Genomic DNA, 243,793 nt, shown 5'->3' on the forward strand with positions numbered 1-243,793 from the left:
ATCTTGATTTACCAAAACGTTCGTGATGGCTGTTTCATTGCTCTCCGCACTAGAGGCGTAAGAAGTAGTGATATGTATTCGAACAGAACATATATTTAGAGACTTCGTTGCATATTAATATACAATTTGCGTGTAAAGGGACATAACATCTTCATTATAGGGAGGTAACATGTTCATTATCTACAGATTTAAATTATTGGTTTCGTTTGGCTAATCAGATTAGGTCCTTAAGTTCTCTCTTACACCGCCCTAAGAACTGTACATCCGAAACTTTTACAAATAAATAATTCCGTATGATTACGTTATAGTTGCATTAACATTATGGTAATAGTAGTGATGATGGTTACAGTAACAATACTGACAGTAACAAAATACACCACAACAACAACGACAGCAATGACATCCTTAACATCGGTAATTTTAAAACGGCTTCCATAAGTCTTGAATACGAGTTGGTTTGACGATGAAAGAGGACGTCATGAAATAGAAGAAAGGCTTAGAATGCATTGGGGAGGTAGAGAACTGAAGAAGAAATGTACACTACTGCCCATTAAAATTGCTGCACCACGAAGATGACGTGCTACAGACGAGAAATGTAACCTACAGGAAGAACATGCTGTGATATGCAAATGATTAGCTTTTCAGAGCATTCACACAAGGTTGGCGCCGGTGGCGACGCCTACAACGTGCTGACACGAGGAAAGTTTCCAACCGATTTCTCATACACAAACAGCAGTTGAACGGCGTTGCCTGGCGAAACGTTGTTGTGATGCCTCGTGTAAGGAGGAGAAATACGTACCATCACGTTTCCGACTTTGATAAAGGTCGGATTGCAGCCTATCGCGATTGTGGTTTATCGTATCGCGACATTGCTGCTCGCGTTGGTCGAGATCCAATGACTGTTAGCAGAATATGGAATCGGTGGGTTCAGGAGGGTAATGCGGAACGCCGTGCTGGATCCCAACGGCCTCGTATCACTAGCAGTCGAGATGACAGGCATCTTATCCGCATGGCTGTAACTGATTGTGCAGCCAGGTCTCGATCCCTGAGTCAACAGATGGGGACGTCTGCAAGACAACAACCATCTGCACGAACAGTTCGACGACGTTTGCAGCAGCATGGACTATCAGCTCGGAGGCCATGGCTGCAGTTACCCTTGACGCTGCATCACAGACAGGAGCGCCTGCGATGGTGTGCTCGACGACGAACCTGGGTGCACGATTGGTAAAACGTCATTTTTTCGGATGAATCCAGGTTCTGTTTACAGCATCAGGATGGTCGCATTCGTGTTTGGCGACATCGCGGTGAACGCACATTGGAGGCGCGTATTCGTCATCGCCATACTGGCGTATCACCTGGCGTGATGGTATGGGGTGCCATTGGTTACACGTCTCGGTCACCTCTTGTTCGCACTGACGGCACTTTGAACAGTGGAAGCTACATTTCATATGTGTTACGACCCGTGGCTCTACCCTTCATTCGATCCCTGCGATAACCTTCATTTCAGCAGGATAATGCACTACCGCCTGTTGCAGGTCCTGTACGAGCCTTTCTGGATAAAGAAAATGTTCGACTGCTGACCTGGCCAGCACATTCTCCAGATCTCTCACCAATTGAAAACGTCTGGTCAATGGTGGCCGAGCAACTGCCTCGTCATAATATGCCAGTCACTACTCTTGATGAACTGTGGTATCGTGTTGAAGCTGCATGGGCAGCTGTACCTGTACACGCCATCCAAGCTCTGTTTGACTCAATGCCCGGGCGTAACAAGGCCGTTATTACGGCCAGATGTGGTTGTTCTAGGTACTGATTTCTCAGGATCTATGCACCCAAATTGCGTGAAAATGTAACCACATGTCAGTTATAGTATAATATATTTGTCCAATGAATACCCGTTTATCATCTGCATTTCTTCTTGGTGTAGCAATTTTAATGTCCAGTAGTGTAGCATTTTCTGGCTCACTGTTCAGAAGATAATATTGAAGTTGTGGGCAAAATAAATTTCTACATTACTATAATATGCACATTCTATTACTGGCCACAGCTGACCTAGATAACTTCGAGGGGTGTTCAATAAGTAACGCAATACCTTTTTTTCTTTCTGATATCAAGTTTTTTATTCAAGATTGCAATACATCATATTATTCCCCACTCTTTTGGCTACAAAACCCCATTTTTCAACATAATCTCCATTCAACGCGATGGGCTTACGCCACCTTGCTGGGAGGACCTGTATGCCGGGATAGTAGCACTCCACTTGTCGACGTCGGAGCCAACATCTTGCTGCATCGGTAACCTTCCTGTCATTCACATACTGCTTCACGCAGAGTGCGCCCTTCATTGGGCCAAACAGGTGGAATTCGGAGGGTGCGAGGTCCCGGCTGCAGTGTAGATAAGGCGAGCTCCTCTCGGATGGGCCGACTTTTGTGAGGCCTAACGTTGTCATTTGCATTTTTGTGGCGACGAACACGCTGAAGTTAGGCGGCTAGGAACGGGACACACCTTTGAGTACCCCAACTGGTGGACAAGTGTGTCAGGACTACCAACAGAAATCTCCAGTTGAGAAGCGAGGTGTTTGTTTGTGAACCGTCGGCCACAACGAATGAGAGTGTCCGCACGTTTCAACACGGCAGGAGTCAGAGCTGAGACTACTTACAGCGCCGCCACCTGTTGGAACTTCATGAAACCATAGGGGCTGAACCAGGAACATACCACGATGTCCTACAGTAAATTCCGCATTTTTCAACCGAAATGGGCCGAGAAAAAATAGTGTAGCATTACTTATTGAATGTCCCTCGTACCAGTAGGAGAATGTGATTTTCTTAAAAAGACGTCCGACACATTTGTGTTGTATTTGTCTTTTATTGCTACCTTTAGTTTCTTTGAGTGTAACGTGAAAAGCTTTGAAGAATAACGATACCTAAGTATCTGGTCTTGTAAATCTTTTTCCTTGAATTCCAAGTAGAATATTCATTGTGTGTATGTTGTGCACTGAGAGAGGATTTAGATTTCTTACATGTCATAGTTGTGTGTTCATTGTATCCAAGCTAGAACCAAAGGCGAGGGATGTGTCTGGAACCTGGAGATAAGAAGAATTTTACGTGCAACAGTAATAGCGTAAATGTTTAATTCAAACCCATATTCTGTGTCCTGTGACATAAAACAGCAAATCAACATCGATGAACCGAGCGGGGTAAACCTATAGGTCGCCAGTGCAGAAGTGATACTTACAGTTGGATGTACATGGTGAACATTAATTAAACCGACAAACTGCAGGGACGGATTCCTGACTGGAAATGGAGGAAAAACGGTCCTCTGCAGATGTGTCCGGGAATGCGTCGTTGCCACGGTAGAGAGGGCTGTGACGAATGGAAGTTCCTCTGACCACGTGCCACGTACTATTTGTGTTGCACGCTGTGTGATTGACGCAGCGTACGGTAAGCAACAGAATGGTCCGGTATTCCTGTCGAGAACAAGTCGAGATGGTGTTCGTTTACCGCCAAGCAGATTAAACTGTCGAGAGGAGCACGGCTATACCAAAACAAGTATACTCACAGACACCAACCACATCACACAACAAACAAACCCTTTTTGGACCTCTGCGTGATGTTGGGCCCTTCCAGACAGACGAAGGCGTTCATAAACTGGACTGTGCATACATCAAATTTGGAGGACCGTGTTCTACAGGATATTGAGACGAATCCTAGTACAAAATCCAGGCAAGTGGCCCACCAATATAGTGAAAGCCAAATCACGATTATGTGTGCCCTGTATAACAACCACTGTTATCCATATCATCTGCAAGGATTATCAGAAATGGATTTCCTTATGCGGGATGGATTTTGCACCAGACCATCACAATTATGGGACTTCTGTCAACAGTTGTCTTTACTGACGAAGCAACCTTTACCAGAACTGGCATCATGAGTCTGCATCCCATGGAGGCCACTTTGAACATCTGTTGTGACATGTATGCGATTCAGTTCTGTACTGCGTTTCGGGACTGTTTGTTGTCACTGCACGCACGCTTCCATTTGCTGACACACGTTCATAGGCTCTTTTTTCTTCCATTTCCAATCAGGAATCCGTCCCTGCAGATTGTCGTTTTCATTAATGTTCAGCCCGTATATATCAACTCATCGTGAGATTAGAGTGTATCTGAAACTGATTCTTGGCAACTTGTCACTGATACTACATCTCTCCAGTGTAACCATTTTGTTCTAGATTATCACGTTATATTACTAGCAAAATGGGTGTAATCGATACAACAAGGCCCGCATCTCGTGGTCGTGCGGTAGCGTTCTCGCTTCCCACGCCCGGGTTCCCGAGTTCGATTCCCGGCGGGGTTAGGGATTTTCTCTGCCTCGTGATGGCTGGGTGTTGTGTGCTGTCCTTAGGTTAGTTAGGTTTAAGTAGTTCTAAGTTCTAGGGGACTGATGACCATAGATGTTAAGTCCCATAGTGCTCAGAGCCATTTGAACCATTTTTGATACAACAAGGATATAAATAACCACTAGTAGATTACATGTACTCCTGTGAGTAAATTCTATCATTATTGTTCTGAAAGTCACGTTCAGTTCGTGTTTTTTACATGTGCTATTCCCCCTTTCACGTCTTCACAAAAGGCTGTTCCCTTCCTATAACACCTCTTGTAATACCTCGTTAACTCCACTACAGGGTGCTACATATAATACAACACTCATAATGTCCTCCTTTTCTGGTTCAAACAATTAATAATTTTCACTAAGGATCTTAGGAATATTCTGGAACCATGTTCACGCAATACCCACAACAACAGGTAACAGAGGTCACATAAATTACACGGTGTCATATTATACTTTATTCGTCTCTCATGCTCCTTCAGTGAATCTATCAGGAAGAACGTTTAGTGAATAGCATACTGTAATTACACCCAGTCTTGTTCATCATGATTATTTGCAAAGTAAATGTGAGGATACATGTGGAATCGTGAATAATAACTGTAATGCAAATGGAGGACTAGATGAACTAATAGAGTTCAAAACTCAAAACGAGAACCACACCTGACCTACTGAGAGACCTGAAGTAATCGTCTACCCATTTTATTTTTTAAAAGTATTGATGTAGATAGGAAATTATTAAAATTTCATTTTACTAGGTTCAAGAAGCAGAGGCTGCAGTTAATTTACCTACAAAATAAGACTATTAAATAAATAGCGAAAACAAGAATAATTACAAAAGTCTTCACAGATTTGCTGAGACATGTTTGAGCCCTTACGTAGACTTGTGTTACAGTAGGGGTACAGAGTTCAGTTTTAGTACTCATACACACATTTCACTGCGGTGTGTCTGGAACACTCTACGGAACTTTGTGGGGCCTAAGCCATTACACAATGTCTAGGCGTTCATAAACTGATGATATGAGTCAACTTGACGGAATAGTGACTCCGCGATGGACTTGGTACTTCGCTAGTGAGGAATATTATTTTTGTGATTAGAAACGAGTTATCTTCCCATATTTTTCCACCCGACTCCAAGCTTCGGGAAGAATAATCGAATGTATGCGTGAAAAAAGTATTTTATTCCACTTTAGAGACTTTCCATAGCTCCTTTTAGTTAAACACACAGTTTCACGATGGTAGGCTCCAGCACGGCCCTCAAGTCTCCAGCGATTATTCAAGCACCGGTCGAAGCGAGCTAAGGGGGACTCGTCCCGTCCATTAAGCTTGCCAACAGATCCCATCCGTCTGCAAACAAAGCGAACAGTACAAGAGACAAAACAGAGATTCCTACTAGCTACGCCTCTTTGACATAGCGTACGTGTCGCGGCCCACTGTGTCTTCACGAAAAATAATTAAAGTCCACATGTGTTCTGCCGTAGATTGACGTTCACAAAAGTGCACATTGTGGTCATAGGAACTGCGTTGTTTTACCAACCACTTCAGTCTAATCATATTCTACAAAATAAAGAGACGAAAAGACGGTCAGATATGATAGTTCGTCTTAGCAATCGAAAATTTGAAGCATTATATATGTACCTAAATTATCCAGGGTATGATACGTTATAAATTATTTTATAATCGTGTTTGGCTCTATATATCCCATTTCAGGATTAGGGCTCTGTATGTATATATCCATCATAAGATTATCCAGGATATACAGTGTTATAAATTATTTTATAGACGTATTTGGTGCTAATATCTCATTTGTGTGTTGATTTTAGCGTGTTACAATATCTCTAACAGAAAACGTATTAAGAATTGAATTTTAAATCATGCACTATCTGATGGAAAGTTTCCAGACACCAGTACGTAACGCGGAATTGACCACTGGCAGCGAAGAGAGGTGGACCCGCCAGAGCAAAAGCAGGCGGGGAGTATTGTGTTGTCAGCAGAAAATCATTAACCGCGGAAAGCATTGGCCGCGAGAGCACGATGACTTCGTACGAGTACTAGTCTCCTATCACCTGAGTAAAAGACCCACTAGGGAGTAGCAACGACGGCCGCTGTGACCGAGCGGTTCTAGGCGCTCAGTCCGGAACAGCACTACTGCTACGGTCGCAGGTTCGAATCCTGCCTCGGGCATGGATGTGTGTAATGTCCTTAGGTTAGTTACGTTTAAGTAGTTCTAAGTCTCGTGGACTGATGACCTCAGATGTTAAGTCCCATAGTGCTTAGAGTCATTTTTGGAGTAGCAACTTCTAAGCTGCCCAAGCTGATTGTTGGTGATGAGGTTGTGAAGTGGAAACATGAAGAAACAATCACAGCCAGACCGTCGAGCATTGCGGCAGGTGGTGGTAAAAAATCGCATGAAATCAGCGGAAGGAATCTCTCGTGAATTTCAATGTGCTACCAGCAGTCCTGTTAGCACAACGACTGTTCGTAAAGAGTTAAAAATAAAGTGGAATAATGATGGAGTAGCTCGTCATAAGCCACACGTTTATGTAGTCATAACCAGGCGATACTAAGGTAGTTTATAGGGCGACTCCACTGGACACTGGGCGGTGGACGAACGGAAACTAGGACTTGGAGTGACGAATCACGCTATACCTCGTAGAAGGATATGAAGCTATTTTACGACGTTGTGTACTGCATACAGCACACCAGTTCGGACAAGAGGACTGTTTAGATCAGCACGACAATGCAACATATTGTTGTGGGTTGGCAGGAGAGCCAACACCGTATTATTAGAGAAAGCCGAAAGGCACGCGTTTTAGCTCACGCAGGCTGGCGTGAGGTCTGGAACAGGTCAAGGAAATTAGAATTTAGAAAAACGGACGTAGCTGGTGGAATACTTAACTTTAATCCATAAATGGTGAACGTCGCTCTTGACTGTACATTATTTACAATATCAATAGTAACTGAACATGGCGCCTTGCTAGGTCGTAGCAAATGACGTAACTGAAGGCTATGCTAACTATCGTCTCGGCAAATGAGAGCGTATTTTGTCAGTGAACCATCGCTAGCAAAGTCGATTGTACAACTGGGGCGAGTGCTAGGAAGTCTCTCTCTAGACCTGCCGTGTGGCGGCGCTCGGTCTGCAATCACTGATAGTGGCGACACGCGGGTCCGACGTATACTAACGGACCGCGGCCGATTTAAAGGCTACCACGTAGCAAGTGTGGTGTCTGGCGGTGACACCACACATATCATAAATCAGATTCTGCGAGTCAATGGTTTATGGTCAATAACGACCCAGAAAATCAATAGTCTGCGAGGAGTTCCTACATAAAATGGAACCTCTTTGCACTGAGTTAGAACATCGATTTCGCTACAGACTCCAGAGTCCATCATCACTATGAGTACGAGGGTGGTTTGAAAAGTTTTCGGAACGGAATAGAATAAAAGTATTTACATCGCTGAAACTTTTTTTATATTCCAATGTAGTCTACTCCTTGTAGATGAATGCAGTTGGTCCAACGATGTTCCAGTGCCTTGATCCCATCTCGAAAATGAACTTCCTCCAGGCCTGCAAAATAGATGTCAACTCCGGCTATCAGTTCTTCGTTTGAAGTGAATCTTCGTCCACCAAGAAAAATTTTAAGTTTTGGGAAGAGATGGAAGTCTGCTAGAGCCATATCAGGTGAATAAGGTGTGCCAACAATTCATACCTTGTATTGTTGTATTGTATGTTAACGGGGACCTAGAAACGACGTCTTCCCCGCTGCATCCGCAGTGGTCCGCAACCCCACGACGACTATCGCAGCAGTCCACTTCACCCCCCCCCCCCCCCCCCCCGCCGCTCCACACCGAACCCAGGGCTATTGTGCGGTTCGGCCCCCGGTGGACCCCCCCCCCCCCCCGCCCCCCCAAGGGAACGTCTCACACCAGTCGAGTGTAACCCCTATGTTTGCGTGGTAGAGTAATGGTGGTGTACGCGTACGTGGAGAACTTGTTTTTGCAGCAATCGCCGACATATTGTAACTGAGGCGGAATAAGGGGAACCAGCTCCCATTCGCCGAGGCAGATGGAAAACCGCCTAAAAACCATACACAGACTGGCCGGTTCACCGGACCTCGACACAAATCCGCCGGGCGGATTCGTGCTGGGGACCAGGCGCTCCTTCGCGCCCAGGAAGCCGTGCGTTAGACCTCACGGCCAACCGGGCTGGCACTCATACCTTAGTTCGTGTAATTTTGCCATGGCGACGGCACAAGTTTCTGATCCAGCATCAAGAGTCGCGGCACCCATTTTGCACATATATTTTTCATTTCTAATTCTTCAGTTAAAATGTGATAAGTGTGAAATCTTATGGGACTTAACTGCTAAGGTCACCAGTTCCCAAGCTTGCACACTACTTAACCAAAATTAACCTAAGGACAAACACACTCACCCATGCCCGAGGGAGGACTCGAACCTCCGCCGGGACCAGGCGCACAGTCCATGACCGCAGCGCCTGAGACCGCTCGGCTAATCTCGCGCGGCTAAAATGTATATACCCTTTCAGACGATATCTAGCAATCGTCTGCAATTTCACGTACTTTCAATCGGCGATCCTCCATGACCATTTTGTGCACTTTTGCGCTGATTTCTGGAGTAGTGACACATCAAGGCCGACCACTGCGCGGATCATCATCTAAGCTCTTACGACCAAATTTAAATTCATTTGTCCATTTGGCAATAGTTGAATATGAAGGAGCAGAGTCCCACTGTGTATTCTGAAAATCAGCATGAATGTCCTTTCTTTACGAAGTACTTAATCACTGCTCGAATCTCGATTTTTTCCAAGAGCACTAACGTGGCAAGTGTTTACAGGCAATACCACGTGAATAAACAACTCGTTGCGCTAGCTCTGACCTCTCCTGGTGATTCCGAGAACTTTTCAAACCACCGTCGTACCATCTCTGGTTTCCGCGCCACAGGCATTCAGACACCTCATGGAAAATTTCCCCAACAAAGTTCAGGACTTCAGAAACGCGAAAGGTTGGCATATCCTTATTAATTTCCACTAATGGGTGTCCGAATACTTTGGATCAGAAAGTTATTTATGTATGAATAATGTATGCGAGTATGTGATGCATTCATGTGTCTAAATGATAGTGTTTATTTCTTCCAGTCCCAGTTCAAATGGTTCAAATGGCTCAGAGCACTATGGGACTTAACATCTGAGGTCATCAGTCCCCTAGAACTTAAAACTACTTAAACCTAACTAACCTAAGGACATCACACGTATCCATGCCCGAGTCAGGTTTCGAACCTGCGACCGTAGCAGTCGCGCGGTTCCGGGCTGAAGCGCCTAGAACCGCTCGGCCACCGCGGCCGGCCCAGTCCCAGTTTTCGAAGTTCTGTTAATCGTTTAGGGTATGTTATTCAGTAGGACAGCTGAAATTAATAACAAACGATAACACATATTTAAGTATTGCATTCAAAACATTTTGGAATGATGTTTCAAAAGGAATAAAAGGGATATAAGCTATAACACAGTAACAATTCATAAATGCAGCTGAACATTGTGTGAGACTTGAAACGATATTTCTGTTCCACACCACGGAGAAAAATGCACAACGATTACATTGACTTCTAAGTTAATACGAAATAAAGAAAAACTCGTGAGAAAATGAGTTATCCCCCTTTCAGAGTGCAATTTCCCTTGGTTTTTCTTACGGAGTTGCTACGTACTCGAGCTCTGCTTACGACCTATGGCTCGCCGCTCATTATTAAAATTCTATAGCCCCTCGTGGAACAAAACTGAACAAGTGATTCACTTTAATGATCCATTGTTTACGGAGTTACGGAGGCGGCACCGTGGCTACACGACGTCAGCGTTGTCGGTTCCGCAGCCCAGACCGCTGCTATGCATAAACATTTTGGGGCACATACTCATGAATAAGAATTACCAAGGGGATGCGCCATCCACGTGGTAGCCTTTAGCCTGTTACATCCAGGAAGCAGTAAACACCTGTCGCCAGGACTTTGTATGCGCAAATCTGGACACGATCTTCTTACACAGATGCCTTTGGGAGACATTATCAGATGCATAGCTACTCCTTCAGATGTGAATCTTCCCAGAATACATTTTTCTGCAATAGTACGTGGAAAACCCTTGTATCTTCTTACAGACTGCCTTAAAAAGCCGAGCGTGCTGTAGTACTTAAACTTGTTACCGTTCCGATAAATCGCTGTCAGTCGTTCGTTAAAAGCTATATATATTTTTAGTTTAATTTCACAACTTCGTTCATTTCAATACGTTATACGTTTTACAGTGGTAAGTGCAAATCAGTTGAGTAGAGAGACAAGAAAGAACTTGCATTATCAACATTCTGAAATAAAGTCAACGATTTTGGCTTTCTGTTTCACAACCACATTTTGGTTGCTTTAGGGAATACATAAGAAAAACACCGTGATCATACAGAGATTAGATGTGTTATGATAGTAGGTGTCAGTCGGATAGGACATTTTGGCAATACTAGTCACCAGCGAAACCGCAATATGGCTCTGAGCACTATGGGACTTAACTTCTGAGGTCATCAGTCCCCTAGAACTTAGAACTACTTAAACCTAACTAACCTACGGACATCACACACATTCATGCCCGAGGCAGGATTCGAACCTGCGACCGCAGCGGTCGCGCGGTTCCAGACTGTAGCGCCTAGAACCGCTCGGCCACTCCGGCCGGCGAAACCGCAATAGCCGATCGTAAATAACTGATGGTTATAACTAGCGACTTGAAGAATACGAGGCATTGATTAATGCCACAGTGGATTGCAGCGTAGAGCATGTATCCGACAGGAAGGTCAGGCGTTCAGAACCTACCGTAGAGTGTGGCAGCGAAAGACATAGGAGTACATACATCAAGGTTATTATTTTATAGAGAAGAGCCTCACATAGCATCGCGAAATGGCTCATCAGAGCATACAAGGCTGTGAAAATGTGGCTTTCGCAGGCGAAACCTGTTAATTTTCTTGCTGATGATGTAATTCAGGGCAGACATATTTCACGCGAAAGCAGCTTTGCGGTTGTCAATAAGGCACATTCTCGCTTACTAGGACAGGAAGAAGTGTTACAATTGCCCCGGTACGTGTTTTTTTTTTAACACCCGTATTTCTTTTCTATTTATTTCAAACTTGCTGAGAACGTACTGTGACATGTCTTTCACTTCTTTATCATATAACTTTTGAAGTATTATGCATGACACATAAAAGTAATTTGTTTCATGGAACCTTACACATTCTTCAAAAAATGTGCTTGTACTATGAACCACATAGCACAAATGAAACAAATTAAACAAAAATTTACAAGAAAAACTAAAACTAAACTAAACTCCTCCCGAACAGGCGATGAAGGCCCAACGGTACCGACCGGCCGCCGTGTCATCGTCAGCCCATAGGCGTCACTGGATGCGGATATGGAGTGGCATATGGTCAGCACACAGCTCTCCCAGCCGTATGTCAGTTTCCGAGACCGGAGCAGCTACTTCTCAATCAAGTACCCCATAGTTTGCCTCACAAAGGCTGAATGCGCCCCGCTTGCCAACAGCGCTCGTCAGACCGAGGTCTTACAAGAAAAACCCTTTTATTAAATCAAATATTGTTATAGGATTGTACAAAGTAGATATATTCTTGAAGAGCGTCCCAATCTTTTGGTGCCTTTTTAGGCCCATTTTTTGCTCGATAGAGCCTTTAAAGCTCTAATCATGTCTTCTTTTATCCCAAGTCCTATTTTCTTTTCTCCTAGGCGTTAACATTTTGCGAGGCTTCTACGACACAAAACAAAATAGAAATTCTGTGGTGATTGTAATTTGTGCCCTTTTATATTGGTGGCTTATATTACCAGCACCAAAGAAGTACCAATTCCGCCACCTTTGTAAACAAAATTTTATCATCGTCTAACGGTATGTATAAACTACAACATTAATACTGGAACATAACGCTTGATATGTGTTTAATGCAAGGAAAATATCGTAATGATTATTTACATAAGCAAACTGCAATACTATTCGCACAAACTGCTACCTCTAAAAGTTGTTGTCGGAAGTGTAAACGAGCTCTTTGGTCACTGGTAATCTATCTACTGCGACTGTGCGCACAACGGGCTTAACTACGAACTAATAGTTGTAAATGATACATTCACCACCAGAATGCGCGGCTTGATTTACCAGGTATTGAGAGGGCCCAAATTACCAGCAGAGGCCCACGTTACCACCCTTACCCCTAACTCGACATGGAATCCAATTTACCGCGCGACGTTCACTTCCTCTTGAATAAAGTTGACTAAATTTCTTAGCAATCTAATCTCTAGGAATCTAGTGAGGCACTGGTAAGACAGATGTTGGGCAATGGCAACTTACAACCCTGCTGAGCAGTAACGCCTTTCACCCAACGTAACGATTCACTCACGATCAAGAGGAAGTCGTCCACGAGAAACTGCATCCAGGTACGCAAGTTGCTATTGATTTAGAGTCCGCCAGAATAGATGTTGGAATGAGATGCAACTACTTCCATCCTCTGGAGCCGAAACAGGGCGCATAATATCAACCAAAATAGCCCATAATGGACTACTCTATGCACGTATCCATATGATGTTCGTCCCTTTTAATACATGACACGAAAGTATTCGAATACATTAGTCAGAGGAAGATTGTCAACCGAGATATAATGGAACCGCGTTTTATCCTCGGATGCAGTGTGATTCAGTGTTGAGCCTAGAAACTAACATGTTTACGGATGATGATTACGGGAATCCTTAACAATTGCATATTTCCTGAACAGTACATTGCAATATCGTAAAAACGCTACGTAATATAGACGCCATACTTCATTCTCTAGTTTTTTGCCGCTGCTATAGTAACTATCCTAATCATCTTATGGACGAGAATATATAACATAGGTCTCAATAGGTGAATGAGAAGATGCGAGGTGTTGCTACGTAATTGAACGTCGTTGCCAGCAAAACTCTCAACCGTATTTCGGATTCGCCTGGAAGATGGATTAGAGCAAGGACTGCACTGACAGCAACGATTCCACATTTCGACATATTGGAGACTCGCAAAACACCGCCTTGAAGATCAGAAATTATCTAACAATTATCACAAGCAAAACTAACTGACTGCGGTGTCGACACTCTGTGAGAGAACAGTATTTACGTTTTGAACGTGGGTGCACAGTTTATACAAATTTTTGAAATGACTCCATACCGCCTGCTGCTGTCAGATTCTTCGTTAAAAGAAATTAAAACCAAGAATTTGAAGGTTACAGGTGATTATATCAGTGGACACTAAGCCCGAAAAGATAGATACGGTTGTATTACTTCTAATCCAGAAGTAATATCAATGTAACTGTATAAAATATATTATCACAGAAATAACAGACACTGAAAAATAACCCAGATCAGAAAAACGGAAATGTGTGAAAATTGAAAAACAGGGAATAACTCGTGGGGTGCCAAGAAACAAAGGGCTGCGGGCTAATGAAAGAATAATTTAGAAATATTCAACTAAATCGTGATGAGACTAAAACATTTTTTTAATGGTTGAAACGTCTTGAGAGAGTAAAACTATGTGCCAGAAAGAGGTTGGAATCGGGACACTATGGTTTCACGCGTAACGCTGATACCAGCTCAGCCATCCGACCATGATCCACGGCCCGTTTCGAAGCGTCAACGAGCCAGTAACTCTTCAAACCTACAACTTTTACATCTGCTCTTCTGCATGCATTCATTGCGCAGCAGAGCGGGAATTTGATTTTCAAAACAGTATTCATGCAATGGCTAAGCCATCCCTCCTGTCCTTCCACACCCGTCTGCTAGTTCGGTAAGAAATGCAGAAGACCAACATTTGAAAAGAGATCTGGCTTTATGAAGCTTTGATTCGGGTCGTGAAACATTCGGACCACTTAGTTGTTGGAGCTTTGGCATCGAAACCTAAAGGTCCTATTCTCTTCCCGGCAAGGGATAATGTTTTATCCTCACACGAAGTACGTTTCTGGTGTCCGCTTCACTGCCAAGTGGAAAAGACAATGCTATAAATCCAGGCCTGTTGCCGATATTGCTAACGTCAGTTTGTGCCATGGCGCTCGACAAGGAGGCAGTCAGGCGAAGCGTGGTAGTTAAAAAGATTTTCGCCGTCAGCATTTTGCCACTAGAAGAAGAGCCTTCGTAGCTTACAATTCCTGATCGCCGTACTTTACGCCAAAGCCCGAGGAGATAATCTAAACCGCTCCTCAGTGGAATGAGGGCAGGTGATACTACCGATGGTGGTCCATCCGTCGGATGGGGACACGAAGTTCGGCGGCCAACTTTTTGCTGTTTGACAGGAATAAGCTATGTGCCAGTACCTTTCATCATCATGAACATCAGTAACTCGACACATTTGAAACGTGAACTGACCGACCGCCGTGTCATCTGTGCCAGTGGCGTCATTTGGTTGAGGTATACAGGGGCGTGGGCTCAGTACACCCCTCTCCCCGCCGTTCCAGGCTTGGGAGCAGCTCCTCCGTTGGCACCGTGAGACTGAGTGGACACCGTTCCAGCCATTCCAGCAAGGGAAAGTCCTTGTCAGCATTGGCAGCTGAAGCAGGTCCTCCGCATGGTCAGCCGCACAGACCGCTCAGCCACGGAGGCAGACCGTGAATCATTAGTGTAACGAAAATTCTGTAGTTACTCGGCGGGGCTTTACATGCTGTCTGCCGTGATCCACACAATTCCGAAGACGGCAAGAGCTGACAAGTGCGAGAATCATCGCACAGTCTGCTTAACAGCTCATGCATCGAAGCTGCTTACAAGAATAATATACAGAAGAATGGAAAAGAAAATTGATAATGCGCTAGGTGACGATCAGTTTGACTTTAGGAAAAGTAAAGGGACGAGAGAGGCAATTCTGACGTTACGGCTAATAATGGAAGCAAGGCTAAAGAAAAATCAAGACACTTTCATAGGATTTGTCGACCTGGAAAAAGCGTTCGACAATATAAAATGGTGCAAGCTGTTCGAGATTCTGAAAAAAGTAGGGGTAAGCTATAAGGAGAGACGGGTCAGATACAATATGTACAACAACCAAGAGGGAATAATAAGAGTGGACGATCAAGAACGAAGTGCTCGTATTAAGAAGGCTGTAAGACAAGGTTGTAGCCTTTCGCCCCTACTCTTCAATCTGTACATCGAGGAAGCAATGATGGAAATAAAAGAAAGGTTCAGGAGTGGAATTAAAATACAAGGTGAAAGGATATCAATGATACTATTCGCTGATGACATTGCTATCCTGAGTGAAAGTGAAGAAGAATTAAATGATCTGCTGAACGGAATGAACAGTCTAATGAGTACACAGTATGGTTTGAGAGTAAATCGGAGAAAGACGAAGATAATGAGAAGTAGTAGAAATGAGAACAGCGAGAAACTTAACATCAGGATTGATGGTCACGAAGTCAATGAAGTTAAGGAATTCTGCTACCTAGTTAGTAAAATAACCAATGATGGACGGAACAAGGAGGACATCAAAAGCAGACTCGCTATGGCAAAAAAGGCATTTCTGGCCTAGAGAAGTCTACTAATATCAAATACCGGCCTTAATTTGAGGAAGAAATTTTTGAGGATGTACGTCTGGAGTACAGCATTGTATGGTAGTGAAACATGGACTGTGGGAAAACCGGAACAGAAGAGAATCGAAGCATTTGAAATGTGGTGCTATAGACGAATGTTGAAAATTAGGTGGACTGATAAGGTAAGGAATGAGGAGGTTCTACGCAGAATCGGAGAGGAAAGGAATACGTGGAAAACACTGATAAGGAGAAGGGACAAGATGATAGGACATCTGCTAAGACATGAGGGAATGACTTCCATGGTACTAGAGGGAGCTGTAGAGGGCAAAAACTGTAGAGGAAGGCAGAGATTGGAATACGTCAAGCAAATAATTGAGGACGTAGGTTGCAAGTGCTACTCTGAGATGAAGAGGTTAGCACAGGAAAGGAATTCGTGGCGGGCCGCATCAAACCAGTCAGTAGACTGATGACCAAAAAAAAAGAGCCATATCTTTGTGATAGGAAGGGGTAGGGAGAGGTAGCATTGTAGCCATCGAAGTAGTTAAACGCAAATCGCTGTCACTAGAAGAAACCCCGGTTAGCATCTGCAGAGATTTTGCTGAATAAACTATCCTGGTGTGCGTCTGAAGCGATTCAGCGCACTCTCGAAGAACCGAAATAATTATGGTCACATAGGAGTTTGAAACTATCTCCCCGCGTAGACAGGTCCAGTACTTCACGAATGAGTTGCTTCTCGGATCCTATCACATCTTTCCCGCTGGTAACTAAGTTGGCGTGCCTGAGATATGACGTGTTCTTGCAATCCTCAAGAGCCTGTTTTTAAATAGTAGGCACGGCAGTCACTTATCTTCATGAATGACTTTACTTGTTGAGCGAGCCGTTGTGGAGAAATATGTGATTACCTTTGACACGTAACAGAGAACCACAGCGATTCTGTGGTAGGTGACCGACGCAAGTATCGTTTACAGCGTCAGAGACCCCTTCCTCGGAAGCTTCAGTAGTAAACAGAGATTTATTTATGATGTTTGTTGTAATGTAGCTCCATACTTACATGAGAAACATTGGCATTCTTCTTTAGGGAAAGAGTAAACTCTCGGGTACGTCGTAAGTTCGTCGGCTCCTCGACGCCCCTAAAAGCGATTTGAGGATTACTGAAATAACCGCAAGAGTTGCAACGCGGTAATACACATAAAAATCCATAGCGAGACCGCCGGCAAGGCATGCTAGCGAAGACGGCGTTAGAACAGCGGCGCGCTGCACTGGGCAGCGTATCGCGTGTCTGAGCGGAATGCAGCGCCGTGACAACTTTACGGGCGGAGCGCCTTCATAAATCAATGGTGAGTGCACCCTGACTTTCCTATTAACAGTAAATTAGCTGGTTGCAGGCGTGGCCCATTATTAACGCGGTGTGTGTCAGCGGGCGTCGAACGCCGACCCACTCGCTCCCGCTCCCCCCTTCCCCCCCCCCCCTACACACACACACACACACACACACACACACACACACACACACACACACACACTAGAACTCCCTCCCCCTCTTTGTTTTTACCTGCGTGGGTGGTATGCGTATTACGTCGAAGGTCACTTTGTGAACACGAGAAGTGCACTAAAATCAGTTTTTATTTTTCTCTGCATAGTAACCACTAATTAAGTGCAGGAGTTTCAGCAGCTTATCCTTATGCTCAGGGTAAGCAAACCGTATCTCAAGAACGTGTAACGAATAGCCTGTGCTTTTTTTACGAGCTGCATACCTATCTGAAAAGTCAGTAATCAGCAACGTACGTTCACGTTTCTATCTAGTCATTGGATAGGAAGTGAATATTGTGACCGAAATTTATTAATACTCAGTGGGTATACTGCAATATTGAGAATGGTTTCTTTTTTCTCGGTACAGAATGTCAACAGTGTACCTGTGTCCCGTAGATTATTATGATGAGGAATGTTTACAGTGCGTTGTTGCTTTGTGTTTTTATAGATGATAATGTTTTTTATTGATGACAGATGTGAAAGTTACAGAACTATCAGTTTAGTAAGCCATGGCTGTAAAATACTAACACGAATTCTTTACAGACGAATGGAAAAACTGGTAGAAGCCGACCTCGGGGAAGATCAGTTTGGATTCCTTAGAAACGTTGGAACACGTGAGGCAGTACTGACCCTAAGACTATCATAGAAGATAAATTAAGGGAAGGTAAACCTATTTTCTAGCATTTGTAGACATAGAGAAAGCTTTTGACAATGTTGACTGGAATACTCTCTTTCAAATTCTGAAGGTGGCAGGGATCAAATACAGGGAGCGAAAGGCTATTTACAATTTGTACAGAAACCACATGGCAGTTATAAGAGTCGAGGGGCATCAAAGGGAAGCAGTGGTTGGGAGGGGAGTGAGACAGGGTTGTAGCCTATCCCCGGTGTTATTCAATCTGTATATTGAGCATACAGTAAAGGCAACAAAAGAAAGTTTCGGAGTAGGAATTAAAATCCAAGGAGAAGAAATAAAAACTTTGAGGTTTGCCGATGAGATCGTAATTCTTTCAGAGACAGCAGAGGACCTGGAAGAGCAGTTGAACGGAATGGACAGTGTCTTGAAAGGAGGGTATAAGATGAACATCAACAAAAGCAAGACGAGGATAATGGAATGTAGTGCAATTGAATCGGGTGATGCTGAGGGAATTAGATTAGAGTTGGGTTGGGGTGGGGTTGTTTGGGGGAAGAGACCAAACAGCGAGATCATCGAACTCATCGGATTAGGGAAGGACGGGGAGGGAAGTCGGTCGTGCCCTTTCGAAGGAACCATCCCGGCATTTGCCTGGAGCGATTTAGGGAAATCACGGAAAACCTAAATCAGGGTGGCCGGACGCGGAATTGAACCGTCGTCCTCCCGAATGCAAATCAGATTAGGAAATGAGACACTTAAAGCAGTAGACGAGCTTCGCTGTTTGGGAAGAAAAATAACTGATGATGGTCGAAGTAGAGAGGATGTAAAATGTAGACTGGCAATGGCAAGGAAAGCGTTTCTGAGGAAGAGAAATTTGTTAACATCGAGTATAGATTTAAGTGTCAGGAAGTCGTTTCTGAAAGTATTTGTATGGAGCGTAGCCATGTATGGAAGTGAAACATGGACGATAAATACTTCGTCAAGAAGAGAATAGAAGCTTTCGAAATGTGGTGCTGCAGAAGAATGCTGAAGATTAGGTGGGTTGATCGCATAACTAATGAGGAAGTGCTGAACAGAATTGGGAAGAAGAGAAATTTGTGGCACAACTTGACTAGAAGAAGGGATCGGTTGGTAGGACATGTTCTGAGGCATCAAGGGATCACCAATTTAGTATTGGAGAGCAGCGTGGAGGGTAAAAATCGTAGAGGGAGACCAAGAGATGAATACACTAAGTAGGTACTGGGAGATGAAGAAGCTTGCACAGGATAGAGTAGCATGGAGAGCTGAATCAAACCAGTCTCTGAACTGAAGACCACAACAACAACAAACAGTGAGTGTGGAAGATATGAAGAGGCTGAAACCCGGGATCAGCACATCCCATGCAGTCAAAATAGCAACCGAGTTTTGCAGTTCCATCCGATGGATGGGCAACAGTGCATTATGCCTTCACAGCGTGAGACAGGGGGCATTTTGGGATATCACGCAGGTCACAAGAATTAGGTATGGCGAATAGTAACTTTAGACCAACACCTCTTCCCCACTTCCCGGCCAAATACTCGATTGAAGAAATTGCTTCCACATCTCGGATTTGAACCGGTTTCCTCCAGATGGAGTGCTCCCGAAAAACTGTGTGGTTCCAACCATGGATGCAAATACAAAACCTGTAACGTGTTGTTAATAAAGCAGTGATAAAAACTGTAAAGTGCCATGGAAATCTACACGGTAAGATAGATAATTAATTGCGAATACAGAGGATAATATACTCTTTACACGGCATGCTTCGTCTGGTGTAGGTTCGATTCCCGGCGGGGTCAGGGATTTTCTCTGCCTCGTGATGACTGGGTGTTGTGTGATGTCCTTAGGTTAGTTAGGTTTAAGTAGTTCTAAGTTCTAGAGGACTGATGACCATAGATGTTAAGTCCCATAGTGCTCAGAGCCATTTCGTCTGGTGTAGAAACTGGAAATAGTAAATATTTCTTTCCCAGAATAAAATAGTCCGGCTGATCCAAACACGAGAAAATGATATGTCATTTAACCTTACGTAGTAGATCTACTACTGCACCTGTAATGCAGCACCGCCTACATATTTATCTAACATTTTGATTGAGAACCAGCATCCATGAATCATCTTTGCCTGCTTATAACGAGGGCACAACGTTCTGCAGGACAATTAATCACCGTGCAGACATGCTAGATGCTAGTCGGTGCAAAGCTTTGGTGGCGTCAAGCGCTCATCTCCAAAGTGTCAGAAATGATTAATCATGTCCATCGAGAAAATATCTCTTAATGCATTATTTGATTATCACGATTAAAAGCCATTGCTTGAATTCGATAATTTATTTATGAGGTGCCCTTGTATATTTCTCTATACATCGGGTTTGGATGGCCGTAGTTGGAATCAAAATTGTGCTACTAGTTTATGTGTTTGGAGGCAGATAACACTGAACCACTGCAGTATGAATTTGTCATTTCATCGGTATTATATTCCTCATTTGCAGCAGAAACATTGACTAAAGACGGGACATGCACTCCTTGTTGGTCTTGGAGTCTATTGCACTTTTTAAAGCCGTTTAGTATAAAATGGCTCTTATAGAGGGTGGTCAGAAACAGTCTGTAAGGCCTGTAAGGGTGCTGCATGGCAGGTTGTGCTGGGAAATAACTGTTAAGAAAAAAATTTGATATGTTGCGCCGTTTCCGACTTAATTAGCATTGACGTTAGCCAGTCAGACCATTGCGAGCGCAAATTCAAGCGGCCCGCCAGAGTCGGTGTCGCCAGACGTGTTCTTACCTTGCTCTCCTAAAACCGAACAAGAGAGCGATACAAAAATTGAACGTGGGATGGTAGTAAGAACAGAACCAGAGCCAAAGGCTGAGCAGTCTCATGCACTACCATCTAGGCAATGAGAACAACTAACACTAATTGTTCTGGCGGACCACTTGAGTTTGTGCACGCAACGGGCAGACTGGCTAACTGAAATGTTAGTTAATTCGGAAACGGCGCAACGTATCGAATTTTTTGTTAACAATTATTTCTCAGCAACATTCTTAGAAGCTTCTCAAAACGTTTTCGACAACCCGGCACATCTAACATATCGCTAATGATAGTTTTAGAAATTCTCTACAGAAAAATGAAACTGGAATCTTCCCTTAGTCGTGCTCATCTCAAGAAAATTCTTAAACGTGTTTAGGCCGTCAAATGAGTACATTGAAGGCCAGCACATTCCGACAAGACTGAGTCACGGGCTCATATTTGTTTTCGATCTACATGAAACATTCGCACCATACTACCACCAATACCACGCAGACTAATGCTGGCAGGCAATAAGGAATAGGCACAACCCTGGTGCAGGGGTTCTGCATTTAATTCCCCCATTTGCCTATGCTATCACTGAGAATTACAGTATTTACCTTGGGCTTAAAGAGAATATTATAGTAAATTCTAATTCCTTTTTTCTTATTTCCTTACTCGTGACAGGTGGTTACATAAAAAGAAATATAGACAATAAAAAATAATGTAATATGTGCAGACGTTGATCAGGGTGGTCTAGTGGGTGGAGTGCTAGACTCCGGCCCTGAAGGTCCAGGGACCCAATCCTGGAAAGGACTGGGAATTTATCCTCCTCCAGTCCTTCCAGGATGGACCCACGTTCACTCAGCTAGCAGTCAAAATGAGTAGTTTTATGTCTTCTCGTTGTCACTGTAGAGCTGTACCATGGGAAGCAAGGAGAGGACGTTGATTGGTGGCTGGTATCCTCTTTCTATAACAGAAACTGCACACATGTATTAACTAGGTTCTTTATTCCTAAGAACAGAAAATTACTTAACTCTAGATAGTCGTTGTGGTACAAGCTCTTCCATTCTAGTCCGCATTAGCCTCCCCGCTGGTGAAGTACAAAGTCCACGATGTACACTATTGTGGTTGCTATGTGCTGCCTGATTTTGTGTTAGAGGTTGTGACTGCAATTCTGACTGGGCTGTGACTGATGGCATACTGGAACTGACTCCGTGCGACAGACTGGCCCTCTGGTTCGCGGCCGCGATCTAAATACTGGCGGCCTAGACGGCGTTGGCGGCACGTTTCCTGCGAGTCTATTTCTGCCTCTGCCGATCTTCTCGCAACCTCTTTGCCACTTGGTGTGCTGGCCCCAGCACAAGTAATGGGGTCTTTAAAGCCGTAAAAGGCAGATATGGGCGAGGGTCCCATCACCCCTTTCCCTCCTAGTGCCACTGCGAACAGAAAGGCTGTACTCTACCTGCAGTCACTCCAATAATCTGGATGCAGGTTTGCACTGAAGTTTCCCTTTTACCTTATGTACAGGTGCCTATATTTGTAAGACATGTGGGTAAGTGTCAGACCACAAATTCAAAAGTCTGGTGGTCAATCCTGAGTCACCCTAGAGTTTTCCCCATCAGGCACCTATTCTTTCACCTCTAGTACAGAATTGCTGACATGGAAAATGCCAAATTCCATCATGTGTCTGACTTCACGTCAAGCACGTCAAGCATACAGCCTCCTATAATGGGTAGGCAATTTACTCCAAATATTGGAAGAAGGCAAGAGATTTCCAACTCCAGTTGTGGGGTGTCAGTGTCATGGTTGGAGCATACCCCACGATGCACAATCCCAAACTCTGGTGACCCACAGAGTGAGAAACCACACCAAATGTTCATGCAAATTAATTTAAAGCATGGATACTGTCACACTATCGAAACATCCGATTTAAATGAATATTAATAGGGGTGCCCAACTTAACATGAAAAAATGGATATCATACCACTCACACAGACATATTAATGGGAGAATGGATCTTCTAGCTATGAGCAGAAACAAATATCCATTATAACAATTAGATTTATTATCCTTCAGCATGAGAATTAGCCATTGATATATTGAAATGAATCAATGACAACGCACAAGTGATTATAACTCTGATGTATAGCCATGGCACAGGTGGGCGAGGAGGATGAAACACAGTTACGTTGATAATTTGCGGACACTACCACTGACTGCATAAGTATTAGTTTTTCATCAGAACAGAAGCTCGTTGACCAAAGGCCAATGGTGCAAAGATTCCGAGTGCCAACCAGTAAAACTCAAGTGAAGAGGTTAAACGACCTCCTACTCTCGTAATTTCCTATATTTTCAACCAATAGGGCAGAAAATCTCTCCCACTCCATGGCATGATTCTGTAGATGGCCTATGCGATGTTCTTCACGTAGACACAGCCAAAAAGTGCGGTCCCTCTAGAAAATAACAGTATGACCCAGTCAGAAGGCTGTATTCCGAAAGTTTAAACAGAACGTTATTTTGAGGCGTCGCAATGAAAATTCACTCGCCCAGTGGGAACCACTCCTGGATCTCTTATCTTGCCAAAAGGCTTCTCGGAAGAATTCGATAATTGTTTCGCCAGTAAAAAACGTGTCCGTGTCCCACCTGGAGAGTGTGGAATGGAGAACGAGGATGGCCATAAACGCCGGTCTGTTTACCTGAGGCAGCGCCTCTGCCCTGGGCTCAACATTTGACGGCAAATTCCTCGTAAAAGGACTTTTATCTCCTGCAGCCAGCTTATAGCTTTCAACTCTTGCGAACCTCCACCGTACTACAAAGGTTCAAAAAAATGGCTCTGAGCACTATGGGACTTAACTGCTAAGGTCATCAGTCCCCTTGAACTTAGAACTACTTAAACCTAACTAACCTAAGGACATCACACACAGCCATGCCCGAGGCAGGATTCGAACCTGCGACCGTAGCGGTCGCGCGGTTCCAGACTGTAGCGCCTACAACCGCTCGGCCACCCCGGCCTGCTACTACAAAGGAAAGGAAAAAAAAATAGTGAAATGGAAACAGTGACTGCTCATACTAGCTCAGCTCATATGTTGCATGGTTACCTGTCTCTGAAGGCAAAATATTATCAAATATTTCATAACGTAGGCTTTGTGTGTAACCAGACATAAACATCAATTTGTAGCTATCACGAACAGATAATGATGGCACTGTTAAAATACCTCTAAGGGATTATCTGCGCCAATGAAACGTATTATTGCTAGAGCTATAATTAGAAAAATGGTTGGCAGGATTCGGTTTCAAGAACGCATAGAAACTTAAGCTTCAGTTTGTAGAAAATTTCTTCAGCATACTTATTCGCTATGATCACGTTACATAGGCCTGTGGAATCCAACTGATCGAAATCAAACGATTTCGTGGACAATCGCGGCACATTAAACCACTTTTCTAGTCACATTACACACTGAACAGCGTGAAGTAATTACCTGAAAGGGACACAATTGACAAAGAAATGAGATTTGAGGTAATTCAAATATCTATTGAAAGTCCTAGAGCAATGAGATTATTCCTGATAGCACCAGTGTCTACGGCTGTAAACCGATCGACTGTATAACGCAACAAAACTATGACCCTCCATTATCTTATCTTCATTCATTTACAAGCAATATATCTTGAGAGCGATATCTGCTTCACTAGAAGGACGTTTTTGCGATATACAGTCATTCTGTTTTGTGAACGCCTCCTAATTCTTCAGTCGATATATTGTTGTTCATAACAGCCGATGACGGTGTACTGTGTTGCTTCATCTTAATAGTCGCATATGGTCGTCTACGAACTGCTGTTTCGACTGATTTGACGCTTCCACTGAGATAAAAGTTACGTGGAGTCAACTAGGCTCTTTATAATGAGTGAAATAATTTTTGTCGTTAGGATCTCGGAATCCTTTGCAATTTGAGCTATGTTTGGAGGTCCATCAGCATTAAAGAGTAATAGCCAACATGTTATCGACAATATTCTCAGGGTTAATCGTAGTGAATGAAAATCTTAGTTTTTCTCAAGCTGCATATTTAATCGGTATTCGCTGGCAGCGTTTTCGAGACCATGGATTTTGTTTGCCAACATTGCATTATACAGACTGCTGATTTAATAATGGGTGTGTTCACCTGTGTCATACCCTGAATCCATTGACCATCCTACGTATTTCAGTCGAAAGTTGCTCGAAGACTTTTTGCAGTAATTCATGTGATTCACGAAATCTCAGAATGACCCTTACGTCTACAGCAATAATCCGACCTGCTCACACAATATAGGTCAAATTTAGTGCGCTGAGATATTTCACACAATGAAATGACTGTTATTAAGTCTCGATGTAAGCCCATTGGAATATACATTAACATATCCAAAAATGCCAACAACAAAAATGATTCTTGCTGCTGAAATAAACATTATACCACAGATTAACTACAAAGCAGTCCATGAATAACTTGATGCACAGTACAGCACATGATCTCTCAGATTGGGATTTGGGGAAAGTTATGGCATCAGATGCTGCAATCTTATCCTCTTAACGTCGTGACATTCAATCAAAAACCATACATATAGGTTCCTGGTTAATCTCCCTCCATGCTGTTTTCTTACGACTTCAGGAAACATTAACAGTGGATACTGGAGCATCTTGACGAGTAAGTAGCCAAACAATCTGAACCGTGGTTTTACTTTCAGAATTTACTTTATTTACTTGCGGTTCATCAAGAACATTAACACATTTAATCACACTATGTGAGCGTGGAAGTAATTGCCAGTGGGTAACTGATGAAAACAAATTTCTTTCAACAAATGGAAATTTTATGCCTAAAAACCCTTTTTTTTAAAAAAAAAACAGATTTAAAAATTATAATCAGAAAGCACCCTCTAAATAACAAGTTACAATTTATTCAGAGGCTGAAATAACAACCTTTTTTTTTGTTGACAGTATGAGCTTTCGGGCTGAGAACCTTGCCGCTTACTTTTAACACGGCCGTAGTCACGACCGCTCACAACAACCTCTGAAAGACTACACTGCTGCAAATTTCCAACACACCAGATTACTTTAAACTAAAAAATTTAACAACTCACACAAACACATGAACTATGCACCCCGTAGGAGGGATGGAAATGGTACAAAACACTCACATTAAAAAAATTACTTGCCACCGAAAGTGTAACTTGTTTTTAAAAGAAACTCTTACGGTGGAAGGGTGGCAACTTTATATACTAAAATGACCATTTAAAAAAAATGAAATGCAGTCTTACATAAAATGTACAAACATGCTCTACATTACACATATACCGCCTCTCAAGATGATAGGCAAGATAAAAACATATTTCAGGAATTCGGCCTTTACACCTTAAGCAATAAATTCGTTAACACCGAATCCGACAAACATGACAGAGGCAGCTATTGACGTATGGCAGATTGACAGGGGAATTACTGAACACCCGATCCGCAGATTTCTCTAACCCGCCCCTACTCCACAAGGGAAAAACGGACCACCAGTTCATAAATAACCGCCTTCATGCGGGTGGGCAAACGGAGAAGAATGGTGGGACGACCCCAAAACAAAGCGGCTGGTGACCTCACCAAGAAAACAAGTAGAATTTAACAAGCAAATGAAACAACATATCTCCAATCACTTAACTTCTAATTAACTGCGATTTCTGGCGAAGACCTGGCGCAGCACCCCGAACGCTCTCCCGAACCGTCCGCTGCCAGCCGCTTTAACGGCCGCAGGAAGGCGCGCATATCTCCCGTCTCATGGCGTCACAGCTCGCACCGGCCAGCCCGATGTCGTGGTTTGACTCCTGTTGCTCTCTTGTCGACCGCGAAGCCACTACCTATTTCGATACGGCGCGGCCCACTGGACTCACGTGGGGACTTCACATGCGCCGACGCTCAAGGCGGACAAGTCATCTTGTGTCTCAGTGCGCGACCGCCCAACCGATCGATCCAACCCCCAATGACCGTTGCCCGAGCAGCTCCAGCAGACTGGCGGCCTAACGCGCAGACACCGAAGCAGGAACTCAGCCCCGACCGGGCGACCACTAGCTGAGTTCTGTTACTGGCGGAGTGGCAAGACTCTCATTTTCTGGCTTTAAAGTTTGATCCAAAGACAGACATACTACCACTCCTACGACAGACAGACACTGCCGCACAAATGCGAACGAGACAGACCAGCAACTGGTGACGCGAGACTCACCCAGCCTCACCCCGACTGACCAACTGCCCAGACTCCCCCGTAGCGAGCTCATAGCGCCCCTTAAATGCACGTGAACAGGCTACCTTTCCCATTTCCCTCCAGAGGGAGACACCAAAGCTGCGATTGCCACAGCGACTCCACCGCCAGATACGGAGGGCGACTGCTTCACACTACGCGCTGCGGCGCGCTCTTCAAAACAGAAAATTTACCACGGCTCACAATCGTATTCCGAATATGTTCGTTGGGTGTTGTGTCTGTGAGGAGAGTAGACGCTAGGAAAGCAGTGCGACTAGATATCCCTCAATATAATATTTACATATTTCACGGCACATGGGGCCTTGTATTGTCCTGTTGATACATAGCGTATGTACGTGCCTAAAGGAAGGACAGTACCTAAGGATCCAATAATCCCGGATGTAGTGGTTGCTGTTCCGATTACCTTGAATGTGCAAGAGTGATTGTTAGAAAGGAGTGAATGAAAGATTAGAGGTTAACGTCCCATCGACCACGAGGCCATTAGAAATGTATTCAAGCTCAGAATGATGAGCGATGTGAAAGGAATATGGCCATATACTTTTCACCCCTTCATTCATTGTAAGTGATTTAGAAAACCGTGGGACCCTTAAATCTTTATTCACACACGTCTATGTGAACTGTCGTCTTTCCGAATGCGAGTGCAGTGTAGGAGTCAAGATAACAGGCTGAGTCACGTGGTACTGTCTAACGCAGTTCCGGCCATGGCGTGCCAAACCTCTCACGAGCCGGACGTGCAGGCGGTGTGCAGGCCAACACTCGGCCTGCGTGCAGGCCGAAGCTCGGCCTGCCTCAGCCTTCGTTGATACTTCACGGAAGTACTCGATAGAGCGAGAAATTTCATTTAGTATTGCGATGTGGCATTTTTCGGTCGCCAGCCACTCTTCAATTCGAGAGAATCCTGGTGTCAGCGCTGTTTATCCCTCGCTGTTTGAGGTACACTACTGGCCATTAATATTGCTACACCAAGAAGAAATGCAGATGATAAATGGGTATTCATTGGACAAATATATTATACTAGAACCGACATGTGATCAAATTTTCACGCAATTTGGGTGCATAGATCCTGAGAAATCAGTACCCAGAACAACCACCTCTGGCCGTAATAACGGCCTTGATATGCCTGGACATTGAGTCAAACAGAGCTTGGATGGCGTGTACAGGTACAGCTGCCCATGCAGCTTCAACACGACACCACAGCTCATCCAGAGTAGTTACTGGCGTATTGTGACGAGCCAGTTACTCAGCCACTATTGACTAGACGCTTTCAATTGGTGAGAGATCTGGAGAATGTGCTGGCCAGATCACAGTCGAACATTTTCTGTATCCAGAAAGGCCCGTACAGGACCTGCAACATGCAGTCGTGCATTATCCTGCTGAAATGTAGGGTTTCGCAGGGATCGAATGAAGGGTAGAGCCACGGGTCGTAACACATCTCAAATATAACGTCCACTATTCAAAGTGCCGTCATGCGAATAAGAGGTGACCGAGACGTGTAACCAATGGCACCACATACCATTACGCCGGGTGATACGCCTGTATGGCGATGACGAATACACGTTTCCAATGTGCGTTCACCGCGATTTCGCCAAACACGGATGCGACCATCATGATGCTGTTAACAGAACCTGGATTCATCCGAAAAAATGACGTTTTGCCATTCGCGCACCCAGGTTCGTCGTTGAGTACACCATCGCAGGCGCTCCAGTGTGTGATGCAGCGTCAAGGGTAACCGCAGCTATGGCCTCCGAGCTGATAGTCCATGCTGCTACAAACATTGTCGAACTGTTCGTGCAGATGGTTGTTGTCTTGAAAACGTCCCCATCTGTTGACTCAGGGATCGGGACCGTGCTGCATGATCCGTTACAGCCATGCGGATAAGATGCCTGTCATCTCGACTGATAGTGATACTAGGCCGTTAGGATACAACACGGCGTTCCGTATTACCCTCCTGAACCCACCGATTCCAGATTCTGCTAACAGTCACTGGATCTCGACCAACGCGAGCAGCAGTGTCGCGATACGGTAAACCGCAATCGAGATAAGCTACAATCCGACCTTTATCAAAGTCTGAAACGTGAAGGTACGCATTTTTTCTCCTTACATGAGGCATCACAACAACGTTTCAGCAGGCAACGCCGGTCAACTGCGGTTTGTGTATGAGAAATCGGTTGGAAACGTTCCTCATGTCAGCACGTTGTAGGTGTCGCCACCGGCGCCAACCTTGTGTGAATGCTCTGAAAAGCTAATCATTTTCATATCACAGCATCTTCTTCCTTTAGGTTAAATTTCTCGTCTGTAGCACGTCATCTTCGTGGTGTAGCAATTTTAATGGCCAGTAGTGTATTAAGGGCGTTCACAGGTGCAGTAGCCATTTGCACAAAAAGAGACTGTCTAGCGATTTATCGTCGTAAGCCCTTAAAACTGAATGGGAACTGGAGACGAAGCACGTACTTGAATCGCACGAGGATGTATTGTTATAGGGCTCGTTTTGGTACTCATATTAAATAAATAACAGGATTAGCCTTACGAGAGTACTTTCTGTGAGTGACATTCTTACGAGCTATTTACTTACCTTTCGTAATGGTCACTTCACCTCATTAGCATATGACTTCTGATCATCCAAGTCTCTTTTATCGTCTTTTAAACGTATCTGTTCCCTACACTGTATGATGTCTGTTTCAAGAAATCTCATTTTCGACGCCTGAAAGTGGCTCTCTCGTCATTTGTTTATGACTCATAATTCACTTCCATACAACATTTTAAACTCCATGCTGAGGTTTAAAATCACGCGCACACCCCAGATAGTAGCGTTGTTTTATGAACTGACTCTTGATATACTTTTGAGGACTGTCCGTTAAGCACAGTGTGTTCTTCCGAACGTTGATAGGATTCATATCTACGTCATCTTTAAGAGCTTTCAATGCCTAAATAAATACCTTAATCAAGTTTTCTATTGCTATGTCATTTACAGAATTTTTGATGTTTTCGGTTCGTTTCCTACAAAATCCCTTGATTTTGTTTTATCCTCAGATACCTTTAAAAAACGCTGAACAACATTTTATTTCAGAAAAAATAATCCCTCTTGTAGGGGGTGTTTGTTTTCAGACAAAAGTGTATTATCACTAGCGTGTAAATGAGTATTAATCACAGTGTACTTATCCATATGTTTCACAGCTTTGTAATTCAATAGACGTTGTAGACATCAAAAAATGTGAGCAAATTTATGTTTCATTTATATATACACGAAACGCATCTGCATTAAATGCTTCTACACAAAAGGGTCACAACCAGGCAATGTACGTGCTCAGAAAACGGCCAGTTCTATCTGCAAATAGCAGCTTATCTCCTCATAACTGGATCTGCAGCTAGCAAGAAAAGTTGAGAACTGCATAGTATTCTTTCTCTCTCGTTGGAAATTAAAGTGAAGTTCCCAGCGGGAAGTAAGATATTGAAAGGATAAAAGCATAAAACTAGCTGAACATTTCTTTCGTGAAATTCCTTTGCTACTGCAATATGTAGCTTCCTCCCCCTGTTAGAAATACATTCCTCTCCACGTCATAAAACGATGGTGGCGGTGTTTAATGGCAATAGTTTACTGCTGTGCCTTTCTGTCTTCCCTTGCGTTTCTTGCAGACGCTTATCCTCGTCCTGACCTGTGGCGCGAGATCCTGCCACCCATTACGCTCTCACATTGTAAACTAACCACAGAAGGGTAACAGAATGTCGTCTCACGGTTCAGTAGCAGTAGCAGAGAAGTTTAGCGTAAGAAAATTATGCCAAACTCATTTGTCGGTAATTCCTCGAAGATTAATTAGAAAGTTGCGATGTCACGTCAACAACGGCAGCTACTTTTGCTTATCTTAAACCAGCCGTCTTAGCATATTTCTTCGGTGATTGACGTACACAGTAGCTCCCACCAATACCCACTTCATGGAAATGAAATTTCGTAGCACTGATTTCCATAAAACAAAGTGAGATGTTCGAAGGACCTCCGAAAATGATTCTCTCCCTCTACATAAATCTTTTGACGTTACTAATAGGTGATGTGTAACTGTGCAACTCGTTGTTAGAGCGTATCCTTCTATTATATAGGTCAAACCTAAATTGGCGCTGATTTGTGTAGAGAATGTAAATACGGGAAATGAACAGAGATCAATCCAACACAGACGCGGATAATGGAACAATGTGGTGTACTCTGACGTTATTTCTCCTGTAGTGAGTGAATAAATGCGAAAATAATATTAGCCTGCGAATTATCTTCACGTCTCGTGAAAATTAATAAAGATATTATTACGATTACAGATAACTGTTGTTCGAGAGGCAGAATGAGTACGGGTGAGTGCTGTACCTGGAACGCACAATGTATTTTGGTCGGTAATTCAGTCTAGTGACTGATCTTGAATCACGTGAAGGAATGCGCACTAGACACCGCCATAAGTAGTTTCCGCCTTTTTCTACAGATTTTGTTGTCAGACATGAGGTCGTGTTTTGGGCAACATTTCTGAATAGTTCGCGTATTACAGATTTAAGTTCTGTATAATACACTATGCGATCAAAAGAATCCTGACACTCCCAAAAACATACATTTTTCATATACGGCGCATTGCGCTGCCACCTACTGCTAGGTACTCCATATCAGCGACCTCAGTAGCTATTAGAAATCGTGAGAGAGCAGAATGGGGCGCTCCGCGGAACTCAAGGACTTCGATCGTAGTCACGTGATTGGGTGTCACTTCTGTCATACGTCTGCACGCGAGACTTCCACACTCCTAAACATCCCTAGGTGTACTGTTTCCGAAGTGATGGTGAAGTGGAAACGTGAAGAGACACATACTGCACAAAAAGTACAGGCCGATCTCGTCTGTTGACTGACAGAGACCGCCGATAGTTGAAGAGGGTCGTAATGTGTAATAGGCAGACATCTATGCAGACCATCACACAGAAATTCCAAACTGCATCAGGATACACTGAAAGTACTCTATGACAGTTAGGTGGTGGGTGAGAAAACTTGGATTTTATGGTCAAGCGGCTGCTCATAAGCCACACATCACGCCGGTAAATACCAAACGACGCCTCGCTTGGTGTTAGGATCGTAAACATTGGACGATTGCAGAGCGGAAAAATGTTGTGTGGAGTGACGATTTACGGTACACAATGTGGTGATCCGATGGCAGGGCGTGGGTATGGTGAATTCCCGGTGAACGTCATCTGCCAGTGTGTACAGTGCCAACAGTAAAATTTGGAGGCGGTAGTGTTATGGTGTGGTCGTGTTTTTCATGAAGGGGTCTTGAACCCTTGTTTTTTTGCGTGTCATTATCACAGCACAGTGGTACATTGATGTTTTAAGCACTTTCTTGCTTCCCACTGTTGAAGAGCAATTCGGGGATGGCTATTGCATCTTTCAACACGACTGAGAACCTGTTCATAATGCACGGCCTGTGGCGGAGTGGTTACACGACAATAACATCCCTGTAATGGACTGGCCTGCACACAGAGTCCTGACCTGAATCCTATAGAACACCTTTGGAATGTTTTGGAACACCGACTTCGTGCCAGGCCTCACCAACCGACATCGATACCTCTCCTCAATGCAGCACTCTGTGAAGAATGGGCTGCCATTCCCCAAGAAACCTTCCAGCACCTGATTGAACGTATGCCTGCGAGAGTGGAAGCTGTCATCAAGACTAAGGGTGGGCCAACACCACGAACTTGTAATTCATTTTGTCACTTTCCCGGATACTTTTGATCACATAGTGTGTATTAACGTTATTTGGAACATATTGTTAATTCTTCAGTCACAGAATTTTATGATGAGTAAAATGCTATATATTTTTAGAACTATTTATGTAACATTTTGACAGTTAAGCTAAATTTTTTCGCTCGTGCACCATCTTTTACTTTGAAACAAAGGACCCATACACAGGAACGTTCGCTGAGGAGACACTAGTAGTATCCCCTGGCTCAACTGTTGTCGTTTACTCCTGTCATCCGTGCCCCGTGGTGCACCACAGTTGCTTCGGGGCTGGTTTTGAATAGCGCCATTTTGCCTTTCAGAAATGCTTCCACCCTTGGCCCGAGAGCCAATGATTATGTCCTTTTGCATGTCGGATAAATCGCTCCGTTTCCGCGTTACGACAACTGCACTGTTTTCCGCGACCCTCAATTGTACTTTATATACTCTCCACTGCTAGCGCTGCCACTTGCCATCTGAGTAGTTTTGTTCGATGACGTCGAACACAGGTGTGTTCATATTACTGTGACTGCACCGTGTATGTTGAACTGCTATTACAGGGCTGGGTAGGGACGACAGTCTGAAAAATGTACAAAGGTACAACACTTTCTTCTGCTGACGTTACTAGTATGGCATTGGTTCTTGTCAAAATCTGTTCCACAACTCTTCGCCCAAGATGTCTCGTTTCAAGGAGCATATGCCGGACACTGGCCGTCTTCAAGTGGTTCAAATGGCTCTGAGCACTATGGGACTTAACATCTATGGTCATCAGTCCCCTATAACTTAGAACTACATAAATCTAACTAACCTAAGGACATCACACAACACCCAGTCATCACGAGACAGAGAAAATCCCTGACCCCGCCGGGAATCGAACCCGGGAACCCGGGCGCGGGAAGCGAGAACGCTACTGCACGATCACGAGCTGCGGACCCATGGCATTCCCATTCCCGAAGCTAGACAGTCTCCCATATTACCTCATCATCGTCTGGCCAACTCCACAGACGAATAGGTGATAGACCACCCTAAAGTACTGCAAACTAACTTCCTTTACAGTAATAGAAACGTTAATCGTAGCAGAAAAATGATTAGTATTTCCACCTTAAAAAAAAATTCTTTGTTCCGTTACGTAGTTTCTGCGATTATTCTATTAACCATCTCCATACCACACACATCAATGATTGGTTGTGATAGTTCCAAAGTAAAATTTCATGCCACCGTTCTAAATGACATTCATAGAATTGACAACTAGTAATGATCAGTCACGGACAAATATGGTCATTTACAGATTCACAGAAGGTATATCTTCGCCATTCCAACAGTAAATCAAGTTCAGTTTTGTGTTATGTTTATAAATTCTGAATTATTTGGTAACATTGGAATATTCCATCTTAATAACCGTTAGTAGCAGAAATGTAGTTATGATTGAACATTAAATTATGACACAGAAAACTGTGACAGCAGAGACGTCCATTTGTCATTCAGAATGCCGCGGTTTGGTACCTCGACGAAGAGCAGAACTATGAATCCGCTTCAGAAGCAAGGCCCTCGACGTCTGCTGTGAGAGTACATAGTGTCTAAAACAGTTGCTGATGCGAGATGCTTCGCATGGGTGCGGTAGCTTCGATCAGTATAAGAGCAACCGCAGAGGCTGTTTCCGAACGATGACATGTGACAGAGGAGGGGCGGAGGCGGCCTCAGCAAAAAGCGAAACGACAACAGATGTCCCCAGGCCCGGGCCCGGGGCAGTGTTTTCACAGGCAGAGCAGACCAGAGACAGCGCGGCTGCGCGTGTCTTTTACGACGTCGCCGGAAGTCATATCCTGGCCTCTCATCACTTCTACCGACGCACTTTCCCGCAGGCACGAGAGCTCTGCTGCTAACAAAACTCGGTCACGCGTCAGACTCCCTTAACTTTTATACTGAGTATATACAGTGCCTTGCTGAGTGAGGTGGCACCAGTACCTAACGCACTAGAATCGAGTGCAGCGGGAGCGGGTTTCAGATCCTCATCCCGTCCTCTATATTTAGATTTTCCTGTAATATATACTCAGTCGATTCCCTTACCTAATCTTGTCAAAGCCGTGCTAGAGCTGCAATTCTGATGACCTCGGGACTTTCCTTCCCTCATTTTCACCATCAATGCATGTGCGTGAAAACTGGGGGAAGAGTCGATTTTCATAACAGTGCTACTGCTAAGAAGTCAGTGGTCACCAACACGGAGACGCGATGTTACTGTTACAAACTACGCTATCATTGATTGGAGTGTGCTGACCAGGCTGTTTAATGGCTAACACAATCTTGTGGTGACAGTGAATTTTGGTGGGTGTGGTGTGACGACTTGTTGGCACTTTTTTCTCACTTTTGGTTCATATTACACAGCAATTTGAACTTACACAGATATGAAAACATGTTAAGCAATCGTATGCCTTTGTCTCTGTAGGAACTGTTTGAAATCCGACCTTTACTGTGTCCTTATGATAACACTGTGTGACGTATTTGCAACAATTTGTAACGTAGCTACAACCAATATTGCCTATGTTCGTCTGTGAAAATGCTGTAATAGCAAACTGAGCTATCAGTAAACGGAATCTAACCTGCATAACACTGTGTGCGTGTTGTATGAGTATCAGTTTTACCCTCATTTAAGCCCTCAACAGATCGTTACATGAAAAACTTAAAACTAACATTTGGGTAAGCTATCTGACTGTATTTGAATATGAAAAACTACAGGAACAAATGAACCCGCAATAATGAATACCTAAGCTATCTCACTGCGTTTTTGAGTAAGAATTTACAAGTGGTACAAAATCAGACTTGTGCAACGGAATTTACTGGATGATGATGATGATGTTTGGTTTGTGGGGCGCTCAACTGCGCGGTCATCAGCGCCCGTACAAAGTTCCAATTTTTACACAGTCCCATTATTTTTCACAGTCCAATCTAGACACTGTCACGAATGATGATGATGATGATGATGATGATGATGATGATGATGATGATGATGATGATGAAATGGTGACAACACAAACAACCTGGCCAGCCGGTGTGGCCGAGCGGTTCTAGGCGTTTCAGTCTGGAACCGCGCGACCGCTACGGTCGCAGGTTCGTATCCTGCCTCGGGCATGGATGTGTGTGATGTCCTTAGGTTAATTAGGTGTAAGTAGTTCTAAGTTATAGGGGACTGATGACCTCAGATGTTAAGTCCCATAGTGCTCAGAGCAATTTGAACCATATTTGAACAAACAACCCGTCCCCTGGTAGAGAAAATTCACAATCCGGCCTGGAATCGAACCCGGGACCCCGTAATCCAGAGGCTGAAACGCTAGCCACTAGACCACGAGCTGCTGACTACTGGATTACAGTACATGACATGTTGTGGTGTGTCAGTGTCACTGTCTTGGCCCTAAGTTTTGCTCAACAAAAAAAATGGCTCTGAGCACTATGGGACTAAACATGTGAGGTCATCAGTCGCCTAGAACTTAGAAATACTTAAACCTAACTAACCTAAGGACATCACACACATCCACACCCGAGGCAGGATTCGAACCTGCGACCGTAGTGGTCGCGCTGTTCCAGACTGAAGCGTCTAGAACCGCTCGGCCACAATGGCCGGCCTAAGTTTTCCATTCACCTCTTTACATGACTGCCTTATTCCATGTTGTTTACAGCAATTCGCAGCAGCATGCAGCAGCAGCAGCTAAAGCTTATTGTTACTAAGAATGAATTTAATAAAAATGAATTTGCTTGGAACCTGTTAACTACTAAATAACTTGTGAAAAAAGATTTCATAAATTAAGTCTATTTAAAACTTCAGAAATAATAGACAATGATAATAACAATGACAATGATGTAGGTATCAATCATGGCTGAGTGTCAGATTAACAAATTGTTTCAATTTCAAAGTTACTTTGACATTCAATAACCACAGCATATTTATTAATTAGATGTGGAGAATAGTTATTATTATCTGGAGGATAAGGAGGCTTTTATACTGACAATCAAAACATGGGATTATCGCATACTCGGACTAACAATCATGAGCCTAACCCTGCAATTTCTTTGGCGTCATGCTTGCGAATTTTACTTTGAATTCCATCTTCAAGCGTAGCTAAGCATGAAATCAGGCTCTTAGTGTGGTAAGATCTGCAATCACCGACGTGAGGTCAGCGTGACACGTCTTCTGTCTCCGAGCTCTCGATCGAGACTACTACTTCCACTCTCACAGACCGACCTCGTCTCACAACAATGCTTAGAATCGCGCTCCCATGTTTCGCCCTCAGATTGTTACTATCTATATCTGAGTACTTACACAATGCAAAGAATAGCGTTAAGTTGACTATATTGTTCTCAATGTAATGGAGTGTTCTGACACAATCCTTACAACTGCTACCCCTCACACCAGCACCATTTGCTTTGTGTTTGAAAGAAACCCAGACGCATTTCCTGAACAGGGGTGCTCTAAGCCCTGGCCTCAACTCTGTCAAACATTTTTAGGATGAAGTAGAACGCATGCATTACATCACGTGAATTGCCCAAGTAACAGGTGGTTATAATTAAAGTGCAGCTACTCACGGTCATTATGGGCTGTAATTACTGTATGGTAGATATACTAATGCGTTTATGTGGAACCGATTTACTCTGGAAAAATTATTGGTTCAGATTGTGGCCACCAAGTGCACATCTGGCGCTTTACATTGTTCGGATGACCGTATGACATCCACGCTCTCATTTCACCAGCCATAATGTGAGTGAACAGTATCGCTGTCGAGAAGAGTGACAATGTGATAAGAGTGAAAATGTTTTATGTGAACGGCAGCAATTATAGTGCTGCACTCAGGGAGTACCGCCAACTGAAAGGTCTGAGGAGAAACCCGATGTCATTGAATGGTTTAAAGAAGACGATAATGAAACAGATGTTCTAGACGTTGCCACTAATGACTATTTCACCTCAAATCCATTCACACCAGTCGGCACGTAGCTCACTCTAAGTTTAAGGATGTTTATTATAGACGCCTGTACCATCCTTGTCATTTAGGGTGTTATACAGTGACTTGGGTCCCTGTGTTATAAAACGTTCCATCGTCGTGCGGAACGACGGTCATTGCGAGGGGCGTTTGAAAAGTCCGTGCAAAAATAAAAACTACTTACGTGTTTGGAATAAACCTTTTTTATTTTTCGACATAGCCTTCTTTTAGACTTATGCACATCGTCCAACGCTGTTCTGATCAGTTGATCCCTTCCGAATAATAGGAATTGTCCAAGTCTGCAAAATAGCTATTAGTTGCTTCAATCACCTCCTCATTTGAATAAAATCTTTGCCCCACCAGTCATTTCTTCGAATTGGGGAACAAATAGTAGTCTGAGGATCCAAGTCTGGAGAATTGGTGGATGTGAAACGAGTTGAAATCCTATTTCCAATAAATTTGCGACCCCAACTGCTAATGTGTGTGCTGGTGCATTGTCGTGGTGGAAAAGGACTTTTTTGCGGTCCAATCGCCGGCGTTTTTCCTGCAGCTCGGTTTTCAAACGGTTCAATAACGATGAATAATATTCACCTGCAATAGTTTTACCCTTTTGCAGATAGTCGATGAGGATTATCCCTTGTGAATCCCAAAAGACAGTCGGCATAACCTTTCCGGCCGAAGGAATGGTCTTCGTCTTTTTTGGTTTAGATACTCCCTTGGTAACCCATTGTTTAGATTGTTGTTTGGTCTCAGGAGTATAGTAATGTATCCATGTTTCATCCGCAGTGACGAAACGATGCTGAAAATACTGCAAATTCTTCCTGAACAGCTGCAAACCATCCTTGAAACACATCACACGATTCCGTTTTTGATCAAGCGTGAGCAATCGCGGAACCCATCTTGGGGATAGCTTTCTCATGTCCAAATGTTTATGCAAAATATTATGTACCCGTTCATTCGGGATGCCTACATCTCTAACAATTTCACGCATCGTAACTGTTCTGTCACCCATCACCATATCATGGATTTTATCAATGATTTCTGGAGTCATAACCTCCACAGGGCGTCCAGAATGTTCATCATCACTTGTACCCATATGACCACTCCGAAAATTTTGAAACTACTTATAAACTGTTCTAATTGAAGGTGCAGAGTCACCGTAATGTTTATCAAGCTTCTTTTTAGTTTCCTGAGACGTTCTGCCTTTCATAAAGTAATGTTTAATCACCACACGAAATTCTTTTTCGTCAATTTTTTGACAATCACTTGACTTCCTTGATTCACACGAATGCCAAACACAAATAAATAGACCAATATGACTGAAACTTGGTGTGCGTTCTTTCCAAAGATGCTACTAACTAAACATGACCTCGATACGCGCCGGTGGTGCCATCTCTCGGACTTTGCACGGACTTTTCATACGCCCCTCGTGTATCAAGTACACAAGCTACCGCAATAGAGGAATGGCAGCTCTCACCAGCATTCAGATAACGAATAAAAACCATAAATGTCTGTACAATCTTTGAAATCTCAAATGCGCGTACTATTTGTGTTACTTCAGGTAGTTGCATGACTGCTCAGCATAAATCTGTTCAGGCTGCTGCAGTGCTAGACCGCTATCGCACATATTAACTTTGCCTTGCAGATAAATATCTCATGTTAGTTACTGATTTGGAACAAGAACAGATGTGAGTGGCAGTATACTCAGTCATCTGTGAAGGCACCATGAGTGAACGCACAGTTAGAGAAAAACGCGACGTTTCTGAACAGTTGGTTTTTTTGCTTATACTTACAGCTTAGGGGAAAATAATTTTTTAGATTGTGTATCTCACATGTATTTTAAGTAGTACAAGCTTTTCAGTTAACACAACAGAATTACAGCAGCCCACTGCCATTGCTGAGTGTGGTAGGCGAAGTAACTTGTTCATTACCAGAGAATGCCGAGTCTGATTCTAAATAGTGCTCTGAATGTAAGATCACACGACTTTTTTCTTCACGCCTCAATGTGTGTAGGACTGGCTGCGCTTTTACACCTCAGATAACTACGTCACAATCGCAGCAAAGACAACGTATTTCCGATCGAACATTGTTGAAAGCCGTATGCTGTCGTTTTACCGGTGCTAAAGAGTTAAGATGAAACAAAGTGCGCTACACGACACACAGTTCAAACTCGTCTAGGAAAGACATATCACTTCCTAGTCATAATAAAAGACGCCGACATCATCTCACGAGATTCACCCTCGCTAGATCATTCGTGTCTATTTGTGGTAAAAATGTCTGCATTGCTGAATGCTTCAGTCCCGTCTGCGTGCGTTCGTACTTAGGAAGCCCAAAAATTTACTCTTGTGTAAATTCTTCTGCTGTTTTCCCCGCTATCATTTTCGCCGTAGTGCGTGAGCGACGATTTCATTTTAATTCCAGCCGTGATGACGAGATTGCAGACTGCTGCCTACAAAGTTACTCTATTGATATTGTATTTTATGTTAACCGGGGACCTAGGAAACGACGGAGAAGCTCCGTCCCGCCGCAGCCGCAGTGGTCCACAACCCCACGACGACTTCCGTAGTCCACTTCACCCCTTCGCCGCCCCACACCGAACCCAGGGTTATTGTGCGGTTCGGCCCCCGGTGGACCCTGTCAGGGAACGTCTCACACCAGACGAGTGTAACCCTTATGTTTGCGTGGCAGAGTAATGGTGGTGTACGCGTACGTGGAGAACTTGTTTGCGCAGCGATCGACGACATAGTGTAACTGAGGCGGAATAAGGAGAACCAGCCCACATTCGCTGAGGCAGATGGAAAACCGCCTAAAAACCATCCACAGACTGGCCGGTTCACCGGACCTCAACACAAATCCGCCGGGCGGATTCGTGCCGGGGACCAGGCGCTCCTTCCCGCCCGGAAAGGCGTGCGCTAGACCGCACGGCCAACCGGGCGGGCTTCTATTGATATTAGAAATTTATAACTGTAGATGACATGAATGAACTGGAGTATCCCTGTCATGCAGTTACTGACATCATCGATTGGTAACCATATTTCATGTCAAAATTTTCGATATTTTCGAGTTTCTAGCTAGGAATGGCCATTATAATGACTTCCTTGTTTTGTCAGCAGTATCGTATACGTTGAGTTCCTCAATAGGGAGCTAATCAGTCGCTTGCGACTTTATTGAAACTAGTAAAGCTCAAAATGAAGATAGTTATAAAGTTGAATACACACTAAGGTGACAAAGGTCATGGGATACCTCCTAATATTCTCGTCGGCCCTCCTGTTGCCTGGCGTAGCTCAGCAACTCGATGTGGCATGGACTCAACAAGTCATTGGAAGTCCCCTGTAGAACTATTGAGTTTCTTCTCTATAGCCGTCCATAACTGCGAAAGTGTTCCCGGCGCAGGATTTTGTGCACGAACTGACCTCTCGATTATGTCTCATAAATGTTCAATGGGATTCACGCCAAGCGATTTGAAATCATTCGCTCGAACTGACCGAATGTTCTTCAAACCAATCGCGAACAATTGTGGCCTGGTGACATGACATTTTTGTTTGGGAAAATGAAGTCTATGAATGGCTGCAAATGGTTTCCAAGTCCCCGAACGTAAACATTTCCACTCAATGATCAGTTCTGCTGGGCCAGGGGACGTAGTCCATTCCACGTAAACGCAACCCCCAACATTATGGGACCGCCACCAGCTTGCACACGGCCTTGCTGACAACTTTGGTCCATGACATCGTGTGGCCCGCGCCCCACTCGAACCTCACCATCAGCTCTTACGAACTGAAACTGTCAGTTATCCGACCAGGCTATGGTTTCCCAGTCGTCTAAGGTCGAACGGATATAGTCACAAGACCAGGAGAGATGCTGCATGTGATGTGCTATTAGCATAGGTACTCGCGTCAGCCGTCTACTGCCATAGACCATTAACGTCAAATTCGTTGCTCTGTCCTAACGGATATGTTTGTCGTACGTCCCACATTGGTTTCTGAGGTTATTTCACTCAGTGTTGCTTGTCTCTTACCACTGACAAATCTATGCAAGCGCCGCTGATCTCAGGTGTTCAGTGAAGTTCGTCAGCCACTGCATTGTCCGTGGTGAGAGAGATAATGCCTGAAATCTGGCAGTCTCGGCACACTCTTGACGGTGTGTATCCCGGAATATCGAATTCCCTAACGATTTCCGAAATGGTATGTCCCATGCGTCAAGCTCCACCACCATTCCGTGTTCAAAGTCTGTTAATTTCCATCGTGCGGCCGTAATCACGTCGGAAACCTATTCACATGATTCATCTGAGTACAAATGACTACTCCGCCAATGCACTGCCCTTTTATACTTTGTGTACACATACAACTGCCATCTTAATATGTGCATATTGTTATCCCATGGCTTTTGTTCAAAAATGGTTCAAATGGCTCTGAGCACTATGGGACTTAACATCTATGGTCATCAGTCCCCTATAACTTAGAACTACTTAAACCTAACCAACCTAAGGACATCACACACATCCATGCCCGAGGCAGGATTCGAATCTGCGACCGTAGCGGTCGCGCGGTTCCAGACTGTAGCGCCTAGAACCGCTCGGCCACTCCGGCCGGCATGGCTTTTGTCACCTCAGTGTAGTTATTCCTACAGTGTCAGTCCCACGAAAATGCTGGTAAATACGTTCCTCGTAACATAAATTTTATATTAAATGAGTGCAATGATGTGCTTAGACAAAGGCCAGGTCGCAGTATCTAAAGATCAAATCTAGAGCAGTTCATCGTAAAAGTGAGAAATAACACTGAAACATTAGCATAACAATTAACGAAAGAAAAGTAATCGAGGTGTAAAAAGAGGGAGAAAGAATCGTGGATGAGGGGCAATATACTGTGAAGTAACCTATGTTAGTGACAACAGGAAATACTTTAAGCTTAACTACAGCGTAGTGTTGGACGAGAAGAATGTTACAGACTAATTATTCCGCAATCGTATAGCTGTATTGGAGAACGTGATGGAGAAATACAAAGTGTTATGCATAAGCATTTCCAAGCTGCTACGTACATCACATATTGTATTGCAGTTACAGGAAGATCATAGATGTTTGATATGCGAGGAGAAGTATTGAGGTGTTCACTAATTAAGAACCCGAAAAAAAGCATATAGCGTGAGAAAATCACGTCGCTTATCAGCTCACATCCACTCAAACCGAACATAAAGACTGATATGATCAGACAAACTGACGTATAACGTTCATCTTAAGCAAACATTCGCGTCTATCTCGAGTCGTCTGGAGTTTTCACTATGTAACTATGCTGCACCACTGTAGAATATGTGTGGAAAAATTAATGACCCTGCTCATTTTTGTATGGACGTATCTAAATTTTTAGCCGGCCGCGGTGGTCTAGCGGTTCTAGGCGCTCAGTCCGGAACCGCGGGACTGCTACGGTCGCAGGTTCGAATCCTGCCTCGGGCATGGATGTGTGTGCTGTGCTTAGGTTGGTTAGGTTTAAGTAGTTCTAAGTTCTAGGGGAATGATGACCACAGATGTTAAGTCCCATAGTGCTCAGAGCCATTTGAACCATTTATCTAAATTTTTAATTGGCTGCAATAAAGAGAAGATGTTCTGCATGTGCCCTTTTCCCACGAACCTTTTATTTCTCAATGAAAGCTGTACATTCGCGACTCCAACTGGCATGATTTCCGGAATAGTTTAGGGATAGCGATGGGATGACCACAGTGTTCCAGATTCATGAGCAGGCAGCTCCTCTCATTTTAACAGATATCCAGTTTAGCGGAGCCGAACTTACGTGCCCATGTAGGATTTTGCTGATATCCTTACTGGTTTCTGATACAGTAACGGGGTACCAAGACGAAGTATGTGAGGAACTGATGACATTTCCGTGTGAAGTAAGAATCACCTTTTACTTCTTAGGGCTTTTGCTATTTTGTCAAAAACTGACATTGAGCCAGTGACTGTCTACAAAATATAGGTTGACTCTTACATAGAAGATTACAACAACCAGCCACTTTTTATGATGCTATTTATTTATTTAAACAGCGCCTTTACCGGTTTCGAACCGACATATTCACCTTCCGACGGCTAGTTCACGTTTTACATTAGATTTCGCCTTTTGATTCCCCATCTGATGAAATTTCCTTGGAGTGGTGGAGCCCTACAACCAAAAAAAGATGTGCGACAACGTTTTTTAACTGTAATGGTGCCTCACAACGATTTCTAGTGATGTAAACAAATTATTATTATTAAAGGGAAGATATTTCAGTTACTTACGATGAAGAATCCGCGCCATTATGTTCCACTGCAGGCTGCTTATCATCTTGCAACAGCGAAAAAGTATAATGCACTTATTTATTTAACTTATATACAATAATTTAATCTATACACAAAAAGTAAATTATACAGTTTTCGAGTTTTCGCTGCTGCAAGATGATATGCAGTCTGCAGTGGTACATAATGGCGCTGATTCTTCAGCGTAACCTAAACATCTTCTCTTTAATAATAATAATGTATTTACATCACTTAAAATCGTTGTGAGGCACAATTACAGTTAAAAAGACGTTGTCGCACATCTTGTTTTGGTTGTAGGGCTCCGCCACTGCAAGGAAATTTCGTCACATGGGGAAACAAAAGGGGAAATCTAATGTAAAGCGTGAACTAGCCTTCTCAACATGAACCTGTCGGTTCGAAACCGGTAACGACGCTGTTTAAATAAATAAATAGTGTTGTAATAAGTGGCTGGTTGCTGTAATTTTCTATGTAAGAGTCAACCTATATCTGAGGGTTTTGTTCGATGTTAAAGTTCTTTTCCTTAGCTGAACAGAAGTCATTATTCGTGCCTATATACTTACGATTGACACTCATATGTTGTCAGTATATAAGAAATACACAAATCATTCAACAGTTTCTCTTTGTGATACTTGTTAATGTAGTTTTATGCAGTTGAAAATAAATTTATCACTGTTGTAAAGTTCCTGTTATTCGCAAATGCTCGAATTTATTCCTGCATTCTAATACTGACTAAGAGGAGGTACAAACATAGCATTTAACAAAAACAAAAAGTCTTTCTGTATACTGGCCACTCCCGCGAATAAGTCTTAGCCGTTCACCAATGTGGCGATGAACGTTGCTGTCACTAGTTTGGTTGCATAAGCTTGCAACACTGCACGCTGCATCAATCTGTAAAAGTTTTCTACTACTTTTGCAATTAGTTTCTATATTGATCAGCGATTTTGATAAACGACTTGCAGTAGAGACTCACTTCAGTATTCGAGACCAGTTGTTTAATCAACATTTAGCCCGTGTGCCTAACGTATATTCAGAAGCGGAAAACACTTATAATTGGATGATATCTTCTGGGATTATCAGCCAAGCTACGTAGTCTTGTTGACGCATCCTTTCAACAACATTTCTATTCGTTATCTTCAGGCGAAGTGCCAGGTTCCTCTGGAATGCGATCTTCTATAGCCCCTGGGCCGCAGCTTCCTCTACCGAGGGGTAGGGTGGACCAGTCGCGTGCCTGCGGAAGGGTGTGTCTTGCCGTGTGGTGGTGGTGTTGGTGGTGGGAGATGTGAGCGTCGAATACTAGTGCTACTTGCACCACCGTATCGCGCAACAAAAGCCGATCTCCCAGTTGACGTGATCGTCACTTACTCGAATTTGCACTGCCTCATTAAATACCTAGTGACACCGTGGGAAAGCAATTGCCATCCATTTATCCCAGGTAATAGTGTTGTGACTGTTTGCTTTTCTATTTATAGCCAAGATATTACTTATCAGTCTTCCTTTGCGCCTCCTACTCGAGAGAATTTAGACGCTGAATTAAAATTTTCCCTGAGGAGACACCAGTTTTTTCGCTTTATTTGAATACGACCTTTAACTAGGTAAGGGTACACTGAGTGAAAACTGATTCATTGTGATATTCTGTGTCATAGTATAGCACTCTGACGATTCAATGCCTGATTTCAAAATACTGTCTGTGATTCGTATTCCTTCATGTATCGGGACAGTCACCCACAGTTAAGACTTCTACAGAAAAATTCTGTAATGATCTTATTACGCAAATACTTTCTTTGATTTAAAACGAAACTGTTTTTTTTATTAGACTAGCCGTTAAGCATTATTCATGGTTGAGTCTCGTAACTTAAACAACTTAGTAACACCATTTCACTCTAAGTCTATCAAGCCTAATTATTCGTAACTTAAAAAACGTGGCGGCTTTGCTTCTAAATGCTGTATTTCAGGAGATAAAATATCAGGAAATTTCCTTTTCGGCAAATGCATTCTTCCTTCACGAGACTTCCTTAGGTTTTGTTTCGGCTGCAAGACGAAATCAGTGTAGATGATAACGTGGTCCATAGAAACGGATTATAAGCTCAGGGTGGACAAGGGTAGGGAAGGATATAGGTCGTAGTCTACGCAAAGGAACAATCCAGGCGTTTCTTTTAATTTATTTAAGGAAACTACGGGAAACCTAAATCTAGATGGACGGACTAGTTTCCGTTCGAACCCCACTACTTTAGAATGCGCGGATGTTCTAACCACTAGGCCTGTTTAAACGGTAATATAGTCAGGTATAATCGAACAATGAAACTCTTGAAGATTCCAGCTATACAACTCTTTCATCATTTTCAAGCTAGTCACTAATAAAACTCTGAATTATGACAATAAAAGTCACCTTAAAGTTAAAGCAGATATTTAAATCCTTAAATCATTTTATGTGTACATTGATCCGGTTTTGTTACTTGTATTACGAGCAAAAAGTTGTTAATGTCGCACATTGAAAACTTCTGTGGTCTTATGATTTAGATTGGCAGTAAATTTTAAGGGTCATTGATTACCAACCTATATCTTAAAGTACATTTATTTTCGGCATCTTAGTCCACAGCTCCTAAGAAACAAACGATTGCAGTACACGCCCCGTCTGTTTTCCATAGGTTTTTAGCTTTGAACGGTGAGTTATCGAAGACGTTTAGCACCGTAATAACTCAGATTTTTACACCGCTGTTAGTAGGCTTCACTGCATTTTTATACATGCCGTTTTCGGTGCACGACAAACTTTGTTTCCCTTGACCAACTTATATAGTAGCACATTACGGAAGACTCGTAGTTATTCATGCCCTTCTCCTCCCCACCCCCACCCCCCCTCACCACTAGCACCTTCGCCTCTTCACGAGCGAAGTGGCGCAGCGGCTCACCGTTGTGACACTGTTGACACTACACCAATATTTTGGAGGATCGAGTTCGTATGCCGAGATATTTTCTGTTGATTGCCGAAATAATTTCTCCAACAACAACATTGCCCGTTTCAACCCCATGTGTAGTGTCTAATGACACAACGTCAATGGGATGGTTTACTTAGACGTACGTCATTTTACACGTTCCAAGCATTTCACCCTTCGGCTTTCCAAACATAGTACTTGAGAAATCCTTCTTGTTGCCCCTCCCCCCACACAATTTCTCTCCCTCTCTCTCTGTTTCTCTCTTTCTCTCTCTACAAGTATGTGAAGGAAAGGAAAATAATGAAACCCGCGATCAGGTCCTGAAGACCACGCGACAGTCGACCGACTGCCATATCATTCTCAGTCACTTATCATCGGCTGTGGTATGGACGTGCATGGGGTCAGCACACCGCACTCCTGGGCGATACCTCTCAGTCCGATAGCTCCTCAATTGGCATCCGAGGTTTAGTACTCCTCTGTCCAGTCCTCCCACCAAGGAAAAATCTTTGGCAGTCAGGGTCCCCCTCATGAGGCACTGTCGCGTTTACCACTCAGCTACGGAGGCGGACATACGAATTAGTACACTTAATAATGTTATCAGAATGTAGCTACTGCCGGAAATCTAGACTCATTGATTTTCGTTGCTTTAAAGCGAGCCGTGCAATTTCCAAATCATACACATAATGGAAAAATACATATGATCTTCGGAAACTGAAAGTGCATGTGTTCCCGCTATGTGAGTGATATGTAGGGGCTTTAAATTACCGAAGATCAGATGATGACAGCAAGCTCCTGTCGAAACCAGTCATCGTGAAATAAATAATATTTAGCGATCTTGGCTTCGGAAGAAGTTACTTTCGATTAAATCGACAGATCGCTCCAATTACATAAACATTTGTGATTTATATACATACACATAAGCTCTTCTTATTTTGCCTCTGTTTTACAGTGTCAAGCTTTAGAAAGGTTTTCAAGTAAGACCTCTCCGAACTAAACACACTTAAGAGAAGCTGTATTGCGCATCATCCATGAGCTTTAAACTTTTACTGAGTCCGCCAAGCAATTTCAGGACGCCACAAGATCTGCAAATGGTACACATAGCATCAAATTCGCAATCACGTAAGTTGAGGACAATCGATTTCGTCATTTACGGACCAGGTGAGGTGGCGCAGTGGTCAGTACAACGGACTCGCACTCGGGAAGACAATGCTTTAAATCCGTGTCTGGCCATCCACATTTAGATCTCCATGATAATCCTAAACCACTCCATGCAAATGCGGGGATGGTTCCTTTGAAAGGGAACGGCCGATTTCCTTCCTCATCCTGGAAACATTCCTGGTTTTTGCTCTGTCTCTAATGACATCGATGTCGGCGGGACGTTAAACCCTAATCTTCCTTCCTTTCTTTTATGAGAGGATGTTGTACCTTGGAACGCTTTTCAAACTTTATATATTTTCTTATTCCAGTTTTAAATGATAGAATTCACAATGTGAAGGTAGTCTTATAGGCTCTCTGCTGTTCCTTATCTATATAAACGATTTAGGAGACAATCTGAGCAGCTGCCTAAGGTTCTTTGTGGATGATGCTGTCGTTTTCCGTCTAGTAAAGTAATAAGAAGACCAAAACCAATTGTAAAACGATTTAGATAAGGTACCTGCGTGGTAATAAAATTGTAAATTGATCCTAAATAATGAAAAGTGTAAGGTCATTCATATGAATGTTGAAGCGAATTCTTTAAACTTCAGTTACACGATAAATCAATCAAATCTATAGGTCGTAGATTCAACTATATACCTAGAAATTACAGTTACGAACTAACTGAAATTGGAAAGAGCACATAGAAAATTTTGCGTTTTATTGGCAGAACACTTAGAAGATGCAACATATCTGCGAAAGAGGCTGCCCACACTACGCTTGTGCGTCTTCTTTTGGAGTACTGCCTCCAGCAGCGTCAATTCTATACAGACATTCTATACAGACTATCTCTATATACATAAATGATTTGGCAGAGAGGGAGGGCAGTAATCTACGGCTGTTTGCTGATGGTGCCATGGTCTACAGTAAGGTGTTGAAGTTGAGTGACTGTAGGAAGATACAAGACGACTTAGAAAAACTTTCCAGTTGGTGTGGTGAATGGGAGCAAAGCCTTAATGTGCAAAAATGAAAGTTAGTGCGGATGAGTAGGAAGAACAAATGTGTAATGTTTGAATACACTACTACTAACCGATACGAGATGGAAAGAGCATGTGAGAACAGTGGTAGGTAAGACGGATGGTCGACTTAGTTTATTGGGAGAATTTTAGGAAAGAGTGGTTCACCTGTAAAGGAGACCGCATATATTAAGCTGGTGCAATCTACTCGTGAGCACTGCTCGAGTGCTTGAGATCCGTACCAGGTCGCATTGAAGGAAAAAATCGAAGCAATTCAGAGGCAGGCTGTTAGATTCGTTACCGGTAGGTTTGAACAACACGTGTTACGGAGATGCTTCGGGAACTCAAATGGGAATTTCTGGTGGGAAGGCGACGTCCTTTTCGAGAAACACTGTTGAGAAAATTTAGAGAACTGGAATTTGAAGCTGACTGCCGAACGATTCTACTGCCCCCAACATACATTGAGGGTAAGGACCACGAAGACAAGATACGAGAAATTAGGGCTCATAAGGAGGCGTATAGGCAGTCGTTTTTCCTCACTCTATTTACGAGTGCAACGGGAAACGAAATGAATAGTAGCGGTACAGGGTACCTTTCGCCACGCGCCGTACGGTGGCTTGAGAAGTATCTACCTGTATGTGGATGTGGATGTAGACACACATTTATTATGCTCCTGTACGCGAATGATACCGCCTGTGAATATACGACTTTACTACGCGTAACAAACTAAGCCTCTTGGTCGACTGCAAATTTTATCATTGTAACGGTGATGTGAGAATTTAAACGTAAAATCCACTCCCTTCTTTGAATAGCCATCTATAGGAAAAGACCTGTATTTTACGGTAGCGAAAACAGAAAAAGAGTACCAATATAGACAGCTGCACTGTGGGACCTGTAACTTGTTCTGTTTCTCTTTAGCGTGTTACAGCAGGCGATACACTCGGGGACTGTGGTTGTCGAGTTTCCGACAATGATGCGCCTACGGCTGTGTGGCCTGCCCTTTGAGCTAAAGAAAACCTAAAGCCGGTCACCTGTTGTGTTAGTGGTCTCCTCCTTGCGAGATCCTGTGCGCATTACGTGGGCTCCGCTTTTTGTGCACTAACTGGCTGGCTACGGGCCTCCCATTTCTCTGCCAGCAGTCCCGTCACGAGCCAGTGATCCTTCACACCGACTGCTGCCGCAAAAATGTCACGATTCTCTACCGAGATATCACAATTGGTGCGTCGCGCAGAATTATAGTAAACAGCCAACATAGCTTTTTCCCTTTTTTTTTTTTTTTTTTTTCTTCGCATTCGGGAGGACGACGGTTCAATCCCGTCTCCGGCCATCCTGATTTAGGTTTTCCGTGATTTCCCTAAATCGCTTCAGGCAAATGCCGGGATGGTTCCTTTGAAAGGGCACGGCCGATTTCCTTCCCCATCCTTCCCTCACCTGAGCTTGCGCTCCGTCTCTAATGACCTCGTTGTCGACGGGACGTTAACCACTAATCTCCTCCTCCTCCTCTTTTTTTTCTGAGTTTGGAACGAGTTCTACTGACGCTGTTTCTCGCGCTCGATTACGCTTTATCTTGGACAATTATCATTTCAGTTCCCTCTACTATTGTCTACGTGAATGAAACGCTGCGCTTTTTACAGGAACCGTGATCGTGTCCACCCTTGTTGTTTGTAACTGCCAAATAAATACAAATGTTGAATGAAAAAAGTAATCGCATGTTTCTGTCGGCATTACACATGTCAGTTCACGTAAACGTAGCATTTTGTACATAGAGCCAATGAAATTACGATAGCAAACTTCGACAGACAATATTCGTAATATTTATATACCGAACTCCCTACATACGGTTTGTTTTATGATGTGCTTCCTTGATGCGTCAAAGATAATGTATTTTGTGACATTACTTTCTCCATTCGTCGTATGTATACCAAAGAGAAAAGTTTCTTTTCGAACTTCACGGTTTATCCAGTTCCAGAATCGATCATATGTCGAGTTATTGTAGTTCGTCTGCATATGCATGGGTACTTCAGCAATTTCTGTACTAGAGCAGTTTCACATAGCATTGACGTATCTCACAACTCTGCCTGACATGTCCTACGTGAACAGAAAGAAGGAAGGAAGGATGATTAGTGTTCTAGGTGCCGTCAACGATGAGCAAGCTCGATTTTGTGAACGAAATCGGTCATGTCCATTTCTTGAGGGACCATCCTGGAATTTGCTTTAAGCGACTTATGGAAGCCACGTAAAATATAAATCTGGACGGCTGAATTGTGATTTGAACAGTCATCCTCCCAAATGCGACTGAAGTGTATTACCACCTCTTTCGGTGTAAGCAGCAACTCTATTCTCATCACAATCAGGAAGAACATAACATTAACTCGGCAGATTTTGCGCATCACATCAACTCCTGCACCTGGTATCCACCCAGTCACGATAACAAAAAATGGCTCTGAGCATTATGGGACTTAACATCTGAGGTCACCAGTCCTCTAGAACTTAGAACTACTTAAACCTAACTAACCTAAGGACATCTCACACACACATCCATGCCCGAGGCAGGATTCGAACCTGCGACCGTAGCGGTCGCACGGCTCCAGACTGTAGCGCCTAGAACCGCTCGGCCACTCCGGCCGGGCAGTCATGATAACATTCTCCAGGTTTCTAGGTGAAGCGTTTTCCCCACAAGGTGTATTTCTCCAGTGGAAAGAGTCGCATTTGTTTGCTGCTCTTAAATCTTTCGGGCGATAACGTCGTGGTAAACGAAACTCTTCTGTGCCTAACGTTTCGTCCAGAACTGCGCTGGACATTTTCAGAGGAGTTGCTCCTCCACTGAGCGACGTATACAGGGTGATCCATTGATAGTGGCCGGGCCAAATATCTCACGAAATAAGCGTCAAACGAAAAAACTACAAGGAACGAAACTTGTCTATCTTGAAGAGGGAACCCAAATGGCGCTATGGTTGGCCCGCTAGATGGCGCTGCCATAGGTCAAACGGATATCAACTGCTTTTTTTTAAATAGGAACCCCCATTTTTGTTAAATATTCGTCTAGTACGTAAAGAAATATGAATGTTTTAGTTGGACCACTTTTTCGCTTTGTGATAGATGGCGCTGTAATACTTTTGTTTTGTCGTTTTTCTCGTTTTTGTACTCCTTTAAATGTATATCTCCCTAATATGATGAAGCCGTAATGCACAGTTAGACTTTTCATGCGAGTATATGGGTATGTGGTATTACTTTCTAATAGTCTGTTGGTAATCCTGGTGGATACATTGTCATCCTCATGCTAACACGAATGTAGGAAAAGTACATCTGAAATCATTGAATTAAACAAATGGTTCAAATGACTCTGAGCACTATGGGACTTAACATCTGAGGTCATCAGTCCCCTAGAACTTAGAAATACTTAAACCTAACTAACCTAAGGACATCACACACATCCATACGCGAGACAGGATTCGAACCTGCGACCGTAGTGGTCGCGTGGTTCCAGACTGAAGGGTCTACAACCGCTCGGCCACACGGCCGGCAGTTAAACAAAAATAGCAATCTTCTTATTTTTAGGCGGTGAGAGACACGACCAAATCTAAACTAAGCTTGTGACATAGGCTGGTTTTTAAACTCTTTTCAACATATGGTATGTGGCAATACTTTCTCGAACATTCATTAGCCTTCGTTTCAAAAGGGAAATCAGGCAACGATTAAGACCACTTCGTCTACTAACAAGTCGTTTAATCGCTGGCGAAGGGTAATCTTTAAGTTCTGTTTCGCTGAAAGAGGATATTATTTTCATTCTGCCTGAAACATGGCGTATAGCTGTTGCTGGAATTCTGGGCAAACTTTTGTGGCTCACAGCCACATTCTAGATTATCTCAATACGTAGTCGATAAGGCTCATAAGAATTTTGACAGATCGTTCCAAAGAAAAACTACGTAATTTTGTTTCAACAAAGCTTTCATGCTGTCGCAGAAAGGATTTTATTCGAAATAAGGAATGCATTTTGTTGTCTAAAGCGCTTTCGTATGTAACCGAATTAATTTCCTAATCTACCAAAACTAATTCAATATTAAATCTACTGACAAGCAATTGGATAAATATGGTTAGCCAGTCTCGTCTGAATGTCACATCATGTTCGGTGATTCATCGCTCCATAGAATCTTCTTCCAATGTTTCATAGTGTAATGATGGTGGTTTTCACACTTCTTTAAACGAAGTTGTAGATTAGTTCGTCTGACCGATGGCTCTCGGGTGACATCTGGAAAACAGATTCATAACGTCACCAGAGGGCTCATTTCGTCAGTGACATCTCTACCTGAGCTTTAACGGGAGTGCTATGCAGTAACTGACAAGAGCATATGACTACTCATCCGTAAAATGTGCTTCTTAAATAGTTAATTCTGGATTGCGATTATTCGGTTTAGTTCTTCCCTGAAGATTTCACTACACACTAAACACAGTGAACCTGGGAAGATGCAGCTCCTGTGAAACCTTGCTGACGAAATTCCAAAGTAATTGGACCCTCGTAATTTATTCATTTCTCTCATATGAGGCACTGTAACAGGAAATACGCATATCATGTAAATCATGGTATTTGGACTTAAAATACCCCCCCCCCCCTCACTAAGTCCGACATTCAATGAGGTTGCTGGAAAATTCTTACAGAAACGAAGATTTTTCCTGTATTGAACAACCACTGGGTAAGAGACTAGCAAGATTTTACGTAAGAGCGTGGTTCTACTGAAGAACTATTGGCGGTTCTCTTTGGAAGCGATTCAAGGGACCAATGTAGGACACGATCCTGAATAGTCGTGGCATCTAATGAATTTCACTTCTGTCATGTGTCGAAGTCCGCTCCATAGATGAATGGTCGGCGTAGACGGCTGCCATGCTGGGAACCCAGGTTCGATTACCGGTAGTGCTAAGGATTTTTCCTTGCTGGGAGGACTGGTACGGGGAGTATGCAGCCTCGCTATGCCAATTGAGGAGCTACTTGATTGAACAGTAGCGGCTCCAAGGTCTGTGAAGCCGTCAAAACTGCCAGACGTGTGGTGTGCTGACCACACACCTATTCATACAGCGGCCGCATGACACCGAATGGCAAAGGATGACGCGGTGGCCGCTCAACAACCCTTGGACCTTCAGGGCTGAACGAGGAGCCTCCAGTCAATTTCTGTAAAGATGTATTGACGCATCGTTGAATACTGCATCCTTCATAGAGACTAGGATGAAACGAATGGTTGATCCATCAGAGATATGACACGTTTTCTTCTCAAAGTATAATATTCATGCTGATTTGCTGAAGAAACTATTCGTAAATAATTAACAAACACATTTATAAATTTCGTTAGCATGTCTATCTGCTGGTTTCATTTCCTTATTGTTAGCGACCTCATAGATTTCCTTCTTCAGCATAACTTCAAGTGACCTAAATACATCCGTAACAAATTTCAAATGAACCAATTCGTTGCTAGTTTTCGTATCTTGTCCCAACAAAGGTGGTTGTTGCTTTCATCACAAATCATAGCCTTCGTCATTCGAAATGAGTGGAGATACGGTATATTCTTATTTTTGATTGTGATCGTTTATTTGCACTCAAAACCTAGCTTCTATAACTGTACAGAACGCTTAAAAGTTTCTGCTTAGGCTATCCTGACGAGGACTTCATTATCCTTATCTTGAATACATTTGTGCTTTAGGTGCTTTCCCAGGTAATGCTTCAAATCATTTTTGAAAGAAACCGTCAAAAGCACCAATTTTTTCACAATTTAGCTAATTCGTTTCGGTCAAGGATATCCTGCTATTACAGCACAACGACACTCCTTTGTTCAGCTGTCTTCATCATTATTTTATATGACAAGGAATAATTAGAATAAAAGACAATTGTGAAGTTGGATCGATTAACTCTCTGCCAGGCACTTAAATGTGATTTGCAGAGTATTATCGCAGATGTAGATGAACATCATAGTGAGAGATTATATTTCCAGTGAGATCTTCTGGATCTCCAGTTCAACGCTCTTTTCGATTCCATAGCTTGAAACGCTGTTACTGGTCATTACAGCATGAAATACATTCTGGAACTAAAACCGGATTCTATAGCTGCAGTACTATTTACTTCTTGATCACGATCGCCGGCCGGTGTGGCCTAGTGGTTCTAGGCGCTTCAGTCTGGAACCGCGCGACCGCTACGGCCGCAGGTTCGAATCCTGCCTTGGGCATGGATGTGTGTGATGTCCTTAGGTTAGTTGGGTTTAAGTGGCTTTAAGTTCTAGGGGACTGATGACCTTAGATGTTAAGTCCCATAGTACTCAGAGCCATTTGAACCATTTTTGATCACGATCGCAGTAGAAAATTACGTTTGTCCAGTTTGAATTTTTGACTGCTCACTCTTAGATAGGAAAGTAAGGCAACCAAAATTAAAATTTCGGGACACACACTTGGTGTTCCCGTCCAAACATGATTCGCACGTTATCTGAGCATAAGCTGATTTTCCGAGTGGAGTGACATATTTAAATAAAGTCTTAGAAACTGCGAGATGTAACCGTTAACATCACATGTGGCATATCAGTAATTTGTATTCTAAAATCGTTCACTATTTTTGCCATCGAGCTAAATGTGAGAAACCGTTTCAGATATCGGTATATGGTTTTAGAACTCCCGAAAACGAGGTAGTGTTTTACGTGTTCGATCGTTCTATAACTTATAAATTACTGTGATAAGACAATAGTTGTAATTCATGTCAAGTGAACACATCGTTTTTGGAAGTTTGGAAATATTCAGTAATTGTTTTTCTCTGGAACGTTCTTTTTGCCGGTGTCTTCTCGCGAACTACAGTATCATGATACGGCCTGTTGGTTGTCACATGTGAATACTACAGTCTATCAGCTTGAATACAACTTTTCAGCGAAGTTGCAAGTAAACACACAGGCTGGCGGAAAAATATATGAAGCGGATCCAAAAATAAACGGAAACCTAATCTCGCTGGGCTCGCCATTTCCGAACGGTTGCATTCCTACGTTATTGCCCGCCCCGGTAGCCGAATGTCTGTCGCGGTGCTTATTCTTCCGAACTGTTTGGGCCTGATTAATTCTCTAAGAATTTCCTGCCCAGCCTCGAGATAAAACGCATAAAAATTTAAGACTGCCATTATGTCATTTTCATGGAAAGTACTGGACGGGCGGGAGTTTCCAAATGATCAGCAAAGGCCCGAAATGACGGCTTTATGCGGGCCGTGTAACGGCGCAGCCTTGCCCGCAAGCGCCGCACACTCCTCGTTTTTGTGCAGAGCGCTCGTAACACTTTTATTATCTCCCGCGGCTTACTATGCTTGCAGCGCTTGTCCGAACGTTAATGTTGCCGCGGACCAGTTACAGTAATATCGCCACAGTGGCCAATTTTCCCTTCCGGGGAGCGTTTGAAGCAGTACCAGCCTGCTTAAAAACCCTTTTAACGCCGCCAACGCCGGAGGGGTGTTATTAAGATACAACAGTTTCACGGGACGGGTGCACGCTTCAATCCAGAAATCTCACACTGAAACATAATTCTTTTCTCATTATTGCCTACCAAGTCTCGAAGTCAGTGCGTTGGGCCGTAGAGGCCGTTGTTCACGACCTTGGCCCAACACACTCATTTTGTACAGAGTATATGTCATTGGAAGGCGTTCTCTTCAAATGTTGGATTAGTTACTGATATTTCAAATATAACTATCTTCCGAGGTAAAAATCTGTTTTTAAATAGGTTCTACCTAAATCTACACATTTCTGTAGAAGGGATATCAATCCATTAAACCCCCTTTCGAAGACATTCGAATTTCTGGATTGGACAAAACCTTCAAACCCACTCCTGATTGCCTATAGTGAGACACGATTAAGCAAATATCTGTGAGTTAGTGATTGCAACAGAACTCCAAAGTGTTAGCTTTATACTTTTATTTCTTTTTCATAATGAAAAAAAATCCTAGACCTGCAACTGTACTTATTATTTCGCTAAATCCCACAATAACGTCTGTGAAAGTCACCTAAGTAGATTTTTCCATTGTGAAACTGTACGTAACGGGCTGTGGTTAACTGCTAGAGAAAAAGTGAAAACTTCATTAAATAAATAAGCAGTGACCTGATACACACAAGCTATTAAAGTGACATCAAGTCTACACGTACTAACCAGATTACGTTCTACGTGACACTGTTATTATTAATAAACTAAATTTAGTTTTGGTTTTAGTCCTACTGGTTTATTTATCTACATGAAATTGACTGGATGATGTAAAGTGTGCATGTGTGTGTCTGTGTGTGTGTGTGTGTGTGTGTGTGTGAATAAAGGCGAAGGGTTGATTCGCCACAGGACTCTGTTCCAGCTTCTGTTGGATGACCCATGGGATTGTCACCTATGGAGAGTGAAATGAGACGTCAGGATGACAGTAGATTTGTTTAAAACTTCTTTATTCAAGCCCTCAACCGCAGTTCAAAATGGTTCAAATGGCTCTGAGCACTATGGGACTTAACATCTGTGGTCATCAGTCCCCTGGAACTTAGAACTACTTAAACTTAACTAACCTAAGGACATCACACACATACATGCCCGAGGCAGGATTCGAACCTGCGACCGTAGCGGTCACGCGGTTCCAGACTGAAGCGCCTAGAATCGCACACCCACACCGGCCGGCTCAACCGCAGTACATCAGGAGCAGCTTGGTGGAGGTGTCCAGTTGCCTCCCATGTATAACTATGGATGTCCAGCACTGTTGGCACTGTAAAGAGCAGTACTGAATGTGGTGTCACTCGAATGCCGCTGACAGGGGCATCTCCGACTGCGACAGTGCGGCAGCGCAGCTGATAATACTGCAGAGGTGACCGTGACTTCCCTCCAGCGAGCTTAAGGCATGTGCTCTAAATACTTCTGAAGTGGAAAATTAGGAAAGGCTTCTGTCCTCTTTCCTCCGGCGGCAGCTGCTCTTGTGACTCAGGGCAGCCTGTCCCAGCCCGCCGGCCGCTGGTGGCCGAGCGGTTATAGGCGCTTCAGTCTGGAACCGCGCGACCACTACGGTCGCAGGTTCGAATCCTGCCTCGGGCATGGATGTCCTTAGGTTAGTTAGGTTTAAATAGTTCTACGTTCTAGGGGACTGATGACCTGAGATGTTAACTCCCATAGTGCTCAGAGCCATTTGAACCATTTTGTCCCAGCCCATGTTAGAACAGCGGACCCTATACTGCATTCTAGGATGTTGCTCGGGTTGTCACAGGCTCGTGGTGTAGGCTGTGATACTGAGATGAGAATATTTTAGTACACAAATGGCTGAGTTATTATATATTCCAGACTACGTGGAGTTAGAGCTTAAGGCATGTGTTCTAAACACTTCTGTGGTGGCAAATGAGGCACGGCTTCTGTCCTTCCACTAGCGTATTGCAGTGTTGGCTGTTGCTATACCGCACCCAGGTGCCTCTTCTTCACAATGCCTGTCATCCTTGTTTTCCTTCGCAGTACATAACATTCTGCCTGCCTGCGGCTAGCTCTGTTGCAACTCATTTCATCTCTGTCGTACTTTTTGGTTGGATACAGCCGATACCCTCCTTTTTATCATGACGTAGTCCCTTGGGTTGCGGCGGGGTCAGGGATTTTCTCTGCCTCGTGATGACTGGGTGTTATGTGATGTCCTTAGGTTAGTTAGGTTTAAGTAGTTCTAAGTTCTAGGGGACTGATGGCCATAGATGTTAAGTTCCATAGTGCTCAGAGCCATTTGAACCATCCCTTGGGTTGACCAAACTAGATTATCCTTCACACTAGAGTTCCTGGTGACCAGCCCTTCTGACCCTGTTTTACCTCTTAAGAATAATTCTAACAACTGGTTTCCTTAACCCTGTCAATTATATACATTTGCTTATTACATTACTGGGCGTCTTGCACAATAACTTCTAACTCTGTTCCAAACTTACAAGCTAAAATGAGTCAATTATCCTCAATACTATCCCTTTTTTCATTCACCTTCCTTCTGCTGCCTTTATGCTTCGTGTATCCAATCCACTGGAATCTGATCTATGGCTGAGTCTGAACTGAGTCTTGTGCTTTGTCTTCTACATACCAAAACAAGGACTATGCTCAGCAGTCAGTGTGGCTGTTGGTGTGACAATAGTCAGTATTATCTCTTTCCGGTAGTTATTTTACCGATATAAAGTTACATACTGCACTAAGGTTTCCAGGGAAACTCGTCCCTCCTGCTGTTTCAGAAGAGTGTTTATAGACTGCATTAACTCTGGCCCTAGAGTTTCTTTTACGCTGGTTAGATTTGTGGCAGATAGCACTTCCGTGGGCTCCTCTGGTCAACACAAACGAGGCTGCGAAATATCAGGTGAGTTATCCCTGAAACCACGTTGGGCAGGTGGAAAGTAGGCCTCGCTATCTCGCAAGCTGTTCCATTTAATAACAAACCACTACCGTTTAATTCCAGCTCTTTGCTGAAGTAAGCTACAACTGCTCGAAACAACTAGCCACTACTTCTATCTTGTCAAAGGTAGAGTACAACTAAGGCGCCTCAGCATGATGAAAATACAATTCCGGCACGAACAATTCTCCCATGGTCGCACTAGAAATTTCGTTTGAAAAATATTTGCATTGCTCTAAATGGTGCAAGGTTTCTGTGATGTTTGGCGAAGGTTATGGTTCAAATGGCTCTGAGCACTATGGGACTTAACTTCTGAGGTCATCAGTCCCCTAGAACTTAGAACTACTTAAACCTAACTAACCTAAGGACATCACACACATCCATACCCGAGGCAGGATTCGAACCTGCGACCGTAGCGGCCGCGCGGTTCCACACTGTAGCGCCTAGAACCGCTGGGACACTCCGGCCGGCGGCGAAGGTTAGGCGTCCCATATGGTTTTCTCATCTAGGTGCCTGTAATCACAACGGAACCTATATTTTCATGTTTCATCCGTTGGTTTTTTTTGGCACGACGACTGTTCTTGCCCCTCCCCCCCCCCCCCCCACACCACCCCTTGCACTATTACCTTCTTCAGTCATTCTGTCTTTCGGCTGTTGATCGACAAATTTATCCAAAATTGGTTGTAAGTACCTAGGTTTTCCATTTGGCTTGCGGTAGACTGGTGATTGATTTCCCATTGGTATGCAGTGCTGTGTAATATGCGTAGCTGACAATGGACCTCTTGTAAAAAATATATCCTTAAATTCCAAAAGTAATTTTTCCATCCGTTCCCTATTGCTTGCCTCTGGGTGTTTCACTTTTCCTCGTAGTACAGTTTCAATCACGTTCGGCTACTGTCCATGACTGACACCCTTCATGTTCCTTGCTTCTTCATTCAGGATATCCATATTAGCGATTAACAATCCCTTTGTTAATCCTATGTCCTCTCTGCTAAAATTATCTATAAAAATTGGTACTTTCTTTTCAGCCTTTATTTCTTTAATGTATACAATAGACCCGTTAACTACGCAATCCTCCTGATCTAATACTTCATTCTCTTGTAACGATTCCACCACACACAAAATTCCTACTGGCAAGCTAGACTCAACACTGACCCAAAGTGATTTCCTAGTTCCCTTAGGTACACAATGGTGAAAATCAAGTCTTAGTGTAATCATTCATAGTTTAATTGGTTCGTCTTTCGTGACAGACTCTCCTTGCGATATGGTTACACTGGCAATAGCTTCGTCTGACTGAAATGTTTTTCTGTCACGTTCCACCGTATGTTGTTGAATATCGATTATGGTACAATGCTGATATAATAAATTTAATTTTAGAATCATGTCATAGATCTCACTCAAATGTGGCACGTCCACCGACCCTAATAGTGTGACATCTTTATCCCCAACTCCACGCAATCTGTACAATGGTGACACTCACTGCATACAATTCACCAGATCACTACTGGTGACTGACGCATGCAACCCTGTGTCCAATAAAACCTGCAACACTTTTCTCCTATTATTCCTCTTATCGCACAATCCACCTCTGCATACGATTTCACAGCATCCACTCTTACTAGGAATGTAGACTCGAGGTTCCCATTAGCGTTTAAAGCTTGTTCTTCCCCGGTCCTCTACTTCCAAAACTGTAAGTTTCTCTAACTTTATTCACATTACCCTGAGGCTGGCGACACTGCATCCTCACATACTCGTTGCATACACACCTGAAACATTTTATATTAGCTGCAAACACTGTCTGTTTACCCTGCATTCTGTATGATCCACTGTCAATTGTGCTACTTCTTCTAATAACATGGGTGCTGCTTCCGGCTCTGACACACCCTGCATCTCTGGTTCTGTCGAAGCTTTGTCCTTGACAACACTCATTTTGAGAACTAACATTCAGAAGACAAGAAAATAAAAATACTAATCAGGAGCCGTCTCGACTCTTGGCACTGCCTAGCGAGCCATATGTCCCTAAGGATTACATGTGTAACATTTCACTGGAACTGATTCTGTACATGGTTACACTGTGCACATCTGACAGGCGCTAACCAGTCGTGCCTTCTAATAACTGTAAAACAAGACAATACTATGATTCTCTAAACACAATAAAATCTACTTCAAAAAATTCATGACCGTCAAACCTTTACTCCATGACAAAAATACAATCAAATTTTTTTGGACTCACGATACTGTGGGTTGTAGGGTCAGGCATTGCTCTAAGAAGGTGTTGTCAATTATCCGACACCAGTGTTAGATGACCCATGGATTGTCGCCTGTGGAGAGTGAAATGAGATGTCAGGACGACTATAGATTTGTTTAATTATCTTCTTTATTCTGGCCCTGAGACGTAGTACATCAGGAATAGCTTGTTGGAGGCATCCAGTTGCCTCTCATGCATATCATTAGACATCAAGCGTTGCTGACGGTGCAAAGAGGGGGGCCGAGCATGGTGTCACTCGGATGCTGCTGATAGCGATTCCTGCAGCTGTGACTGTGACGACAGCGTGGCAGCGCAGCTGATAATACTGCGGAGGCTGCCGTGACCGCCCCCCACCGAGCAGGTGCCTCTCTGACTTTGGCGGCGGCTGCTCTCGTGACTTAGGGCAGGCTGCCCCATCCCATGGTCAAACAGCAGACCTCGTACTGCAGTCCGGTATTTCCCTTTGGGTGTCACAGGCTCGTCGTGTAGGCTGCAATGTTGAGACGAGAATATTTTAATATACGAATGACTGAGTACTTACACAGGATGTTTCTGTTAAGAGCGTGCAAAAATGCAACAGGACATAGAGAATCCTCCACTGAACATTTTGAGATAGGGAACCTGGGGTCGGAGAAGCCAGCTTAAGGAGATATGGAAGTAAACTTGTCTACCGCTTTGTCTAGAATTAGTTTTCCACCTTATTTACAACTAACATGCATACCAGTTTACACATGCTGTGCCGTTTATTTACACTGCTGGCCATTAACGTTGCTACACCAAGAAGAAATGTAGATGATAAACGGGTATTCATTGGACAAATATATTATACTAGAACTGACTTGTGATTACATTTTCACGTAATTTGGGTGCATAGATCATGAGAAATCAGTACCCAGAACAACCACCACTGGCCGCAATAACGGCCTTGATACGCCTGGGCATTGAGTCAAACAGAGCTTGGATGGCGTGTACAGGTACAGCTGCCCAGGCAGCTTCAACACGATACCACAGTTCACCAAGAGTAGTGACTGGCGTATTATGATGAGTCAGTTGCTCGGCCACCATTGGCCAGACGTTTCCAGTTGGTGAAAGATCTGGAGAATGTGCTGGCCAGGGCAGCAGTCGAACATTTTCTGTATCCAGAAAGGCCCGTACGGGACCTGCAACATGCGGTCGTGAATTATCCTGCTGAAACGTAGGGTTTCGCAGGGATCGAATGAAGGGTAGAGCCACGGGTCGTAACACATCTCAAATGTAACGTCCACTGTTCAAAGTGCCGTCAGTGCGCACAAGAGGTGACCGAGAAGTGTAACCAATGGCACCTCATACCATCACGCCAGGTGATACGCCAGTATGTCGATGACGAATACACGCTTCCAATGCGCGTTCACCGCGATGTCGCCAAACACGGATGCAACCATCATGATGCTGTAAACAGAGTCTGGATTCATCCGAAAAAATGACGTTTTGCCATTCGTGCAATCAGGTTCGTCGTTGAGTACACCATCGCAGGCACTCCTGTCTGTGATGCATCGTCAAGGGTAACAGCAGCCATGGTCTCCGAGCTGACAGTCCATGCTGCTGCAAACATCGTTCAACTGTTCGTGCAGATGTTTGTTGTCTTGCAAACGTCCCCATCTGTTGACTCAGGGATCGAGACGTGGCTGTACGATCCTTTACAGCCATGCGGATAAGATTCCTGTCATCTCGACTGCTAGTCATACGAGGCCGTTGGGATCCAGCACGGCGTTCCGTTTTACCCTCCTGAACCCACCGAGTCCATATTCTGCTAACAGTCATTGGATCTCGACCAACGCGGCAGCAGTGTCGCGATACGATAAACCGCAATCGCGATAGGCCACAATCCGACCTTTATCAAAGTCGGAAACGTGATGGTCCGCATTTCTCCTCCTTACACGAGGCATCACAACAACGTTTCACCAAACAACACCGGTCAACTGCTGTTTGTGTATGAGAAATCGGTTGGTAACTTTCCTCGTGTTAGCACGTTGTAGGTGTCGCCACCGGCGCCAACCTTGTGTGAATGCTCTGAATAGCTAATCATTTTCCATATCACAGCGTCTTCTTCCTGTCGGTTAAATTTCGCGTCTGTAGCACGTCATCTTCGTGGTGTAGTAATTTTAATGGCCCGTAGTGGACATGTACATAAGGTGGCTCTGTTGTATCGTATTTACATTGTTCCATGAGTCAATGACAGACCCATTCATTACTCAGTGCTATTCAGAGCTGTACAGTACTGTACGATAGAGAGGTACCGATACAGTTTCGCAGAACGCACTCAAACGCACCTCGTGTGTGGGAAAGTACGTTGCAGTGCTCTCGCTGCTGAAAGGCTGTACAGGAAACGATTTCCCAACTGGCATCCTCTGTCACATCAAATGTCTATTTCTCTCGATCGACGATTGCGGGAGACTGATTCATTGGAAAGAAGAAACAAGGGACCTGGCAACATGATGACTATACCATGGATATTTGTCAGGGTGCGTCAGAATCATGTTCGCCGATGTCATGCTTGCATTGAGGTTAATGGTTGTAAATTTCAGCATATTTTGTAAGATTCAGTACCAACGGATCATTGTGTTAGTGATTTGTAGTTAACTGTAAGTAATGTAAATAGAAAAGTACGCAGTAATGTGATTATATTCCTATTATCTCCTTAACTGACCTCTCCGACCTCAGTTTCGCTACCTCAAATTATTCAGTTGAGCACCCTCTACGTCCTGTTAAATTTTCACGCGCTCTTACGGAAACACGCTGTATGTTTCACACTATGTTCGGTTAGGGCGTAAGGCACATACTCTAAACACTTCTGTGGTGGCAACTGAGGAAAGGCTTCCATCCTTTCAGTAGGATATTGCAGCGTCGGCTGTTGCTATGCCGAGTCCAGCTGCCTCTGCTTCGTATCACCCGGCCATAGTTTGCTTTGCAGCGTATAACACTCCTGCCTGCCTGTGGCTTGTTCCGTTGTAACTCACTTCCGCTCTGGCGTACTTTTTGACCGAATACAATCGATACTCTACAGTTATTTGCTTTTCTGGGCATACGTCGATGATCAGGCACTGAACATACCATACGATTTAAAAAAAGTAGTGAGGTGGTGCAATGGTGAAACAATGGACTCCTATTTGGGATTGTGGTGGTTCAAATATCCGTCCAGGTATCAAAATTTAGGTTTTTGCTCTTTTCCCTTAATCGCTATTCGGCTGCTGGACTGAAGGATTGGTGCCTTTAGAAGTGTACTGTCAATTCTCTTCCCAATCCTGTCTTGTGCTCCATGTCATTCTCGATGAGTTGTAAAACCTCAAGCTTTCATCATTTCTTTTAATTATACTTGCACATTACGTAAGTGTCATTGTTAAAGATGTTTGCCAAATGGGGTAGTGTACAATATCTTCTCAGGGTATACAGAGAACAGGTGAATGTTTACCGGAGCAATTTGTTGGCACTTGCCGTTCGTGAGCCTTCATTTGTGACCTTAACTACAATGTGCTATGGTTAATTACATACATCTCCTAACTTCCTACTTCTGTGAATGATAACATACATTGGGAAGTACGTTCATGTTGTGATCAGGCTCTTTGGATAAACAATGTTTACAAACAATAAGCCGCTCTGTGACTTGAAAACAGGATTTAAAGCTTGAGTGTAATAATAATGATTTCTGTTTAACATCTTGGCTAAGAATTCCTAAAACACAACTGGTCATGGTGAGCCGGGAACAAGTTTACACTTTATATCCACAACTGAGCCAACTATCTCGGAGTCTTGAATCAGAAACAGATCTCCCCAAAGAACCGCGACAGTTTAGGATCAGTACACAGCATACGGCTTTGCAGAAATTGTAGTGTCCCAAGCATTTCTTTTTTTTTTTCTTATTATATTTGAAGGCCTTCTATCCTCATTTCCAATTACTGCACATAACTGTGACAGATAAATCCTAAAACTGTTAGTACAACATTAAACTAGTTATCAGCAAGTGACTGGTGGCAGGAAATTGATAATACACCTAAATATGTGCATAAACAGTGACACATTTTCTAGAAGAGACTATGTGAAGGCTGTGAAAATCTAGATTTTTCCCCCAAAGATGATGCCTAACATTTAATCTTTTCTATGTTATCTTCTGTTGTGTCCTGCTAGGCGTGCATAGCTCAGTGAGACAACAGTTTAATAACACAGCAGCTTACTCATTCTGAATTAATTTTCATGAATCCATTTCATTAACGTATTCCACAGAGACTCAGAATTCAACTCAAGACAATCGGGAAGATCAATAACTGTACAGCATCATCCATCTTCTCGTTGTCTGTCAGATTTGGTACCTAAAAATCTTTTTTCACTCCCAGAATTTCAACCGCTACCTATGAGTCGAACGCCGCTGCGTCTTCGTGATATAGCGATCTGGAACGTGATGCTTGATTTTCTGAGATTTTCGGAAGAGGCTGCATTGCCATCGAAGAACCTTGATTGAAATTTTAAAACAGATCGATGCTTGATAGATACATCCAGTCAGAGTTGCAGTCTCCTGAAGAGTGAGGGCAACTTTACGATAGCCTGAACGTCGGGCGTGGATGTTAAGCTTAGCGGTCCTGTGCGTCATTCGAGGAAAGTAGATGACATACCAGCTTCAAGTTTCATCCTCCTTCTTTCTCTCATTTCCGTAATTATCCATAACAGCACAGAGATGTCACTATTCATCAAAATTAGCGATATGTCACTGATACAGACTTGGCTCAGAAAAGAAGTGTGGTACTACAAAAATGGTTCAAATGGCTCTGAGCACTATGGGACTCAACATCTTAGGTCATAAGTCCCCTAGAACTTAGAACTACTTAAACCTAACTAACCTAAGGACAGCACACACACCCATGCCCGAGGCAGGATTCGAACCTGCGACCGTAGCAGTCCCGCGGTTTCGGACTGCAGCGCCAGAACCGCTGTGGTACTACACCATATTATTGATACCTTCTCTCAAGAATCCAGGAAATATTATAACAGCCACAGAAAACTTTTATTTTCAGTCATAATGACAAACAACTTCATCAGCTACACTGCCAGAACGGCCAGGAGAGTGCATTGGTGTTGTTCGTGTTTAGTGTTGTTACCTGGTCTGGATATCTAGGCTATATGAGGGGTGTGAACAGCGTCAGATGTTGAATGACCACCGTGAAGGGAACAGAGATACCGCTTACTCGTGTAATATCCAGATTTGTGGGGTAATCGAATGTGACAGTGGTCTGATGTTGGACAGCATGGGAATTTAAGGGCAGGCATACTAGTCGTCAGAGTTCCAATCGGCGTCTGACAACCACAAGGGAGCATCGCCATGCTGTGCACCAAGAACATTGTAACTCCTTCATACACTCCTGGAAATGGAAAAAAGAACACATTGACACCGGTGTGTCAGACCCACCATACTTGCTCCGGACACTGCGAGATGGCTGTACAAGCAATGATCACACGCACGGCACAGCGGACACACCAGGAACCGCGGTGTTGGCCGTCGAATGGCGCTAGCTGAGCAGCATTTGTGCACCGCCGCCGTCAGTGTCAGCCAGTTTGCCGTGGCATACGGAGCTCCATCGCAGTCTTTAACACCGGTAGCATGCCGCGACAGCGTGGACGTGAACCGTATGTGTAGTTGACGGACTTTGAGCGAGGGCGTATAGTGGGCATGCGGGAGGCCGGGTGGACGTACCGCCGAATTGCTCAACACGTGGGGCGTGAGGTCTCCACAGTACATCGATGTTGTCGCCAGTGGTCGGCGGAAGGTGCACGTGCCCGTCGACCTGGGACCGGACCGCAGCGACGCACGGATGCACGCCAAGACCGTAGGATCCTACGCAGTGCCGTAGGGGACCGCACCGCCACTTCCCAGCAAATTAGGGACACTGTTGCTCCTGGGGTATCGGCGAGGACCATTCGCAACCGTCTCCATGAAGCTGGGCTACGGTCCCGCACACCGTTAGGCCGTCTTCCGCTCACGCCCCAACATCGTGCAGCCCGCCTCCAGTGGTGTCGCGACAGGCGTGAATGGAGGGACGAATGGAGACGTGTCGTCTTCAGCGATGAGAGTCGCTTCTGCCTTGGTGCCAATGGTGGTCGTATGCGTGTTTGGCGCCGTGCAGGTGAGCGCCACAATCAGGACTGCATACGACCGAGGCACACAGGGCCAACACCCGGCATCATGGTGTGGGGAGCGATCTCCTACACTGGCCGTACACCACTGGTGATCGTCGAGGGGACACTGAATAGTGCACGGTACATCCAAACCGTCATCGAACCCATCGTTCTACCATTCCTAGACCGGCAAGGGAACTTGCTGTTCCAACAGGACAATGCACGTCCGCATGTATCCCGTGCCACCCAACGTGCTCTAGAAGGTGTAAGTCAACTACCCTGGCCAGCAAGATCTCCGGATCTGTCCCCCATTGAGCATGTTTGGGACTGGATGAAGCGTCGTCTCACGCGGTCTGCACGTCCAGCACGAACGCTGGTCCAACTGAGGCGCCAGGTGGAAATGGCATGGCAAGCCGTTCCACAGGACTACATCCAGCATCTCTACGATCGTCTCCATGGGAGAATAGCAGCCTGCATTGCTGCGAAAGGTGGATATACATTGTACTAGTGCCGACATTGTGCATGCTCTGTTGCCTGTGTCTATGTGCCTGTGGTTCTGTCAGTGTGATCATGTGATGTATCTGACCCCAGGAATGTGTCAATTAAGTTTCCCCTTCCTGGGACAATGAATTCACGGTGTTCTTATTTCAATTTCCAGGAGTGTATCTACTCCTGCCATCCTACAACAAGAAATGGAGTCCTTGCAACAGTATGTGTCACCCCACAACGTTTCCTGGTGACTAATAGCAGCCGAGCTAGGGAATTATCGTCCCATGAATAGTCTCCCGTTAACATCACAACAAAAATGGCAGCGTTCGGGATCAGTGACTTATGGCACGATGGTACTTCATGGACATACTGCGTCCTAATGTGTTACCTCTCATATGACAATAACGTAGTGTCAGTTTTCGACAGTAAAATTCTCATTCACACATGACGTCATCCTCTTGAATCTTCGGCAGCTGAACATGCAACTACGGAAGATCATTGGCGCAGTTGATGTATGACCAGCAGCTGAAAGTTGTACCGCAAAGATTGCTGTAGACAACGTCCCTAAACGGATCGAGATCCATATTAGGACTGGAAACATAAAAGTGACTTAAACATCGAAATCGGCTACAACAGGGAAAGTTATTTGTGATTTAACTGAATAAAAATAGTTTTATAATAGTTAGCAATCGCTGAAGCCCCACCATCAAATGTCTAATCTAAACATATGATAACGTTCAGGTTCCAATTGATAACTTCACATGCGTACATGCATTCATATATATACGTCTGGTGATACCACTTTATACGACTGTTCTGTGACTTTTATTTTATCTCTGTAATTTCTCGACAACTCAACAACTGCTGTGAGTACTGTTTCTAGATTTTGGAATTCCGCCGTAATAGTTCACATCTGTCCATAATGGCAGAAGTATCGTTCTGGTAATATTGTCCCGTGTGACTTCTGGTTTTAATGGATTACATGCAAGGTAAAACGGTTTTGTTTGTATTTTATTTATAGTTTTTGCTGAGTACCAAAAAAAGAGAGAGTGATATTTGATGCATAGTGTGGAAAAAGAAACAACAGAAGAAGAGACCTTTTATATATAGGTGCAGGAATGCAACTACGTACGGCTACGCTAGCAGGCAAAAAGGATATGGAAGCGAGCAGGCTGTCTCATTACCTGAGCGCAGATTGGGCTGTTTTTGTGCGACTCCATTAGCATGGCAACCATAATAAGCAGGCACAGCTATCCGTATGCTTGATGACTATCCCATCACATTTAAGGAACCTACTTTACTCTGGGTATCACGTCTTGGTGCTTTTAAAGGATTGCTGTAGTTTGTTTGTGCATGGGTTCCACAATGCTGATTTGAGATACAAACGAATTTGACAGTATCTTCACTTTTTATTCGAATCAATTGTGCTGCATCTTATTACTCTTACGTATGATTTCTAGTCTTTCTAAATTTCTTGTGTTTCGTGTTATACATAAAACTGTTTTAAGCACTGGCCATAGTGGTCTTATAAAATATAATGAACCTACATCCCCTATATTCTCACCCAACTTAAATAAAATTCTTCTCCTCATAATAATGTTTCACTGTTTGCGATGGTGACACTGTTCACACACTCACATTGTGAGTTAGTAACAAGTGTGATGATAAAATGACGTCAAATACTTCTCCTATAAAATATCTCATACGCTTATGTACATGTGTGCCACAGGTAAATACCTTAATGTACTAAGTGAAAATAACAATAATTCATAAAGAATAATCACAAAATGCTAAATAGACACATATTTCATACAGACCACCTATGAGTAGCCATTTCTCTGAGGAAGCGTGACTCGTGGCTGAGGGCCATTGCGGAGACGTATATCAGAAAGACCAATTAGACACAATAAGAAGGGTAGTGTTCATTGCAGTTGACAAAAATATTATCTCTGTCGAGATGGAATTTAAGTGTGACAGTGAAGTTATCCGGTCGCAATTAGCTGGTTTATGTGAAGTCAAGTTCGTTATTGGAAGTATTTATTGGCCCAGGGTTCTATTGTGACAGTTTTAGAGTCATTCCAAGAAAGCCTATGGTCAGCAGCAAGGAAATACCCAGATCACGCAATATTAGTTGTACGTGACTTTAAAGTACCGACTATAGGCTGGGACATCTATGGATTCATTGCACAGACAGTCTTCCGAAGTACTTTTGAACACGTTTTCCAAAATGTCTCTTGAGTAGGTAGTTAGACAGCCCAGACGCAGTGAAAAATTTTACGCTTTAGAGCTACAAACAGGCCTGACTTTATCGACAGTGTCAGTATAGAAACGGGGATTAGTGATCATGATGTCATCACAGCGACTACGGTTACTAAACGTAATACATCAGTCAAGGAAGCTAGGAGACTATTTCTGCTGGAAAGAGCAGATAAGCACTTGTTATCATCCGTCTTAGTCCAGTTCCAGTATAATGGACGTAGAGGAATTATGGACAAAGTTTAAACGGATTGTAAATCATGCTCTGCAGAAGCATGTGCAGAGTAAGTGGATTAAAGATGGAAAAGACCCACCTCGATTTAACAACGTATTCGGAAAATGATGAGGAAGTAAAGGCTGTTGCACTGCCGGTTCAGAAGGGAACACGCAAATGACGACAGATTCCTGTGTCTGTAGGAAGATCGATGCTTGAAGCATAGGACAAATACCACCGTCATCCCTTAGCAAAAGATCTTGCCGAGAACTCGAGAAAATTCTGGTCCTATGTAAAATCGATGAGCAAGACAGATGCCACACTGTGATTTCATTGGAAATGCAGTGCATCAACAAAGGAAGTAGCAAAAAGAACCTTCGGTCAACCAATACTTGAATATTGCTCGTCTCTATGGGAACCGTACCAGATGGCTTACGAAGTAGGTAAGATCCAAAGCCAGCCGGGATGGCCAAGCGGTTAAAGGTGCTACAGTCTGGAATCGCGCGACCGCTACGGTCGCAGGTTCGAATCCTGCCTCGGGCATGGATGTGTGTGATGTCCTTAGGTTAGTTAGGTTTAAGTATTTCTAAGTTCTAGGGGACTGATGACCTTAGAAGTTGAGTCCCATAGTGCTCAGAGCCATTTGAACCATTTAAGATCCAAAGAAGAGCAGCACGTTTCGTTACAGGATCATTTGGAAAGAGCCAAAATGTCATGAAGATGCTCAGCCATCTCCAAGACGGGCATTCCGCATCTCGGTGTGATTTGCTGTTAAAGTTCAGAGAGCGTACGTTCCTAGAAGAGTCAGCCAATATACTGCTTCCTCCTACGTATTTCTCGCGAGAAGACCACGAAGATTAAAATGAGAGATTCGAGCCCACACAGATGCTTACCAGGAGTTGTCTTTTCTGCTAACTATTTGTGAGGAAAACAAGAAAACGGGTAAGTGACAGTGGTACACAAAGTACCCTCCGCCACATGCCATGTAGTGGTTTGCGGAGTGTACATGTGGATGTAGACATAATGAACCAGCGACAAAACCGTCACCACGGAGGCAAGCCTGTAGGTAATAAGGCCTACGCGCCTTGTAAGTGATACGGATGGTGGCAGTTGTCTTGGAGAACGTTCCACACGATCCTCTGACTTACCTCATGCTGGCGAATCACCTGCCTGATGATGATGCTGGAGCCACTGTCAAGCACCTTTCTTCAAGTGGATGTACCTCCCTTGGAACGAATTTCCGGCCGTATGTCAAATGGCTCTGAGCACTATGGGACTTAACTGCTGTGGTCATCAATACCCTAGAACTTAGAACTATTTAAACCTAACTAACCTAAGGACATAGCACACATCCATGTCGGTGGCAGGATTCGAACCTGCGACCGTAGCGGTCGCGCGGTTCCAGACTGTAGCGCCTAGAACCGCTCGGCCACTCCGGCCGGCACCGTATGTCCATACGACCTCTTTTGCGTCTTATTCTCTCCGGGATCGTTTCCTTAAGTGTGTCCCCGTTTGTCAAATTAACCCTGTAACATAGACTCCATCGATCTAAGGAAAAGTTCGGCGCAGGCCCAAAATCCAAGAAGTGATGAAAGTAACATCGTCTGTCCTGCTGTTGCACCAGTATTCTTGCATTATGGCCAAATAGCTCGTAATGAGACTGGCAGAAGATAAAATTACCTCTGCACAATACATACTTTTCACGGTATGCTGCAAGTAGGAGCAGACAATGAAAAGTTTGTTCCTATGTTGCTGCCTTTTATGTGAGACTGAAATATAGCGATACTTTTGTGGCGCTCTGAACTGTGGAAGTTGTTGTTTTGAGAGGGAGAAGAATCAAGAAACAAGTTGTTCAGTGCTTGTGGTTTCCTAGAAACTCTATCCGTGATCAGCTCTTAATGAAGCATTAGGTATCTTAACTTCTACTCAAGCAGTGTTAACATTCTGGCGTCGCTCCAAAATGAAATACGTTTACTGTTTTTTTTTTTAACTCGAATGGCCAGTTCTTCAGGTTAGTCTATTACAGAGAAAATGTAGCGTACGTACATCGACCCAGAGGTTTTGCTGTTCTTCTCATTTGTAAGTTTCATCTACTTTTATGCGCCGCAGGCCATCAAACGGCATCTGGTGAAGTCCACATTCTTACATATATGGATTATACGATTAACTGTCTTGTCTACGGAGATATGGGACTAACTGTGCTTTTTTTATAATCATCGAACTATGTACCACTTTTTATGGCCCTGGAGATCTCTCAAAAATAGAAAAAGTAATCGTCGTTGCATAAATCGAAAGTGCGCTGCGGCGGCCAGCCTAGATTCACATAGAGTACCTCCTGTCTATCATTGCTACAATTTTCACTGGAAACATTAACACGGATGACATCGTCGAAAGCTTCGTGTAAAGAATATCTGATTGCCATTAAATGCAATACACATCGCTATGTTTTAGAAGGAATGGTTGTAGATCATCGGTAAAAAAACAATTCGAATATTCTACATCTACATACATACTCCGCAATCCACCATACGGTGCGTGGCGGAGGGTACCTCGTACCACAACTTGCATCATCTCTCCCTGTTCCACTCCCAAACAGAACGAGGGAAAAATGATTGCGTATATGCCTCTGTACGAGCCCTAATCTCTCTTATCTTATCTTTGTGGTCTTTCCGCGAAATGTAAGTTGGTGGCAGTAAAATTGTACTGCAGTCAGCGTCAAATGCTGGTTCTCCAAATTTCCTCTGTAGCGATTCACGAAAGGAACGCCTCCTTTCCTCTAGAAACTCCCACCCGAGTTCGTGAAGCATTTCCGTAACACTCGCATGATGATCAAACCTACCAGTAACAAATCTAGCAGCCCGCCTCTGAATTGCTTCTATGTCCTCCCTCAATCCGACCTGATAGGGATCCCAAACGCTCGAGCAGTACTCAAGAATAGGTCGTATTAGTGTTTTATAAGCGATCTCCTTTACAGATGAACCACATCTTCCCAAAATTCTACCAGTGAACCGAAGACGACTATCCGCCTTCCCCACAACTGCCATTACATGCTTGTCCCATTTCATATCGCTCTGCAATGTTACGCCCAAATATTTAATCGACGTGACTCTCTCAAGCGCTACACTACTAATGGAGTATTCAAACATTACGGGATTCTTTTTCCTATTCATCTGCATTAATTTACATTTATCTATATTTAGAGTTAGCTGCCATTCTTTACAACAATCACAAATACTGTCCAAGTCATCTTGTATCCTCCTACAGTCACTCAGCGACGACACCTTCCCGTACACCACAGCATCATCAGCAAACAGCCGCACATTGCTATTCAGCCTATCCAAAAGATCATTTATGTAGATAGAAAACAACAGCGGACCTACCACACTTCCCTGGGGCACTCCAGATGATACCCTCACCTCCGATGAACACTCACTATCGAGGACAACGTACTGGGTTCTATTACTTAAGAAGTCTTCGAGCCACTCACATACTTGGGAACCAATCCCATATGCTCGTACCTTAGTTAGGAGTCTGCAGTGGGGCACCGAGTCAAACGCTTTCCGGAAGTCAAGGAATATGACATCCGTTTGATACCCTGTATTAATCATACAGCAAAATATTTACCCTATAGCGTGTAATCAGTTTTCAAAAACTTAGGTTGAATGTCTTTGAAAGTATTTATGAAATGTTAGGAACCCACATGTATCTCGGTTGGATTCAGGAAAAGTCGCGTGGAGTGTCCTCGCGGTTTGAGGCGCCATGTCACAGATTGCGCGGCTCTTCCCGCCGGAGATTCTAGTCCTCCCTCGGGCATGTGTGTGTGTGTGTGTGTGTGTGTGTTGTTCTTAGCATAAGTTATTTTAAGTAGTGTGTAAGTCTAGGGACCGATGACCTCAGCAGTTTGGTCCCTTAGGAATTCACACACATTTAAACATTTGATCCAGAAAAACATTATCTCAGCAACTCAGTATTTCACTACCAGAGAAATGAATATCATCGCAGAAAGGAGATAAGAATTTAAAACATTCTAAAAAAATGTAAGGTTCAGCGATCGGAGTTAATAAAAAGTTGCGAGAGTTTGAAAACAGAAGATATCTGATGCGGTTTCCTGGAACTCTATAAAAGTGCTTGCGGACTCTAGAGTAGGGGCCAAGAAAGGAAGATACTTAGATATTTCTCTGTAAAAATGCACCCTGACGTTAAGACAACCGGGATAATACCTACGGTAATGCATACCACTACGTGAACCGCAACATATAAAGGCAGAAATTTTTAAGGAATAATGTTCCCTGTGGGTTCTTTCTTAATGGAAGCTAGAGACGCGCTGAGTGTACAACTCCTCTGATCTGTGTGGGGGAAGGTGATCGAGTGCGGGGCGATTGTATTCAGGGCATGTAATATAGTGAACGTCTGTCAGTGAAGTCTGGTATGAATCATACCAGTGTTGCCACCGCTTTTCATCCAACCCATGTATATCTAATATCTGATTTTTCACTTTTCTTGTGACTTTTCTCCGCCAGAAGCTGGTCAAAAACTACGGCGAAATATATATGAAGGCTAAACGTTATATCACATTCCATTTCAACACATGAAATAAATGTTGCTATAACTTCACGAAAGGTAGTCATAAAGTTTTAGTTGTTATCTAAAAAAAATAGTTACGTAATTAATTTATTGTTTGTATGCTGACACCTGTCTACAGTCCTACTATTCTCTGAAATGCCCGCGTCATAATACCACAGAAAACCTTAAGCGCAACCAAAGCATAATGGTGCAGTGGATCTCAAATTTATCAATGGGTCGCGCCATTTTGTTCTAGCTCCTCTAGCGGGGTTCCTAGGTACTGTGGCGCAGTGACTTCATTGTGTATCAACACTGCAGATATGTACCTGCAATCAAACAAACTTTAATAACGTAAAACTACTCGCTCCCACGAACGGCGGCGCCACACATGCACAACAGGTAGCGAGCATACAGCAACGGGCCGGAGACATACCTTCCACGTCATATTACGTAAATCGGTTGTCTCCTTAACGGGGTAAAACTGCCCACACAACGACAAAAAACCAGTGTGGTATTCAGCGCTGCCTATCCTCATGTTGACAGCCATTTCGTCGACCACAATATTAATACACCTCAGAGAGAGAGTACATGAGTCGGCTTGTCCTAAGTTTTTATCGTAACATTTCACGAGGACACGTGAACCATGTGGTAGCATAAGCATAACTGCGATGCGTTTTCCTTAGTCACCACTGCACTTTTTCACTGTGACATCACCACATATTTCCGATAACGGCCACAGGAGTCCAAGTGCAATAACATCGTGATCCAGTAGCATACCGCAAGCTCGAACTATGTTTGCTCTCTGACTTTCGCTGGACCCCTCATATTAGGACGACGATCATGGACTTTATACGCGGCCTTGCAATACTTCGCAGTGTTCATTTCTTGAGTAACAGCGCTCAGCCAAAGGTTGTGTTGTGCACTGAGCTCTCAACCTGTATCAAAATTACAACTATTCTTTTTATTTATTATTATTTCATTCTCCTCGTCTCATGTGGGCAGAGGGTGGATTGCCAGGGGTAAAATACCGCTGCCTTCAGCGTAGAGTATTTACATAAAATAAATGATATTATAAATATTATACAGGGTGACGATTTTAATGCATAATGGGGAATAAATGGGTATACAGATGAGATACAACAAAATGTTTTAGATAAAAGTTGCATGTGGGAAAGTGGGTCACGCGTTGCTACTAACGCTCATTACCTTGAACGCGATTTTCAAGATGATTCAGAGGTTAAAGGAAACGATCACTAATTTTACGTATAAAATGATATACTATTCAACGTCATGGCAAGGTTTAGTCAAAGTCTAATAAGGAAATATGTTTTTAGTTCTAGTAGTGATTAACTCGGAATAGAGGAGGGATACAGCAAAATACAGTGGTAGATACAGATTGGAACGGGCGTAAGAGGTCACTACCAGTAACCAAAATTTTGAAGATAATTATCGAAGGTAATTGAAGGTTGGCCAACGACCTTGCCGCAGTGGTAACACCGGTTCCCGTCAGATCACCGAAATTAAGCACTGCCGGACTGGGCTAGCACTTGGATAGGTGACCATCTTGTCTTGGCAAGTAAGGTGCGCTCAGCCCTTGTGAAGCAAACTGAGGAGCTACTTGATTGAGAAGTAGCGGCTTCGATCTCGTAAAGTGACATACGGCCGGAAGAGCGGTGTGCTGACCACATACCCATCCATATCTGCATCCAGTGACGCCTGTCTCTTGACATTGGGCCTTCCCAGGCCTGTTCGCACGGCGCTAGTTAGTTAACTGAAGGTTGGGTTTTGTTTCATGGAAACCCCTATTTATGATGTCGGATCTGGAAAGAGCAAACAGAGATCTGAACTTAATGTTTTTATTGGCAAAGGCATTTGCAAGACAGAAAAGAAAAACAGAAATAAAAGGTGGATCAGTGATTTACAAGTCGTTGAATGAGTCCCCTCGCCTCTCATTCCTCCTGAAACCCCCCCCCCCCCCATTTGTATCTAGTATCTATCACTATATTTTGCTGTATCCCTCCTCTATTCTAAGTTAATCTCTACTAGAACTAAATACACATTTGTTTACTTGACCTTCGTTGAGCCAGCCATAACCTTGAATAATGAACCATTTTATACATGAAATTCGACGCTTTTTTTACACCTTGATTCAAATGTTAGGGTTCAGATTTTTCAAAAAATCAGGTTGAACCTTCACATCACCTTGAAAAATACGTTCATAATCACAGCCATAAGTAGCAACCTGTGACCCTCTTTGTCACCTACAAATCTCATCTAGAACATTTTTCTGTATCTCATCTCCATCCCAAGTTATTCCCCATAAAAGATTAAAATGATACACCTGTATATACATGATAAATTTAAAAAAGGTTTTAAAATATAATGTAGGAGATGATTACAATATACAATATGGCTTTCTCCTTTTAAAGTTTAAAAAAGAAAAAAAAAGTCTGACAGGTAAGGACAAAATGACAAAAATGGACATTTAAAAACTTCAAAAAGTAGAGCAACGTTCATTAAAAGGAAAACTGCACTTTCTCTAAAAAGCTAAAGGACCTGCGCTGGGTAAAGTAGTTTTGGGGCATTAAATGTTAGGATGTTTGTGGTAATGATGTAAAATGCCTGGGCATTTATAAGTTGGGGCAAAAGTCCAAGATCAATGCCTGCGTAAATGCCTAAAATTCATAAATGCCCGGGCATTTATGCATTTTAGAGATTAATTGATCAGCTGCATTTATAAAAGAAATTAAACTGATATTTTGGATTGGAAAAGGTATTTTGCAACACTGCTTCTGTAGTGGCTGGTTAATCAAATAGAAAAAGCTGCTTGAGAGATAGGGAAGAGTTATTAGGGGAAATGAATTGGACTGTAAACGTAACTATACATGTTTAATGAGGTCAATTCTTGTGATAGTACATAATAAAAAAAGAAAACAAAACTCAAATTTTAAAATATGTCTTCAAATAACGTATAGTTTATATTAAGTAGGTGGCCTGTAAGTAGTATTTTTACTTAAACTATACTGCTGCAAAAATATTCGAGTAAAAATAGTTTATCCATAATGATTTTAATTACAGATGAGTCATGTGCTGATTCCGATTCCACGAATGCAAGAATCGCCGATTCTCTACGAATCGGCTTGTATCGAAATCGAACGAATCCAGCGTATTCGGTATCGATTCTTTGTTATTAAATCCTTTTTATGTAAGTGTTCTCATTTTCTTTTCACAGCAGTGCAGTATGCGAAAATAAACAAAGAAAGGAACAGAATAGAAAACTATAGTATATCTCAAATGTCACTACGTTTCAAAATAAAGCATTTTTTTCTACTGAAAACAGTTTATCATTTAAGAATACATTTATTATCAAGAAACACATGCCAGCTGTTTAATACACTCAGTAATAATTTTTTGTTATCAATGATCATTCGTCAGTAACGTTCAGAGATTTGACACGGACTGTAAAGTGTGTTACATTACAAAGCGATGACCTAAGGACATGTTTTTTTTTTAAATTTTTTTTTATTCCAGCTTACCACTACACAGCTATTCAACGCAATCTCTCTCTCTCTCTCTCTGTGTGTGTGTGTCTGTGTGTGTTGTGTGTGTGTGTGTGTGTGTGTGTGTGTGTGTGTGCGTGTGTGTGAATGAGTGAAAAAAAAAGCGCTTCATTCTTCTTTCCTTTCGTTCATAGTAAGAAAGGCAAAATGCCATACGTATGTTTAAATGTAAGCATCTACTTAACTTCTAATATCTGGAGCATCGTCCCATCCCTTATTTTAATTGGTAAATTATACACTTCAGGAGTAAAAACTTTAAAAAGAACTTTTTTTGTAAATGCCCAGATTTTATAAATCTCCCGTCCACTGGGCATTTGCCCGGCCCACATCACTAGTTGTGGGTGTAAATTTAGAAGTAGCTCGTGGTCTCTATGGAAGGAGAATAGGTGGTAAGGCGGATATTGGGAAAGACGGAAAAGAAGGATGCGTTTGGTGGGTGGGCAGGCCGTGATATCAAGAGAGAAAGGGATGCAATGAAGTGGAGAGATAGGAGAGAGGGGGAATCTCTGATGTGGGTGGAAATAGGTGGGGATGGCTGCAACTGGTATAGGACTTACAACTAGTCTTTTCGTTGAAATAAAAGGAACGAAACCACCATTCAAACGTGAAGTAATAATTTAAACTTTATGACTGTCATCGATACGTGTGACTAAGAAATTTTGTAAACATTTCAAACGCTGTCTTAGTGTGAAGACACAGCGAAGTGCTGGCACGGCCAACAGGCTGAGGCTTTGGCTGGTGTTGCAGGGTGGCTGGGCGCGCTGTCGACGGGCGTGGCGCTGCTGATGTCGCCGGTGACGGTGGCGCTGTGCCGGCGCAAGTCGACGCGCCTCACCGCCGTGCTGGGCGGGCTCGTCACCGCGCTCGGCTGCCTCTTCACCTCCTTCGCCTCGCAGTTCCACCAGCTCTTCCTCAGCTACGGAACTGTCATAGGTAACAGAGCCACATTATCCACCCACCTCAAAATGGAACATCACCAGCTCGAGGAAAAAGCGCACATGAGCCATATCAACCCCAGAAATAGATCCTGCGCGAAAATTTGGGCTATAATTCTCAAAGTACACAGCTAAGATCCTCTGAATGTACCGCTTTTGAGCATTCCATGCTTCGACTTGTTCTGCCCCACTTCGGACACCTAATGCCAGAGCGTGAAATACTGTACAGTGGAGTGAGTGATGATGATGTCCGCCCCCGGTAGCTGAATGGTCAGCGTGACGGATTGTCAGTCCTCTGGGCCCGGGTTCGATTCCCGGCTGGGTCGGGGAATTTTCTCCGCCCAGGGACTGAGTCTTCTGCTGTCCTCCTCATCATCATCATCCTATCATCCTCATCGACTGCAGGTCGCCGAAGACGCGTCAAATTGAAAGACCGGCACCCGGCGAACGGCCTGCCCAACGGGCCCTAGCCATACGATTAAATTAAAAAAAAGTGATGATGATAATGATGATGTTTGGTTTGTTGGGCGCTCAACTGTGTGATCGTCAGCGTCCGTACAAAGTCCGCATTTTTACACAGTCAATCTTTCTCACAGTTCAATCTAGCCACTGTTATGAATGTTGTTGATCATGATGAAATGATCAGGACAACACAAACACTCAGTCCCCGGGCAAAGAAAATCTCCAACCTAGCCGGGAATCGAACCCAGGACCCCATGATTCAGAGGCAGCAACGCTTCCCACATTTTTTAATCTCATTTTGTTCTACATTGTCCGTCGAATTTGTTCGGGGCGGACGTCCGATGACACCCGTTTAGGTCCTTCGTTGATCCGTTGACTCAGTTTTTGTTACAGAGGTTAGCGAACCCTCTGACCGAACACGCTGGGCTACCGTGCCGGCATCCACTACACCACGAGCTGCAGAATTTGAGTGAGAGGTTCGTGTTCATAATGTCGACGAACAAACGAGCGATAGTGTTTTTTTCAATATATCGAACTGTGCGGTTTCTCGCCTCTTTTCTTTGAACGCTTTTAAGTTGTTATTCACAGATACAGAGTAAATTAATTAAATGAATGAATATGGCCTTGAAGACGTAGCGTAGCGACATTTTTCAAATTGAATGTCATTAACTCCACTTCACCGTAATTCTTCAGTTGATTACGTTTATTCATTCTGATTTTCATAGCTATATATATACATATATATATACTGACGGTAAACAAAAAAAATCGTGCCGGCCGGAGTGGCCGTGACGTTCTAAGCGCTACAGTCTGGAGCCGAGCGACCGCTACGGTCGCAGGTTCGAATTCTGCCTCGGGCATGGATGTGTGTGATGTCCTTAGGTTAGTTCGGTTTAATTAGTTGCAAGTTCTAGGCGACTGATGACCTCAGCAGTTAAGTCGCATAGTGCTCAGAACCATTTGAACCATTTTTTACAAAAATCGTAACACTGAGGAGTTGTGCGACATAAACGAAAGTTCGTAAGCGTGTTTCTACTTTTGAAACGTGGTGTCTGTTCAACCTCGTGCCAATCGCATGAGAGTCGCGCTAGTAGCGCCACTATGAGATATAAATCAGGTTTGCTTCAAATACTCTCTGTAACGGTCGTGAGCGTTAGTTGACTTTTAGATTGGATGTGATGAGTTGATGCTAGTCAAGAATGCCTTTAAGGTGACAAAGACACCGTTATCAATATCTTACCGAGTTTGAACGAAATAATAGGGCAACGAGAAGTTGGATGATCCTTCTGCGATAATGCAGAAAGGCTTGGCAGGAATGTAGCCACTGTACATGAGTGTTGGCAGCAGTGGTCGCGAGAATGGACGGTCACAGGAAGACTCGGCTCCGGACGGCCACGTGTCACTGTCCAGAGGGAAGATCATCATGTTCGGCGTATGCCTCTGTCGCATTGTACTGCCGCTGCAGCAGCAATTTGAGCAGCAGTTGGCACCACAGAGACACAATGAAAGGTTGCAAATCAGTTACTTCAAGGACAGCTCCGAGCCAGACACCTGTAGCGTGCATTCCACTTACCAAAATCACAGCCATTTGCGACTTCGGTGGAGTCAAACCAGAGATCATTGGAGGGTTAGTTTGAGGTCTTTTATGGTTTCAGATGAAAGCTGGTCCTCTCTCGGTGCCAGTGATGGGTCGTATGTTGGTTAAAAGGAGGCCAGTTGAGGGCCTGCAACCAACCTGTCTGCGTATTACACACACCAGACCCACGCATAGAGTTAGGTTAGGGGGTGCAATTCTTATGACAGTAGGAGCACTCTCGTGGTTACCCAAAGCATCCTGACTGCAAGTTTATACGTCTGTCTGGCGATTCGACCTATTGTGCTGCCTTTCTTGAACAGCATTCGAGGGAGTGTTTTCCAACAGAATAGCGCTCGCCCACATACGGCCGTTGTTACCCAATATGCTGTACAGAGTGGCTGCTGTCGCCTCGGACTGTTCGAGCACTAGCTCTGTCTCCAATCGAGCACTTATGGGACACCGTCTGACAACTCCGGAGTCATCCATAACCAATATTAACCGTCCCTGTAACGACCGACCAGGCGTAACAGACATGGAACTCTATCCCACAAACTGACGTCCGGCACCTCTGCCAGACAATGCATGCACGTTTGTAGGCTTGAATTCAAAATTCTTGCGGTTACACGAGTTATTAATGTACCAGCATTCCATGTTAGCAATGGCTTATCTCACGCTTAATTAATCTGTAATCTTTGAATGTTAATGACTTAAATATGTTACCTAGACAAATGAATTCCCGAAATTCCATTACTCTTCATTAATTATATTTTGATGTTGCTTTTCTCCCGTCAGTATGTAAAGCCTCGATTAACCGAACCCCGTGTCAATCGAAACGCGGGCTATCCGAAAGACCTGCAAGAATCGTAGAACCCAACTAAATATTGTACTACCCGGAAACAATTCGAGAAGAGACTGTTCAGAACTATACCTAATGTGGAGAGATCGGCACCCAACCCTGATTGCTTCCCCAGACACCGACTCCCCATTCTAAATACAGCTACACTGTCAACAATAGCGCATTCTACTTCCGTTGCCTGTGTATTTTTTTGTGGCAACTGAGCGGAACTGTTTTGCGGATATTTTCGCTGGTACATTAGCTTCTGTAAAAGAAGTTAAAACAGGAAGGTTATTCAAAACAATTGCGGCTAATTACGGAGTATCTATTTCTGTAATTTCGCAATTGGTGAAGTCTAGATTTCTAGAGGAAGCTGTGACAAATCTTCGCAGAGAAACAGTGAAAACCTCCGACTTTGAAATAATAGGCGAAGCTCTTTATCTTTGGTTCACCAAACAACGAGAAAAACGCATGACTTTCACTAGTCCTATAATTCAAGAGAAAGCTAAAATATTACCTGAGTTGTCAGGTGACGAACGAAAAGATTCTTTCTTCAATCTCCGAGTCATTAAAACGGGTTTAAAAACAGACATGTCATTCCACAATTTAACGTAGGTGTAGAAAAGTTATCTACAGACCTCGATGCAGCTGATGTTTTAAAAACAGAGTTTCAGGATTACAGCCGAGGCTGCACTAAGGACCATATTTACAATGCCTATGAAACGGGTGTTAATTTTAAGACGTTACCTACAAGATACTTAGCTTCCTTGAAAGAAACGTCTGCCTCTGGACAAAAAATGAAAAAGGGCGGGAAACAGTTCTTTTGGAATCAAACTTTTCTGGCACACGCAGACTGCTCCCAGTAACTATCACGAAGTTGAAGAGCCTCGAACTTCGACGGGTGTTCCAGAAATACACAACCAGGTTTTTATACAGCCCAAAAACTTCTTGGATGTGTTGTGCTCCTTCACTGAGTATTTAGTGATCAATTGCACCGAAAGTTGTAAAGTTTTTAATCTAAAAAATGTATCCCTAAACAAGCAAACTTATTAACTGACAATACGCAGTATCGATTGTAGTATGTTTCTTTGCCGCGCGGGATTAGCCGAGCGGTCGCGGCACGGTAGCTCAGCTTGTTCGGTCAGAGAGCTGGTTGGCCTCTGTAATAAAAGAACTGAGCGAAAGCATCACCAACGAACTTGAACGGATGTCATTTGACGTCCGCAACGACCAAGCACAACGATCAGCAACGACTAAATGTAAAATAAAAAAAAAGGAAAAAAAAGCGGTCTAAGCGCTGCAGCCATGGACTGTGCGGCTGGTCCCGGCGGAGGTTCGAGTCCTCCCTAGGGCATGGGTGTGTGCGTTAGTCCTTAGGATAATGAAGGGTAAGTAGTGAGTAAGCTTAGGGAATGATGATCGTAGCAGTTAAGTCCCATAAGATTTCACACACATTTGAAAATTTTTTATGTTTCTTTCCTCCGAATTTTACCTGTCCAATTCAGCCACTAAATGAAGTGTAATAGCAACATTTATACGGCACAGCCGTGGTCTATGTTTGAGAACCATCCTGCACGATAGTGACAAGCAAAACAAAAAACATGACTGAACAGCTGAGCGTGGTAAATATGAAATTTACTTGTTTGCACAAGCCTGGAATAATGTGAAAGCAAAAACTATAGAAAAGTGCTGGAGAAAACTGTGTGATGTTCTTGAAGAAGACGACTAGAATAATTTTGAAAATTTGACAGATATGACAGAAAGAATTCGCGGATGCGAAGAGTTGCATACGTGCAAAGTGAATGAATGGCGTCATCGCGGACGATTCGCAAAACATCGCGAACCAAGAAAAATGTACTATCTTCGTGTGAAATAATGCGTTCTCGGACAAGATTTTAAATTACGTTCTCCTGAGGCGACCACATACTTCTTCCCTTGCCGTCAACATCCCGAGAACTGGAGGCCTCTGGTTGTTATTTCGCCGTACAGTACTTCGCGCTAGGGCAATCAGCGGCTGTAGTGAGACGGAGCGAGTGACAAACAACCGAGGTGTGAGAAGTTTAAATGCTGTAAATTCAGAAGGTCATAAATGCGTACTGTCACAGTCATGGGCCAAATTTCTACGCTGGATCGAATATTCGAGCTGACATCTTGAAAATGCGCTTTTTCTCCTTAAAATTTTAGGTTGAGTTGACGGTGTTTCCTTGTCTGATAGGTTTACGAAAGTTATTGTTATTATTACAGTCATCAGTCCGAAGACTAGGCCAGCATATATTGCGTAGGTCTTTTCGTATCTGCATAACTGCGTTACCCAAAATGAGCATATTGGACAAAAAAATTGTCGTCCCCCAGCATACATCATGCTAATATCGTGTAACACCGTCTCTAACATTGACAATGACGTTCAATTCGACTAAGAAGAGAGTCCACAAGTTTCTTAAGTATCCAGATGAACACACTCGTTGATGATTAGATCCTGTGGAGCTACCAAATTGCTCAGTTTCATCCGCTGTTCCAAACAGTCACAGAATTTTCTATCGGATTAAGATTGGGTGCTTTAGCAGACAGTCAGGTTGCGATGTGGTAACCAGCTGCTCCTCAAACCAGGAACGTATGTGTGTAGCCCTATGAACAGAGCTGTTGACATCATGGAAGAGAGAAGAACCCATCATGAAGATGTAGAACACAGGGCAACACTTGGTCAGCGTGAATATTGAAATACACATTTTGTTCCATGCTCGCGGTAGGTTGAATCAGTAGACTCACGTCATGAAAACACGCCCAAAACATCTTAGAATCAACAGTGGTCTGAATTGCACCCACCACATACTGCGTGTTAAACGCCTAATTGCAACGTCGTTGCCATCGACGCCTTACATCATTTGAACAGAGGCAAAATTTCGGCTCCTCTGACAACATTACACGCCTCCAGTCAGTTACTATCCAGCTTCTGTGTTGTTTGGACAAATGAAGCCGTGTAGCTTTGCGTGAGCAATGCCCCTTTGCCAGGTATCCAACTCCACATGCCCGATACTTGTATGCTTGAGCCAAAACAGCTTTGCGTGAGCAATGCCCCTTTGCCAGGTATCCAACTCCACATGCCCGATACTTGTATGCTTGAGCCAAAACATTACAACCCCTGCCCATCACGTGACACAGTAAGCGAAAAGCTGTGCAGAGACTAACGTGGAATCATTCTAGCAATCATTCTGATCTCAAATGGGGATATCCACCAATATAAACGATTTTGACAAAGGGCAAGAAGACCTGGGTTCGAGTCCCGGCCGTCTCACAAATTTTAATTCATTTCTTCAGCTTCCATCATTATCGTAGATAAAGGGCAAATCCCGCCTGGGCACGAGCATCTCGGAAATGTCGAAGCTGGCCAGCTGTCCGAGTGCTAATCTTGTAAAAACCTACAGAATGTGGTCGAAGGACGACGAAGCCACGAGTAGGAACAAGCTATTGGACATCCGCGCCTAATCACGGAACACTAGGTCGGAGGTTTTCCCTCTCTGTAAAGCAGGATACGTGGAGAACTGTAGCAGGCACCAGTGTTCCAGAGCACACTGTTCTGTACCCCCTGTTGAATGTGGTGCTCTGCAGCAGACGACGTCTGTGTTTTCCCATGTAGACTCAGTGACGTCGTTGATTAAAATTGCCGTGGGCACGGAATTATCAAAGTCGTGATGTGTCCACCAAAGGCAGCGCCAGAAAAACACACAAAAACTATCTTCTCCAGTGAGACTTAGTTTGGGACATAATAATTGAAAACCAGTCACTTCTTGAAACTTTCTGGCAGATTAAAACTGTGTGCCGGAGCGAAACTCGAATTCAGGATCTTTGTCATTCGTGAGCTAGTGCTCTGCCACCTGAGCTACCCAAGCACGACTCACGACCCGCACTCCCAGCTTCACTTCCATCAGTACCTCGTCTCCTACGTTCCAAACTTCACAGAAGCTCACCCCCGCAAAACTTGCAGAACCAACACTCCTGGAAGAAAGGATATTGCGAGACATTGCTTTGCCACAGCCCAGGGGGATGTTTCCAGAATGAGATTTTTCACTCTGCAGCGGAGTGTGCGCTAGTATGAAACTATTGACTGTAAGGAGGGTCGTGAGTCGTACTTGGTAGCTCAGTTGCCAGAGCACTTTCCCGCGAAAGGCAAAGATCCAGAGTTCGAGTCTGGGTCCGGCACACAGTTTTAATCTGTCATGAAGTTTCATATCAGCGCACACTACACTGCAGAGTGAAACTCTCATTCCAATCTCTTCTTGAATACTGAAACAACAACATCTGCATCTACATTTACATTTATACTCCACAAGCCACCCAACGGTGTGTGGCGGAGGGCACTTTACGTGCCACTAACATTACCTCCCTTTCCTGTTCCAGTCGCGTATGGTTCGCGGGAAGAACGACTGCCGGAAAGCCTCCGTGCGCCCTCGAATCTCTCTAATTTTACATTCGTGATCTCCTCGGGAGGCATAAGTAGGGGGACGCAATATATTCGATACCTCATCCAGAAACGCACCATCTCGAAACCTGGACAAGAAGCTACACCGCGATGCAGAGCGCCTCTCTTGCAGAGTCTGCCACATACTCCCATTTACGGAGCTTGTTAGCACTTGATGTTAGGTTGGCGCCATTAAAATGCATTGTGTTGTGGTAATCGCTGCTACTTGCTGGATCGCTGCTGTGTCTCGATGCTGATGCTGGCTCTAAATCTGGTTGTCTAGGGTTAAAAACATGAGGTCCCGTGTTTTTTATGTGCTTTTGATGATAAAGAACGAGCGAAACCAACAAATATGTAAACTTCAAATATTTATTACTCTGGTGGCCATCTTAATTCCACTGAACACCAAAGACCATGACTCAACACAAAGTAGTACTTCCGTTACATGTTCTTTGCATTGTTTATCCACCTCAAACAATAACACACAAACACACTTTACCAAAGTGACATTCCGACTGCCCCCCGACCCTTCTTGCTGCTCGTATTTATAACATTGTCAAAGAACTACTAAAAAGAGATGTAGTTTATAAGTGACATGTACATCTGTTATCATAATTTGTGCAGAAAAGTTATTAATTTGCATCGAGTGACATAATTTAACATGTTATTAAAATGACAAACAGATTTGTTGACTTGACAGAATAATTCTTTGTTACAAAAAGGCCGTTTTTTAGAAGTTTGTCAATTGACTTCTCTAATTTGCATAAATAAGTAAATAACATGAATTATTAAGAATTACATTGGTTTTCGTCTAAAATAGGATTGATTACGTGAATACTGAGTGAAAACGCTCCTAGTGAACAAATAGGTTTCACTGGGTGATTTTTATTTAAGGAGATCTAAAATACCAAAGTTGTCCACTATTTTTCGTACTTCATATTAATTATTTAAGATGAACTTAGTGTTTTTACATGATGACATTTGCTGTATCAGTGATCAAGTGATATAAACTTTTGTGAGGGTCAGTTACTCAGTATAATTTAATGGGTTGACTGTTTATGCAGACATGTTATGCAATCATTGTTAACATACACAATAACTTTTCTATAATCATAAATACTCGTTAAACTGGTTGAATTTGGAGGGTATCGCATACTTCGGTACAGTAAAGCCTTTAATATGTCCCGTTACAATGCGAAGGTCGATGTGGATGTCGTCGTTGCCATACTAATCGGTCTAGAGTGAGATCCTGATTGTGGGTATGCTCTCGCAATGCGCCTTGTCCAGGTAACTCTCGGAGTGAACTTGCCGACCATAGCCTGGGCGCCAGCCTAAATACTCCCCGGTGCCGGAATACTGCATGTACTACTTTCAGTCACGTGGCCCACAGAAGAGAAAGGGTCCAAGGGGCCAGTGACCTCCGATGGCGCTTGGGTTGCCGTTAGGTGGCTAGTTGAGGCACCGCCATCACTTGTCTGCTATTTGTAATGTCCATGTCCGTGTAACGCATCTGTGTTATTGGTTGCTGGCTGAGTAGGCGCAATGCCTTGACACAGCAGAGTGGAATATGGATCATTGGAAGCGTGTGGCCTGGTCGGATGAACAGTGCTATTGGGGACGTTCAACTGGGCTTCTGTGAGATTTATGACAGTAGTAGAAGGCATCATAACAGCTGTGGACATTGTGAACGTTATTGTAGACTATCTTCATTTGCTCATGCTTGATGTCTTTCTCGATGGCGATGACATCTTCCAGCTGGGTAACTGTCCGTAAAAATAGGAAAGAAGGTTAGAGTTTAATATCCCATCAACAATGAGGTCATTAGCGACAAAGTATACTCTCGGATTTGAGAAGGATCAGGTAGGAAATTGTCTGTGCCCTTCTCGGAATTTGTCTTAAGTGGTTTAGGAAAATCAGAGAAAGCTTAAATCTAAATGGCCGGACAAAGATTTGAACTGTCAGCCTCCCAAATGCGAGTCCAGTGCGCTTTCAACTGTGGCACCTCGTTTGTTAAATACAGTGTGTTTATAAATTAGTGTCCATAAATGTATGGATGTGTTTGTGACACCAAGTAAGAGCCAACGGAATATCAGATCAGCTGTATGGCTGGATTGAAGAGGTTTTAGCAAACAGAACACAGCAGTTGTTCTCAATGGAGAGACGTCTACAGACGTTAAAGTAACCTCTGGCGTGCTTCAGAGGTGTGTTATGGGACCATTGCTTTTCACAATATATATAAATGACCTAGTAGATGATGTCGGAAGTTCCATGCGGCTTTTCGCGGATGATGCTGTAGTATACAGAGAAGTTGCAGCATTAGAAAATTGCAGCGAAATGCAGGAAGATCTGCAGCGGATAGGCACTTGGTGCAGGGAGTGGTAACTGACCCTTAACATAGACAAATGTAATGTATTGCGAATACATAGTGAGAAGGATCCTTTATTGTATGATTATATGATACCGTAACAAACACTGGTAGCAGTTACTTCTGTAAAATATCTGAGAGTATGCGTACGGAACGATTTGAAGTGGAGCGATCATATAAAATTAATTGTTGGTAAGGCGGGTACCTGGTTGAGATTCATTAGGAGAGTCCTTAGAAAATGTAGTCCATCAACAAGGGAGGTGGCTTACAAAACACTCGTTCGACCTATACTTGAGTATTGCTCATCAGTGTGGGATCCGTACCAAGTCGGGTTGACAGAGGAGATAGACAAGCTCCAAAGAAGAGCGGCGCGTTTCGTCACAGGCTTATTTGGTAAGCGTGATAGCGTTACGGAGATGTTTGGCAAACTCAAGTGGCAGACTCTGCAAGAGAGGCGCTCTGCATCGCGGTGTAGCTTGCTGTCCAGGTTTCGAGAGGGTGCGTTTCTGGATGAGGTATCGAATATGTTGCGTCCCCCTACTTATACCTCCTGAGGAGATCACAAATGTAAAATTAGAGAGATTCGAGCGCGTACGGAGGCTTTCCGGCAGTCGTTCTTCCCGAGAACCATACGCGGCTGGAACAGGAAAGGGAGGTAATGACAGTGGCACGTTAAGTGCCCTCCGCCACACGCCGTTTGGTGGCTTGCGGAGTATAAATGTAAATGTAGATGTAGTCACAAATATTTCTAATGAACGTGGGTCCAAAAATCCTTCGTTAACGAGTTATGAAATGAATGATCATGCGACACACCTCAAATGTGCACTGCATTCTTCTTTATAGATGATCTTGGCATCTGTTTTTAGTTTGTCTGAGGATCTTTAGTTCAACATCAACGTGTGGGACAGAATCATTCATGGTCATCTTATTTGTTCATATTTATTCCCACAATGTCTTACTGGACAAATGTACATATGATTTCTCAGAAATGAGGTGCTTCATTTACTTAATACTGTACCTCTAGAGGTCATCCAACGGATGTCGTTTGTGCACAGTGGTACTACACCTCACTTAATAGTAAAAGCTCGCCAGTATCTCCATAATCTATGGATTGATCGAGAGGGATCTATTGCTTGGCTTCACCGATAACCAGATTTGAATCTAGTGCGTTTTTACCTATGGTGACATTTGAAATCCTTCGCGTATTCACACTCTGTACCTAACGTGGATGTTTTGAGGCAGCATATCGTAAACGGACTGGCCAAATTTGACCTACTCCTGGAATTTTCAACAGAGTACGGTAGAGCATGGGACGTACATTCGTTCCTTGCTTCGAAGCAGGAGGAGGTCACTATGAGCAATTTTTGAAAATATAGGTCGTTAAATTTATCAAATACGACATTAGCAACAAAATGTAAGTCCCTAACGAAGGATTTGCTTCCCGATGTTCAGACAGACTTTTGTAATGTTTTAGTGTCAGGAACACATCCACACATTTATGGACCCCTATTTATAAATACCCGGTGTAACTGTCTCGTGCTACAGTGGTTTGAAGAGCATGATAGTGAACTCGCCCTGATGTCTATGCCACCAAACTTGCCTGATCTAAATGTGATAGAACAATTCTGGACGCTGTCCGGCGCCAACTCGGAGTGCACAAACAAGCGAGCCGTAATTTTCAGGAATAGTGTGACCTGTCTTTAGATATTTGGTGCCACATGCCTCCGGAAACCATCCCAGGACATTCTGAATTCATACAACACAGTATCGTTGCTGTTTGTGTTCTAAAGGTAGATCAACACGTTAGATTGTCATAATCGTTTTGACTCATCAGTGTATAATTAGCGGTTGTGTATAATATAAACACAAGTCAAGAGACACTTCATGATAATATTCGCGAAAGTTCTATTTGTTTGCTATGTTGCGCTCGAAACTTCTCATATCCACTCATAATGCATCTACAACACCATTAATTTTAATAAAATCGAAAAATGATCAAAAGCGAAGTCTCTAAAAGATGTCACAAAGGACAAAGTATTAGGGTTTAACATGTCTACAATGATAACGTCCTTATAGACGGAGGAAATGCTCAGGTAGGGGAATGATAGGGAAGGAAATCAGTCGCGTTATTTTCAAAAGAAATATCCAGGCGTTTGTCCTATGGAGAAGTTAAAACTGGATGGTAGAACAGAGATTCCAACCCCCGAACACAAAAATGGTTCAAATGGCTCTGAGCACTATGGGACTTAACTTCTGAGGTCATCAACCCCTAGAACTTAGAACTACTTAAACCTAACTAACCTAAGGACATCACACACATCCAATCCCGAGGCAGGATTCAAACTTGCGACCGTAGCGGTCGCGCCGTTCCAGACTGTAGCACATAGAACCGCTCGGCCACTTCGGCCGGCCCCAAACACAAGCCCAGCGTCTTAACTTTTAACCTACTGTGGACATTAACCCAATTTAGTACTACGTATGATACAATTTCAGAAATGTCATCCACGCTGAATGCAGTACGTAACATTCTACAGATTTTCTTAGATCCAGCAACATGTTTCATCGAAATACAACGAAATTTTATAATCACAGAGATGATTCTCCAATATATCCCCTTCATTTAAGCAGCGACATAAAGTATGTTTTGAAATAGAAATGAGTGAACAAGCAGCTCTAAAAAAATGATTCAAATGGCTCTGAGCACTATGCGGCTTAACTTCTCAGGTCATCAGTCGCCTAGAACTTAGAACTAATTAAACCTAACTAACCTAAGGACATCACAGACATCCATGCCTGAAGCAGGATTCGAACCTGCGACCGCAGCGGTCGCTCGGCTCCAGACTGTAGCGCCTAGAACCGCACAGCCACACCGGGCGGCTAAGCAGCTCTAAAGCTCCAAACAATTTTCGTAGATACTACATCCATACTGTCACACGATAAATTATGGGAGCGCATATGCAGTGAAGTCGTCATAGTAAAGATAGTCATCCAATACCTGCAAAATGCTGTTATGAGGAAGGAATAAAACATTTCACGGAAAGTTGCAGTTATCACAATTTTTTTCTGATGTAGAACAACAAGAAATTACAATTTGAAAACAGGGAAGAACCGTGGTCATGATCGTAAGAGAACACAATAGATAGTAAAGCTGAAATATAATTATTCCAAGTACGTTTCTGCATTAAGTGTGTACCCCACACTTATCACAGAAATGAGCTTTTGGCGTTAACTTTCTATTGGTTAAAATCGATTCGAAGATACATATAAACAAAAAACTTCCAATATAAAACAAAATGAAATTTTTATCCCTAGTAAATAAGAACTCATATTACAGGCTGGGTAAAATATAACTGACCCAGAAAATATTTCATGCAACTTAACATAGGCAACCCAACTTACATCACGTGCACCCAGGTGATAAAAATAGTTCATGCACCTTAAGATAGGCAACCCAACTTACATCACCTGCACCCAGGTGATGATGTAAGTTGGGTTGCCTATATTAAGGTGCATAAAATATTTTCTGGGTCAGTTGTATTTTTGTTGTTTTGTGTCTGCGCTTCGATTGTCATCAAGGACGAGAAATAAGTGTGTATTTTGCATTAGTCTCCAACCTTTAGTCAGTGCCAGAAAAAGTTTAACATGTTTTCTGAAAGAAACGACGTTCAGTGTTACTGTCGGAATAAAAGTTCCTTCATCCCTTTAATGTCACAAGTTACGGATGAAATCAGCACTATTTCACAACAACCAGTATGTGCCTGGAATAAAGGAGCAGTGAGAGAGACAAAATCTGTGACGATTCAATGCAACAAGCAACATACCAACAACTTATTACCTATACCAACAAAGTACCACTTAGTGAACGTCGTTGTCCGAATTGCGAACAGGATGTTATGGTTCTAACATTGATAATCTCTTACAGGTGTAGATACGATCGTATATATGCTAGGAACTTCATGCAGGACAAAATTAGAGCGCGCTAAAATATCGTTTCTTTCATTCTATTTTCCTTTCGAACGTCAGAGTTCGCCGTGCGTTAAAGGCCAACGAAATTGGTGCAAATTACAGACCGGGCAGTCGTTAAATTACATAGTACGGATGCCAACATAGAACACAGATTGTCAGGTACCTCATTTTCGCCTCTTAACGAGTTCACCATTTTTCTTTCTTTATACTGATACCAGGAGAACAAAATTTACACACATTCATCCTAACTGCTTACGCAATAATCATAGTCTGCATTTTTTTGTGCTGTGTAAGTGCTACTGTCGGAGTGGTGAAATGAAATCTGACGAATCTGTTTTCCTTCTTAATGTTCTCCGTACTTTTGGGGTTACGAGTAGCGGAAACGGTAGTCGTATCAGGTGGCAGAACTATGTCTTGCATAACCCGTGTGTTTTCGAGCAACTTGGTATAGCTCAGAGAGAACTAACTCTGAAGGTTAATAAATGCAATGCAGTAACGTAGTGTTCAGTTAGTCAGCATTTTTTTCTACTTTATTGTCTCTGTTGTGTAATCCTTTAAGTAAACAGTGTGTAAGAAAGGGGAAATTTATCTTGAATGTCTGTATACGCAAGAATACCATTACGACATTTTGAACCTTGTATATACGAGGATTGGAATTTTAATAGTGGCAACTATTTATTTGCAGCTCGTAAGAAACAGATACGTGTTTCAAAGTTTTACTGACCTTCAGAGTACTCACCAGCATTGTTTATAACCCGTTGCCAGCGATGTGGGAGTCGTAGGATACTCTTAGCAGTGCCAGTTGTGTTGACTGTTCGAGGGGCGCGGTCTATTGCCCGACGAATTTGTAGCACTTCTGAAACGAATGCCGTGAAGTGTTTCCTTCAGTTTAGAAATCGAGATGAACTCACGAGGGCTTAAGTCAGGAGAGTACAGTAGGTGGTATAGCACTTAGCAGCCCCATCAGTCATACAAATCAGTAACAGCTTGCACTGTACGTGCTTGAGCATTGTCCTGCAAAATGATGGTCAGGTCCTGAAGAAAGTGGCATCACTTCGGTCCCTGTGCTGTTCATTTTTGGAACACAACCAACGACCAGCTTAGAGACAGAAGTGATGACACTTTCTTCAGGACCTGACCATCATTTTGCAGCACAATGCTCAAGCACGTACAGTGTAAGCTATTACTGATTTGTTTGACTGATGGGGCTGCTAAGTGCTATACCACCTACTGCACTCTCCTGACTTAAGCCCTGGCAAGTTCAACGCGATTTCTAAACACTTAATGACATTCGCTTCAGAACTGCTACAAATTCGTCGGGCAATAGACCGCGCCGCTCGAACTGTCAACATAACTGGTACTGCTAAGAATGTCCTACGACTTCCACATCGCTGGCAACGGGTTATACATAATGCTGGTGACTACTTTGAAGGTCAGTAAAACTTTGAAACACGTATCTGTTTTGTACGAGCTGCAAATAAATAGTTGCCCCTATTAAAGTCCCAACCCTCATATTTATGATGAATTAATTTCATGTTTACATATTCATTGATGCTTTAATGTGTGGCCCATCACCTATGTTACTAAAAGAACAAAAAACCTTTTATGTAAGATTTTGTTTAGCTTTCGAGAAATAGGGATTACAGTGTCGAATGAAAATCTGGACTGTAGAACTGATTCCACATTTAATTCAGGTCTCTCCATAATAGATTGGATGTATCAGTTTACATGACAGAGGAAGAGCACGACTACACTAACTACAACTATGATTGACTACGGCCGGTGTGGCCGAGCGGTTCTAGGCGCTTCAATCTGGAACCGCGCGACCGCTACGGTCTCAGGTTCGAATCCTGCCTCGGGCATGGATGTGTGTTATGTCCTTAGGTTAGTTAGGTTTAAGTAGTTCTATGTTCTAGGGGACTGACGACCTCAGATGTTAAGTCCCATAGTACTCAGAGCCATTTGAACCTACTCTAGGTAATGTGAAATTGACCACTAGGTGTCACAAGATTCGGATCCGCCTGTTTAAAAGAGACGAGGAGCAATTATGTTGTCAGTAGAGAAGAAGTAACAGTATAATGGGCTCGTTTAGGAGAGCTCAGTGACTTCAACGTGGACTAGGCACTGGATGTCACCTGAGTACCATATCCATTAGAGATATATCAACCCATCTAAATATGCCCAAGTCGACTGTTAGTGATGTGACTGTGAAGTGGAAACTCGAAGGAACCGTCACAGCGAAACCAAGACCAGGCCGACCTCATGTACTGATGCACAGGAATCATCGAGCAGTGCGGAAGATGGTCGTTAAAAATCGCATAAAATCAGAGAAAGGAATCACTCGTGAGTGCCAAAATTGCTACCAGTAGCCCACAAAACGAAATGACTGTGTGCAGGGAATTAAGAAGAGTGGGGTACACTGGTCGGGCAGCTCCTCAGAAGCCACACATTTCTGCAGTCAAGCGGCGCTTGAGGTCGTGAGAAGTGCGACGCCGCTGGACAGTCTGGAATCAAGTGATTTGGAGTGATGAATCGCGCTGAACCCTGTGGCACTCCAATGGAAGGGTTTGGATCTGACGAGAGACTGGAAAACGTTACTTGCTATCAAGGGTAGCGCCAACAGTGAATTACGGAGGATGTGATGTTACGGTACGGTAATGTTTTCCCGTGGTTACGGTATGTTCCCCTTATCTTATTGGACTCAAGAAAATACTAAATGCAGAAGTATGTGAAAATATGTTACAGCATTGTGTTCTGCGTACAGTAGAAGAACACTTCGGAGACTGTGATGGTTTGTACCAAAAAAAAAAAAAAATGCATCCTGTAATAAGGCAGAACCTGTGAGACAATGATTTGTGATAATTAACGTTCCTGAAATGGACTGGCCTGCCCAGATTCCCGACCCGAATCCGGTGGAACACCTTTGGGCTGAGTTTGAACGTTGACTTCGCTCCAGACCCCCAGCGTCCAACATCATTAACTTCTCTGAGCTCTTGAGGAATAGTGGGCTGCCAATACTACACAGACATTCAGACACCTCATTACAAATGTTTCCAGCAGAGTTGAAGCCGTCATATTGGCGGAGGACGGACACACCCCATATTAGTGTCTACTAATATGTGTCCGGATACTTTTGATCAGATGGTGTACAATACCTGATTAGGCGAAGCTGGGAAAGGATCTTTTGCCGTTGCTTTCGTGTAGCTAACTCTTTTATGCCATGAGAACGGATATCGATGCATGCCATTTTGGTAAATGAAGAATGTTATAGAAAGAAGTTGAAGACCACAAACAAACAATCTTTCAAAAAATCAGTTGTTCATATAGAGACACTCTGATGCACTCTAGGTAAGATTAATTTCTTACTATAATATGTGCTTCCCTTTAGATCTACATCTGGAAGTTTACAGTGTCGTTACAAATATCTGTACTGTAAAATATGGAACACATCCTTCAATTACGATGATACACAATAAATGTTCCACAGTAGATGCAACTATGTTTTGACTAGAAAACAAAGAGAATAGCTTCCAGTAGCAGGTACGATAATACTGCAGGCGATCTGCAATATCAGTTGCAACAACTTTAACCATTAGCACACTAGTGCATCAGCCCAATGAATGTTCACAGTTTTCACACAGATTGTGTTCTTTTATCATACATGAAACAAGTTACTTTGCGTGAATGTGGTTATGGAGGCAAGGCCTCAACGCGTTATTCCAAGCATTCACGATAACAAAGGTTCAAATGGTTCAAATGGCTCTGAGCACTATGGGACTTAACATCTTAGGTCAGCAGTTCCCTAGAACTTAGAACTACTTAAACCTAACTAACCTAAGGACATCACACACATCCATGCCCGAGGCAGGATTCGAACCTGCGACCGTAGCGGTCGCGCGGTTCCAGACTGAAGCGCCTAGAACCGCTCGGCCACACCGGCCGGCATTCACGATAACAGGAATAGATCATGATATGACGCATTCGAGTGATTGCTGGGATCGTTCCTTCTACAGGGCAATGGGAAATGTTTGCCCAAACTGAGATATTCTTGTATTCAATAATTAACCACAATTACGCTTCAGGACATATTTCTCGACCATGATATTGGAAGGTTAGTGAGTGCTGTAAGGTTTAATCACCAGACATTCGGCTTTCAATACTGTCCAAAAAATGTAATAAGCAACGTTTTGAAATCGAAGATAAAAATTTAAAGACAGTAAAAGAAGTGAAAAATCTCGTTCACGATATGTGAACAGTCGATATTGAATATGGTTATCTAGAGCTGCTACACATGATTTCATCGATGTCGCATGCGCTCTTTGAGGTGGTGCAAGAGATTTATAATAAGCTGATTTCATTTCTGAGGAAGAGCCTAGTGGAGTCTGCAGGTGGCTGTTGGGCTTCATTTTATCTTTATAATATGTCTCAGGTATTCTCCGAAGGAGGATGTATTTCCACATATCTAAGAATATCGCCGTGCAGTTAAGGCTGGTTGTCAGTCCTGCTGTTGAATGATTACTTGGGTTAACCTTATACTGATCCTATTGAGAAGGTGATTTCAAGTCCTTTATGCAGTCACGCAGGTTAATGAACACCTCACAGACATGAAATTAAAAAGGAACTAAAAGGTGCTGTTTTCTTGAAGCGATTTGCTGAAATGCACTGAAACAGTTCTTCATTCATGAGAGTGCTAAAAGTTTGCAGTTCGTAGGAATTCACGGAAAATCACCGAGTAAAGCAAAAGTAATATCTGTCGTTCCCCCAAGGAAATGTTATACGGCCTCTGCTGTTCCTGATCTACTTCAATGATTTAGGAGACAATCAGAGCAGCCTTCTTCGATTGTTAGTAGATAATGTTGTGATTTACCTTCTTGTAAAAACATCAGATGAGCGAAACCAATTTTAAAATGATTTCGACTCTAAACAACGAAAAGTGTGAAATCATCCACATGAGTGCTAAAAGAAATCCGCTAAATTTCTGTTTCACGATCAATCACATAAATCTAAGGGCTGTGAGTTCAACTAATTTCTTAGGGATTACAGTTACGAATAACTTAAATTAGAACGATCTCACGGATAACTTTGTGGGGGAAGCAAACCAAAGACTGCGATTAAGTGGCAAAACACTTAGAAAATGTAACAGTTCTACAAGAGCGATTGTTTACACTACGCTTGTCCGCCCTCGTCTAGAATATTACTGCCCGGTGTGAGATCTGTATCACCTTGGATTGACGGAGGACATCGAAAAAGTTCGAAGAAGGGCAACTCGTTTTGTATTATCGCGATGGTCCCGGCGGAGGTTGAAGTCCTCCCTCGGGCATGGGTGTGTGTATTTGTCCTTAGGATAATTTAGGTTAAGTAGTGTGTAAGCTTAGGGACTGATGACCTCAGCAGTTAAGTCCCATAAGATTCCACACACATTTGAACATTTATTATCGCGAAATAGGTATCATATGCGAATTTTGGTGGCAATCATTCAAAGAAAGGCTTTTTTTTGTTGCGGCGGGATGTTTTCATGAAATTTCAGACCCAAACCTTCTCCTCAGAGTGTAAAAATATTTTGATCGCGATCACCTACATAGGGAGAAATGATCACTGTGAAATAAGAGAAACCAGAGCTTGCACTGAAAGGTTTGAGTGTTCGTTTTTCCCGCGTGCTGTTACAGAATGGAGCGGTAGAGAAATAGCTTGAAGGTGGTTCGATGAACACTCTTCCAGACACTTAATTGTGAATTGCAGACCAGTCATGCAGATATAGATGTATGATCAGGATTCTCGTGAAGTCGAGTCCCGTTCACGCAAAACCGACTGTGAAATACGCGTACGCAGTGACCGTTATTAGTCGACGCTGAGCACGTAGAACAGTTTTCGCCTTGCTTGGACGCCTGAAAGGACAGCTATGACTAAGATGCCCCTGTAGACCCGGTACGAAACATGGCCACGTTCAATAGTGCCGTACCTGGTGGAGATGAGGCTTTAGGTCGTTACTAGCAAGTAAAGATCCATTCGGGTGTTGTCCATGGTGGTGACTTTGGGCCGGGCTAGATCGGGCAGGCAGACCGCCCTGTTGACCAGTTATTCGACGACAAGACGCATTGACGAAATAATTCGCAAGAATTAGAAAGTTCTCAGGACAAAATCAACGACCCCGGCAAGTCTGCGTCGTCCCGAACCTGATGAGGGAACTGCGATTACGCCCACGTTCGCAGAGTCTCCGTCGGTGGAACCTGTTCGGCCATTCATCTCTGAAATATGCTGCGTATCGTGCTCGTCGTTATCCGAGTTGAATATTAGAATTCCTGTACCTCGTACCGAGGAAAAAGTCTGGAAATGACACATCGTGTATCATTCAGCAGCTGCCTGAGTGCGATCATTGGCTGACCTGTTTCAGCGCAAGGGTTCTAAGCTATAAACCTGAGTCGAAAACACCGCTTCGTAGATCCACGTTGCTCACTTCGTCAAAAGACTACAGGGTGTTTCATAATGTTTTGATTACTTCAGATTTGAATAACGCGCACTAAAAACAAGATACAGTGACGGTGGCGTCGTCTATTTTAAGTGTGGAGTGTGAGGTTTCATCCCACATACAAGCCAGTAATCATGTTGTATTGGTCGAAGCAACATTGCGCGTTCGCGGTGGAGTGCTGTTTTCACTACGGTATGTACGTGCCTTTCGTAAGCATCTCGAGAGTCAGCCGCGATATCCCATTCCTGCTCGTGGAAAATATTGAACAGTATAAGAAACTTCCGTGAAACTACCTGTTATTCGACTCGGAAGTCAACCAGCCCTCGGAAAATATTCCGAACTCCGTGCCACACTTCTGCCTATGTTGTTATTTGAAGGCGAGAGTGTACTCTGACCAGCCGGAAAGCTCGCAACAGTTAAAATATCGAATTCACTATGGAATTTCCAGAATTCCTCCAGCAATTTTTGAAAGATGTGTTCAAAACCTTCACCAAACGCCTCAAGCACTGTGTAGCAGCGGACGGTCGCCATTTGTCCTATGTAGTAAGGTAAGGTATGTTGGTAAGGCGGGTACCAGGTTGAGATTCATTGGGAGAGTCCTTAGAAAATGTAGTCCATCAACAAAGGAGGTGGCTTACAAAACACTCGTTCGACCTATACTTGAGTATTGCTCATCAGTGTGGGATCCGTACCAGATCGGGTTGACGGAGGAGATAGAGAAGATCCAAAGAAGAGCGGCGCGTTTCGTCACAAGGTTATTTGGTAACCGTGATAGCGTTACGGAGATGTTTAACAAACTCAAGTGGTAGACTCTGCAAGAGAGGCGCTCTGCATCGCGGTGTAGCTTGCTCGTCAGGTTTCGAGAGGGTGCGTTTCTGGATGAGGTATCGAATATATTGCTTCCCCCTACTTATACCTCCCGAGGAGATCACGAATGTAAAATTAGAGAGATTAGAGCGCGCACAGAGGCTTTCAGACAGTCGTTCTTCCCGCGAACCATATGCGACTGGAACAGGAAAGGGAGATAATGACAGTGGCACGTAAAGTGCCCTCCGCCACACACCGTTGGGTGGCTTGCGGAGTATAAATGTAGATGTAGATGTAGATGTAGTATTTCGTAGGTAAAATTGAATAATCATTGTACCTTCTGTACAATGTTCAGCTTTGTATTGTGATTAGTTTGTGTGTTATCCAAATTTGAAATCATAAAAATATTGTGAAATGTCCTGTATTTGACGTTCAGAACCCATGTCAATTCCAGAAAGCTGTTCGATGCAACTCTCGAGAATTGTAGAGGAAATCGACTTCAGAGATCTCCGATCGACCTTAGTTCAGTACAGGTAGGAGGATTTTTGAAGTGCTGCGTGGCTCTGTCTGTAGCTCGTGCGAGTGGTAACTGTTGGATCGTTGGTTCGAGCCTCAGATCGGTCATTCTTTCGTTCTTTTTCGTTCATTTCGAATAACTACGCAATTAAAATATAAAACTGAATAGAATATGATATAAAATGACAATATGAAGAGCGATCATATGATGTACATAATTTTTTATTGAACTGTCTTGATAGCAAAGTTTTTTGGACAAAATTGCCGGTTTCGGCTATACAATAATCATCTTCAGAATCTACAACAGAAATAAAAGAAAAGAAAAAATCATTACTGTTTGATACAAAAAGAGAATAAAAACAGAGGACAGAAAAGATAAAATAAACACGATATAGCTCTCATTGCGCTGCAATGCAACATGTCAAAATTATATGAATCAAAACTGCCATGCATGTTTCAACAGGACGTATACAGGATACAAACCGATCCTAGACGTCGTTGATGCATGCACAACGTACAGATATTTACACAAAGTAGTGAAAAGAAACTTCAGCTTGAAGCTGGTCAGAATTTAACAAAACATTCAAAAATAAAATTTGATTACAGAGTTCACTGCCAGGAGACAAGTAGATTTTTCAGATGGTTAAATGTAAAAAAATAATTTTTGCTTACTTACATACAACTAAGAATACTTTAAAGAACTGTGCTTTTAAATGAACCTTCTTTTAACTACATTGTGTAATTATCTGTACGTTACGCCTGCATCAACGGGGTCTAGGTTCGCTTTCTATCCTATAAACATCCAGTTACAACATGCATGGTAGTTGTATCCATATCTTCCTACATTGTTATGACGTGTTATAGTACAGCAAAATGAGAGGTCTAGCGTGTTAATGGTATATTTTCTGTCCACTGTTTTCAGTCTCTTATTATATTTAGTAGTAACGGGTTTTTTCCTTCTTCCTTTACTTCTATTGCAGTTCTGATGATGCCTACCGTAATAGCCGAAACCGACATTTCTGTCCAAAAAACTCCGCGATCACGACAATTAAATAATAAATTATGTAAATATAAAAACAAACAAATTTATAATAATCAACATACATTTAATTAACATTTTTATGAAAACATAATTGACTCTTTATTTACCACAAAATCTTTTCGTGTGGATTTTCTAGTGTACAATAGAACAAGTCTTCTGCTAGTAGCATTGCTTCATAAGGAACTACTGCCAATGGCGTTGGTTTGACGAGATTATTTTGTCCGAGGATTTGCTCGCAACATACAAGGGCATTTCTCATGCGTTATCTTGAAACTTCATTGCATATGAAGTCTTCAATATCATCATTATGTGCCGCTGAAGGACCAGACAAGTTTCTGTCATCCATTTCCGACGTGAAAATCTTTCTTTTTTTCTTTCGTAGTATTAGAAGATTTTCACATATAACGCTGCAGAACACTATCTGTTGCTTCGGCAATGAACGCTGAAATGCTGCTATAGCCACAGCCATCCCATGCAAAAGATGTCGTATCCCTTCCAACCGTTGTGGAATTTGCCAATGATTTGTTTCCAAGCAGCAACCGTCATCAACTAATAGTAACTTGCGTTCTACACAATTTGCAAACACACGAAGATAACAAGTACTGTTAACTCTCTAATATCGCGTTTTCCCTCAAACCAGATCCAATTTTCATTAGCTATGATAATCAAATATATGTCATTTATCATATATTTGATTAATTTTGTATTTAAATGATGTAATTATTCGAACTGGACAGAAAAATAATGATCGATGTGAGACTCAAACCAGTCTTTCAGAGATTAGCAATCTCGAGTTCTACCGATAGAACCACGCGGCCTGTCAAAAACTGTCCTACCTGTAGGTCGCTCGGAGAACTACAAAGTTGAGTTTCTTGAGAATTTTGTAGGTTTTTAGTTCTGAAATAAATATACCATAAATATAAGAAATTTCAAAACTCCGTTTGTCGTATGAGCCTTTTGTTAGATTTTCCGGAACGTTTTACTCCTTATAAACAGTAATTCCCACTCTTTTATGCCGGCCGTGGTGGCCGAGCGGTTCTAGGCGCTACGGTCTAGAACCGCGCGACCGCTACGGTCGCAGGTTCGAATCCTGCCTCGGGCATGGATGTGTGTGATGTCCTTGGGTTAGTTAGGTTTAAGTATTTCCAAGTTCTAGGGGACTGATGACCTCAGAAGTTAAGTCCCATAGTGCTCAGAGCCATTTGAACCATTTTTGAACCCACTCTTTTATCTTTGTATCTTCCTCTTTTTTCCTTATGGTTATATTTCGTACACTAGTTTATGATCCGTCTCTAAGTTTCTCGATGCCAACTGGTTCACCGAGAGCAGCGCAGCGTTTAAGGCACTGTGCTCGTTTTCGACTCAAGGGAGTTTCAGTTCCCATTCGACAAACCAGTTATAAACTTTCCATGGTTTACCTGAATCAGTTTTGACAAACATAGGAATAGTTTCATGAAAGTTGATTCCGATTACTTCCTACTCCATGCTCATCCACCCCCCTCACCCTCCCCCCCTCACCACACCCTACAGTTTCTGTTCCTCCGCTAATACTCACGCCGTCACCTTCGTTTAGTTCCTTCAATAGCCTACCGAATTCCTCGGCATGAGTGGAGATGGATTATTTCTAGCACCTAAAAGAAAATAAAGATAAAACCTCCCCAACGACATTGTGAGCGATCTATCATGTTTACTGCTCTTAGGACATCGAAATTAGTTGGGATAAGTATGTTTAAGAGGGTTACATTTTCTCACTCCGACTATTTACACACATTGACGAGCTAAAAGATTGCCACTGACCACTGTGAGATGGAATGCCACCGGGTGGCGTTGTGGACGCGTGATATGCTAGTGAAAGTATATAAGCAGAGCTGAGACGATTTCTATTCTAGAGTAAGTGGAAAATCCACACATATAATAGAATTTTAAAAAGGGCAGATTGTTATGGCCAGGCGCCTGGGGAATATCACGGTTCTAGGCGCTACAGTCTGGAGCCGAGCGACCGCTACGGTCGCAGGTTCGAATCCTGCCTCGGGCATGAATATGTGTGATGTCCTTAGGTTAGTTAGGTTTCATTAGTTATAAGTTCTAGGCGACTGATGACCTCAGAAGTTAAGTCGCATAGTGCTCAGAGCCATTTGAACAATTTTTGAATATCACGGAAACGGCGAAGCTGTTCGGCTGTTCGCATGCCTTGACCACCAAATTCGCCAGATCTGAACCCGATGGAACACACCTGGGACATTACTGTGCACCAACTCCACCCCTACAAACCAGCGACCCATAATTTACGTGAATTGCGTAACCTATCCATTGACATCTGATTACCACATACCTCCGGAAACCTAGAAAGTATTTACGAATCTGTGCCATGCAGAATCGCTGCCGTATTGCGTTTCAGAGGTGGACATAACAGGTTATTAAGCAGGATTATAATGGTTTGGTTCATCAGTGTATGTGAGACTCTTCACGTACGAAGTCTACAGTGATTTGCACATTCTACTAGGATACGGTTAAATTTTGATTAATGGCTCTGAGCACTATGGGACTTAACTTCTGAGGTCATTAGTTCCCTAGAACTTAGAACTAGGTAAACCTAACTAACCTAAGGACATCACACAATCCACACCCGAGGCAGGATTCGAACCTGCGACCGTAGCGGTCTCGCGGTTCCAGGCTGCAACGCCTAGAACCGCACGGCCACTTCGGCCGGCTTAAATTTTGATTACTTAAATTTAATAATAGGTTTGTCATTATTATTCACAGTTGTGTGTGTGTGTGTGTGTGCGTGTGTGTGTTTGAGTGCAGCAACTTGCATTGATTTTAGATTAAACCACATTTCATGCGAATATATTTATCTTTAAAATCTGTGGTAAAATATTTATTTGCCTGTATACGTACACAGAAAGATATAAATGCAAACGTAATTTATTCATGTTACTAAGAAAATTAGATCAGTGTGGTGCATGAGTGATCATTCCATGATTAGCTGAAAGCGTTAGATGCTGTTTATTAGTTAAGTGCTATCACATAAACTGGTATTTACCTTATCCCGAAAGACGCGGTGTCTGTCTGAAGCGATGTGTTACAGGTGTGGGAGTCGGACTGACGAGAGACTGTTCCACTTTGATGGTGGCGCAGTACTTCAAACGGCGCCGCGAACTCGTCGAAATCTTCATTGTGTCTGGCAGTGGGCTGGGAATTGCTGTCATGTCAGTATTTATCAAGGGCGCCATCAGGTGAGTGCTGTAGACGTCTGTTATCTTACTTACATTATTTTTCGTTCGTCTTTTTAAGCTATCAATTATGAGTATTTCCGCACATGGTGATTTATAAAGCGACTTCAGAAGAAACGCAGGGGCTCCTTTGAGAGAACTTCGTTATCATTTGTAAACTTCAAGTAATAAAACACTGTGACAGGACATAATTTAGTTAGAATGTATTGCATAGCACTTCTTCCAACTCGAATAAATGCGTTACAAGACGTAGGGTGAAGAAACGGTTGGAGCTCCTCTGTCTTGATTCGCTACACAATCCCTAGCACGCACCTGGAACTTTCAAACAGCGCTGTCAGCCCTGCTTAAGTTTCAGTTATTACCGTGGGGAGCAACGCTGGACTGTCTTGCTTTTCTAATACCTGGATCGTTGGTTAGCCACAGTATCGCTTTGGTCATAGAAACCAGAGCTAAAAAAAAGTATACGCTGTTAATCATTGATTCCTATATGTTTGAAATCTGCTTTGGTCATAGAAACCAGAGCTAAAAAAAGTATACGCTGTTAAACATTGATTCCTATATGTCTGAAATCTGCATTTTCCTAAGAGTTTTAAAAGGTTTGTACGAAATAACTCCACTAGACCCTTCCTGTTAAGCAAACATATAGTTTGTAAAATATGTACATATCTCGATATATTCCTTAGATCATTTTGAATTTTCACACACTATTTTCTGTCAGAGTGAATGGCCATTATACCGCCAACTCCAGCTATTTCTACAGAAATGTTTGTTCCGCTCTGTGACCAAATGTAGTTGTATTCTTTGGTTGTAAGTCCTCTGGCCAAATCATGTGTCTGGCCTCAGTTATTCTGGGTACGATCGTGTAGTTGTCCTTGGATTTATTTTCCAGCACGTTCACGGGATGGCATAATTAATTAATGTTGGCTAGTCCATAGCGGTTGACTTCATACTTCTTGGAAGCGAAACCCGTTAGTATAGCGGTGTCTCAGGTTTCCAATTTTAGACGGTGCATGTTTCTCTGTCGTGATAGTTTGGCTCTACTTTACTAACCTTATATGCGGAATCCACCTTTTATTTATGTTTGAGGTGTACATCACTCTTTCCCGTCATTCTGAGAATTTCCTGATCTTATCGGTATTTTCACATTCTTGCTGAAATATTGTAACATTACTGCACAAAGAATCGTAAATACAAGATTTGACAATAAGTCAATTCCAGTACATGCAGTGTAACATTTATTTGCTTGTAGTTAGGTATTTCTCCACTTCTGTACAACCAGCTTGCCCGTTTCATCTTAAAATGCCATTTTCAAGCGCACGTCTGGGTGAGGTGAATACCTAATCTTAGTTATGTTTTATTTACTATCAAGAACATCAGTTTAATAGATTACATTTCTACTTACGTCTAGGTGGAACAGATGATCACATGACATCCAGCGCTCAACTGTGATCTTATTGTTATGAAATATTATTATTATAATCATTTAGTTTTTATAACATGAAATTTTTCGTGACAATAATTGTTTGAAAGCTATTTGACAGTTGGGTTCCTTAGATGCTATACGTTCACATTTTTTTTATCTTTAGGAGTTAGAGAAGGTGTGTTTGTTGCGTAGCATTCCAAGCTTACTACTTTCAATTGTAATGAAGACTTTAATAAAAATGGAAAAGGTATTGTTAATCAGGACACTGGAAAGAGTTGTCACCTAAATAACAATAGATTTATTCATTTTTAACATCACAAGAAACATTTTTATTTGACAACGCTTTCACTAATATGCGGTCTATGGTGAACAAAGTGATCAGCTGGGGATCATCACACGACACTAACCAGAACTAATCGCTTTACCTGACTTCATACATGTGAATCCGTGCTATGGCCCAAAAACTACGCTACTATCAAGCATCTATGCTCTACTATTCTATAAAGAAAAATATGGTTCCAAAGAACAGGGTGCTGTGAAACATATATCGGAGACCTACGCCGCAGCAGCGAATACTTTACCCTTCTGCTGGCCAGCGCGGCACACCACGATGCGTTGGGCGACTGGAGTCATGGACGGCAGCAATCTGTTATTAATGGTGCGCGCCCGAAATATGACGGTCTCGCGTTCAGCTAATTCGTAATGCAGGTACTTCCCTATGAGACTCTGAAACCCCGTTTGCTGGTCTGCCAAACCAATTTGACTCCGTGCCACGACTATGCGTGATGGAATATGTCAAATGTTTAGACGGCCGACTCAAAACAAATAAGTACATCCACACATCACTTGTTGTGTGCGTGATGCTAGAAGCAGTATCTCTGATTCAGATGGTTCAGATGGTGACTGGCACAGGCTCTAAGTGGCACACTAGCAAAGGACCCAAGTCGGGCCGTTTAGGCAAAGACCTGCAGTTCTTTACTAGCGACACGCCAGTACAAGAGTGACCTCTTCTCTTTCTCTCAGCTTTCCTCGCCAGCTCGGTAGCATAGCACATTTACATCTTAGGTTACTCCCACTTTAGCACAAGCCAATCACGAGCTGGAGTGCAGCATTTGAAACGAGGAGACGGCCCCTTTGCTGTGCATACACAGATTTCACTAAACAGAGACTCTAAAGTTAATTGGGTGAAAAGTAAAAAAGAGTCAACTTCGCAGCAACTTTCTCGTGCATTTATTAAAAAATAAAAACATTATGGGGTTGGAACCACAGCACTCCATAAAAAGATCATTATATCCCCTGTTCAGTCCATATAGAACTTTCACAAGAATGCCCATAGACTCGCCAAAAGCCTCATGCCTTCACGAATATGTTTTGAAACAGAGTCTGGACGTCTGGGCGCCACTGACCTGTCTCACGGAAATTCGCAGAAATGCACAGTTGTCTCTTCGGCTTCCTGCCAACAAGGGCCCATCCTCTGCCTTATTGCCAGTCTTCAATGCTCTGCCCTTTGCAGTGGCGACTCCTCGGCGCTAGTCAGCCTACCTGCATGCGGCCGCCGACCGACGGGCGCCATCCAACGTGTCTGCACAATGAGACCGCAGAACTCGGCAGTCAAATGGGTCAAATGGCTCTGAGCACTACGGGACTTAACATCTGAGGTCATCAGTCCCCTAGAACTTAGAACTACTTAAACCTAACTAACCTAAGGACATCACACACATCCATGCCCGAGGCAGGATTCGAACCTGCGACCGTAGCGGTCATGCGGTTCCAGACTGAAGTGCCTAGAACCGCACGGCCACACCGGCCGGCTACTTGGCAGTCCACAATTGTTTTCACCAAGATTCTGCAGAAAAAAGGCTCCCCTTGGCCATCAGCCTCCATACACTTTTACTGCAGTCTTTTAACTTGGCACCCTCGTCCTTTGATTGCAGGTAAAGCTTACTGCTATTCCCTCACTACAGCACACAAGCCAGAGCGTTAACTACTGCCCATCATTTCATCATGATGTATGAAGTCAGAACGTAACCAGGTATAGCAACCAAGTAATAAAGAAAATCTTCCCTAAGAACATTCAGTGGCATGACACCGTATCAGAAGTGAGAGTGCCATACAGTCTCTCACAACCTCCCCGTTGCTCTCAAATTAATTCTTGGGGAGTTTCTCACTTTAAAATGGTTAGTGTGACACAAAAAAGAATAAATTGTGGCACTTAAGTTGTGTCGTTAACAAAGAAATAAACATGAATCAATCTTTGTTCACCGTAAACCTCAGCACAATGTTATACCCTGTCTTTACCACATTCAACCAGGGGTCATACATACACTCTCTGCTGCATGCCTATAAAATTAAAGCGAGAAATTAAAATGTGATGGGCATACCATCGGGTCATATTCTGGTAGACACAGTCTTAAATGACAATTACTAAACGGTTACAGGTTCGTGAAGACATTTATCTACTCATTCATCCTGAAATTGGGGCCAGAGAAAGTTATTTCCCTAATCAAAATATAATCATGTTGCCTTGAGGATTCTCTGCCCCATCGAAAATTACTACCCCTGCTCAATTATACACATGGCTGCATTCATTCCTTGATAGAACATCGATCGCAAACGCTCTCACATTCACCCAGTATAAAAGATTCCTAGTTTTCATTTTGCATGTGTCATCTTTTCAATTTATTTCTCTAACATGTGCCAGTCTGTTCCTTTAGTACAAAGATGCAAGTGTCATCACAACAAAACAACATATAAGTGACACTAAATAAGTGAACCTTCACACAAAACGAAAAATAATGCATTAGTTCATTAATAGAAAATGAAACTTTGTAAGAAAACACAGAAAATATATGTGATCTCCTAAAAATGAAAACAGCAAGGCATATGTAAAACATATATAAAACAAACGTACATGTAACAAATTAATGAAAACAACAAAAACCTCCTACAGCTCCCTTCTCAAGGGTCTTTAGGGAGTCCGATTTTTAAATTTACAATTGTCACACGAATAAACACAGCGCCACAAGTCATGTAACAGGTTATATGTGGCAGCTTTGCGCATTGCCAAGATGTGTTACCCCATTTACCCAGCATATACAGTACAGGCAGCACCCTCGGTGTGGCAGGGCCTCGTCTGTCAGTGGCAATCAGTGGCGTCTCGATTACTGACTGTCTTGGATGACGTGGTAGTCGGCAACGCGTTGCCATTGTTGAAGACGTTCATGGGTTGACCCGGGCAGCATATGGACACAGGTTTGAGGTGAATCACCTCCCGCCGTTGCCGTCTGCGTCGATACGTGTCTCCAGACATGTAAGTACCTCCATTCAGCGCTCCGCAGCACGCCCTTGTGCTGCACACTCGCCCATCCATTCAGCGGTGGTTCCTCAGGACCTTGGAGTCGGAAGCGGCGGCGGAAGTACTCGCATGCCGGCAGGGCTTCAGCCCTTTGTTGACGGCTCGTGGCACGAAGAGGCTCGTCTTCACCTGCCTCCATTCACGTAGCCCGATGACCTCATGTCGACTAGCTGCCCTGCGGTCACTATGTGGGTCACTACTCCCTGCTGCGACACCCCCGGCTGACAGGGCTGGCGGACGACCTTAACTGTCGCTTCAGTCCTTGGCGCTCCATCTGCTCAGCTGTTATGGCCGCTCCGGTGTCAGCGACCTCTCCAACTGCCTGATACGTTGCCACCCACTCAGTTTCTGTAGTCTGCACAATGCTTACATGGGGACTTAGTGCCGTGTTTTTACAAATATGTTTACAGCCTAAGTACAGTGAAAATTATAACGAAATTGGAACGAATTGCTTTATATGATTACTCCAAGGATAAAAAAATTTAAAAAATTGAAAAAAAGAAAACAAAATCTTATTCTGTTCTACAAGTAATATTTTATTTTATTATAGGAATAATTTTAAATGATTAATTTTCTGTGTCTAAATCTTTATAATCTTAGGTAGTGGTGAGGTGGTGTAATGTATGATAGTCTAGTGTTAATTTCCCACAACCTTTCATGCAACTCAAAGTACTAAGCCGGTTTAGACTACACATACACTTCAGTTACTCTCCCACCATCTAAGTCTAATACTTATTCATTGAACACAAGTACTAAAAAAAGATGTATGAACTACTGAAGGTACTAGACTTTCCATTATTTTTTGATGTTATGGTGGCACTTATGCTGGTGTAAGGCGTAAATCTCGATGAGTGCCGACGTCCCCAGTCTGCTCTCTCTCCTATGTGGCAATATAATTATTCTGCAAAATTCTCTTTTTGCTGAAACTGACACAAAATTTTCTCCTGTTGGCGTACAAATTTTCCACCCCAGCTCCTGAAACAAACATAAAAAAGCAGAAGGTATTATCGACATTTAACTGCAAAGCAACATTTCTTCTGTTCTTCTCTTTCTCACAAATTGATGGTGCGCCTCGCTCACTGCATAAACATACCAAAGTGACTCGCACATTCCGTGCTAACACCACATAGTACAAACTATCGCCAAAGATCTACCACTCAGTCGCTCGCGAACTACTCGCAAAAGCCCGCACGAATATCATCGCACAATAGTGAGGAAAACCACATGCGAAAACCGCAAGCGAATAACCACTGTGAACAACAGTCGCATAAGACGCGATAGCTCATCTGTGTAACCACACTCGAGTAAAATAGCCCATTCGAGAGAAACATCGCACCAAACGCGAAATCCATAGACAAAAAAACACACCACAAATACATCGCGCCACTGGCGATGACAATAATCAGCTCACAGCGGAGACACAGTGCACTGGGCAAGGGTCACAAAGCATGGCAAAACACACAAGAAAGTCAATACGCCCCTCATGTGGACAATACACAACCATCCTGCAAAAACCTCTATGGGTCTCGCAAACTAAACTCAATGATGCCCCTCTCACACACTATACAACAGAACATAACCCTCAACCGCCGTATGCTTTTACTGCAGTCGTTTAAATCGGCACCCTCTTCCTTTGAATGCAGGTAAAGCTTACAGCTATTCCTTCAATAGAGCGTTAACTACTGCCCCCATTTCATCATGAGGTATAAAGTCAAATCATATCCAGGTATAGCAACCAAGTAATAAAGACAATCTTCCCTAAGAACATTCAGTGGCATGACATCATATCAGAAGTGAGAGTGCCCTGCAATCTCTCACATACATGGTTAATTGTTTTCCGTTTTATCTGTGATTTGATATGTTTATCCTTTATCGTGGTGACAACTTACAGTAAAATTTTGTAAGTACTGCTTGTGTTTCAGATCATTTTGGTTATTGAGTAAGTCATCTGGGTAATTTGTTGTACGTATGTATATCTCCAGCTCTTCCAAAATACTCATAATACGTACTTTAGACATTTTGTGTAAAATTTGTACATTGTTATCAATGTGTTCTGCTTTGTGGCTTTCATCTTTAAGACGTAGGTAGGATGTTGCTTGATTGCTTTCACATAATCTAGTATGTTCTCTGAATCTAATGTAGATGTTTCTTCCTGTTTGACCAACAAACGGGAAGAAACATCAGCATTAGATTTAAGAACATACGAGAGCATGTGAAATCAGACATTATTATACCTACTTCCTAAAAATGAAAACAACAAAGCAGAATACATTGAAAACACTGTACAAATTTTACACAAAATATCTAATGGACATACTTTGAATATTTTAGAAGACTTGGACATAGACACACAAACGAAACATTTCCCACATGTCTTACTCAATTAACAAAGTCACCTGAAACACGGGCCCTAATTACAAAATTTTACTGAAATTTTCGACCACGAGATAGGATAAATATACGAAATCACAGATAAAAAAATAACCATGTAATATATATGCAACAAACACGCCTTCTATGACTCGTGGAGATAACAAAAAATGTGAACATACAGCATCTAAGGATCCCAACTGTCAAATCGCTGTTAAACAATTATTATCACGAAAAATTTCGTATAATAACAAACATGTTATAATAATATTAATATTTCACTGGAGTAAGTTCACTATTGGCCCCTGGATGCCATACGATCGTCCACTCCTCCTAGATGTAAGTAGAAATGTAATTTATGGATATGGCGTTCTTGATAATAAGTAATACGTAAATAAGATTCATTATTCTCAACATCCACAGGTGAACTTGAAAGTGTAGCCGAAACAGGCAAACTTGTTGTACTGAAATATCTAAATATAAGCAAATAAATGTTACACATCAGCTATTAAAATTGACTTCTTGTAAAGTGTCATATTTCGACGTAGCTTATTCTGCAGGACCTACTGACAAAAATAAATAAATACAAGATGTTGTTGTTGTGGTCTTCAGTCCTGAGACTGGTTTGATGCAGCTCTCCATGCTACTCTATCCTGTGCAAGCTTCTTCATCTCCCAGTATCTGCTGCAACCTACATCCTTCTGAATCTGCTTAGTGTATTCATCTCTTGGTCTCCCTCTACGATTTTTACCCTCCACACTGCCCTCCAATGCTAAATTTGTGATCCCTTGATGCCTCAGAACATGTCCTACCAACCGATCCCTTCTTCTAGTCAAGTTGTGCCACAAACTTCTCTTCTCCCCAATCCTATTCAATACCTCCTCATTAGTTACGTGATCTACCCACCTTATCTTCAGCATTCTTCTGTAGCACCACATTTCGAAAGCTTCTATTCTCTTCTTGTCCAAACTAGTTATCGTCCATGTTTCACTTCCATACATGGCTACACTCCATACAAATACTTTCAGAAACGACTTCCTGACACTTAAATCTATACTCGATGTTAACAAATTCCTCTTCTTGAGAAACGCTTTCCTTGCCATTGCCAGTCTACATTTTATATCCTCTCTACTTCGACCATCATCGGTTATTTTACTCCCTAAATAGCAAAACTCCTTTACTACTTTAAGTGTCTCATTTCCTAATCTAATTCCCTCAGCATCACCCGACTTAATTTGACTACATTCCATTATCCTCGTTTTGCTTTTGTTGATGTTCATCTTATATCCTCCTTTCAAGACACTGTCCATTCCGTTCAACTGCTCTTCCAAGTCCTTTGCTGTCTCTGACAGAATTACAATGTCATCGGCGAACCTCAAAGTTTTTACTACTTCTCCATGAATTTTAATACCTACTCCGAATTTTTCTTTTGTTTCCTTTACTGCTTGCTCAATATACAGATTGAATAACATCGGGGAGAGGCTACAACCCTGTCTTACTCCTTTCCCAACCACTGCTTCCCTTTCATGCCCCTCGACTCTTATAACTGCCATCTGGTTTCTGTACAAACTGTAAATAGCCTTTCGCTCCCTGTATTTTACCCCTGCCACCTTCAGAATTTGAAAGAGAGTATTCCAGTTAACATTGTCAAAAGCTTTCTCTAAGTCTACAAATGCCAGAAACGTAGGTTTGCCTTTTCTTAATCTTTCTTCTAAGATAAGTCGTAAGGTCAGTATTGCCTCACGTGTTCCAACATTTCTACGGAATCCAAACTGATCTTCCCCGAGGTCGGCTTCTACCAGTTTTTCCATTCGTCTGTAAAGAATTCGCGTTAGTATTTTGCAGCTGTGACTTATTAAACTGATAGTTCGGTAATTTTCGCATCTGTCAACACCTGCTTTCTTTGGGATTGGAATTATTATATTCTTCTTAAAGTCTGAGGGTATTTCGCCTGTCTCATACATCGTGCTCACCAGATGGTAGAGTTTTGTCAGGACTGGCTCTCCCGAGGCCATCAGTAGTTCAAATGGAATGTTGTCTACTCCCGGGGCCTTGTTTCGACTCAGGTCTTTCAGTGCTCTGTCAAACTCTTCACGCAGTATCTTATCTCCCATTTCGTCTTCATCTACATCCTCTTCCATTTCCATAATATTGTCCTCAAGTACATCGCCCTTGTATAAACCCTCTATATACTCCTTCCACCTTTCTGCCTTCCCTTCTTTGCTTAGAACTGGGTTGCCATCTGAGCTCTTGATATTCATACAAGTGGTTCTCTTCTCTCCAAAGGTCTCTTTAATTTTCCTGTAGGCAGTATCTATCTTACCCCTAGTGAGACAAGCCTCTACATCCTTACATTTGTCCTCTAGCCATCCCTGCTTAGCCATTTTGCACTTCCTGTCGATATCATTTTTGAGACGTCTGTATTCCTTTTTGCCTGCTTCATTTACTGCATTTTTGTATTTTCTCCTTTCATCAATTAAATTCAATATTTCTTCTGTTACCCAAGGATTTCTATTAGCCCTCGTCTTTTTACCTACTTGATCCTCTGCTGCCTTCACTACTTCATCCCTCAGAGCTACCCATTCTTCTTCTACTGTATTTCTTTCCCCCATTCCTGTCAATTGTTCCCTTATGCTCTCCCTGAAACTCTGTACAACCTCTGGTTCTTTCAGTTTATCCAGGTCCCATCTCCTTAAATTCCCACATTTTTGCAGTTTCTTCAGTTTCAATCTGCAGTTCATAACCAATAGATTGTGGTCAGAATCCACATCTGCCCCAGGAAATGTCTTACAATTTAAAACCTGGTTCCTAAATCTCTGTCTTACCATTATATAATCTATCTGATACCTACTAGTATCTCCAGGATTCTTCCAGGTATACAACCTTCTTTTATGATTCTTGAACCAAGTGTTGGCTATGATTAAGTTATGCTCTGTGCAAAATTCTACAAGGCGGCTTCCTCTTTCATTCCTTCCCCCCAATCCATATTCACCTACTATGTTTCCTTCTCTCCCTTTTCCTACTGACGAATTCCAGTCACCCATGACTATTAAATTTTCGTCTCCTTTCACTACCTGAATAATTTCTTTTATCTCGTCATACATTTCATCTATTTCTTCATCATCTGCAGAGGTAGTTGGCATATAAACTTGTACTACTGTAGTAGGCATGGGCTTTGTGTCTATCTTGGCCACAATAATGCGTTCACTATGCTGTTTGTAGTAGCTTATCCGCACTCCTATTTTTTTATTCATTATTAAACCTACTCCTGCATTACCCCTATTTGATTTTGTATTTATAACCCTGTAATCACCTGACCAAAAGTCTTGTTCCTCCTGCCACCGAACTTCACTAATTCCCACTATATCTAACTTTAACCTATCCATTTCCCTTTTTAAATTTTCTAACCTACCTGCCCGATTAAGGGATCTGACATTCCACGCTCCGATCCGTAGAACGCCAGTTTTCTTTCTCCTGATAACGACGTCCTCCTGAGTAGTCCCCGCCCGGAGATCCGAATGGGGGACTATTTTACCTCCGGAATATTTTACCCAAGAGGACGCCATCATCATTTAATCATACAGTAGAGCTGCATGTCCTCGGGAAAAATTACGGCTGTAGTTTCCCCTTGCTTTCAGCCGTTCGCAGTACCAGCACAGCAAGGCCGTTTTGGTTATGTTACAAGGCCAGATCAGTCAATCATCCAGACTGTTGCCCCTGCAACTACTGAAAAGGCTGCTGCCCCTCTTCAGGAACCACATGTTTGTCTGGCCTCTCAACAGATACCCCTCCGTTGTGGTTGCACCTACGGTACGGCCATCTGTATCGCTGAGGCACGCAAGCCTCCCCACCAGCGGCAAGGTCCATGGTTCATGGGGGGGTACAAGATGTTAAACAGCTGATTAATTTCTGCACTATCTCGTGAACCACATTTCTGTCATGGTTAATGTACTTTTGAAATGCCTATTTTTATGAGACTTTCACCATTATAGATTATTTTGTATTAGATTTTAAATATCTTGCCTATGGGGCCAAATATGTTCGAGTAGGCTCTGTACAAAACTTTTGTGTAAGTTACTTAGATTATGTACATGTTATGTACATTTTACCATTCTGACTTGCTTTCTGCAATTTACCGCTGAAGATTAGTATGGGACCTGATACCTGTCCGACCTATCAAAAATTTAAAATACATTCTCTGCAGACGATGTCTCCATTTTAGTCATAAAAAATAAAGTTCTTGTGAAAAAAGATGAAACTGTTACATCAAGATTTGTTGCATGCCGATGTAGTGTATGGCTACTGAGCTGGAACAGTCACCGGTGGACAACTTCCGGCGCACGTGTCTCACCTCATTTGTGTTAGACTTGCACAGGTATGCATGGCTCTGGCGGAGTCTGTTTTGATGAATTATATTTTCTTGCTATTCGTCCAATGAATCTCAGTCTACTATTTGCTTTTCCTTGCTACTGTTGTTATGTGATCATTCCATTTAAATACGTTCTCAATTATAACTCCTACATGTTTTACGCTAGATACTGTTTCCAGCAATTTGTCACCAATGGAGTAGTTGCGCAGCAGTGGATTTCTTCTCCTATTACTACGCAATATGTTACATTTATTTGACGTTCAGTCCGTGCACAATTCACTTACCCTCGACAGCTCATTTTGCAAATCGCTGCCGTCTTTTGGAGTTGCTGTATTCTTGTTGACAACCCTGCGAACAATCGTAAAGAGCTTCCTACGCATTCTACTAGACCATTTATACAGGGTGTTACAAAAAGGTACGGCCAAACTTTCAGGAAATATTCCTCACACACAAAGAAAGAAAATATCTTATGTGGACATGTGTACGGAAACGCTTACTTTCCATGTTAGAGCTCATTTTATTACTTCTCTTCAAATCACATTAATCATGGAATGGAAACACACAGCAACAGAACGTACCAGCGTTACTTCAAACACTTTGTTACAGGAAATGTTCAAAATGTCCTCCGTTAGCGAGAATACATGCATCCACCCTCCGTCGCATGGAATCCCTGATGCGCTGATGCAGCACTGGAGAATGGCGTATTGCATCACAGCCGTCCACAATACGAGCACGAAGAGTCTCTACATTTGGTACCGCGGTTGCGTAGACAAGAGCTTGCAAATGCCCCCATAAATGAAAGTCAAGAGGGTTGAGGTCAGGAGAGTGTGGAGGCCATGGAATTGGTCCGCCTCTACCAATCCATCGGTCACCGAATCTGTTGTTGAGAAGCGTACGAACACTTCGACTGAAATGTGCAGGAGCTCCATCGTGGATGAACCACATGTTGTGTCGTACTTGTAAAGGCATATGTTCTAGCAGCACAGGTAGAGTATCCCGTATGAAATCATGATAACGTGCTCCATTGAGCGTAGGTGGAAGAACATGGGGCCCAATCAAGACATCACCAACAATGCCTGCCCAAACGTTCACAGAAAATCTGTGTTGATGACGTGATTGCACAATTGCGTGCGGATTCTCGTCAGCCCACACATGTTGATTGTGAAAATTTACAATTTGATCACGTTGGAATGAAGCCTCATCCGTAAAGAGAATATTTGCACTGAAATGAGGATTGACACATTGTTGGATGATCCATTCGCAGAAAGAAATGTACCCGTGGAGGCCAATCAGCTGCTGATAGTGCCTGCACGCGTTGTACATGGTACGGAAACAAATGGTTCTCCCGTAGCACTCTCCATACAGTGAAGTGGTCAACTTTGCCTTGTACAGCAGCAATTTCTCTGACGCTGACATAAGGTTATCGTCAACTGCACGAAGAATTGCCTTGTCCATTGCAGGTGTCTTCGTCGTTCTGGGTCTTCCTCAGTCGCGAGTCATAGGCTGGAATGTTCCGTGCTCCCTAAGTCACCGATCAATTGCTTCGAACGTCTTCCGGTCGGGACATTTTCGTTCTGGAAATCTGTCTCGATACAAACGTACCGCGCCACGGCTATTGCCCCGTGCTAATCCATACATCAAATGGGCATCTGCCAACTCCGCATTTGTAAACATTGCACTGACTGCAAAACCACGTTCGTGATGAACACTAACCTGTTGATGCTATGTACTGATGTGCTTGATACTAGTACTGTAGAGGAATGAGTCGCATGTCAACACAAGCACCGAAGTCAACATTACCTTCCTTCAATTGGGCCAATTGGCGGTGAATCGAGGAAGTACAGTACATACTGACGAAACTAGAATGAGCTCTAACATGGAAATTAATCGTTTCCGGGCACATGTCCACATAACATCTTTTCTTTATTTGTGTGTGAGGAATGTTTCCTGAGCGTTTGGCCGTACCTTTTTGTAACACCCTGTATACATTGAAAACATTAACGGTCCTATCACACTATCTTGTGGTATTCCTGAAATTACCTTTACAGCTGTCGATTTTGTTCCGTTGAGAGTGACGAGTTGTGTTCTCACTGCAACACTGCAAGGAATTCTTGAATTCTCTCGCAAATATGACCCGATACTCGGTACGATCGCATTTATTTCAATAAACGGCAGTGCGGGACGGTGTCATTGCCTTCCTGAAGTCCAGGAACGCGCCATCAGCCTGAGCGCTGATGTCTACAGCACTGTGGATGTCGTGGAGGAACAGAGCGAGCTGACTTTCACAATCCATCTTGATTTTCATTGAGGACATCTTCGTTCTCCAAAAACGTCATAATCCTTGAGCATAAAACATGTTCCACAAATGTACAATAAAGTGTTGTCAAAGATACAGGCCTATAACTATATGTATTTTTCCTGCGACACTTCTTGAAAACGGAAATTTCTGCGCTGTTTCCCAGTCGCTAGGTACCCTTCGTTGCTTCTACACCCTATGATACACTGCTGCTAGTAGGGTACAACTTCTTTCGCATAATCTTTCTAGAATCCTACAGGTACCTCATCTGGTCCTGATGCTTTTTCACTAATATCCGGTTGCAGTTGCTTTTCCGTTTCACGAGCACTTATCTCAACATCTGCCATTTCAGTGTACGTACGATGACTGACAGGAGCGACCGCATTGCAATCGTCCGCGGTGAAACAATTTCGGAAGACCGAATTCAGTATTTCGGCCTTCTCTCTGTAATCTTCCGTTTCGGTGACATTGTGTTCACTAAGTGACTGAATAGATGATTTAGATCCGGTTCCTGATTTTACGTAAGACCAAAACCTCTTATCGTTTTCAGTCGGATCTGTTGACAAAATTTTATTTTCAAAGTCGATCGCTTCTCTCATTGATCTCCTAACGCTCATTTTCGCTTCGTTTAGCTTCTGTTCGTGTGCTAGGTTTTGACTTATCTTGAATCTGAGATGAAGTTCTCTTTGTTTAACTCTGCTAGTAAACCATGGTAGGTCTTTCTCATTCGTTAATACCTCGCTCGGAAAAAACTTGTCGAATGCATACTGAACGTTCCTTTTGAATTTTTTCCGTTTGTGCTCCAAATCTTCGTATTCAACACTGAATATTTGATGTTGACTACTCAGAGGTTCAGCAGTTTGGATCATACCACTCTTGATAGGCAAACATATTTTTTCCTACATTTCTTAGCATTCGTTGTAATACCCGTAACCATAAATGTCATCACTGCTCTATGATCACTGAGATCCTCCTCTATACCAATTAATTCGAGAAGCTCAGGTCTGTTTGTTGTTAAGAGGTCTAAAAATTAGTCCTCCATCTATCTGCTTTAAGTAATTTTCGGGCAAGACATTTAGAACACTGCGACACGAATACTTGTCTCTGGCACCAGTTTTAATCGCATGATTCTACCATTCTATACCTGTCAACGTGAAGTCACCCACTATTATAACAGCATAATCAGGAAATTTATTCACGAAATTCTGCAAGTTTCCTCTGAAGCGTTCTACTACTATAGCTCCTGATGCAGCCGATCTTTAAACAGATTCTGTTTACAATTAATATGGTAACGTGAATTTTAAGTCAGTTACACATAATACTATGTTTCAAAGTAGCTATTATAGAAAATTTGCAAATGGCACACGGCATGGCAGTCACGCACGAGTGGAACCAGTCATTAGAAGATAGTCGAACGCTACAAGAAGAATGCCCTCCACTACGCGAAATTAGCGCAATATTGAACAATTGCCCTATTGTACACTTACTAATAGCGGAGTCATTGCTGCACAGTTGGCATGCATGTTATTGCGTCAGTCTCCATTGCCCAGAAATCATAATCGCCGCAATGTGTAATGGACACGTGAACGTCGTAGCTGGGGTGCCCAACCTCAAAATGAATTATTTTCACACGAATTCTATTTCTGCGTGCCTTGCAGTGATGGCCAGATACGTGTCAGACGATACCGTGGTAACAACAATATGGCAGCGTGCGTTATTATATGATATTGTGGACAAATGTCCAGTGTGACGGCTTATGGGGCTACTGAATACGGCACATGATCTGGTCTTTTACACATTGACAGTAAACAAAAGAGCTCTTGTTACATCTGGGAGGTTTTAGGGCAATAAAAGTAATTCCTCCTTCAGGTAACTTCCTATGCTGTATATCGCCAGCACAGAGGGTTGGGTTGGGTTGTTTGGGGGAAGAGACCAAACAGCGAGGTCATCGGTCTCATCGGATTAGGGAAGGATGGGGAAGGAAGACGGCCGTGCCCTCTCAAAGGAACCATCCACGAATTTGCCTGGAGCGATTTAGGGCAATAACGGAAAACCTAAATCAGGATGGCCGAACGCGGGATTTAACCGTCGTCCTCCCGAACGCGAGTCCAGTGTGCTAACCACTGCGCCACCTCGCTCGGTGCCAGCAGAGTCCGCTCACATGTGGCGATGAATTTCCACGTTATCTTCGAAGAACACCACTGGCCGGTAAATTTGCTTTTCATTTCGCCCGTAGACACTGTCTGATTCATGGCCGTTCGATAATTTGTTTCAGCACGACCTCCCATCAACCACCGTTGACACTTCGCAAACTCGTATAAGAAACTGGGAGGAGGAACCTTCCACAGGAACATATCCAGGGCCTACCTAATTCCATGCCAAGACTCCGTCGCAGCACATGAGAGTTTCAAACCACACTGTATTCTCAGTATAAGACATCAGTTATGTAATTGTGATCAGTTCTACATTGCCATGTCACGGAACACGAAGTTAAGTGCAGTCACATGTATCATTCTCGGTATTTGGTTGGGTATCTTCGTATTTTGGTTGGGGCCTGGTGGTCTAGCAGTAAACCACTCGTCTAGAAACCGAAAGGTCGGCAGGATCGAATCCTGGGCGAACCACATATTGTTCAGTCCGCCTGTAACTTAGCATTCGTCTCTGTATGATGAGGAGATTTGCCAGAAACGATACACGGTTCGGATTCCATGTTAAACTTTAGATCTCATTTCCCAATTAGATAACAGGGGTAGGTCAGGGATACGCAAGTCACCCAACTGCGGGTCATTTGAAAAACTTGCACTAGACTGTTGAGCCACGTGACATTTATCTTCGTGAATTTTTTTTCTGTTTAACGTGAAGAATAAAGTCATCCTTTTACACCACCTTTTTATATTTCACTGTATTAGTGTCATTATACGAAGGTTGAAACTTAAATAGTGGCAACTTTTTATTCGCAACCGAAACAAAAGAGTTACATGTTTGCACCTGTTACTGTCCTTCAAAGTAGTCGCCAGCGTTGTGTAGAGCCCGTTGCCAGTGATGTGGAAGGCGTAGTACGCTGTTAGCAGAGCCTTTTCCGTTGATTATGCGAATGGAGCTGCCTACTGCCTGTTGAATCTCTGGAACAGTTCTGAAGCGAATGCCACGAAAGCCAAAACTGAAATGCCAATCCAACGAATGGCGTCATTATGGGTCGCCGCGGAAGTAGAAAGGGCGTCAGAGCCCCAGTATGGTGAAAGTGTTGGTGATTCTCGTGTACGACTGTGATGGTGTTATCCTAACGCATTACGTTACTCCACGGCAGACCATCAATGCACAGTATTACTGTTCGTTTTTGGAGTATCACCTGCGACTAGCTTTGCGAAAGAAGCAGCGACACTTTCTGCGCAACCCACCCATCATTTTGCACGACAATGTTCGGCCGCATACAGCGCAAGCCGTGGCTGCTCTGTTCGGTCGATGGGACTGGGAAGTGCTGTACCATCCACTATACTCCCCGGACTTAAGTCCTTGTGACTTTGATTTGATTCCGAAGATGAAGGAACCACTTCGTGCCATTCGCTTCAGAAATGTTCCAGGGATTCGACAGGCAGTTGACCGCTCCATTCGCACCATCAACAGAACGGGCTCTGCTAACGGTATACTACGCCTTCCACATCACTGGCTACGGGTTCTACACAACACTGGTGACTACTTTGAAGGACAGTAACAGGTTGAAACATGTAACTCCTTTTAATCGGTTGTGAAGAAATAATTGCCACTATTTAAGTTCCAACCCTCGTATTACTTGAATGTCTCCCGTTACACCTTGGAGTATCTCCTGGTTCGAATCCAGGTTCGACACAAAATTTTCATTTGTCAGGAGGTATTAAAACAGCGCACAATCCGCTTCAGCGTGAAAGATTCATTCAAGATTCTAAAAATGTCAGCTTACAAGCTTCTCTGATATTATTTAATGTTATCGTATAGCATCGTTACTTGAGTATTTACTCTTAGATTGTGCTGTCGTCCATAGTCTCCTTCATTTTGAGACTGTACTTTCATAGTAAGCGAGGCGACGTAGTTCAGGCATTGGATTAGATTTTCGGAAGAGCAGGTATCAAAACCCTTTCGGCTCTCCAGATGTAGGCATTACGTGCTTTTCTAAATCACTTCTTGAATGTAGAGATGATTCCTTACAGGTTGCCAAGATTCATTTCCTTTACAAACACTGTCCAATTCGACCTCGAGCACCTTCCGTAATAACCTCGACGTCGACGGTCCCTTCAACCCTAATCATTCATTTTTCCTTTGTATTTCACTGTATTTCACACGTAGCAGTTTAGATTCAGTGTAAATAATGGAGAATTGCTTTAATGAGAATTGTAGTTCTGTCAGTTTTTCCATCCTGAAATAATTTATCATTTGTTACCAAATCGTTCATACCACCACCTTTCTTGCTCATATATTTATTTAATATTGATGAAGTAGCTATATTGGCGACAACGAATAGTCTTCTTACTCACCAGAGAAACAACGAAAGGAAAGAAAACATTAGAGACGGTCAGGAAGTATATGTAACAATCTCGCAGATGTAATCGCGCAAATTACATTCCTTTCAGTTCACTGGCCAAGTTCCAAGCACCTATATCCGAGTTTCATTAGCCCGCTACAGTTCTGTCATTACTTAACCAATATTATTTGCCGGATGCGAAGCTGGCAACAGCGTCACTAATCAGAGACGTTAGAACTGGCAACTTGACAAGAAAACGCCGAGCACTTTGGGCTTCCATTAAACTGCTCACACTGAACCTATCGCAGCATCTGCTTCAAGTAAAATAAAAGAGTAATCTTAGACACCGCGCATAATGGGAAACGTTACGTAATAGTGCTAATTTAAATAAGAGGAATTCTTTTGGTTTCAGTGTTCCACATACGCACGCTCTATTTTCTGAGAGTATTAACACATACGAAATTTCGCTGAATGACCACTGAATAATAGTATAAAACGTAGCAATAAAAAATACATAATTGATGGTACAGACTATTTTAGTAATAAAATACAGTACAATATTACAGCAGACACTAATAAATATTTGTACAAGAATGAGTAAGAACGGTTGTGGTTCAAGAAGGTCGGGGAAAAATATTTTGGAGATTCTTACTAATGGGTTGAACTATATTCTGGGTTATTTAATTTGGTTGTATAAATTAACAATGTCAGACATAGAAAATATTTGAGTGCAAGTGCATGGTTACCAGTTTCCAGGCAGAAGGAATTGGCACAGCAATGAACGAACGTGGGTCCGATGAAATACAATTATGTCTGAGAAACGAAAAACATCAAATATATTGAATAGTGTGTACTGGCTCATATTTCCGCACACAAATCCACACCACACTATGCTGAAATTTCTTTCTAACAGTTTCTTTAAATTATTACGCATGCAAGCCAGGATGGTTCTGTCAAAAACGCCACGTTCGATTTCTTCCAGCATCCCTACGTAATTCTAACTAATGTTTCGTTTCTAATGAACTCCATACATACCTGCCACACTGGGTAGGAAGAGAGAAAACCATATCTGTATAGAAATACGCTGGTGTCCCAAATTAAAGGAACAAACCTAAATTTTGCAAGGATGTGTTTACTTTTGCCACAAAACTAAAATCAGGTGATAGTAAAGTTGAAATAATATAAAGAATACAGTACTTAAACAACTGCAACATGCATAACGGTAGACAAAAATGTTCTTCGTTTTTTCGAGCTTAACGGATTTACACACACTTTCCGATATTTTTGATGTTTTTCGTTTTCCGATGCGCTCAGTATTTGATGTGACCACCTCTAGCAGCAATACAGATCTGGCAAATGACGGGGAATGCTGTGAATGATGTCATCAGTCTCATGTTGAGGCAATAACTCACGTTATTCCTGCTGCGTTCCTCGTAATTCTTGGCGAGTGGTTGGTGGATGCTGACGTGATGCAACCCATGTTGCTAGTGCATTCCAGACGTGCTCTATGGGATTCAAATCGAGAGAGTGAGCAGGCCACGCCATGTGTGCAATATCTTGCGTTTCCAGGAAAACATAAACCACTCATGCTCTTTGTGGTCGAGCATTATCGTCCAGAAACGCGAAGTCTGGGCCCAGAGCACATCGCAACAACCTCACATGAGGTCCCAAGATCTCGTCAAGATACCTAACAGGAGTTAAACCTTTCCGGTTTTACCGTACAATTTCATGAAATGGTGTCCGAGTGGTCAACATAATCCCTGCCCACGCCATTAGGGGTCATCCTCGATATCCGTTTCTTTCCACAATGGTTGGATCCCGAAATCGTGTTCCACGTTCCCTCCAGATGCGAATCCATTAGAATCACGGACCAGACCAAATCTACATCTACATCTACATCCATACTCCGCAAGACACCTGACGGTGTGTGGCGGAAGGTACTTTGAGTACCTCTATCGAGTCTCTCTTCTATTCCAGTCTCGTTGTTCGTGAAAAGAAAGATTGTCGGTATGCCTCTGTGTGGGCTCTAATATCTCTGATTTTACCCTCATGGTCTCTTCACGAGATATACGTAGGAGGGAGCAATATACTGCTTGACTCCTCGGTGAAGGTATGTTCTCGAAACTTCAACAAAAGCCCGTACCGAGCTACTGAGCGTCTCTCCTGCAGAGTCTTCCACTGGAGTTTATCTATCATCTCCGTAACGCTTTCGCGATTACTAAATGATCCTGTAACGAAGCGCGCTGTTCTCCGTTGGATCTTCTCTATCTCTTCTATCAACCCTATCTGGTACGGATCCCACACTGGTGAGCAGTATTCGAGCAGTGGGCGAACAAGTGTACTGTAACCTACTTCCTTTGTTTTCGGATTGCATTTCCTTAGGATTCCTCCATTGAATCTCAGTCTGTCATCCGCAAATAGGGAGTCATCTGCGAAAAGAACATTGGCCCACTGTTCGACCGTCCATGTGGCATGTTGACGGCTCCATTCTAGACTCCCCTTCTGTGGAAACGTGTCAGCGGTACATGTACAACAGGTCTCTGACAATAAAGGCCACTCTGCCGAAGACTTCTGTACACAGTTTGCTTTGCTACAACACGTTCAGTGGATGCTACGAGGTCAAATATCAGTTGCCGTATAGTACTAAGGCGGTACCGTCGTTCCTTTACAGCCAAACAGCTGCTCTCTCTTTTTGATGTTACACGTAGTCAGCCCCGCCCTGGTCTTCGGGATAGTTTCGATCTCTATAAACTGTCGCCACATCCGAAAAACACAGTAAGATTCACATTAAGCCAGCGGGCCACTTCAGTTTGCGAGTGTCCTACATTTTCTCATGGGCCTCCACCGTAGAGAGGCTGGCAGGCCTCTTCTCTGTGCCATACTTCACCGTCTGTGACTGTGTATACAGCGACTATGGATGTGGGACTACCCGGCAAACATTATCCCGTTTGATAGGTGCCATGATGTCGTCGTTGTCGGCTGACCAGGATGCCATCTTCCGTGCAGGACACGATCGTACGGACATCTGTTGACAGTTTGCATGATTATATCGTGAATTATACAGAAGAATGCTGAAGATTAGATGGGTAGATCACACAACTAATGAGGAGGTATTGAATAGGATTGGGGCGAAGAAGAGGAGTTTGTGGCAAAACTTGACTAGAAGAAAGGATCGGTTGGTAGGACATGTTCTGAGGCATCAAGGGATCACCAATTGAGGGCAGCGTGGAGGGTAAAAATCGTAGAGAGAGACCAAGAGATGAATACACTAAGCAGATTCAGAAGGATGTAGGCTGCAGTACGTACTGGGAGATGAAGATGCTTGCACAGGATAGAGTAGCATGGAGAGCTGCATCAAACCAGTCTCAGGACTGAAGACCACAACAACAACAACAACAACAACAACAACATCGTAAATTACACACAAGACGGGGAAAAAGTGGTTTGTTTCCTCAAGTTTGAACGCCAGTGTATATGACCATTTATGAAATGAACATTCCGCGTTGCCCAGTTAAAAACGGTTGATCAGTTGGATGTTGGTCTGAAAAATCAATAAATTTCCCAGTACGTCCTACACATTCGTCTCATAAAATAAACCTGCCCCAAGCCAGATAGTTGGTTTGAACATCGCAGTGCGTTACTGAGCGCATTGGAGATGGCATGGCCTTACCTTCCTCCGATCTAATTGTCATACCCAACCAGCTGTAGGGGAACTAACAGTTCAACGTAAATTCCAAACCGCGTGCAACTTGACATTTTCCACATTAATGAATCATTGTGAGTTGTGAGAAAAGTGATAATTACTAGAAAAAATACTATGAGCGTTTGGGGACCGAACCCATAGACACTGTGAATTATTGAGAGTCTCCTTAAGTGACTTAAGAAACGCCAGATATGCATTTTTGTGCATAAGATAGGCCTGCAATAAGAACATAGAACGAAGGAAGTATAGGTAATGTTCAATGGATAAACAGTGAGCGATGTGGCGCAGTAGTTAGCACAATGGACTCGCATTCGGGATACGAAGGTTGAAATCCTCGTTTGACCATCCGGATTTAGGTTTTCCATTATTTCCCTAGATCGCGCCAGGGAAATACTCGGATCGTTCCTTTGAAAAGGCACGGCCGATTTCCTTCCTCATCCTTGCAACAATCCTAGCTTTTGCACCGTCACTAATAACGTCGGTGTTGACAGGACGTTAAACCCTAGGCCATCTTCCTTCCTTGGATTGGAAAAAAATCCTGCCAGTGTGAGATCATGAATTTGTGTGATGTTGTACAGAGTCCATAAAAAGAATGCTTCCTTCTCAATCCATGCGGATTTCGATCCTTCACCCAATCATGCAGTCTGCCGCAGTCGTACTAGAGCACCTGAAATGCGTGCACATTGACGGTTATGGCAGGTGTGAGGCACACGCACGCTTCTAAGATCTATAGAATGTGGATGAATTTCTTTGAAACTACACTCCTGGAAATTGAAATAAGAACACCGTGAATTCATTGTCCCAGGAAGGGGAAACTTTATTGACACATTCCTGGGGTCAGATACATCACATGATCACACTGACAGAACCACAGGCACATAGACACAGGCAACAGAGCATGCACAATGTCGGCACTAGTACAGTGTATATCCACCTTTCGCAGCAATGCAGGCTGCTATTCTCCCATGGAGACGATCGTAGAGATGCTGGATGTAGTCCTGTGGAACGGCTTGCCATGCCATTTCCACCTGGCGCCTCAGTTGGACCAGCGTTCGTGCTGGACGTGCAGACCGCGTGAGACGACGCTTCATCCAGTCCCAAACATGCTCAATGGGCGACAGATCCGGAGATCTTGCTGGCCAGGGTAGTTGACTTACACCTTCTAGAGCACGTTGGGTGGCACGGGATACATGCGGACGTGCATTGTCCTGTTGGAACAGCAAGTTCCCTTGCCGGTCTAGGAATGGTAGAACGATGGGTTCGATGACGGTTTGGATGCACCGTGCACTATTCAGTGTCCCCTCGACGATCACCAGTGGTGTACGGCCAGTGTAGGAGATCGCTCCCCACACCATGATGCCGGGTGTTGGCCCTGTGTGCCTCGGTCGTATGCAGTCCTGATTGTGGCGCTCACCTGCACGGCGCCAAACACGCATACGACCATCATTGGCACCAAGGCAGAAGCGACTCTCATCGCTGAAGACGACACGTCTCCATTCGTCCCTCCATTCACGCCTGTCGCGACACCACTGGAGGCGGGCTGCACGATGTTGGGGCGTGAGCGGAAGACGGCCTAACGGTGTGCAGGAACCGTAGCCCAGCTTCATGGAGACGGTTGCGAATGGTCCTCGCCGATACCCCAGAAGCAACAGTGTCCCTAATTTGCTGGGAGTGGCGGTGCGGTCCCCTACGGAACTGCGTAGGATCCTACGGTCTTGGCGTGCATCCGTGCGTCGCTGCGGTCCGGTCCCAGGTCGACGGGCACGTGCACCTTCCGCCGACCACTGGCGACAACATCGATGTACTGTGGAGACCTCACGCCCCACGTGTTGAGCAATTCGGCGGTACGTCCACCCGGCCTCCCGCATGCCCACTATACGCCCTCGCTCAAAGTCCGTCAACTGCACATACGGTTCACGTCCACGGTGTCGCGGCATGCTACCAGTGTTAAAGACTGCGATGGAGCTCCGTATGCCACGGCAAACTGGCTGACACTGACGGCGGCGGTGCACAAATGCTGCGCAGCTAGCGCCATTGGACGGCCAACACCGCGGTTCCTGGTGTGTCCGCTGTGCCGTGCGTGTGATCATTGCTTGTACAGCTCTCTCGCAGTGTCCGGAGCAAGTATGGTGGGTCTGACACACCGGTGTCAATGTGTTCTTTTTTCCATTTCCAGGAGTGTATAAAGTGGTTCAAAATGGCTCTGAGCACTATGGGACTTAACTTCTAAGGTCATCAGTCCCCTAGAACTTAGAACTACTTAAACCTAACTAACCTAAGGACATCACACACATCCATGCCCGAGGCAGGATTGGAACCTGCGACCGTAGCGGTCGCGCGGTTTATAAAGTGGTGGCAGTGGGTTAGATTTCCTTGCCTCACAAGCACTGCAATTATTTAGCGTGTCAGTAGAGTATTGGCACCTTATTAGGAGGTTGATCATAACCTATTTGTCGGCCCATACAGCGTAGAAGACTGGTTTCCTTATTTGATTGCACAGTGTATGGAAGCAAAAATAAAAGTAAAAAAACTGCTAAACTGCTATGCCTCAAGGTGTGGCGAAGTAACCTGGGGTAAAATATTTCACATCTTTTATCAGTCCGGGAACTTGCGAAGAGATCTGTTAAACAATGTATAGTCACCTGGATTAGCTATGGCTCGATGGTTGTCAAGGGTTGACCAAGTACGTCCAAAATATTTTCCAATAAGATACAATTAAAATTATAGAAATGCTGTATTGTTTCTGAACTGACTTCAACGAGACAATTTATTCCGACGAAACAAACCCATAAATTACTACTGATGAGTCTACATCTATATGATTACTCTGCAATTCACATTTAAGTGCTTGGCAGAGGGTTCATCGAACCACAGGCCATTGTTGACATAGCGACTGATAATTACGCTCGTAGAAGACCGATTGTGTGGAAATGCATTAGTTATCTCCAAGTTCGAAGTTAACATCCATCCAGACAAAATTTTCGTGTGAGTTCAGTAAACCCGTAGTTGAGTCACTAAAATATTTTTAAGGTCAAAGAGGCTTCATTCGATCCAAATGTCAAGTTCAGAAAACCTAAGAATATGTTTAAGTCCTAGAGTGAACATCTAAAAATACGACTAATTCATAATCTATGCAATATAGCTAACATTGCTGAAAATTCCACGAAGTGTAACTCGTACCAAGCTACATATGTTCTATGACTTTAATTCGGGAAAGATCGAGTACACGAGTCACAATTCACAAACACCAGGCACAACGTGTGATATTCTGAAATTATTTTTAAATACCTTTCCTGTGCCGCTCGCAGAATTTACCAAGTACTCACCGATTGCACGTAATTAAGACAATGAGCATCATACAGATTCTGAAGCGAGCAGGAACACCAAACAGATACAAATCTTTAATTGTGCAACAGTATTATTTCCACCATGTGTTAATAATACCTTATGCTGTTGCCCAAATTTGTGTCTGTATCTTTAATTACCTGTAAATTAATAACCATAATTCGTAAGTCGTGTTCCGCGTCTTTATCTAGCGTATCACGTCAACAAGGAAACTTGTTTTCTTTAACAATGCATATACACATATTTAACACAAAAAGAAGAAATTCATAATTTTAAGTTAATTAAATTTACAGTATTTACAAAGCACAGAAGGTCAGAGACATATATCCAACTGTTGAACATACACAACTGATATCTATGTTTTCAACATGAACTCCTACGGATCGCTAGGAAAGGATCGTTTTGGGCACATACGCTTGATATGCTGAACAGACCGTCTTTCTTCACCACAATCAGAGCTGTGCCATGTTGTTAACCCCCATTTATGAAGTGAGTCAGCACATCTTCCACTATTTGTCCGTATTCTGTTGAGTGCAGACCAGATCTGGCAAATCTCTTCAGAATCTGGTGCCCTGGTCGAGATGCAGCTGTTCTGGGGTAGAGTTATTCTGCCATATTTGTGTCCATCGGCCCATTGTTGTTGCTCCATTGTCCACCAAAAATTTTACACCTTGTAGAAGTGGATGACGGGAGCGAAGTCTGTTTTTATTGAGAGCATAAATTCCCTCGTGTGCAGGAAGGTAAGGATCGGCAGCTATTTTGTAAACTCCTGCTTGAGAGCATTTCATTCCTCGCCGCAAAAATGGGAGTGATGGGCTATATGGCTGAGAACAGTAACCAGAAAATTGGAGTATTTCTGATTGTTTCTGTGATGAGCATAATGTGGTTGAACTGTGTATCGTAGATTCTGGTGCATGGGCTGTTAATCCAGATTGCAACGCAATATTCTGCCATAGGGTACGCCGGTCTAAGGTCAGATGTTCTTAGTGTTGGAGCTTATGATTCCCATGTCGTGCCACATTGTTTCTGCAAGATTTTGCTTCTTCACTTCATCTTAGCGGCAGTTTCCAGCAAGTGCTCTTTAAAGCTGAGCGTCGGGTCGAAAATGGCCTTTAGATAACGTGGAGACTTCTGTTATGGCACAGCTGTTCCCCTTCAGAGTATATCTTTATTTTCTTGTTTGTGAGCTTATTGTTAAGGTGGAAGCGGTGACCTCTGTTTTGGCACTACTTGGCTATAACCACCAGTTACGGAAGTATTTGCCAACCATTTTGCACGTCTTCAGGCTTAAGTCAAGACAGATTCAGTAACGCCCAGGCCTTTGTGGCTCGCAGCAGGAGCTCAATCGTCAACATACCCAATTTTTTTTATGTTGTCTCAGGCGTGTCTGAAACAAAAGAAGGGATTGAAAAGATCCTGTCGGAAGGCCATTATAAAGCTTCAGTAGTGGGCTCATCTTATTACCCATCAGAAATTGAAAGCTTCTATTGCTTAACATAGAATTAGCGAGGTTTCCAATTTTTAATATGGTAAGACTCGTAAAGGTCTAAATATCACCCCTTGCCTCCGCCCACTATCACCAGTCACCGTTAGATCTATATACACAGTGTAGCTGTTTTGTTTCTTTTGGAATACTACTACAATAAAAGTTGTCACCGAGAGAACCTGGTCGGTACAGCTGCAGTTTGGGTACAATCCTGTCTTTTCAGCAGACACGTTTTGGAAAATTTTGTGGCTGATTCTGTTATGCACTATTCTTTTCAATAATTTGTATACTGCGCTGAGTAAAACAGTGGGTCGGTAGCTTTGTGGTTTATTATTTGATTTACCTGGTCTTAAGATGGCTATAAATTTTGCTCTTTACAAATCATAGAGTATGTTACCAGTTTGGAGAATATCAGTAAAAAACGCTTCTAACCAATTTGTTACATACTTACGACTGTGGATTAAGAATTATGAATGGATTCCGTCAAAACCAGGTACCTTCTCTGTTTTCTAGAGTCTGACTCAGGTTTACAGACAACATTGAGAGCCTTCAATTTATTTTTTGCCACAATTGTAAGTGAACGAATCTGAGGAGTTGTTGAGGTAGTCTGAGCATTATTTGTTACTTTCTCGGGAGTAACAGCCTCCTTCGTGCAGGCTGGCGGGTTGGCACCTTCAAGTTTTCTTAGCAAGGACCAAACTTTTCACCTTGAGCTGCGGAAGTCTTAGACCTCAACCGTTTCAGTTCACTGCACACGTCAAGCTGCGTCGATGCTGTGTAGAAGTTGGTCAGATACTCCGCCGTCATTTTCGTCACAAAGCTGTCCGTACATAATTCCACACTTTTCCTTCCATCCAGGTACATATTCGTAGCGGAAGCCTCTTGGGATACATTTCTTTGCTATGGACACAGCAGCTCCAACGAACCTCTTACAGTCTGTGCTTCTTGGTGAGATCCATGCCACACCTTTGCCCACATTTTCAGAAAATGCTAACCAATCGGCTCTTTTAAAGTTCCCTCCAGGTCTGGGAAATGATCTTATAACAGGTATGCCTGTACCTGTTGCGAGGAATAACGGGCAGTGCTGATTGGGGTGGAAGTCGCCCAGGACTTTCCTCGACACTGGTAATGGTTCAAATGGCTCTGAGCACTATGGGACTTAACATCTATGGTCATCAGTCCCCTAGAACTTAGAACTACTTAAACCTAACTAACCTAAGGACATCACACACATCCATGCCCGAGGCAGGATTCGAACCTGCGACCGTAGCAGTCGCGCGGTTCCGGACTGAGCGCCTTAACCGCGAGACCAGACACTGATAATGGCAGGTCATTGTTTTCAGAGGACATAAAACATAAATCAGAGTTTTAATCTTTTCTCCAGGCAGCTGAACAGAATATACAGCGATCTTTAGTATTAAATCAAGGTGGAGGCTGTGTTCTTCAGATTAGGCAACCAGCTCGTTCCCATTTTCATCGTTACGTTTGTATTTCCATAGTCTTTGACGGCTGTTGAATTCTCCACAGGGTGGTCGTCTGTTTCTAGTACATGTGAGGGCTTCATGGTGCCCTGTGGCGTATAGATAGTCACAACAAGTATTTCATCAATTCTGAAAATATCTTTATGGATATTATTCGTGGTGCTGGTAGAGATATTGGGAGCCTTTTCTTTATCTTTCCGAATCTACCTTGCTGCATCATAGATCAGCCGTATGTAGCACCAAGTACATCAAATCCAGGTATTTTACCTCTCCAAACAAGCTGTGCTTTAGCTCCAGATGAGTTTCCAGGATCCGTTCATCTAGGATCTTCTGTAGAATTTGACATTTTAGTCTACTAATGTCTTCAGTGTTCAGATGGTACATTTCGACACTGGGACCAAATTTTCCGTACAGATGGTCTTTAAAAAGGTCATTGCTCTGCTTAGTCACATCGACTTTGTGTGTGGTGATGTGATGTACGCCAGGAGATCATTAGAACTCTCAGGCCCCAGCACTGTTACTCGATGAGGACCGTGGAGGGGACTCGTGGTAGAGTGCTCGTCTGACGTAGTGGGGGGGGGGGGAGGGGAGACTGGGTTCAAATCCTGCTGGAATCAAGTATTTAAACAACGGTGCATGTTCTCTGTGCATTTAGGTGAAGCGTAAAATACAATTTTTTTTATTTATACAATCTTGATTAACAATCTTTTACAAAATATCGATGATTACCCATGTCTTTTTGCATTGAAAACTTTATTTTTTGTTCAATAATAATTAGAAAAAGAATGCGTGCATTTTTTCATAAAGTGTTAATGAGCATATATTTGATGTATTTTACACTTAAATGACACAGATGTTCGAACTGAAAAGAAAAAGCGATAAAATAATGACCGAAACGAGACTCAGTCTAGCAGTTACCAATATCGTGTGCTTTATGTGTTCTACACTTCATGAAAATGCTCGTACAACATGCAGTTCTGTTTAAAAATTTGATTCCACCTGGAATCAAACTCAGTCTCCCCACACAGCGAGCGATCCCTCTACCACAGGGCCACACTGCCCTTCGAAAAATATTTAATAAAAATGAAAGCTCCAAAACTACCTGCAATAAGATACTGTACTTTTGATATTTACACGACAGGCCTGTTTCGGCTTATTTCCATAATCAAATGACGTCTAGTTGAAAGCGACAACCATACTGCATCTATAGTAAATTTTCCTGTCAAGTCGTGGTGAATATAATATTTTCTGTAGTTACAAAAACGTAAAAAGGACGTTTTTGACAGATATTTTGACAGTTAAATATTTTGACAGTTGTTTACTGTGATGCTATATGTTTACGATGCTGCGGGCCCAATGGAACGAAAAATATATACCTTACTTTAGCGTATTAAACTTGGCTGGAAAACTTCGAAGTCGATTTTCCAGACAATTTTTGACAGTTGCATCGAACTATTTTGACAGAGGTATATTTGATTTCTGTATTTCACGTAACATAAACATAAAAAAATTGCAAAAGCCAGCTCCCAGCTAGTTATGCTCTCTCTACCACTCTGAACGTCGTGTCACAATCTGTATCCTCATCGAGCCAGTCATCTTTTAATAAATCCTGTGATCTTTGCCACTGTGCTCCGTCATTTATCTCTCTACTCAAGGCTTAGTTTTAACGTCTACTGAATCTTTTCCATCCTCGCTGTTTGTCTCACAACTAAGATTCTGTACTTCACACAATCTGCTACATAACAGCACTTAGAACTTAAACAGTTCGTTTTTCAGCACGTATACCAAGGGCGGCCAAGATTTCGGCTCACGGATAGTGCTATGGCAGGAGTGCCACACAAGGGACACTCCCCATCGCAGCCCCCTCGGATTTAGTGATAAGATGGCCCAGTGGACAGACCCTCAAAAACTGAACATAGGTCAAACATGAAAACAGGAAGAAGATGTACTGAACTGTGAGAAAAAGCAAAATAGAACAGTGCACTGTCGGAGGACAAGAAGTGTAATGCAGAGCAGCTTGTAAGAGTAACGACGTCGTGGTTAAGTGGTCACGGTGATGGACTGCTAAGCAGGTAAGACGTCTTGAAACTTCCCTTCGGCCAATTTCTTTTAAATTTTTTATGTTAGCTGTATTCAAATTTATGCCTGTGTCGTGGTGTAACGTCCATTTGCAGCAGCGACATGTAAGGAAGTGGGGACGTATAATGACAGTTGACTCTGCACAACTACTCTATTAGCAGCCGAAAGGAAGTGGCTCTGGAATGGGAACCGCAAACGTTGGATGACAAGCTGACAAGCCAGCTGAGTCCACTACCGGAAAACACATCTGGTGGGTCATACACGGAATTATTGACAGTACGTCTGCCAAATGGTTCAAATGGCTCTGAGCACTATGCGACTCAACTTCTGAGGACATTAGTCCCCTAGAACTTAGAACTAGTTAAACCTAACTAACCTAAGGACATCACACATATCCATGCCCGAGGCAGCATTCGATCCTGCGATCGTAGCGGTCTCGCGGTTCCAGACTGCAGCGCCTAGAACCGCACGGCCACTTCGGCCGGCGTACGTCTGTCATACAGGGTGTTTCAAAAATGACCGGTATATTTGAAACGGCAATAAAAACTAAACGAGCAGCGATAGAAATACACCGTTTGTTGCAATATGCTTGGGACAACAGTACATTTTCAGGCAGACAAACTTTCGAAATTACAGTAGTTACAATTTTCAACAACAGATGGCGCTGCGGTCTGGGAAACTCTATAGTACGATATTTTCCACATATCCACCATGCGTAGCAATAATATGGCGTAGTCTCTGTATGAAATTACCCGAAACCTTTGACAACGTGTCTGGCGGAATGGCTTCACATGCAGATGAGATGTACTGCTTCAGCTGTTCAATTGTTTCTGGATTCTGGCGGTACACCTGGTCTTTCAAGTGTTACCACAGAAAGAAGTCACAGGGGTGGGGGGCCAATCCACGCCGCCTCCTGTATGTTTCGGATAGCCCAAAGCAATCACACGATCATCGAAATATTCATTCAGGAAATTAAAGACGTCGGCCGTGCGATGTGGCCGGGCACCATCTTGCATAAACCACGAGGTGTTCGCAGTGTCGTCTAAGTCAGTTTGTACCGCCACAAATTCACGAAGAATGTCCAGATAGCGTGATGCAGTAATCGTTTCGGATCTGAAAAATGGGCCAATGATTCCTTTGGAAGAAATGGCGGCCCAGACCAGTACTTTTTGAGGATGCAGGGACGATGGGACTGCAACATGGGGCTTTTCGGTTCCCCATATGCGCCAGTTCTGTTTATTGACGAAGCCGTCCAGGTAAAAATAAGCTTCGTCAGTAAACCAAATGCTGCCCACATGCATATCGCCGTCATCAATCCTGTGCACTATATCGCTAGCGAATGTCTCTCGTGCAGCAATGGTAGCGGCGCTGAGGGGTTGCCGCGTTTGAATTTTGTATGGATAGAGGTGTAAACTCTGGCGCATGAGACGATACGTGGACGTTGGCGTCATTTGGACCGCAGCTGCAACACGGCGAACGGAAACCCAGGGCCGCTGTTGGATCACCTGCTGCACTAGCTGCGCATTGCCCTCTGTGGTTGCCGTACGCGGTCGCCCTACCTTTCCAGCACGTTCATCCGTCACGTTCCCAGTCCGTTGAAATTTTTCAAACAGATCCTCTATTGCATCGCTTTTCGGTCCTTTGGTTAGATTAAACCTCCGTTGAAAACTTCGTCTATTTGCAACAACACTGTGTTCCAGGCGATGGAATTCCAACACCAGAAAAATCCTCTGTTCTAAGGAATAAACCATGTTGTCTACAGCACACTTGCACGTTGTGAACAGCACACGCTTACAGCAGAAAGACGACGTGCAGAATGGCGCACTCACAGACTGCGTTGTCTTCTATATCTTTCACATCACTTGCAGCGCCATCTGTTGTTGAAAATTGTAACTACTGTAATTTCGAAAGTTTGTCCGCCTGAAAATGTACTGTTGTCCCAAGCATATTGCAACAAACGGTGTATTTCTATCGCTGCTCGTTTAGTTTTTATTGCCGTTTCAAATATACCGGTCATTTTTGAAACACCCTGTATGATCGAAATAGCTTACCGATGCACCTTATTTGTACGCCTGGTAAATGACTGAGATTTACCTCCTTGCCAGTTTAAGGTGTTCGTATGAATGTGAATGTGATCACTCCCAAGGAAATGATGAAAACATAGTTTGCCGCGCGGGACTAGCCGAGCGGTCTGGGGCGCTGCAGTCATGGACTGTGTGGCTGGTCCCGGCGGAGGTTGGAGTCCTACCTCAGGCATGGGTGTGTGTGTTTGTCCTTAGGATAATTTAGGTTAAGTAGTGTGTAAGCTTAGGGACTGATGACCTTAGCAGTTAAGTCCCATAAGATTTCACACACATTTGAACATTTTTTTTGAAAACATAGTTTGTCACATAAGCTGCAACAAATGAGCGCAAGTGTCTCAACCACACAGTTTCTCTGTGATCTATCAAAACATATGTTTTTAACGTTTTTGAAGTTTCGTTCGGTTCTGGAAATTTTGACTCTTGAATTCCTTTGTTGTAACATAGTTAACACCCGTTTATTTGTTGTTTTCATTTCTGTGAAACGTCTATGTGGTATCTCGCCTGCTCTCACTATTCATCACATTTACTTGCGACTGTAATGTATTCGTACCATATGACTCATATTCTATAACCAATGTACAGTTAGACAACTGACAATACTACAGAAGGAATACAAATAATTCAGTGACCGAACAGAGAGTTCATAATGTTGTGAAAAAACAAATGACACGAGGGAGTTTCGAACACGGGTCGCCCGCTGGACAGTCCAACTCCATGTACACTTAACCACGACGTCGTTAATATCTCAAGTTGCTCATTCTTGTATTACTTGGCCTTGGACCTTTCACTGTTCCTATTTTGCTTTTTTTCAAAGTTCAGCACACCTTCTTACCTGGTTTCAGGCTTGATCTATGTTCAGTTTTTGACGGGCCATCCACTGGGCCTTGTTACCACTAAATACACTCCTGGAAATGGAAAAAAGAACACATTGACACCGGTGTGTCAGACCCACCATACTTGCTCCGGACACTGCGAGAGGGCTGTACAAGCAATGATCACACGCACGGCACAGCGGACACACCAGGAACCGCGGTGTTGGCCGTCCAATGGCGCTAGCTGCGCAGCATTTGTGCACCGCCGCCGTCAGTGTCAGCCAGTTTGCCGTGGCATACGGAGCTCCATCGCAGTCTTTAACACTGGTAGCATGCCGCGACAGCGTGGACGTGAACCGTATGTGCAGTTGACGGACTTTGAGCGAGGGCGTATAGTGGGCATGCGGGAGGCCGGGTGGACGTACCGCCGAATTGCTCAACACGTGGGGCATGAGGTCTCCACAGTACATCGATGTTGTCGCCAGTGGTCGGCGGAAGGTGCACGTGCCCGTCGACCTGGGACCGGACCGCAGCGACGCACGGATGCACGCCAAGACCGTAGGATCCTACGCAGTGCCGTAGGGGACCGCACCGCCACTTCCCTGCAAATTAGGGACACTGTTGCTCCTGGGGTATCGGCGAGGACCATTCGCAACCGTCTCCATGAAGCTGGGCTACGGTCCCGCACACCGTTAGGCCGTCTTCCGCTCACGCCCCAACATCGTGCAGCCCGCCTCCAGTGGTGTCGCGACAGGCGTGAATTGAGGGACGAATGGAGATGTGTCGTCTTCAGCGATGAGAGTCGCTTCTGCCTTGGTGCCAATGGTGGTCGTATGCGTGTTTGGCGCCGTGCAGGTGAGCGCTACAATCAGGACTGCATACGACCGAGGCACACAGGGCCAACACCCGGCATCATGGTGTGGGGAGCGATCTCCTACACTGGCCGTACACCACTGGTGATCGTCGAGGGGACACTGAATAGTGCACGGTACATCCAAACCGTCATCGAACCCATCGTTCTACCTTTCCTAGACCGGCAAGGGAACTTGCTGTTCCAACAGGACAATGCACGTCCGCATGTATCCCGTGCCACCCAACGTGCTCTAGAAGGTGTAAGTCAACTACCCTGGCCAGCAAGATCTCCGGATCTGTCCCCCATTGAGCATGTTTGGGACTGGATGAAGCGTCGTCTCACGCGGTCTGCACGTCCAGCACGAACGCTGGTCCAACTGAGGCGCCAGGTGGAAATGGCATGGCAAGCCGTTCCACAGGACTACATCCAGCATCTCTACGATCGTCTCCATGGGAGAATAGCAGCCTGCATTGCTGCGAAAGGTGGATATACACTGTACTAGTGCCGACATTGTGCATGCTCTGTTGCCTGTGTCTATGTGCCTGTGGTTCTGTCAGTGTGATCATGTGATGTATCTGACCCCAGGAATGTGTCAATAAAGTTTCCCCTTCCTGGGACAATGAATTCACGGTGTTCTTATTTCAATTTCCAGGAGTGTATGGGGGAGGTGAGATGGGGAGTTTCCCTTGTCAGCCCCTCTGCACATTTCCTGCACCACCACGCCGTGTTCTCTGAGAGTTTGGTGGGGGGGGGGGATGTGGGGGTGCGGGGGGTAGGTTTGTATTTCACATTTCTCAACAACATAGATAGCAAACAAGGCAAATTCTCAGTATTATTTAATTATCGTTGTGCACTGAGGACATTGAAATTACGAGGCGTGTTTTTTAAGTAAGGTCCGTTTGAACATAAGTACACAACAAAAGGTTATTTCAAAAAAGCAAATTTATTTTCAGAAAGTACATACATCACTCTATTTTTCGACATAGTTCCCACGTTTGTTGAATATCATACCTCTCAGCCAATTTTAAAATATCCTGTTCATAAAAACTTGCCGCCTGCTCCGATAACCAAGAGTTCACTGCCATTTTCACGTCGTCGTAATCATTGTAACAGTTGCCACTGAGTTATTGTTTGCGGTGGAGGAACAGATGGTAATCGCTCAGGGCAAGATCAGGACTGTAGTGTGGGTGGTCGAAAACTTCCCAGCCAAAACTGTCCAATAAATCGCAGATCTGACCTGCAGTGTGAGGTCTTGCATTGTCATGGAGAAGGACAATTCCCTTTGTCAGCATGCCGCGTCTTTTGTTTTGAATCGCTCTGTGTAGCTTTCTCAGGGTTTGGTAGTATGCTTCTGCAGTGATAGTGGTTACTCGTTGCATGAAGTCGACGACACCATGCCTATCCCCAAACACCAACGCCATGGTTTTGCGATGGGACAGAGTCTGTTTGGTCTTCACCTTTATAGGCGAGTGTGTGTGTCTCCAGTCCATGCTCTGTTGCTTCGATTCGGGCGTGATATGCGAAACCCATGTTTCGTCTCCAGTTACGATCTGACTCAAGAAGCCATCACCTTCTTCGTGATAACGAGTCAAGAACTTCATCGCACACTCAAATCTTTGGTTTTTGTGGTGCTCTGTTAGTAGTTTCGGGACCCAATGAGATCACAATTTCCTAAACTTTAGGTGCTCAGAAACAATGTTGTAAAGCAATGATCTCAACACGTCAGGAAATTCGTTTGAGAGACCTGTTATTGTGAAGCGCCTGTTCTCACGAATCCTCGCTTCAACTGAAGCCAAAAAATCGTCTGTAATCAAAAAAGAGCGACAGGAGCGGTCCTCATCATGGACGTTGTCACTGCCATCTTTGAATTCTCGTACGCACTTTGCTTTCACTCATAACAGTATCAGCATACACTTCGCAAATCTGTCGATGAATTTCTGCAGCAGACAGGTTCCTTGCTAACAAAAACCGTATCACTGAGGGAACCTCACCCGCGGCAGGCGATTTGATTGTTTTAAACATTTTGAAAGCACAAAACAGAACCGTACAGGTTAGCTACAGAGCTGAAACTGAGCGCAGTTGCTCCCAAGGCATGCCGGTACACGACGCACGTGCTCGTTGCGGTATGCGCGTGAACTATTAGTGTCTACAACAAAACGGACCTTACTTAAAAAAACACGCCTCGTATATTATGTGGTACAAACTGTCGGCATACCGACAGACGCAGAAAGTATCACAGAGTTTCGCACTCAAGTTGTCACATAATTGTGACTACGTAGTTTCATAATCGCAAAAAGTCTAACACACAAATTTGTCGATCAAATTATTGTAGGACTTTTGCAGCCTCATTGTAGATACGTGGAAACTCTATTTGAGAAAAGCAATGTAGACTCCCAGGACAGCTTTAACATAAAAGGATTTGTCATTAAAACCTTGCAGGTCAGGCAGTTACAGGATCGCTTTCACCTGAAACGACAAACGGTCTCGAAAACAGCTCGAAAGCAGATGTAAGACTGACGTAAATTGACATTGTACTCAAAATATTTAGGAAACTATCCTTGCAATTCTTTCAAGACCACAATGGATTCAAATAGATGTAAGACTGACGTAAGATTGACATTGTCCTCAAAATATTTAGGAAATTATCCTTCTAATTCTTTCAAGGCCACAATGGATTCCTTAAACGTCGCGTTTTCTTTAACCTTAGGGAGCTTACGGCACTGGTCTGCGTTTGCCATAATGCGTCCCTCCCATAATGTAATTTTCTTTTTAAATGCATCTCCATCAAATCAGAAAAAGTTGTTTCACACGTTGCTGTGTCTTATTGTGGACCGTGTGCAACCAAGTACACTTAAAATGCAACGTCTATTCCAGATGTTCTAATTTTCATTCGTGCACTCCTTTTGCCTTCATAAATTCAATATCAAAGAGTTTTATATAGAAAAATCGCTCCAGACATGCACATTGACATAACCAACGTACTTTACAATAAGATATAGTCTCCATACTCTTCGTCCAGTTCCATAGCAAGTTGTCGCAACTGACAGTGGGATAATGCGTGCGACTTCAGATTTTTACTGTTCATGTCACAAACTTGTTTAAGTGCTGCATGCCTGCAAACTTAGCACGAAGTGCTTCTTGAAGTACTGAATTGCTCTTTCGTTGTCAACTAAATCTCTAAATTGTGTCTGCATGGTAATGTAATATCGTTTCGTAGCAAATTCGCAGTATCCGTCGCTTATGCAGCTGCATAATAGACACTGAGAATTCTCATTGCTCTCTTCTATCATTCTCATTCATTTTCAAAGGCTTGTGACGATAGATCGATAGACTGCGTCTTTTTGTGCAAACATCCACTGGACTTGTGAACGTCCTTCAACCACGAACAAACAGCGAATGGGAAACAGTGCTCACACCACGATTCTGCCGAGCTGAAGAGAGTTGTGCCGACCGAAAAATTACACACAGCAATACTAAATGAAATGGCGCACTGTGCCGTGGACTTCCGAGAAGGAACGACCAAAGCCAAGACAAGCTGAGTAGCGGTGCACATGCTGCCCCCATACCAGACCCGACCCAAACTGCTAATTCAAATGCCAGGATGGTTCCTTTGAAAAGTACACGGCCAATTTCTTTCCTCATTCTTTTACAGGCAGAGCTTGTGCCCTACCACTAACGACTTAGATGACGACGGGACATTAAACCCTATCTTCCATTTCTTTTTCCTTCCTTGGATCACAAAGACGGTCGCGTACAAAGATGACGATTGAGAGACATAAAACATTGCCAGAAATGTAAATGTTATATATATTGCAAAATGGACATCAGCATAACTAGAAGTTTTGCAAGATGTGATGTTAAACATGTTCTGTATCACTTACCACTTTATTGGGCTCTATACCCAGGTATTAACGTCATCTGTATTCCATTAATGGCATTTCGGAATAAACATTTCTGAAAATTCTCTCGTTGTAATATGAACAACATCCTATGCATTCTGCTGGGAAGGATCTTTGAATATACAACTAATACAGTTATTATTTCTTACAATTTTTGTTAGTGAACAATCGGGGAGCATAAGTTACACAAAAATAAACAATTAACGAAAGACGGTTTTGCGTTCATGAATATTGTGAAAGTATGTAGCATGTTGGACATACCGTAAACATAGTATGTTGTAAATAAATGTAAACCATTAACGAGCTTTCTCGTAGATTCAATTCCACTGCATTCCAGCCTTGTGAAAACATTGTCATCCATGGTTCTGGGTAAACGACAGACATGATGTTGATGTCGTTGCCATCAAGCTACCTTTCTGAGGCGTTTGTGGAGCACACCTGCGGATACAGGGACATATCTGGATGCAGCTGATTAGATGTAATGTTTATACTGCTTATCATCAGTGATCGATGCTTCATCAGGTTACCTTCGACTGTAAACCTACGAGGTCTTCCATGTTAGTTGCCATTTAATCCGTGGAAGGGCGACACTGAATATTCTTGGGAAGCCGTCCTACATTTGTTCAGAGTCTAGTGCTCCAGTTTCATTTTACCACCGTTACTCACTCGAACACCGCCTAAAGAACATTTTGTTTGCTCACATTCCAAAGCACTTTGTATGCAGCCACACACAACTTATTTTCAGTGTGGCATAGATGGTTCTCCCGCTGTGAAATGCTACAGTCTGTTGAATTGTCACCTATCACGAAGGACTGCATGTAGGCATAATCATAACGGTCGTATTCTTAAACGCTGCTAGTGTTTTCGGTGAGTTCAAAAGTTACCAAGGTGAATGTGTCCCTAGGTTAAAGCTGTAACCTAGTTGTTCCCAAACTTTTTGGTTCCTCACGTCCTTAGTATATCGTAACTTTTCCGTGGTGCCCTAAATCAAAACAATGGTCTATGTAACGCAGCTGAATTGCACAACTGATGTGGTTAGGCCTGCAACCTTTTATGGCCCGGATGTTTAATCTTTCACTTTCACACTTCTTTTCTGTCATTATGATCAACTGGAAATTGTTTTAGTACAAAGAAAATCTGCAAAACATATTTTTGACGTTTATTTCAATTTCTTTTCAAAAAGATACTTGAAAGTCACGTCAGGTCACAATAGTACAGTCATCGAAATACATTGCTTCATGAGAAGTGGTAGTAATAAAAGATCTTTTCTGATTGATACATACAAACATCTTACATTGGAAGCACTTTGAATCAGATCTTGAGTCTATGCCATAGTTTTATATCACAGTTTTCAAGTCAATGGCCATTGACCTTCTTGTGCGAACGCACTCGCTATGGCCGAACTCGTACGGGACTTGGTAGATTAATCTGCCACGAGTAGTGAGTATGATGGGCAAACATCTATTAGGCGCACTACGAATGTAGTGGTGTCGACACGTTGGGAATGTGGGTCTCACGGGGAGCGTGCAAGGGATAAGTCCCTGCAGGCACACTATCCCCTGTTCCGTCGGTGGCTCAGATGGATAGAGCGTCTGCCATGTAAGCAGGAGATCCCGGGTTCGAGTCCCTGTCCGGGCACACATTTTCAACATGTCCCCAACGAAGTATATCAACGCCTGTTTGCAGCTAGGGTGTCCATTTAATTATCATTACATTCTAGCAAAGCTGCATGGTCATCAACGGTAACTGTTCTTTCGGGAACAGGTACTACCGTCATATATACGTAAATTTTAAACAGTACTTAATATTTTCTGCTTATAAACAAGTATTAACACGAACGGACGTAGCACACAATGGTGTAAAAGTAAGATGATTCGTTTATCACGAGTAGCACTCGGAATGAAGCACAAAATGTCCACCTTGCAACTGCACGATCCCATACAGCGCGAGCACTGCGTACGTTGAAATTCGAATTTCTCTGGCGCCACATACTTGTATAATATCTCGAAGAAATTTTTGCGATGTGTTTACAGCGTACCAACTAAGATTAAACGGAACACTGCAGTCATTTCGGGCTTCAAACAACGGAGAATATTATATACTCTCGTTATCGAAGAGCGGATTGGAATTCCTGCCAGATCGCAAAAGAGTCAAAAAATAACGATAACTGACATACGTATTTTAATACCACAAACAACTCATTGAAAATATTTGTCATTAAAATTATTAATCGGAACGATGAACTTGTAGTTCACTACACAACCTCATATCTCGGAATCAGATTGGATACAACTTCCCTCATTTCTTGTTTCGTGTTAATTTCGGAACAGTATTTTCTTTTCATTACAGTAACCACCTAGTATACAGATTCCCACAAATAGGATGATAAGCACATAATAAACGTTCATTGAGCTTTACCATTTAGCAGCGCACATTCATATTTCATTGATATCGAAAATTCGTTAATGTCCGCGCTGTCCAATTTTGTCTTCAATGTACTGCCACTAGACAACTAGATAAGTTTTTGTTCTTCTAAGGAAATACGTTCAGATGGAGTTTTGGCTCTAAGCCGCTTTCGAATCCACGAGACTCTTTCTATGTTGTCTACGCGAAGGTATTTTCCGAACCATTTGATAAACTGTGATAGGTGATCATCAAAACAAATTTTACACGACAAGACAAATCACATTCAATGGAGTAGCTAAGGATAGAGGACGGCGTTCTCATAGCTTTTGACGACATTCCTAAATTTCATACGTAACATCCTCCAACCGACAAGCCATCGTACAGACGGAAAGAATCACACGAAAGTGATCGGTATTTCCATTACGCGCATGATTGCTATTACGTGGATCAGAACTTCACAGCACATACGTTACAAATACCTGCTTAAGTGAGTTAATGGATTTTTATTTGTCTTCTTTGTACCTGTTACCGTTTCAAAATCTGTCTAATACTGGAATGTTTACGCACCCCACAATTTGGGAACCACGGTTGTAACTGGTAGGCTGTGAGCGTGCCACAATGCTTGTGTTGGTGAGCTGTTCCATGGACGTGACCTGGCCTGAAACAACACCGATTTTTTCTGATCAGACACACAATTGCTGATTTTTTTATGACCTGGCCATTACGTTACTGTACTCACTACAATTTTAGCAGCAGATGTCAACAACGGCACACATCAGAGTGGTATGGTTTGCTCTGAATCATTTCTGCCTCCCCTGACGCTATAGTTTGCTCTCAGGTGAGCTGCACGCTTCACTAAACAGCGTTTGATTATCCGACGGCCACGTTCTTAGGCGAAGTAAGAATGTTTATCTTGTTGCGTACCAGCGGTTTCAGTACCGTTCATCCACAACTGATAATACTAGTAAAAGCTGCACGTGAATATTCAAGGAGGCCTTCCACTTCCACGATTCTCATTTGCAGCCGCCAGGTCAATGCGTTGCGCCCAACCCAAAGCCACTGAAGTTACCCAGTTTCCCTACACATAGGACATGATTCGGTCAATCAATTTTTCTGTATCCGCAGAACCTATTACACTTATTTCGCAGCTTGTAACATGCCGTTCAAGTGACCTATGGATACTCATCCTCATGGGAAAATAGCAAGCACAAATTTCTGTTGGATCGACGTATTTTACTCGATCATCAGATGAGTATATCGCATTAGACGATGATAATATGAAGTAGACGTTTTCGTATAACTCAGAGTGGCTGACGTAGGATTTGGTTTAAGCTGTCAGCAAGATATAAAAAATAAAATGAATATTTCACTTTTTTTGTTTATGTCTTGTCTATTTTAACGAGTCTTGTATCAGAGTTCGTATTCAGTAATATAGTGAATAAAATCGCCGACGAGAAACATTTTCGGGGAGATGCTTACGTGTTATTTTGTGGCGCTGTGACGGTCGTGCAGGCTGGTAAATCTAGTGCGTTCCCTCAATCTCTCCGAAAGATGATGAATGTCACATACGTTGCACGTACTTGGACGTGAATGATCGAGATGGTAAAGTGGAAGTTCGAAAACGTAGCTCCAAATGGCTTTTCCAGTGTAGCTGACCCATCCTAACTTGGCAATGGAACGGGCCAACATCAGGAGTAAAAAGGCGAGACCCGTCGTTTCGGCACAAAATGAGGTTTTAGAAATAATCTTCTTTTTTCTTCACATTGAGTCCCGAGAGGAACCCAGGACATCGGCACAACGAAAACGCCCATGTTCAAATAAACGTGTTGACATCAAGCAGCAAATTAAGTAACCTCCACTTCGAAAATTAATGTGGAGTTGCGCATCTGGTATTTATTAGCTCTGGTATGAAACGCTTGTGAGAAATGAGAAGCTGTTGCTTTGTGCCTTGTCCTCCGTGATGAGCAGAGACACGTCCTCGGCGCTGTTGGGCGACTTCCAGCTGCCGGCGCTTTATTCTTGCACCCCGGCGCCTCATGTGTCAGATGGCGTATATCAAGATGGCATGCGCCTCTCACAGCTGGTTGTGCCTTCAGCGTTTAGCATCCTGCCCACAAAACTGCCAGGAAGATGGAACCGTTTCTCCAGCCCTAAAAAGAACGAGAAGCCCGTAGCCACAGCTTTTATCCACAACGAACTCTTGCCTGTTGAATGAGTGAGGTGGCCCGCAAGAATTACAAGTACCGTAGATGCGCCAGTAACCGAAACTGTGGTCCTTCGTTTACCTAACCATCTCCTTCGGAACATTTATTGATGATTCGTGAAATACACCACAGCACGCCATGCCTCCATGCGTCCGCAAATGCGTTAGTGCTGCGTCTCTAACTTCAATTACACAAAGGAGACTTCAAATGAACTGTAAATTAATGGTCCAACAACAGTGTGTAGCCCATCTCCTTATGCTCCTTCTCGTCGAGGAGAAAATGTAGATTATGCCATAATTTGTTGCAAGCACATGACAAAGAGTGTGAAGTTGCTGCTATGTCTTCGAAACAAACAAGTCAACCCTCAGTCATGAAGATATTGAAAATTGTACTCTTCTCTTCATTTAAAGCCGATAGTGGAACTGAAGTCGAGTATAGTATTTCACTTCGAATAACCAGTAGCCTCTGCAGAGAACATGACTTCTTTCATTAACTAGTGGCTCACTTGGAGAAGGATGGACGTAGGTACTGACAGTTACCTTATTGTAGAAATCATTCCAGCACCAATGACTCAGAGAAACCTCGAAAAATCTGGATCAGAGTGGATGATAGGTGCTTAAATTTCGCTTGTAACTTATCCACTAATCCATCGTGTTTTGTGTGGAACTGGTATACAATATATCCCTCAATACCTCAATAAAGAAACAATGATAGACAAATTAAAATACCAAGTTCCAGCAAAATCACGTGCGAAATATGGCAGCAACAGCGGTCTACAAGATCTCCGTAACCTCATGTGTCACTTTATGTTATTACCTTATTCAGTGCACCACCTCAGGACCTATCCGTAATCACTTCTGCTGCATTGCATGGTTTTCTTCATTTGGATTTTTACAAGACATTGATATAATGAAACATTTGTGCCTCATAAAAGCAAATGTTGCCGCTTCCTATTACAAGAAGCATACATAATCCATTACATTAATCTACAACTGCATAGGTGTAACCTTATTCATCTGTGGGAAAATGGGGAAACATGCAATATAGAGTATGCCCACCACGATTTACAATATATTTATTGCTGAATTCCGCGAGGCATTAAGTCCCTCGACGGAAAGATTAAGTCGGTCTCTCTTCCTAGTAGCTGGTCACTAATGCTTACGACAACCACTGCAGCGCGATTCACCTCTAAAAATAGCGTTGTACCATGCTTCGATACTGAAGAACTATCCACGGCGACACCGTCAGTCTGTTCATGGGTAGTCCTTTGTCGCCCTTGGTGGCCAACTTCTTTATGGAGGACTTCGAGCAAAAGGCGCTGGTATCTGCTAGCTTGAAGCCCACAGTATTTTAGAGGTATGTTGATGACTCCTTTGTAGAGTGGACCCTTGGTGAAGATAAATTAAAAGAATTTTTAAATCATCTCAGTTGCATTCATAGACAAATTCAGTTCACAATGGAAATCGAAAAAACGTGGATGCCTTCCATGTTTGGATGTTTTGGCACGACGCAAAGATGATGGCACTTTGGGACATGCAGAATATTGCAAACCGACCCATACGGATTTAAATTTACGTGCAAATAACTGCCACCGTCCTTCGCAGACGATGAGTGTTCTCAGAACACTGCTGCACACAGCACGCGGCATTGCTGACTAGAGCAATCTGGAAGACAGCTTCTACACCTGAGAAGAGTTTTTGAAGCCAACGAGTATTCTCCATAGCAGATTGGTAAGGCATAATGAATGAAACCAACAGTGGGCATAATGATTGTAGAAGAAGGTACGGAAAGTTTAAAATCCATGACTTTTCTGCCATACGTGGAAGCCTATCGTCAGAAATAAGACGGATTCCCAGCAGACACAAAGTTAAAGTGATTTTCCGCCCTCCACCAAAGACAGCAGCACTCCTGAGTTCCGTTAAAGATGATTTGGTGCTGCGGAAGCCTGGGGTTACGTCGTTAAAGGATTGACCCTTCATGTGAATTTCTGTACTTTGTCATTTTGTGATACGTTCATATTGTTAACACCATGTCTCGTCCCCCTTGAGGTTTTTTTCTTTTCAGAAAATTTTTTTCTGTGTTTTGCATAGCAGTCTAGTCCCGGTAGGCGTCCGTGCGTCAAAAATTGTTATTGCTGTTAACTTGTAGTCTGTGCAAAGTAATGTACGGAGAGTTCTCGCTCTGCTCCCTGTTGGATGTTTCGGCACAAGTTCTATTATCCTTGGATCTGCAGACTATGTGGCAGCTTCCTGTTGCCGGTCATATCTTTTGTGGCTTCGAAAAATTCAGTAGCTGTAATCCGCCAATATTTTGTATAAAATTCGTTTGCTATCCCATCAGTGCCGGGCTTCCGTTTCTTGGCATGTTTTTGATCACGGTTTTCAGTTTGTCTTCTGTCGCCACAGATTCCATCAATGAATTTATGGTTTTGTCGCTTAACTTGCGTTCGCAATTGTTGTTTGAAACTGTAGTGAGTTTCGTGTCGTCAGCATGGCGGTACCTGTAAAGCACCTTGAAATGGTTTCTTGTTGCCGGAAGGTGTGGTGATTTGCTTATAATTGCGTGTTCGCCAGCTGTTATAAAAATGGTTCAAATGGCTCTGAGCACTATGGGACTTAACATCTGTTGTCATCAGTCCCCTAGAACTTAGAACTACTTAAACCTAACTAACCTAAGGACATCACACACATCCATGCCCGAGGCAGGATTCGAACCTGCGACCGTAACGGTCACGCGGTTCCAGACTGAAGCGCCTAGAACCGCACGGCCACAACGGCCGGCCCAGCTGTTATATTTTCTGCAAATCTTTCCTCCTTTTTTTGATTTCTTGCTAAATGATAGCGACTCCACTTTTCATCGGGGTGACATTTGCGGTCTTTGGACCTAACAGTATTCCCTTTCAGTCTGTCTGTCTGCCTGTCATTCGAATACTTTCTGTTTGAGCGTCAACAGTTCCGCTATTTTATCATCCTCATCATCATCTGTTTGCTTTTGTATTTCCCGTAAGGTGCTGTAATAAAAATCGATGGTATCTTGCTTTTCCCCATGTAATTGATACGAAGCAATTTTTAAAAATCTTAAAATGGCTGGTTTGGCTCTTTTCTCTCACCACTCCCTGTTTCTACAAATCAGTTTCATTCTTTTCCAGCTGGGGAGTTCAGCACCGAAGTTTTCTTCAGTACGTTTGTCAACAAGGATGCTCGTGTTTGGATTCCAACAGCTCTTACCACATGGGATCGGTCTCGCAAATCCTTTGATTTTAATTAGGACTGCTAATTTAAGAGTGTGTTTATATGCGAACTTCGTAAGTTTGTGCTATTCTGTTTTTTCTGCCATTATGTTTCTTTCTCACTTTATAACCATTGGTTCTTGTAATTCAAAGACAAAATAAAAAAAATAGAACTGCATGGTGATCAGTCATATTTAGCTGTATGACTTCATATCCGTCTACTTCGATATCTCCGAAACATAAAACCCATCCGGTCGGGATGCTGCGTTTAGAGGTTGTGTAGGTGTAATGAAGTGTAGTGAGTGTGAAAAGTGGCAACTGACAATGAATAATGAAAAGTGTGAAGTTATTCACATGAGTACTAAAAGAAATCCGCTAAATCTCGATTACGTGATAAGTCACACAAACCTGCAGGCTGCAAATTCAACTAAATACTTAGGGATTACAATTACAAATAACCTAAATTGGAACGATCACGTAGATAGTGTTGTGGGTAGAGCAAACCAAAGACTGAGATTTATTGGCAGAGCACTTAAGAGTTGCGACAGGTCTACTAAAGAGACTGCTTACACCACGCTTTTCCACCCTATTCTGGAGTACTGCTGTGCGGTGTGGGATCCGCATCAGGTGGGACTAGCGGATGACGTCGAAAAAGTTCAAAGAAAGGTAGCTCGTTTTGTATTATCGCGAAATAGGGGAGATAGTGCCACAGACATGACACGTGAATTGGAGTGGCAATCATTAAAACAAAGACTTTTCCGTTGCGACGGTATATTCTCATGAAATTTCAATCACCAGTTTTCTCCTCCGATTGCGAAAATATTCTGTTGACACCCACCTGCATAAGGAGAAATGATCATCACGATAAAAATAAGAGAAATCAGGGCTCGATCAGAAAAATTTAAGTGCTCGTTTTTCCCGCATGCCGTTCAAGAGTGGAACGGTAAAGAGGCAGCTTGAAGGTGGTCATTGAACCCTCTGCCACGCACTTTATTGTGAATAGCAGAGTAATCACGAAGACGTAGACGTAGCCGTCTGGATGTTAGACTTTTCGACTATGTCTTTTACGTACCGAGCGAGGTGAGACCGATGACCTCGCTGTCTGGTCTCCTCCCCCAAACAATCCAATCCAATCCTATGTCTTCTGCACTGACAGCAGCTGTTTACATCTCGTAGGGGTTCACAGATTAGAGTGTTACCCTCGGTATCCATGGCTCATAGTATACAATTAAAGTCACCCCAAGTATCAGTCCATTATGGAAGTTTCTTCAATAATAGGTGAGAGTTTTCCGGAGAAAAGTTTGTCGGACCCCGTCTTGTTCTATCCGGACGGAGCATCCGTATTTCAAGAATAATATCACCGATGACTCCTTTTATCACCGGGCTGTCGGGATGAAATTCAAGTCGACTCATTTCTAGGTCTCTCTTTGTTAAGGCTACACAACCGCGTCCGTTTTCTCCCACATTATTGTAGATGTTATATGCGGCTGTAAGGGAAATATTTTGACATACTACTTCTTGCAGAAATGTGACATTGACATAATTATTTTTTAGTATTTACCTACAACTTCCCATTTGGGCGGGGTGATAATACCTGAGTTGTTGAGTGTTAGGATCGTAATAAATCTGTCGTTGTTCATATACGAAATAACTTGACAGTCAGGGTATAAATTTCCAGTTCTGATTACAGTTCGTACCAAATCCCGTTAGCACTTCTTTCTGCGACACAGGTGGTGACTACAGGGTCTCTGTCATCCTGCGTCAACTTTTCATTACTTCATGTAGCTCAGTAGAAGTAAGGATTCATTCGCTGGGTCCGGTGGGTTTCCTACCCAGAATACGTTATGCTCCCCAGCCGTTTGTTGCAGCTCTTGGAATTCAGTGAGATCCAACACAGAGACTGGTACGATTTCATCGTCCTTCTTCTCTTTTGTGTGTTTTTTAGTATTCGAGACGGAAGCTCGCATTTCATTCCTCAGCTTTTTCGTTGATTACCTTGTCTGGTTTGAACAAGATACTGTTGCTGCTTTGTACTTTCGCAATAAAGATTTTGAAGATTGTCGCAGTGTATGTGGAGATTCTTTGTCTGCATCAAATTCCCGTGGTTTGTCCAACATGGTGCCTTCTTCTGTCCAAGATTTGTTGTCGCAATTAGTTTCTACTTTTTCGTAACAACATTTGCCACTGTTTCTCAATTGTTCTTTGCTTTCGTGAACACTTGCTACCACCTCAACATTCTCTCCCACTTCCACTGTCCACTGTCCACTTCCACGGCCTGATCTTCTTCGTTCTGTGCATTGTCAGTTACACTGACTGCGTCCTCCGTCGATTATTTAACAGTTATTTCCTGCTGTGACACTCTTTATTCCGTTGCCTTGCCCTTCAGCGATAGTTTCACTGGTCTTCCACCTCCACATGCTCGCCCCCTTTCATATACACATTTTGATGTCCATCATCAAGGGTGTCACCTGTGACTCTGACAGCATCTTTTACGGTTGAGTTACTTTTATTATCAATGTTATTGCTCTCTATTCAGACCTATTGCTGGTCGGAGGTGAATGTCATAATTTCCTGCCGGCCAGTGTGGCCGAGCGGTTCTAGGCGCCTCAGTCTGGAACCGCGCGACCGCTACGGTCGCAGGTTCGAATCCTGCCTCGGGCATGGATGTGTGTGATGTCCTTAGGTTAGTTAGGTATAAGTAGTTCTAAGTTCTAGGGGACTGATGACCTTAGCAGTTAAGTCCCATAGTGCTCAGAGCCATTTGAACCATTTGAATCATAATTTCCTCATTGACATTTCTCCCATTTCCAGGTCCTGAAGTACCCACAGTGGGGCTAGACCGAACTGGCAGAGCAGTTGCATATTTCACCGTTTCTGATTGACTGTTTTCAACAATCTTGCCTCAGTTGTTCTTTTGAACTGCATATGGACCATACGCGGGGTTTGTTTTCGTGCACATCATATGCCCTATGACCGCATACAGTCACGTGAGAGGGTTTGTGTTTTTGTAATTCTACTTAACTATTCTATTGTCATTGAGCCTGCCATGCCAAAATTATTCTCACCACGTGTCTTCCCTGACACCGTATGACACCGTAAACCGTCCCGTGTAAACTAAGCATTTCTCTGATCTTTTCGAGCGGAACTTCGAACGGTAAATTACAGATTCCCAAAGATAGCAAGGCAAAACCTACGTGCTATGACACTGTGCTGAGAGACCCATCATTGTGATTCAGTTTTACACTACCATTGTTGGTCCTGACTGTTCACAAAGGTAATTCTTCATACATTTTGCACATACACTATTCACAATATTCTCAATTTGAATACCCAATACTTCCACATCAAGCAACTTTACATGCTCAATCATCTATTTCCAAACAGCGAGAGGGGTAGGCCATTCGGTGTGCCATTCAAAACCCAATATCAAGATTTCTGTCTTCCAGGAGGACGTAATAATCACACTTCCCCGCAACACAAACGATGCTCTGCAGTAAACAAGCGCTCTGCTGCCCACAGCCGCAGCGGAATTGTGCACGCCACGAAAGCCGAACAGAGAACTCGCCACACGCCCTGTCGAAAAGAATTGACCTTACATTACTCTGAGGTGACAAAAGTCATGGGATAGTAGTATCGCGTACACCAGATGTAAAACGGCAGTGCATCGGCGGAACTGTCATTCGTACTCAGGTGATCAATGTGAAAAGGTGTACGACTTGATTATGTCCGCAATACTGGACAGGCTCTGAATGCGAGGTGGTAGTTGGAGCTAGACGCATGGGACATTCCATTTCAGATATCTTTAGGGTATTCAGTATTGCGAGACCCACAGTGTGCAGAGTGTGCCGAGAATACCACGTTTCAGGCATTACCTTTCACCATGGACAACCCAGTGGCCAACGGCCTTCACTTAACGACCGAGAATAGTGGCGTTTGCGTAGAGTTGTCAGTGCTAACAGACAAGCAACTCTGCGCGAAATAACCGCAGAAATCAATGTGAGACATACGACCAACGTATCCGTTACGACGGTGCGGCGAAATTTGGCATTAATGGGCCATGGCAGCAGACGACCTACGCGAAAGCCTTTGCTAACAGCACATCGCCTGCAGTGCCTCTCCTGGGCTAGTGACCATATCGGTTGGATCCTAGACTACTGGAAAACCGTGACCTGGTCAATGAGTCACGACTTCGGTTGTAAGTTCTGATGGTAGGGTTCATTTCTGACGCAGACCCCACAAAGCCATTGAGCCAAGTTATCAACAAGAAACTGTGCAGGGTGGTGGTGACTCCATAATGGTGTGGTCTGTGTTCCCATGGAATGGACTGGGTCCTCTGGTACAACTGAGCTACTTGGAGACCATTTGCAGCCGTTCATGGATTTCATGCCCCAAACAGCGATGGATGATAAAACACCATGTTACCGGACCACAATTGTTCGCGATTGGTTTGAAGAACAGTCTGGATAATTCGAGCGAATGATTTGGCCACCCAGATCGCGCGACATAAATCCCACCGAATATTTGCGGGACATAATATAAAGGTCAGTTCGTGTACGAAACTTTGCACCGTCAACACTTCCGTAATTATGGACGGATGTAGAGGCAGCATAGCTCAATATTTCTGTAAGGGACTGCCAACAAGTTGTTGAGTCCATGCCACGTCGAGTTCGTGCACTACGCCAAGCAAAAGGAGGTTTGACACAATATTGGGAGGTATCCCATGACCTCTGCCACTTCAGTGTAGCATATTAAAGATGGTCGGATTTTCTCGAGTCTTTTTGCAACCTGCTCGAACTTCTTTTGATTACTGACATTTGAGTTCTGAACTTCATGTACCATAAATATAAATAAATACAAAATTCCGATTGTTACTTGTATCTTGATGCCGAGTAAAAATCGTGTAAGGTCATTATAGCCGTAGAACTATCAGTTTATAATTTTAATAGTTCATGTACCTAGCCGAGTCAATGAACATGGAAAACAAAGCCACACTAACGGATACATTTCGTGTACTATATAAAAGATACACAAAAGATATCATCATGATCGACGAAAATCTTGTGTATCAACTACAATGTAATACAGGCGACGTCTTTTATCGTAACTAAATACTTAAAACAGACTTCACAATGATTAGTTGACTGCGGAAGTGTTTATTATGTATTAGCCTGAAATAAACTATAAGAACGGCGTATCAGGCTAAATAAACAACAGAACAACTTGTTCCAGCGACTTTAAAATTTCAAATACCTCTACATGAAACGACTGAGTTCCCAAGTGCAAAACACTGTAAAATATGTTTTTTTCTGAGATCCAAATGGGGTAAGATTTGTGGCATAAGTAGAAAGAGCTCCCTGTACAAGAAAAAGTGTGTCATAGCCTTCTTAACTAATCACCAAGTACGGTACTTATCATTATGAAATTTCAAAATGACCATTGATTTAAAGTAAAATTTTAGGAAGTAAAATACGTTTTATAACAGATAACAACCACTAAATTGACGATATGCTTCTAACACATTAAATGATTTCTTGCTATTCTACATCAACATCAGTACTCCGCAAGCCAGCTGAAGTTGTGTGGCGGAGGTACTAACCGTACCATTAACCGATTCCCCCTTCTATTTTCTACTCGTGAATGGCGCGTGGGAGGAATGATTGTCGGTAAGCCTCTCTATTAGCTCTGATTTCTCTAATTTCCTCGTCGCGGTCGTGGTTAGCAGTTTCAAACACTTTATTCGTTCTCATATAGCTACATTTCATTTATAGGACGAAATATAGATGACGTCATAGAGCAATAATCAATTACTCGAAATGGAAATGAAAAGCACTGCAACGGATGAGGACCCATGTATGCGAAGTGGACTGGTGGTACCTATAAAACTATGTTGAGTTCCATTGCTCATAAATTACGAGCACTTCGTAGTGATAGAGACATATGAACGGAGTGGCTTGTACGTTAAGTGGCAAAATATAGGGTTTTTGGTAGAACCGCGCTCGTACTTGTCTTGCAGTGATGGTCGCATACGTTTTAGTCGTTGCCACGTTACCGAAATTTTTCAGTTTTAGTTGTTACAACGTTACCAAAGCTCTTCAGTTCAGTTTAGCGGATAAATTTCTAATTTAGTTTTCTGGGGTGCTATTGAATCCACCTACGTGCTGTAGTCACTTTGAATAACAGCCGCTACATTAGGGATTTCTGGAACCTGAGTTACTGCCCCTCTTTCATGCCATATTACGCCGTCAATCGATCTTCGAAGTCTTCAAAATGCCCAGCCACATGTGACGAGAGATTTGCAAACCTCCTTCGAGAAGCGACAAATGCTACTGTTACCCTGATCTCAGCTTTCGCCTGGCGTGTCGCCCTGCGAACGCTTCTGGCTTACGTTTGGTCGGCAACATGTTCTTCACAGTCCCGTACCACGAAACTCTTGTAACACACTACAGCGAATTCTCAGAGTCAAATATCTTGCGCAGTTCTGTAATCCCAATTATTTCAATCGTATAATTCATCTGCGGTGTTCCGAAATTCCCTGATGTTCATGTGTGCCGCCTGTAGTTCCGAGCACATTTCGCTCTTGTTTACTGCAGTCCAAACATAAAAAGATATCGTTTTCTGTGATATGAGTCCACTCCATGGATGAAAACGATTAAACAAAAAATGACAAAAAATGGACTGCTAAGCTATGTTCTGAATTCCAAGTAACATTCCGCCGTGTTCGGTGATCAGCTTATTCTGGCAAAGCAAGAACAAATCACTGCTTTTTTCGGTTGTCGCACGTTTATTAAGATGCTTCTGTGACATGTAGGCGGGCTGCCAGGGGCGCCATGCAACGTCTTCGCGCGGAAAATAAAAATCTGGGCAAGCAGATGGCTCGTCGGCTAAAATTAGTACACGAATTGACGGCTTCGGTGATATCATAGTCGTATTTCTGTAAGATTGTTATGAATGGATAAAAGTAGCCAGGCGACCTAATGGTGTGGCTTCAATCGTCTGATGCTAGCCAGCTGCAGACTGCAGATTAAGAGCCTCGGCTGTAAGATGGCCGCCGCGTGGGTGTGTCTTGTTTGTATGTTCTTGTTTACACAAGCCTGCGAGAAAACATTGCCTCATTTTATACTATGAATGACTGCTATCTGTCTCGAAAGGATAACATAACTTTGGTATCCATCTGATGGGAAGAAATAATTTTTTGTCCTAATCGCGTATGAGTAGACGCTGCTAAGCATGCAGTACAATTTATTGTATATGATCACTGCGCGAATTTTGTAGTTCTAAAATGAACTATATTTTAACACACATGGTACATGCAATACATTCCCAAAATACACAGACGGAAAAAAACAGTAACACCAAAAATTATTATTGTAGAGTAATAAAAATTCGGGAATACAATTGTCTAGGTAACATAATCAAGTCATTATCATTGCAAGATCACAGGTTAATCTAAGCATGAGATAATCCTTTGATAATGTGAAATGCTAGCACATTAATAACTGGTGTAACCACCAGAATGTAGGAAACAGGCGTGCAACAGTGCATGTTCTGGATGTCAGTTTGAGGGCGGGAGTTCCCTGCGTGTTGCTCTTGGTCGGTAGATACAGGGCGGTTAATGTTGGTTGTGGATGCCGCTGGAGTTGTTGGGTTACAACACGGGTATGTGTTCGAGCGTTATCCTGTTAGAAAACACCCCCTTTAATTCTGTTCATGAATGGCACCGCAACTGGACAATGCACCAGACTGTCGTACTGAGTTGCAGTCAGGGTGCGTGGGATAACCACGTGAGTGCTGCTGCTGTTACACGAAACCGCACAGCAGACCATAGCTCCAGGTGTAGGTCCAGTGCGTCTAGCACGCAGACAGGTCTACATCTACATCTACATCCATACTCCGCAAGCCACCTGACGGTGTGTGGCGGAGAGTACCTTGAGTACCTCTATCGGTTCTCCCTTCTATTCCAGTCTCGTATTGTTCGTGGAAAGAAGGATTGTCGGTATGCCTCTGTGTGGGCTCTAATCTCTCTGATTTTATCCTCATGGTCTCTTCGCGAGATATACGTAGGAGGGAGCAATATACTGCTTGACTCCACGGTGAAGGTATGTTCTCGAAACTTCAACAAAAGCCCGTACCGAGCTACTGAGCGTCTCTCCTGTAGAGTCTTTCACTGGAGTTTATCTATCATCTCCGTAATGCTTTCGCGATTACTAAATGATCCTGTAACGAAGCGCGCTGCTCTCCGTTGGATCTTCTCTATCTCTTCTAACAACCCTATCTGGTACTGCTGAGCAGTATTCAAGCAGTGGGCGAACAAGCGTACTGTAACCTACTTCCTTTGTTTTCGGATTGCATTTCCTTAGGACTCTTCCAATGAATCTCAGTCTGGCATCTGCTTTACCGATGATCAGCTTTATATGATCATTCCATTTTAAATCACTCCTAATGCTTACTCCCAGATAATTTATGGAATTAACTGCTTCCACTTGCTGACCTGCTATATTGTAGCTAAATGATAAGGGATCTTTCTTTCTATGTATTCGCAGCACATTACACTTGTCTACATTGAGATTCAATTGCCATTCCCTGCACCATGCGTCAATTCGCTGCAGATCCTCCTGCATTTCAGTACAATTTTCCATTGTTACAACCTCTCGATGTACCACAGCATCATCCGCAAAAAGCCTCAGTGAACTTCCAATGTCATCCACAAGGTTATTTATGTATGTTGTGAATAGCAACGGTCCTACGACACTCCCATGCGGCACACCTGAAATCACTCTTACTTCGGAAGACTTCTCTCCATTAAGAATGACATGCTGCGTTCTGTTATCTAGGAACTCTTCAATCCAATCACACAATTGGTCTGATAGTCCATATGCTCTTACTTTGTTCATTAAACGACTGTGGGGAACTGTATTGAACGCCTTGCGGAAGTCAAGAAACACGGCATCTACCTGGGAACCCGTGTCTATGGCCCTCTGAGTCTCGTGGACGAATAGCGCGAGCTGGGTTTCACAAGAGCGTCTTTTACGAAACCCATGCTGATTCCTACAGAGTAGATTTATAGTCTCCAGAAAAGTCATTATACTCGAACATAATACGTGTTCCAAAATTCTACAACTGATCGATGTTAGAGATATAGGTCTATAGTTCTGCACATCTGTTTGACGTCCCTTCTTGAAAACGGGGATGACCTGTGTCCTTTTCCAATCTTTTGGAACGCTTCGCTCTTCTTGAGACCTACGATACATCGCTGCAAGAGGGGGGGGGGGGGGGCGAGTTCCTTAGCGTACTCTGTGTAAAATCGAACTGGTATCCCATCAGGCCCAGCGGCCTTTCCTCTTTTGAGCGATTTTAATTGTTTTTCAATCCCTCTGTCATGTATTTAGACATCTACCATTTTGTCATCTGTGCGACAATCTAGAGAAGGAACTACAGTGCAGTCTTCCTGCCGGCCGAAGTGGCCGTGCGGTTAAAGGCGCTGCAGTCTAGAACCGCAAGACCGCTACGGTCGCAGGTTCGAATCCTGCCTCGGGCATGGATGTTTGTGATGTCCTTAGGTTAGTTAGGTTTAACTAGTTCTAAGTTCTAGGGGACTAATGACCTCAGAAGTTGAGTCCCATAGTGCTCAGAACCATTTTTTTTGCAGTCTTCCTCTGTAAAACAGCTTTGGAAAAAGACATTTAGTATTTCGGCCTTTAGTTTGTCATCCTCTGTTTCAGTACCATTTTGGTCACAGAGCGTCTGGACATTTTGTTTTGATCCACCTACCACTTTGACATAAGACCAAAATTTCTTAGGATTTTCTGCCAAGTCAGTACATAGAACTTTACTTTCGAATTCATTGAACGCCTCTCTCATAGCCCTCCTCATACTACATTTCGCTTCGCGTAATTTTTGTTTCTCTGCAAGGCTTTGGCTATGTTTATGTTTGCAGTGAAGTTCCCTTTGCTTCCGCAGCAGTTTTCTAACTCGGTTGTTGTACCACGGTGGCTCTTTTCCATCTCTTACGATCTTGCTTGGCACATACTCATCTAACGCATATTGTACGATGGTTTTGATCTTTGTCCTCTGATCCTCAACACTATCTGTACTTGAGACAAAACTTTTGTGTTGAGCCGTCAGGTACTCTGAAATCTGCTTTTTGTCACTTTTGCTAAACAGAAAAATCTTCCTACCTTTTTTAATATTTCTATTTACGGCGGAAATCAACGATGCAGTAACCGCTTTATGATCGCTGATTCCCTGTTCTGCGTTAACTTTTTCAAATATTTCGGGTCTGTTTGTCACCAAAAGGTCTAATATGTTATTGCCACGAGTCGGTTCTCTGTTTAACTTCTCAAGGTAGTTTTCAGATAAAGCACCTAAAAATATTTCACTGGATTCTTTGTCCCTGCCACCCGTTATGAACGTTTGAGTCTCCCAGTCTATATACGGCAAATTAAAATCTCCACTCAGATCTATAACATGGTGGGGAAATCTACTCGAAATATTTTCCAAATTATCCTTCAGGTGCTCAGCCACAACAGCTGCTGAGCCAGAGGGTCTATAGAGACATCCAATTACCATGTCTGAGCCTGCTTTAACCGTGACCTTCACCCAAATTATTTTGGTTGCTGGCTCTGAACTGGCCTCTTTCTAACCAACACACGACCATCACTGACAAAGAGGCAGAACCGGCTTTCATCAGAAAACACAACAGACCTCCAATCTGCCCCCGAATGAGCTCTCACTAGACACCACTGAAGTCACAAATGGCGGTGGTTTGGGGCAGTGGAATGCACGTTACAGGGCATCTGGCTTGGTGGTGACCTTCAAGTAATCGATTTGTATCTATGTCACTGTGGTGCCAACTGCTGCTCAGATTCCTGCTGTAGATGCAGTAAGATTCGCCAGAGCCCCACGCCGAGCACGACGATCATCCCTCTAGATCAGGGGCGGTCAGGAATCCTGCACGTGTGCGGTGCACTTGCACACGTGCAGTTAACAGGTGTTCTGCGTGCACACAGGGGCAAGCTGGCCACCCGCTTACCTCCCCTCCCCACCATACCTTCTGTCCACTCCTTTCTCTGTAATGCGTTTTGTTTTTCTAGCTTGCTTTATTGAATGATGGACTAAGGTTAGCAGAAGTGCTTGAAATAAATCATGGTTTGAAAGAGTACCTATTAACTACGATACGTTTTATTTAATTATCACAGGTGGAGTTTACAATACGTTTAATATCTGGAACAAAATTTCTGCATACAGACAAACGCAAACAGTTACGTAAATTTTCATCACTTATGTTTGCTCTTAACCGAGGCTTATTAATTCAGCAAATGGTTTTCCAGCTCTCACTATATTAAGCGCAATTTTATAGCTTGCACGTACCGCTGGGCTATTATTGTTGTCGTCCTGAAAAATTGAAAACAGTGCTCCATAAAATGTTAAATCAGTTAGATGAGAGACATGACGAGAGAAAGTCGCAGATCTCTCGTGACAACGGCAACTAGGACAGATGCATCTAATATCGTCAGGTCGCTCTTCTTAAGCTCAGTCAATTTCCCCATCCGCTCAGAATCCGACAATAAATTGTACTCGTCCTTGTGAAATTTATTATAATGGCCTTCAATTCTAAACTTCCGCTGACCAGCGAGAATACTGCCACATATTAAACATTTCGAATTTTCACGTCTTTGCACAAAGAAAAAATGATTCTCCCATTACTTTTTAAAAGATAGCAAATCTCCACGTCTCCGTTTCCTTGATTCACTCTGCATTTTCCGGTTCTTGAAATACAACATTTACTACGTAGTGGTCGCTTTGCATCAACGTCCGCGGCTTAGCCTGGTACTACACTGCCGCAACCTGCCGGCTGTCGCCACTGCCACATTCGGCGATTGCACGCGAGCAGCACACGTGCAGCGCTGTGCTCTCACGAGCGGCGTGCAACGTTTGCCCGCCCCTGCTCTAGCTAGTGCCACGTGGCCGTCCGGGGCCCTATCTGCTTGCGACCGTTCATTCTCGTGACCACTACTGCCAGCAAACTCGTACAGTGGTTACATACCTACCAAGTCTTTCCGCAGTATCACAGAACGAACATCCAGCTTCTCGCAGCCCTATTACACAACCGCGTTCAAACTCAGTGAGGTGTTGATAATGGCGTCTTTGTCGCCTTAAACGCATTCTTGACAAACATCAGGTCACCACGGCGAGTCTCAAAGGTAAGTAACGTTCACATTCGTTACAGTGTGTCGTTGAGCAAACCTTGTTTGCATCCTCATAGTGGTGCTACTAGCGCCACTCTTATGCTTTGGGGGCGAAGTTTGTAGAAATTTCGCTTATGTCGCACAACTTCCTCTTGGTGTTGTGATTTTTTTTTCCCGTCAGTGTATTTACCGACGGAGGTCGCGCAGTGGTAGGACAGTGGACTTGCCTTCTGGAGAACGTCGGTTCTAATTCCCGGCTGGATTTTTCCTAAATTGCCGAAGGCAAATGCTGGAATTGTTCCTTTGAAAAGGACACATCCGGTTACCTTCTCCCATCCATCTACAATCCGAGCTTGCTCTCCTTCTCCGATGAATTTTATGGTTTATTTAACTGTCGACGGTCCTCAGCTAATTTATCAGACTGTAGAAATAACCTTTTAAAAATGTTTTACTTGGTATTGCGCAACCATCACCTTCGCTATCAGCACGTCCCACACGCTGTCCGAACAGACGTAACTCCAAAACGTAACGACGTGTTGCATTGTTATTTCGTTCGACTTTTGTTCGAGAGGAAAAAGATTCCACTTTTCCTCTGACCACTCTGAATTGGGTTTTCCGTCAGTGAGATAAGTCACATCATTTCTGGCGAATGCTGCAAGATTCCTTCTCGATTTGTTCTCCAGTTTTCCTCCCGCCTCCAATTACGTCTAAGTGACGTTAAACTCTAACAAATGAAAGGTAATGAAAAATGGATAACAATGATTATAAATTACTGTTTCGAAAACTGAACTTTAAGCCTTAGCTTTCGATTCTTTAAAAAAGTTCTGTTTTATTTTCCCACACAACTACAATTATGTTTGCAGGTGACTAGTTTCGAATGTCTTAAACGCCTATCTTCAGACATAAAGCTAAACATTAAGACTTGTATATAATTTGCGTTGTGAGGAGTAAAATTCCCTTAGTATTATCAAATAATCAGACAACAAAATTATCATGTCCGGTTGATTCACATTGACAACACATGGTTCTCCTGCACATCAAATGCATATGACAATATTATCTCTTCACTTTATAGTATACTATATGTATTTTATATGTGGCATCTCAAATCATGAAGACGTTTTAAGTTTTTAATTTTAGATCCGAAGAGCGCCGTTTGAGATGGGTGAATACGGTCATTTGTGGAGGTAATTATGGTTGTATCGGAAAATTAAAATGAAAATATATTATTTTAGCTATCATTGTTGCGTCGGAAAACTAAAATAAAAACGTATTAATTAATTTAGCTTTCACGACAGTCTCCAGACGATATAAAGACAATATCGTACTTTTTACTATTTATAACATCTTCTAATATTCTGACAAGTCATTATTTCCAATTACGTGGCACAGAAGATCACCAGGTATTTATATTTCCTTCAGAAGAAAAATGATGGATATCATTTTAGTGTAGGAAATGTTCAAAATATATCATACTGTTACTTCTGTAAATGAAGGTAGCCTATAGATTTTGACTTCCTGTTGATCCGAGACATCACAGAAACGGCATTAGCTAGACAAGTCTAGTACAGGTCATCGGCTGTGACGTTGACTTCAGGTGGATGCCCTTATGATAACTCTAACAACCAACAACCTACATTTTGTTTCTATTACCACCCTTTGCAACTGAGCTACTCACTTTGAAGTTTGTACGACTGCAGTCTCAAACTTTATCTATCGATCATTTGTATTTGGAAGCAAGTTGTGCTCCATTTATAAGTACCAACTAGTACTTCATGTGTATTATGTCACTGAAAATTCTGATATGCTCTTAAGTCGTTCAGTTCACTCCAAGTTGTTCTGGTCGGGCTACCAATTCCGTCCTTATTCTCATACGCTTAGTCTAGTCTCTGATGAACTCGAGTTCGATCGAATGTTAAAGTCTGATCTTTTTTCTCCTTTTGTTCCCTTCATATTCGACTGCATGGTCAATGTTTTCATTTGTCTCCAAATGTCCAGCTCCTCGTAAACCTAGCACTTAGCATATTTACTTTTCAATAACCTATGCTTTAGAAAAAATAACTAAATCGCATGTTTTTACCATTATAATGGCCGCTTCTGATTGAATTAGCAATATTCTCATTTTCAACTGTTATTTACTTCTACGATTACAATTTATGTACACTAGGATGGAACTGTATGATTATGGAAATATTACTGTAGCCTGATAGGAACGCTTATATCCTCTGGGTACAGTGTGGAAGTCAACTGACATAACTCCAATACAACGGTAAGTTCGTGAATCTTAGGTCCCATCTTATCGCCTAAGGTGACCAATTACGAAGTCGCGACTATACACGGAGCTGCAAACTGGGACCACAACAAACGTGTCATAATGTTTTATATGCCTTAACACATACGTTTCATAATCTTCCTCTTATTTCCCAGCGTTGGTCCCGCAATGTAGCCGGATCCGGTGTTGAGACTCCCTGTCTCCACTTAACGCGATCTTGTGCTTCATCAGGGTAGAGACCAACTACCTTTAAGTCTGTGTGGAAGGTATCTAGTCACCGTTACCTCCGCTCCAGATTGGTAGCATTCCATCGACTTTCAGTGAAAACCAGCGTTTTGCTATTGTATCTTGGTCTCTTCGAAGTACGTGTCATTACCACCGTAGACGGTTTTCCCTCATTTTCTCGATGATGGTGCCACTCCTTACCGCCTGCGTAATTTGTCATTGGTCATGATCGCGCAGTGTCAGGTCACATGTTCAACGAAGCATTTTGGTTTCCATTATAACCTGTCGCTGATCTGCTTCTTTTATTGTGGGAAAGCATTCACCACCGTACACGGTACCTGGGCAGATTAGCAGTATAAACCGTCACAAAATATTGCACGCATTTATGTCGTTAGTCGGTCAAGCTTTGTTTCGATTATTTTTAGAAAATTAACAGTGTACACATAATCGACAAGAAGGTTGTCCAAATTGCCTTTTTCGTTTAATGAACATTAATCTGTGGAAAATTTCGCAGGTCTGTTGTGCAGCCTTGTGCTTTCCATGTTTGGCAGTGCGATCGGCTGGCGGCTGGGGCTCCAAGCTGTGACGGGAGCCGTCTTCCTCACGTTCTTCCTCGGCACGTTCTACCGGTCGGCGTCGCTGTACCACCCGCAGCGCAGGGCCATCCTCCACCTCAAGAACCAGAAGCGCAAAATCAAGGACAAGAGCAAGGTGGACGACCGGCCACCGTTCTTTGATTTCAGCACGCTGCGCAGCAAAACAGTGCGCATCCTGCTCATCTCCACCGGAATCAGCTCCTTTGGCATCAACACACCCATCTTCTATCTCGTAAGTACAAGTACAGAGTCCGCAGCTCGTGGTCGTGCGGTAACGTTCTCGCTTCCCACGCCCGGGTTCCCGGGTTCGATTCCCGGCGGGGTTGGGGATTTTCTCTGCCTCGTGATGACTGGGTGTTGTGTGCTGTCCTTAGGTTAGTTAGGTTTAAGTAGTTCTAAGTTCTAGGGGACTGATGATCATAGATGTTAAGTTCCATAGTGCTCAGAGCCATTTGAACCATTTTTGAACAAGTACAGACTTCGCAAGGCCCAGCATTAGACACTTCCTAACGACGATCATCAAGAACCACTATTCTGGGTTTGGACATACACCACGGCAAATGAACGAAAAAAGCACTTTCCTTAAAATAAAGAATAATAATGTTTGTTGTTAAATTTAAAACTTTCCCGGCCTATAGAGTGACACTGAGTTCTATTTAAAAACAATGCCGGCATGCGAGTGCGTTGCTTGATCGCATGTGCTTCTACTGCAAGTTCAAAAATAGTTCAAATGGCTCTGAGCACTACGGGACTTAACATCTGTGGTCATCAGTCCCCTAGAACTTAGAACTACTTAAACCTAACTAACCTAAGGACATGACACACATCCATGCCCGAGGCAGGATTCGAACCTGCGACCGTAGCAGCCTCGCGGTTCCGGACTGAGCGCCTAAAACCGCTAGACCACCGCGGCCGGCTACTGCAAGTCTGTGGTTCTCTGCAAGTGGGCTCTCATTAAACTTTGACAAAACACAGTATATACAGTTCCAAACAGTAAATGGAATGACACCATTAATAAATATAGACTTCGATCAGAAATCGGTAGCTAAGGTAGAATATTCAAAATTTCTAGGTGTATGCATTGATGAGGGGTTGAACTGGAAAAAACACACTGAGGATCTGCTGAAACGTTTGAGTTCAGCTACTTATGCTATTAGGGCCATTGCAAATTTTGGCGATATACATCTGAGTAAATTAGCTTACCACACCTATTTTCATTCTCTGCTTTCGTATGGCATCATATTCTGGGGTAACTCATCATTGAGTAAAAGAGTGTTCATTGCACAAAAGCGTGTAATCAGAATAATTGCTGGAGCTCATCCAAGATCATCCTGCAGACACTTATTTAAAGAGCTATAGATCTTCACAGTAGCCTCACAATATGTATATTCACTTATGAAATTTGTTATTAACAATCCGAACGAATTCAAAAGTAATAGCAGTGTACATGGCTACAACAGTGGGAGAAAGGATGATCTTCACTACTCAAGGTTAAATCTAACTTTGGCTCAGAAGGGGGTAAATTATGCTGCCACAAAAGTCTTTGGCCACCTACCTAATAGCACCAAAAGTCTGACAGACAGCCATATAGCATTTAAAAGGAAATTAAAAGAATTTCTTAATGGGAACTCCTTCTACTCATTAGATGAATTTTTGGATGTAGTAAGTGGGTAACTTCCCCAACCCCCACAAAAAAAATTTAAAATATTAAGTGTCGTGTAAAATGTTTTGTAATGCAGTATCTTGTATAGACACCTTTTATTAACCTGACACGTTCCACATCATTAAGAAGTGTCGTATTCATGATCTGTGGAACAAGTACTAATCTAATCTAATGTGCGCTGCTGAGAGTGCCCTCTACGGAGAAAATTCATCTCATCTGTGTCAGATCGAACGTCTTCACACGGTAATACGGGAGAGCGCGAAAATTTACGACGACAGGATTCCACGCACAATCCAATTGGAAACCGCCGTCCCACCTGCTAAGAGCCTCAGACAGCCGTATTTCTACTGATTCATTGATAATGGAATTCCAGAAGTTAGAAGTATGGGCCAAAGTTTTTGTTACATTGTATTTCGTCGAATGACCAGTAGGAATATAGCGTTCTATGATAGTTGATTTGTTGGGTTAAAGGAGGCTAGTACATAGCTGGCGTTCCATGTTCGCTTGTGAACCGCGCGCGTCGTTTGACCAATGCATTATGTGCCGTACTCGCATCGAATCTTATAAATACCTGCCCTATGCTACTCTAACAAGGAAACATCACGAACTTAATCTCGTTTGACTTGAGTAAAAATGCATACGTGCAGGGTATCAGCCACAGCAATCGATTCCGTGTGAAAATGTGGACCATAATTCTGATGGTACGTAGGTATGACCGTCTGAAAGTACTTTCGCTCGCACCAGTTGTTTTTCAGTCGCTAGGCCCCACTTGCAGCCGCAATTTGGATAGCGGAGTAAGTGAGAGGTTTGTCAAATATTGTTTTGACATTGGTGACATACTTTGTTCATTACATCTTTGTTTTGAACTTTTGATGTTGCGATTCACAAATGCAGTGTAGTGCAATGTAGTGTGGCATTAAAGAAGCTGCGTAATGTTATATAATTATTAACATCGCTGATGTACTTTCTTTTCTTTGGAATAATTAACTTAATTTCATTATTATTCTTCTTCAGCTACTTAGGTTCAGTAATTTAGATTTTGAGGCGTATACAAAGCTGCAGAATATCAATACGAGAATGCTGTTAAAGTATAAACGGCGATCTAAAAGTTATCGTTAGAAGGCCGCGCAGTCCATAATCGGTATGCCAACCAGGCAAAATTGTCGTGAGCATTCAAGAACTCATCACACCGACGCACCAGGTTGATGACAACCGTGTACCGATGCGTGAAATTTGCCGAAACTGCCTGTTGCACATCCTCGCCCGACAGGAATCGTCGACCCTTCAAGGCCATTCTTGAGGGATCGAAGACGTGGCAGTCGCATGGGAAGACGTCAGGAGGAGGATTCAGCATCACCTCTTATCGCAATGGTAGTTTTCGGCAGACGTGCTGCCCCATACACATTCTTTATTCTCCGATGGATGTCTACCGGCGTTTGTCCTTCGGCAGCCAAGAGAAGATAATAATAGTACGTTGGCCCTGTCTAGACGCATTTGATACTAGCATTGTCGTAGTTCACGTCTTCGCAATTACCTTACGCATGTCAGAATGACACGAATGCCACACGAATCTCGTCTCTACATGTCGGTGCTTATATACCCGTTTCGAAGTCGCGCTACGTTGCATATACACTGTAAAACGTCCTCAAACGGAAAATTTTTGATCGAGCCTTATAAGAGTAAACGTATGTGTGTGTGAGGTTGACATACTACGTGCTCATATTACTTTCTGTTTTTTTGGGTAGAATAAGAAGATTTCAAAACACGTGAGAAGAAGTGTCCACCTCCTCCCTCCTCTTCCCTCGCCTTCAACTTCCCGTGAATGGGACTCTTGTGGTGACTCCGTTGGACCGCACATCGCCCTAAGGCATTACGCAGCTACAGTGGGGTGGACCGAGTGACGAGCAACCGAAGCGCGTTAAAGTTTAAAAGCAGCACGTTCAGGCCATAACTGCATCCTGTCAGAATTATGGCCTAAACTTCACGCAGGAATGATTGCTGGGGCAAATAATTTGCATGTGTGCTTTTTCTCCTTAAAATAGGTGACGTTTCCTTCTAAGTCGTCTTTGACCAATGCCAGCGGCGCCGATATTTTTGGTGGAGGACGAAAGCTCACTTTAAACTCCCGCTTTCGAAGTACTTGCGTATTTTCGAGGAAAAGTTTCTAATAAATGGCACTTGACTATCCTCTTGAACACCTTATCCACATTTACAATGAAATGAATATCCCTAGGTGCATACAGGCGTTGATATAAGTCAACAGCGACAGTTGAAAATGTGTGCGCCGACCGGGACTCGAACCCGGGATCTCCTGCTTACATCGCAGACGCTCTATCCATCTAAGCCACCGAGGACAAAGCGGATAGTGCGACTGCAGTGACTTATCTCTGGCACGCCTCCCGTGAGACCCACATTCCCAACTTATTGTCCAGTGCCCCTGCCCATTATATTGATTACTCGCGGCTTTTTGCCTATTCCGGTAAGAGTTAGGGCACTGTTTGTGCATCCGCGCAGAAGAAGATGGTCAGATGGCCGGACATTTTCTTCCTCTTACAGTCGTTTATATGCATGTGATGCTCTCCCTATTTGCTGAGATAAATATACAGTTTGGAGCTGTTCCACTTTCGCTTGCTTCTTACGAGCATGTGAAATACACTCCTGGAAATTGAAATAAGAACACCGTGAATTCATTGTCCCAGGAAGGGGAAACTTTATTGACACATTCCTGGGGTCAGATACATCACATGATCACACTGACAGAACCACAGGCACATAGACACAGGCAACAGAGCATGCACAATGTCGGCACTAGTACAGTGTATATCCACCTTTCGCAGCAATGCAGGCTGCTATTCTCCCATGGAGACGATCGTAGAGATGCTGGATGTAGTCCTGTGGAACGGCTTGCCATGCCATTTCTACCTGGCGCGTCAGTTGGACCAGCGTTCGTGCTGGACGTGCAGACCGCGTGAGACGACGCTTCATCCAGTCCCAAACATGCTCAATGGGGGACAGATCCGGAGATCTTGCTGGCCAGGGTAGTTGACTTACACCTTCTAGAGCACGTTGGGTGGCACGGGATACATGCGGACGTGCATTGTCCTGTTGGAACAGCAAGTTCCCTTGCCGGTCTAGGAATGGTAGAACGATGGGTTCGATGACGGTTTGGATGTACCGTGCACTATTCAGTGTCCCCTCGACGATCACCAGTGGTGTACGGCCAGTGTAGGAGATCGCTCCCCACACCATGATGCCGGGTGTTGGCCCTGTGTGCCTCGGTCGTATGCAGTCCTGATTGTGGCGCTCACCTGCACGGCGCCAAACACGCATACGACCATCATTGGCACCAAGGCAGAAGCGACTCTCATCGCTGAAGACGACACGTCTCCATTCGTCCCTCCATTCACGCCTGTCGCGACACCACTGGAGGCGGGCTGCACGATGTTGGGGCGTGAGCGGAAGACGGCCTAACGGTGTGCGGGACCGTAGCCCAGCTTCATGGAGACGGTTGCGAATGGTCCTCGCCGATACCCCAGGAGCAACAGTGTCCCTAATTTGCTGGGAAGTGGCGGTGCGGTCCCCTACGGCACTGCGTAGGATCCTACGGTCTTGGCGTGCATCCGTGCGTCGCTGCGGTCCGGTCCCAGGTCGACGGGCACGTGCACCTTCCGCCGACCACTGGCGACAACATCGATGTACTGTGGAGACCTCACGCCCCACGTGTTGAGCAATTCGGCGGTACGTCCACCCGGCCTCCCGCATGCCCACTATACGCCCTCGCTCAAAGTCCGTCAACTACACATACGGTTCACGTCCACGCTGTCGCGGCATGCTACCAGTGTTAAAGACTGCGATGGAGCTCCGTATGCCACGGCAAACTGGCTGACACTGACGGCGGCGGTGCACAAATGCTGCGCAGCTAGCGCCATTCGACGGTCAACACCGCGGTTCCTGGTGTGTCCGCTGTGCCGTGCGTGTGATCATTGCTTGTACAGCCCTCTCGCAGTGTCCGGAGCAAGTATGGTGGGTCTGACACACCGGTGTCAATGTGTTCTTTTTTCCATTTCCAGGAGTGTAGTATGGGCTCATTCAATCGAAGCTTCAGAACCTCGATTGTTTGTAGCGGGTGGTGGTAACTATACTGAAGACCTATCTCCCATTCCGACGCTTAAGTTCGAAATTTGGCTCAAAGATACCTACAACCATGCGCCGTAATCGTGCAAAAGCTTGGCGGGCTGTGACATCACCCTCCGGCTCGGCGACGCTTCAAAGTGCAAGGTGTCGGAACACACACAAAAAATGGTTGAAGTGTTTGGTAAGGTGGAGTCATGATGTCAAATTGGCACCAAGTTTTGCTACAGTTCTGATCAACGCAACCGTGGACGTGTCACGTGATGGGAAGTTCGTGACGTCCCCTCTTACCAACATTTCACCCCTTCTTTTGACAAACCGCCGCTCAGAATCGACACGAAAAGGCCTCAGATGGTGACATAAAGGGCGTCAATGAAACCACCCCTTCCGTTGGGGCGTCGATTCCCACACATTTCGTGCTCGAAAACGACAGTTCTCAGTGCTATGAGCAACAAGACGACGTTCTTGACAACGTTCTACACTGCTGCTACCCTCTGGGCGTTTCAATACTACTCTAAGGACATGGCGGAGCTGCACCCCCACTGATCGTGATCTGACCCCTCAGGAGTGTAATGCGACCACAGCTTTTGTCCCGGTATACAGGGTGGAACCAATAGGGACCATTCAAAACCATTCGACGAAATCTGAACGTGATCCGAAGCAGCAAAGGGTGTTTATGCTTTTTTAGCCCCCATTTTTCGCGCCCTCCTCTGGCGTGATGGAGGCGGGGTGCAACATTAGCATGGGCGTGAATAAAACGGCAGACTCTCTAAGAACCCCCCCCCCCCCCCCCGTTCCTAAACAACTTCGGTGCTACCGCGCTGCTTTGTTGAGCACGTCAGAAATGTACCTGTCAGAAAATTCGGCAGATTCAGCCTTGCGGCTCCTGTAGCACCTGGACGCAGCAAAGGGGGTTGTGACAACCTTCCCAACGTGCGACATCATTAACCCACCTTACATCTCACAGGTCTTCTGAGCTGAGCTGTGGCCTCCTTTGTTGTTATGTGTCGACATCTTGCTGCTTGGAGCATCGCCGACCCCGAGGGTAACGTCGCAAGGCGCCATGCTTTCGCACCATTACAGAGGAAGGTCGTAGGCCCTGTTGAGCCTAATTTCAAACTCATGCACGGCAATGGGAGACAATTACGGGGTTTCGAAGAAGTGATCCTTTAATTTTGTTACGTAGTCTGGCCATACTGTAAATACAGCTCTTTAAAGTGGGCTTTCGAAACACCGAATATTCAAGTATACCATCGCTCTCATGTATGGAATTCACATGTTGCAGGAACTCTCCGAGACAGTCCAAATCATGAGGTCAAACTATAAATGTTTCATCAGCGTATCGCCAAAATACTATTAGTTGTCACAGGAAAACTTCCTGCTGTACGTATTCGACGCCGTTCTGCTACTTTACCGCGCGAAGACGTTCGATCTGACATCGGGGAGGCGGGTTTTCACCACGGAGAGCGCTTTCAGCAGCTCACATATTTGCTGCAGAAGTGCATGCGTTCAAGTAATCAACTCATGCGCAGTGACAACTCGGCACACCCCACATGCGTCGGTGGGGTTTTAAATATGGGAACTCAGTGTACTGTCGCCAGCATAGACATGAAGATGGTCAGAAGACTACGCTGAAATATCGTGGCAACAATTTACTGACACCTGGCATTTCGCCGGGAATTTTATGGTACAATAATTTTATATGTTTTTTTTCATGTGCTATAAAAATATTATGCTGGCGAGCAAGTGACAAGTTTTAATTGTAAATCGGCCCACGGGTAGCGCAGCGATATCACTACTGGTATTGTATGCTCACAGAAAAAAGCAGCAATCGGAGTTTGAGTCTCAATACGGCACAAATTTTTAACGTGTCACAAATTTCCATCGCAGCATATAGTCCGTAAATAGCAGGAAAATATTGTCTCATTAACAAGCAATGACCAGTCACAGCACACTTGATACGCCACGCCGAATAAAGTGGAGTACTGCAACTGGACGTCCCTCATCGGCGACAGATGGCCTTTTCAGATGGCAAATGGCCGTTGTCGTGTACGGCGTGAAATGTCTGAAAGCAAATGCCCTGCAACAATCTTCGGAAGTATCCAAGCCAGAAGGGAACGCTATGGTTTGGTGAATGTTTTCGTGGCATTCTCTGCGTAATCTAGTCATCTTGAGCAGTTAAACAGAGAACCGACTCGTGGCGATAACATATTAGACCTTCTGGTGACAAACAGACCCGAACTATTTGAAAAAGTTAACGCAGAACAGGGAATCAGTGATCATAAAGCGGTTACGGCATCGATGATTTCAGCCGTAAATAGGAATATTAAAAAGGGTAGGAAGATTTTTCTGTTTAGAAAAAGTGACAAAAAGCAGATTTCAGAGTACCTGTTGGCTCAACACAAAAGTTTTGTTTCAAGTACTGATAGTGTTGAGGATCAGTGGACAAAGTTCAAAACCATCGTACAATATGCGTTAGATGAGTATGTGCCAAGCAAGATCGTAAGAGATGGAAAAGAGCCACCGTGGTTCAACAACCGAGTTAGAAAACTGCTGCGGAAGCAAAGGGAACCTCACAGCAAACATAAACATAGCCAAAGCCTTGCAGACAAACAAAAATTACGCGAAGCGAAATGTAGTGTGAGGAGGGCTATGCGAGAGGCGTTCAATGAATTCGAAAGTAAAATTCTATGTACTGACTTGGCAGAAAATCCTAAGAAATTTTGGTCTTATGTCAAAGCGGTAGGTGGATCAAAACAAAATGTCCAGACACTCTGTGACCAAAATGGTACTGAAACAGAGGATGACAGACTAAAGGCCGAGATACTAAATGTCTTTTTCCAAAGTTGTTTCACAGAGGAAGATTGCACTGTAGTTCCTTCTCTAGATTGTCGCACAGATGACAAAATGGTAGATATCGAAATAGACGACAGAGGGATAGAGAAACAATTAAAATCGCTCAAAAGAGGAAAGGCCTCTGGACCTGATGGGATACCAGTTCAATTTTACACAGAGTACGCGAAGGAACTTGCCCCCCTTCTTGCAGCGGTGTACCGTAGGTCTCTAGAAGAGCGTAGCGTTCCAAAGGATTGGAAAAGGGCACAGGTCATCCCCGTTTTCAAGAAGGGACGTCGAACAGATGTGCAGAACTATAGACCTATATCTCTAACGTCGATCAGTTGTAGAATTTTGGAACACGTATTGTGTTCGAGTATAATGACTTTTCTGGAGACTAGAAATCTACTCTGTAGGAATCAGCATGGGTTTCGAAAAAGACGGTCATGTGAAACCCAGCTCGCGCTATTCGTCCACGAGACTCAGAGGGCCATAGACACGGGTTCACAGGTAGATGCCGTGTTTCTTGACTTCCGCAAGGCGTTCGATACAGTTCCCCACAGTCGTTTATTGAACAAAGTAAGAGCATATGGACTATCAGACCAATTGTGTGATTGGATTGAGGAGTTCCTAGATAACATGACGCAGCATGTTATTCTCAATGGAGAGAAGTCTTCCGAAGTAAGAGTAATTTCAGGTGTGCCGCAGGGGAGTGTCATAGGACCGTTGCTATTCACAATATACATAAATGACCTGGTGGATGACATCGGAAGTTCACTGAGGCTTTTTGCAGACGATGCTGTGGTGTATCGAGAGGTTGTAACAATGGAAAATTGTACTGAAACGCAGGAGGATCTGCAGCGAATTGACGCATGGTGCAGGGAATGGCAACTGAATCTCAATGTAGACAAGTGTAAAGTGCTGCGAATACACAGAAAGATAGATCCTTTATCATTTAGCTACAAAATAGCAGGTCAGCAACTGGAAGCAGTTAATACCATAAATTATCTGGGAGTACGCATTAGGAGTGATTTAAAATGGAATGATCATATAATGTTGATTGTCGGTAAAGCAGATGCCAGACTGAGATTCATTGGAAGAATCCTAAGGAAATGCAATCCGAAAACAAAGGAAGTAGGTTACAGTACGCTTGTTCGCCCACTGCTTGAATACTGCTCAGCAGTGTGGGATCCGTACCAGATAGGGTTGATACAAGACATAGAGAAGATCCAACGGAGAGCAGCGCGCTTCGTTACAGGATCATTTAGTAATCGCGAAAGCGTTACGGAGATGATAGATAAACTCCAGTGGAAGACTCTGCAGGAGAGACGCTCAGTAGCTCGGTACGGGCTTTTGTCAAAGTTTCGAGAACATACCTTCACCGAAGAGTCAAGCAGTATATTGCTCCCTCCTACGTATATCTCGCGAAGAGACCATGAGGATAAAATCAGAGAGATTAGAGCCCACACAGAGGCATACCGACAATCCTTCTTTCCACGAACAATACGAGACTGGAATAGAAGGGAGAACCGATAGAGGTACTGAAGGTACCCTCCGCCACACACCATCAGGTGGCTTGCGGAGTATGGATGTAGATGTAGATGTAGATGTAGGCGCAATGGATCAACGCAAGTATGTATCCATCCTTGGAGACCATTTCCACCCATACGTACAGTTTGTCTTTCTTCAGCATGATGGCATCTACCAGCAGGACAATGCAACTTGTCGCACACTTCGTAGTATATATGGTTGGTTCAAAGAGCACCGGGATGAGTTTACCGTACTCCCTTGGCCACCAAACTCGCCAGATTTAACCTTATTAACTCTGTTGCTGCACGTCTCGCAGCAGTCCACACTGCTAGAGATGGTTACGTTAGCTGGACAGTGTGGTTCATGTCCTAGTAGTATTAAGGGAATAATTTACAAGAGGAATGATAGGCTATCATAAGTAAGCATCTACAACGGAGAAATACCTTCTAAGATTCACGGATAGCTCCAGCTGTTGTGTCAGCTACTGGGTAGTCATCACCGACACAAATAAAGAAGGAGAGAAGTTGTGATGGCCGGTGCAAGAATCCAAATCATCTGTACAAAACACCTGAAGATTAAATGAACACTTTATTTCTACAAAGAAGGGAACCATTACTTAACGTGTTGTGCCTCCTATGTGCAAGTTCACTGACAATCTATTACTAATCGCAAAACGCAGGCTCATGCTCTCGAAGTCTGTGACAGAACTGGGATCGACCAGCGATGGTCCGCTGTTTAAATCGCCGTTGACACGGGGCACTAAACTCTGTCTTCCTGGAGGTGTGGCGCTTTCTCGATGCCGTTTCGTGCCGCTGCGCTGGTAGGTGTGCGGGCGATGCCTTAGGACTGCACACCAGCCATCCAGGTAAACGAACAGGTCGCGTTTAAGTACCGGTCAAAATTCCCACAAGGACAGTCACTGCATTATAGAGAAAAGATCGAATAATACAAACAGCTACTAAGGAAGTTTTGGTAAGATTTGAGAAACGTAATGAATAACACTGCATCCCTTTTACGCTACATAAATGTAATTGAAGTAGAGATAAACATGTTGCAGGGAGTCCATTACTTGTCAAATGGTTCACATGGCTCTGAGCACTATGGGACTTAACTTCGGCCGGCTGCGGTGGTCTAGCGGTTCTAGGCGCTCAGTCCAGACCCGCGCGACCGCTACGGTCGCAGGTTCGAATCCTGCCTCGGGCATGGATGTGTGTGATGTCCTTAGGTTAGTTAGGTTTAAGTAGTTCTAAGTTCTAGGGGACTTATGACCACAGATGTTGAGTCCCATAGTGCTCAGAGCCATTTGAACCATTTTTGAACTTAACTTCGGAGGTCATCAGACCCCTAGAACTTAGAACTACTTAAACCTAACTAACCTAAAGACATCGCACACATCCATGCCCGAGGCAGGATTCGAACCTGCGGCCGTAGCAGTCGCGCGGTTCCAGACTGTAGCGCCTAGAACCGCTCGGTCACTCCGGCCGGCTCATTACTTGTCCTCGGGCGACAGACACAGGTGTGAAGGGGTTACGATGCGCGTGGTACACAATACTGCGAACCTCCCTTGTGGTGATCAGACCTCGTCGATCACAACATTGACGCTGAGAATGTCTGCCCACACCGAGCGAGATGGCGCAGTGGTTAGACACTGGACTCGCATTCGGGAGGACGACGGTTCAATCCCGCGTCCGGCCATCCTGATTTAGGTTTTCCGTGATTTCCCTAAATCACTCCAGGCAAATGCCGGGATGGTTCCTCTGAAAGGGCACGGCCGACTTCCTTCCCCATCCTTCCCTGATCCGATGAGACCGATGACCTCGCTGTCTGGTCTCCTTCCCCAAACAACCCAACTCAACCCAACTCTGCCCACACATTTCCATGCAGTGCAACATCAAGCCACTGTCACATCTGAATGCTCCACAAATTTGAATACTGCACGAAACAACTACTGGCCAAATGAAGACCCACAATGAGGCCCCTTTTAAGCTCTGTCAGGTGCCGATAATGCTCTCATGCGTGCGCACCTAATCTCCGTGTCCTTCACTGTGATCACTCAACGTCTGACGCTGTTCACGCCATTATATACCCTACCAGGCCTGGTAACAGCACTAAACGCCGACAACACTGATGCACTCGAGTTGCTGTTTTACCTTTCACAGGGAATTGCAACTCTGATCATTTACATACACGTCGATGGTGTGTATGTGTACGTAATTACATTGACAGCCGGCCACGTCTTCTGGATGCTTCACATTATTGTCAGTTAGTGTACATGTTTTTAGTGTTTTGGTGCAAGGCAGTATCAGAATTGCGAGAGATTGTGAATGTAGAGGGATCTTTCAAATTGTTTCATGATTCGTCCAGCTATTTACACTACTGGCCATTAAAATTGCAGATGATAAACCGGTATTCTTTGGACAAATATATTATACTAGAACTGACACGTGATTACATTTTCACGCAATTTGGGTGAAATCAGAGAAATCAGTACCCAGAACAACCACCCCTGGCCGTAATAACTGCCTTGATACGCCTGGGCGATGAGTCAAACAGAGCTTCGATGGCGTGTACAGGTACAGCTGCCGATGCAGATTCATCACGATACCACAGTTCATCAAGAGTACTGACTGGCGTATTGTGACGAGCCAGTTGCTCGGCCACCATTGACCAGACGTTTTCAGTTGGTGAGAGATCTGGAGATTGTGCTGGCAAGGGCAGCAGTCGAACATTTTCTGTATCCAGAAAGGCCCGTGCAGGACCTGCAACATGCGGTTGTGCATTATACTGCTGAAATGTATGGTTTCGCAGGGATCGAATGAAGGGTGGAGCCACGGGTCCTAACACATCTGAAATGTAACGTCCAGTGATCAAAGTGCCGTCAATGCGAACAAGAGGTGACCGAGACGTGTAACCAATGGCACCCCATACCATCACGCCGGGTGATACACCAGTATGGCGATGACAAATACACGCTTCCAATGTTCGTTCACCGCGATGTCGCCAAACACGGATGCGACCATGATGAAGCTGTAAACAGAACCTGGATTCATCCGAAAAAATGACGTTTTGCCATTCGTGAACCCAGGTTCGTCTTTGAGTACACCATCGCAGGCGCTCCTGTTTGTGATGCAGCGTCAAGGGTAACCGCAGCCATGGTCTCCGAGCTGATAGTCCATGCTGCTGCAAACGTCGTCGAACTGTTCGTGCAGATGGTTGTTGTCTTGCAAACGTCCCCATCTGTTGACTCAGGGATCGAGACGTGGCTGCACGATCCGTTACAGCCATGTGTATACGATGCCTTTCATCTCGACTGCTAGTGATACGAGGCCGTTGGGATCCAGCAGGGCGTTCCGTATTACCCTCCTGAACCCACCGATTCCATATTCTGCTAACAGTCATTGGATCTCGACCAACGCGAGCAGCAGTGTCGCGATACGGTAAACCGCAATCGAGATAAGCTACAATCCGACCTTTATCAAAGTCGGAAACGTGATGGTACGCATTTTTCCTCCTTACATGAGGCATCACAACAACGTTTCAGCAGGCAACGCCGGTCAACTGCGGTTTGTGTATGAGAAATCGGTTGGAAACGTTCCTCATGTCAGGACGTTGTAGGTGTCGCCACCGGCGCCAACCTTGTGTGAATGCTCTGAAAAGCTAATCATTTGCATATCACAACATCTTCTTCCTGTCGGTTAAATTTCGCATCTGTAGCACGTCATCTTCGTGGTGTAGCAATTTTAATGGCCAGTAGTGTATGATCGTGTAATTTTTTTCTTTTTCGTGTGTAAGCGCATTTTAGTTGAGTGTAGACGTTTAGGCGAGTGGTGTGTGCGCAGGCGCACCAGGTGGAGGAGGAGGGCCTGGGCGAGACGGCGGTGCTGCTGCAGACGTACCTGGGGCTCGCGTGGGCGCTGGGCTGCGCCGCCTTCGGGCTGCTGGTGGTGCGAGACTCAGTCGAGTGCCGCATCGCGCGCCAGTACCTCTGCCAGGCCGCCGTCTTCATCTGCGGGCTGTCCATTCTGGCGCTGACCACGGTGCGCGGCAGCTACCACGGATACGTGCTCTTCGCCTGGATCTACGGCATCTTCTGCGGCGGCTACCACTACTCGCTCAAGATGTACACGTACGAGCGCGTCCGGGCACGCAATTTCGCTCGCACCTGGGGCTTTGTGCAGTGCTCTCAGGCCATTCCCATCGCCATAGGCGTGCCCATATCAGGTGAGTTACTATATTCAGTGCACAAGATACTTTCGAGAAATCCGGTGAGACAGCTCATTTAATGTACGCTCAGGCTCATAAATTAAGGATAATAGCAGAATGTGGTGCCACAAAACATGGCACTACACAAAACTGGCGCTAATAGCATAGGCACATAGGGAACACACACGACACAGGTCTGTTAGTCCATGATATTGGAGATAAGTTGAGAAAACCGTCCCGAAACACACGTGCTACAAAACACCCGTTTCCTCCGCACGTACCCCGACATCAGTCTTGGATATGATCACCTTGCACACGTACACAGGCAGCACAAAGCGTTGCCATACTATGGATCAGGTGGTCGAGCAGCTGCTAGGGTACAGCGTCCCATTCCTGCACCAGTGCCTGTCGCAGCTCCTGAAGTGTCGTAGGGGTTTGAAGACGTGCAGCGATACGTCGACCGAGAGTATCCCAGACGTGGTCGATGGGGTTTAGGTCTGAAGAACAGGCGGGCCACTCCATTTGCCTGATATCTTCTGTTTCAAGGTACTCCTCCACGATGGCGCCTCGGTGGGGCCGTGCGTTATCATCCATCAGGAGGAACCCACTGCACCCCTGCAAAGGCGGACATAATGGCAAGGAAAGCATTTCTGAATAAGAGAAATTTGTTAACATCGAGTATATATTTAAGTGTCAAGAAGTCGTTTCTGAAAGTATTTGTATTGAGTATAGCCATGCATGGAAGTGAAACATGGACGATGAATAGTTTGGACAAGAGGAGAATAGAAGCTTTCGAAATGTGGTGCTACAGAAGAATGCTGAAGATAAGATGGGTAGATCACGTAACTAATGAGGAAGTATTGAATAGGATTGGAGAGGAGAGAAGTTTGTGGCAGAACTTGACTAGAAGAAGGGATCGGTTGGTAGGACATGTTCTGAGGCATAAAGGGATCACCAATTTAGTATTGGAGGGCAGCTTGGAGGGTACAAATCGTAGAGGGAGACCAAGAGATGAATACACTAAGCAGATTCAGAAGGATGTAGGTTGCAGTAAGTACTGGGAGATGGAGAAGCTTGCACAGGATAGAGTAGCATGGAGAGCTGCATCAAACCAGTCTCAGGACTGAAGACCACAACAACAACAACTGGTGCAAAATGAAGTCCCGATACACCTGACCGGTTACAGTTCATCTGTCAAAGACATGCAGGGGTGTACGTGCATCAATCATAATCCCACCCCACACCCTCAAACCACGACCTCCACACAGGTCCGTTTCAAGGACATTAAGGGGTTGGTATCGTGTTCCTGGTTCACGTCAGATAAAAACCTGGCGAGAATCACTGTTCAGACTAGACCTGGACTCGTCCGTGAATATAACCTGGGACCACTGTTCCAATGACCACATACTGTGTTCTTGACTCCAGGCTTTACGGGCTCTCCTGTGACCAGGGGTCAGTGAATGCACCTTGCAGGTCTCCGGGCGAATAAACCATGTCTGTTCAGTCGTCTGTAGACTGTGTGTCTGGAGACAACTGTTCCAGTGGCTGTGGTAAGGTCCAGAGCAACGGTACCTGCTGTACTCCGTGGCTGTCTGCGGGCACTGATGGTGAGATATCGGTTTTCTTGTGGTGTTGTACACTGTGGACGTCCCGCACTGTAGCGCCTGGACACGTTTCCTGTCTGCTGGAATCGTTGCCATAATCGTGAGATCACACATTGTGGCACACAGAGGGCCCGTGCTACGAACTGCTGTGTTTGACCAGCCTCCAGTCGCCCTAATATTCTACCCCTCATAACGTAATCAATATGTGTTCTTTGAGCCATTTTCAACACACAGTCACCATTAGCACGTCTGATAACGCCTGCACACTTACTCGCTGCACCGTACTCTGACATACACCAACACACCTCTGCACATGTGGACTGTTGACAGCGCCACCGTGAAACGACCGCAGGTCAAATGACCGCATGGTCATACCCCGATGTGCTTTAAACCAGCAAACCACTCACCAGAGCGTTGTTTCACCATGTATCAGCATTATCCTTAATTTATGAGCATGAGTGTATATTACATTCCACGCACTGAGGATGTTAGCTTCATTTCGCAAACAAATCGTTGCGTCTAGACCCTATTAACGAGGGAATTGCGAAAGTACGAGCTGCATTCAAGTTCTAAGGCCTCCGATTTTTTTTCTAATGAACTACTCACCCGAAATCGATGAAACTGGCCTTACTTCTCGACGTAATCGCCCTGCAGACGTACACATTTTTCACAACGCTGGCGCCATGATTCCATGGTAGCGGCGAAGGCTACTTTAGGAGTCTGTTTTGACCACTGGAAAATCGCTGAGGCAATAGCAGCACGGCTGGTGAATGTGCGGCCACGGAGAGTGTCTTTCATTGTTGGAAAAAGCCATAAGTCACTAGGAGCCAGGTCAGGTGAGTAGGGAGCATGAGGAATCACTTCAAAGTTGTTATCACGAGGAAACTGTTGCGTAACGTTAGCTCGATGTGCGGGTGCGTTGTATTGGTGAAACAGCACACGCGCAGCCCTTCCCGGACGTTTTTGTTGCAGTGCAGGAAGGAATTTGTTCTTCAAAACATTTTCTTAGGATGCACCTGTTACCGTAGTGCCCTTTGGAACGCAATGGGTAAGGATTACGCCCTCGCTGTCCCAGAACATGGACACCATTATTTTTTCAGCACTGGCGGTTACCCGAAATTTTTTTGGTGGCGGTGAATCTGTGTGCTTCCATTGAGCTGACTGGCGCTTTGTTTCTGGATTGAAAAATGGCATCCACGTCTCATCCATTGTCACAACTGACGAAAAGAAAGTCCCATTCATGCTGTCGTTGCGCGTCAACATTGCTTGGCAACATGCCACACGGGCAGCCATGTGGTCGTCCGTCAGCATTCGTGGCACCCACCTGGATGACACTTTTCGCATTTTCAGGTCGTCATGCAGGATTGTGTGCACAGAACCCACAGAAATGGCAACTCTGGAGGCGATCTGTTCAACAGTCATTCGGCGATCCCCCAAAACAGTTCTCTCCACTTTCTCGATCATGTCGTCAGACCGGCTTCTGCGAGCCCGAGGTTGTTTCGGTTTGTTGTCACACGATGTTCTGCCTTCATTAAACTGTCGCACCCACGAACGCACTTTCGACACATCCAGAACTCCATCACCACATGTCTCCTTCAACTGTCGATGAATTTCAATTGGTTTCACACCACGCAAAATTCAGAAAACGAATGATTGCACGCTGTTTAAGTAAGGAAAACGTCGCCATTTTAAGTATTTAAAACAGTTCTCATTCTCGCCGCTGGCGGTAAAATTCCATCTGCCGTATGGTGCTGCCATCTCTGGGACGTATTGACAATGAACACGGCCTCATTTTAAAACAATGCGCATGTTTCTATCTCTTTCCAGTCCGGAGAAAAAAATCGGAGGCCTTAGAACTTGAATGCACCTCGTAAGTTTCGTCATTGTTTTTGAAAGCTTAGCTGGTACACCAGGCGACACAAACAGACGCCATATGAATCCACACCCATTGCTGGTTCAAAGACGGAAGGGGTTTCAGCAGAGGAGGAATGACACATTCGCAGAGCGCTGAAGAACGGAGAGTAACAACAGATCGGCGTGCCAGAGGTTATTCGTGTACACGTCACGATGGCAGACAGAAGCGTAGTAACAGCGTGGTCGCCAATGAAAGAGCATACTGTTATCCAGTATGAGTGGGTGCGTGGGACCAGTGTGGCTGTCATCCATGAATGTCTACAGACCGTGTACAGCGAAGAGGTCATGTCTCGCCAAATGGGAGATGGGATCGCTCGGTCTACAACCCCGATCTTGCCATATCGGACATGCACCTGATCCATGCATTGAAAGCAGCTCTGTCGGCACGTTACTTCCAAACCAATGCTGCGGCGAAGCAGACTGTATGACAATTCCTTGCATTGCAGGGCACCGAGTTTTACCAGAATGGTTTCTTAAAACTGACTGCACGCTGCGACAAATTTCTCAATGTCGGTGGCGACTGTGACGAAAAAGTTTGCAAGGTGTATAGTCGTGATGCGATGGTGTATTTCTTTTTACCCATAAAGTTTCCTTTTGAAAAACAATGACGAAACTTAGTTTCGGAACGTCCCTCATAGTCACTGAGAACATACGACCCAGCCATGAGCAAAACATTTCTTGCTATCAGCAAAAAACGCTTTAGAAAAAAGTAACTTGCGGAAAACAGTGTGAGAATAACAAATAATTACAAACCTAATATTTCTTAATGACTCTTTGATGAGCCGTGAAGTTGATATCACGTATAGTGTGATTCGATCTGGATATTAACTGGAGCTTGGTGTTCTATGACTTGACGTTAACATGTGAAGTTACGCTGTCGAAGTGAACTAGGCTGTCATTAAATTATATTCAGAAGCTGGTGCCCTACATTCAGATGATACTTGCCAAAAATCATGTTGCACCACCGTCAGCTACTATGAAGAATCTCAGTAATAGCTACCAGTTTTTGATCATCACAAATCATTATCAAGCAAAGAAGGTTTTTCAAACACATTATTTGTGTGTATGTCTGCATGACGCTAACAACACTCTACATAATGTTAAAAACGCAAATTGAAGTTCTGAACGATTATACTTGAAATGTAGGCATTGTTCATAAAATTGAACGTCATCAATTGATAAAATGGTAAAATGCACTGTCTTGACATAACAGTTAACATGCAGAGTGTGTGTGTGTGTGTGTGTGTGTGTGTGTGAGAGAGAGAGAGAGAGAGAGAGAGAGAGAGAATGAGAAAGGGGGGAGGAAAGAAGGAAGCGAGGAAGGGCATCTTCAGTTTCGTTTTGAGCCGTTTCTTATTTAACTCCCTGGCATTTCCATCATGATAGAACACAGATTTGTTGCACTTAACTGTATTCTTGTTTAGTATTTCCTCTCATCCACGTATAACATTCTGCTTGAAGTAAATTATGTCAGTTATTAGTTTCTGTGGAGAGATGTTACTGTGCTTAAATGGAAAACAATAAAAGTGTGTCTTGCTCAAAGCTGCATGCTGAAATTACATTATTGTCAAGAAAGCATGTGCGTGATCGCGAAAATAAAGCCAGGTCACATTCGTTTAGAGTTGGATTTGAAGTAAGTCGAGATCTATTCGCTTTTAAAAGTAAAGAACACAAAGAGGAAGTGCTCACAGATTAACTGGATCAACTAGAATTGTATACTAAATGAACTTCTTACTTGATTACATTGTACGACCATAGTTTTAGGTTGAGTCGCTGGGAAGGGCCACTTTCTTGCTCATCTCGTACGTAATTCGGAGCTGGTGGACGGAAACGGCACCAGTGTAGCTCAACACATTCTGACGCAAGTTAGCCCTCTGTAAGCGGTACTCTCTGTGGTCTGTGGATACATTCATTGACTTCTATTTCCCACAACCGGACCTTAATACAAGTGACAATGACCGGTACCAGAATACCAGGTTTCCGACACAGACAACATGTTAGCATAAGACAACATTTGACTTCTGTTATGCGGTTGTCGCACTGTACCAAGATTTGTAGCGTCGCCTTGAGAGTCGAGTACTGAGTGATTATTTATAACATAAAAACTGTTATTTTCAACCATTTGCACTATCAATAAAATGAAATTAGAAAAACATAAACAATATTATTCAAGTCGCCGTTCCGGTAGTATTATTATTATTAGACTAGAATGAATTTAAAGATTTCAACAGCAAAAAAGAGAAATTCCCTTCTGACGTTCTACAAGAAAACATTTAGCATAAACTGTGTCTTTGGGCTACAACCATGACGTAGTTACTGTCAACCATTCCACGGCATGGCGATAGGAATGACAAGTGGCCACCACTTAAATTAACCATGCCTAACACGTTAATAACAATGCCAACCCTGGGCCGAAGGCTAAGATGAAGATGAAGGGTAGGGGGGGGGGGGGGGGGAGAGAAAGAAGCTAACAGATGAATTACAAATAAACTCGCAACTAGTGGCGAAAGCCAACTTTCCCTAGAGACACCTTCAGTTTGTTAAAAACATTAGCTGCTGAATAATAAGTAAATCTAACTAAGCCCCTATTGAAACAGTTATGTAATTTTACCATCAAATAAACTTCGTATGAGTGATAAAGAAAACTCCGAGACCTATCTTGCTGAATAATAAGGCGATTTCCAAGTTCACTGAAAGAACCAAATTTTTCAATGTAAGTGAAATAAGCAGAATTACGTTTGTGTAGTGAACTTTTCCTCACCGTAACGCTTCATTAGGAAGCTAAATGTTTGTGACACCTTTGATAATCATTATCTGTGAGTTTTAACATCAGTGACAGCGTACACTCTCTCAAATATATTTTACACGTATTGTCTTGGACATACGTAATAGGAAAAAGGTACGGAACCAAAGCATCAGTATCAGACGTTAACCAGATCCGCCTGCATGCTTAAAATCTCATCAAGTGTATACCAGTCGGCGAAAATCAGAGCGTTCACATTTGAATCCATATTGTTACGAGCAAGTTCATACCACCTTAAATCTGTTAAGGGGCGTAGGATGTGAAACGGGCCGACTTGGAGCACGAGAGGCACCACAGGACATTTTAATTTACACTGTCTATACTTTTACAAATAAATTCATAAAACTTTGTTAGCATGACCAGGAAGGATTCAGGATTCAGACTCATAGCAGAGGAAGTTCAAAAACTTAACAAAACAAATTTTTTTTACGTGTGAAATTTTATCATTTTTTCACTTGGTATTGGCTGCATTTGTTGCTGTAGGTACACTTTTCTTCATAAGTAAGAGAGATTCTTCGATGAATTTTGCACAGCATACAAACCATACTTACAGGTGTATGAAACTCTAGAATTTCCCATATCTGTTAAAAACTGTGGTAAAAATTGAGATAATAAACTATAAAATTCGAGTTTCCTCTAAACACGAAGTTTAAAACGTAACAGCCCATTCATTTTTCCATAGATAAAATAAATTCTAGAGTTTCATACACCTGTAAGTATGGTTTGTAAGCTGTGCAAAATTCATCGAAGAACCTCCCTTACTTATGAAGAAAAGTGTACCTATAGCAACAAATGCAGCCAACAGTAAGTGAAAAAAATCATGAAATTTCACATTTAAGAAATATTATTTTTTCGTGTTTTTGAACTTCCACTGCTATGAGTGTGAATCCTGAATCCTTCCTGGTCATGCTGACAAAGTTTTATGAATTTATTTGTAAAAGTATAGACAGTGCAAATTAAAATGTCCTGTGGTGCCTCTCCTTCTCGAAGTAGGCCCGTTTGACGTCTTACCCCCCTTAAGATCATTCTTGACCTAATATCACAGCTGTAACGCATAGTTAATAGGATCTCTTCAGACAGCGGTAGCAATACCGTAAATTTGTTCAGAGTTCTCGCGATACTGGCGTCGAAACGCAACTTTCTGGCATGCAGCCAGCGTTACGGGGCATGCTGCGGAGCAACGCAATCTGTTAGCAACGAAGCGTTGTCGTGAGAAGCTAAAAAACTATGGATGATATTCAGTATCTATTTGTTTTATTTTTACGTAGGTCCTAAGTCACTGTTAGTGGCTTTTTAACTTCTGCCATACAGAAAAAAGTTGAAGGACCCATAACGGGACTTTATTCTCGTACTTTCCACTGCGCAACAGTTGGCTCACGGCAAATTCATTTTGAAATTAAGAAGTTTTTTTTATTATTCTAGATCAATAGAACCCCCCGAGAGAGCTCTTAAATAACTTTCTGGTTCATTAATGAGCTCGGGAAATCGTAACCCACTTTCAAAGCTGTATAACGAACTGTGCTTTCCTATTTGGATGAGTAACCCGAATAAAACATGTGCTGTTATGAATTGACTATCAAACTAGATGAACAGATTTGGAAAATATTTAGCTGATCTATTTCTCAGTAGGTTTTCTGATTATATGAAGTAAAAATCCAACAAAAGTACGCATTGACTTGTAATAAATATGGAGTGTTCCACTTTCTAAGCAGTGGTTCACACAGGGCATGTCCAATATCTAGTAGCGCCTCAGCCGGTCCTCCACATACGGATCCGAATTAATCTCTAACTAAGTTGATCGTTTAGAAAACAATACGTTCTGCTGCATAGACATATTATATTGTCTAGTAAACCTAAATTCTTTAGAGTTATTTGCATGCTGATCGCTTTGTGTCGCGTAACAATCACGACAATTTTTAACGACACTGCTGTGACTCGACAATAGCTCTCGGTGGCGCTAGTGGATGTTGCTCTGGTGATGATGATGCTGCACGGTAAGTGTCATCTTCTGGTTTCGTAAAATTGTATGACAGGCCAGATGACACGCTGAATGTCACAACAGGGCAATAACGCTTATGCTAGATTCATTTAAACTAAGAGAAACTCACAAAACACCACGACGATAAATTGACACACCATATTATTTGCCGCATCGCGGATTACATATTCGTTGTACTGTTGTCTCAAAATAATAATTTTCTCTGTTTCCTATACAGTTCGTGAGAGAATTATGTCGACGAGGTTCGCATATAGAGTACTGTAACGAAACGTGATCCACAATATCATATTACCAGGGGCACGTCTACCTCTCTATCTCTGCTGGCTTATTTTTAATGTGTGAGATCAAGTCCTACAAGAACTTTCAATTTCACTTTTCTACATTTATGTCGGGCTATCTTAATCATTCCGTATGTTTGTTAATTAATGTCTGTTTTGCCGATCCAGTGCAGCATTTCACCCACGAAGGAAGAAAACGAGTCGTTCTTCTCAAAGACGAAAGTGATCTGGGATTGATTAAACCAACTTCAGTTCAGATTTTTAGCTTACAGCCTCAACATTCTTTTTCAGCTCTAGCTTGGGTAATTCTTCATTAGTCAGAGATGATAATCAGGAGTGACGAGAGAACCAACTGTTATTCGAGTGTTATTAGTGTGTAAGTTACATCAGTTATCCGTTCACACATCTCCCTGCAGCTGGCCTGAGAAGCAACGAAATACTCGCTGAACAAATGCTTTTATTTCGAGGGTAACGTATTTTATCTCTTATACATAATAAAACGTTTTCTCACTCTTTTCAGATTTCAGTTTGACTCAGCTAAATAAGTGATAGCAATCAACTGGAAACTACTAGGTTCCAAAAGTTTCATTTTGAACACAGAAAAACCGCGATTGCCATTTGCAGGAAATTACTCCGAATGAACAGTTATCTTGGTAACAAGTGTACCAACTGCCTTGCATTCAGTACTGTGATTGCATTAATTTTTTCCCAATCTTTCTACAAAACTATCGATATCGCCTTGATGTTATTATGGTTCTTTTTTTTACCACTCATCATTAAAAGCTTCCAGTACGTCATCTGAGGCCTTTTTCTGATGTACATAATTATTTTACTTGAAAATCGAGACAAATAACTTCATCTCATTTCGTAGTGATCTAATGTAGTTTTGACTGCTTGGCAGGAAGATTCGAGTTTAACGGGACACTGGAGACAGGGCAGGAGTTAGGAATGGAAACTATCAATGGGGGAAGGAGTTGACTGCGTCTTGCTGGGGTAACTATCCTAGTATATACCTAAAGTGATTCAAGCGATAACAAGAACCATAATCAGGATGATCGGACCTTGCTCGTCGCGAAATTACAGTTTCTTGAACCATGACCCAACTCGTTTGGTAAAAGTGTATGAAAAACTCCGGCTCTTGTAAGTTTAGTTTGCAGATGAATAGGCATACATATGGCTGATTACCGGATGGTGGTGAAATTTCACCACGAGCAACACACTGATAATTGTAAGATATAATGCTCTAAAATCGGAATCTCCTGCTACAACTACACTAAAGCCACGATTTCATTCGGCTAACTCCTTTATTTGCGTGTATTTAATGCATTCAGAAAAAGTTGCGCGTTCTGAAATCTTCTATCACTCAATGTTATGTTAATGCTATCTCAATTCAAAACTGGTATTAATCGGCATAAGAAATTCACCTTCAGTAGAAAATGAACATTGAGGTAACTTTCTAAACATATGTACTTGGAAGTATTCTGTTCACATTTTCATCCAATGTAATGTGTTTCAAACAGTGCAGCGTTAGATAGTGATTCTTAATGATTCAGAAATAAGAGCGAAGTGGCACATGATTAAAACGCAGTACTAACACATGGCTCGAGCAGGTACGGAGTATCGTCCTACCCTTCCCCTCGTAGTTTTTTCGTAATTAATTATTTTTCGATTTCTCCTTTGATACTCCTTGTATGTAGCGTAGTGCTTACTAGTACCTGAAATACTTCATACGTACCCAGCAATAAAAGGGAATGAATGAAGGAAGATTATGGTCTACTATCCCCTCGAATTGGACAACGATGGAGAAGGAAATCAGCTGTGACCTTTCCAAAAGAACCAGACCAACATTCACCTTCACTGATTTAGGGAAACTTCTGAAAATTTATGTCCGAGTGACCGGATCGTGATTTGAAACATGCTCCTCCGCAAGTTTTGTGGGATTTATAGCGAACGTGGAAGTTTCTGTTGAACGGAAACGACTTTGGAATAGATTAACAAAGGAGGAGACTCCGAATCATGTATTTCGTTAAAGAAAGGTAACAGGTAGACTTGATGCCTAGAAAATTTTACTATATGAAATGTGATACGAATTTGATTTTATTACAGAAAGAGTTTTTCAATATTTGTCATACCATGTGCGGAAACTGGTTTCTTGCGCAGGAAATAAATGTTTTATAATCTTGGCTAATTGCAATTAATGCCACAGCATTACTTACACTTTATTATCTCTTATGTAAACTATTTTAGGCAACTTTGCGCATTCAAAAAGTATTTTGTGAATCCAGAAAAGGGCATTCATAATGGTGCGTGGCGTCATTTCGCAAACTGCGCATTGGCCGTTGTTCAAGCGTCTCGTAATTACAATTTCATCCCTGTACATATATCCCTCATCTGATTTGTAGCTCATAACATAGGTCCATTCAAAAGAAAATGCTTCATTCACTCAGTGAACGTGAAGGCACGACAGGAAATCGTTTTTTGCATCGACAACACTTTCTTAACAATTATGTATGAGGGTATGCAGTATACGGTGGGTCCATTTCAATAGGTTTCTTGTCGTAGAACACTAACATCCGAAAGATAAACCCCACATTTCTAATTTTAACTGACAGTCTTCCTTATATGTCACTCCTTGCTAGCACAAATCTAGAACCTCTGGTCGTAATGTGTTATTCATTGGTAGACACTATAGTATAGTTTTCGTTTCCTTGTTTCCTTTACTTTTATTTTGTTTGGTTTTGTCTTAGCAACTGTAAAATAACTAGCGGCTCGTTCCACAGCCAAGTAGATTTTTGCTCATTTGATCCCACGGTCTCTCATAAAATGAAATAAATAAACAAAACCCTTTGAACTTGAATTATACTCAAAGACCAATAACAATTAGTTATTGCACCCACTCTGAACGAATATCAAAAATATTTCGGTTTTTTGTTGTTTCTCGAAATCAGTAAAAGCTAATGTTAGGCTTGGTTTCCGTGATAACGCGAAGGCTGGTTCATTCTATAATGACCTCACTGTCAGTGAATTGTTAAACAGTAATCTTCCTTCCTTCAAAGATTTGAATCAACGCTAGAGATCTCTCTCACGGTTTTCGTTAATTTTAAATATTCATATTGAACCTGAACTCCATCGACAAAAATTCGGAGGTTAGCGGGGGTAATCAATGAGTATTTCGCTATACGAGACCCGAGGTCTTCGTTGGTTCGTTAGAGTAATATTGTAATTACGATTTGCCGGGGTCTTACACCAATTACCTTTCTTTCTGTAAAAAGATCTACACTGTAGTGAAAGAGGCTATAGTATTTAATTCCAAAATTGTAGAACACTAAACACACAATAATGCAACAACTCTCAGGAGAAATACGTACACGTTTATCGCTGCGGGAACAACTCAGAATAGCATCGACGTGCTGCTCTACCGCTTCTTTCAGTGGACCCATACACGAGAAGCATATCTGCTATACCATTTTTCTTAATTTAATGGCTTTCGGGACGTGACCATGCAGTCACCTCGATAGTGTGCTGTAAAGTATGACGATACGAACGTGAGGACAACACAGCACCTAGTGGCCGAGCGGAGGAAACGGCCAACTCTTCATTAGTAAACCTATACATACTGCTCTGTGTCAATGAGTGAATGGAATAAGTTTGTTTACAAACAAGACATACACTGCGCATGGCGTTGCCATTAACACTATTGAGGAGATATTTTTCAATTTTTGAGTACTGTACAGCAGTAAAGATAAATGGGGGTAAGAAATCATTCGAAATGCAACTACTCTGTAAAGAGCCACCGGGCGACATGGGTTCCTTATACCGAAACTCCGAAATTTTGTCGATGGAGGTAGGGTTCATCCTACACGTAAATGTGTATGTAGTCAGTGAGTTCATTCGTCGAAGCCTCCGGTGACGGGGTACACTACCGGTCGAAAGTTTTCGACAGCTATGGATTTGTGGTTAAAACAGAGATTCCGTTTTGAATATTCTGTCATATCCATGTTCTGATAGTAAAACAAGTATAAACATGTAAAGCCCTATTGCCTGTGTTGTATATCTGACTGGTTGTTCGCATCCACTTTCGCATCGTATCCGCGATAACACTGACGCACCCTTACCTAAGGCGATTCTATCTGAATAGGTCTCATTCCTTCTGATGTCTGTGTAACAACTGGTTCGCATTAGTTTACAATACATTGTGAGTTCATATCAGTGTGTTTGTGTAGCTGATCAGGTTCGTATCATATTAACTATTAATGAGACGGAAGCAGGACACTGGAACTGAAAAACGTGCTGCAATTGTAGCTCTGCATCAGGAAGGTTATTCTAATAGGACAATAGTAACGAAAGTTGGCGTAGCTCAATCTACAGTGGTGTGTACATTCCAGCGGATCAAGAGAACTGTGCCGATGCAAGTATTTCGCGATCTGGAAGACCCCGGGTAACATCATACAGGGAAGATGAGTTTATACAGGGTGTTTCAAAAATGACCGGTATATTTGAAACGGCAATACAAACTAAACGTGCAGCGATAGAAATACACCGTTTGTTGCAATATGCTTGGGACAACAGTACATTTTCAGGCAGACAAACTTTCGAAATTAGAGTAGTTACAATTGTCAACAACAGATGGCGCTGCGGTCTGGGAAACTCTATAGTACGATATTTTCCACATATCCACCATGCGTAGCAATAATATGGCGTAGTCTCTGAATGAAATTACCCGAAACCTTTGACAACGTGTCTGGCGGAATGGCTTCACATGCAGATGAGATGTACTGCTTCAGCTGTTCAATTGTTTCTGGATTCTGGCGGTGCACCTGGTCTTTCATATGTCCCCACAGAAAGAAGTCACAGGGGTTCATGTCTGGCGAATAGGGAGGCCAATCCACGCCGCCTCCTGTATGTTTCGGATAGCCCAAAGCAATCACACGATCATCGAAATATTCATTCAGGAAATTAAAGACGTCGGCCGTGCGATGTGGCCGGACACCATCTTGCATAAACCACGAGGTGTTCGCAGTGTCGTCTAAGGCAGTTTTTACCGCCACAAATTCACGAAGAATGTCCAGATAGCGTGATGCAGTAATCGTTTCGGATCTGAAAAATGGGCCAATGATTCCTTTGGAAGAAATGGCGGCCCAGACCAGTACTTTTTGAGGATGCAGGGACGATGGGACTGCAACATGGGGCTTTTCGGTTCCCCATATGCGCCAGTTCTGTTTATTGACGAAGCCGTCCAGGTAAAAATAAGCTTCGTCAGTAAACCAAATGCTGCCCACATGCATATCGCCGTCATCAATCCTGTGCACTATATCGTTAGCGAATGTCTCTCGTGTAGCAATGGTAGCGGCGCTGAGGGGTTGCCGCGTTTGAATTTTGTATGGATAGAGGTGTAAACTCTGGCGCATGAGACGATACGTGGACGTTGGCGTCATTTGGACCGCAGCTGCAACACGGCGAACGGGAACGCGAGGCCGCTGTTGGATCACCTGCTGCACTAGCTGCGCGTTGCCCTCTGTGGTTGCCGTACGCGGTCGCCCCACCTTTCCAGCACGTTCATCCGTCACGTTCCCAGTCCGTTGAAATTTTTCAAACAGATCCTTTATTGTATCGCTTTTCGGTCCTTTGGTTACATTAAACCTCCGTTGAAAACTTCGTCTTGTTGCAACAACACTGTGTTCTAGGCGGTGGAATTCCAACACCAGAAAAATCCTCTGTTCTAAGGAATAAACCATATTGTCCACAGCACACTTGCACGTTGTGAACAGCACACGCTTACAGCAGAAAGACGACGTACAGAATGGCGCACCCACAGACTGCGTTGTCTTCTATATCTTTCACATCACTTGCAGCGCCATCTGTTGTTGAAAATTGTAACTACTGTAATTTCGAAAGTTTGTCCGCCTGAAAATGTACTGTTGTCCCAAGCATATTGCAACAAACGGTGTATTTCTATCGCTGCTCGTTTCGTTTTTATTGCCGTTTCAAATATACCGGTCATTTTTGAAACACCCTGTATGTGTACAGAGTAAACGCCAGAGGACTCGTACTCCACCTAAAATTCCTCGAGGAAGTAAATGGAATGCGGGCAGCTCCAATCTCTGTCTCAACAGTGCAACGCTGTCTTCATGAATATTGTTTAAAAAGCTTCGTATCGGCCAAAACACCTTCATTAAGCAAACAAAACAAGGTGAAACATTGCTATGGGCACTGTAACATAACATCTGGAGCGTGCAGCAATAGCCCAAGGTGTTTGTTTGAAGTATACGGAAACAATTGTCGAATATTTGTTCGTCGATTTCGTAGAGAACGTATGAAGATTGTGTGTGACGCCAACGATGAAGCATGACGGAGGGTCGGTCTTGGTGTGGGGATGCTTTGTGAGTGATAAGTCAGTTATTTAGTGAGTATTAATGGAACATCAAAGAAGGCAGGATATCACAGCAGACTGATCATCAATTCAGTTCCATCTGCCAAGACACTTATTAGTCGTGGGTTTGTTCCGCAGGAGGATAATGCTCCCAAACGTGCTTCTAAAGTGTGCAAAGCGTATTTCAATGGAAAAGAGAAATTTGGGGAACTGAAGAATTTTGGTGACGTCATTCACCTGACTTAAATCCCACTGAACTCGTATGGGATTAACTTAATACGGATATCAGAAAATTGAGGTCATCTAATGTTGAAGTCTGTGGAATAATTTGCAGACGTGTTGCACTGTAATAACTACAAAAACACTAAAAAATGTTTTCTGCAGAATGCCAAGAGTCGTGCAGCTGTTCAGAGGGCAAAGAGTGGATACTTTGAAGAGGCTAACAGCTAAACCATATGTGTTGTACTTAACGATAGTGAGAGAAAATACTTATTTTGTTCATTTGTTTAGTTTGTGCAATATGTTCGTATATTGAAATAAAGTATATAGTTTTGACCGGTATTGCATATGGTTCACACATCAGCAGCAGACATAAGGATAACGTAGCGGTGCTTAGAAAACGTGACAATAGAAACAAAATCTGTCTTTTCTTCCTGCTATGCATACTATACAGCTGTCGAAATCATTGTGTCAACCCGGTGCAGGGGTGTGCGACGCTGATTGGCTCTCCCAGGCGCCCAATTACGCGAAAATTTTCCATTGTTCCCTGTGATAAGGTGGTGTATCACTGAGGTCGCGCCGTGATACCGAACTATAAGTTACACATAGATAACCATAATGCAAAAATGAAATATGTATCACACTGAACATAGTAATTAACTGGAAGGAGCAGTTATTCTACGCAGAGAAGCAAATGGGTGCTGACAAGTTTATAATCTCTGGTGCCCTGTAGATTTCCTAAATCACATCAGACTCTTGCCATTATACTTCCTGCGACAGTTGATTCAAATGGTTCAAATGGCTCTGAGCACTATGGGACTTAACATCTGTGGTCATCAGTCCCCTAGAACTTAGAACTACTTAAACCTAACTAACCTAAGGACATCGCACACATCCATGCCCGAGGCAGGATTCGAACCTGCGACCGTAGCAGTCGTGCGGTTCCGGGCTGAGCGCCTAGAATCGCTAGACCACCGTGGCCGGCGGCGACAGTTGAGGGCCGATTTCCTCGCCCATCACAGTCTCATCTTAAAAAAGGGGTCAATATAGAGGGTGATTCAGAAATATTTTTGCCAAGACAAGATAAAAAGTTTGTATAAACAAAGGCAAAAACAATCCTTAGCTTATAAATGATTGATCGAAAGCTCATGCTCAACACACCAGTTATACATTATCAGTTTAAAGTGTCATCATAAACTCGTAATAAATGTTCAACATGTCCTCCACACATGCATGAACTCGTCGAATCATGAACTGCCACACACTTTCAAATACTTCCTCGCGATGGCGAATGGTTTAGGAGGTTTCCATGACACTTCGATGAAGAGTCTGTACGTCTGAATTGTCTGCTGTATAAACTATTGTTTAAGGTTCCCCCAAAGTTAAAAACCCGTAGGATGAGATCTGGAGAACGTGCCGGCAATGGAACTGAACCTCCTCTATGGTAGATACCAGCCAGTGCATTTCGAACGATGAGACTAAAATATGCTGGCGCCCCATCACGCATGAACCAAACGTTTCTTCTTATTTGATGGGGCACATCTTCTGGTAAGCCCTGGAGAGTGTTCTGAAAGAAATCCTTGTAGACAGCAGCTGTGAAACGTGCTGGAAGAACGTATGGACCTATCAGGCACCTACAGTCCTAGACCACACATTAATCTTAAATTGATACTTACGTCTAGCTTGACTGATGCAATGGACAAAGCCTTCTCTGAATGAGTGCATTGACGTTGTTTGATTGCACCAGGAGAGGCGTTCAACAAAAACTTTCATTAATAATTTGAGAACGAAGGATTTTCGCACATATGGCTATGTTTGTGATGATACGAAAGGAGGCCTACACAGATCGCTTATGAGTACTAAGATTGATGAATAACAGAAGTAGTATAATCTTACATCTGAGTAGCCTAGATAAATGGAGGACATACCATGGAGAACTGTTTAAAGAAGATCGATCCGTACTTCAAGATACATGCTCCGTTGTAGGCAACGAACATGACACAAAAATCCAAGAGATAACAACAGCAGAGATAGAGAAAACAGTTAAACAATTAAAAACTCGGCAAAATACCGGGATCTGAAGCTGTTTATAAGGAGTTGTTGATGGCTGGACCAAAAGTATTACTTGAAAATCTCGCGAAGCTATTTAATCTGTCTTAGTGGAAGGGATATCCCTGTCGAGTTTAAAGAAGGGTTCATCACAAACATATTTAGAAAGGGAGCAAGGATGGCTGCGCAAAATATGGAGGCATCACAGTTCTCAGTTCTGTATCCAGATTGTATGCTAAGATTCTTCAAACTGGAACTGAAAGAGAAATTGAGGAAGTAGAAGAACAGAGTCGTTTGTGGGCAGGCAGGTCTTGTATTGATAATATCTGGAGAATTAGAGTGGTGACTGGCAAAAGAATGGAACTTAATTTGAAGACTCGCGTGGTTTTTATAGGTTTACTTGGATGTGGGAAGGAATGAATACCCAAAAAATTCGTAAATGTTATATACAAGCAGATAGAAAGCTGTATTCAGATAATATTTGTTGTGTTAAAGTTGGTTAGTTACTGTCACAGAAATTTAAAGTTAGCGAAAGACTGATACAAGGATGCTTCTTAGCGTCTACCCTGTTTAAAATGTTTCTGAATGAAGCACTGAAAAATTGGAAAAGGAAGTGCAAAAACGTGTGTATTAGAATGGCTGAAGACACCCTGTTCTCCCTAAATTTCGCCGACAATCATGTCATTTTGTTGAGAAAGAAGAGGACGTGTATTACATGTTAAGAAAGCTTAAAGAAGAACATGAGCAGTGCCGTATGAAAATAAACTTTATAGTAACTGAATACTTGGTTGTTGAAGATACAGGAAGGGATCTTGTTATGATTGATGAATCTATAGTTAAGTGTAGCAGATCATACGAGGGTGAGTCAAATGAATACTTTAAATATTTTTTAAAATATTGTTTACTGTGCAGAAGTGTTACAAAGCTCTATCACTTTTCAACATAATCTCCCCCACGCTCAATGCAAGTCCTCCAGCGCTTACAAAGTGCATAAATTTCTTTAGAAAAAAATTCTTTTGGTAGTCCGCGCAACCACTCATGCACCGCTTGGCGTACCTGTTCATCAGAACGGAACTTGTTTCCTCCCATTGCGTCTGTGAGTGGTCCAAACATATTTAAATCACTTGGGGCGAGGTCTGGTGACTATGGTGGATGAGGAAGACACTCAAAATGCAGGTCTGTGATTGTTGCAACTGTTGTACGGGCAGTGTGGGGCCTTGCATTGTCATGTTGCTGACAGAAATCCACATCGCTTTGATTTGATTGTTGGTCGCAGATGATTCTTTAGGAGATCTGTGTATGATGCACTGGTGACACTGGTCCCTCTAGGCATGTCATGCTCCAAAATGACGCCTTTTTCGTCCCAAAACATAGTAAACGTAATCTTCTCTGCTGATGGTTCTGTAAGAAACTTCTTTGGTTTTGGTGATGAGGAATGGCGCCATTCCTTGCTCGCTCTCTTCGTTTTCGGTTGGTAGAAGTGAACCCAGGTTTCGTCCCCAATAACGATTCTTTCAAGGAAGCCGTCACCTTCTCGTTCAAAGTGCCGAAGAAATTCTTCACGAGCATCAACACGTTGTTCTCTCATTTCAGGAGTCAGCTGCCGTGGCACCAATCTTGCAGACACTTTGTGAAACTGGAGCACATCATGCACAATGTGGTATGCTGACCCATGACTAATCTGTAAACATGTTGCAATGTCATTCAGTGTCACTCGGCGGGTTTCCTCCACTATGGCTTCAACTGCTGCAATGTTCTGTGGAGTCACAACTCGTTGTGCCTGACCTGGACGAGGAGCATCTTCCACTGAAGTCACACCATTTGCGCACTTCAAACTCCATTCGTAGACTTGCTGCTGTGACAAACTTGCATCATCGTACTGAACCTTCATTCGTCGATGAATTTCAGTAGGTTTCACACCTTCACTACGCACAAACCGAATAACAGAACGTTGTTCTTCCCAGGCGCAAGTCGCAAGTGGGGCGGCCATCTTTATACTGATACTAGGACGGTATGTGTGCATCTGCACTATGCTGTCACCTACAGGCCATTCTGCATGCTGTTTGTAGCACGCTTACCAACTTACAGGATAGCGGCGCGAAATTTCGGTTTGTTATTACAAATTTAAGGTTTTCATTTGACTCACCCTCGTATAAATATTTAGGGGCAGTCGTTTCGGGCAGAGGTGGAAGCAACGAGGAAATAAATACAGGACAGGAAAGGGAGAGGTGGCAATTAAGCAGCTACACTCCATTATCTGGAATAAAAGTAATTCAAGATATTTAAAAAGGGGCATATGCAAAGCTTTAGTTGAGAGCATTACTCTCTATAGTACTGAAATGTGGGAAGTCTCCAGAAGTCTCCTGGGCCAATGAGCAGGGAGTAAAGGTAACTGAACTGGAGTTTTGGAGACGAAGTTGTGAAGCAACAAGAAGGGACAAAATAAGATATGTGCTATGACTATAGATGAGAGTTACCGAGGATGTTGTAGACTAACATGGTATGAACATCTTACAAGAATGCCAGAGAAGAGACAGCCTCATAAAGTATGGCAATGGAGATCTCCACGAGATAGAAAAAGAGGAAGACCCTGGCTACACTGGAATGCTAGAGTGAGGCGTGCGATGAAGGACAGATCCATGCAAGAAGAGGACTGGCAAGAAAGAAGGAAATAGGAACTTAAATGCGAGAGACTCCGTATGGTGTACAAAACTCCCAAGAAAGTAGTTTAAATCTGCTGTTTTTCTTGTTTCGGGGTGAAGAACAAATTTTTAAAAGTATCTCTGGATAACCCCGTATAATAATCACTCGCCGACGGTGAGTTAAATTTCAAACTTCCCTGTGGCCCGTACAATGGAGTTATTGTGCTGATCAGTGACTGCATGTTCCTGCAGTTGTTCGTCAGTTCAGTAGTACGCGCCAACGTCATTGAAACAGTAGCCTGTGGTCCTTCTCGCCCCGAAATAGGTTGTACTGTTTCATTCCTTGCAGAGAGCCTGCCAGTGACCGCGTTTTGATACCCCACAGGGTACATCAACGTGGGCTGCGGCAACAAGGCGGGCTACTACTTCAGCTCGTCGTGCGTGCTGGTGGGCAGCCTGACGCTGTTCTTCATCGACGTGCACCGGCGGCGGCTGGCGCGCCACAAGCACGGCGACGGCTCGCGCCAGCTGTGCCAGGTGGAGGCGTGTCCGCAGCGGCGCCGGCCCTCCTTCTCGCACGAGCCGGACAACCGCGACCCCCAGCTGACGGACGCGCAGCTGGCCGGCGTGCTGGTGCCCTGCGCTGCCGCCCCCGGCGTCGGGCTCGTCGGGACCGCGGCGGGCGTCGTCGTGGGCGCTCCAGGGGTGGTGGCCGCGGCGGCGGGGGCGGCGCCGGGGGCGGCTGCGGGGGCGGCGGCGGCGGGCGGCGAGCTGCTGCTGGGCGGCGGGTCGCTGCTGCTGGCGGCCGCGCACGCCGCCGACAAGCCGGAGCTCACCTGCATCTCTGAGGAGGGCATCGCCGACATGGACCTGCCCGACAATCTGCTCGACGACCTCGACTACATCGGCGACTGTATCACATCCTGCAACAAAGTCGAGAACTACCTGATGCTCAGCGAGTTCGAGAACAACCTCATCGCGGAGATGCCCGTCGCGCTCGATCGCAAGGGCCGTCGCTGGTCCATCGCCAGGCAAGTTGCTACTGTTATCTGCATTTCTTGCTGTGCCCTTCTTGAAAATCGATGGTCATAAAATTCACAGCTCCGACCGTATATCTGATTGTATTTATTTACGATTTCATTAGACAGAACAATATCTGCCAGAAAATATCTGAGAGCTACGTTTGTTTTCCAACGGTTGCACTGGGCAAAACAAGAATCAAAAAAATGATTCAAATGGCTCTGAGCACTATGGGACTTAACATCTATGGTCATCAGTCCTCTAGAACTTAGAACTACTTATACCTAACTAACCTAAGGACATGACACAACACCCAGTCATCACGAGGCAGAGAAAACAAGAATCACTGTAAGATTCTATTTTGTGTATCTTTGGTGGACACTAAACGTTTTGACAAAGTGGAACAGTTTCTTTCCATTCGTGCACGTCCCTATAACGTATGTGACAAGAATTTTTCCATGGTGAAACAGGTAACAAGAAGAGTTGACCGAGTGTATATGGTGAATGAATACTGTGAAATGATTTCCAGTGCTTCAAAATATTGTAAGTTCACCATAAAGCTAATAGAAACTGAAAATATCTACAACTTCTCAAAATGGTGGCTAGCAACTACAGGAAAACGGGGTTGTCAAACGGATCACAAGGTAGATATGTTCCAAGTACACAGAAAGTCTGGTTTCAACCATGTTTCTTAATGCCTTTTGAACATAATAAGTTGCAGTCAGATGTTGTGGCTTCTGAATACATAGGAGGGATATAGAAACATACATTCGATGTTTTATTTCCGGAAATGTGTGCTGTTTATAATTTTGAAAACGCTCCCAGTAGACTAGCGACTATGAAGAGGAACCAAATGCAAGACACTGAACGTTTACTTGGTTATATTCCGCATGGATCTAGTTATTTCTATGGTGATTGGTTGAAATGGCCTGTGCTGCTGCTGCTGCTGCTGATGATGATGATGATAATGATGATGATGATGGCGCTGAGGCCGGCCGGAGTGACCGAGCGGTTCTAGGCGCTACAGTCTGGAACTGCCCGACCGCTACGGTCTCAGGATCGAATCCTGCCTCGGGCATGGATGTGTGTGATGTCCTTAGGTTAGTTAGGTTTAAGTAGTTCTAAGTTCTAGTAGGGGACTGATGACCTCCGAAGTTAAGTCCCATAGTGCTCAGAGCCATTCGAACCATTTTGATCGCGCTGATGAGGATCAATGAAACCATTTTGTATGCACTTTGATTGGAGTTATTGTACTATGAAAAGATATGAGTAAAACATGAAACAGCTTAAAAACACAGCTTGACCAAGGATATGAATTATTTCCCCAAGAAGAGGTCATTATTCCAAGATTTTGGACTTACTTCTTTTCAAAGAGATTGCAAAACTTAGCAACTGCAGTAATGGCAAAATATCCATTTCATTCTCTTCTTTAAACATTAGAAAACCCGTCTTGTTATACTCCATATACTCACCCGAAAGACATTTTCCTTCGTTCCTGAAAACCTAAGATTTTGGAATAAGATCCTTCCAAAAAGGACTGTATCATTTACGGAGATGGGTTCATTGCCAAAACTTTATCTACTAATTCCCTTCTACAACCCCTCGAAGCCTATAACAGGCATTGTCAAACAACCTGTATATTCGGAGTCAGGAATGGTGTTTAAAGTATTCACGAAGGAGTTGTGTTGCAATACTTGTCTCGTCCTCCTTGTATAATACGGCACGCAATACTGAAGTGATGGTTTTCAAAGGTATGTGTCCGTATGCTGTCCTTTTTTGTCACCATTTTCAGACTGTGTGGCTTGTGCGTAAAAATCACTTCCGTATACGGCAGGAATTAATGCAAGACGTCAGCATTGGCAGCATTCGAATCGATATCCCGGAGAAAATTGTATCCCAGTGCTATGTGGAAGAGAATGGCACGCAAGACGCTGTTGCTCACTCCTGCTCACAAAATTGCCTGATTATAGGGGTCCAAGAGATATCAACAATTGATTGCAATAGGCTGGAAATATTTTATACACTCCTGCTACTCATTTTTCTGCTTACACTGGCTGATCAGATTCTCTGAAAGATGAAAGCAAAGAAGAATTACAGGATCCGTTGAATGGAATTAACAGTCTAATGAATACAAAAAATGGTTCAAATGGCTCTGAGCACTATGGGACTTAACATCTATGGTCATCAGTCCCCTAGAACTTAGAACTATTTAAACCTAACTAACCTAAGGACATCACACAACACCCAGTCATCACGAGGCAGAGAAAATCCCTGACCCCGCCGGGAATCGAACCCGGGAACCCGGGCTCGGGAAGCGAGAACGCTACCGCAAGACCACGAGCTGCGGACTGTATACAAGTTCATGGTTTCGGGTTCTTGTAGCTTGCCACTCAGGTTTCCACTCTGCGTCCTGGTCGAATCCCGTGGATAGCATTTGGACTCCCATTCACATTCTGGTCCTCTAGATTTGAGGCGTTTCCTGGGCAGTGATAGCAAATCGTCATGAAGGGAGATCGAGTTGTTTTCAGAAATTTGCTGACAGAGGTTTTCCGTGATTTCCCAAAATCGATGAAGGCAAATGCCGGAATGGTTCCTTTGAAATTTGCACGGCCAATTTCTTTCCCCGTCCTTCCATAATCTGAGTTTCTGCTCTGTCTCTGATGTCCTCTCTGTTGACGGGACGTTAAACTCTAATCTCCTGCTCCTCCTCTTCCATAGCATATTGCCGGGCCGTATGCCATCAGCTTCGATCCGGGGCAGGAACTGAAGAGCAAATTCAGAACGTTGCTGCGGATAATGAGGTTTCAGTTGCTGCACCGTCTGGATCTTGTGCAGGTACCAGGGTAATATAGACTGCAAAACTTTCCCCACTGCTGACCATGGTATGGGCAATTGTCGTCATACTGCACGAGCAGTAGCACTACCGAGGGCGCGTGCTGTATGGCCTGTTACAGCCACAGAAACCTACTCAGTAACTTCCAAAGGGATGGGCCACCTTGCTCGTGGAAACTCCACACCAAACTCACCTGTGTTTCCGAATTCTATTATCATCTTTTTTAAACCATTTAACACATCGGGCCTTTCCTCGGACCTATCAGTCGGCAGTATTCTCTCGGTGCAAACTGTAATTGCTGCCGTTCACATCTGAGATCATCAGTCCCCTAGAACGTAGAACTACTTAAACCTGACTAACCTAAGGACATCACACACATCCATGCCGGAGGCAGGATTCGAACCGGCGGCCGTAGCAGCAGCGCGGTTCCAGACTGCAGCGCGTAGAACCGCTCGGCCACACTGGCCGGCCAAATGACAGGGCGGATGTCCACTCACGTTATCGCTTGTCATATGACAGCGTCGATGTCATACCATCATACAGACAATGTACAGCGCCAGATTTGCACCTTGTGGCCAAAACCGGAACTAATTTTTTTCCAGTGTAAATCGGTTCCGAATTATCACATTAACATATCCATCAAGTTTCGCTGCCATACGATAATTACAACCCACACTGGGCCTCCACGAGTTGCTGCACTTTAATTATAACCACCCGGTGCATGAATGATGCGTGCTGTCATATTAATAGTAAACCTAGGAAACGTTTCCGGGAGAGCTACATGCAAAGAGAGGTGAAAAACTGAGGGGACTGTGTGATGTCTCATAGATGTTGTAATTACACGTAAATGGGTCCTTTGTTTGAGGTTATATGTGTATTAAATCAAAAAGACTATATTCAGGTGATTGAAAACAATCTTTGCAGTTCCCTCGCTATATTAGCGAAAAACATTGCATTATCAGACTATCCTCGAAGACGATAATGTTCGCTTCGAACGGATTACCATCCTGACAGCGTGACATAAGAAATGTCCGGTAATAGTTACACTTCTTGACTTACCTGCAAAGTCCCTAGATTTGAGCTCCGCTGAAAATCTCTAGGATTGTCTGTAAAAATAAATCAAATTAAGTGACATGGCTGACCTTGCAATATACACTCGTGCGCTGACCCTCCATCAATCTTTCTCAGAATAGTCACGAGTCCATAGAAGGTGACGAAGGACATGTGCAGTTAGACTGAATTTGCAAACCCGACAGGGTAGACAGTGAATGAGGATCCGTCCCAACCTGTTAGCGAGAGCGACGGGAACTGCATGAAATGAGTATTTGAGTCGGTCACCTTCAAGAGGCCATTGCTCACACAGGCACGTAAAGACGACAATAGCAAAGTTCATCCGCCTGGAAGGATACGTGATTGGTTTTCTGAACACACCACCAATAGAAATCTTGATTCGCCTGCAAAATCACTTGGCTTTAACCCCACGGAAAATCTGTGCGATATATTGGAACAACGCGTAAAGCACCGATATTAGCATCCCGGAATCCTCAGCGAGTGGCTTAACCCGGATGCGACGTACCTGTATAATTTTGTGGGCTCACTTCCTAACCGAATCCAGACGGTTATCATGTACAGCAGCCGAATTACTCGCTATTAAATGGTGCTTGTAATAATTTCTCTAGAGGTGACTAATTTTTTGTCTAGTAAGTTAAAAAAATGCATTCCTACAGAACACGATGACAGAATAGCAGGCATAAAGGACAAGGGAGTACCATACCGACAGATTATACAGACAGATGTGTATAGCGCAGTGACTGAAGAACGAGTGTTGGCGGAATGGACTCAGGAAAATAGTGTGGCAAGAAGAGTAGGCACGGGTCTTCCCAGAAGGACTATACCACAAAAAGATCGTTAGAGTGCTGTATTGGCTCTAAAGAATAGATAGATCCCTACAACTTAAATCCGGACATAGTTTATAGGTAGTGTGTCACAAGGAACCAGTTTATAGGCAGTGTGTCACAGGGAACCGTCGTTTACTTGTAACACCATACTGTAGATGACAGACTTGCACGACATACAGCCACAGTCAACTTGGACACTCAGTGGCTTTCTGTGGCATTTAGCGCTGAGTCTTGTTTCTGTTTGTGGCGGTCATATCGGCACCGACGTCCGTAAACGAACTGGTGAAAAACCACAATAGGCTGCCATTCTCCAGACTCGTAGCTCTTCGACTTCTGGAATAATGGTGCGGAGAGCTATTGGATTTTACAACGGGAATGATTTGATAATTGTTGAAAGGTGGCTGAATGCTCGCCAGTATTTGTCATATCCTTCATGACCAGGGTACCAAGTGTCATATACCATATTATAACCTCACATATGTCTTGAGAATATACGGATCCTCGACTAACCCACCCGCTCCTGTGATTTGTCAGAGCACGTCTGGCTTGCGATGGAGAGATCTGTATTTTAATACCAGCCTCCAGCCAGTAATCTTCACAAACTGCCACAGCATGCTTTTCAGACAGGGCAAAGAATTCCTCAATATGACATAAGGAAACTGTTTGCTTTCATGGTACAACAATTACAAGAGTGCATTCATGCCTGTGTGGGTCACACCACATACTGATGCTGTGATGGACATCAGTGCCAAATAGAATCAAAGTTAAACCATTTAATACGTGTTATGTGATAAACATCTCCACAAGGCTTGATAAATGGCCTACTGCTGCTTCATGGTGTAATATCTTATATGTCTCAGGGTAGAAGAATATTAAGGCTTGAAGACTGGAGATAAATCTCAGTCAGATAAACTTTATGGGAGTGCAAATTTTCGCAACAGTATCAGTGAAAAATTTAAATACGTTGAAGAATGTTAGTGCCTGTGAGTTGTTATTGTGGAAAACATAAAACATTGTGAGGACCTTCTCAGAGAATTTGTAAAAAATTGTAAAAAGACAGCTACTTTCCAGTGTGTGAGTCCATGCCCTTAAGAAAAATACGAAGACTGATATTCTCAAGTCGTTTGCGGAAATCACATTTATTTGTCAATAAGAAAAATACTAAAACGAAGAATAAATATGTAGAACTGAAGCTCGAGGTAGAAAAAGTTATAATGTGGTACCTTTGCTACCTATGCTTTGTCACAACAATTCCCATCCGTTCAATAGAGCGACGGTATGGTCACATGGGAAGCTTATCTTACGAAATTTGTTGCAAATGTCTTGAAACTCTCCAAGAAGAAAACTACCAATACCAATACATACCGTAGGGGTTTCAGAAGACAACTGCTCGAAAACTGCGATACATACAGAAAGTAGTCACATATCAATATATAGAGCATCTGCCCTAGCTTTTACTTCACAGCCGGCCGAAGTGGCCGTGCGGTTAAAGGCGCTGCAGTCTGGAACCGCAAGACCGCTACGGTCGCAGGTTCGAGTCCTGCCTCGGGCATGGATGTTTGTGATGTCCTTAGGTTAGTTAGGTTTAACTAGTTCTAAGTTCTAGGGGACTAATGACCTCAGCAGTTGAGTCCCATAGTGCTCAGAGCCATTTGAACCATTTTTACTTCACATTTCAGGCGCTGAGTATGGGCACTATTTGCGACACAGCATATTTCAGTACGTAAGTGCATTTACAAGGTCCAATCACATGAATGTGACCACCGCATATGTTCGACGTCAACGTGCAATAACTACTCACAGGCGGCAGGTCGCAGCATTAGCAATGATGGATATATGATGGTCACTCCAAAAAAAATGCACACTATTTTTGTAAAAATACAGTTTTCATTCTGCATGTGTGAAAGTTTTACAGTGCGTAGATACATCCTTCCCTCTTGTTTTCAAACTTAGTTCAACCTGTTCCCGAGAGTGGCGCCGTCACAGCATGTCTTCAAGATGGCTGCTACACTTGACGTTCGTCAGAAGCAGCGTGCTGTCATAGAATTCCTGTGCTGTGAAAACGAGACAGTGGGAAACATCTACAAGAGGTTGAAAAAACTGTATGGAGATGCTGCTATCGATCGCAGTACAGTTAGTCGGTGGGCAAGCAGATTACGTTATGAAAGCGGGCAAGGCAATATTGAGGATTGTCCTCGCAGCAGCAGGCCTCGTACTGCACACACTCCAGACAATGTGCAGAGAGTTAACGAATTGGTGACTGCTGACAGACAAATCACAGTGAACGAATTGTCACGCTACGTTGGGATAGGGGAAGGAAGTGTTCGCAGAAGTGTTGGCGTTAAAAAAGGTTTGGGCCAGGTGGGTTCCCAGGATGTTGACAGTGGCTCGCAAAGAAACAAGAAAAACGGTATACAGCGAAGTTTTGGAACAGTACGAGAATGATGGAGATGAATTTCTTGGAAGAATTGTGACAGGTGATGAAACATGGCTCCACCATTTTTCACCAGAGACAAAGAGGCAATCAATGGAGTGGCATCATGCAAATTCACCCAAGAAAAAAAAATTCAAAACCACACTTTGTGCTGGAAAAGTTATGGCTACGGTGTTTTTCGATTCCGAAGGACTCTTGCTTGTGGACATCATACCAAGTGGAACCACCATAAATTCTGATGCATATGTGACGCCACTAAAGAAACTTCAATCTCGACTGAATCATGTTCGACCACATCGGAAAAAGCAGGATGTTTTGCTGTTGCACGACAATGCACGGCCACATGTCAGTCAAAAACCATGGAATCGATCACAAAACTCGGATGGACAACACTGAAACACCCGCCTTACAGTCCTGACCTGCCTCCATGTGACTATCATCTCTTTGGGAAACTGAAAGAGTCTCTTCGTGGAACAAGGTTCGAAGATAATGACTCCCTTGTGCACGCTGCCAAACAGTGGCCCCAACAGGTTGGTCCAGAATTTTACCGTGCGGGTATACAGGCGCTGGTTCCAAGATGGTTCAAATGGTTCAAATGGCTCTGAGCACTATGGGACTTAACTTCTGAGTTCATCAGTCCCCTAGAACTTAGAACTACTTAAACCTAACTAACCTAAGGACATCACACACATCCATGCCCGAGGCAGGATTCGAACCTGCGACCGTATCGGTCGCGTGGTTCCAGACTGTAGCGCCTAGAACCGCTCGGTCACTCCGGCCGGCTCCAAGATGGCATAAGGCAGTTGAGAGGGATGGAAATTATGTGGAGAAATGAAAATATTGCTCCTAAATGATGTATCTACACACTGTAAAACTTTCAAACATGTAGAATAAAAGAGGGATTAAAAAATAGTGTGCCTTTCTTTTGGAGTGACCCTCGTATAAACCGAGTCGGTGGACTCGTAAAACAGGCTGTCATTGTCATCATGCGGAAACGAAACAATTTATCTGTCGTCCAAAAGGGTGTGATCACTGGCTTACGGGCCAAGGATGGAAGCATTTCCGAAACGGCTAAGTCTGTAAACTGTTCGCGTGCCGCCGTGGTTAAAGTGTGCCGTGCATACAAAATGGCGCTATCCAAAATGGCGCCGAGGCAACTGTGGTGCACCACGGGCCGTTGATGACAGAGGTGGACGACGGCTGCAGAGATGTGTACTGGCGAATAGCCGTACAACTAACTGTTAAGCTACTGAGCGCTCAGATGAACCAAGAGGCTACCAGCTGTGTCTCCACAAAGACCGTTCAGCGAGCATTGCTGAAATTGGGCCTTCACAGCAAGCGCCTGGTTCATGCACACATGATGACTGCTGCTCATTGGCGACGCAGGCTGCAATTTCCTCACCAGTATCGCAACTGGTCGTCCACTGAGTGGCGACAGGTGGCTTTTCCAGATGAATCGCGTTTTATGCTCAATCAGACATGGTCATTGGTGTGTACTGCCTGCAACAATCGTCGGAAGGGTCCATGCCGGAGGAGGGAGCATTATGTTCTGGTGAATGTTTTGTGGCAGACCCTAGCGATCTCGTCATTCTGGAAGGCACAATGGATCAACGCAAGTACTCGTCTATCCTTGGGGATCATGTCCGCAAGTACATGCAGTTGGTTCTCCTCGATGGTATCTACCAACACGACAATAGAACGTGTCACACAGCTTGCAGCGTACGTGCATGCTTCGAAGAGCACCAAGATTAATTTACTGTACTCCCCTGGCCAGCAGACTCCTTGGATTTAAACCCAATCGGGAATCTGTCGGACCACCTCGATCTGGCTGTTTGCGCAATGGATCCTCGATCGAGAAACCTAGCGCATCTGGCCACAGCATTGGAGTCAGTACCTTCCAGAAACTCATGGACTCCGTTCCTGCAGGTCTCGCGGCGATCTGCAAAAGGTGATTATTTACGCTTTTGACATGTGATTACATTAATATGACTGGACAGTGCCCACGGTTGCTGAGTGGTGCCCGCACGGTAGCTCAGCGTGTTCGGTCAGAGAGCTGGTTGGCATCTGTAATAATAAAAAAAACTGAGTGGAAGGATCAACAAACCAACTTGAACGGATGTCGTGTGGCGTCCGCAACGACCAAACACAACGATCCACAATGAATAAAATGAAAAAAAAGTGGTTAGTGCGACAGAATGTCAATCCTAAGAGTCCGGGTTGGGTCGGAGATTTTTTCCGGTCAGGGACTGGGTGTTGTGGTGTCCTAATCATCATTTCATCCCCATCGACGCGCAAGTTGCCGAAGTGGCGTCAAATCGAAATACTTGCACCCGGCGAACGGTCTACCTCGACGGGAGGCTCTAGTCACACGACATTTACATTTATTTTTACTTGGAAGACGCGACGGCAACCCATTTCGGAAATCTGTTCATTTGGTTGCCTGTCCGCAGGTACCAACTAATTCGATGCGACAGTATGGGGCGGATGATTTGTCTACGTATTCTCAGAAGCTTGCCACCTAGTGGTACTCTACATCTACATCTACATTTATACTCCGCAAGCCACCCAACGGTGTGTGGCGGAGGGCACTTTACGTGCCACTGTCATTACCTCCCTTTCCTGTTCCAGTCGCGTATGGTTCGCGGGAAGAACGTCTGCCGGAAAGCCTCCATGCGCCCTCGAATCTCTATTTTACATCCGTGATCTCCTCGGGAGGTATACGTAGGGGGAGGCAATATATTCGATACCTCATCCAGAAACGCGCCCTCTCGAAACCTGGACAGCAAGCTACACCGCAGAGCGCATCTCTTGCAGAGTCTGCCACTTGAGTATGCTAAACATCTCCGTAACGCTATCACGCTTACCAAATAACCCTGTGACGAAACGCGCCGCTCTTCTTTGGATCTTCTCTATCTCCTCTGTCAACCCGACCTGGTACGGATCCCACACTGATGAGCAATACTCAGGTATAGGTCGAAAGAGTGTTTTGTAAGCCACCTCCTTTGTTGATGGACTACATTTTCTAAGGACTCTCCCAATGAATCTCAACCTGGCACCCGCCTTACCAGCAATTAATTTTATATGATCATTCCACTTCAAATCGTTCCATACGCATACTCCCAGATATTTTACAGAAGTAACTGCTACCAGTGTTTGTTCCGCTATCATATAAACATATAATAAAGGATCCTTCTTTCTATGTATTCGCAATACATTACATTTGTCTATGTTAACGGTCAGTTGCCACTACCTGCACCAAGTGCCTATCCGCTGCCGATCTTCCTGCATTTTGCTGCGATTTTCTAATGCTGCAACTTCTCTGTATACTACAGCATCATCCGCGAAAAGCCGCATGGAACTTCCGACACTATCTACTAGGTCATTTATATATATTGTGAAAAGCTATGGTCCCATAACACTCCCCTGTGGCACGCCAGAGGTTACTTTAACGTCTGTAGACGTCTCACAAGCTGCGACATCGTCGCGAGAAAACACAGTGACCCGTATATGTAATAAGTTTCCTTTAATTTACGTCTATGGTCACAATCTTTTCTGTTTAACAGATTACCGGTTTCGGTCTTTAATGACCATCATCAGATCCGTCTCATAAAAACAAAGTCCTGTAGACGTCTCTCCATTGAGAACAACATGCTGTGTTCTGTTTGCTAAAAACTCTTCAATCCAGCCACACAGCTGGTCTGATACTTCGTAGGCTCTTACTTTGTTTATCAGGCGACAGTGCGGAATTGTATCGAACGTCTTCCGGAAGTCACGGAAAATGGCATATACCTGGGAGCCTGTATCTGATATTTTCTGGGTCTCATGAACAAATAAAGCGAGTTGGGTCTCACACGATCGCTGTTTCCGGAATCCATGTTAATTCCTACATAGTAGATTCTGGGTTTCCAGAAATGACATGATACGCGAGCAAAAAACATGTTCTAAAATTCTACAACAGATCGATGTCAGAGATATAGGTCTATAGTTTTGCGCATCTGCTCGACGACCCTTCTTGAAGACTGGGACTACCAGTGCTCTTTTCCAACCATTTGGAACCCCCCGTTCCTGTAGAGACTTACGGTACACGGCTGTTAGAAGCGGGGCAAGTTCTTTCGCGTACTCTGTGTAGAATTGAATTGGTATCCCGTCAGGTCCAGTGGACTTTCCTCTGTTGAGTGATTTCAGTTCCTTTTCTATTCCTTGGACACTTATTTCGATGTCAGCCATTTTTTCGTTTGTGCGAGGATTTAGAGAAGGAACTGCAGTGCGGTCTTTCTCTGTGAAACAGCTTTGGAAAGAGGTGTTTAGTATTTCAGCTTTGCGCGGGTCATCCTCTGTTTCAATGCCATCATCATCCCAGAGTGTCTGGATATGCTGTTTCGAGCCACTTACTGATTTAACGTAAGACCAGAACTTCCTAGCATTTTCTGTCAAGTCGGTACATAGAATTTTACTTTCGAATTCACTGAACGCTTCACGCATAGCCCTCCTTACGCTAACTTTGACATCGTTTAGCTTCTGTTTGTCTGAGCTGTTTTGCATGCGTTTAAACTTGCAGTGAAGCTCTCTTTGCTTTCGCAGTAGTTTCCTAACTTTGTTGTTGAACCACGGTGGGTTTTTCCCGTCCCTCACAGTTTTACTCGGCACGTACCTGTCTAAAACGCATTTTACGATTGCCTTGAACTTTTTCCATAAACACTCAACATTGTCAGTGTCGGAACAGAAATTTTCGTTTTGATCGTTAGGTAGTCTGAAATCTGCCTCCTATTACTCTTGCTAAACAGATAAACCTTCCTCCCTTTTTTTACATTCCTATTTACTTCCATATTCAGGGATGCTGCAACGGTTCTCTGTTTAATTGCTCGAGGTAATTTTCGCATAGTGCACTCAGTATAATGTCACTAGAGCTCTGTCCCTACCACCCGTCCTAAACATCTGAGTGTCCCAGTCTATATCTCGTAAATTGTAATCTACACCTAAGACTATAACATGCTGAGAAAATTTATGGGAAATGTATTCCAGATTTTCTCTGAGTTGTTCTGCAACTAATGCTGCTGAGTCGGGAGGTCGGTAAAAGGAGCCATTTATTAACCTAGCTGGGTTGTTGAGTGTAACCTCCACCCATAATAATTCACAGGAACTATCCACTTCTACTTCTCTACAGGATAAACTACTACTAACAGCGACAAACACGCCACCACCGGTTGCATGCAGTCTATCCTTTCTAAACACCGTCTGTGCCTTTGTAAAAATTTCGGCAGAATTTATCTCTGGCTTTAGCCAGCTTTCCATACCTATAACGATTTCGGCTTCGGTGCTTTGTATCAGCGCTTGAAGTTCCGGTACTTTACCAACGCAGCTTCGACAGTTTACAGTTACAATACCGATTGCTGCTTGGTCCCCGCATGTCCTGACTTTGCCCCGCACCCTTTGAGGCTGTTGCCCTTCTTGTACTTGCCCGAGGCCATCTAACGTAGAAAACCGCCCAGTCCACGCGACACAACCCCTGCTACCCGAGTAGCCGCCTGCTGTGTGTAGTGGACTCCTGACCTATCCACTGCAACTACGCCGCGGCGCGTTTTACGAATCGAAACTTGGAGAGAATCAATATGTAGTGACATGTGTCATATTTCTGTATGTCTTGTAGTTCTTGCGCGGTCGTCTTCTGAAATCCCCGAGCTACTAATAAATAACCCTGTAGAAAGCTAGACAAGAACATGAAGAATAATAACAAGTTATGAATACGATGCTTAAGATACTACGAACCATCGCCAGTAAAGCTGCATAAATTTCATCGCATGAGATGTCTGTGACCACTAAAATTAAAACTTTCTGAATCAACAGAATTATTTTCTCTGTCCGAGAAACCTGAGACACAGCTTATTTTGGTGGGAAGAAACTTCATACTATAAGGTGTCTGGGTTTCATTAGGTATGGAGTTATAGAAGTTTGAAACTGCACGAAGCTTTCAGTGCCAAAGTTAGTCTCGAAGTAGCACTAGATTCCAGTAATGTGCCATATCTTCAGCTTCAGCCTACTATTGTTTTGTGACACTAGTGTTTCAACCAGACCACACATCTGCACACATGCTGACGGTGCCGATCGGGAATTTTGTGACTGGACACTGGTGTTACTAATTAAATACGTTGTATATGATTGCCCTAGGTTGAGTTTGAAACTGCACGAAGCTTTCAGTGCCAAAGTTAGTCTCGAAGTAGCACTAGATTCCAGTAATGTTCCATATCTTCAGCTTCAGCTTACTATTGTTTTGTGACACTAGTGTTTCAACCAGACCACACATCTGCACACATGCTGACGGTGCCGATCGGGAATTTTGTTACTGGACACTGGCGTTACTAATTAAATACGTTGTATATGATTGCCCTAGGTTGAGTGCCAGTTTCGATTGTGTTTAAAATGCACTGCACGAGATTTGTGCAATATTCCGTCTAGGTATTTCCTTTACGTATGCAAATAAAAGTTTCGATTTTATGTATAAGATGTGATATACTTCAATCAGTAGAACATAGTCCTGCGAGAATGTCGGGCATAACTTCTATACCCGTTGGCATGAACAGTTTAGAAGTATAGACTGCACTAGATTCCAGTAATGTGATTTACATTTTCAGCTTTAGCCTACCACGGTTTTGTGACAGTGCTCTTTCAACCAGTGCTACCCATCTTCACGTATGCTGACTGTGGCGACCAAGAGTTTTGTGATTGGAAACTATTGTTAGTAATGAACTAGAGCCGCGCGCGATTAGCCGAGCGGTCTCAGGCGCTGCAGTCGTAGACTGTGCGGCTGGTCCCGGCGGAGGTTCGAATCCTCCCTCGGGCATGGGTGTGTGTGTTTGTCCTTAGGATAATTTAGGTTAAGTAGTGTGTAAGCTTAGGGACTGCTGACCTTAGCAGTTAAGTCCCATAAGATTTCACACACATTTGAACATTTTTTTGAATGAACTAGACAGTAAACGAGTGGCTTAAGCTCAGTTACCCAACAACGCGTATAACACACTTGCAGGTGGTATCCAACTAGACGAGTGAAATTTTATGTTGAGTAATTCCTTACAACCAATTAACTACTTTACCATTAATTGCTAACGAAGTTGCTTTTATTTGTCAGGAAACCAACTGCATCCGTAACTCATCTTATCCACATATAATTCCTGAAATAACTATCTAACGCCACTAATCTGTGACTGTGAGGAACTTTAACAATCTGCCTTATATCTGTAGCCACGTATATACTGACAGTACAGAACATTCCGACAACCCCTCTACTGTATGAATCAGCACGACTAAATTACAATGGAAGAATATAAGAGGTAAATATGTTATCATATCCTTTCAACAACTTTTGCACATTTTCTTTTTTCGTGAAAACCACAATGTTGTAACTCCATATCTGCCTACTTTTTCCATTTTGTGGGCCGTAACTGATCAATCTTTTCTTATCCTTTAAATTGTAGCAAGTGGTTTCCCGTAGCTCGATACAAATCTATAAGCCACAGTGTCATCTTAATCTGAGGAAAACTAATTCCTACCTATATGCGAATACTGTATACTCAGGACTTTACTTTTTTATCTGAGGAAGAAGCAAGGAGTAATCCGCATTCACCTAAGCGACTGTAGAGGCTGCTTTAATGTCACGTCCACATTGGCCTGCGTATCAAACGAAGGATTGTACATACGGCGCACGGAATTAATCCGAATCTGAATCACATTCCTGAAAACTGGCGCTATTGCATATACACATGAAATTACATAGACTTTTATATGATGTTACTGCTAGAAACAGTCCATACTACAGTAAGCAGAAATCCACTGACTGTCATAAGAAAGCCGGCCGGTGTGGGCGAGCGGTTCTAGGCGCTTCAGGTTCGAATGCTGCATCGGGCATGGATGTGTATGATGGCCTTAGGTTAGTTAGGTTTAAGTAGTTCTAAGTTCTAGGGGACTGATGACCTCAAATGTTAAGTCCCATAGTGCTCAGAGCCATTTTTTTGTGATACGAAGTGAAGGCCCAGATGGAGAGAAGGAAACGAAATTAAACATCAAGCGTTGAGAGGGTATGAGATATTATTTTAGTGATTACAAAATCGAGTAAAATTTGCGAAGTGCTTGACAGTGAAAGCCCACCACCAGTATGACGTTGAACCCTCTCTGACCTAGACGCATGCACTGATTTGGTTGGGAAGGGTGTGTGAAGCCGCTGTATCCTCTCCTGAGACAACCTGGCCCACGTCTGTTGTCAGTGATCCTTGGTATCTTGAATACTGGCATTGCGACGTGTGAACTGATCCCACACATGTTCTATAGGATACAGGCCTAGGGTTCAAAAATGGCTCTGAGCACTATGGGACTTAACATCTGAGGTCATCAGTCCCCTAGAACTTAGAACTACTAACTAACCTAATGACATGACACACATCCATGCCCGAGGCAGGATTCGAACCTGCGACCGTAGCGGTCGCGCGGTTCCAGACTGAAGCGCCTAGAACCGCTCGGCCACACCGGCCGGCCAGACCTAGGGGTCTTACTGGCCACGGGACTACTTCTACATCACGCAAACAGTTCATAGAGGCACGTGCCGTGCTTGGACTAGCGTTGTCCTGTTGCAAAAGGTATCACGCTTCTGCCACATGAGAAGTAACACGTGAAGACGCAGGATCTCAGTGACGTACCACTGTGCTGTCAGAGTTCCCTTACTCACTATAAGCCATGACTTGAAGTCATAACCGATGACTCCCCACACCAGGACGCCAGGTGTAACACCGCTGCGCCTCCCCAAAACGTTGGAAAAGTCTGACCACTCCCCAGGTCGCCGCCGCAGTCGCCGACGATGGTCATCCAGGATAGTGCAGAACCGCGATTCATGGCGGAACACAACATGACACCATCCATCAGCAGTCCATGTTTCCCAATCAAGGTACCACTCCAAACGCCGCCGTTTGTGTTATAGTGTTAACAGCAGCCAACGCGTGAAACGGTAATTCCCTTGTCCGGCTGCTGCTAGTTCCCGACCGTTGGTTCAGAACGACACAGAATATTACAGAGAGTCCATTTCATGTTCTCGAATGACAGGCGCATGTGTGAACTGGTTACACTGTGTTTCGTACACAATGTGGCAAACCTCCCATGTGGTCAGAAGTGGTCGACCGAAACCCTGACGACCAGCATGCCTGTCCTCAGGTTCCCAAGCAATCCAATATGGGGCCACCGTCGCATCCAAATGCGCCAAAGATCTAGATATTGGGCAATTCGACCAGCCGACCAAAAGGAGACCCACGTTACGGCCCCTTTCAAACTCTTTTCAAGTGCTGATAATGCTGTCACACATGTGTACGAGGCATATCTTGTGTCCTTCACTGTGACCACTCAAGATCGGAAGCATTTCAGTGGCCTACTAGGCATGGTAACAACATTAAGTATGAACATGACTAATAAAATGTAAATGTCGTATGACTAGGGTCTCCCGTCAGGTAGACCGTTCGCAGGGTGCAAGTCTTTGATGATGATGATTAAGACAACACAACACCCAGTCTCTGAGCGCAGAAAATCTACGACCCAGCCGGGAATCGAACCCGGGTCCTTAGGACTGACATGAAGTCGCGCCGACCACTTTTTTTTTTTATCGTTGTGTTTGGTCGTTGCGGACGTCACATGAGATCCGTTTAAGTTCGTTTGTTGATCCTGTCACTCAGATTTTTTATTACAGTGGCCAACCAGCTTTCTGACCGAACACGCTGAGCTACTGTGCCGCCAAAATGTAAGAAGTAGTCACAAATGGTTGAAATGGCTGTAAGCACTATGGGACTTAACATCTGAGGTCATCAGTCCCCTAGACTTAGAACTACTTAAACCATCTAACCTAAGGACAAAACAGCAGTACTGTAATTTAAGTTGGATTGGATTGTTTGGGGGAAGAGACCAAACAGCGAGGTCATTGGATTACCGGGGGTGGACAACATGACTAATGCACTCTAGTTGGCATTCTACCTGTTACAGGGAATTTCCACTGTAATCATTTACAAAACGACTGATTGTGTGTACTTGTACGGAGTTACACTGACATACGACCTCGTGTTCTGAGTGCTTCACTTTTTTGTACGCTGGATGGTTATAATTAAAATGCAGCTACTCACAGAGGTCCAGTGTGGATTGTAATTATCCTATGGCAGCGAAACTTTGCATGTATTCTGAAGCATTAATGCGGAACCGATTTACCCTGGAAAAATATTAACTCCGATTTTGGTCATCAGGTGCAAAATCCGGCGTCGTGAATGCAAGAAAGACGTATAGAAATGCTTCCATATGTAATGAATTAGGAACGGGACATGAGCAGAAAAGATCAGACAATTGAGAAAGGCATAATGTTGATTTTATTATTTACTACTGCTAACATAGTTTGCTCAATATAGGCACCTGAGACGTCGAAGAGCTGGTGTACAGCGCCAGATTTGCGCCGCGCGGAGTGGCCGCGCGGTTTGAGACGTCATGTCACGGACAGCGCGGCCTCTTCCGCCGGAGGTTCGAGTCCTCCCTTGGGCATGGGTGTGAGTGTTGTCCTTAGCGTTAAGTTAGTTTAAGTAGTGTGTAAGTCTAGGGACCGATGACCTAAGCAGTTTGGTCCCTTACGAATTCACACACACCAGATTTGCACCTGGTGACCAAACTTGGAATTAATTTTTTTTCCAGCGTAAATCGGTTCCGCATTAACGCATTATCATATCTACCATGATTCGCTGCCATACGATAACTACCGCCCACACTGTGGCTCAATGAACAGCTGCACAATTACAATCACCCAGTACTTATCATTCCTCATGAAACCAATTCAGTAGGGCTTGCATAAACGTAAATTCTCTGTTGCAGGCAGGGTACACGTCCGGGAGATGAGGCAAATGCGTCTCTCACGATGGAGGAAGCCAACAACGGGAACGGTGCCGCCGTGGAGCCAGCGACGACTCCGCAGCCCGCAAGGGACGTGCCGCCATTCCGAGGCAGCAGCAAATGGCGTGTCATGTCGGGGCCCAAGAGAGTCATTACTGTTATCGATGAAGCTTCCGTCTGAACATTCGTACGAAATGTGGAATCTGACACAGACTAATAAAACAGCCAGCACTAGAAATGCAGTGAACGAAACCACTTGCAGCACTTGAGTTGCTGCACTGAAAACGTATTGAAATACTATTGGAAGACATCATATAAAGTTTTCAAAAAATTGTATTCTTATAGTGTGCCCATTATTTACAGCGAGAGGTAGACATGAATTACTACGAAGGTAGCTTGCTTTTGGAATAGTGTTAGTGATAGTGAAAATCATTATCAGAAGTATAATAAGAATTTAAAAATTGTGTTAAACTAATTATTATAATCGTGTTGTACTGTTTAGTATTATATTTCCAAGCTTTTAATATATTTCCTAAAATTTGTATCTTAAATGTATTTATTGGTTTGAGTCCAGGAGACTAAACAGTACACGCTAGTAACTGTCATGACGTTTAGCGTTTATGTAAGTACACTATGCTGATATCTGTGCTGCTGCTTTCATACAGTGCCTGTTCACATTTCCTTTTACCATGGCAGACGCTCATTTTAAGCTTCTAGGTGTGTAAATAAATGTCGCATATTAATTTAATTGTTTAATTGTTATAAGGTTTCGTGTGTGACGACATGCCAAATCATTCTCTATTTGATGTTTAGTGTTTTAGTTTCCCCTTACCTCAGGATGTATTGGTAGTCAGCAAATTTTCCATGACGACACCTGTTTGCGATTTAACGCGCAGTACATTTTGTTAATGGCTGTAAATTTAGAAAGTGTATATTATGAATTACATGAAGACAAGTAAAAAATATATACATCACAAAGAAATAATTTTATCATAATTTTATGATGTTCATATTAAACCACATCCATTAAAAATATGCCCTTTCATTTCCTTTTCTGTTGCCTCATCCAGAGACCCCATTCATCTACATAATATAACACTACTGTTAATTGAAGCAAATGATTTGGTATAATTAACATCAAGAATAATTCGTTTCCACCAATATAATCTGCTTCGTAAAATGACGCACCTGTTCTAATCTTTCAAGTTCGTACAAAATACTTTCTTGCAGTAACAGAGAAATCATGTGATAATTGGTGTTAACTGTCGTTCATGTTTCAAAGAACACGCATATCCATCAAATACTGTTTGGAAAAAAACTGCTTTTAATATCTGAATAATATTAACTGTTCTGACGAAATCGATAGGAGCACAATCATTATCACAGTCTCGGGCGTTCCACAAAGTATTTCATATATATAAAAGGGCAATCAAAGTCTGAAGGCAGCTATTATGGCAAAAATAAATGCCAAAAGTTTATTCACAAGTAGTGAAATAAACTATAAATTAGTTGTAGCGATAGCGATCACATAGTTTTTTATCATAACTTCAGAGGAAACACGTGGAATATAGAAGAAATTTGTTAGAAGAGGTGCATTCAGAATCAGCGACCCGGAAGAAGCACTTGGAGATCAGCTTTGAGAGCCATATTAAGAGTGTGTGTGATTCACAAAGCAAATTGTTCCGACTTAAACCTGCAGTTGGTGTTAAACTGAATAGTGTACAGTACTCTGATCTACCGATCCTAATTCATGTACCATTAGATAGTATATTGTATAAGATGAGTAATGTCAAGATAAAGTTCCTTAGTCGTACTTCAGTACTTAGGGCAAATAGATTTCTTGAATGTGATAAGAGCACGTGAAGAACTTGCAACTTAAGGGGCAATCTTCAGCGCTCGCGCAAACTTCTCGAAGTAACTTGTTCCACTCAAACCCTTGAGACAGTATTACGGCCCATTTACTTAGGCATCTGTCAATATGTGTGGAGCATCAGATATTCATTTCTATTAAAACACACAGAATCGGATGCTCGTGCTCTGTTTAATAGATGTATTCTAAATTATACAGCACGAAAAAAGTAAACTACTTACGAAGCTAATGACAACTGCGTAGTAATCTCCACAAACAATACGGATTCTCTGATATTAGTACAATCCTGAAACTATCTAATTCCCTTCTCCGATATTTTGGCTTCAGTCTCTATTAATACTTGTGCAATTATTTGTTTATTGTTACGAGGATGTAAAAAAGAAATAAAACAAACCCTTACCGCAAATGCCTACAATTGCTATCGGTTGGTTGTGGAATGCTCTATTTTGATAGTTCTTCACTTGTTTCCATAATTTATTTGACTGTGCTCTACTGTCAACAACTCTTGATTCCAGGTAGGTCACACAATTAAAAGTAACCAGTACTGGAGAGAGAGTAAGTGTATTTCGTCACTTCTTCAGAAGACTCTCACTCCAAATACAATAAACGTAAATGAATTTCAGTTCAGTTGCTTTAAGATGTAATAATTTACAGAAGATAAGAACAAAATAGAAAACAAGCTTCACGCTACTACAAGCATTGAGTTAACTACACACAAAAATCACATATGTTACCTTTAAAGGAACAATTTGCTTTGAACAAAATTAGAAAAATTTACATAAAGCCATCTGCAATAAATTGCAATTCTTGTTTCGTTGTTATCAAAAATGAAGAAAAATAAACATGACCACGCTGCTGAAAATGGTGCAACGCATCAAGGTGGCCAGCCTTGGTGAGTTTCATGCCCACACCACCCAATTATATATATTCAGGGAGCTTTGTTGGCTCTACTGTAGTGTTATCGGAATGACCTCTGGCCACTCGCTAATTTGATGGACTGACACAATGTATGAAGATTAACGTTATATGCCGTTTTGAGCAGATGGTGTACTATCGTTCCTCGTTCTCTTAACTGAAAACACACTTCCGAAGTATATTACCGGTTTATGCATCTATCTCGGAGTCTTAGGAGGCAAATTAGTTGTCGATTTTTTCTTGCTGACGTCAGAGTAGATTTGTTGGTTCGTTCTGATCAGTTGCAATTAGCGGCACTCTCCAATAAGCATTTAACTTTACCACTATGTCTCAATATTCTAAAAACTTCCGTATCTTACGAAGCCATTTATTGGCTTGACACTGGCGCGTTTTCTCGGAGGGCTAGAGGGTTTTCTTTTTCTGTTCGTTATAACACTATCCTCTTCACCCGTTCTTCACGAAACATCTTTTAGCGAGCCTGCGTGGTGGGCAGGACACTCCGTGCGTAAAACGAGTGATTGCCAAACACACATGATACAGGGTGAGTCTGAACTCTGCCAACAAGCGCCCATGTGGAGGACAGAGTTTCTTGCTGAGAGCTGTAACATAGGGGATCGTTGATACTCAGTGAAGCCTTACAATAATTTGCACTGTTTGCTACGCCAATTACTTTTGTGTCTTTACTGTTCTGAGAATACCTGCACGCAAATGAAAAAGTTTCCGTTGACTCGTGGCACTCAAGTGGAGATCATAGTTAAATACGCACTTCGCTCTGTGACTTAAGTTGAGTACAGCTCAATCCCTTACACCGGTACACGGTTTCATTAGTGAAAGTGTTAGTTACACATGATGTCTCAAACTTTAGAGTCAAAATTATACTGTCGGATGAGGATTCCAAACGGAGTATTTTTAAATAAAGAATCAACGCTCAGAAATTAGTATTCCTGGCAGTACACAGTTTTGAATGATCAAATGTTTAAAGTACGTATTTCCAAACCGCTAATTTTCCAAAACAAACCACTGACTGTCGCAACGACGTAGGTGACACCCCTTTCAAAAATAATACACAATCGTCTATGATGGTTACAATGACTGGCTGCTGAAAACGGAGAACGGTTTGTTACAGAAATTTGCAGACATGAATTTAATGTGCGCTGCACTAGGACAGTTACTGAGATGCCGAATGTTGTTGGATCGAATTGGAGAAAATTTATCAATAAGTACCCGTCATTTTACTCGTGAAATGTACTGTTACAATGTACAAATGGAGGAGAATAAGTTTGAACCTAGTGTTCAGTTCTGTCAGTGGAGTAATATTATAAATCATGGATTGAGACTGGTGGTATATCTGAAAAGCTGCTATGCGCTAAAGTCGTAGCTTTCAGGAGTAAGTTGTTGAAGTCTACAATCAACTAAATATTGATTTCTTATTGGTATTTTCTGATCTCAACATATACAGTTTATGATCCTCCACCATGTTTATTTTTTTAACCTCAAAGTTTTAGGCCACCTTGCATGTTAGTATTGGTGCAGTATGGATGGATTTACGAATGCTGAGGTGTTCGGTATGCACATTAGTAGTATTGGCTATACCGAATCTAACCCACAATGTTGTCTGACTTTTGGCTTTCCTACACGCAAGGGCAGTGGCTCACCTACGTGTCAGGAGCAATGACTTCATAAAGATGGCAGACGGCGGAAAATTTAAACATTAAAGAGAGAAGGAGTTTAAAAATGCAAGGCAATGGGGATCAAAAAATATTCTAAAAAGATATTTTTGAAAAAAAAAATTAACAAACTGCCGTAGTTGTGCTTTGTATACCACACCCCCTCTACAGCCATCTCAGCGTTTTAAGTTTTACAGTTTTTGTAAACGAATGGTCATTAAATGTAGTTACTCCGTTGGTTTTAAACTCTGCAAACGTCTTTTCTAATGCTAGATGCACAACGTCCATTCTACCTAATGTTGATACCACATAGCCATCCTCCATATTTCGGTTATCCATTTAACCTGATCTGATTAGAGGCATCAGGCGCTCTCTTTAGATCAGACTAGGTTTTTCACGCATACCGTACCTTTTTTACGCCATAGTTACTTAAGAAATAACAATTTTAATATGACAGATACTATTAAAATGAATTGAGCGTCTATAGACACAATGTGAGTAAATAATACTCACTATGAACTAATCAGGTTAATATTGGTACTAATTCTACTACTGCTGCTGCAACTATTAATGGTAGTAATAGGTCTAATAATAATAACAATATTCAGAACAGTGACAATAATAACAATAACAATAGTGCCAGATGTAAAAAACTATCGGTGTACATAATTTTTTTTCTGTTTTAGCGAGTTTTGCGGTAAGGAAATTTAAAGTGTCTGCACTGGTTAAGAATACTGGGAAAGAAGGAAGATCTGGTCGCAAAGAAAGATGTACAGGGTCCACGAGGCCTACTGGGACAATGGTAGTCATTACTGTTCTTGACAGTCCGCTTGACCATAGATTTCAGCCCCCATAACATCGGCACAAAACGGTTCTGTAGTAGTCGTAGGCACATTTAAATTCTTCTTCATAAGAAGAGTACCCTTTGCGGTCTAAATTATGTTATCAATGTCAGTAACGAGCTTGTACAGGTTCCCCAATAATAACCAACAACCAAGGCATTTGTCAGTGGATTCGTCTTCTTCCCTAACAGCTGAGGGGCGTTTAGCAGTTCGGAGGAAGCCATGTTGACACTTCCCACTACCACAGGCAACTGATCAGTCGCAGCCATTAAGGATTCTTTTATGACAGAAGTTTTGCTGAGGAGGTAGAACTTTTTCTCATGAGAGAGAATTTTTGCTGATGAAACTGCATATCAGGTTACATTTAACTCAGCACCTTTCCCGATCGGAACTTTCGAAGAAAGATGCACAGGTAAATGAGTGAATGTGTAAATGGGTAATAGGTAACGGGTAACAGTTAATTGGTAATGGGTAACGGGTAACATTTACCTTTTACCTTTTACCATTCACTCATTTACCCGTTTACCCATTTACCCCTTTACCTGTTTACCTGTGCATGCTTTTTCGAACGTCCAATAGGGCAAGATGTTGAGTCAGCTATAACCTGATATGCACTTGCGTTACCAAAATTCTGCATTGTCAGCAAAAATTTTGCCTCTTCAGATATAATTCTGTCTATATAAGAAGCCTTAATAGCTGCAGCTGACCAGTTGCCTGTGGTAGTGAAAAGTGTCAACATGGCCTCCTCCAAAGTGCTAAACGCCCATCAGCTATTAGAGACAAATGCTTTGGCTGGTGGTTATTATTGAAGAACCTGGACAATCTCGTTACTAACGTTGGTAACATAGATTACACAGTAAATGGTAAGATGAATTTAAATGTGGCTACATCTACTACAGAACCGTCTCATGACAAAATTGTGGTAGTTAAAAGTTGTGATAAAGTGTACTGTCAACAACAGTTAGTGATGAGACATTCTTTAATGTTAAAGAAGGACATGTGTGGTGCATTTAACAGTTGTCTACACGCCAAATTCTCCAAGTTCATCTGTGCGAGACATGGCGTCAAGGCGAAACTACCATTTCTCCTACACAGGAACAACAATATGACAGCAGGACCAATACTGCAAAAAATCAGCAAGGAAGCATTGAAACAATTTCGAGGAAATACAAAAATCCTCCGGCTGTACCATATAAAGTGGAAACGGCTGACGCTGAAATGTCTGTACTAATGGAAGAGTTGCCTGGGATATTGCAGCAGCTCCGTGTAGACGATTATTACCTTATTTACCTCGATATAATGCAAGATTTTGAAGCGATTTTTAACAAACAACGAATCATGACTTCTGTGTGCAAAGAGACTATCAAGGAAACAACAAAGTTGTTGTTAAAATGATAACACAATTAGAATAGACTGTTTAATATGAATGAGCTCCAGTTGTAAAGGGATATAACAAATTAATGTATTAAATCTCAAGACCAAAATAAACGAAGGGGAACCATCTTATAGATTTTATAAAGTGTCCACAGATGTATCGACAAGAAACTTTTACCTCTTCCTTGGCTGTAGAACATGATATTACCAGACTGGAAGCTACGATACACAACTACATAATGAATCGTGTGTTTCAACCTGTGGAAGACGGTATGTGTATTAAACATCAACAAACAGTATTTGCAACGTGTTTCACTGTACTCTATACCAATCACTTCCATGTGATGTAAACTAAAGAGCAACTAACAGAACAGTTACTGTGTAATCTTTAACTATGTTTTACGATTTATCCATTCGGGCAATAACAATAGCCAAACGTTCACTGGTGTGCAAGTAAAGCTTCCAGACAATCGAGACCGAGAAAATATTATAAACTAGTTTCTGCCTGCCTGCAGTTTTAATTATTTACCTGTAAACTATCTGGAAATTGCTGACACTGACTCCACCAAAGCTGATGCTAGTATTATACAGAAATGCTATATTAATACTAAAGAAACATATTTTTCTTTTTCCATCCAGATCAATACCACCACATATAGACATTGCCAAATTAGTACTGGTTCCTACAAATGATGTTATTCCACAAGTCTTAAGAAAAAGAACTACGGTAGTGAACAAACTTAAACCACTCCGAAACAAAGAGGAAGTTACTTCTTGCAGTTAATACATTATGTGTATGCAAAAGAAAACTGGAAATGGAACAAATTAAAGTCAAAAAACGAAAGCTGGAGCATAGAGCGGAACCAATTGCATAACAGAAGAATATAAACTGCTGTTGGGAAAAGTAGAAGCAATTGCAAGTGTGCAAGCAAGATTTACGCATTTCTTTAAAGACAGTAGATGGTAAAATCTGGATTTGTATGGGAAATACAAAATAGTTGCATTGATTTGTAGGTAGCAGTGGAGTACTCGCAGATATCAGTGGATCCAAGGAGGTGTACTACTCTAGAGGATATGTTAAAAATCTGTTTGTAAGCATCCATTCCCATTTAGATTTACTTAAGAAGGGTGGCTATATTGCATAAACATTTGGTAGAGCACCTATCAACAGAAAATACGTTTGCAGAGTTTAAAACCAACAGAATAACTACATTTGTACATCTGCTTGAGAGTGGAAGAGACGAGCTGCCACTTTACAACGAAAAGGGTATATAATACTTTAACAATATTACGAAACAGGAAATGACAGGCAAAATTAAAATATTTGAATTCTAGAAGAATTGCAAGAAGCTAATTGTTAAGGACATAGAACACACTTTCTTGATATTTGTAAAATCACTGGCTGGAGAAAGAATTAAATGGTTTGAATGTAGATTTAAATATTTAAATAATAAGTTCAAAATTAAGCTGGATGTTATTAAAAAATTCACCATACAAAAATATAGCACATAATAATCTACATGCATCTTTTGGTAGGTGATCTTGTAAAGTAGCTGAAAGTGGGTAGTTGAGTGACCGTGACAAGTAGTTGTAACTAGGTAGTTGAAAGCATGGCATCCACCATTTTGTACCTGTCTGAAAGACTAACACATGAAAGCAACCAAATTTACTGATGAGGGTACTTTTTTTCTGCATATCTATTTATATTTTTAGGCATTATTTTAATATTACACTGTGATTGGTTGGGGAGGAGGGGAGGGTAAATGGGTAAAAGAACAATAGGGCTCATTGGATTTTTTAATTTATTTTATCTATTGAAACTACATTCTGATTGGACTGCCTGATTATAAAACTATGATGAGATTGGCTGTAGAGAAGGTGTGACCTAAAAAGCATATTTTGCCATATTGCCATATTTTGTTTTTTCAAAAATTTGTTTTTCTACAATTTTATTCCTCATCTTCTTGCATTTAAAAAATTTCCTGCCACCTTCATTTTTTTTTTAATTTTCCACCGTCCACCATCTTGACGTAGTCATGGCTTCTGGCATATAGGCGAGCCACTGACTCTACTTGCAGGCAACAAAAAAGTTAAATGTCAAAGTGGGTCATAATCGCGTTTATCGAACCGTTGGATGCAATGGAAGATTGGCACAACAGCGTCATGGAGCAGCAATTGCTACGCCATCACAGTACATTGCATCCGTGCACAGGTGCCTATAAGAATGCACATTCTTCTGTATTACGATGGAGAATGTCCATTCTTCGAAACGAACTATTACACTCGACTGATGACAGTTCAGTAGCTCACACAATGTACCATATCACTACATAAATTACGCAACCGTTGTAATAATGTTATATGATCAACAAGTACTCAGAAGGTGTAGGCGTTGGAGTCAGTGATTTCCCACGGTGAGAGGAGCTGACAGGTAGCTGCCGACAGCAATGTTAAAAAAAAAACACATTTCCCTTTCTTAAATATTTTATAGAGAATGAGGCCATACTTAGATGATGTTACACGTACAACAGTTGAAATGCTTACATGACGTGGAGGCTGTCGACAGGCCGACACAAGAGGGCTGATGCAACAGTTTCAAGCCCACGTGACACAAGAAACCCTTCAGAAGCAGCGACAAAGAATGTCCTCTCTCTTCTTACTCTAAAAACGTTCCAAACGAACTGTAACAGAAACTCCAGGTAGTTTCTGTTGTCTGGCGAACCTTTAGAGACCACTGAGGACATTCGGAGAACTTTCACCGCTATTTGAACTTGTGTGACCAGCTTGTACGTCACCCTCAGCACCTTTTGTTTCAGTTGTTCAGCATTATTTTGGCTGTCACCAACGATAACTGGAGTAGAACTAGCGCCGCATTTTCTTCTTCATGAGCCCACTGTAGACGGAGTGTGATGATGTAACCAAGAACAGAGAAATATTACAAGTCACTATCAATTTTTTAACTTTGTTCTCGTGGACACTGGATGTCATCTGTTAAGAGTCCACCGTGAACATTTGCTGAGAACATAAACACAGCAAATAGTTTTTATCATGGGCTCATAATACATTTAGTGCACTTTTGTCTCTCGCGTCAGATTTACTGTACAATCACGTATTGCTCATCACATGTATGCTCCAATGTTCATCATACCAGGCAGTGCGCTAGTACGGTATCATTTCATTTGCCTGTGAGATCAACTGAGTGGACTGTTCATAACCATTAGAATAAATTAGGAACATGTCTCTTCTTCCACCAGATACATATAGAAATGCTGGCAGAGCTTAATGGGGTTACGTCAGGGAGTCTGTTGACATATGTCTCATAAGTTACAAAGGATTGCTTCATAATATCGAAAAGAGCTTTTTTCCCCACACTGAACCTCCATGTTTTGGCAGTTAAATAAGTTTTCCCTCTACATACAGGGTGTTTCAAAAATGACCGGTATATTTGAAACGGCAATAAAAACTAAACGAGCAGCGATAGAAATACACCGTTTGTTGCAATATGCTTGGGACAACAGTACATTTTCAGGCGGACAAACTTTCGAAATTACAGTAGTTACAATTTTCAACAACAGATGGCGCTGCAAGTGATGTGAAAGATATAGAAGACAACGCAGTCTGTGGGTGCGCCATTCTGTACGTCGTCTTTCCGCTGTAAGCGTGTGCTGTTCACAACGTGCAAGTGTGCTGTAGACAACATGGTTTATTCCTGAGAACAGAGGATTTTTCTGGTGTTGGAATTCCACCGCCTAGAACACAGTGTTGTTGCAACAAGACGAAGTTTTCAACGGAGGTTTAATGTAACCAAAGGACCGAAAAGCGATACAATAAAGGATCTGTTTGAAAAATTTCAACGGACTGGGAACGTGATGGATGAACGTGTTGGAAAGGTAGGGCGACCGCGTACGGCAACCACAGAGGGCAACGTGCAGCTAGTGCAGCAGGTGATCCAACAGCGGACTCGGGTTTCCGTTCGCCGTGTTGCAGCTGCGGTCCAAATGACGCCAACGTCCACGTATCGTCTCATGCGCCAGAGTTTACACCTCTATCCATACAAAATTCAAACGCGGCAACCCCTCAGCGCCGCTACCATTGCTGCACGAGAGACATTCACTAACGATATAGTGCACAGGATTGATGACGGCCATATGCATGTGGGCAGCATTTGGTTTACTGACGAAGCTTATTTTTACCTGGACGGCTTCGTCAATAAACAGAACTGGCGCATATGGGGAACCGAAAAGCCCCATGTTGCAGTCCCATCGTCCCTGCATCCTCAAAAAGTACTGGTCTGGGCCGCCATTTCTTCCAAAGGAATCATTGGCCCATTTTTCAGATCCGAAACGATTACTGCATCACGCTATCTGGACATTCTTCGTGAATTTGTGGCGGTTCAAACTGCCTTAGACGACACTGCGAACACCTCGTGGTTTATGCGAGATGGTGCCCGACCACATCGCACGGCCGACGTCTTTAATTTCCTGAATGAATATTTCGATGATCGTGTGATTGCTTTGGGCTATCCGAATCATACAGGAGACGGCGTGGATTGGCCTCCCTATTCGCCAGACATGAACCCCTGTGACTTCTTTCTGTGGGGACACTTGAAAGACCAGGTGTACCGCCAGAATCCAGAAACAATTGAACAGCTGAAGCAGTACATCTCATCTGCATGTGAAGCCATTCCGCCAGACACGTTGTCAAAGGTTTCGGGTAATTTCATTCAGAGACTACGCCATATTATTGCTACGCATGGTGGATATGTGGAAAATATCGTACTATAGAGTTTCCCAGACCGCAGCGCCATCTGTTGTTGAAAATTGTAACTACTGTAATTTCGAAAGTTTGTCTGCCTGAAAATGTACTGTCGTCCCAAGCATATTGCAACAAACGGTGTATTTCTATCGCTGCTCGTTTAGTTTTTATTGCCGTTTCAAATATACCGGTCATTTTTGAAACACCCTGTATGAGTTACAAAGCGTTATGATATGAATAAAGCTGCTGCAAGTGAACAAAGCCATAAATAAACAATATTCAGAACTCAGATGGTACTAACAACTTCTTGTAACATTCTGAACATGTACCAGTAATTCCTGCCATAGAATGGAAAGACGTAAAAGTAAATGAAGTTGAAACAACAGTAGAACAATTAAGTCATTCCACATTGTAATAAATTTAAGATATCTCCAACTTGTGGATATAATAGTACATTTACCATGTTAATTTATTAATGGGATAATTGTTAGTGGCTGTTTCCCTCCATCGTAGACTAGCCCGTCGTGCGTGTAAAGATACCTTCGCTCTGAACCAAAACCAACAAAAAAAAGACCATTGTTGTAAAATTGGCAAACTCGCAACTTCCGTCATTTTTTACCAAACGTTGATAACAGTTTCAAACTCACATATTCGGCATTTATTATTGTTATTGCTATTGTTATTGTTGTTACAAAAAAGAAAATAGATTCTGACTGTGAATATGCATCACGAAAATTAACTCAAAGAAAGATGCTGTGGCCCAGAAATTTTTGTTACAAAGACAGACCTATGGAGCTTATATACTGTACTGGTGGAGCTCTGTATTGAAGACAAGCAAGGTTTCAAAAATTTTGTCAGAATTACAAGTGGACAGTTCGAAGCATTCTCGAGGCTAGTAACATCACATATTCCACAGAAAAACACAAATTTTGAAGCTGCAGCATCACCAACACAACTTATTATAAACCTTCGATACATGGAAACAGGTGACAGATATACAAGTTTAATGTACTCTGGCCAAGACCAGTGAATCTGTGCGTAGAGTGTGCTGGGTTATCGTGAATGTACTCAAGGATTTTGTAAAAGTAAGTACTCGGTAGTCGCCGCTCTATAAACATAAGAAATTATAAAAGCAAACGACACGGCAATGCGCCTGTGCCAGTCATCCATCTCTGCCGTGTTTTTGCTCACTCACCATAAACTACAAACTCGCAAACTCGAGCCAAAACTTCCCTCAACTTCTTTTTTTTTTAAACTGGCGTATTCATACAACTGTTGACAACAGTTGAAAACTAAGTCCAACTTCGAGCTGAAAACAATTGTCAGTCGAATTAGTTGGAGTTGGCTTTCAGTATGAAGGTACCTGTAAAGCGCCGCCCGGGAGATTAACGACGAGGGTCGATGGATCGGCCAGCCTGCATGTTTCCAGAATGAGATTTTCACTCTGCAGCGGAGTGTGCGCTGATATGAAACTTCCTGGCAGATTAAAACTGTGTGCCCGACCGAGACTCGAACTCGGAACCTTTGCCTTTCGCGGGCAAGTGCTCTACCAGTTTCAGCCTGCATGTTGTTTTTAGGCAGTTTTCCACATCTGACAAGGTGAATGCTGGGCAGATACTCAAGTTCCACCTCAATTACTCGCTTTGCGAATGTTTAGGAAAGGGTTAGTGCTCTTTCACGTGAATTACACTGGATGCAGGCACTTAGGGTGCACATATTTCCTCCTGGGAAGTCACGAGGTAGAGACAGGAGGGGCATCCAGCCACCCGTTAAATTAACCATGCCAAATCCATAGTAACTATACCGACCCTGCGTAGATACTGGGAAAAGCTGTTTCCCTCAGTCTTTAAAAATGATGGCTGTCACTCCTCTGCACAAAGAGGTAATAAACGTTGTCCCAATAATTATCACTGATTCTTTCTTACATTGATCCTTTCAAGAAAGGAAGTGTGCTGCATGCAGCCCCCAGACTGTCAGCATATTTTGTTGGTAAATAATATTCTAAGTGACTGAAAATATGGTTTCAAGTGCGGTTTGTCAATATTAGTAACAGGTGGAATATTGTCTCAATTAAACTATTGTCATTTAAACCAAGAGTATCTGGTAAATCTACGTTTGTGGATATCAGTAGGGCATCTGAAGAGTCGAAATGGAAAACGTTCTAAATGCCGTGTCTGACATTTTTCAGCAGAAAGTAAAACAATTTATCTCTGTTTGTACACAAATGATTTGTATCCATACCATTGAGTAGGTATTCTTATACCACAGAATTATGCTTTTCACCGTCATCACTGCAAAAAATAACGCGACAAATCAGAAAATAAATACTTTATTAATAATTTTCTAAATTTCATACAAAGTTCCATACCAGGAAACTGAGTGGTTCTAACTGTCAATATGAAAGTTTTTGCAAGCTGATTCTTGCAAAGAAGAAAACAACAATCAGCCGTTGTCGATAATATTATTTATTTACACAAACAGCGCTCTTAGCTGTTTCAAACCGACAGATTCCTCTTCAGACCGCTGTTCACATTCATTTTACATCTGGTGTTGTTTGTATTGGTTGTTGGCTGTTTTTTCCCAAGAACTAATGTAAACAGTAAAGAATGTAATATAAATGTGAAGAGTCGTCTGAAGCTGAACCTGCCGGTTCGAAACCGGGAATGGCGCTATTTATAAATTGCATCATTAATAGTGGCTATGGCCTTGTCGCAGTGGATACATCCGTTCCCGTCGGATCACCGAAGTTCAGCGCTATCGGGTGTGGTCGGCACTTGAATGGGTGACAATCCAAGCCTCCATGGGCTGTTGCCATTTTTGGGGGTGCCCTCAGCCGCGTGGTGCCAATTGAAGAGCTACTCGACCAAATAGTAGCGGCTTGAGTCAAAGAAAACCATCGCCACGACCGGGAGAGCGGTGTGCTGACCACACACCCCTCCTATCCACACGGCGATCTGTTGGTCCCGATGGGCCACTTATGGCCTGAAGACGGAGTGCTTTTTTATTACAATGACTGATTGCTGTTTTCTTCTTTGCACGATTCAACTTGCATTTTGTTGATAGCCACAGTCTACAAAATGTCAGTTTTTGACAAAAAGAGGAAGAAAAGATGCCGTTCCGATTGCGATTAAAATTGGGGCTCTACTTTTTATTTTTGATAATACAAGTACAGAAATACAGCATAAACTTTTTCACTGGTACAGATGTAGTAAATGAACCCACTTTTCATATTTTTTAAATCTTTCAACTCGTAAGGAAAGCACTGCTTGATGCAAAGACCATATGCCATCTAATAATGCATGTTTCAAAGACTTTCTCCGTTGTTTGGCACTTGTATCAAATTTAGGGACATGATATAGAGTACCGAAACACAAGAGCACTGATAAACTCGTTTTGTGAAAAAAATGGCACTTAATTTCCGCCCCTCATATGGATCTGTCATCCACAATTTTCTCTTCAAGTAAACTATTGCCGTGAGATCATACTTGGGGGGGTAGAAGACAAATTGTCTGGTTCAATAATATGAGAACAAATGTTCTGAACGCGTGGTTTCACGGTGATTTATACTGATAAAATCTCATCGGGCTTCCAGTCACATCAAGAGGGCAATACCCACGACCTTTCACTCTCGGCCACTGTCAAGTGGTGATTATTGTGTGGTTGGTGTTGCCGTCTTTAAAACAGCCATGCTGCCGTCTGTGACGTTGCTAGTGCCCACTCGAACGCCATTTAGGGCTATGTTTTCGCTACGCGACCTTCGCGGCAGCTTCAACCTTCCTATCTCCGGATCTCAAACTGTGCATAGCTGGATACAGCCGTCTCTGTTGAGGATGTTGTTATAAATTTTTATCTCCATTGCTCTTTGTAAGATGCTATCCCAGAGATTATTAGTCCGTTTAGTACGAAGATGTGCTGAAAAGTAATGCCTCCGAATTTTTTGTGTGAAAACTCTTAATGCTTTTTAGCTAAAACAAACGTTTTAACATTCTACATCTTCATTCTTCATTTCTACAGATTTTCAGCCCCCTACCACTAGACGCCTCTGAATTGTAACGTATAACATGGAGGTGTATAACGTAACTTCACTATGTGATAAAAAGTATCCGGACACCCCAAAAAACATACGTTTTTCATATTAGATGCATTGTGCTGCCACCTACTGCCAGGTACTCCGTATCACCGACCTCAGAAGTCATTAGACATCGTGAGACAGAGCAGAATTGGGCGCTCCGCGGAACTCACGGATTTCGAACATGGTCAGGTGATTGGTTGTCACTTGTGTCATACGTCTGTACGCGAGATTTCCACACTCCTAAACATCCCTAGGTCCACTGCTTCCGATGTGATAGTGAAGTGGAAACGTGAAGGGATGCGTACAGTTGACTGACAGAGACCGCCGACGGTTGAAGAGGGTCGTAATGTGTAATAGGCACACATCTATGCAGACCATCACGTACAAATTCCAAACCGCATCAGGATCCACTGCAAGTAATATGACAGTTAGACGGGAGGTGAGAAAACTTGGATTTCATGATGGAGCGGCTGCTCATAAGCCACACATCACGCCGGTAAATGCCAAACGACGCCTCGCTTGGTGTAAGGAGCGTAAACATTGGGCGATTGAACAGTGGAAAAACGTTGTGTGGTGACGAATCACAGTACACTATCTGGCGATCCGATGGCAGGGTGTGAGCATGGTGAATGCCCAGTCAACGTCATCTGCCAGCGTGTGTGGTGCCAACAGTAAAACTCGGAGGCGGTGGTGTTATGGTGTGGTCGTGTATTTCATGGAGGTAGCTTGCACCCCTTGTTTTTCGTGGCACTATCACAGCACAGGTCTACACTGATGTGTTAAGCACCTTCTTGCTGCCCGCTGTTGAAGAGCAATTCGGGGATGGCGATTGCATCTTTCAACACGATCGAGCACCTGTTCATAATGCACAGCCTGTGGAGGAGTGGTTACACGTCAATAACATCCCTGTAATGGACTGGCCTGCACAGAGTCCTGATCTGAATCCTACAGAACACCTTTGGAATGCTTTGGAACGACGACTTCGTGCTAGGCCTCACCGACCGACATCGATACCTCTCCTCCGCGCAGCACTCCGTGAAGAATAGGCTGCCATACTCCAAGAAACCTTCGAGCACATGATTGAACGTATGCCTGCGAGAGTGGAAGCTGGATGGGCCAACACCATATAGAATTCAAGGATTACCGATGGAGGGCGCCACGAACTTGTACGTCATTTTCAGCTAGGTGTCTGGATACTTTTTATCACATAGTGTATGTCGGTGCATGAGAAACAGCATGCTGTCATCAAATTTCGTCGTCCGCACATGGAGCACCCCCTCCTTCAGACCCCACACGACCACTGCGACATTTGCAACAATCCTTCGCCTTGGTTTCACTGTTATCGATCATCCTCCATACGGTCCCGACATGGCTCCCTCCGATTTTCAACTGTTTCCAAAACTTAAAGAACACCTCCGAGAACTTCACTTTGATAGTGATGAAGCAGTGCAAACATAGATGGGGCCGTGGCTCTGTAAACAAACACTGTACACTAACGGTATCAACAAACTGTTCTCTCGTTACGAGAAACTTGTTCGTCACCAGGGTGACTATGCTCAGAAATAAACACGTAGACATGAAGAATAAAGATGTAGAATGTTAATAACGTTAGCTTTATTTAAAAATTCTTTAAGAGTTTTCTCATAAAAAAATTAGGAGGCATTACTTTTCAGTATGCGCTCGTACTAGATGTCTCACCGAACAAAATTAGGTGCCCGTTTCTCAGAGCATGTTGTGCTATCACTGATTTCTCAGAATACCGCAAGAAGAAGGACCTCACGTGTTCTATACGGTGCTGTTCAATCGTAACCACAGTTTGACCGACGTAAAACTGTACACACCCGCACGGTATTTTGCATATTCATGGCGTTCTGAACCCTACATCATCTTTCACAGACGGCAAAAATGAAAGCTTCTATGTGTTCTCCTCGGGGGACTTCTGCTGATGTGTCTTCAATGAAATGGTCTGCGAAATTCGTCAGTTGCTCTAATACTTTCCATAATAGGATCAGTTTTTTCGGGAAGTTTCCAGCATATGAAATGGCGTCCACTCGATGTACCAAGGCCCTTAGAATACAACGTTTCACCGTTGGAGGGCCGCGCGGGGTAGCCGCGTCGTCTCGGGCGTCTTGTCACGGTCCGCGCGGCTCCTACCGTCGGAGGTTCGAGTCCTACCTCGGGCATGGGTGTGTATGTTGTCCTTAGCGTAAGTTAGTTTAACTTAGATTAAGAAGTGCGTAAGCTTAGGGACTGATGACCTCAGCAGTTTGGTTCCATAAGACCTTACCACAAATTTCCAGTTACCGTTGGAGGTTGGTAGCTGGTAGCGTGCAGGCACTTGAGGGTGTGGATGGCTTTCTGGAAACACTGCAGCTGTGACACCCATTTGCTTTTCGGCGAGCGAGGACGTCAAAGAACGACAAGACACAGTTCGTCTCTACCTCCACCGTGAATATGATGTTGTCACGGGTGTTATTTATGTGGCCCAAGAACGATTTCCCCGTTTTGCAAGTCCATGAGGCCAGACAGTGAATGTGCCGACAACATAACAATAAAAGCAACTAGGTTTTGCACGAGCCGTGCCCAAGGTGTTGTTCTCGGCGTTGTTCTCGAAGTATTTCATAAATACGTTGGCTATAACTAGAGCCAGTGCTACACTGTAGTGGTCTATAGTCTACTGACTTACAAGTATAATAATCGTAATTGAATTGAATATATAAATTTTAAGTACGTAAATGAACTTTTTGAATGTATTTAAATTTTATAATTAATCGTTTAACATTGCGAGAAATAAAATATAATGAAAAAAGTTATTGCAGCAGCGGGAATCGAGCCCACACAGACAAACTGCCAGTCAGTACGCCAGTGCCGGGTCGTTCATAAATCTCTCATGCAGTATGCTTTAATCCCAGAGAGCGTTCTACATTTTCTTATGGCGCATTCAGGTGAAATATTCTAGGAATTTTAAAGGGGCATCAACATAGCTTTATGTTTTATAGTAACTGTCAACTGAATCGATATTCTTTTGAAAATCAACGAGTATCTTTTGAATTCAGTAATCTGCTGCAAATTATTGACTTCAGATTAAACATTTGTTCACACTATGACTGCCTTTCCTAAACCCATCTTGATATTCATTACTCTCCAGTGTTGCTTCTACTCTGAAAATATAATCCTGGAAAATACAAGATGGTCCATTGATAGTGACCGGGCCAAATATCTCACGAAATAAGCATCAAACGAAAAAACTACAAAGAACGAAACTCGACTAGCTTGAAGGGGGAAATCAGATGGCGCTATCGTTGGCCCGCTAGATGGCGCTACCATAGGTCAAACGGATATCAAATGCGTTTTTTTAAAAATAGGAACCCCCATTTTTATTGCATATTCGTGTAGTACGTAAGGAAATATGAATGTTCTAGTTGGACCACTTTTTTCGCTTTGTGATAGATGGCGCAGTAATAGTCACAAACGTGTAAGTACGTGGTATCGCGTAACATTCCGCCAGTGCGGACGGTATTTGCTTCGTGATACATTACCCGCGTTAAAATGGACCGTTTACCAATTGCGGAAAAGGTCGATATCGTGTTGATGTATGGCTGTTGTGATCAAAATGCCCAACGGGCGTGTGCTATGTATGATGTTCGGTATCCTGGACGACATCATCCAAGTTTCCGGACCGTTCGCCGGATAGTTACGTTATTTAAGGAAACAGGAAGTGTTCAGCCACATGTGAAAAGTCAACCACGACCTGAAACAAATGATAATGCCCAAGTAGGTGTTTTAGCTGCTGTCGCGGCTAATCCGCACATCAGTAGCATACAAATTGTGCGAGAATCCGGAATCTCAAAAACGTCGGTTTTGAGAATGCTACATCAACATCGATTGCACCCGTAACATATTTCTATGCGCCAGGAATTGCACGGCGACGACTTTGAACGTCGTGTACAGTTTTGCCACTGGGCACAAGAGAAATTACGGGACGATGACAGATTTTTTGCACGCATTCTATTTAGCGACGAAGCGTCATTCACCAACAGCGGTAACTTAAACCGGCATAATATGCACTATTGGCCAACGGAAAATCCACGATTGCTGCGACAAGTGGAACATGAGCGACCTTGGCGGGTTATTGTGTGGTGCGACATTATGGGTGGAAGGATAATTGGCCCCCATTTTATCGATGGCAATCTAAATGGTGCAGTGTACGCTGATTTCCTGCGTAATGTTCTACTAATGTCACTACAAGATGCTTCACTGCATGACAAAATGATGGATGCCCGGCACATAGCTCGCGTGCGGTTGAAGCGGCATTGAATACCATATTTCATGACAGGTGGATTGGTCGTCGAAGCACCATACCATGGCCCGTGCGTTCACCGGATCTGACATCCCCGGATTTCTTTCTGTGGTGAAAGGTGAAGGATATTTGCTATCGTGATCCACGGACAACGCCTGACAACATGCGTCAGCGCATTGTCAATGCATGTGGGAACATTACGGAAGGCGAACTACTCGCTGTTGAGAGGAATGTCGTTACACGTTTTGCCAAATGCATTGAGGTTGACGGACATCATTTTGAGCATTTATTGCATTAATGTGGTATTTACAGGTAATCACGCTGTAACAGCATGCGTTCTCAGAAATGGTAAGTTCACAAGGGTACATGTATCACATTGGAACAACCGAACTAAAATGTTCAAACGTACCTACATTCTGTAATTTAATTTAAAAAACCTATTGTTACCAACTGTCCATCTAAAATTGTAAGCCATATGTTTGTGACTATTACAGCACCGTCTATCACAAAGTGAAAAAATTGGACCAACTAAAACATTCATATTTATTTACGTACTACACGAACATGTAATTGAAAATGGGGGTAACTATTTAAAAAAACGCAGTTGATATCCGTTTGACCTATGGCAGCGCCATCTAGCGGGCCAACCATAGCGCCATCTGGTTTCCCCCTTCAAGCTAGACAAGTTTCGTACTTTGTAGTTTTTTTCGTGTGACGCTTATTTCGTGAGATATCTGGCCCAGTCACGATCAGTGGACCTTCCTGTATATGAAACTGATTGCAGAGAAATCCTTCTGCAGTTGTTAGCATCTTGTTTATTGCCCGTATTATGTAGCAGATGTTTCAAGGTCACCTCTCACTCTTCTGGTTGTCTTTCTGTTTTCCAGGTTTTCTGAAAGATTTACTTTAGCTTATTTCTTACTTTTGGTAGAAACGATTGCGAAAGTTCTGCTGTAATAGAGTCTTCTTCACTAGCTGTATAAGGTTTTAATGATTTATTCAATTGCTTTGATAATTTGGAGGAAATCATCTTCTGTATTTTCATGAGTGCCCGAATACTCGAGTTTACGGATAGATCCTGGACAGTTAAAAAGCTAGTCAAAATATTTTTAAAGCATTTCGAAATTTTCAGTGTTACGAAATCCAATTCGGTGAACCTCGTACCTCACCTCTCTGTTAGATTTACATTTGAAGTAGATCAGCCTAACTTTTTAAATCTCACTTTCTCCTCCCAAGATCTACTGGCAAAGGGCCTCTTCAGCAGATCATTTACACAAAGCACTTTCATACTAAATTTCCTCGTATACTTGCTTTTTTACCACCATCTAGCCTACAACCTTTTGACTTATAAGGATAATAATCATAACTAAGTTGTATATATTAATTTTACATATATAATATGAACTGTTTAATATATTTAAATTTTATAATGAACAGTTCAACACTGTGAGAAATAAAATAAAATGAAGAAAGGGAATGCTGGTAAGAGTGGGAATCGAATCCAAGCCGACGAATTGCCATTCTGCGTGCATGACCATTTTTTCTCCTCACTGGCCTGGCTTCTCCGCCATTCGTAATTTTACCCACAAAAAGTAATTTTTGTTTGTTTGACTGTTTTTGTAATTATTCAGTTATTCTTTTTTGTTTTTAACATATTTTTGTTCCTTCTTATCACACTCTTCTTGATGAGACTCAAAGAAAATTAATCTTGTTCTTGAAACAATTGAAAAATTAATGAAATTAAAACCAACTAGCCGCAAAGTCATTCGCCTCCTTTTACAAAAAAAACGTAAGATCTTGCTTACACATTCAAATTAAAATGTTATTATAAAATGTTCTTCTATTTCTGGAGTTAAAACTACTGGAATACAAACTGATTTTATCTTGGAGCTGTTTCCACAGCTTCTGTTCAGCTAGAACATAAAACCTTTCTTTTTGTAGTAATTAGTAAAAAATGAAAAGGAAGGAAAAGAACATTTTACGAATCTTAATTTTTAATTAAGAGTCCGTGGCAGACGTCGTTTTATGTAATTGAGTTTTCCTCTGTTTTTTCGCTAAAAGGAAATAAAAGCGTGTTTCTTGTCTTGAAGTCCAAAATCTATGAAGTCATCATATTTTATTTCTTTTAATATTTGTTCTGAAAAGTTTTCACATTGTAATTCCATGTAACAAATGATTTTGTAGTTTTTGGTGCTACTGGGTTTAAGGCGTTGAGTCGTGAGATTCACTCAGTAATCTTCTGTACTTTTATTTTCTGTCTTCAAAACGTAATGCACCTCGTGCCCTTTTATCCAGTCTACAGCATTTCGTCTCGTTGTGGAGTAGGGCACTGCGTCTGGATATAGAAAATCTGTGGGTCCGAAGACATTAGGTGAAGTCTTGTCAACAGTTGCTAACTTCTGTTTTACCAGATGCCACATGTCGTTTACGTTTTTACACATAAATCTATGTTGTTCTGTACCAGTTAGGTTTTACGATGTACACACAGGCGAGTTTGCTAAATGTGTAGCATGCAGTTTAGAATTACCCAGTACTTTTCTGTTGACTGGATAATATTATGTCGCTTTCACGCTGGAGGGTAAATTTCGGTCGTGGATGATTTTCAAAATTACTGGCCAGTCATGGTTGGGATATTCTTGTTGAACGATATTTCTTTCCGTGTTGTCCATTAGTTCTGTGCTGGACATCCTTGGCAATCGCCATCTTCCGACTTGGTACTAAGAAGTTTTTAAAATGATAGGGACAATTAGGGATATGGTGAACATCTGTTGATGTTGTGGCTACCAGAGGCTATACCATTCGACAGATGGACTGTTCAGCTTGTACATTTTGCACACGTATAAGAAGCGTAATTTGTAGCTGAAACTAGTGAGGTTAAGATGTCGAACTTCACTTGAAAAATGTTGCCTAGGCTCACAAAGTTCCCAATTGCCGACATGATTCCTTTGGCTATTTCTAAAGATATAGGTAAAACCTGTGAAACATATTTAAGTTTAGAAGTTTTGTGTACATTAACAAGGGTGGTTTTCTGACTCTCACCAAGTTTTTTTTTTTTTTTTAGCTGGCCGCAACAGTGCTCCGGATGTTGCTCCTGAATTCAGCACCCAAACAACACAAATTGGATACCTTTATTAGATGCCTCCGGTTGTTCATGCATGCTCCTCTTCCTGTGTTCATAATGCTGGATTTCCTTTCATTCAATTGAGCGCCAGATGTGAGATCATATCAGTTGACAATCTGCAGAGCTTGCGACATTCATTTTCATTCATAACCAGGAGGCCTTCATCGCCTTCATAAGCGGTGCATGCTATTTTCTCGCCATTTAAGTGCAATCGGTGTAGTTGTTGCGTGGGTGTCGGTAGGAGAGGTTCTATTGCTATTGGTAATAGAGCCATTGACATGGGGCAGCCTTGTCATACGAATTTGTTCCTCTCAGTAACTTTACTGAGCTGTCCGTTTATCATTATACATGTTGTGCTGTTTTTTTACCTCTACTGTGGTTCTAATAGCGCACAGTGCGATATATGCCCACTGTTTTATGTACACCATTTCTCAAATGTAATGACTCCATCGGTACCTGCAACAAGTTATAATGTATTGTTTCAGTGCCATCTAAGAAGAGAAATCAGTGGATCGAGGAAAATATAAAAAGAGCTTTCACAGCTGTTAAAAATAAAAAGATGGGCCTGGCACATACATTAAAGCAATTTGACGTTCCAAAATCAACTTTGAAAAACGAAGTTAATTCTGGAGACAGTGATTTAAATAAGTTAATGTCAGTTAAACTTGGAA

At 43.2% G+C, this 243,793-nt stretch overlaps 1 protein-coding gene across 1 annotated transcript; it reads left to right on the forward strand.

The window, feature by feature from the left end:
• Positions 1-79,593: 79,593 nt before the first annotated feature.
• On the forward strand, positions 79,594-221,182 carry LOC126184373 (monocarboxylate transporter 2-like). Its single transcript, XM_049926758.1, has 8 exons — positions 79,594-79,671; positions 79,749-79,995; positions 105,577-105,724; positions 166,844-167,120; positions 180,887-181,268; positions 201,514-201,720; positions 201,847-202,163; positions 220,193-221,182. The coding sequence occupies exons 1-8, from the start codon at positions 79,594-79,596 to the stop codon at positions 220,385-220,387; spliced, it is 1,851 nt and encodes a 616-aa protein (XP_049782715.1). The 3' UTR covers positions 220,388-221,182.
• The last annotated feature ends 22,611 nt before the right edge of the window (positions 221,183-243,793 follow it).

The sequence above is a fragment of the Schistocerca cancellata genome, chromosome 4 (genome assembly GCF_023864275.1).
Source record: "Schistocerca cancellata isolate TAMUIC-IGC-003103 chromosome 4, iqSchCanc2.1, whole genome shotgun sequence".
Taxonomy (NCBI): Eukaryota; Metazoa; Arthropoda; class Insecta; order Orthoptera; family Acrididae; genus Schistocerca; species Schistocerca cancellata.

Coding starts and splice junctions, on each gene's coding strand:
- LOC126184373 (XM_049926758.1), top strand. CDS start 79,594: ATGGCTGCAACTGGTATAGGACTTACAACTAGTCTTTTCGTTGAAATA. Junction 79,672..79,748: donor AACCACCATTCAAACGTGAA/GTAATAATTTAA, acceptor ACGCTGTCTTAG/TGTGAAGACACAGCGAAGTG. Junction 201,721..201,846: donor CTCGCACGAGCCGGACAACC/GCGACCCCCAGC, acceptor TGGTGGCCGCGG/CGGCGGGGGCGGCGCCGGGG.